Source organism: Musa acuminata, chromosome BXJ1-4 (genome assembly GCF_036884655.1).
Source record: "Musa acuminata AAA Group cultivar baxijiao chromosome BXJ1-4, Cavendish_Baxijiao_AAA, whole genome shotgun sequence".
Classification (NCBI taxonomy): Eukaryota; Viridiplantae; Streptophyta; class Magnoliopsida; order Zingiberales; family Musaceae; genus Musa; species Musa acuminata.
Genome location: NC_088330.1, coordinates 6,105,552 through 6,352,254, shown reverse-complemented (window position 1 = coordinate 6,352,254; position 246,703 = coordinate 6,105,552). Strand labels below are relative to the sequence as shown.

The following is a 246,703-nucleotide window of genomic DNA, read 5'->3' as shown; positions in this document are numbered from 1 at the left end:
AGAGTAGGGAATTGACTGCAGTTCCTGTTAAGGAGACGGCCCGTGATGCATGGGGTCACACAGAGCTTCACTTGGGGTACTCAATACTGATATGCGTGTATATTGGATTCGAACATTAATGTCTTAATGAAATTGCTAATTCTCACCTCTAGAAACCAGATTTTATGTCGTGTATTGGATCGGAAAAGACTTATACCCGACGAGAAAAGACAGTAGCGGAGAGTGGTTGCTTAATGTTTTGTGTCTGATGTTAATTATCTAGTAAGCATATATAGATAGCATTTTGATACATATCTTATTTCTTATGCCTAATTATGCCCTTAAATCTTGATTGCAGATAGTGTTGGTGAACAAATGTACCGTGGCTAATGAGTCAGTACGACTTGGTCCATGGGTCGATGTCAAAAGCCTTCTGTCGATTGAGCTGGATGACGAGGTGATCGTGCCCTCGGGAAGGGGTGATTATCGGAGTTTGTCGATCTACGGGCCGGTTGGCAACTCTCTCTTGCGCACCAAATGGCGATCCCCAGGTTGAGATGCTGGTGGCTCGCAGCTCACGGGTGGTCGTTTTCCTGCAAAAATGGCTTTCGTCGAGTGTTTCCCGACTTTGGCCCCTCCGACGAGCAAGTCAGTTGTGGGTTTGATTGTTTATTTTTTGCCTTACTCTAGCCGGATGTCGATCATGAGCTTTTATACTATTGTACGAGGGTCGATTGCACGTGGGTTCGACGTAGCCGTTGACCCTCGAGGGATGGGATGACACTTCTAACGGGTCGTCGTCTTGGGATGTGCGGAACGGTGACAGACAGCATCGCCCCGAGCTCTCGAGACGGGAGATATCGAGTAGCGTTTCGGTACGGATTCTGACTTGGCATGTGGCATCGGCAACGTTTCAGTACGGATTCTGACTTGACGTGTTGCATCGGCTATGACATGTCTTGGGCCCAAAATACGCCTTACCAGATAGTAGATTTATTTTTACGTACAAAGCTATTAAACAAATCATTTTGGTGTTTATATCTCTACGTAAGCAACCATTATGTTCATTTTATCTATTTAATTATATATATACACACATATTTTAATAAATCGAATAAATGATTTTTGGGTTAAAATCCTTATCAAAGCTATGCCTTAGTATTTGTACTAATCACTCTTTACTACGGAATATTATTTTATTTATACTAATATTTGATAGGAAACATATTATCTATTCGTTATCATATGAACATATACATGATGATGTAATTGTCAGGATAATTATATGTTATCTTTTTTTATTATCTACGTGGACAATAGTTCTTACGAGCTGTTCCGTCGAGGAATATTTCACGAAATATTTTCTCTCATTCTATTCAAAACTATCTTTAGTACGATAATTAAGATGATATATTTTTTATTGTTTTGAATTAACTTGAGCATCAGAATAGGATCGGAAAACCCACACTCAACCTCAATCATCATGCAAATCACCCTCGAAGCTTGTAAGTGCTCCACCTTCGACCTCGAAAAGCTTTAGAAACACATTGAAAACACTAAATCAAGTTGATTAGGACATCACCCTAACAATCTTGAAACTAAAATACATACTAATACATAAATACCCCTAAAAAACTTATAAAAATATAGAGATATTTCAAAAGAAAAATGTTTTGGAACTTTCATGATAAATTGATCAAGCTTATTCATCTTACTTCCTTTTCTTCTTCCATTTTCGATTATGCTAATCAATCACCTGTGCGTTTTATGGTCTTGAAATGCATTCTGGTGGTTCACAATAAGATAAGACGTCAAACATGGGATACGGTTCAAGATGTTGCTCTCAGTCCTCAAACACTCGCCGGAGCAAGGAGGAGAACTGCTGTTCGAGCTGGCGCTGCCGCTCTACGACGAGGAGACGCCCGGAGCTGTGTCAAAATGTGGTCCGGGCGGTCGGCCGCGGGCGGTCCGCCGAGGAAGTGAAGCAGCACCGTGCCACCATGACCTGCTTGTCAAGAACATCGACCTCATCGAACAACCATAGAGTCGATCTTCCATTAGTACCTCTTCTCGACCTCCTTGTTTTGCCTCCAAATCAAGACTTCTATACAGTTCTTGCTTTGATTACCGATTCAAGGATATAAACTGACTTAAATCCAGAAAAAAAATCGCTTTGCTAACTCATTAAGATCACATAGTCTGATGTGTCGTTCAAATGAAACCAATCATTTTGACCTGCTTCCATGGCCTCCTATTCGTAGATGAATTGAGGACACATGCACCACCCCCATCAACCAACCGATTGAAGGCGCGTGGAAGAAGTACCCTCCACGTCGGACCGAAATTGTGGATTCAAGTTCATGGTAGGCCCCATTCCATCGACCAACTCGAACTCGACAGGTAACCTAAGGGTTTCCTTTCAGACTAGTATAAAAGACTTGCAAATAATATGTAAAGTTATTTATGGATCATTAAATCTATGCTGAAGCAATAAAATTACTCGTCAACACTAAATTATCGAGAAAAATAAACAATTCCTACTTTGTAAAAACATGGAATTGCATTAAGAACACGTTTTTAATGCAATCCTTACCTTATATTTCCCACATTCTTGAATTTGCAAGAGTGAGTGAGGAACATGAAAAAAAATATCATACATATTTGCTGATAATTTATTATAAGGGGAAAATAAATCAGTGGAACCCATCTAAATCATATATAATAAATAACAAGTTAGCAGTCAATAGACAAAAATAACCAATAAGATATGAATAAAATTAATAAGCAAACAGCAGCCTTTGCATGCAATTTGAGGAATGGATTACTTCATATGATTCAAAATTAAGGAGAAGAAAATATTATGGTCAGACTCACAAGTGTCATGATCTCAAGCTGTTCAGTTCCGTATCCAATCGAAGGCATAGATGGAAAGCAGACTATAGCCAGAATATTTCAAGTACATATACGAGCTTAATAGTGTTATCTCTTAAGCATTACTTCAATATGTGATGGTAAAATGGAACTCCACAGTGGCCGGAAAACCAGAAGCTTAAGTCAATGACAGAAATTTGATCTGTATCCGTATGGTTTGGAAAGAAATAGAATTTTATGATGTTGCTCTCTGAGAACCATAGAAGATAATATAAAGAAAGTAAAAGCTTAAGGATTTTAATTCATAACACTCGGGTAAACAAGCAAGGCACAGAACATGAAAAGAAAAGAAATGCTGGTGGAGGAACAAGAATCGGAAACAGACGGCGGAGTTCTTGGTTGAGGTGATAGGGTTTGTCAGTCCCATCACCAGATTCCAAGGTGGCTATGTTGCCTTCCCTTCACTTTCTTCTTGCTCGACGATAATGATCCTAGCAATGATTTCAAGGAACGCAATGTACATTGGATCCTAAGGATGAAAGCATTTCATGTTACATCTCAATGATGTCTTTACCGTGCAGCCGGAAATGTTGACAGCACCAGATGTGGAAGAATGGAGATGCTTTGAGAGATCAACTCTCGTATGTTGTACCCACGTTTTAAGATCCTTTAATCATCTATTTGCGTGGGTAGCACAGCTCAAATGATCTCGAACGATCGATCAAATCAGACTGCAAGTTGAAGAACAATGATTAAAATGCCAAAGCAGACAGTACTGGGAGATGAGGAGAAGAGCAGCGCCTCAAACCAGTAAACCAACAAGAAAACGAATCATCCGTCTCCTCGTTGTCTTCTTCTGCATCCTCTGTGAACGAAGAGCCATTGAAGGCATGGTCTTCGCTAATGCAGTAGGGGAGACCCCGGCTGCGGTAGCTGCGATTGCTGTTGTTGTACTGCGAGTTCTTCCTGCTGCTGCCGCTTTCTAGTTACCGTGTGCTTGTTATTGTGCATCCAGACCTTCAACACCTGCCTCCTCACCCCGATCTCGGCACAGAATTGCTCGACCATTGCACTATCTTGCCTCTGAATCCTCCACCCGGCCCTCTCGGCGAAGGCCAACATCTTATCCTTCTGCTCCGCCGTGAACTTGGTCCGAAACCGCTTCCTCGGCATGGTTGCGGGCGTCGGCGCCCCCGCGTTGATCCTTTCCTCGCTCGACGACTCCGTCGTCGTGCCTCCGCTGCCGCTGGGGTTGGTATTACAGAACTGGATGAAGCCGGACGACCCAGGCACGGCAGCTGACGGGCTGCAGAAGCCGCTGAGATGGAACTGCTTCTGATGGTGGTGGGGATGGGGAGGCGGGAGCAGCACAGGCAGGCGAGTTGTGCTATGGTAGTAGGGGCCAGCAGCGTTGGTGCCGCCGTCACCATCCCTGCGGTGGAAGCTACGGTGGCAGCCGCAGGCTGCACAATTAAATGCTTCGGGCGTGTCGGGTTCGCCACTCGGCATGAACTCCCCGCAGCCGTCCACGACGTGGCCGCCTATGGCAGCCGCGTGGTTGCGAAGGCATTCCCCGTATCTTGTAGAGATAGTAGCAGTGGCGGCGATGGTGGATGAGGTCTTGGTGGTGGCAGCGGGTTTGGAGTGGGATGACACGCCCGCAGCAACTGCACCTGGGGACGAGTTCGGGATGGAATCTTGACCTGCGTTTTTGGTAAGAGACTGGGGCGTGTGATCCATAGTTGTGGTGGTGTGTTCAAGAGTTGGTGGTGGAGCTCTGGCGTTGCCAAAAATGTTACCGTTTGCAGCTCCTCCTGCACCACCACCATCAGCACCAACTCCTCCTCCTCCTCCTCCTCCTCTTGGCGAAACGAGAGAGGCAGAGGGGAGGATGGGTTTGGAGAAGGCTGATCCCCCTCTGATGAGAGAGGTGTTGTAACCAGGAGGGGAGGAAGGTATCCTGATCTCACTAGGACCCCTAAACTCCATCAATTCGACTCTGCCCACCTACAACACCGCTCTGGTACTGTCACCTCTTACACCTCGCACCCATCAGAGAAGAAGGATCAGTGGAATTCAGCAAACCAAACAAAGCAGATCGTAGCAGGACAAATATCTTGGAACAAGGGACACCGGTCCAGCTCTTCTTGCACTCACAAAAGCGAGGATGAGCGATGAGAGGGACTAAACGAGCAAGTGCAGCACTAAAAGCAGCATCACCCGGAGGCGCATGGGATGCTTTGAGTGAGACCAAAAAAGAGATAGAGGGAGAAAGGATGAGAGAGAGACAGGAAGGGACGGAGAAGAAATGGTGTAGGACATGGTTTCCTAATACCCATCCCCCCTCCTGGTCATCAGATCATGATGGGGCGAAGAGAGATGGGGGCGTCTGACGACGTGGTGATGCAATGGAAGACCAATGGAGGAGAGAAGGGTGGCTGGGGTCGCCGCAGGGAACAACCGACAGGCTCACACTTCACCCCTTCCACGCCCTGCAAACTGGTCCCTGCCCTCATAATTATTGCTGCAACCCGGTGATCACATTAATTTCTGTAGCTGTGTATCTGTGCACGTGTGTGGTCTCTGCATCGCTTGCGTCCTTACCTTAGCTGTATGCCGCTTACCACGTCCTCCTCCTCCTCACTCTGTGCCTCTTCTGCGACTCCATTGAGCTCCTCCCCCCTGTCTGCTCTCGCAATGGCATTTGAAGGGCCGGAAGAGCTACCCCATTCCTTTGTTGGTGTGTCAGAGCTCAGCACTGAAAGGGGTTGGGGTCTACCACCAGCTCTCTCGAGCCAGCTTTTACTTCGTCCCTCCTTTGGTTTCTCCTCCTCGTCACCTGCGCAAAAGCCCTCTCCCCATCTTTATTCCGTATTGCCATCTTGTCACCTGCGAACGGCCCTCCACTGCTGTCCTCAACTTGCGCAAGGCGTAGTGGAGGTGGCCTGGCTGTCCTCCGCCGAACCAACCAATGCTACTGATTCATCCATTGACATAGTGTCGCCATCCTGCTGCTTTCTATGCCCACATTAAGAGCATTTCATGATCTGTCTCCAGTCTCCACACTAGTCTTCTGTTGTTCTTGGACTTTCCCAGAACATCTAGCAAGCAAGCCCGTTGAGTTTGATCTCATGAAACACTATAATTTTGTATAGACCGAGTATCTCTGTAACATTGGGAGCACATGACATGAACACATACCACGCTATTATGCAGAGAAAAAACGATTGTTATGCGAAAAAGATCATCAAAAGCTGAAAGTGGTACAATTTTCATGTGATTTTAATCGAGCTAATCTTCTCTTTGGACAACAACAACGTTTTGTGTTACGATTGCGTGTTTAAATGCCTACTCCACGGAGATCGCTGAACCATGCGGCTTTGAGACAGCGAAGTGGAGGGTTGCATGAGCGACGTGTGGCATGTTTAGCCTAACCTTGTTCGTACGTGGCTTCGCAAGGGTTTCCGGTCACACCAAACAAAATGGGCTTCTTCGGCTGTCCTCTTCATCTCCACTGCGCTGCCACTGCATGAATGGAACACATAAGAATCAAAATTGTGGAAGATCCAAGTGGTGGTGAAACATAATCCAATTCTCAAAGAAATTGAGACCATTCCGCATGGGGTAAGGAGGGACCAGAACACATCCCAGTAGCTTCCCGTTGCTGCTAAAGGGAAAGCTACAAAGTTTGACTTGGGATTTGGGATCGATTAGTGTTTTCTATTGCGACTGAAGACCAATTGGAGGTGTCAAGGGGGGAGGAATGACATGAGATATATTATCATGAATGACAACGTACAGGAGATGCATGCATCTAAATTGGCAAACGTGTCCCTTTAGTCGTATTATATAATGCCATAACGTTAGCTGCATTCTCCCAGCACATCAAATCGGATTACATTAATCATCCGGTTCAAGAACTGGTGGTTTAATCAAACTTATCCCATTGGTTTTACCCACAAATCTTGTGTGGATTATGCCGAGTTCCCATGGCATGGCTACAAACGCGGTGTTAATTAGCAATTTGGCTCGTACTGGCTCATGTTCTACGCGTGGAGCGACCCCAACCATTTGAATCTCAAATTTCTTTTGCCTCAAAGTTTGTGCACACGACCGATCACATCTTGGTCATCTCCTGTGGACGGATGTGATGTAATTAGTATATAGGTGCTGCTGCACTGTTGCGCACACAGGCATATGATGAAGTCGAGTGTTCTCTAATGAATGAAGCATCTCTTCACAGCCACTTCATACACAAATATTCCAGATTGATACCATCTTGCTAAAGAATTTCCAAGTGGAAGTGGACTCGTTACTTCAGCAGCTCAAGGACACCATTAGGTTTTTAGAAAGAGGAACGCTCGTCTTCTTCCTTCTTAACAATGGAGAAGGATTCCCTTGATCAGGGATTTCCTGTTGTCTTTCTCTGTTATTCTTTTTGGGAAGAGACTTGAGCAGGCCAGCTTTTGTATGATCAAGGACAGAGTACATGGTTGCCTTAGATAAAGTCCATTCCCCTGCTTTCTCTGGTCCCTCTGCCCTGTACTCTCCGGTTCTCCTCGACGGATCCAATGTGATTGCCCCTAACCAGCTTACATATCTCCGTGGCATTGCCATCGTATAGATGTCGATTTCGAGCAGTTCTGATACCATGATAATGATTTTTGAACTAAATGATCATTAAATCCAAGAAGGCATTTTGGAAGAATTATGTGACAATCTTCACTCGTATGCTTTTGAGCTCTATCGGTGTTAGGCCCATGGATACTTTGAACAAGGACAGTGAGACAATGACGCACTTCACATTATATATACCTCGAACGAGGATGGTGAGACAACGTAGAACTATGAATGTGAGCGAAGTTGATCATTTCTGGCTGACCTGAGCATGGATGAGAGCATAAGGAATTCCTTCAAACACCTATTGTGAACAAAGGGTCTCTCCAAGTGAATAAGGTGGCATGGTTTTTCCATGGATTTCAAGGTGATCCGCTCTCCCAACTACTTGTAATTCACTAGTCACAGGATGTAAGTTCACAGTAGTCACAAGATTGAAGTGTTCTGATGTTTGAATGATCCCATTGAGGATTGTAAATGGAACGTCAAGGTGTGGTGTTACTAGGGCTTATAGCTTCTCTTTGATGTTTTTGGCAAGCTCCAAGTTAAATATTTTGCCATTCTCTCCCTCATAGTAGAAGTATCCTTTGCAACCAAATCAGAAACACATTGTGAGACAAGAGAATGAGGGTGAATAGATGGATATACAGAGTCACAGGAGACAGTATATATATAACAGGATCAAATTTGAGCTAAGATATATTAGCTTTTGATTGAGAGAGTGATTGTTGTACTTTGGAATAGCAGCATGATTTATCAGGATTGTACTCTTACAAACATCTCTAACCCGAATACTAAAAGAGTGAGAGGAAATGGTTTGAGGTTTGGAGAGGCAGTGTCCCACCACATTTAAGAGTTGACCAGGATGTACTTGTTTGGGTATATGTGATGACCTCTTTAATCGAGTTTCAGAAAGGACTATAAATAAAGGTGTACACCTCCTGCTGGAGAGAAGGGCACTTGGCTTCTGGCAGCTGATCACTAACGTCTCCAACATCTCCGCCTTCTCCTTCCTGTACGTGAACATCACCTGAACACCATCAACACAGATTCCTGTGACAAGTGCAACGCAAAAAGAGAGATGCATGTATCCGTATATAGAAATACCTCGAGGAAGTCCCTGTGAAAGCAGTTTGGGAACCAGAGCTTCCTATAAGTTGCCGCAGACAAAAGTGCCTCGACTCCCATGACAGACACTGGGAGGAGAGCCTCGCCAAGGACGAGACGCCGAGCCGCTTGACTGTCGTACTGCTGAGGGAATCGGTCATGGCGAACGTGGAGCCCGACACGACAAGGGAGCTGGCCAGGTCGGGCTAGTCTCCGCTAGCTTGAACGACACCACGCCGGCGAGCGGTCCGGCACGTAGACGTCGTATTAGCCCGCCAGGGATCCGACCTGGAATTGCCATGTCATGATCCCGTCCATCGCGAAGCCATGCACCAGAACCACTGCAGGCTTCTTCTTCTTCTCCTCCTCCTTCTCCCTAATGTTACAGGCACTTGCCTTCGTCGCCGTAATTCCTTTCGCCTTGGGGTCCCAGAAGTTCATGATGGTGCCGGACTCCAGCTCGACGGTCTGCTGCCGTAGGCAGGTTCTCCGCGCCAGCCGGTGCAAGAGAGTCTTCTGTACTTCCACCCAGTTCATCATCTCTGCCACTATATCTTGGACTGTCTCCTCGTTAACTCCATTTAGGGTTCCCTGGTAGGAGGCTATATAGTATGGATTTTAGTTCTCCAGTGTAGTTGGGCAGGTTGCATTAAAGCCACTAATTAATGTGGGGAATGCGAATAACTTAATGATGTATGTACGATTAGCCGTTGTCGGATTCCGAGTGACTCTTCTTCGGGCTATTTACGATTAGACAATTTTGATATCTCGATATTTAAAATTAAATGTTTACGATTAGACAATTTTCATTTACTCTAACGATTAGACAATTTTGATATCTCGATATTTACGATTAGACAATTTTCATTTACTCTAACGATATTTGCTTTACTAATAAAAGATACACACATGATAACATATATAAAAATAATATAAAAATAATAATTTTAACGTCTCAGTTATATATTTTTTAATATCATTGGTTATGGGTTGGTAGAGTTCTAGAGATAGAGTTGAGGGACTTTTGTGGCTTCTTATCGAAGGAGGAAAAAAAGGAAGAGCGATAATGAGAGGTGAGGCAAAGAAAGAGGACGAGAAAAATGGTCGTGCTAACACAAATACAGAGTGACATTGCTTGAAATTGTATATATGACTTTTGCTCTATATCATCTTGCATCTGTGTTTGCGTCGATGCACATGCAGAATAATGCTCATCCTTCTTCCCCCTTTCGCCACTTTGCATTTGTGTCGGCATGAACATAAATACAGAGCGATGTAGAGCAAAAATTGTAAATACTAATATTATGTATCTATGTTGGCATTGCTTGTTGTATGCATCGACATCGACACAGATGCAGGATAATGCAGAGCAGAAGTTATAGATACTAATACTTTGCATCTATGTCGGCGTGACCATTATCCTCATTCTCATCCGCTTCCTTATCTCCCCTTGTCTCACGTTCCGTCGTTGCTTTCCATCTTCCTTCTCCGGTGATACTTTACATTTGTGTCAGTAGAAGGTGAAGCATTTGCATTGGCATCATATCACTCTTCATCTACATCGACGAGATGTAAGGCCTTTGCCTCACCTCTCGTCGACGCAATTGAGAGCAGAACCGATATAGATGCCTTACTTAGAATATTAAAATTACTTTTTTTTCATCATTTTCATATCATTCTCGTACGTGTTGTCACATGCTTATCTCCATTGGTAAAGCCGATGGTGTCATAGTAAATAAGGTTAGATGTTTTATTTTTATAACTATAGAAATTTTAATATAAATTTTTAAAGTTTAAGGATCGATACGTTAAAAATACTCGTTAACATCAAAATAAAAAATCATCTTAACAATTGATCATGTGAGATGGTTTGGATGAGATCCCACCTAAAAAAAATTGTTAAGAAACCTTTGAATAAAATCATACTTGAAAAAAAAGAATATTATAAAAAAAAATTATGATGAAGAGAAATAACTGTCCATCGAGGGAGGGTGTATAGAATTCCCATTAGTTGGGTGCAGAGAGAGAGAGAGAGGAACACAATGTATAGGCGATACGGAGGTAAAAGTCAACTTAATTTTGACTTCTTAGGATGTAACTTATGGTAAGAAGAGATCTTTTATGTTTGAGTCCATTTCACCAATAGAAGTTTCAAATATTTTAAAATTAATTTTCTTATCAGCCATATACTATAAATTTTATTTAGCCCCAATCTTTTGATTTTTCAATTAGGTCGATTAAAATGACATCAAATTATATTATTTTAATGATTATTTAATCTCTTATAATTTGGAAGATTTTAATTGTTATTATATTTCTTAAGATTCATGAAATATTATTAGATTATGACATGACAATAAAAAAAATCTGGTCTAGTAATGTATAATTAAATTAGGAACGGAACATATTATTAATTTAGGAAGTCCTCTGTTCCACACTTCTTCTCTTAGAACATTTCTTTCTTCCTTAGCCAAGAAATCACATAAATCCTTCGATCCCATTCGATTTGGATTATGTCGGACGATCCTACCATGACTCAATATACCGTCTCACGATGTTATTATCAATGTAGCGGTCGTAAACCCCTCTACACCCCCAAGAAAGCCGTGTCCCTCTTTGCTCCTTCTCGTCTCATCCGAAATCCTGCGTCGGCGACTCCATAAGACGCCGTGGATTCCCGAGCTCCTCGCGAGCTCCTTCAAATGGCGGATGTCTCGGGTAAGGATCTCAGAACTGCAGAGAGAAGAATGGCGAGCATCTCCCACCACCTCTTGCCTCTTCCTCCTCCTCGCCTGCCTCCGATCCGGCGATCGGTTACTTCCGCAAACGACAACTACCGTCGGGTACACAGAGAGGTATCGACGCGAGAGGCAACGTGGATACCTGCGTGCGATGAATCCGGAAAAGAATACACTGACATTATCTATGAGAAAGCCGTGGGAGAAGGAATTGCGAAGGTAAAGTTTAATTTCTTTTTCTTTTGAGGGAAAAAGGGAATTGCGAAGGTACGAGTGCACTGAAATCGTTAAGTTGGTTTCTTGTGGAATGTTGATGGTTTAGCTACTTTTGTCTTTCGCGTTCCAATCTGTTTGTTCGGGTTCTTGGTAAAATTCTCTTGAAGGAACCTCATGGCCAAGAGTTTATGACCATTACCTTCCAAATGCAACAGTGTTGCGTCGTGTTTATGAACACGATAAACCACATGAAGCGGGAAACTCTGTCGGATGTCGTGCTAAGTTATACGAAAGGGAAAGATAGAAAAGAACAAACTTTGTTAGGGTACCAAAAAATAGCCAGAGTACCCTCCATAGATTGTACAAAGAATATACTAGGTTTTATATTCTTTTGAAAGTATATAAAATTTTAAATAATTGATAGGAAGGATATTATCGATCAATCATCATTTGACGTATGTCTTTCATATGAACTGAACGAGACAAAGGTTATCTCTCATCGGTCTATCCACGTGGACATGGGTCCAAATCAGGTAATTATAGGCTGCTGCACCCTTATTGCCTATGAGGATAAATGGTCAAATTAAGATAGTTAAAAGTTGTCCTATTGAAGAATATTCGGTCCCTTTATTAGTATGTATGAAAGTTTACTTCTAACATAGTTATACGAGATCACTTTTTTGACCACTCATTATCACATTCATTTATCTTGGGTTATTAATTTGGGCATAAGAGGGATCGGGTCGGAAAACTTTTCCCAACCCTGGTCTTCATTTGGGAGCTTGACATTTTCACCTCGAAGATATCTCGATCACATGTCGGACGTCCCTACGTACATGAATCAGAATAACAATAACCATGTTTAAAGACTTGCTGGAGCAGTAATTTGCATCCTATTTGATCCATGGAATTTTGCAATTTCCAAAAAAAACTGTTCACATGAAACTTATAATAAGCTCCTTGGTTGAGATCTTATTAAGGTCATGTTTGTTCTTAGATACTGGATCAAGAGACAGGACACTTAGTATGGTAATGGCATACTCTGTTTTGGTAAGGATCATAGAGCAGCATGTTTTTGACAAGTGGAATCCTTCATGTAGTTAAAGTTTCTCTTCTTTTTGCATGCAGCATAGAAAAAAAAAGAAGCTATTTTTCATTTGCAGAGTGCGTGTTGTTTATAATTGAACCTTCATCTTTGGATTGTTGTGCACGAAAGGGATACAAAGTTAAAACTGTAGAACAGCTATGTTCGGCTATAGTATATAAGTGTCCTTGTTCATCATGCCTAATATTTTATATTAAGAATTTCAAATTGGTAAAAGTTCCGTTCATGTCTCCAGATCACAATCAACAATCCAGAGAGAAGGAATGCTTTTCGACCAAATACTATTAAAGAGCTTCTTTGTGCAATTTGGTAAAAGTTCCTTTCATGCTTTTCTACCAAAGTTCTGTTTACCAAATTGTATTTTGTAAAAGTTCCTTTCATGTCTCCAAATCCCTGGCATTTAATGATGCCAGGGATGAAAGCACTATAAGGTATGCACAACATCATGAATTATCAATCTGTTATATGGATATTGATTCACTTGCGCAATATGTTGTGTCTTGATTCTCTCCTTAAAACAGTTCTCATTGTTATCAACCAAGAAGCATTTGTAGGTGCAGCTTTTTTATATTTTTGAAAATTTATATTTGCTTTAAATAGGGAAACGAAGCATTTTGTAGTGGTGGTGACCAGGCATTGAGGAGCTCAGATGGATATGCTGATTCTGAAAGTTTTGGTCATCTAAATGTGTTGGATCTCCAGGTGCACCTTTTGCTTTGTCCTAATGATTAAATGTATCAAAAAGATTAACAGATACTTTGATACCATGATTCCTTTGTATATATGTTTTAATAGTGATATTTATTTTCTGGTGATAGTTATAAACGAATTTATAACTTCACAGTGAAATTTCTTATATAGAGACATGTATTTCACAAAATTTAAATATTATATTCATGCACAAATAAGTGGTGAGTTTGATGTTATGCGGTTTGGTTGTCGTGCTCTGCTTTTGGTTCTTGGGAACTCTATTTTTTTTTGCTTTTGTTCTCTTGTTACCTGTTTGCAGGGTTGTTATACATTGAGCATATGACAAAAGCTAGATGCAAAATATACTATTCTTAAATTATATCTACTCATTTGCATTTTTTTAGATCTCGCCCAGCAGCATGGTTGACTGAGACATATTGACTTCTTTTGCTGCTTGAAACCTTTATATTCTCTAGATTCTTGAACTTTTAGTTACTGTCTGTTGATTTTCTGATCAAGTTTTGGAACTTCCAGTCTTATACATCAAGATCCATAATTCTGGTGTTTATGATCAAGGAAAATTCAGGTCTTAGCATCACTTGAGGGCTTTGCTCAAAGTATAGGAGTTGCCATTCATACTCTGTTGGAGCATGATATGCTTTCTTGTTTGCCATGTCCTTTTTCAGGTTCAGATACACCGTCTTCCTAAGCTTGTTATAGCAATGGTATATGCTTCTTCTATTCGTTTCCATTTTGTTCTCTGAGTCTTAGTTCTCAATTCACAAAACAATTTGATTTTGCATCTTGTTTAATACCAGGTAGCAGCAGGCTATGGTGTTGGTGGTGGACATATATTACACATGGTTTGTGATTTTTACTATTGCTTCTGATAATGCAATCTTTGGTCAGACTGGTCCAAAGGTGGTAAGCTTCAACTTGGATCTTGTGGCTTCTTATCTTCCCACTGATGTTTATGCTTATAGTACACATTGGTTTACAACTCAGTGATGATTTTAATTCATTTCCAAAATTTAAGAGCAGTCATAGGTTGTGGAAGGCCTGATAGAGGCAACTATAAATGATATAAATGACTAACAAGTTCATGAAAAGGATTCTTCTCAGATGATTTTATACTGGGACTGACAAACAAGTTCATGAAAATGATTCTTCTCAAAGCTCTATTTTAGAACGAGTAGAAATATTCAGATGTTGGATTGAGTTATGTGGGGATCAGCCAGAATGAAATGTACAAAAGTCTGGGAGCTTAAAGCATTAAATTCTTCCCAGTCTAGCCATCTTTCAGTAGCTTATATTCAGCATTATTAAACAAATGACTTGAGAATGGCTGGATTTGCTTTCTACCGTTTTATAATCTTTGTCGCATTGGTCAAAAGACCAAACCCTTTTTGTTAAATTACATCCTCTCTCTTAATTCTTGTTAAAGGTGGGAAGGTTTGATGCTGGTTATGGATCCTCCATCATGTCCCGCTTTGAGATCTGCACAAGCGGATCTCCAGCATCATGAACGGTTGCCTAATCTCAATCTGTTCAGATAATACATCATACACGCAGAACAATTATCAAAGCATCACTGATGGTGATCATGCATGATTCAGATTCACAATTCACCTAACCGTTAATTGCAAAAGCATCTCTGTATTATTCATAAGCTTTCACTTAATTATATGGTTATCAGCTATTATTTATTTTTTTAGGACAAACTAAGCTATCCAATCTTGCAATTATGCCAATTACCACATGTTTGGACTTTTCGTTTCGTGCCAATTGGTAGCCTCACTTGAGCTCTCTCTTACGGACTTTTCGTGCCAGTCGGTGCAAGAGAGTCTTCTGCACTTCCACCCAGTTCATCATCTCTGCTACTGTATCGTGGCCTGTCTCCTTGGTCACTCCATTTAGGGTTCCCTGGTAGGAGGCCATATAGAAATGGCTTTGATTTCTCCGGTGTCGTTGGGCAGGTTGCATCAAAGCCAGAAATTAATGTGGGGAATGCGAATACTTAATGATGTATTGACGATTAGCCGTTGTCGGCCATTGTCAGATTTCGAGTAGTTCTCCTTGGAACTCGTGTCATTGTTTTCCTCCAAAGGATCGATGCTTTCTGCTTCCTTCCTATGCATATATCACACTGCCACAGACTTCGATCAGCCACTTTATCCAACTACTCCAATGCTTGTTAACATCTCCATAAAGATCATCTTAGCAATTGATCACGTCAGATGGTTCGAATGAGATATCCACCTCAAAAAAAATCGTCTCTTGATGCATTCCAGAAAGATGTTTGGGATGCAAATTGTAGAGAAACCTCATCTTACTTGAAAATAGAGAATATAATTAAAAAGAAATTATGATGAAGAGAAATAACTGTCCATCGAGGGAATAAAGAATTCACATTCGTTGGCTGCACTCACACACACAGAGAGAGAGAGAGAGAGAGGAACATACTGTCTACTAAAAACTTACTAAAAAAATTAATTCAAATTTAGTAAAAATTACTAAAAAAAATTATAAAGCACATATAAGGAAGAAGAAAACAGAGATAAGCTGTTAAAAGATTATGATCAAGCTATCTTGATATTGAACTAAATATTAATTGCTATGCAATTATTTTAGAGGATGTTCAACTTGATTTTGACTTCTTAGGATGTAACTAATGGTAAGAAGAGATCTTTTATGTTAGAGTCGATTTCACCAACAGAAGTTTCAAATATTTTAAAATTAATTTTATTATCAGCCATATATTATAAATTTTATTTAGTCCCAGTCTTTTATTTTTCAATTATGTCGATTAAAATGACATCAAGATTATATTATTTTAATTATTATTTAATCTCTTACAATTTAAAAGATTTTAATTATTATTACCTTTCGTAAGATTCATGAAATATTATCAGATTGTCACATGGCAATAAAAAAATATTATTATATTTCCTAAGATTCATGAAATATTATCGCCTAACTTTATCACTATATATTGTCACGTGATAATAAAAAAAAATCTGGTCGTATAATTAAATTAGGAACGAAACATATTATTAATTTAGGAAGTCGCCTGTTCTACGCTTCTTCTCGTAGAATATTTTTTTTCTTTCGGTGATGCCATTCGATTTGGATTATGTCGGACGATCGTACCACTAACTCAATATACCATCCTACATCGTTTTACGATATAATGGGCTGTTATTATTAATGTAGTGGTCATAAAGCCCTGTACACCCCCAACAACGTCGTATCTCTCTTTCCCCTCCTCGTCTTATTCGAAATCTTGCATCGGGACTCCATAAGACACCGTGGATTCCCGAGCTCCTTCAAATGACGGATCTCATAACCGCATAGAAAAGAACATCGAGAATCGCCCACCACCACTTGCCTCTTACTCCTCCGCCCGCTTCCGATCCGATGATCGATTACTTCCGCAAATTCACAATTAACCTAACCCTTAATTGCAAAAGCATCTCCGTACGCTTTCACTTAATTAGACGGTTCTCAAAAATTATATATTTTTTCTTAATTTTTAAATTTATTGCTTTTAGTACAAACTAAGTTATCCAATCTTGTAATTATGCTAATTAGCACCACATGTTTGTTCTTTGCATTACGCGCCAATGGGTAGCCTAACTTTATCTCTCTCTTTACCTATAAATAGTAATAGCATTACTCCCCAAGCTTACCTATTCCATCGCCTCATCTTGCATTGCTACCCGTCTCCCATATGGCGTCCGCCCTCTCCTTCATCTCCACCTATTCCGCCTCAGCTATCAGCCTCTCCCCCACCCCGACTTCGCCTTCTCCCAAACCATGATAAAGATTTTTAAGCTAAATGATCAGCAATTTCAAGATCTTAAGTTTCTAGGAAAGTATATTTAGAAGAATCGTATAACAGTCTTAACTCAATGATACATGAACATTGAGACAGTGACATGTATTTATTATTTCGAATTATATAAAGTATACAAAGGAGAGCGAGAGTATTTTGGATGAACGATGCGACAAAGACGCACTTCACCTCACATTCCTCTGTAATTTGCATATATTGTGAACTATATGCATGTAAATTATAAAGCGGTTTCTGCAATAACCTTGAGGCTGAAGAGGAGCTTCATCATCAATCTAATATAATGTGACCCATGTCCATGATCCTCGAGTAGAAATATGGATGTGGGTGAAGTTGATCACTTCTGGCTGACCTCAGGATGGACAAGCACAAGGAACTCCTTCAAACACCTGTTGTAAATGCAGGGTCTCTCTAAGTGAACAAGGTGGCCTGCTTTCTTTATGATTTTTAGGGTGGCCTTCTCTCCCAGTTGCCTGTAAATTTGATAGTCATAGGATGTGAGTTCACGGTTATCACAGATTATGTTGGAAAGCAAAAGATAATATAAGTATTGTTTATATTTGAATGATCCATTGAGGATCGAAAATGGTTAATAAATGAATATAAAGCAAATCTCACTAAAATTTTTTGCTTGAACAAAAGAGAGGTGTGGTAACAAGTGAAAGCCTTTAAGAGTGTGCTTGGAAATTGTTAGAATTCATCTCTAACTCAAACCAAGTCCCCAGTGGCATACCCTTGGAGAAAGGTTAGGTGTGGTGTTACCATGACGTGTAGCTTACTCTTTGATGTTCTTAGCATGCTCTAGGTTGAATATTTTGTCATTCTCTCCCCACAGTAGAAGTATCCTCTGCAGCCAAATCAGAAAGGCAGTGTGAGATAAGAGAACGACGAGAAATTGATGGATATTTATAAAACTGGATCAAATTTGAGCTAAGATTTATTAGCTTTCGCTTGTGAGTGACTGTTGTACTTTGGAATAGCTGCATGATTTATTAGGTTTGTACTCTTACAAACATCTCTAACCCAAAATACTGAAAAAGGTGAGAGGAATGGCTTGAGGTTTGGAGAGGCAGTGTCCCATCACATTTAAGAGTTAACCTTAGATTTGGGTGAATATTTTCCCTTAGGATGTACTTTTTTGGGTATCTGTGACCACCTCTTTAATCGTGTTTCAGAAAGAACTATATATAAAGGTCTACACCTCCTGCTGGAGATGAGGGACGCTGGCTTCCTGGCTGCTGATCACCAACGCCTCCAACATCTCCGCCCTCTCCTTCCTGTTCGTGAACATCACCTGAACACCATCAACAACAAATTACTGGGACAAGTGCAACGCACAAAGAGAGATGCGTGTATGCGTATATAGAAACACCTCAAGGAAGTCCTTGTGAAAGCAGTCTGGTAACCAGAGCTTCTTATAAGTTGCCGCAGAAAGAAGTGCTTTGAGTCCCTCGACGGACTCCGGGAGAAGGAGCTCGGCCGAGGACGAGACGCCGAGCCTCTTGTGCGTCGCACTGCTGAGTGAATCGGTCATGGCGAACGTGGAGCCCGAGACGACCAGGTAGCGCACCAGGTCGGGCCACCTCTCCGCCATCTTGAACGACACCACGCCGCCGTAGCTGAACCCCACGACGGTGCACTGCTGCACGCCGAGGCGGCCCAGCGCGGCCGCCAGGCAGTCGGCCTGGAACTCCGGCGAGCGGTCCGGAAAGTTGGTCGCCGACCCGCCGAAGAAGAACAGGTCCGGCACGTAGACGTCGTATCGGTCCGCCAGGGATCCAACCTGGAATTGCCATGTCACGATCCCGTCCGTTGCGAAGCCATGCACCAGCACCACCGCCGGCTTATTCTTCTTCTTCTCCTCCTTCCTACTGTTACAGACACAGCTCTTCTTCTTGGTGGTTACGTTCGCCTTGGGAACCCAGAAGCTTATGACGGTGCCGGGCTCCAGCTCGACGGTCTGCTGCCGGAGGCCGGCCCTCCGCGCCAGCCAGTGCAAGAGAGGCTTCTGTGCTTCCACCCAGTTCACCATCTCTGCTGCTATATCTTGGCCTCTGTCCTTGTTAACTCCATGGTACAAGGCTATAAAGAATGAACAGGTAGCAGGAATTGATGTGGCGGCTGGGAAGAACTTAATGATTGTACCATTGGCCGCTGTAGGTCACTGTCGGATTTCAAGAAGTCCTCCTTAGAACTCGTTTCATTGTTTTCCTCCAGAGACTCGTTGCTCTCTTCTTCACTATTTCAAAGAGATCACACTGGCATCATCTTAGATCAACTACTTTATCCACCTACTTCATCAATGCTCATTAACATCCCCAGCTCGAGGATCGACGAAGAATGAGGGACAACAAATCTCGCTGGAAGTGTAATTGGTCTTAGATTGGATTTGACCAACATTGATTGCAGTCGGATGTTATTGGACCATAAAACTTTGGTTAGATCATGCCACGAGGGTATTGTCTATCCTTTCGTGTGAGTCTCTACCATTGCCTTATATATATTATATATATATATATATAGACGATTGAGATGTAAAAATAATTATTTATTTAACATAATTGCTCAGCCATGTAATGCATAATCTTAACAATATCTAGGATGTAGTTTCGATTTATCAATTAGATGGATTAAAATGACATCATACGTTGTATTAATTTTTATTTGATCTCTTACATAGAAAAGTGTATTAATATTTAATTTAAAATTGATTTAAATATAATTTAAAAGATTTTAATTATAATTATATTTCATAAGACTCATCATATATTATAAGATTGTCACATGGCAACCAAAAAAAAATTGGTTTCCAAAAGAATATATTTTTCCGAAAATATTTTTATTCACATAAGTCACAAAATATAAATCCTTTGATCAACGATGCCATTTGATTTCGATTATGTCGGCCGATCCTACGACGATTCAACATACCGTCCCACGTCGTGTTACGATACAACGGGCTGTTATTATCAAAGTAGCGATCGCAAACCCCTCCTCGACGCCCCACGTAAGCCTTATCCCTCTTTCTGGTCGTCGTCTTATTCGAAATCTTCCGTCGGCGACTCCATAGTACGCCGTGGGTTCCCGAGCTCTTCGCGAGATCCCTCGATGGCGGATGTCTCGGGTAAGGATCTCAGAACCGCAGGGAGAAGAATAGCGAGAATCGCCCACCACCTATTGCCTCTTGCTACTCCTCCTCCTCGCCCGCTTCCGATCCAGCGATCGGTTGCTTCCGCTAACGACAGCTACCGTCGCGTACACGGCGAGGTATCGACGCGAGAGGCGACGTGGATACCTGCGTGCGATGAATCCGGAAAGGAGTACACTGACATTATCTATGAGAAAGCCGTGGGAGAAGGAATTGCGAAGGTAAAGTTTAATTTCTTTTTCTTTTGAGAGAAAAAGGGAATTGCGAAGGTACGAGCGCACTGAAATCGTTAAGTTGGTTTCTTGTGGAATGTTGGTGGTTTAGCTACTTTTGTCTTTCGCAATCCATTCTGTTTGTTCGGGTTCTTGGTAAAATTCTCTTAAAGGAACCTCATGGCCAAGAGTTTATGACCATTACCTTACAAATTGCAACAGTGTTGCTTCGTCTTTATAAGCAAGATAAAGCACATGCTGCGGGAAACTCTGTCGGATGTCGTATAAGTCATATGAAAGGGAAATATAGACAAGGAATAAACTTTGTTAGGATGCCAGAAATTAGCCAGAGTATCCTCAGTAGAACGTACAAAGAATGTACTTGGGTTCATATTCTTTTGAAAGCCTTTATTAGATTTTAAATAACCATGTCAAGTGTGATTTCTAATGACACCATCTTGTTTAAATACTTTCTGGAACTGTAATTTGCATCCTATTTGATGCATGGAATTTTGCAATTTCCCAAAAAATTGATCACATGAAACTTATATAAGCTCCTTTGTGGAGATCTTATTAGGATCATGTTTGTTCTTATATAGTGGATCAAGAGACGGGACATGTAGCGTGGCAATTGCATACTCTGCTTTGACAAGGGTAGTTTCTCTTCCTTTCTTTTTAGCATGCAACATGTCATTTATAATTTAACTTTCATCTTTGGATTAAATTTGGAATGATATTCCTAGAAGATACTCAACACTTATTGTAAACAATAGAACATGAAACCTGATGAATCTATTCTTGGTAATCATTTTTCCTGGAAAGGCTCTAGCTGTATCCAATGACGACTTGATTGTTGTGCATGATAGGGATACAAAGTCACAGCTGTAGTGCAGCTTCTGCTATACTATATAAATTTCCTTGTACGCAATTTGGTAAAAGTTCCTTTCATGTCTCCAGATCACAATCAATCGCCCAGATAGAAGGAATGCTTTTCGACCAAATACTATTAAAGAGCTTATTCGAGCATTTAATGATGCTAGGGATGACAGCACTATTGGGGTAATCATCCTGACGGGTAAGGTATACACAAACATCATGGATTATAGATCTGTTATATGCATATTGATTCACTTGTGCAATATGTTGTGTCGTAATTTCTTGCAATAAGAAGCTAAACAGTTCTCATTGTTACCAACCAAGAAGCATTTATAGGTGCAGCTTTTTTATATCTTTGAAAACTTATTTAAGATATATTTATGTTTTAAATTTGTCTTAGAATTTTATATTTGTTTTAAATAGGGAAACGAAGCATTTTGTAGTGGTGGTGACCAGGCATTGAGAAGCTCAGATGGATATGCTGATTTTGAAAGTTTTGGTCGTTTAAATGTGTTAGATCTCCAGGTGCACCTTTTGCTTTGTCCCAACGATTAGATGTTTATCATAATAATAACGGATATTTTGAGACCATGATTCCTCTGTATGTATGTTTTGATCCTGATCTTTTTCTGGTGATGGTTATAAACGAATTTATAATCCACAGTGAAATTTCTTATGTAAAGAAATGTATTTCACAAAATTTAAATATTATATTCATGAATGAATACATAATGAGTTTGATGTTATGTGGTTTGGTTGTTGTGCTCTGCTTTTGGATCTTAGGAACTCTCTTTTTTTTCTTTGTCCTCTTGTTAGTCATTTACAGGTCTGTTACACATTTAGCATATGGCAAAAGCTAGATACAAATTATACTTCTGTTAAAAGTTATATCTACTAATTTGCATTTTAGAGTTCGACCAGCAACATGGTTGATGCGGTGCATGGTGAGCGTTGAATGCTCCCAACTTCTAAGACAATAAATTCCGAGCTCAACCCTCTTAAATTTCAAGAACATGGTTCATTATGAAAATTCAAAATCAACTAGGTACAATGCACCATGAATTTAATATGTATTATATTTTGTGCTCAACTCTTAGTAAATTGTGACTCATTAATTAGGTAGTTGAGTGATTCAATGTATGATGGATCTATAAATGGAAAGGAATGAAGATTGGTGGGGAATTCTAGTTTTTTTGAAACCTCATCTAACTTTTATATTTCGAGCTATTATCTCTTAGTATCTCTTGAAATAAAGAGAGATTTCTTTTGTCCTCCCATGTCTCACTTCTTTTCTCACTCTCTCATTCTCTCTTCCTTTTTGTTTCACATCATTGGTTGACTGACATATAATGACTTCTTTTGCTGCTTGAAACATTGACATTCTTTAGATTCTTGAACTTTTAGTTGCTGTAAGTTGATCTTCTGATTAGGTTTTTGAACTGCCATTCTTACAATGACTTATTTCATGATCCATAATGCTAGTGTTTATGATCAAGGAAAATTCAGGTCTTAGCCTTGCTTGAGGGCTTTGCTCAAATGTAAGAGTTGTCGTTCATCCTCTGTTGGTGCATGATATGCTTTCTTCTTTGCCATTTACTTTTTCAGGTGCAGATACGCCGTCTTCCTAAGCCAGTTATAGCAATGGTATGTGTTTATTAATTATTATATTCATTTCCATTTTGTTCTTTGAGTCTTTGTTCTTAGGTCTCAAAACAAATTATTTGTGCATCTTGTTTAAAACTAGGTAGCAGGTTATGCTGTTGGTGGGGGACATATACTACACATGGTTTGTGATTTAACTATTGCTGCTGATAATGCAGTTTTTGGTCAGACTGGTCCAAAGGTGCTAAGCTTCATCTTCGATCTTGAGGCTTCTTATGTTACCACTGATATTTATGCTTATAATGCACATTGGTTTACAATTTAGTGATGATTTTAATTCATTTCCAAAATTTAAGAGCAATCATAGCTTGTCAATATATGGGCTTTTCCAGTTATGGGGATTTCATGACAGTACTAGAAATTTTCAATTTTTGGTCTTTCAACTTGATGCCTATGCTCTGGTTGTGGAAGGCCTGATAGAGGCAACTATAAATGATATAAGCTACTGTGAGAGAAGGCTATTTTATACTGGGTCAGATAAACAAGTTCATGAAAATGCTTTTTCTCAAAGCTCTATTTTAGAGAGAGCATAAACATTCAGATATTGGATTCAAGTATACAGTAATCAGCCAGAATCAAATGCACAAAAGTCTTGGGAGCTTAAAGCTTTAAACTCCCAGCTTAGCCATCTGTCAGTAACAAATGACTTGATCATGGTTGGTTTTGCCTGCTACCGTTTTACGTTCTTTGTTGTATTGTTCGAAATACCAAACCCATTTTGTTAACATCCTTTCTCAATTTTTGTTACAGGTGGGAAGTTTTGATGCTGGTTATGGATCCTCCATCATGTCCCGCTTGGTAAGTTGAACGAGTGAGGAAGAGATGCAAACCCATATTTTTCTAATCAAGATATCATTACATTTATTTGGTGAATCCCTTCTATTGATTCTCCTCTCTGAAGCTTTTTTACATCATAACATGAAGAAATAGTTTCTTTTCAATATATTTTCTCTTTTGGCATATCTTGACTTAAATATAAGACATAACTAAAGAAGCATTCTTTGAATTGGCAAATGATATTTGAACTGATCACCTGTCTTTGTTGTGATGTTATCATGTCTAATTAGATTGGGCCAAAAAAGGCACGTGAGATGTGGTTTCTATGCAGATTCTATGATGCTTATGAAGCTGAGAAAATGGGACTTGTGAACATCGTTGTGCCAGTAAGTGTAGTTTTAGTTAGTCTTCTCCCTTAAAGGACACAAAAAAGTTACATTCAGTTGCTTAAAGAGATATCCTACAACTCTATAATAGTCAACTGCACTTGTGACATAACACGAATTATGTTCTCACCCTACAGCTTGAGAGATTAGAACTGGAGACTCTGAAATGGTGCCGTGAGATCTTACGAAACAGCCCAACGGCAATTCGGGTTTTGAAGTCTGCCCTTAATGCTGTAGATGATGGGCATGCTGGTCTCCAGGTATCTTATAGCATATCCATGCTATTATTTGTTAATTTTACAAATTATAAGCTATCGAGTTTTTCAAGCATATATTTTTGATTCATTGAGTCAGTCTCAAAAGTCAAAACAAATCGGTCTCTTATCTTTTCACTGGTATTTACAATGGTCCAAATAAACACAAAAAGAATATAGATGAACTGAATTGTGAAGCATGTGGACATAGTTCTGTAAACACGTAAAAATGTACCTTACAAAAATTAAAAAACATGTTTTGTCGTGTTGGTTTCTTCAGCAATTAGATAACTTTTCTAACAATTGGTTTCTTCGGCAATGGTTGCATAGGTATTCTTGATTTAATTTAAAACATCGAACAGTTGGTGTTCTCTTCCCTCAAATAATTGGAATATTTTGTTGTGTTGTCTTGTGATTTTAGAAAATCTTCCCTTCCAATGAATTGAATATCTTATAAGAAAAAAATGTTGCATGTCCTTAAAATGATATAAAAACACCGAATTGGGGATGATGATTACTTCTTATCTTGGACTAATACTCGATTCAGCTCTTCAGCAAATAAGCCGTGATATATGTTTTGCAGGAGCTAGGTGGCAATGCTACTCTCGTTTTCTATGGAACAGAAGAGGCTAGTGAAGGAAAAAAAGCTTACTTGAACCACCGACGCCCAGATTTCTCAAAATTTCCACGAAGACCTTAATGCCAATATTGCATGACTTCTTTTCTGATAATATATACAGATGTGGATGTTTGGATTTTCTAATTTTGATCCTGTAGAGCAACTTAATAGCACATTCTGTGGAATACATGAGCCTTGATAATATTACATGCTTTCATCCGAACTGTTCTCTTATCTTTCCATTAATTTCTAGAAAAAAAAGTACTTACTACATTTTTTTTTATCTTGTGTGATAATAGGGCGTTGTTGCAGAAGACAGAGTCTTTGGACTGCCATCATCCTTTGTGGTGCACCTTGTGCTTTAAGATCTGCACAAGCGGATCTCCGGCATCATGAACGGTTGCCTAATCTCAATCTGTTCAGATAATACATCATACACGCAGAACAATTATCAAAGCATCACTGATGGTGATCATGCATGATTCAGATTCACAAATCACCTAACCGTTAATTGCAAAAGCATCTCTGTATTATTCATAAGCTTTCACTTAATTAGATGATTATCAGCTATTATTTATTTTTTTAGGACAAACTAAGCTATCCAATCTTGCAATTATGCCAATTACCACATGTTTGGACTTTTCGTTTCGTGCCAATTGGTAGCCTCATTTGAGCTCTCTCGAAGTTATATATATATATATATATATATATATATATATATATATATATATATATATATATATATATATATATATATATATAGCATTACTCTCGAAGCTTACCTATTCCATTGCCTTAACTTGCGTTGCCACCCGCCTCCCGTATGGCGTCCGCCCGCTCCCTCATCTCCACCTAGTCCACCCGGCCCTCGGCGTCCCGCCTTTCCGCCCCCTCCCAAATCATCAAATTCCCCTCCCAGCCCCTCCCCCTCTTCTCTCGCCGCATCATCCCCCTTCCCCGGTCGGCCGCCACCGCTGCAGCTTCCCCCAAGATCGAGGAGCTCGGCTCTCTGATCGCCAATCTCACCCTCGAGGAGGCTCTCAGCCTCCTCGAACACCTTCAGGACCGCCTGAGCGTCTCCGTTGCCACCTTCGCCGCCGTCGCCCCCGGCACGGCCACCGACGCGGCAGCCGGAGCTCCCGCCGCTACTGAGGAGAAAACGGAGTTCGACGACGTTTCGAGCAACGCCAGGATCGCCACCATCAAGGTCATCAGAGCGCTGACAAACCTCGCGCTCAAGGAGGCCAAGGACCTCATCGAGGGGTTCCCGAAGAAGTTCAAGGAGGGCGTATCAAAGGAGGAGGTTGAGGAGGCCAAGAAGCAGCTCGAGGAGATCGGAGCGAAGATCTCCATCGTGTGAGCTCTGCAAGGTCGGACGGCTAGGTTTGTAAGATCGGACTCTTCATTTCTTGTTTATTTCCTATTTAGGGACTTGCTGCCGTTATGGTCTGTAAGATTTAATTTGACATAGTGTTTTTTAAATGATTTTACCTGTGTTTATTGTTATTTTATCCAATTAACTATGTCAAACATAATATATGTGCTTTGGTGATTGCTATGTCATGTTTTTGCACCTGATGATGAACAAAATCCTGTGCATTAGTTAGTATCCTGCTACTAAGTATGAGAAATTGACTCAATGGTAAGATTTAAGCGTCTCTTATCCTCGATGTAATTTCATGTTCTTTGCATTATCTAATTCCCAGACATTTACTACATGTTAGTGAAATTATGGGATTTCATCATGGCATTATTGTTTGTGGCTGCATAGAGGTGACTTAAAAAAGAGGCCCAACTTGGTAATTGAATACCAAAATGGTTCTTTCTCCTTTGGCCTCTCCTCTGCTTACACATACCATTTCCATCTTTATCTGTCATGATGGTTAAGTCTTGATAGTTTCTCAAGTTGTTTTATCACCTGTTAGGTTGATAGCAGGAAAACTACAAGAATGTGTTTGATGCTTGTTGTCACGCAGAAAACATGGCTAATTTTGTTTCTCATTATCACCCAAGGGTGATGAGTTACCTATGGATCTTGTAGATGTTAGATATTGTTTGACTTCAAAGGGAGTCATTGGTTGAGATAGTATCTAAGATAGAGGTAACGAGTAATGCCTTCATAATAGAGGAATCAGAGTAATTTTTGCTGATACCTTCAAGGATAATTGATGAATTGGGTAGTGGACTGCATAGGTGCTAGATTGTATAAGTGGCATTTGAGAATTTATAGAAAGTCATTGTGTGAGTGTTCAATCTGACTCAACTATCACGAGCTTAGTTGGTTTTGCTTAAGTCGTGTGGCACCCTTGCGTGTCCGTCCTCAAATGGTCAGTTTTTCCGAAACCTCTTATGGTCCCTTGAGGACATACAAAAGAGAAAATGGGTTAGAGGAATCGTTTTACTCGGGATCCACAAACAATCATTTCAATAAACACATGATAACCAATGCAAATTACAAACATTGACTTCGTAAGCTCTGAACGGTCGTACAACAAAGCGTCCAAGATGGTCCATCACAGATCGAAATCTCCACAAGTGCCCACGTGACACAACCTTCGTTTAAAAACCTAAAACGACTATTAAAACCAACCAAAATGAGACTTCTAAGCCTACAGCCAGCCCTCTATATGCTGTGCAAAGCATGAATAAAACTAAAAGGCACGAACATACATGAGTATTACATTAAACATCCTATTTACAACTTTGTCCGTGACACAATGATAATCCTTCCGCAAATCATTTAGTCTTTATGTTTCAAAGGGTCTTTTGTGGACCATATAGTCTGGAAGTGGCTGTCTATTTATTGGAGTTGTACGTCAGTTATGGAATGCATAAATTTTGTCGTGGATTTTTGTTAAACAAAACTTGGTTCACTTGATAAAATTTTGGGTGGTAGCTCATTTATTATAATGGAAGGACTGCCGAGTGCTACTATCACTGTGAGCTGGATAACCTTGGGAAGCTGTTATCTTATATTTCTATCATTTTGCTTCAATTTGGTGTCTGCTTTACTCCTAAGTAAGAATGCTTTGCTTGGAGGCGTATGAAGAGCAACTGGCAAATAATTGAATTTACTACTATAGGGATTGCTGCTCTAACATGCTTATGAGTTAGAATGCTTTTTGAATTAATAACTTTGGTTATATTAACTCTTATATATACTTGCTTATCTTTTTGTCCTCTCTGTTTTTATGCTTAAAGATCCCTCATATAATATGACACCTCACAGATTACTGATGTTCTTGAAAAAAAAAAATCTCCACAGTGCTACTCACAAGTTTAATGCTAATGCTTTTCAAATTTCTTTGCCATAGATCAACTTCATGGATGCATCATGTTCTTTAGCCTGTTTGGTCAAGAATCAAGGTCTTTCAACTTGATTTATGTAAGAAATCTCTGCTTTATGACTGCAATAATATCGACCACACACACACCCCAAGAATTATATATAGTCCCTACAATTTATCGTAGCTTTCAACATGAAAAACTGGTACTCATAATATATCCTAACTCAGATGTTTATTTGTTGGGATTTACCATTTGGAGGCAGTTGAAAATTACAATCAGCACACTCCAAGAACATCGAGTGACTCACTCGGAGTTCCTCTTCAGCTGAAGCTGAGTTGTTGTGAATCTGGATGCGTTCCTATTTGGAATTTGTCACAGTAGATGTGAATTCTTCCTTTTAAGGAATCTATATAAATCATTGCTTTTTGTTTATTGAAATGCTTGCTGGGGGATGTCATGGTTTTATCCGGAACATGAAGCAGGGTAGAATAATTTTGTTGTTGAGGCTGCCTTTTAATGTTAGAGCTGTGGTATCATCATTTGCATCTCAAGTCATTACTAAGACATACTTCTTTTCTTTATTATCATCTCTTGCAGGCATCAGCTCTGGGATCCTCAAAATGGATGGTCTATTTCCCTTTCGTCGAACACCTTATGGTCGCACATCGCTGACCCCTCTCAAGTCCACCTTCCGATGAATTCATTACATCCGCAAACGTGAAGGATTTTATTGCAAACTTTGTAAAGTAAGAAAAGAACAATAAGGATGTGAATATTCTTTGTGATTCGGCTACCGACAATATGGACTACATTTTAGTTAGCAATATGGTTGAAAAATTACATTTGTTCTCTTAACCAAGAGAAACCCAAATCTACATGGTTTCATATGTTTCAGGACATTTTATGAAGACGACGCCTCAGGTCATCGTGCGTGGGAATGACATCCTGCGCGGTGGAAACCCATGTTCGTATCCTTTAACTTATCACGCGCAAAGCACGTGACGTGGACCAGTAAGTGTATAAATATCGTTGAACCAGTGACGACTTTTTCTACTCACTTTGATTTACCCACTCCTCAACCTTCATCTTTGATTGGAAATATTGACTATGGCCCATATGGGACCGATGTTTCACCAACCAAAGAGCAGGCAAAGACTGGGTAACGGAAACAATACTTTTGCCTAAGATCGGCCTCTTCTGGTCCTCGGCGAGTCCGGACCAAGGAGAACCCAATCATCCCTAACCTCTCCTCCTCTCTCACTCAGATCTCATCTTCGTTGTGCTTTCGACTAAGATCTCCCTTCGTCGACGGCAGCAGGTTCGGATTGTCTCATTTATCTTACTAAATCCGTGAGAATTCTAGGTGGAAGTCAGATTGGTTCAGTTTTTGATTTCGTTGCTTTTTTTGGTCCCCGGCCGCAGACCTCAGTTCTGTCGTTTGATTTGGCTTCTTTCTGGCAACTTAGATGGGATTGCAACGAAAGGGAAGAGATCGATTGTAACCCAGGCGATTGTCGAATAAAAAGTTTCTTGTTCTTTCGAGGAATCTTTATTCTTAGGGTCTTTGGTCTGTTTGAAGTGGTGCTCGCTAAGTTTAGCAATTTTAAAACAATCAGATGTTGCCGAATTCCTAAATGTGCTCTTCATTCTTGTTGTCTTCCTCCGTAGGTATCATATTGATAAGGCATTAGCAGTAGGCGGACTAATAAAGAGTTCATTGTTCAAGTACTCAGATCACTTCCTTAAATTAAGCTTTATTCTTGAACTTTAATATTCTTGCTTTTCTGGTATATATAGGGAAGTAATCTAGTTCAGCCCTTTCGAACTAGCACATGTTCGGACATAAAATTTATTTCAAGACCAGATAAATGATTAAGCTTGGCTTTATACATAACTACAACCTTCTAGGCATGTCTAGGTGACTAATTTATCAACAATGGGTTTGGAAACTTTAGTACAAATACAATCGTTGATCTGGACACAGCTTAGTTTGAATTTATAACTGATTTTGACACGCTTCTTGGTTCCGTTTTCTTTTCTTTCTGTAAGATAAACTCAAAGCTGTGCCTCTGCTACTGAATTCTATACTCGTGCATTTCCATTTTTCATTTTATTATGTTGTAAGCAACTTATGTTGCCTTGTCGATGTGGATCCTTCAACACTCTTTTTTAACACAAAATTTTCTTTTAGAGTGATACATGTGTTTTTTTCCCCAAATTCTATGTAAGAACTTCATGGTATTTTTTAAGCTTTGATTCTGTCTTTTCCTATTTCTCATGGTACATTGATTCTTGCTATGGTTAAGGTGCCCTAGAATCTCATTGCATATGGGAAGAGAAGTATATGGTGACATCTAGTTCTTATCTTATCTTGCAGGAACTTTGGACATAGCTATGAATTTTCTTATCCGTACTGCTCAACCTGTAGTTCCTGAGGTATCCACTGTTGTGGAGCCTGAACATCAAAAGGCTGTGAGACCTATTCCAAAACCAGCTGCTACTTTGGAGGGCCTTATTGCAGAAGAGACATTTTCAAATCATTCTATAGGAAATGATGCTCTAACAGACAGTGAACAAGTTGGATTTGTAGGTAGCTCAGCACCAGGTTCAACTTCCAAAAATCAGTTTCCTGTTGGAAACCATACTGATGTTTCAGACGATGATGGATGGATAACAATTCCATATAGTATGTCTACTTGCACATCTCATCACTTTTTGAGTCATTTTAAGAGCCATTATTTCATCTCAATTTGCTGAGATGTCCCTGGAACATGGATAAGTAAGAGTGTTGACTTATATGTTGTGGAATGAACTGGCCTGATTATATGTAATGCAAATCTTAATTGTGAATCTTGAGAGTCTTCCTGATTGTTTTTCTTAGTATTTGCTGCCTCAATTTCCTATGACAATGATTCACAATTTCTGGAATAGGAATAGGAAAAATGCTAAAACAGGTTCAGGATGTTACCCTGATTGCAGTTTTGAGTTTAAAAACCTTCATGCTCAATTTGGTTATAAGTTTCCATCAGATATGCTCAGTCATTTTGTTGTTGATTTGCCTACATGCCATCTGATATTGTTCTTGTTTATAGAAGAACCAATGATATTTCATATAAGATCAAAAAACATACTCCTTGTTTGGTTTTGATTTATTGTAAATGATGCATACTCAAGTAAATATTAGACTTCTTTCTGGGCTTCCATGAAATTGATGTCTCTTTTAGTGATTCAGAAATGACTCTTAGTTATGTGTTTGTGTACCTGTATGTTTCTATTGTTTAGATAACCTAAGATGAAAGATGGAGTGAAATTTACCAGAGTGGATGCTACGAAGAAGTCAATTAGAAACTTGAAAAAAATTCGTAAGAGAGGAGGAAGATAATTAAGGCCATCTGATTGAAGAAACATAGTTTTTTACTACTTCATAATAAGTTCATCATATATTACTTTTAAAATTAAGACATGAATTGGTATTTGTGTACATAAAAGACTAACGATAGTTGGCTCATATGATTTTCTCAGATAGGAATTATTGAATTATATTGGATATTTGCTTTCAGACATATCGTCTGTTTCCCTTTCTGCTTGAATAACTGTACAGCTAATTAAAGAAGTCTAAACATTTACATCTATCAATCTTGGTTCAATCCAGGTATATCTGATTACAATGCTTATGACATGCTATATTGTTCCTGTTACTCAAAGCTACCATATTGTTTTGTCCATCTGGTTTACTTTTTCTCTTTATACTTACAGAGGAGCTTCCAGATAACTGGTCTGATGCCGCAGATATACAACAACTGAGATCCTTGGACCGTTCGTTTATTTTTCCTGGTAGTTACTTCTATTCTGTATTGTTGTTTTATCATCTTAGAGAGACCATTTTGTCTCTGATCAGATCAGCTTTTTAACTTTCAGGTGAACATATTCAGATACTGGTTTGCCTGTCAGCATCAAAACATGTGTCAGAAGTCATAACTCCATTTAAAGTTGCTGCTGTTATGTCAAAAAATGGTAAATCCAGCCCAAATAAGGAGCAACATATTGAAACTTTGGGGAATATGCCTAGTCGGCTTGGTCTGAATGGAGTTGTTAGTAGCACACCTGAAAAAGCTTCTGGCCAAAAGGTGGAAAACAATATTGAAACTATTTCTGCTGGAAGTGTATTGAGTCCTCAAAATGATATTTCTGCATCTGAGAGTCTACTTCATATGGAGCAACATAAACAACAAATTGAGAGTATACTCCAAAGTTTTAGAAATTCAAATTTTTTTGTCAGAATTGCTGAGGCAGATGAACAACTTTGGTCCAAAAGAAATGTTAACTCTTCAATGAACTCTGAGGTAGTAGGGGGAAAAAGCCACCCTAATGATGGATCAAAAAAGGTTCCAAGGTGCAATGTTGTTAGTGCAATAGTTGATAAGGGTAGTTTTGATGGCATTACATCTGGTGGAGTGGCTAGAAATACTGTCAGATGCTACTCTTTGTCAAATGGCGACGTAGTGGTATGTTTGTGACATTTTTTTATTTTCTAATAAAATAAACCTCGTACCTGCTTACATGTGAGATCAAAGTGTGAATTATTCAATTACTTGGGACTCTTTGCCTGTCGTTTATGTCTTCGTATTTTACAATTTCTTTTAATTGTTATTGTAATATATATTTCTGTTTCCATCAAAGAAATTATGTAATTTACAAGTTTAATTCAGGGATATTACAGGACATCGCCTTATCCTGTATGGCAATTGACTTCACCTTGTTTTTGATTCTAATACTTGACAAGTAATGCTCAAAACCACATTGTTTAGAAATTGATAATGAATTTTAAATGCATGAATTTCATCGCTTAAGAGTTTGAATCTTCTTCTCCATTGATTGGCAAAGTTTCAATCAATTGCATATTTTTATTTTTTTCACTGATTTGTTTCAAAATAAAATGCCAATAGTATTGTTTTATATCAATGTATCATGCTTATCTTGTCTATTGGATGGCTGCAGGTTCTTCTAGAAGTGAATGTTGGAGTGAGTAATTTAAAAGATGCTGTTCTTGAGGTTATCCAATTTGAAAAATACCGATCTAGTAATTCTGCTTTTGAGAACCACAACAATTTGTTGGTTCCAAATAAGGATGATCCATATTGGGAACTGCTTGATTGGTTGCTTCCCTTGGATCGAACATTACCTCCTCGGTCACTTTCACCTCCTTTAAGCTCAAGTATATCACAAAAACCAACATATCCTGCCTCTGGGTCACAATTTTTTTCTTTCAGTCACTTCAGAAGCTACTCCATGTCTTCACTTCCTCAAGTTACTGGACCACCATCATCTGCGACTTCATTTTCCAACTCAAAACCTGCTTTTGATCCTGAAGACTTTGATCGCTTTTCATCAGAGAAGCTTACAAAAAATCAGGATACAGGAAATGAAAGGCTTTTATCATTTCGAGGTGTCCCATTGGAACCAGAACGCTTTTCTACACATTGTGGCTTGGATGGCATATATTTACCGGGCAGGAGGTGGCGCCGAAAGCTTGAAATTATTCAACCACTTGAAATCCGTTCTTTTGCTGCTGAATGCAATACGGAGGATGTACTTTGTGTTCAAATAAAGGTATTATTTATGTTTTCATTTTACTTTCGTTTGTCAATTTTATGAGGGCAAATTTTTTTTGTAGAATGTGTCTCCAGCTCATATACCTGATATAGTTATCTATTTGGATGCGATAACTATTGTCGCTGAGGAGGAAGCATCAAAAGAAGGTCGACCTCTGTACCTACCAATTGCTAGTATTGATGCAGGAAATGATCACAACTTACCAAGCCTTGCCCTCAGGTTTCTTCTAGTGGTGCTATTCTATTGCTTAGTACTTTTGCTTTTGGTATATATCATTATAGATGTACAACACTTTGTTGATAATGTAATATCGTGGCTTCTTTCTTTCACAATCACATGCATGTTCCATGTAAGAGGAGGAAGCAGAGAGGAGGAATTGGTGGTGGTGGTGATGTCTGCCAGGGGGAGGAGGATGTGGCAGCAGTGATGCTATGGGTTCTAGAATGTGGCAGTGATGCTATGGGGTGTAGAAGGTGACAGCGATGCTATGGGGTGCAGAAGGCAGCAGTGATGCTATGGGGTGTAGAAGGCAGCAGTGATGTACCAGAGAGGAGGCAGCGGCAGTGAGGTGGCAGGAGGAGAAGACAGCTATCATTTAAAAAATAATTTGGGTACAATAAAGAGAGAGAGAGAGAGAGAGAGAGAGAACCAACTGTTATTTAGAAACAAAAAGAATGTGGGTTCTTGGTGGTAGGCTTATCATCTGGTACCAATCAGTATTGGGTTGTTTACCTCCCAGTAAGTTCGGTGTGGTGAGCTTATCAGGCAATACAGCTCATACCAGACTGAAACAAGCAAATGATAGCTGTTGGACTGGCAAATAACAGTCTGTACAGATCATTATGGGCATATTCTAAAGCTTGATACAGACTTTACGCATTATCATGGTTTTACCTAGTACAAATATAGTAGATTAGTCACCCTGGTTTGAACTACACATGCAATCATTAGAAATTATAGTATCATATATATTAACTTACATCATCAATTGGAAATCACATATGGGGCTATTTTAAAAGAGAAGTTGTTGCTCGTGTAATTTCAGAAATGATTTCTGATGAATGTACGTGAATTGTACTTTCTCTCTGTTATATTTGTCAAATTGTAAGTTTTTGTATCATATTAATCTTTGGAAGATCAGAGAAGAGACACTTGTAATTCATTAGATAATAGATGAATGCTAAGAAAAAAAAAATATTTTAACTCATGATGATTACCTATGCAGGAGGGGTGAGGAGCACTCCTTTATTCTCAAGTTGGCAAGTGCTATAAATGGAGATTCTAAGGGAAATGGTGAGATTATGTATTCAAGAACAAATGCAGTTCCCTCAAATACACATATGATGTCAAATAGTAGTGACGGGATGATGGTTTCTTGCACTGCAAAGCAGTTCGCCATTTTGGTATCTTGTCATTGCAATTATACTGGTAATACAGGAACCCTGGATGACATAATTGCATAGTTCAAGATCATTTTGTTAATAGTTTAATTTTGAATCTTGCAATTTCTTTGGTCATAGAATCAAAATTGTTCTTCAAGCAGCTAACAGATTGGCGGCCACATATTGCAAGGGATCTTATGATTTCCATAGCATCAGAAACTCATAAACAAAGTGATATCCCAAATTCCAGGGCACCTCAACTTCCTGTTAAGGTATCATGACTTATTTCTTGTGGTTCTTTGTTTTAGTCCTATGTGACTTTTGGACTATTGAAATAATCTAACAATTCCAGCCATGTGATTTTTTTCAGGTGTTGACCCTTAAAGCTACAAATTTAACAACTGAAGATCTTACATTTACTGTTCTTGCTCCGGAAATACCAACTTCTCCTTCAGTTTTGTCATTGAGTTCTACTCCGAGAACTCCGATGAACTCACATGCCACTTTTCATGATTATGTGGGAAGTTCAGTGCCTATTGCAACCAAATCCCAGAAAGAAAGCTGTGATGATGGAAAAACATCAAGTTCTGTAGAACGGACTGCTATGATGTCTGATGTCATATTAAGTAATAGCGCAGGCTTTACACATTTATGGTTGCAGAGTGCTGTTCCCCTTGGGTAATATTATCTATAGTCCCCATTGTACATAAAGTCTTGTAGTATAAAAGCTTATCTTTTTGATACCATTCCATTACAGATGCATTCCTGCACGTTCAAGCGCCACTGTGAAGCTTGAGCTTCTCCCTTTGACTGATGGGATAATTACACTTGATACTCTGCAGATAGCTGTTAAAGAGAAAGGTATTTCTCTCGTAATATTTGTTTAGCATTGATTTAGAACTTTGATTTTTTTTCATGCATGAGTCCAATTAGAACGACAATAATCTGTGCCTTTGAGAAATTTAAGGGGAAGCTCTGTTGGTTAGAAAGATATTTCTCATGCATGGTGATATGGTCAGTAAGTTTCTAACGTTCAATTGACTAAATCAACAAGTTGTGGAAGAAATATCACTTGAATGTGAGAACAACGGCCAGATGTGCAGTAAGCTTTTGTTGGGTAACTAGCTACAACAATACTTGCTTTAATATATAAGTTATTCATTGACTTCCCTTCTCTCACAAAAAATACAATAGAAAAAAGAAAAACCCACCAACACAATGGTTTTTCTTATACATAGCTAGTAGTCTCAATCAAGGTTTGACTTATCAATCTGAGCCAGTGTGCCGATCGGCGGCATGGCACATGTCGACGTGTACCAGTATTCTAACACATGGTACGCCGGTGCATGCCGGTGTTTCGACGAGGAAGAAAAAGAGGTTGAAAAGGAAGGTCTAGTGGAAGAATAGAGGAAGAAGGAAGAAGAAGAAAGAAAAGGAGGGGAAGAAGTGCCGATACCCATGAAGCAGCGGCAACGTTGAAGGGAAGCAGCAGCATCACAATGGCGAAGGTAGTGCCGCTGCAGCATTGCAATGGCGAAGCAGCGAAGAGGACTAGGGCCGACCACTTTTCAAGAAGAGCCCTAATCTGCCTTTTTTTTAGTGCTGAAATGGACTAGGCCCCACCACTTTTTAATTTTTTTATTATTTTAATTCAGATCACCCGAAACGGAGTGGTCCGCATACCGGTCCATGCCCGGACCAGTATGTACTGCCCATACCATACCATTTCGAGCGGTACAGTAATCCTTGATCACAATATGGTTATTTACGGTTGCCGACATGGTTGTATTTTGTGTATATATATATATATATATATATATATATATATATATATATATATATATATATAAACATTACTATAGAGAACGAGATACATATCTTTATTAATGTCTGTCTCTTTATATTGATGTTTATGTGCAAGCATGCACAAGACTTGTGCTTTTCTTCATCTCTTGTTCCAATTGCTTTCTAATGTTTTCATTAGTTACACAGTAAAACTTGCTCTCTTATACAGAAGATTTCATCACTATGGATTCTCACCTAAATCAGATTTCTCCCATTTACTAATTCTACTAATGGTTTTCATTTAGTTTGATCTTTTTATGTCACCTTTATTCTTTTAAGTTGTGTAGAATACTATCTGAATTCTTAAAGACTGCATCTTGTCTTGCCTAAGCTTTTCTTATATCTCTTCTATTCTTCTGTCTGGTCCATTATGACATATTTCAGTTGTGTTTTGCTTTATTTTTCGAATTGAGTGGTGGATGGGTGTATTCGATTGCTTATATGTATAAGAAAATCTGTAATTTGTGTATATGAAAAGGTAATTGAATATCAAACATAACAGACTCTGTTGCCATCAGTGCATGGGCAGGTTCGTGAAATTTGTTTTTTACATGAGCCTATTAGCATTATCATCCATCAACCTTTTTTCCTCCATTTGGAACTAACCTGGAGGTAGCAGGCTTGGAGTCTGATGTTTTGGTTTGTGACCTTTATGCTTGTTAACGGCATGACAGGCTCTTGTACCATGCTGTAGATTTTATTTAAGCATGCTATTTTGTATTATAACATAACAATATAGATATCAACCGGAATGTCAGTCAAACAGCGAAATGTTCTTCATGTTTTGGTTGCCTTTTCCTTTTCTTAATATTTATTTATTAGTACAATCTAATTTTTCATTGGTGCTCTATTTGGACATTCATAATATCTCACTGATGCTATCTAGAGAAGGAAACTATTCCGAACAAGTGTGTGGATATCCGTAGATGCAACATGTGTATGTAGTCTGATGTTCTTATCTGAAAAATATAGCTAGAGGTTTACTTAGGCACTTCTTTAATACGCAAATATGTTTGTGAAGGAATGGTTTTCATGTGGAAATGATGAAGGCTCTATGTCAGGTGATCAGATAAATTACATTGCCACTGAAAGTTTGTGTTTTGTTGGGGGTTTCTTGGGAAAGTTGGATGTTCTTCAGAGATCCTATTGGCTGGATAAAGAATTGCATCCCTTTCTGTCCTCTTTGAAGGAGAAATATCATTTCGATGCCCACAACAATGTAACCTAAAAAAAAAAGAAATTAAGTAGTCAAAAAATACTAATATAAAATATATTAGTAGCTTTGGTTTTTTTTTTTTTTTTTTCTGTTAGAAGACTTAATGTTTGATTGTGATAATTGATGTGTCACTAGTGTTTTTCAACATGGCAGGTCTGACATTCGTGCCAGAGCATTCTTTGAAGATCCATGCAACTTCCAGCATTGCAACTGGAATTTTATAAAGCATGCCAACCATTTATAGTATCAGGATATGGTGATACTAAACATCATGGTGGATCAATCTGTTTCCTGCTAGGATTCTCATGATACAAGATGATGGAAAGTATATAGAGAAGCAGCTTGCTGAGCATTCAACAGCATTACTGTGATCTTAGACTGCTGGAATCGGAAGACAAAATCATGTGTGCCACTTTGATTTCTTGTTGTATTCACACTAGAGTAGTTTCTGATTTTTTTTTTTTGCTTCTATATCCAACAAGAAACCCAGGAAATTCTTCTAGTTAAAATATCAGTAAATTTGCCCATCATTTATAGTTAGTTATCTTTGTGAATGATGAAAGGGGATCTTGCACACGTGTGGGTCCAACTTATTAGGTCTATGAGAAATCGAGACACTTGGAATTTGTGTTTTTGGTTTCCCTTTGTCAATAAAGTAATGTTAAGGCAACTATTATGTCCACCTCGAAGGCATAATGATTGTTTTAGAAATTGTATGAATTTGAGCAGTATTAAGAAAAAATTATGCATGGTGATAGTATTATAGTGAATCTTAAATGGGCTAAATTGAGAAAAAAAAAATTAAGAATGAATTACACGTGGGAAGATTCATCCAAATTTATATCTAATATTTTAAGTTTCATAACCTTATCAATGATGTGATCATGTATCTCTCAAGCACCATCATAATAAACTATAATTAGTTTCTTCATTAATATGCTATTGACTTATCAATAGATTTAAATTTATCTTGAATAACTCTCAAATATTCTTATGTATTAGTTGTAAGTGACAATGAAGTTTTGATATTATTTACAATTGTCATTTTTATAAACATTAGATAGAGCTTTTAGATCTTTATCAAAGTATTCATTTCATTAATTTATTCCATAATATTTTCATTAATTTGTGAGCTTTTCAAAAAGCAATATTATGTCAAGAATTAATATGTCTAGTGTGAATTGTAAATGCTTTAATCACTCTGAATAATTTAAACAAGAGAATATAGAAACATTAGAAGTATAAGAGACTATTGAAGGAAGTATAATTGTAAAATACAAAACAACATTAATACTGTGAGTTTCAAAAATATGATGAATAATTAATATCATTCATTTTTTACCTATTAATATATCTAGTGTTTACTAAAAAATATTTATGGAGGACTAATATCTTTCTCATGTAATAGTATTACTATTTTTAAATATATAACCTAACATACAAGAATATATAAAATAATAATCTTACCTCAGTACATAATTATTCAAAATAAATTTTTCTTCAGGATTACCTAAATCTCATAATTATATATGTTATTATGAATATTATTTATTATTATTATTATTATTATTATTTAAAATTAATTCTTTAAAATAATTTTATATATTGGTCTAGGCTACTTAAGTGGTCATAAGACCAATATAATAATATAAAATATAATTTAAAATATTCTATAAATAATAAAATATTTATTATAATTTAAATATCAAAACTTAAGGATATAAAATATTAATAATATTTACTAATTATTCTTTAATTTAATATAGATAAAAATAGTTCAATAAGAAAATAATAATTATAATAATTATTAAATATTAATCAACATAAAAAAACTTATATGATGATTACAATTATGATAAAATATAAATAATACCTTTATATAAAAAATAAATATTATTTTATAATTTTCAATATATGTTTGATAATAATTACATAAATATCCCATAATAATAATTAAAATTTGATTATCATAAATAAATAAAAATTATGAATATATCATATGAAAAAAATTATAAAAGGAATCCATAATTTATTTTTTATTTTGTATAAAATTTTAAATTGGCCCAATCAACTCTATTTAATTAGGCAAGCTCAAAATCAAGTCACCCAAATTGAGTTTGATTGATTTGGGCCAAACACCAACCCAATTAGATTAGTCAAGATTAATTTAAAATTATCAATATTTAGTTGATCTAAAATTAAAATAAAATAATGATAGATTAGGATCAAGATTACATACCTTTCAATGCCATTGAAAAAACTTTATCATGTGCTCTGTAATCTAATCAACAAGTAGCAATAGTATAAATCTATAGAATGAATTAGACTCTCCTTCTACTCTCTCTTTCTATCATTCACACGGCTACTATGATCGATATAATAAGGACTAAGTGAGATTGAGAATAAATCTCACATCATGTATAATCCCTAGGAGATCCTATTTATTTATATGTGAGAGTAAAAGAGCCTGGATAAGTAATTTAAAGAGTACCTCCCATCAAGGTTATCTCCCAAGAAATCATACCATAAGTAAGCTTTATTTTTTTTACTGATAATCATAATCGAAAGTTAATTAAATCTATAATATATTTTACCTAATTAAATAGAACCATATAAACTAACAAATCTTATGAAAATTTTCAACTGTTGCCTCTTGATTGAATTTTGTGGAAGGTTAAGCTAAATTACGATATATTGAAGATTCTAGTGAGATTCGAAGCTAATTTTAATCTTTATTAGAGCCTATAGCAAGTTCTGTGTCTGAGAGAGATGACTAAATTTCAATCTTTTTTTATGTTGTAATTTGTATAACCACACCCAATATTCACTTTCAACTCATCGAACTCTCACTTTTATCTTACCTGTTAGGGTCTATCTTATTAAAAGTTTATAATGTATAAAGAACATGTCGAGTCGGCTTCAATCCAAGTCTGATTTTAAAAATATTTATATAAATTATCATAAAAAAATATTGTCAATCTATCATAAGCCCTTCTAATTAACAATAGAAAATTAAATCTAGTATTCTTATGATTAAAAATTTGCTAAAAAGTATAAATGTCAGCAATTAGAAAAATATGAAAAATAACAAATATTATCGAACAAATGAATGATATATTGAACTCTTTTTTTTTATTATTGGTACCATATGAGATATTTTAATTTCAAGAAGGCTACTATTTTTATCTCAAAGAAAACTATTGTTTAATTAAAACTGACCTTTATTTTTAATATATAGATAATATAATCTAATATACTCATTCAGTCAAGATAAAATTTGGTTCTGCATCTCTCCCCCATAATATACTACAAATTTGGGATTTGAGCCGAGCTCGATCGGAGCATGTTTGATGAAACAGTTATAACGTCACTCACTTTTAATGCTCTACTATCAATTTCCATAGATCATAATTCCACAATTTTGGCTTCCTCCAAGGAGTTCGAGCTTGAAAATTTACTGATGATTAGTGATATGCTAACTACCAGGATTTTCGTTCAATAAGAATAAGCTCATTAATTCTCTCGGAGTATTTCCTGATAGAGAATATGATGACATCAACCTTTACCTATCAATTGGTTACCGCCAATACATTGTCGTGGGTGGAGAGAAGCTAACGTCACCGTTCCCTAGTGATGAACGACAGGGCAGCAACATACCACCCCTAAAAGACTGTAACTTAGGGGGAGGCAGTATGGACTGATCGTTGGGAGTAGTAACCCCCTGGTGATAAAGCCTATCTGCCCCCTCCCTAGTCGACTTGCACAGACAATCATCGTCTGCTTGTCCTTGGCAGCCATTAAGATTGACAAACGATGCCCTTATAATTTTCCTTCACTAACGACACACCATGGGAAACTGTACCAATTCACCATCCGCATAAATGAGCTACAAAAGGATGTATAGACCAATCCCCATCAACCATCGATGGCACATTCTCATACCAACGGCCTAGCCGAGGTTACCAACTGATCCATCCTTAAAGGACTAATGAAGAGGGTCATGGGTGCAAAAGGCACCTAGCTTGACAAGCTCCTAAGCATATTATGGGCGTCTTGAACCACTCCCAAGACCGACTTGGACGAGTCACCCTTTAGCTTGGTATACAACTCCGAGGCAGTGCTACCGCCCAAGATTATCTTCCCGACCCCCCAAATAGAGAACTTCAATAAAACCATGTCGGAGGAAGGACTCTAGGTCGAGCTAGACTTAGTCAATGAACTAAGAGCTGAGGTACATCTTCGAACTCTAAGTACAAGCAAGAGGTGGTTAAGCTTTATAACTGCAAGGTCTGCTTGCAAGACGTTAGGAAGGGCCTTACTGAGTGATTGAGGTAGTCCAAGAAGGGACTTACTGTCTCAAGACCACGAAGGGCAAAACACTACCAAAGACTTGGCACATTGCCAACTTGAAGAAATTCTATCCTTAAGATGATGCTCGCATAAGGCTAGGCATAACCCGTCCCGAGGGTCCCAACACATGCTAAAATAAAGAATTACATGTCGAGAAGAAAGATTTTTATTAAAGAAGGAAAAGCATTAGACTTGGTCGGGAGCCCACAAAAAAGGCGTTAACTGTCATCGAAAGGGACCTTGACCGCCATTGGCATGTTGTCATCCTTGGGGTAATATATGAAAGGGTCTTCCTCGACCTCCAACCTTGGGTACTTTTCTTTGAACCATTTCAGGGCGATAAAATCATCATCATTCATCATATCAATATCATATCACAGGCTAATATTCTTTTGTCCACAAATATCGAAGCCCAAAAATAGTTCCAGTTAGCTATCGAATATTCTTTTGTCCACAAATATCAAAGCCCAAAAATAGCTCGAGTTAGTCATTGAGTTGTCTCCTCCATAAAATAATTTCAAAAGAATTATCAAGTTATCTCCTCGATAGAATATTCTCAAAAGAAGCTGTCTCCTGGTAAAATATTCTCAAAAGATCATAAGACTTTGGATCGATTATGAATCGGCTCCTCTACGAAATATTCGTAGGAATATTTTCAGAATATCAAAAAGCAGTTCGATTCGATTATGAACCGACTCTCTTATGAAATATTCACAGGAATATTTTTAGAAGACCAAAAGACTGTTCGGTTCGATTATGAACCGGCTCCCTTGCGGAATATTCACAGGAATATTTTAGGAAGATCAAAAGACAGTTACGAACTATCTTCTCTTTAGGATCATTATAAGTTATTCTCTCCCCTTGATGTTTGTATAAAAATATGTCCTTGGTTCTAGATTAAGGATGGAGAAAAGGTGCAATTAAGTGCTAACTTAAGCATAAGAGAGATTGGATTAGGAAACCCTTTTCGACTTTGGTTTTTGTGCAAGAACGAGACCGGAGAAACCTCGCTTTATCTTGGATGGCTCCTCGTATACGGATCAATGTCATATGGTGTTGACACATACCTCAACAATATTTGTCCCTAACATTTTAGCACTAGAAGGAGGGTCCGATATCGTAGGAGCACCGGCAGGCCAACCCTATCCATGAACATTCGGGTGAGGCACTATCTCCAACCCATGATACTTTCACTTAGACTGGAAAGCACCCATGTTTCCCCCACATAGATACATTCACCTCGTTGCAAGTACCACTATAGTACTAGCGTTCGTTTAAAGACCCTAGACCTTCATCTTCATGAGTGCCGCCTGACCATCTCCTCGTTCCTACCGAGGCGCTCTTGAATCTCATCCAACATATGCAAGCACTAGTTGGCATAAAATAGGTGGTCGCCCCACTCCTACCTCGGTCAGACCAGCCAGTGATGCCATTGTCTCAGCCATCGATGTTGGTGTTCGTTGAGATCCTTCTGCTCAATAATCTACCAGCCCCTCTTGAGCATTCATGACCTGTCAAACCATCAGCTAAGAGAGCTCCCCGCTCCATAACTGTAGAATTCGGTGGGCTACCACACCGCTGCTCCACTCCGCTTGAGTCCAAGTCCCACTCGACCAACTCAACAGTTAACTCCGTAAGGATCCGATTGCGACAAATGGATCGACGCCTAGAAGAAATATGTTACGACTTCCACCAATCCAAGGGTGAGGAGCAGATTGACTCTACATTAGGTCAGTTCCTGTTTATTCAGAACATACAAGAGGAGCTGATCCCCACAAAATTTTTTCCTCCCCGTTATTAGAAACCTTTGATGGTGCTATTGACCTAGTGGAGCACATCACTGCCTTCCGAACTTAGATGTCGTTGCATGACACCTCGGACGCCCTGATGTGCTCCGCCTTCCCAACCACCTTAAAGGGTTCGACAAGAGAACGGTATGCTCATATAAAACCACTTTCTATCAGTTCCTTTGCTCAACTAGTGGAGTTCGAGCTCCACTTCCTTGGGAATGTGTGCCCGAGGCCCATGATAGCAATGCTTTCAAAATTAAGATAAGGCGAGGAGGAGACACTTGCAAACTTCGTTAGCCGATTCACCAATGAGATATGAGGCATGGACAATGTCCACCACTCACTCGTGATTCAGTCCTTCATGATGTGACTAAAGCTCTCCCGCCTCTTTTGATCATTGGTAGAAAGAACATCAACAACGATGCTTGAAGTACTTCAAAAAGCCAATTAGTACATTACCGTTGATACAATGGTCTCAAGCAAGTGTGGGGAACCTCACAAGAGAGCGAGATAAGAGCAACCATAATTCGCCCCCACCCCAAGATCGTCATGGTGGAGGAGAGGTGAACGACTCGACCTGCCTCACCAGTGATTCGAACTAGCCCCTACTGAATTTAATTAAGACGAAAGTTTTCTTGTAGATAAGGAAAAGAGGCTTATTGAGAGACCCTCGACCAATGAGGACTCTACTCGAAAAGAGAAACAAATCCAGGTATTTCCATTTCCATTGCGATTACGGTCATGATACGAAAGATTGTCACAACTTGAAGGAACAGATCGAGTTACTTATACGACAAGGACACCTCAGGTGGTTCGTTTGAAGACGTCAAAAGCCATCACCCTGACTTTAGGGGTCGGTCAAAAGACAGATAAACATCATTATCGACGGTCCAGTTTAGGAGGAGACAACACATTGGGTCGCCAAGCTTATGCTCGAGCCATCATTGGCAAGCGCCTCAGGACCAAGGGCGAACAACAAGTAACTCTCAAAAAGGAAGAAACATAATGCCTCGACCCAAACCATGATGACACCCTGATGGTCTCCGTAAGGATGGTCAGTGCCTGCATAAAAAGGGTCATGATTGATACATGCGACTTAATCTTCCTCCTTGGGATCGTAAATGAACTTATCGCCTCGGAACAACAGAATATGGGACATTATCAAGAATGTGGTATATCTCTAACCTAAAAAAGTTTTATCCTTGAGCCCCCCCTCCCCTCGGGATTTGATCGATGTCTAAATTTGTTTGTGAAGACCTGATCTATCTACTATAATTTTCTTTTTGGAGGAATGGAAAAAGACCCAAGCAAGGCGGCGAGTTGAGGTTATCAATGAAAGCTATCTTACTTTCTATCTAGATGCCCTGGTCTTCGGGGTAGTCAGTGAACGGGTCCTCCTTAAGCTTCGGTCTTATATATCATACCTTGAAATGGGTTAAGGCGATCAAATATCCAAATTGATATGAGGTGACCCCCGACCTTTCCAACCCTATTTTAAATCTCATAGATGCCTTGTACTTAGTGATTGTCTCCTCTTGATACCTCGATGCCTTGACCCGCTCAATCTCCAGTATCTCCCTGAGCTCCCAAGCTCACTCTTTCGCCACACTAGTCTTCTTCTCAAGCTTTGAATTGAGTGTTTTTGCTTACTAGTACTTCATAGCAATAACCTTGATTGAGCAACTCTTTAGAAGGGGAGAGATAGATCTGTTTTGCCGGACCTAGACAAAGAGATCCCCGATAGTATTGCTCCGAGGCTTTGCCTTCATCTCATAACTTTTGCTCCTCCTGCAGGCCTCCCGATCTTGGCTGTAATGGGGAGCCTAAAGTCGAAATAGATAAGTCAGCTATCATCGAAGCAATGAAGGGTCGAGATCTCCCATTGCATAGGTCAACCATCGACCTTGACCCCTCTTCTCTATGGCCTAAGGGAGACCTGAGGCCCTTGGGATTCTCCGCAAGCTCTGGCGCTGCCAAAATAGGGCTCTTCGCAAGCTCCGACGCTAGCGAAACTGGGCTTCCACTCACGATGGACCCCTCAGACCTCCTCCTACTTAGAAGATGGGGCCCCCTCCTCACGACTACTTTATACCTCTTTCTCGGTCGGTTGGTGCCTACGTCTTGGCTCAATTGGGTCGAACCCAGCTCCTCGGGCAACACATCATGGGTGCACCTTCCTGGTGCCATATGTGGAATCCAGCCCATGACTACGTGGCCCCAATTAAGGTAAGACGGTCTTCCACTCCCAGGTCTTCCACTCCCACACAAAGTCACCTTCCACAACCAAGACAAAATACATCCTTGGGATCATTTCGACAAGGCACGTGGGTCAAATTGACCCACGTAAGGAGAATTATGCTACGATGAAAAAATAGGCTAGGAAGGTGCCTAAGACGCGTGAGTTGGGCAAACCCGACCCGTGTAAGAAAAAATCTACTACAATGAAAAAAAGGGTCAAGAAGGTGCCCACTGCGCGTGAGTCAAGCAAAACCGACTTGCAAAAGAAGAAATCTACTATGACGAAAAAACAAGCCAAGAAGGCGCCTAAGGAACATGAGTCGAGCAAACTCGACCCCGTGTAAGAAGAAATATGCTATGGTAGAAAAATGGGCCAGGAAGGCGCTCAAGGCCCGTGAGTCAAGCACGCTAGACTCGCATAAGAAGAAATCCGCTACGATGAAAAATCGGGCCAAGAAGGCGCCCAAGATGCGTGAGTCAAGTAAACCTGACCCACATAAGAAGAAATTCGTTATAGCAAAAAATCAAACCAAGAAAAGTACCCGAGGTGCACAAGGTACGAAAACTCGACCCACACTCGATAAAATCCGTCGTAAAGGTACGAGGCAAGAATGCTCGAAGCACGTAAAGACCAAGAAGATGTGCTCCGAACCCTAGAAACTTCGAAGCATGCTTTCGGGAGGACAAATGATAGCGAATATAAAATCAACTAGCCATCATTCATCACATCAATGCCATATCAAGCCAACACCCTTCTGCCCACAAAGATTGAAGTCCAAAAGGTAGCTCGGGTAAGTTACCGAGTTGCCTAGTTGTCTCCTCGATAAAATATTTATAGGAATATTCTCAAAAGACCATAAGACAGTTTAGGTTGGTTATGAAATAATTCTCCTACAAAATATTCATAAGAATATTCCTAGAAGATCAGAAGACGATTTGATTCGATTTAGAATTGGCTCCCTTACGAAATATTTATAGGAATATTATTAAAAGATCATATGACAGTTTGGTTCGATTACAAATCGGCTTTCTTATGAAATATTTATAAGAATATTTTCAGAAAATTAGAAAACAGTTTGAGTTAATTATTCAGAAGAAATCTCCTGTCAAATATTCATAAGAATATTTTAGAAAGATCAAAAGATACTTCGGGACGATTACAGGACGATTACAAGCTTTCTTTATAGGATCTTCATAAGATATTCTCTCCTTAAGGTTAGTATAAAAATACGATCGTAGCTCCAGATTAGAGAGGAGAAAATGTGTAACCTAAGTGCTAGCTTAAATTTTAGAGAAATATATTATAGGGGTTAGCATAAACATTATATATATATATATATATATATATATATATATATATATATATATATATATATATATATATATATATATATATATATATATATATATATATATATATATATATATATATGCAAATTGTTTTGAGAAAGAATGATTAGATATGTACAATAATAGGGAGAGGGATTGAGACCTAAAAGACCGTCGACCATCCCTCAGAGGTGGCTCGGTCTTCTTGACGCCCTAAAGCGCTCTCCGGCCCGGACTCTCCGAGTGGCTCGCTCCACCGCTTCCCATCTCCAGTCGCCGATATAACACCAAACACAGCCAAATCACTAACGCCAAAAACACCCAAACTGAAGACAAAGAGGACGCGGAAACAGACAGACAATGCAAGCGAGAGTCGAACCTGCCCTCATGCCTAGCCCGCCTTTTAGAAGTGATCGCTGCGTCTCCGCCGCCCATCGCAACACCCCCAGGAGCATCCCCGCCGTCCATTTCGACTCACACAAGACCATCTCCCCGGCCGCCCCTCCCCTCCAGAACCGCCTCGTCGAGATGACGACGGTAGCGAGGAGGAGTGCGAGGATGACCAGGACGAGTGCGAATTCGAATTCGCCCTCGTGCTCATCGATCCCGAGAACGGCGAAGAAAAGGCCGCCGCCGACGAGATCTTCTTCGACGGCCGCATCCGTACTCTCTACCCTGCCGATGGCCGCGCGCATCGAGAGCGGGTCCGCCGGATGTCGGGCAATGATCAGCAGCGGGTCTCCAGCCTGGACTCGACGTCGTCGTCGTCGGAGGTGGACGAGCTGGAGCGGGTCGCGCCGGGCACGTACTGCGCCTGGGAGCCGAGGAAGCCGAAGGCGCCCGCGCAGGGGCGGTGCAAGAAGAGCAACTCCACGGGGTCTCTGCGGCGGTGGCGCATCCGGTAACTGGTAAAGAGACGGAGCCAGAGCGACGGGAAGGAGAAGTTCGTGTTCCTCTCCGCGGAGCAGAAGAGAGGGTGTTCACCACGAAACCCTCGACGTGATTCGGCGGAGGCAGGCGCAGTAAAAGAGGACGACAGTGGAGAGGAGGAGGGGAAGAAGGAGGGTGGGAAGCCGAGAAGGCGGGTCGAGTGGGATATGGTCACCGGCGACCAGGTGTACTCTGGCAAAGGCAGCAGGCAGGCGGCGAAACGCGGCGCCGGGCGGCCGTTCTTGCCGTACAAGCAAAACGTGGTCGGGTTCTGCACCATTGCGTATGTCCTCGGCCGCTTTGTTTTTGTTTTCTCCATATGTTTTCTTTTTGTGTGTTTGTTTTCTTAACAAAAAATATTTTTTTTGGTAAAACCTGAAAAGATGTACCATTTTCGTTGTAGAGATTAACATTTCTACCATAACACTTCAACAATGTTCAGCCTCGAGAAAAATGACGTCTTAAAATTTAGTTTCCAATAAAATTATCCTCCCGCCATTGAGAGGCGTGCAATTGATCTTTCTCTCAAGGCTCAAGTAAATCCATCAGCAATCAACATGATGAAGCCAAACATCAATACTCAATTAACCACGTAGACAGTATGAAAGAACGATAGGAATTACAACTCTGTAGCCAAAAGAAGAGCCTTCTTCTAAAGCAGCTTTATTGGTCTTTCCTAGTACTGAACTCTCATGGCATATACTTCATTTTATTGGTCTTCCTAGAATGAGAACTGCTACTTTGTTTCATGGAATTGGGTGAATCACCACTTTCCCAGTTGCTCTCCCAGTTTCAAGATAGGTGAATGCCTCCACTAGTTTAGAGAAAGGGAATGCACCCTTTGGGTCCACTACGGGCTTAATTTTCCCGTCCTCGATGAAAGTATTCAGCTTTGACAGAACAGCCCCATCAGAGGTGACAACAAATCGGAAGCCTGGTGGTGTCACGGCACCAGTCAGCACCACCACGCTGCCGGCTTCTTTCACCGCTTTCACTGCTTTCTCACACTGACCTGTGCATAAATTGGCATCCAACATTGTTACATTAGACAAAGATTTATGCAACATCTGCAATCAAAAGCAGCATTTGTTCCCGAATCCGGTGAAGCAAAAGCCAATATCAGCAAAATTTGAAATAATTCCAGTAACTTCTAATGATAAGTATGAATTTTCTTGCACGCGGTAAGCTACCAGCGAATACAAATGTATGCGGAAAAAGATGCGTAGATTGTTAAGCCTTGATCTGAAATCATATGCAATATACTACAATTGATAAAATGCCTTTATATGCATTAATACCATAAAGGATTATGAACGTAGAGCAAAGATACACCTGTCTGGCCTAAGAGGAGCACAGGGAGACCTGAATGTGATAGTTTTCACAAAAGAAGTACCATGGAACTTTTTATAAATTCTTGAACAATTAAACCATAGTTCGATGAGAAATCTTCTAAAGTGTATCCTTATTCCCTAAACTTTGTTTCTGAATTTTGCATTCAACTTTATGTTGGGTTGAAAACCGAGTTGCATAGCTTTGTAAGTTTGGAAGAAATCACTAAGTAACCATCTTATTTTATGAAATTTCCTTTTCTTTTTTTCCCTCATTCAGAGAGTAAGAGTGATGAATGAAGTATGTATGCCTACCAACAGTATCGTATACCACATCAAATTTCTCTGGCAATTCCTCGAAGTTCTCCTTGGTATAGTCGATAGCCAAATCAGCTCCTAGGCTCTTCAGTAAATCCAATTTTCCTGTGCTGGCTGTAGCAGCAACCCTTGATGCACCAAAAACATGCTTAGCTAGCTGCGAAAAGCAATAAAAAAAGAACAAAAAAGAAGTCACAACTCTGAAACACTAGTTTGGAGAGCCTATATATTTATCTAAATCATTAATTCCTTGGGATTGATATTATGGGCCAAAAACCTACTAGATATCTAGCTCAATTCATAATTTCCTTGACTGTGCAAAATTCTCCTACTCACACATGTTTTAGCAGCCAAGAATTCTTTGTTCCGCAACATTAATTATGCATTGTGGTTTTCATTTATAAAGAGAAAGCACTGATATAGTGAAATTATACAACACAAAAGTTTTCAATTGCACCAGATGAAAATATTAGATTAATAAGAAGGCCAGACAAATAAATATAAACCTGTAGTTTCATTCAGAAATAAATCCTCAGAACACCAATGTTTAAAATTATAGGAGAAAACTTATAAAAGAAATTATTTCATGTCTGAGTAAAGCAGTAGAAGATTGACATTTCTAAAAAGAATATTCAGAAAAGGACTAGAAGACCTACTTAGATCCTGAATATAAAAATAATCAGGACAGTTCATCAAAGACACAAATGGAAATGAACGTTACCTGGATTACTAGAGAACCAACTCCACCGGCACCGCCCAGTACGAGGATTGATTTACCAGCAGAAAACCCAGATCTTTCGAGGCCTTCATTGGCTGTTTCGATTGCAAGAGGTAGCCCTGCAGCCTGTACAAAGTCTATGTTCTTGGGCTTTAAAGCTAACAATTTCTCCTCTACAGATGTGTACTCAGCAAGTGATCCAAACTGCTTTGGGTTCTCTAAAGCTTTCTCATTAATGTCCCCATATACTTCATCTCCTACCTTCAGGTTTTTTACTTGGCTTCCTACTTTAACAACTACACCAGCCACATCATAACCTGGAACAGTCTGCCCACAGAAAAAACAAAAAGAGATTATGAAGCAGCATAATGGTATAATGGTATAAAACAAAGAAGTGTGCATATACTTTCATCATATGTTCCAATAACATAATCTGGTTGTTTCAAGTTACCTCCTGGATGATGCTTTGTTTCAGAAAAGATCAGCTATGATGTTTACTGTCTACTGTATCTGTATCCCCGTACTGAAATTTTCACAATTTCCTTACAAATTATTATTTTATTGGAGTGTGAAATGCATTTCTGCCACATTTGCCTCACTTTAAGCACCTTCAATATACTCAACTATGACCAATCCTTCCATCCTAGTGGTAAATGTGATATAACAAAAAATAAACCAAATGCACCATCTCTAGCAATTCTGATTGCAAATTGATCTTCCACCTAGGTCAACTTTACAAGTTGACTATATGTGAATACACAACATTTGGATGGCTTCTCAGAATAATTTACCAACAAGCAAATAATGTTATCTGAACCATTTATCTAGCTTTTCCTCTTAAAGTTCTTGGTTTTTGAACAAAACTAGGCCTTGTTTACTAGTCTTTTGGGTTTCCACCTGTCACTTCTGATGGACCAAATACTTATTTGATCTAATTGGTCAACTAACGATTACTGGTTGATTACATCTTCCATAATTCATTCAACTTATGTTTCTTAGTCCAATTGCTAATTCGCTCTGCAGAAATCTGCAATGTGTGTAATGCATCCTCATACAAGGTAAATGATGCAAGGTCTCCTCCTTCTTTTTCTCCTCTGTCACAAACACAATACAGAGGCCGCAGATGGACACAACACTTAACTCTACCTTAAACTATAACTCAAATTAAGACCTCTTCATCTGATGAGATTGCTTCATTGTGTGTGTTTTTTGTTTCTTGGATGACAATATATGCTTAAATTCCTCTCCGATGTTATGCAATTCGATTCTGCTACCAATGAAAGCTTCAATCTGTCATAGAGTGGTAGATACTACGAAAAGAGAATACAGATTGGTACTGACGGGAAACGGAACTCACCGGTAAGGGAGAATCAGTGGCCTTAAATTTCCCTTGCCTTCTCTTGTAATCCACCGGGTTGAGGGCGGCAGCGACGACCTTGATGAGGACCTGGTCCTCCTTCACTTCCGGGACCGAGATACCCTCGTCGAGCCTCAACAGGTCCGCTGCACCGTAATCGTCGTAAACCCAGGCCTTCATCTTGGCCGGAACCTCTGAAACAGCTGTCACTGTTTCTGTGGAAGAAGAACTGGCAGACGCTCTGACGAGCGGAATCCTATGAACTCGTCCTACTCTCCTTCTCGTTGTGCTAGTTCTCTCTCTAATGGAGACCGAGTGAATCGGGGGTAAAGGCCTGAGATAAGGTGTTTGAACGGGGAAGGGAAGGGAAAGGGTCTTCGAGGGGATGGATGAGGTGAGCAGGGCTTCCATCGCGACTAATCTCACCGACCGAGCTCGCCTGCTAGCAAGTGGCAGCGGGGTACTGCGTGCATGTAACGTGAAGACGTTGTGAGCACCTCCAGTGACCATAGGTGAACTTCCACCCGTAACGGGTAGTTTCGCGGCTGCCACGTGTGGATAAGTTGTGTGCATCATGAAGGAGGACTCGTGGTGGAAGATGGTTGTTAGGGGTGAGCGGCGGCACTGCAAAGGAATCGTCATCTTCGTGGAATTGCAGAATCGGGTGTGATTTGGGCCATAGGAAACGAATCAATTTGCCACTTCAAATTGCAAAAAAACCCATCATTTTCCTCAAACAAATAATTAATCATCCCAAATTTGCTATCATTGGAAGTCCGATCATTCCTTATCCAAATAATTAATTGCTTTTCTTTTATTCCCTTTGAACTAAAATGCATGATACATTTAGCTTACTCTGTTCATGCTCAAGCACACCTGCAGGCAGCAAAAAGGGGCGATCCCCCAAACATTTCTTATGGAAATGTCGAGTAAGCATACACTTATGTAAGTCGCGACGGAACAAATCTGAAAAGAAAAAAGAAAAGTGATGTCTTTGGATGTATTGCTATGCACGACAAATTTACATCATTCAAAATTTCTGCTTCCCTCTCAAGAACTCCTTCCGAACAGCTTGTAAGCAGAGACGAGCGAGCTCAGAGCAAGGGCGACGAACGCGAGGAAGGACATGGCGATGGAAGCGTTGGCTTTGTGAGTGAATCCGTCGCTCCCGAATCTTGATACCCAGACGTCGTTGCGAGAGGCTGCCGCTGACGATGCCGACATCAGAAGGTACGCCAGTATCTGCAGCAACCAAGGCGCTTAATGTCACTGATAGAAATAGCTGAAGCAGATGATACTGTTACGGGCATCTTCTCGATGAAGGAAGGGTATTAATCACTTCCAACATGTTGCAACCTCACAGTAGTTGAGACCAGCTGACACTGGCCATATCATGTTTAGTTGGTCACTGAATTCTTCCCCGCTCCATTAAAATCATCAAATTGCAAATTAGGGAAATAACAGTTGAAATCAAATCAAATATTAAATTCCTACTTTCCAAAGTTCTAAACAAATCTAAATAATATTAAGAAGCAAACGTTAATTATATCATTGTGCATGGCACCGGCTCCTATTCTAGTTTTGACTCCTACCAGAAAAGAACAAGAAATGTAATACCAAACCCGGCCTGCAACTAATACCAATTGCTCATGACGTGACATGGGAATCCATGACAACATGGGCGGTTTTCTTTCGTGTTCTTCCTGCTATTTTCCTTGGTTCTTTTATTTTACTTGTGTTCTGCTTTAGTTTAGCCATCACGATCGCTGGGTCAGCTGAGAACAACACGCATTCATTGATACCCTACAACAGAAGTTTCTTAAAACTAGACTCCGGCTTGCCTGATCCATCGAGAGATCGAAGTAGCAACCCATCCGACGGCTCATGATATGCCTCGTGCAGATCGTACGGTAGATTTTCTCGCACACTTGAAACGCCGAGTACGCGAAGGCGAGCACATTTACCGCCACCAAGTATCTGCAGAGATGGCGTCGACGGTGGGGAATGAAAACAAAGCTGATATACGAATACGGCGTATCAGTTAGTGCGTATTGTACCGGAATTCTTTGTAGCGGTCGAACGAGTCGCCCGCCCATCCGTCGGTCTTGTCGGCGGCCATCACCGAGAAGGCGATCATAGAAAGCACGAACGCCGCCACCCGGAGTCCAAGCGCTCCCCTCACGGATCCCCCCTCCCCCGCCCGCACTCCGCCGCCGCCCTCGCTAATTTCCTTCTCGGCCGGGGAGACGCCGTCCCGGGTCAGCCGGTTCGCGATCGTGACCGCCGGAGGCGGCGCTGGTTCGTCCGGGGGCGTGCGCAGCGGGGTCGGGAGCTCGGCGCGCCGCAGCGGCGATCGGAGAGGGTAGGCCACGGGCCCGTCTTCTCGCGCCGGGGTTTGGGGTCTCGACGGTGTCTTCGCCGGCGAAGACACCAGCGATCGGAGAGGGGAGGCCACGGGTCTGTCTTCTCGCGCCGGAGTTTGGGGTCTCGACGGTGTCTTTGCCGGCGGAGACAGCGGCGGGGTCGAATTCTCCGCGTCTCGCATAGGAGCCCGGCGAGGCGAAGTCATCGCTCCTTCGCTCTTCCTTCACCCTTCGAGTCGTGAGTTGGAATTTAATCGTTCCTATCATTAATATTCGAATTTCCTTATTCGCTTTCTTTTTCCATGTGTCGTTACTTAGCGGAGAAGGGGTTTGGGTTTTGGGCCCACACGCAAAGATTCGATCGCGTGTTCATCTGATACAGGGAAAAGAACTAACCGAAGCTATGGGATCTAAATGCTTAGTAAAAGACTCGTCTTCTGGCAAAGACAAAGTTGATCATATTATGTGAGCTCTGGGTCTCTTGTCACTAAAATTGGAAGCTTTAAAGATGTTATTCAACCTATGGGGTGTTGGGCAGAAAGCGAGATTGTGGAAATCAGGTGTGGAAAGATAAAGAGATTGGTATTATTGTGTTTGGGAGCTTTAAAAAGCTAGTTTGCACCCAATTCAGATGTCAATACGTGACAGGTAGGCAGGGTCTGACTGCAAAAGAGGTCGAGTCCAGTTGGGCTGCTTGGGAAGACAAGCTGTGCTGCACATATATATCACAGTTGTGAAAGAGACTGCAGAAAGGAAACAAATCGGTACTTCATTGCAGGAGCAGTAGCCAAGCGAACAAGTACTTCTCTGCAGTGGTAGGAAGCAAACAAACAAAAGAATGGGTACATGCATGGGAGGAAAGCCATGGATGCCCTTTACAGGCTTTTATTCTCCAAAGGCATGCCACCACAACATTGAGGAAGGTGGCTTTGTGTGGGTCTAACAAGACAACATTAACTCTCGAAGTTAAGCAAATAAAGATGAGCTACTGAACTCTCAATAGTAAGAAAATTATTCGGAACATACGGGCTGGTCTTGCACAGGATGATGATTGAATCTGCAATGGAAAATGGCCACAATTATTGGCCTGCAAAGTCCTTGGTCGATCTTTGCTGTTCAAAAACTGTGCAGAATGAATGCTGTTACTGTAACGACGAAAACTCATACCACATGAATGACCAGAAGAAATTGAAGAACACATATAGATAATTGGATGTCTATCTTATACCTTAGGATGAGATGCCACATGAAGCTATCCAACAAGCTAAAAAAAAGTCATTTACAACTTGGAGGGTTTGCACACTTGTAAACAGCAGAAGCTGGTTGCTTGTAGTCAGGTATGCTACTTGGATCCACGGGCCTGACCTCACCAGGGCTAAATAACAGATCACTGTGCCTGCATGAAAAGGTGTTGTTAGCTGTGTAGCTCGACATCACTAAGTTATCAGAATGATACCCAGCAACTGGATAAATTTATCAAAGTTATGGTGACAAAGAAAGTGGAAGATGCCATGGATCATATTTAACATAACATTACAAAACATTGTTGATACCTGCATAAGTCAAGTCCAACTAAGCCTGCTTGTAGAACTGATAGATTGTCTGAATCTGGCGAAACAATAATTACAGTATCTCCAGAATATTGTGTTTCGAGTATTGACATGAGTTGTGTTACCCTGACAAACACATCTGCCACACTCTCATTTGGTGTTCCATCATCAACCGGAGGGGGTTTATTATCAGGAGAAAGACTATCCGATTCATAAACCTGCAGCATATCTGTCAAAAGTTAAAATGAAAAATCTCAATCAAGGACATCCATTAAGGTTAATAGGTTCTTGGTTGTTCTGTAAACACCAGTTCGATTTGAGTTGCTTTAAGATATCAACATAGGTCAGCTCATTGATGCCTATTTTAAGTCTGTTGCTATCAACATTGCAAAATTAAACATTTCATATCCCTCCTCACAAGTTCCATGCAAGCAATTTAAGGTCTCTCTGTATGCCGATTCCAGTGGAGACACCGTTTGCACATAGGGAATCTGCTTGGCTATAAAATGGACTTGGTGGTCTTGGAAACCAGCCCTGTAGTCTTAATACAGAAAAAATTCATGCAAAGCACAGGCATGTAGATTCTTTTAACATGCTATTTTTTTAAAAGTCCAATTGTATTAGTGAGGTAAAACTCCATGCAAATGCTATGATGTTTTAGACACCATTTAATATGGACTAGGTATTACTGAATCAAGAATACACAGAAGAACAATGTGAAACAAAATTTGACATGTAATTTCTTGGAAGTTGCTTCAGGACATGGGAGATGGGAACTAATGATGATTAAAAAAACACAAGAACAAAGAAGAAATAAGATTGTGAACATCTTGCCAAGATAATCAGCAAAAGAGACGAAGCACACCTAATGTCCAAAACCACCACCACCAACAAAAGGTAGGTATTTTAGGCTGACAACACATTCACAATTCTTGAGGGACAAGGCAAAAAGGTAAGAGCATTTAGTGGCCTGGAATTGTTCTGTAGGCTTGCATTTCTTCTTTTTCATGCAGCAAAAGTAAGAAGATACATGGTTTCAATAAAATTATCTGAGGTAAATGCATGGTTTAGGGGATTATATAAGCTACCAAACTCTTCATGCATTGCATCAACTAATGAACTGCAAGGAAATCACAAGCTACCATGCCCAGTTATTGATAACATTACATTCTTATGCTACATAGAACTGAAAATGCATAGAAAATTTTCCAAAACTACAAAGTTCTTTAATCATTTCTTCCTTTGGTGAAGTGACTGTAACCATGTTTTGCATGATTGATACAAACACTCATGATATTAATGCTCAAGCATACTATTATCTAAAAAGTTCTATAATATTTCCATTTATTTTTTTCTTTATATCAGTTCTTCTACTCCAAATATTCTCCAATAACCCAACCATTACCAGACATCAAATTGCCAACCTTGTGCAATGTCAAGCATCAAGGACGCAGCCTTAACCAAACAAATATAAGCTCTCGTATAAAAAAATCTTTTCCTTTACTCCAGAAATCATATTCAGTTATTCTCTGAGTGCCAATGAATGATTCCATACCTCAGATATAGAGCCTAATTTTCTTCCCTCGAATGCTCCCAGTCCTCGAGCATCAAGAAAGCTGTACTCGGGCACGATCCGACTACAATACAAGCAACAATAGAGGAAAACAAAGATATTCCTTTATTGACGTTGTACAATCTCTATGCGGTATTAAAAGATAGAGACATTTTTGCATCCGCAGAGAAAACCCAAAAAGAAACCCTGCAATCTGGAACCATTTACCTCCACATGTGTCGATTGCTGGGATTCTGTGGGTTTTTCGGGTGGGTGTCTAAAGCACTGATTTAAATGACAGAGAAGATGGACCGACCTGCGATCGATACTGTTGACGGAAGCAATGATTTCGGCGGCCTGATAGGACCGCTGGGTGATGGAGGGCCAAATCCAGCAGCTATCCTCGCATGCCCCCATTTGCTTGAGCTCGAGGGCAGCCCGCGCGGCCTGCCTCGCGCCCTCGGGCGAGAGGCCGCTGTCGACAGACGTCTTGGCGACGGGGTTGGTGCGCAGGACACCGGCGCTTTCGTAGACCGATTCCCCTGCGCGCACCAGGAAGTAGCGGTTGGCGAGGCGGGCGGGAGGCATGCGGAAGAGGCCGCGGGCGCGGGCGGGGGAGGGGGAAACGAGGAGGAGCTGGAGAAGCGGGGCGGTGAGGGAGGCGAGGAGGCGGCGTCGACGGACTGGGAGGAGAAGTAGGTGGTGTTGGAATTTCGGAAGGGGAAGAGGTGGCGATGGAGGAGAGAGGAGGGGAGGAGGGGCGGCGGGAGTGGATGGGGAGCTTAACATCGTTTTGGTCCGTCCGCTTTGTCCCACGGTTCCTCTGGATATATCACGAAGTGTTTGATACATTGTCCTTTCCGAGGGCTGATTGGGCCACGTTTAAGCACACATTGGCCTTCAAGAAGAGCCTAGTCATACAACAATGACGCGAGATATGCACTCCAAACTGATGCGAAACAAACTTAAAGCAAAATCATATAAATATTTTTTATTCCTCTCATTATTGAAACATGATGCTAATGGTGAAACTTTAACTCCCACTTAGAACAGGGAGAGCAATAACTGTTAAGAAAAACTACAGTTCCATCAGAATATCCACAATAATGTTACATGCAATAAGGGTTCAGACAAAGATTAACAAGCCATGAACAACAAAGCAGCAATGGATTATTGAAGGATGATGGCTGCAAAGTTAATAATGGGAGGACCAATTTGCAGTGCTGCCAACTCGAGGCATCCTGGTTTCTCTTTTGGTCTCGTCATCAACCTCATAGATGGCACCGCAAACCTGACCTTGGCTGTCAACCCTTGGTATTGCTTTAAGCTCATTCAGAGGATGCTGAAAACTCTGCAAGCCCCTAGAGGTAGTGAAGAAGCAACCTGGAAGAATAAAAGATAAATAACGAGGAGATAAAATTAAAAAAATATATGTTTAATTAAGACAAAAGCAACATGCATAATGAACACAAAACAGTAGCTCTAAATTCTTCTATAGATCGTACCTCTAGGAAATGGTGCAAATGATCTCCCACACCCCTTTTTGACAATATCGACATCATCAGAAAGTACAAGATGACCTTCTGAATCAGCTCCCCAGAAGAAAGGCACTCTCCCATCAGCATCCTAAATTTAGAGAAAGAAAAAGAGAGAGATTCAGCATAGGATTGTTTGGTGAGCATAAACTCAAAAAAATACAGAACTTGCAGTACCATTAGTTGCTAATATAAGTGATAATAAATACAGAATTAGCACTACCATTACATACCAAAACTTTGATAACTCCTCAGGGTACATTTACAAGTATGACAAATTGGCATACAATGACAGTGCATGAAACTAACAAGCATTACTACTTGACAATGAAAAGCGTTTCTACTTGCTAAAAGGGAGTGCTTTTGGAACTCGCAAATAAAACGCAGGGGATGCATGCCTGTATACATGGAAAACTAATTATGCATTCAGAAGATTTTTGAATATATTCCAACCCTCTTAAAGGAATTACTTATTTACCAGCCCGATATCCTTCTTTACCAGCACCAAAATGGATATGTTGTTTCTACTCAATTGCTCACATTGAAATCGACAAGGTATAGCAGACTAATGTGTTCCTTCAAATTAAAAGAGAAAAAAGGCATAGGCATACAGTTCAACTAAATGCCCTTCTCTACTCTAATCAATCCACTCCAACTTTATGAGCAATATGTTCACCAATCTCACAAAAGTTTGTAGGATTGACTAATCCTGTTCATCGATCCAACTTGGCTGATCCAAATCTTCCCATCTATTATCAAGTGCATGCAATATTTTCTTATTTTATTGTATGTTTACTTTCAGGTCAATTACATGCTCAAGAACCTTTTCCTGAATACAACATACAAAAAGCTTCAAGATGAGCCTATAATAACTAGCACTTTCAGGTAATCTTTCAAGTGTACAAAATGGACTATGCTAAATCCCATCTGTATAGCTTTAGGTAAAGGTGACAACTTAAGCTTGTCAAACTTGAAAAAACATCATCACAAGTTGAATATAAATAATAGGAAAATATACAAAAACTTATAAAGCATGGGTCAAAGGAAATGTATCTATGTGTGATCAAAAAAGGAAAACAGACAGAGATGCAAATTAATTAAAGAAAAATCCACATTCTAATATGAATTGAAACTTCGAGGCATTCCCATCTATGTGTGATCATCTAGCATTCCCAGTTCTATGCTTCTTAAGAAACAAGGACAGGAATTGAAACTTTGAGGAATGATAAATTCACTGAACTAACTGAAATGGAAGTACAAAGTCAAGCACATTAGTTCAGTGGGTGGGGAGCACACGAGCGGATGTGTTTATGCAATGTGGGCATATTACTGTGACAATAGTGACCATTCCATGACCGCTTGACCTCATGCTGTGATCTCAAGTGTTCTTTGTTCATGGTTATCCAGTGCCACCAGTACTTGAATGATAAAATGAAAGCTGATAGAGGTATGGGAAAAACAGCTAACACGGTAATACTTACAGCCGCAATGAAGGTGGAGTTTGATGAGATATCGAACAGAACAAATGCAAAATGTCCTCGGAGATCTCTGACAACTTGGCTTGCAGGGAATGGTCCCCTGTCTCTTAATGTTTTATAGGCTTCAATTACAATGATCGCTTCATTGGTGGTCTTGCCCAATCCATATAGTTGCTTCAGAGAAGCAATATTCTCAACATGCCCTTGGAACAAGCAAAATACATTATCCACAACAGCAAGAAATCTGCAGAAGGGAAGAATTAGGATCAACTAGTGTTATTGTTGGTGCTATCAAAAAACAGCAAGCAATATAAAAACTATCATAAAAGATCTGATAAATTGTATCTTAAAAACAGAGATTTGATATAATGTAGGAAGTAGAAAAAAAAAAAAAAAAAAAAAAATATATATATATATATATATATATATATATATATATATATATATATATATATATATATATATATATATATATATATATATATATATATATATATATATATATATATATATAACAACCATTCTTTTGTTTTTAGAGGATAAAAAGATCCCATTCTACACTTTCTTTCAGGAAAAACTGCAGCAATTACAATGGCTTTAAACTTCCTCTCCTCAAGTCTCACGCGATAAGGGCTCATCCCAACCTTCAAATCTTGCCCATATGTTCAATCCAATTCTCCAACAGAATAAAAAATTCCCTGATCTAATCTTGAAGATAGGGAAGGAATCTACATGTAATGATCTATAGGACCTTTGCATCCATGACCCGATCGAAGAAGAGAAAATTCAATGGAATCAGGAATTCGTCTAAGGAGATCACATTTCCATCTCGATCATTCCTTACCTTGTAAAGAAAGGGTTGTGCTTCTCGGGTGTGTAGGCCATGGCCCCGCCAGAGCCGAGGTTAACTACCACTGCGTCATCCCGCGTCGCCGAGAAGTGGCCCATCAAGCGGCCACCGCCCTCGCCGAGCTCCGCCGCGGGGGCCCTCAGGCCCTCCGGGATCTTCGCAACCGTCCGATCGAACACAGCCAACATCTTCACCCTCAGTCTGATGCTCACTCGTCTGTCTCGCTTTGTGCTTCTGTTTGCCGCAACGAAAAGGAGCTTAAATAGAAATTCATATTCCTAAATTGCATTCCGCTACAAACCATAATTACCGCAATACTAACGCCACCAGATGAGGGAAAAGGGACAAAATCGGATGAATGCGCAAAAAGAAAGTCGGTGTTCAACCATTGTCTGAATATGACAGAGCCGAGAGGGAAATAGGTATAATTCAAAAAAGTTTTCTTATTTAATTCATTATTAGCCTGTAAATCACCCTATCAATCTCACTTTACTCGTTGCCAACGGCGGGACCCACATATATGCCAAATAGAAAGAAAGGTAGGGAACCAGTACGGCTAAACCTGCTAAAGAAAATTCTACCTTCTATTGTGCGGAAAGTGTCACATGCCTAGACGCGGAAAAGAAAATACCTTATATATATATATGATGAATTTTCAAAAAAATCCTTAAAAATTTTCACAAAGTATCTTTGGCAACATGAGAAGATCGTTTTACCATTACCTTTGTGGAATCCATCGTCATCTCCCTTCCTATGTTGCTATCGTCACTATTGTATATGTGCTCATATCAGTCTTAGCCACATCTATTACTTATTGCGCGGTATGGATAGACACATGTATGAAGGCAACTAAGGGTGTCGTAAGCAATGATCATATATTCGAGGCGTAGGCATGGCCAACCCATGCATGGAGGTGTGGATACAATCAACCCATGCGTGGAGGCATAGGTTGCCAAGAGAGAGGAGACAATTGCTGGGTCTGACAAGGGTGAGAACTTTGTCACTAGCCACCTTTGTACGTAGTTGTGCTTGTATTGCCAATGATGGGTGATTGTTTGAGGGGGAGGGAGCGAACAATGGGGCGGAGAATGATTGCTAATAATGGTAGAATGGTCATTTTAAAGAAAAATGAACGATCTATAAAAAAATTTTAAAGTTGGGGGCATTATATGAGAATTTACCAAAATTAGAGATTTTTTCTAGAATTCATCTATATATATATATATATATATATATATATCATTATAATATTCTAGTGAAAATGCTTTTTACCGATCCAAACTCGTAATTCCTAAAAAATAATTTCTTTACGCATATGTTGACTTGCATGGCAGATGTATTTTTAAGATGTTAAATACGATGAATGATGCAATAAATGATATACTGTGTAATGGAGTATAATCACAAGAGCAGGCAATCCGATTAATCAATGTCTATGGGACATCAGGCTTTAAATTCTGGTTCATGTATCTATGTTTCTGTGCATATATATGCAGAATAATGATAATGATGCATGCTTTAAATCTTTTATCCCAAGAAAGAAAGACGGGGGTTTAGCAATTGGACATTGTTGCTCGTAGTTCTCAGGAATTCAATTGTTAATTTATATATTTACTTGTATACTAAAAATTGGGCGATTACCTTGTTTCTGCATCCAGATATGATGACGTCCGGAGTAGGGTATAATTGAATAGTGTTTTATTATAAACTTGGGTATAAAAATAAGGAAAATAATAATTATAAATATATAATTGTTACATGTATACCAAATAAATCTAACAATCAAAGGATTGTTTTTCTTTCGATCTAAGTATTGTTTCCTTTCCATTAAAAGATTATTTCCTCTCACTAAAATTTCTGTTCACGAAAAGATTAATCAAATTATTGTTTTCACTTGTACCTCTCAAGATTGTGCTCTTGTTATGAATGTTAATCTTCGGGCAGTGATCGTGAAATTGCCGTCCCATTAGCCGTTTGGTGAGAGAAACAACTGATTGATTGACGGTGTGAATATGAGAGAAACAACAAATTACTATAAGATGTTTCATTATATAATAAGACGATATTATTGAATAAATTGGTGATACCAATATTATCATTTTTAATTAACATGTGCCATATGGCTTATATTAGTGTTTTGGTATTGCAAGAAAGATCTAAATTGAATATTATTTGGTTGTTCTCGTTTTTATGATAGATAAAAAATATATTAATTTTGATCATTATTTGTTATAGGAAGATATCCGTTCTTATTTGCCTAACGTGATCCGGATCCATATGTGCAAGATTATCCGAAGTACCTTTGAGATAGAAATATCGAGCTCATAAGATACCATCTACACAAAGACAAAAATCAAAAGAGGTTTCTCTAATCGATCCCTTCGACGTCGAAGTTAGTAATTTAAGGAAGATAAGTGTGGACGCGAGTGGTCAAAGCATGCTCCTCCTTTTTATTATATTGAAGATGAGCTTTTATACCTGATTATAAAAATATAAAATATTACGTAAAATATTTTATGAGAAGATAGCCCCAAACTACCTTAAATAATCTTTCTTTGGCTTTTTCTCCATATGGGTGACAGGGAGGGACAACCTACAAATGCTTGCCTTGGACCCTTTTCCATGTGGGTAGACATGTGAGGGATAGTCTTTGTCTTCTTTCAGTTTGGCAACTAGGGGGGTTGAGTGTCCAAGCTTTTGCCACAGCGATGCGGGGGGGGGGGGGTGGGAGGTTACTTTCTCGACTTTCGTGGCTCGATAACAAAGAGGTAGGGTCAGTTTCTTGACCTTCATGGCTCGATAACGAAGAGGGGGTCAATTTCTTGACCTCTGTGCCACGACAATGATGGGGTGGTGGGAGGGAGGGGGGTTGAGTGTTCAACTTTCGTGCCTCACTAACAAGGGTTATGGGTGGCTATGTGTCAAGTTTCCCGACCTCCGTGACTTAGTGATGATGAAAGGAGAGAATCGGGTGCTCGGTCTCCATGGCTCAATAGCGATAAAAGGGGAGGGTCAGGTGCTTGACCTCTCGAACTTAGATATAGGAGGCCTATTTCTACTTGAGGTGTTCACATTTCTCGATCTTTATGGCTCGATGATAATAAAAGGTGAGGGTTGGGTGCCCAATGTATATGGCTTAGCAATAACGAAAAGGGATTGATTTCCCAACCTTCATACCTTGGCTAGGAGACAAGGGTCAAGTGTCTGATCTTCGTGGCTTGATGATAATGAAAGGGGAGGGTTGGGTGCCCGACCTCCCTATCTCGGGCACTATTTCTTTTATGCCTTCCATCGTGATAGATTTATTCTCATATAGGTTGAGTTTTCCTGAATCATGCGTCTCATACATATTTTTCTTTATGCTTCCTATCATGATGAGTTTCTTCTCATAGGGTCAGTTTTTTCTAGTTCACGGTCCTTGGGCACATTTGGCCTTGTGCCTCCCACTATTGCAGGTTTCTTTTTATATAGGTTGAGTGTTTTCTACTCATGCATCTCAGACATATTTTATCTTATATCTCCTACTATGATAAGATTCTTCGCATAAGGGTCTAGTTTTTTTTGACTTATGTGCCTTGAATACATTTTACCTTATGCCTCATACTATAGCAAGTTTCTTCTTAAATTGGTCATGTTTTCTCGACTTATGTACTTCGAGCATATTTTATCTTATGTTTCATATCATGGTGGGTTTCTTCTTATAATGGTTGGGTTTTCCAACATACGTCTTGGAAATATTTTACCTTGTGCCTCATATTATGGTGAGTTTCTTATTATGCGGGTCAGGTTTTCTAGACTCATGTGCCTAAGACATATTTTGCCTCGTGTCTCTCGTTGTGATGAGTTCCTTTCACACTTTTCAAAGAGGTCTTTGTATATTGGTTATTTTCGTGTTTCCGTGGTGTTCTTCATACATTGATTCCTTTTACACTTTCTAATGTGGTCTTCTTATATCAGTCACTTTTACATTTTTTGAGGTTCCCTTTTATTAGTTAGTGTCTCTTTGGATTCGATTAGAAGAGGCACTTGTCTTCAATATGGGAGGAGAGAGATTGATCCTCTCCCCATAAATTCTCGTTAGCCATGAAGGTGAAACTCATTCTCTCATTTGATCCTCTTCTTCCTTAGAAGCTTTCACTTCTTAGCCTTAGTTCTCCTCTATAAGATAAGTTGATCCTTGATTCTCTTCTTGAAAGTAGGTTGATTCTTGGATGCCTCGTCCTCTAGGTATGTCCACTCTTTAAAACCTTTACTTCTAGCACCTCATTCTTTCGCCTCTGTAGGTTGGGAGGTATTTTCTTTCTTGCACAAGTTGCTCCCGATCTCATGGACATCGAATGGCTGAGGAGATTAGTGCTCCATCCTTGGATAGCATAGGGGCGGAGGAAGATTCAACCTCTTCTTCATCCAGAGGGTCGATCCCTGTAAACCCAAAGATTCTTCAAGATTTAGAGTCTATGAAAAGCATGTATAATAGAAACTTGGTGATGAGTACATAACTCCTAAACCATTTGTGGGCCAAGTACTCTATCCCAATCAAGTTTGAGATATAGGTCCCTCAACTTAGTCACCGTCCATATGACTTAATATTTAGGTTTATTTGTTTGTCTTTTGATGTCCTAAAGTTGGGACTTTGTTTTTCCCTCTACCTGATGATTGTATCTTGCCTCCGATTATGGAGGATATCACCCTCACATACGGTGCCTAACTTGTGGTGCTACTTAGTAGTGTTCATAAGAGAATGCTACTACATCAGGATTAACCTGACCTACAAACTCTTTGCCACTTATTTTTGGCTATGCAAGGCAAAAATTGATTACTACTTGGCTGTTTAGGAAGGCTTCAAAGTTAGAAGTTAAAAGGAGTGCTTTTTCCCAATGGATACAAATCAAAATTGGGATTTCAGTCTTGGCTGATCCACACACTCCATAGATAACATACTTCCTTGCTTGTCAAATGAGGAGGCGAATCAAGTGCTTCGATTGAGAGATATACTCTCTTCTTTTGAGGCTATCAAGAAGATAGATAAGGACTAGTTGATCAACGTGGGTCTTAACCTAACTCCTCAGGGTATGATCTGAACACACCCTCCTTCTCGCTTATTTTTGCACTTTGAAAATTAATCTGTGTAGCCTTATAACTTTAATCTCCTACTGTTATGGATCTTAGAGCTTTAAAGAGAAATGAAGCTGGTTCCTCTTTAGGCACAATGATGGCCTCTTTATCTCCTTCCATGTCCTACCATCAGCCAGCTAAGGAAGAAGAAGGTCATGAAGCAGGTTGAGGAACCAAAGATGGAGTGGATTCTCAAAGAGGAACTAAAAAAAGTGCCTCCTACTTCCAAGGCACTAGCTTTTTTAAGGGGTTCTTAAAGCTTAAGGTCCTCCTTAGAAAGAAGAGAAGAGGGGAAAAGGTTAGTGTTTGACTTGTGCAAAGGCAAGTCTCTACCCTTCGTAGCATTTGAAGATAGTCGACCTACTAGACTTGATTCCAAACATGCCATTGCAACCAAGCTGGGAGGGCATTAAAGAAGGGCATAAAATATGAGGCAATGCCAGAGCCATAGAGCAATATTGTTGAGGGTTCATATGCTCTAAGATAGTGAAGAATATTTACCATTCCCTCTTAGAGGTTTTGCTTGACACAAACTACCGTAATCAAGTATTGGTAAGTTAAGTCATGGTTAACTCCTTTAGTACCTTGTTGCTTTGTTAATAACCCTTTTGTTTTCGACTTGTAGCATCACCATTATATCATGATCCTTCTTAACAGTGTATAGGACGTCAGCTCTATCATTTATTAGTAGTCCCGTATGATTGACAATTTTTCTAAGTAGGTAGAGGGGGCTGAAGAGGGACATGGGAGACCTAACTCTTATCGTTGAGGCAGAAGCTCAGGGAGCACAGATGGGGAGACAATTAGAATAGGCCAAGCGATACCTCACTAATCATGCTAAATAATTGAAGGTGGTGTAGAGCAATAACCATAACATGGAGGATGAGCTACTATGACTTATCCGAGAGTTAGGTTCGATGAGAACCTACAACTTTAAGCTCATTAAGCAAGTTGCTGCAGCCAACTTTAAGCTCATTTAAAGTCTAAATAAGGTATTAGAGGTTGAGAGAAACATGATACCGAGGTACTGGGAGAAGACGATTATTGACTATAAGGCTTCCATTAGGTTTAGGAAGAGCTTGGAGAGGTTGGGGTTCACCTCATACTAGTATGAGTACTATGTTTCCTTAACTTGTTTCAAGATGAGGTATCTTCAGGCAGAGATTGAGAAAGACCCATTCATCGAGTGCCCCGAAGATCAAAATATTCTGATGGCTACCAAAGTATCTTTTAATGATGATCTTGACTCATCATCTCACCCTAATGCCTAGTCCATTTGTCTTATGATGTGTTGGTCTTTATTGAGTCATTATGTTTACCTACTTGACTTGGTCCTTATGTCTTTTTGCTCTAGATTTATCGATCTTTATTGCTCTAGATTTGTCGATCTGCTATCTTGCTAACTTGAATAAGTCAGGTGCTCGGTTTGTTGTGTGCTTGAATATCTTGGTTGCAATCGGGGAGCACTTGAAGGTATAACTAACTTGAGAATGATCAAATTAAAGGTGTGATCGAGTTGAGGGTGTGACCTTCTTGAAGATACAGTTGACTTTGGCCATCATTCAATCTTGAACGATGTGATCATTTTTTTTGTAGATATAGATAGTCAACTTGAGGATAGACCATGTTGAAGGGTCTAGTTTTCAAGATGACTATACATTAATGACTTGACAATAATTCTTTAGAATGATCTAAAGGCATAATTAACTTGAAGACATGATTATGTTAAAAACATCTCAAAGGGTCATAATTATCGAGAGAGAGTAACTTATGCGAAGACGATGATATGATTATGTTGATAGTGTGATAATCTTTTACAATAAATTTAAAAAAATAATCAAATATATTATAGTGGTTCGATCTTCCAAACCTATATCCACTCTTAATTTATCTTTTCTCAACGTCATAAGTTTTCAAGGCTACAGCTTCTAATGTAAGAATATTTTCTTATTCCTCAAAATGTTCAAGTGATATAGAGGCTATAACTTCTTATTCTTTCAATATGCAACAAAATGAAAATATTTTCTTAGTCCATCTTCTTCTACTCTTTTTAAGTTGCGCTATTTGCTTGTCTCCTTGAGGTGTTGATCTACTGCGAGTGCATGTTAAAAACAATGAGTCTAAGTCAAACTTGACAAAGTTAAACTATATCAATTTGAACATCAATTCAATTCAAAAGTTATGAGCTAAAACGTTATATGTCACCCCACTCTTTTATTTTTCCAGTAGAGAACCAAACCAATCAATAATGGAAAAGCTACAAGAAGATCTGCCTGCTTTATTATAAGTATATCAACCCACGAGAGGAGCAAACCAAATGTTTATTCAAGATGTTATATACATAAGATCTCAGAACAAATACCAAGCACTATGAATTCTAATGGTGCTACTCCATCTGTATCTATATGCTGAATGTGGACAAAAGAACACTATCACAATACTCCGAGCTCTACGAATCTCGTGTAAGCCATGGCGACAGGAATCACCGGCACAACCATCCATAGCAATGTATTGGGAGCTAACATATCTGTTGACATAGAGATCAAGTAGTGTTTCATCGCATCGGTTCTCAGTTCTCAAAAGAACTAACAAATTTGACTTACCTCCGCCTGATGAACTGCCATTGTCGGACAGACTTGGCGGTGAAGCCGGAGAAGTGGAATTCGACAGTGTGATCCCGAGGTTTGCACAATCAGCTCCAAGCGAGCCTGCAAGTCCATCACCAAATTTGTAATCTGTCTTTTTTTCCCTTGATCATGATGTTGACAGAAAAGAGAAACCAAACAGTGATGTTCTTACAATCTCTGTAGCAAGGCAAACTGCTATCGTTCAGAAGATTCTTGAAACCCGCTTTGCAGTCACAACGATGTTCGGAAGTCGATGTTTTCACACAAGTGCCACCACCACAGAAGGAATACAAGCAAGCTTTTGGAAACAGAGAAGCAGTGTCATACTTGCAGAACTTAATGGTGAAAAAGATATAAAAGGAGGCCATGATCTGATACTTACGATCCCACAAAGAGATATTCCGTGGATTTGGCAAGGGTGACGGCGCAGGAGGCATTGAATCATTGTGGCATGAGTAGCTGATGCTACCTAAAAGATCAACATAAAGGCAGGATATTTGAAGTGAAAAAATATGTGCAGGCTGAAATTCCAAAGAATCAAAGATATATGTTTTTGTATGTTTTAGACATATAGAAGATATTAAAAGCATATTGATGTGGATCAATGTGACTGTGTTCAACAAATAGTTCTTATGTTTCATGTTTTCTTCTTTCATTTAGTTTCAGGAGAATCCATACAGCTAACTAGTACATGTCAAGACAAGTCTTGAAATTAAACTCAAACAAATGAGTCAAGAATATGCTGTATCGCCAAAACCTATGCAGGACATCTCTTATAATTTGATCAAACGTGGCCCAACTCATTCAATTAGTTAATGAGCGCTGGTTGAGGCATTATGCAGAACAGGTTCATTATGCAAAGCATAGACCTGAAACCTACATAGCTAAGCTTTTCAAGGCTGATACAGAAGCAAATATTTGAGCTATTCCACCGACCAAGTCAGAGGGAGCGCGAGCGAGAGAGAGATAGAGAGGGAACTCACAGTTGGGGACGACACAAGGGAGGAACCTGAAGTGGTCTCCGATGTGGAACTGAGTCCACCCTGGTTTGCAGTTGCATACATATCCAAAGGCGTGTTCTGGTGATACTTCGCAGGTCCCCTTCCCACAGTCACTCTTATTGCATATATAATCTACATGACAAAAAAGGGGGAAATTAGACATTCGACATAATAGCCAATAGCTACTAGGCAGTATCAATTTTACAGAGAAATCAAAGGCAACTACAGAGCTGGACAAGAACAAGCGTTCTTACAAGAAGAAGAACAGAAAGCTTCAGAATTGGAGAGATAGCAAAGAAAGCACAAAAGTTGGAGAGATAAGGCGAGTAGGTACTGAAAGCAGGTGCGAGGAAAGGGGCGAGCGGATCTTCCGCAGCTGCTCCGTGTGGCAGCAAGGTGGTGATTGATTGGAGAGCCACCAAAACCAGCACAAGTTGAGCCCACTCCATGTTCCTTCCACCCCTCCTGCTCCTGCTTCAGATCACGAGCCCACAACGAGAGACGTCAATACGCTTTTGGGTGGTATAAATAAAGACGAAAGTGGGGTAGGTGATGGTGTTTAGGAGAAATTACCGGAGTTGTTTAAGATTGTGTTGTGCAACGCAGCTTTATATAATTAGTCGCAGCACAACAGAGAAATGAAGACGGAAGAAAATTTTGTGTTTTTTGTAACAAAACCTCATAAAACACTTGTCGTAAAAAATATTTTTTTTTTATATTTAAACTATCCCTATCTTGTTTTCTTTTTGTGGGTAATTCTGAATTAATTAAATGTATTTCATGCTTGGTTCATTGCCACGTGTCAATTTGGCATCATAAACAAATAACTCAGCTTCGGTTCAAAGGTCCAAAGTACAGACGTCAAGTTTCTGTATTGGATCAAAAGTCGTGTCTTCGATCAAACATGGATAACAAACTTCAAGTTTCAATAGTCATCGACAGTTCCTCCCGACCAAACCATTTGAATTATGAGGTTTCTGTGGAGACCTGATTTTGACTTTTCGACACATCCGAATGTTCCCTGCATTAAATTGGGGCCTCATCGAAGAAAATGTCTCATCTCATCTAGAATCTCAATCCTAATGGGTTCGGCTAAAGCAATATTTTTCTCAAAGTCTTTTATTTATACTATACCATGAACAAATGAAGGTGATTAGATCCCGACAAGATATTTACTAGTTAAATTATTCTTTATAAAACATAAGTGGTAAAATATGAAATTAGTTCTCTAATATGTCACCATTAGAGATCAATATATTTAATATAAATTTATCAAATGAAGTTTTATTGTATGAGAGCTTTATAAAGAGTTCAACTTTACTAGTTATAGATTAGTTTTTTGGTTAGTAGACATACATTTAAGCGGTCTGGTCAGCGTCGTGTGCCTTATAATTCCAAATTCATCTAGAGGCCGACTTTATCAGGTTGCGTCAACACGTTCCATATGACAGACACGTAGTGCAACACCAATGTCTCCATCGAGCGACCAACCACGTTACAAAGCACCCGTATTGGTCGATGAAGGGCCCCACGGCCGAAACTAGCAGGAGCCCCTTTCTGCTTCTGTGTTTGGTGGCTGGGCTGACACACGGGAGCCGATGCATACTGGTTTAATTTATTAGTCATATTTTGGAGGCAAAAGCTTGTCCACACACATAGTTTCTAGAGAAGTTTGTTGCTACGAATTCAAAGTTTGCCTTCATTAAGCTTCCACCTAAGAAGGGTTTTAGGTCAAGAACGACGCGTGTTTAATAGGCCGAGAGTAAACTAATCTACTTTCTACATGGAAGTCATTCTAAACATTTAGTTTCGAGTCTTCGCAACACTGTAGAAGGGAAAACAAAAACCAAGTCATCGTGATACAGATGACTAGAATTGGAACATGTTGTTACATGTCCCCCTGTTTCAGTCTAAATAGACTGAACAAATGTTTCATGTTACAAGTTATCTCGTAACTTAAGATTTGCTTAGGAGGTAGATTCGACCATGATTCGATGTGGATTGGAACTGAACTAGTTAAGAATCGAACAAATCGAGTTAACGTTTTAGTAATTCTAAACCAAATCAAAACTAGATTCCATGGACGTCTATGGTTCAGAGAATTTGAAGTTCTAATTTGATTTTGAACTAATCTAAAAATTAAAAAAATGATCGTCTAAATGATAAATATATCCCTTTTAGTAATTTAATAAATGATTAATTAGAGAATTTTTTTAAAAAAATTATATTACATTTTTCATTTTGCAACTGTAATCGTTTGGAACTGATTTTGTCTTAGATTCTAAATTCGACATAACTGGAACCATCGTTTATGATGATACGGTATATTTTGAAGGCATGAACACATCACAGCTGGCACCGCACATCAAGTTAGAGCCCTACGCCACATGTCTCGTCCCGAGAGCTCGTACCAAGAAGATATGCCACATGTCCCGTCCTGGGAGCTTGGAGCGGTGCCATCTGACGTCGCTTTGCACGTCCTAAAACGATGGTTGATCAAAAAGGTCGTCCCATCTCTCGGGGGTCAGTGGTGAAGTCGAATCGACGCACCATCAACCCTCGCGCTATAGTATGAAACCCCTGACCGACCTCCGACCAGGGAGAGGCACAAAAAACAAAAGGAAAAAAGAAAACAGTTTATCTCGTTACTAACTTGCTCGTTAAAGGGACCACAGCCGGGGACCACCCAACGAAGACCATTTTTGTAGTAGGACGACCCTTGTTGATGGCAAGGGACTCGGCACGGGAGCGTTAGTCGCCCGACAATGTGGAATTGTTAATCAGCCTTGAACCCGACCAACGCTAACTAACACCCCCTCCCGAGGGTCCAGCTATCTCTTCGTCCAGATCATCCGTAGCAGGCTCCCGACATCAACCCGCGGATCTAACCGTGCTGACTCACCGACCACGATATATTTGTTCGCTAACATATGATTCTCTTGTTTTCTTGGTAGGAGTTTGACAAAATTATGTGATACTTCATACGCAAACATGGCATTTCCATCGATTCAGGAAGACTTTGGATTCTATGTGAAGTATATTCTTCTAGTATGTATAGTGTAGTATTAGAACTTAGGGTAATACTTTCAAATCTGCCCTTTCTTGGGAAGATATCCTCACAAACGAAAAGGGAATAGATAACTAAATCTTGTATCAATTGAAGAAGAATTTCTCGTTAACAGTACTGTCATTGATTTAGTAAAGTGATGGGAATGTTTTGATTTAGCTGTAAACGAATTTTATTCATTTATATTTAATTATTGGCTGTGGTTTATTTTGAAAACCAGAAAGCAATTGATATTTGATAATGCAACACAAATTCGAAACAAACTGGAAAACTTCGCAATGACCACTGCGTTGAGCACTACTTAAAAGAGGATGGGATTACTTCATATGAAACAATCAAAGAACAGGTTCGTGTTGCAGACCTCCACCCTGCTTCACACCATCAACCCTCCCTCCAATCTACCCTCGTCAGCACAACCCTAAACATGTGAGTACTATGAGATCTGATCCGACGAAGGAACTTGGCTTCTACAACATGGGCAGTGCGAATGAGCAGCCAGCCATGGCAGCACGCATTCGGTGTGGTACTTGTGGGAGCAAGGAAGCCGTGTGACCCTCTGCTTCGCCTGGACCTCGTCGAGGCACACCGCGCACAGATCGGCCCTGGAGCCCGTCCTCTGAAGCGCAACACTGTTACTCCGTCGCTTAGGGAGTTCAGTAGCGATTACCCTCGTTGTGATATTGCCAGCCGCTGCGGGAAGCGTCGAGATCTCTTCTATATTTGACCTGCGGAAGCCATTAGCCAAGCACGGTCAGAGAGAGAGTTCGATGTCGTGCAAAAGGTTTTGCAGACTGGCAGCTGCGTGTTCCTAATCCATCGGAGGATGGAGAAGTGAACGGATAAAAGAACGAGATGCACAGAGGAGCGGTGGAACCTGATGGATGGCGGAGAGGAGGAGGGAGACGGCCGTCGGGAGCCCATAAGGCCCCGAAGCTTCTCCTCCAGACGGAGGCGGGCGGCGAGCGTCGGCTCGTCCATGGCCGCAGCAGGCAGACGGTCGGAAAACGGAAGGCGCGCGGACGACGGCAGGTTCGGCGGTGTCCCCACCTCGTGGCGATGGTGGATTCTTCGCTTCCGTGCCAACTCCACCCCAGGCAACATCGTTGGACCGCCCAAGTCTCTCCGTTCCTCGGTCGTACTTATCTTCCCTTCCTTGCGTTTAATAGAAGGAAAAGGGCATGAAAGAATGGGCCGTCCTTATGCTGTAACTACAAGAACGCCATTGCCAGTACAAGTGTGAATAACATAAGTATCAAATAATGCAATGAAATTTCATAATGTTAAAAGACGAAGATAGTGATGTAAGTGAAACTGTTCGGCTGTCGGCATGAGGCGGAGGAACTCGATTCATTTGTTTCATGCTGATGAATTCGAAGACGAAACTGTTAGTCGGCGCTGAAGAAGCATGCTCTTGCGCACTAATATTTTAGTGGGTCATTGTGGCGTTCCAGTAATTATAGGTCAGCAGGGTACCATTTCGTAAGCAGTAGGTGGCGTTGAATTTAAGTGCAGCGAAGCTGCCACGATATTTCCATCGCCACGTCGCACTCTCTCGGAAGGCGTGTCGAAGCCTCTCCGCTTGGGCAAGCCCACACTCAATATTCTACACCGGATCAGATCAGCAGCGTCGTAGCGCAAACGCTGCCTGCTCCTTCCATCCATCGCCACGTGTCTAGCCAAGACGATGACAGGAGGTATGACGCGCCTTGAGAAGTACCAAACCGTACGGTTTCCGAACAGCGGATGGCATAGTCATCCCCACTGCAATTAGATAAAACATTTGCCTTCAGCACGAGATCCATGATGACGAATAGAATGTACGAAATTAGATATGGGCTATCGAAAGATCACCCTGGTTCTAATTGGCATTTAAAATCCATGTCTAATCCTGTGTGCAAATTCAAAGCACCTACAAAGCCATAAATTCACAAAGCAATCAAATTGAAAACAACATTTGATGTCTCGATTACCAATAATGCAGTACAATCAGACTAAACCACGACACATCAAGAGCGATGCATGTGAAACATACACTTAAAAATGCTTCAGCGTCAGCGGGGGAGGAGTTTGAAGAACACGGAAAGGCAAAGGGTTTATTCAACTGCAGGAAAGGAAAGTTGTCTATGATGGTGCGAGGCTATCATCATTACCCGGCTGCATGCAGGCTCAAATGACAGATCATTAGCAAAGCTCAAAAGATCAGAATGTCTATAAAACCACATGATTTATTAAAGCACAGCCGATCGGCAGTGTGAGAGCAGCATTCCAGATTCCAGCAATCAAATTAATGAGGATTTGTTTGTTTGAATACTATTGCCTGCATTTTTCTGGAACTTACACAAATAGTCAAAAAGCCTAAAACACAGCCTTTTCATAGATGGATCCTACTCCAAAATCCTTGAATCTCAAAACAGAATGAAAGGAGTGACTTCTCGACATCCCAGGCTCTTCGAACATTGTCGCGGCTGCCATAACCTACAAAGGAAGATGAATGACAGCAGTTCTCATGCTCCATCAGCCTCGAGTGAAATAAGCCTGAGGGTACAGTATGAATCTCGAGGATTCCACGTCCACAAAATCCACTTTGCCAAAATCATCTTCGGGCTCCCACTTGCAAACCGCATTTCACCATAGGATACAGGTGGTGTGTAGATTTGCTGTTTAACTTCTGAAAAGAGAACTTGCGCATATGTTATGCAGCATGTACTGCAACATAGGAAATCCAAACCCTCAGAAGAACCTGATATATACTCCTACGTTTGCATCTTCATGCTTCCTTACTGTAACACAAATTTTTCTAATGAAAATACTTTGACATGAGTTCTGTTAGAGGATGATTCCGATTGCTCATGAATATTTTGCGACATCTGCCATGATGTCAAATGTGAATGATACACTAGAATTTTTTATGAAAAGCAAAGCAATAATCTAGTTATCTCATAGACTGTGTGCCGCTGCTGCTATAATACTGCTTGGTAGTCTCATGAGAGAACTCTGCAAATGTCATTCCATCTCTAAATCGGATAGAAAGAGGTGGTATCTTTCTGAGTATTTCTTGCATTAACTGATGTGAATCCTTAGAGTCACTTGTGCTATATCTCAAGAAAGCATCTTCTGTTTTAGAAGATGTGGTCATTTCGGTTCTTAAGACCAACTTATCATGATTACTTGTTTCCTCAGGATACCCAGAATAAGAGAGAATTTTGCTCCAAGCTGGCTGCAGGAAGACCACAAAAGTCTGCCTGCTCAAGTTCTCCATGTCCACAGTTCTACCGACTGAATGAAGTGTAGATTGAAGCTTACCATTAGTCAATATGTTAGCTGCTTCCCCTACCTGAATGATGAAACTATCAGCTGGGGATCTCACAACAAATATTTTGTTCTTCTTTATATCAAACAATTGAAGATAAGTATGTTCATCGGGTGAGGAGCACTCTCGACAGCATGAAATATGAGAGCAATCTTCTGCCAGACAAGAGAACATAAACGAAGGTGATGTTAGAACAGTAAAAATGCCATAATCATAGTGCCATTGCTGCCACAGATTGAACAAAGTAATCTGACTTGTTCTATCTTTTACAGATCTGCTTCCTGAATACCAATGTGTACCAGAAGTTTTCTCATGAATGTCCCTTGATATTGTACATTCATCGGAAGGTGAAGGATCAAGTGTAGCAGGTTCAACTTTCTTCTTAGATCCTTTTTTTGTTCTGTTGATCTCTTTAAGGATAATGTTGTCTATTGTTGAATGATAATGAATGAGGCGTCCTTTTGCGCTGCCATCCATGATGCTTTGCTTTAACTCTCTGCAATCAATGGCTTTATCACAAATTTGAGCTAGTCGAAGACCAAGTTCCATCATGCAAAGACTCAGTTCCTTGAAAGTAGACCCAAGGATCTTAAACTCCTTATCATCAAACTTCTCAAAACTATCCTCAACAGAATTTCCTTCTGCATAATAATGGTTTTCTTCTGTGCATAGAGATCTAATTGATGATGATTCAGAATTTAAATTATGTGCATATTTTAATTGCAAAGCGAAAGACGACACATTCCTGTCAAGATTCTTTAGGGGAACATCACTGCCCAAACCATGCTCCTGTAATCAGCAGAAAAAAAAAATTCTTAGAGCTGCAAATGGGCAAATATCAAACACTAAACACAAGAATCAAGGCTCGTGAACTTCAATGTCTGATACCTATTCATTCTTAATAAATGTGCATGGCATCAAGAAAAATCATGCACCATGATCATGACAAATGAACAATTTACAAGTGAACTGCACAAGTCCTCCAAGGAACAATGCATATGCTAGTGTTAAAATCATTTTGTGTTCATTTTAAACTTCGAAGAATATGCCTTCAACATGAATTACAAGTTGGTCCATGTAACAAAAAACCCAAACCATAGTATTACCTACAAATTCGTAGAATCACCAAAATATGATATCTAAAAATAATGGCCAAGTTAACAAGAATCCTACAAACAATGCCACCTATGGGAGCCTGGAAATCAGAAAGGACAATTTTGCTGTGTAGTGACCTTAATGTTTTATTAACTCAAAGACATAAATGGAGGACGAAATTACCTATCATTGTTCAGAGATCAGTTCTCCAATCTCATCTAGCTCAATTTTAGAAGTCAGGGCTTTAGGAAGACAGAATTATCCATCCATCCTTGCTCAAAGGATAATTTTATAAATTCATAAAGTAGGCTCAACTTGAGAATGTAAGATGATCAATAAATGAATAGATGCTTATAGTATAGTCAGATTTCCTCCTTATTTGACTTCATTATAACATTCAATATGAAATGGTTAGCATGTCCAATCAGTCATAGTAATATCCAATTCCCTTGGACACTCAAAAGAAGCAAAGTGAATTTGCTACTAAATCCAAACCATTCCTGTTTACAATATGATTGTAACAATTTAGAGGAAAAGTCAAAGTTTTCAAGAAGGTGCATTCACTTACACTAAGTTACACAAGTTAATCCCCTACATCTGTCCTAAAGTATCACTGGAATTTCTGTTTTATATATTTCAGATTGTGAACATGGTAATATAGTAGCCTCTACAAACATAGATAAAATTCTCATTATGAACCGAAGTAAACTAATGGGAGGAAATCTTCACACCCTACCTGAAGTTATTCTTTCTTGTCAGATAACCGCATGTAAGTAGCAAAAATTTAAATCCAGAACAAGTAAGAATTAAAAACTTACCCACGTGTTGATGGGTAAATCAGCAAAGACGGACAAGTAGATCTCAATTCCTCGCAGGGGAGTAAGAGTTAAAAGCTATTGATGATGTAAAATGAATAAAGTCTTGAGACTCTTTTCCTCATTCTCTAAACCCTGTCTTTTACCATGTCTCATCCAAATATAAAACCCTAACTCGAAACAAAGTGTTTCCTTTTCCAAATCATAAGGTTGAAGTGCAGCATTCAAGGTATCTACAGAAGGATCTAATCAAGCAGTTCATGAATAAGAACTTCAAACCAATTTTTTATTGCAGAAGCTTGGAGATCGAACCCAAGTTTTCCCCTGATACGGAATACCAACCCAAGAACTCCAATATGATACGCCGTCGCCTACTCGGCAAAGCGTCATCTTGAGAAGTGGAGCCGCATAGAAAAATGGTTGTTACCTTGAGGACACGGGCGCGATCCTTGCGGCCAAGGAGCGCGAGCTTGCGGGCGAAAGGAAGAATGAGCCGGCGAAGGTCGGGAGCTTTGGGCACTTCAGTGATCGCGAGGAGGCCAGGCCCCGAAGAGCCTAGGGCTTGCATCGCGGCGGCGGAGATGGACTCCAGCCGCGCCAGCTCCGCGGGAGAGGGTGGAGGATGAGAGGGAGCGCCGGAGGACAGGAGGAGAAGGTCGGAGAAGCGGAGCTCCAAGGGTTCTAGAATCTCCGCCGCCACCTCTGCCGTTGCGGTGGCTTCCATCGTGATTGGGGTGCGTCGCCGTGGGCTCGCTGCCGTTCCGAGCCGACCCCATGAGCAGGCGGATTCAATGTGGGTCTGTGCGATCTTATCATCACGTGATTGAAATGATAACGGATATAGGATCTGCAGACCCGAATCCGATTAACTACATCCGATTAATCCGATCCGAACCGTAAAACCGGCTGAGTTTGCGGCCAGACGTGCATTCCTTTTCCCCTCCCTCTTTATATGGGTAGTCCATAGAACCCTTCTAGTTCACGAAGGAGAGAGAGAGAGAGAGAGAGAGTAGAGGGAGTGGCACAACGGCAAGGAGTTCTTCAATATGCTGTTGCACTTTGTCACCGACGAGAAATGAAATTTCGATCCCCCTTTATTGCTCTCCAATTCTCCCTAATCAACCGCCTGATGTGCTCACGAGTCGCATCCTCCAAAACACCGGTCTCATGCAAGCAGCACGATTTGGGCACATCGCCTCTTTGAAGCTCGTCCTGTACAAAAAAAACACCCAATGCAGGAGAAACTGTGTGAACTCTTTGTTGCGTTGATTGATGAACGAATGATAAGTATGGCGCAATTCGCAAACCGTGGAAGTACCCAAAGTATCTCAAAGTCGAAAGACCATGGATGACGATCTTGCAATCTCACGGCAACTGTAGAAACCTTCAAGTGCTCTTGAGTTGCATTGTCGCTCGTACATTAAGCAAAGAGTCAATATCAGGGGGCCTTTTATTAACATCACTGCGTTTTCCAAGTATTCCCCCAGCAAGGGTATGTAGCCATGATGGTATTAGCTTCTTTCCACCGTGTATGCCTTGCATAGATCTGCCCACTGAAACCAAGAGTAGCATTCCTTAGAAAATGGAACTGCATGATTGATGCACAATAGAGGGAGAAAAGGATTGATATGTTACTGCTTCTTTTAGGTGTGGAATTATGTCCAGTCCCTTCTCTTTTATAACATTGTATGCGGTGTCATTTGCAGTGTTGAAAAGGGCTAGAATGTACTCTGGAAGTTTGTCCGTTGCATTAACATCCATCAGAGTAGATGTCGTCAAGAATCGATGATCGATGAAATTGGCTGTCGGTGAATGATGATTGGCTGTCGGTGACGCCTTGATCTAGGGCTACGTGTGTCAGAATAAGAAAAAAAAATGAAAAGGTGATTCTGGTATTTGCTTCAGAGTCAACTTGCAAAAAGATCAGGCGTGTCCAACTTAGCCCTTCTCACATCAAAGTTAGGGTCGAGATAAAAAAATAAAGTCATTAATGAGCCTTTACAGTAGATTGGTCTCAAGAGAATATTTTATTGTATTGACATAATAGTTTCTTCTGAGCTTAGTACTACTGTTAGGTCTAGGTGATTGCCATGTCAACTCCACTCTCCATGTTGAGCTAGCAATCACCTAGCGAGTTACAATTGCGGGTAAGTTTTCATCTTATCATTTATCACCCCTTGAAAATATGCTTCGAGGGAATATCCAACCCTAGTTTTAGGCACGATGGATATATACTCAAGGTGCTTAATAATTTTTACGTGTTGGGCTTCAAGTTTTCCACCCTTTAAGGGTGCCTCAAGCATAGTACCACACATAACATAAGGTGGATCTCTTTATTACATTTAGCTCGAGAGAAGCATCTCAGACGCATTTGCTATGCTTAGTTTAATTACATTTTCCATGCTTAGCCCAAGGAAGATATCTCGAGTGTATTTTCTATGCTTAGCTTAAGGAAGGCGTCTCAAGTGCATTCTCTTGCTTAGTTTAAGGGAGGTATTTTGGGTATATTTTTCATGCTTAGCTCGAGAGAGACATCTTAGACATATTATATATATATATATATATATATATATATATATATATATATATATATATATATATATATATATATTATGAAGGTGTCTAGGACATATTTTTCATGTTTAGTTTGAGAGAGGCATCTTAAGTACATTTTCACTCACATAGACACATGCATGTTTCGTTATTCCGCATATGCTTCCGATATGTACCAACTTTATTACTCATAATATCTTTTTGTATTTTGATGTTTGTGGGATAATGTGAACTTTTACCTGGTAAAGGGAGGTATGCTTAGAGCCCGTAATGTTCTGTCAACCTCCTTTGATTTCATCCACGTGGGTGGATGAAGCTCCCAAATGTGGGAGACTTCTATTTGATACTTATCTAGGAATATATAAGCCATATTTTGTCTATGATCCCACTATACCTTTTGTATTTTTTATTTGATATCCAAAGAATTGCTTATGAGTTTTTTATTTATGCTTTGGATAAGAATGAAATGAATGTAACGCCAAATATGATATTTGAGCTTCTGTTTCATATTTATTCTTTTGATATGCTCTCAAATATTTCATATGTCATTGATATATTCTGGAATACTTCTTATGCCACCAAAATTTTCATATGCTATTAATATGTTTTAAAATATTTCAAATATCATTGAGATGCTCCAAGATATTTCATATGCCATTAATATACTCCGAAATACTTCTTACACCATTGATATGCTCCAATTACTTTTTACTCTATCATTATGAATAAAACACCTTTTGAATGAAATGACATTGTGATTCTATATTCAATGAGTGGATATCCATAAATTCTTATATCTTACCTTGCATTTTGATACCAAGTTTACTTGAAGCTATTCTCTCTCTTACCATAGATATGTTAGTCACTTGCTGATCTTTATATGCTTACTCGAGCAAGTCTTATTAGTTGATATGTGTTTACAGTATAAGTATATTTTGCATTATAATGAAATATTACTAACACATCTGAATTAATGTATCTTGTAAATTCTTGAAAGACTTCTCATGTTTATAATTTTGGAATATTAAGTTTAGCCTATGATGATATAAACTTGTGATAAATAGTTGGTTTTACGATTATATAGATTCTCATATTAGTAAACTTATAAGTGTAGTTAATATTTTGTTAAATTGGTTTGAGGTTTCATGAATTATCGATGCGATGTATAATTATAAACTACACGTTTTATGGATGTGAATTATGATATTTAAATATTTTTTATATCCTCAAATGTTAGTTTGGATTTTGGATTGGATTACTGATTAATTATAGTATTCTTAATTTAAAATGGGTTCACGCCTCTTGAATGCGTTAGTTTAGGAGGTATGACAACGAGTCCCTCGAGCTTTAGAGAGGGCTCTTGCCTTCGATGGAGAAAGCGGTCAAGGTGAGCTTATCAGATAAGTTCCACGATTTGCTCCTTAAGGTTAAAGTAGTCTTTTGTGTCATAACTATGATCCTCGTAGAAACGATAATATTTGGAATTATCTCTTTTTCTTGAGTTAGATCTTACGGGGTGAGGATTTTGGGGCATCCCTTCTTCTTAGATCTATAGGAAGACTTTAGTACAGGACATGTCGAGGAGGATGAGGTTGGCCCTCGGCCAAGAAAGTCTTGCTTGATCTAGTACTGGACATTGAGGGGATCTCGACATCAAGGCAAGTGGGGCATGATATGGTTTCATGCACTTTTGAGACTCTTCATGTCTCCTAGCCACCATCACCTTGGTGATAATGTATTGGTTTATTTTCTATAGCATATTGGATACGGTGGCCAACTATCTCTCTATCAGCAACTTAAATAACCTAGAGTGTATAAGCCCCATCATGAATACCTATATGAGGATTGAGGGATAAGCATTTGTAACCCTAGAGCTTTATTAGTAAATTTGATGATAAACTCTTCCAATGGCTTACCCTCCACCTATCAGATGTGGAGAAGGGCAACAATTGAGCATCAAGGATAAATGTTCCCTATAAAATATTCTTAAAACTCTCTTGCGAGTTGTGCGAAGGAGTTCACCAAGAGATCTTTAGGTTATAGGGAAGGCTCGACACATCAAGACATTAGATATGTCATATAGTGCCATATAAGTTTGGAAAGCTACCACATGCTCCACTAGGTTAACACCTCTATCAAACACTTTCAAATTTAACGATTGTAAGCTTGGGGGGTAAGCTCTTCCTATATTTATCGAGTGAACGTGGATTTGATTGAGGCAAAGTTGATCAAATTGCTCGAGTGAAACTCGTGATGTATATCTTTCAAGCACTAGTCCATCTATTGAAGTTGTGCCCATAGAGTGTATTTTGAGTCCACTAATTAAGTCTTAGACTTAGAAGTCATCAATTATGAGGGGCGTAGTCTACTAAACATGATGGTCGGAAACCTTGGGACCCCTTTGGTTGAGCCATTAACGATGACTTGAGTCTGGACTAGTTGAGGAGGCTCAATACGTGTACGAGGTGCCACTGTGACTAAGCTAGTTGCAGTAGCAAGTGAACAATTGATAGCATCATCCATATCAATGTTTAGACCCGTTGAACAAGGTTCAGGAAGATCTCCGTTGGAATCAACACGTGGGCCAGCATCATTGTTGGAGAGGAAAGACCATGATTGTTGAACAATTGCTTATACTGCTTAGGGGTTTAGGTGGAGGTAGAGGTGCCTAAAAACGAAATATCAATTGTTAGCTCCTTAAGTGAAAGTTCATGTGACATAGAACCATCCTAGCACCAAAATGATGATGTAGTTATCAGTGTTTTCTTTGTCAACTTGACTCGATCCTAAACCATGTGTGTAAGAGTCTAGAAATATCTGAGAATATGATTCTGGTGTTCCCTTCAGAGTCAACTTATAAAAAGATTAGAGCTGGGTGGGATGCCAGACCTGATCCCTCCTTCATTCAAGACTAAGGTGGAAAGTAGAGTCACGTATAAATAGTAAAACCTGAGTAATAGTATATTAATGTACCTTTATAACAAGCTAGATCCAAGAAAATATTATGCGCTATGGGCTAAATATTTTCTCTGGGCTTACTATTATTGTTGACAGTCATATTATTTCGGTCTCACTCTCTATGCCGATTTGACAACCACATGACAAGCTGCAATAAGATGAGTTTTCCTTAAAGGGCACAAAGTAGAAGACATGATTCAAGCAAACCAAGCTCAAAATACCTCGACAATTCTTTGGGTTCCCACTTTTTTGTATTCTCTGTACCATGTTAAAGTGCAACTTAACCAATTCAAGTATGATAGGGCTCATCTTTCCTTCCCTTTGGCATGTCTCTATGAACCACCAGGACCGTAACCTCGGCATCTTCTAGTTCAGTGGGGTTCCAAGGCATGGGCTGTGTCCCTGAAATGAGGTTACAGTGATTCCACCATGAGGTGTTTAGTTGTGGAGTCCACAACTTCTTTCAGTGCGAGCTTTCCTTTGAAAGATGGGAAAGCCTGGTAGAAGCTCAGCAACCCTTCAGTCTAGTGGCGAAGGCTGGCTTTCAAGTTGCCCTTCTCATCTATATATTTGTTGAATACACCTTGAGTCCATCTAAAGAGTTTGTCCATGTTAGATTGTGACACCATGATAGAATGGAATTCATACAAGATTCCATTAGTATGTTGAGCGATTCTAGCATGCTTGTTCTTTACCTACAGGTGACTAATCGGACGTTGTCTGATTGTTTGTGTTTCATGAAGGAATAGTGCTAGTCACATATGAAAAGTACATTAGCGACTATGTTGTATCAATCGCCAAGAAAGGAATAATGCTGGATAGCTTAATCACCTTCGAAAACAGCAAATCTGATTCAACGGCCAGTCCAACAAACCAGATCAAATATCAAATCAACAGTCTGCCAGCCGTTGGATGCCAAAGGAGCCTGCATTAGGACGGAAAGACCTGTCATATAAAGCTAACGCTAATGTTACCAGTGGGCAAAAAGATAGTTGACCTTATCTTGGAAAACCCCTTCTCTGCCCTTCGTGCGGCAGAGTCAATGATAGAGAACGGCCACCCTAATGCTGATGTCTCCTCTTCCAAGCCAACCATCGCAAGGAGCAAGAGGCTGGAGGCAGACACAAATCCACCTCTCGCTGTTCGTCCATCTAGGAACTAGCGGAGAAGGCAGCCGAAGTGTTTCGTCAGGCATCCAAGGAGATCCACGATGTGGATTCTGGTTTCGTGTTGGAGGAGGATGATCCCGAATGAATGAGGATGGAATGCAGTTATGGTCCAAAAGCACGACTGGAAGCCACCTCAGGGAAGTCCTAACCCCCTTTTGATTTCTTTGAAATATAGATCTAAGAAGAAGAAACTCAAAATAGTGTAAAAGAATTTGGGAACCCATATGGCTCCTGCCCCCATGAGCTAGAAATCGATGCTTTTAACTAATGTTCATGAATTTGTTGTCATAGAATTACAAGAGGGCAACCAAGATATATCTTCACAGTGTTCGGAATTGGCTTGCAGTGTTAGGAATTTGTGAGTGCAAACTATGCTCTTTTTGTAATATTGATTTAGAATATACTGAACATGTGTTATTTCATTATTCTAACTCATTGGGCTTTTTAGTCTCTTTGTGAGAATTGACTTGGTTTACATTTTCATCTTTTTGATTATTGGCTAGCTGGCATTTAGATTAATGTGGGTTTACTTTTGCCAGATTTTGAGGCTTCTTGACAAATATCTTTTATTGCTACAAATTTATGGTCTTATTGAGGGCTCCAATGATTCTATTTTTAATAATTTGATATCATCTATTTTTGGTTTATTTTTTCAAAATTGTCTCATAAATTCATGATATGATGAACCAAAATGAATTTGTGAGAAATGTTAGTCGTTGTCCTTCCTTGTTAAATGGGAAAAACTAGCTTTTTGTTGGATCAAATTAAATTGTAATTGCAGTATTGGCTTCATTGCTAGACACTGATAGACACGATAATGCTTTTGTTGTTTTTCTAAGAGTATTTTAAGAAGTAGGACAATAGTTTATGAGGCAAAAGTTATCTTATTAGCTTATTAGGATGGTCTCCATCGAGTTCATATCGAGACAGTCTATATGATGAAGGTGGATATCATTAGTAAACAACCTTCTGTCCCATGGCTAATTTTGAATATTATTAGGAACATTTTGTATTTATTGTCTATCATGCATTATTATAAAATCTCGTATGTATTTCATGGAGGAAGGTATGTAGCTAATTGATTGTCTATGCATGCTAGAGCCAACAAGCTCTATAGTCTTTGGAGAAAATGTTATCGTTTGTACTTGGATCTTTGAATTTGCTTTGAGGGACTATTTCGTATCAGTTTCAGCAATAATTTTTTTATTTTTACTTTTTAAAACATCATCTAGTTGACACTAGAACATCATCATCAACCATATCATCAATAAATCACTAATAATCCCATCTCCCAATCGTCTATGATGGATTCAATTTATAACACCTCCTTAGCCACATATAGTTTTATAACAGGAGCTCTCGGTATACCTCTAACACTAGGTTTCTAGGGGTCGGAATCAAAATTTTCCTTATCCAATCACCCAATGTGATCATATCAATAATGCTTGCCGTGATTCCTGAGTACATCAAACATTGGATTCAAGCTTCATTTGATAGGCTTCATCCCTCAGTAACAGACAACCACACTTGACATTATCTTTATAAAAAATACATGTAAAATTTTATCCCATTTTAAAGCTAGTTTTTGCTTTTATTTTTTTTAATTTTTGTGTATGATTTACTGTAGCATTCTGCAATTACTCTTTCAGTTTTCTTTTTCTCATAACATGCAACTAATGATAATTTGGTTTGGGAACTATTTTGGAAGTTATGTCGTTTTCTAAATATGAGATTTTTTAGAGGAGAACATATTGATGGGATTTTTTTCTTTCCTATATATAATAAATATATAATTTAATTGTCTATTATGACTTTCCTCTAGGGAGCGTCCCATCTGTTTTTCCTATATATACTACACACTCCATTTTGAAGGTATGTTTCTTATGATGGAGGTTTTCTGAAAATTAAAATTTTTTAAATTAGTTCTATGTAGTTACAATAATCACCTTATTGAAGGAACGTGTCCCTTGGAACAAAATCATTTTAAGGTGTCTTTTAAGATATTTTTATATTATAAATAGTCTTAATCAGCCCAATAGATATTATGTTGTTTAATTTTGTTCAGCTTTTTGGTTCAGTACATCAAGTTTCTCTACTTATGTGCTCGCATGAGGTATAATACTACTTAAAGAATGAGTAGAAATCTTTGCTAATTCGTAGATGAAGGAATGGGAATTCACTTTAAGACTACATAAATGTGCTTTCAGGTTCTTTTGATTTGTTATTTCAGTATTTATTTTTTTAATGGGTTTCATGTACTTATATTTTTCTATCAATTTAAGGTGAAATCTTGATGGATTTTGATTAAGAAATTAATGAAGATTTTTTTGAAATAAATTATTTTCTTTTGATGGATTGTGATGTCATATTCATGCACAAGCATAACTCTGCATTTGATGTACATGGGGATAGAAAAGACATGAAATTTCAGATCTAAGTCCTGTTTAGTCTAATCTAGTTGTAACCTTCCTAGCTCAACTAATGAAACCCAACCCCTTCTTATTAAGTGGTGCTGTTATGCAATATCTTTCACTGGTATTATTTCAATTATAGTTGTGTGATAAGGTCAAGTGAAATAAATGTAATTTTCCACCTGTATGATTTGGGTTAAAATATTTAAAATTCTGTGGTTACGCATTTGTTGAATCATCACATCCTTGGTTTTGAGCTGTGACAAATTTTATCGATTGGAGTATATCTAGCAATATGTTCATTTTTTTGAATGTTTGATGGTTTTTTCTTTTTGATTTTTTTATATTCTTTGGCTTATAACATTTACCTATTAATTATTTTCTCTTACTTGATAGAGAAACATGGTCGCTATAGTGGCAACGATACCCGAAGACATCATTCATTTGGAAATTCTCCCATGGCTTTCCAATAAGGCTCTCTTCAGGTTCAAGTCCGTCAATAAGAAATGGCATCATCTCATCAACCATGATCCTACATTCGCACACCAACGCTCATGCCGTTGTGGGTTGCCTGGCTTTGTGTGGATATGTGATCACAATATTGACTTTATGCCCGTCAACCTTATTGGGCAACATGACATTTGTGAACCTAAGTTGTCTTTCTCCCTTCCTGATGGATGTTCCGCGTATATTGCTGCCTCTGCCAATGGCCTCCTCTTGTTATTGTTGACAAGATGGGAGGAACAAAACGAAAACGAATGGTACATGTATGAAGACAAGAGCACCTTCCATTATGTGTGGAATCCAATGACAAAAGAGGGTCATGCCATCCCTGAAAGTCGAGTTCAAGCTTATGAGAATATTGGCCTGGCCTTTGAACCATCAACTACTTCGACCCGTTATAGACTAATAAAACTAGTAGAAGACAATGAACTAGAATTTACTGAGATTGAGTTCAAGATATACTCTTCGGACATAGGGAAATGGATAATTTCTGATCAGAAGCTTGTTATCAAAGATGAGTACAATAGGTATCGGTGGAATGTGTTGTACGCGAGAGGCATCATATATTGGAACTATTTTCCCTACATAATATGGTTTGACCTTGATAAAAATATCTCAGGCAGTATGATGTCGCCAATAGAATATGAAGACATTCCAATATATTATGATGATGTTTATTGTCAATGTATCGGGGTAACTGATGAAGAGATTTTGACAAGCACTCTATTTATGAAAAATAATTCAATTTTCATATGGATGATGAGTAAGGATGGAGAATGGGTTAAGAGGTATCATGTTTTAGATTTTTTGAACATTAGGGACATTGACTCTTTTTCACTTCTACCATTCTGTGGGGGTGATAAGGTATTCATGGACCTGACATTATTTTCTATGGGGAAGAAGGCAATGTTGTGTTGTCACGACATGAAGACAGGAGAGACTGTGATGATCGATATGTTGAAGCAGAATCGGCTATGGTCACCTTGTCAGTATGTAGTGTTAAATTACAATAATATGGCCGAGATAGGTAGCTTAAAATACTAAGTTTGGCAAGTCTTCTCTGCACCTCAAAATTTATAGTGATGCAAATACAATAGTATTTTTCTTATTTTGTTCTATTATAACATGACCACATTGAAGTGAGTCTACATATTATGTTGACTATATATATTGATGAGTATTGCTTCCTGTATCCCTAACTTAATTTTTATAAGTTAATAAATAAATTAAACTGCCCAAAATTTAATAATTGTTCAGTATCTTTATTTAATGTCATATTTTCTTCTTTTTTTTGGAGTATAACTTGGAGATTAGAGCATGTGTCAGTGGATTAAACCCACAAGATTAGAGCATGTGTCAGTGGATTAAACCCACAAGATTAGAGTTTACTATACAAAGTACAGAAACAATATGCACTAGGTCTTTATTTGGTTTGGTGCACCACCTAAGACTAATAAATGCATTTAGTAGTAGTGGCCTTTATTTCTGTTTTCTCGTGCTATTGTTTGGTTTCAGTAGAAGCTTTATATATTTTGAGCGATTCTTGAAATGGCCCAAGGAGAAACCTTGAGATACATCAAGGTTACATAACCATATAAGCCAATAGAGATGCATTTGTATTGTTACGGGCTATTTATAGCAAATGTGTTTAACGTAATGTTCATGCTTTCAATTTATACATATCTTAGATAATATGTACGTGGCTTATATTTGGTTAGACAACTCCATGTTGGTTGGGTTTTATTGGATTTTGTCCTGTAATCATAGCTCGTGGTCAAGGGAAAACCATTAAAAAAAATGGATCCCCTAGATAGTAACTTGTTGGGATCTACTTGAATAGAGATGTCACTTGAAATATCAACCATATCAAGTAATATTTAAGGATGGGTCATCGTATTGCTCAACTACCAATGTAGCATGTGCACTCACTCACTTGTCATGTTGTTCTGTATTTATGAAGTCTATTTTTGTATTGCATTATTCATAAAGTGTTTGCGTTAATATTGTTGTGCTTTCCCAAGTTTATGCTTGAGAGAGTGATGATTAGTTTGCCTATGCATTCACGTTCACTAACCCACTTTTTTTCCATGTGGGTCCCTAGAGAATGCAATTGATCCTTTTATGAATGGATATCACAAGCGTGTTGCACTTTCATGGCCTTAGCTTGGATTGTCTTAGGCATGTGACTCCTAAGAAACATCACATGCAAGCATCAATCTTGACCTTAACTTCATGCAAGCCCAATGCAATCTTGACTTAGATGTTTAAGACACTTTCTCCTTTTACACATTCAGAAGATAACATTTATACTATCTTTTTACATAAGATCTTCTATCTCCTGTAATCTAGGATTGTAACTAAACTCAAAATAAGGAGGAGACTCAAACTATCATCAAAATAATAGTTTATAATATTTTTTTTTGCTCATAAATAGATGCTTCATTATCCAAGCCTAAGTGAAGAATTTATAGGCACTAAAAGGCTTCAAGAATAGAGACAAAAATTTAAATCTCAAAATTTCGTATTAGCGATACTACTGTTGGTGCTTGATGATACTACCGTCGGCACTAGGTAGTACTACCATTGCAACCAATAGCTTTGGTGGTACTACCATTGCCCTAGGTAGTACTATCGTTGGCTTGGACGGTACTATCGTTAAAAACATCGAAAAAGCATAAATAATACTTTTTGCTTGACTTAGGTGGTGCTATCGCTTGGGCCATCTATTTGGCCTTCCAACATACCCAATTCGGCCTTGATTCAAGCTCGATGACTTTCTTCACAAGTTGGCATGGTTTTGGCCCAATACCAATTCAAATTGACTCATAATGATCTCGATCAAGACTTTGATTAATCAATCATGCATATGGCATATGAATGAAACTTTTAGCATGTTGTATACTATTGCGGTATGTCGTATGTTCTTTTGGCACTTTATATGAACTTTTCATCTGAACTTGCGGCAGATCGTCTTTTCCTTTGGCTCGACGTCCAATTTTCAACACGATAATTTTTCAATATAACATTTGAATCTCCTACTTGATAGTTGTCATTCGGTAATCCAAGCTTGTGATTGAAGTATTTCTTGTATCACTTATCTTAAAAACATATTTAGTCCAATAAACTTATCATTAGTTTCATCAATTGATCCCTAATAAAATGATATTTAATATGAATGTGCTTAGTCCTAAAGTGTTACATATGATTCTTTGTCAAACAAATTGAATTAGTATTATCATTTTAGATAGATGATTTTTAAGTAAAGTCCATAATCTTCTAAAGTGTTCTTCATCTAAATTACCTATACATAACATGCACATACCGTAACATATTTAGCTTTAGTTGTAGATAGTGTGATAGAGTTTTGTTTCTTTGATGATCAAGAAACAAGTGCATGATGTAGGAATTGACAAGTTCCAAAGATACTTTTTCTCTCTATTCTATATTATACAAAGTCAGCATTAGTATAAATAATCAAATCAAAGTTATTAGATCTAGGATATCATAATCCTAGAAATGATGTTCCTGTACCTAAAAATTCTTTTTATTATTTTAAAGTGAGATTATTTAGAATTATCTTGAAATCTTATATAAAGCCCAACACTAAATATTTTATCAGGTCTAGTTACAATGAGGTATAATAAACTGTCTATCATATGTCTATATATTTTTTTATCAAAATAATTTTCTTTATTCAATTGTCTATCATATATTTATATCTAATTTAGTAGAACATCATCATCAACAATATCATCAACCATATCATCAATAAATCACTAATAATCCGATCTCCCAATCTTCTATGATGTATTCAATTTGTAACACCTCCTTAGCCACATATAGTTTGATAACTGGAGCTCTAGAATGAATGACACGCTCCCTGTCCAATTAATGTAAGCGTCAAAAGTTGTCTTATTAGGTATACCTCTAACACTAGTTTCTATGGGTCAGAATCAAAATTTTCCTCATCCAATCACCCAATATGATCATATCAATAAACGCTTGCCTTGATTCCTGAGTACATCATGTTAGGATCAAGAGCACTAAGAGGGAGAATGAATTAGTACAGCGAAAAACTTTCGTCGGTTCAAAAAGACTTCGTATGAAAACCGTTTCGGAAAGATCTTTAACTTAAGAGCAAACGGAAGTATAGTTGATGTAAAGCAACGGAGGCAGTTTGCAGTTAAGATAAAGATTAGAATGTAAATGCAAATCGAGATTTAGAGTGGTTCGGTCAATCTTGACCTACATTTACTTTTGGCTTCCTCCTCCGACGAGATCACCGACATCCACTAGAGGCCTTCCTTCAATAAGCGAAGGCCAACCATCCTTTTACAGCTTTTCTCCTTTTGACAGGCTTAGGAGACAACCCTTATAAGTTTTCACTCATCTCTTGAATGATCAAGACTTAGAAAGAAAAGAAGGAGAGGAACTCTAGCCTTTTACAACACTTTTAAGCTCTCAAATACTAAGAATAAAAGCAAGCTTTCGGTTTCCTTTCATGCAGAAAAGGGTGGGGTTTATATAATCCCCAATCAGTTTGAATTCGAAGCTCAAAAGTGTCCATTCTCGGATTTTCGGGTTCCTGGTGGTACCACCACCATAACTGGGCGGTACTACCGCCTGTCATCTGTCACTGAGCGGTGTTACCGCTCAGTCTGGGCGGTACTACCACCTGACATTGCTCGAAGACCGAGCTCAGGCGGTACTACCACCCAGAACTCTTGGGAGATCGAGTCTCCTGAGCGGTGCCACCGTCGGCCAAGAATTCTAGGTCCGAATGGGCTGATCCATTCGGCCCAATTTGGGTCTACCAAGGGCCCAGTTGGCCCCAGATTAAGTTAATGGGATCACCTCCCAATCCTAACTTAATCTACATGCTAACTACGACAATTAAGACATCAATACTGCATATCGTGTTCCGGTGCGTCAATTGCTCCTTCCGGTGAACTTCCAACGAACATCCGACGAACCCTCAACAATGCTCCGACGGATTCTCGGCAAACTCCTGGACTTGCAACGATCCTCTTGGCGAGTTCCGACGAGGTTCTTTGGCAAGTTCTTAGACTTCTCGGATTGTTCCCTCGGAACCTCCGACGAAGTCTCGAACCCCCAACGTGATCTTGGTCTTGACTCCGGCTTAACACCTACTGCATGTCTTACTACCATCATGGTTAATCCTGCACACTTATCTCAGCATACAGATTAGATAACCAAATAACAATTGACTTCATCATCAAAATCTAATATTCAACACCTCATGGATTCAAGCTTCATTGTATATACTTCATCCCTCGTAACAGACAACCATACTTGACATTATCTTTATAAAAAATACATGTTAAATTTTATCACATTTTAAAGCTATTTTTTGCTTGTGTTTTTTTTCTTTTAGAGTATGGTACTCTGAAATTACTCTTTCAGTTTTCTTTTTCTCATAACATGCAACTAATGATAATTTGATTTGGGAGCTATTTTGGAAGTTATGTCGTTTCCTATATATGAGATATTTTTAGAGGAGAACATATTGATGGGATTTTTTTCTTTCCTATATATAATAAATATACAATATAATTGTCTATTATGACTTTCCTCCACGGAGTATCCCATCTGTTTTTCCTATATATAATACACATTCCAATTTGAAGGTATGCTTCCTTATGATAGAGGTTTTCTGAAAATCAAAATTTTGTAAATTAGTCAATAATCACCTTATTGAAAGAATGTGTCCCTTGTAAAAAAACCCTTTTAGTGTGTCATTTAAGATATTTTTATATTATAAATAGTCTCAATCAGCCCAATATATATTACGTTGTTTAATTTTGTTCAGCTTTTTGGTTCAGTACAAGAGGCTGAGTCAATTTTCTCTACTTATGTGCTCGCATGAGGCATAATACTGCTTAAAGAATGGGTAGAAATCCTTGCTAATTCTGGTTTCATGTACTTATATTTTTCTATCAATTTAGGGTGAAATCTTGATGGATTTTGATTAAGAAATTAATGAAGAATTTTTTTGAAATAAATTATTTTCTTTTGGTGGATTGTGATGCCATATTCATGCACAAGCATAACTCTACATTTGATGTACATGGGGATTAACATCTACCTTATTCTTGATTACATAATTATCATTATTCTGTGGTAATAGATTGGTTGGTAGGTGTTGTTGGGTAGTGGAAGAAAAGACATGAAATTTCAGACCTAAGTCCCGTTTAGTCTAATCTAGTCGTAACTTTCCTAGCTCTACTAACGAAACCCAACCCCTTGCTATTATGTAACTTCTTTCACTGCTATTATTTCAATTATAGTTGTGCCGCGCCATAAGGTCAAGTAAAATAAATGTAAGTTTCCACCCGTATGATTTGGGTTAAAATATTTAAAATTCGGTGGTTATGCATTTGTTGAATCATCACATCCTTGATTTTGAGTCATGACAAATTTTTATTTGTCAGAGTATTTCTAGCAATATGTTCATTCTTTAAATGTTTCGATGGTTTTTCTTTTTGGTTTCTTTTTTCTTCTTTAGCTTATAACATTTACCTATTAATTATTTTATCTTATATTTGTTCTTGATAGAGTAACAAGATCGCTTCAGTGGTAATAATGATACCTGAAGAAATCATTCATTTGGAAATTCTCCCATGGCTTACGAACAAGACTCTCTTTAGGTTCAAGTCCGTCAATAAGAAATGGCATCACCTCATCAACCATGATCCTACATTCGCACACCAACGCTCACGTCGTCGTGTGCTGCCTGGCTTTGTGTGGACACGTGACCGCAAAATTGACTTCATGACCATCAATCTTATTGGGAAACTTGACAATTGTGAACCTAGGCTATCTTTCTCCTTTCCTGATAACACAAGTTTTGCATATGTAGCTACCTGTACAAAATGAAATGTACATTTATCATTTATGAAGACAAGAGCACCTTCCATTATGTGTGGAATCCGATAGCAAAAGAGGGTCATGCCGTCCCTGAAAGTCGTGCTCAAGTTCATGAGAGTATTGGCCTAGCCTTTGAACCATCAGCTACTTCGACTTGTTATAAACTAGTAAAACTAATAGAAGACGATGAGATAGAATTTACTAAGATTGGGTTCAAGATATACTCTTCATGGACAATTTTTTATCAGAAGCTTGTTATTGAAGATGAGTACAATAACTATCCGTGGAATGTGTTGTACGCCAGAGGCAACATATATTGGAACTCTATATATGAGGAATAATATGGTGTTGGCAAGCACTATTTATATGAGGAATAATTCAATTTTCTTATGGATGATGGCCGATAATGGAGAATGGGTTAGGAGGTACCATGTTTTAGATTATATGAACATTAGGGATATCAAATCCTTTTCACTTCTACCATTCTATGGGGATGATAAGGTATTTATGGACCTGACATTATTTTCTCCAGGGAGGAAGGCAATGTTGTACTATCACGACGACATGAAGACATGAGAGACTGTGATGATCGATAAGTTGAACCAGAATTGGCTATGGACACCTTGTCGGTACGTTGTGTTAAATTACAATAACATGGCCGGGATAGGTAGCTTAAAATACTAAGTTCAGCGAGGCTTCTCTGCACCTCAAAATTTATAGTGACACAAATACAATAGTATTTCTTTTTATTTTGTTCTATTATAACATCACCACATTGAAGTGTATCCACATATTATGTTGGCTATACATATTGATGAGTATTATTTCTTTATAAATTAAACCTCCCAAAAGTTAATAATTGTTCAGTATCTTTATTTAATGTCATATTTTCTTCTTTTGAAATGGTCCAAGGAGAAATCATGAGATACATCAAAGTTACATAGCCATATAGGCCAATAGCGGTGTGTTTAACATAATGTTCATACTTTCAATTTATATATATATCATAGACAATATGTAAGAGGATTGCATTAGGAAAAACCATCAAAAAATTGGAGCCTCTTGTAACTTGTTGGGATCTACTTGAATAGAGATGTGGCTTACCTTCGATTTTGGAAAATATTTAAGGATGGGTCATTGTATTGCCTAACTACCGATATAGCATGTGCACTCGCTCATGGGGATTATGTGCATAGTGAATTGTCTTGAAATATTTATCGTGTTGTTCTAAACTTATAAGTCTACTTTTGTATTGCATTATCCATAAAGTATTTGTGTTAATATTGTTATGCTTTCCCAAGTTTATGCTTCAATAGAGTGGTGACGTTAGTTTGCATATGTATTCACATTCACTAACCCACTTCTTTTCCATATGGGTCCCTAGGAGAATACAATTGATCCTTTATAGATAGATATCACAATGGTATTGTACTTTCATGACCTTAGTATGGATTATCTTGGTCGTGTGACACCTAAGTGATATCATCTACAAACATCCATCTTGACCTTAACCTTTTGCAAGTCCAATGGACTTATATTAGTTTTGACCCATGTGACACATAAATGTTATCATTCGCAAGTGTTAGTTTTGACCATAACCTCATGCAAGCCCAATGGGATTATATAAAGAAGAATTAATTGGAAAGATAAATGTACAGAGGAAGGAGGAGACGGTGCCTTGTGTTGGAAGAGGAAAAGAATAAGAGAGGTCCTGCTTTCCAATGTGGGGATGGGTTGACGCATCATGGCATGGGGTTAGGAAGGATTATAATAAATCCCGATGTCATCAGGAAACAAATTCTCATGCATGAGCATTGGGTTGCTATGGCGACGGAATGGACATCGCATAATAGGAAAATGACGGTGAGGTAATTTCTAGCGTCAGGAGCGAAGACAAGATGGTTTTATCTTAGCTTTCATGGAGTGGGATATTTGTCACGTTGACTCGGTATCATTGCGCCCATCGCATGCAATGCTAGACTCGGCGTGTGGTCATCCACAGGGTACTTAACATGCCACATGGCATGCTCGTGGATTGCCATGTCACAGCCTATTATTCATTGAAAAGACTAGAGAAACCTTTCCTCACTATGCAACCAGTGAACAACATCTGATGCTTCCTCTTTTCCACGTTCTCTAGACCCCGTATTTTACCATGATTCGTCCAATGTTTCCTTTACCAAATCATAAGGTTGAACGGCAGCATATCAAGGTATCGACAAAAGAATGTAATCAAGCAGCTCGTAATGGAGAACTTCAAACGGATTTTTTTATTGAAGAACCATAGAGATCGAATCCAACATTTTTTTCTCCCCTTCAAACAGAGAACCAACCCAAGAACTTCAATGTGATCCGTCAAATTCAACTCGGATTTCTAGTCAGTTTGGCGAGCTATTGACTCCTCTCTTCATCACAGGCCCACAGTCGTTCTGACCCACAAAACTTCACGTAGCAAAGCAGCTTGAATCTACAACCAAAACTAGTTCTCCTAGTTCGTTTGGGAATCAGTTGTCTCATTCTCTCTTTATAGCTAGCGCATGGTCCTTCTAACCTTCCGTTAACGTAGGAGAGGAAGTGGGGAGAAAGAAAAAATAAAAAGAGATGATTTTGTATATGAATAAATATAAGCAGGTCGTAACACACAGTGGAATTAAATGGAATCACAATAAAATAGGATATCAAGATTTACGTAAAAAAATCCTCTAACGTGAAGAGTAAAAATCACGGGACAAACCAGAAAAAATCCGAATATATAAATCTCAGAGTCTCTTGCCTAGATGATTAAGAATAATCTTTCTGCGTTGTCATTATCTTCTTCCCTTTCATTCTCTTATTTTTTATCTTTTTTTTTTTTTAGAATCACGTAATTACAGTATTATAGCCCTATTCACAACCACTACAATCCTATTTTACCTTCCTTAGCCACCATACTCTTTTGTTAAAAATGTTAGGGTTTTCAGGTTAAAGAGATGCGAGTTATGGACTATTAAAACTCACTATGGGCTGAATTCATGGGCTGTCAGCCCAACAATACCTTCATCATCCACCATGAAGAAGTCATCTTTTGAGACGATACCGATAAAGTCGTTGATGATACGAGGCCAGTGGCATAATGGCAAGGAGTTCTTCAAGATGCTACTGTAGTATCCTACATACACTAATGCTCGAAACAAGGCCATAGACGAGATACAATTAGATTTCTTGCTAAGGAGCACGGGCTACACTGTAAGGGAGGGAGATGTTGCCAAGAAGAGGAAGGTGTTGGGAAAATACAACAAAGAAGAGGATAAAAACATTATGAAAACAAATAACAAACACAAGATCAAGAATATTTTAGGAAAGATATTTAGGCTTGAAACGTGTATAAATACTTTCCTAAAAATGATATTTACACCCTCTTCTCAATAAGATTGCTATGGGTTTGATACAAATAGTTTTAATGAATATGACAAGCCTTTAGAAGATCTGTATTGAGCAAACAATAAAAAATCTTCAAAGAGGAATTAGAGAATATCTAATTCAATCACTTGGAGAGTAAAGAAGAAGAATATGAAAAAGATGTCTTAATAATTTACCTTCAAATATCTATTTATAGATATTTTCTTAAAAGACACAACCTTTGAAAAATAACTACCAAAATAACTATAAAAGAAAACACCTTTTCAAATAAATCTTAAAAAAAAAATTTCTTTTTAATTTGAACAATTTATAACAATCCCCCACTTGTTCAAATTTAAAATTTTCTTCCAAGTGATTAAATAGTATTTATGAATAAAGTAATATATCTTTCGATTTGAATATTACCTTAGTGTAAGCATCACAAAGTGAAGTTGAAATCCCAAATAGCATAAAAGCTTTGAATTTGTTATTCCTAATGACAACACCAGTAATACCACGCACATAAATACAATATCCTTGTATTCCTCATAAAATCTCGCTCAGCCCTAATATGGCCTTGGGCTCATCTAAGTTCATGAACTTTTATGAGAGAAAACTTCAACTTTCAATCGAAGCGACACCACTTTTAAGTTTATATAGGTGAAGTTCTTATAGCATCTTTGTCACCCTTTGAGATACTTGTCCTAACTTGACTGAACTTCATTAAGAGTATAATTAACTCAACTCTCATTCGGTGATAACCAGCACTTTAACATCTTTAGATGGGACTCGTAAAATATTTCAAAGTGCTGAATCACTCCACATGTTAATGACTTGTTTTTACCCTTTGAACTCTTCATTACTCATTTCATAATGTTGAGTAGGGTTGCTATCATTGGTGGATCTTTTATTCAAAGAGTTTTAGCCACATCCATTTTGATGTTGATCTTACAACTTCTCTGGTAAGAGGTTTGGTGAATGGATCATCTTCCACTTGTAAAATAAGAGGAATTGTTTTTGCTTCTCGTACACGAGTACTTCGCCTTAATTTATGAGATTGCTCTCCAACCTCTTGTGAACTCGATTGATGCCCAATCAAATGAATATTAGGTTGCTCACCAACCTTTTGAGATGTCTCCAATAGTGACTCTTCACTAGTTGGAGGATGAATATTATTACTTGAAGTCATTAAATATTCAAAGAACTCCACATCTCGAGATTATATTATGATATTAGACTTCAAATTAAGAAGTTTATATGATTTGTTATTTGAGGCATAGCTTATAAATGCACATTTGATTTCTCTAGGTCCCAACTTTGTCTTTTGAAGATCATTATTCTTACAATATGCAAGACACCCCCACACTTTAAAATAACCAATGTTAGGTTGTCTTCCTTTCTATAACTCATATGGAGAGATCTTATTCTTTTTAAAATATGATATGCAGCCAATAAAACTTCTCCTCACAAAATATAAGATAATTTAGCATGCAACAACATAGCATTAATCATCTCTAAATAAGTTCTATTCTTTCTTTTTGCTAATCCATTTTGCTCAGGTGTTCTAGGTGCTGAACATTCATGAATTATACCATGTTGTTCACAAAACAAGTTAAATTCATTAGGAAAGTATTCTCCTCCTCTATCACTTCTTAAAGATTTAATTTTCTTCCCCAATTGATTTTCAACTTCTGCTTTATATGCCTTAAAAGCATTAAAAGCATGATTTTTTATGTTTCAACAAGTACACATATGTAAATCTAGACATATCATCTATAAAAGTAATGAAATATCTATTTCCTTCTCTCGTTAATATGTCATTTAATTCACATATATGAGAATGTATTAAGTCTAACAAATTAGTATATCTTTCAACACTTTTGTCTTCATCATCTTTGATTTAACATAAATTTCACATTTATTAAGATCATCAAAATGATAATTTATTAAGCTACACTTAAGCATTCTTCTAATGGTGCTAGTTCCAATATATGCTAATCTATTATGCCATAATGAATAATAATCAATAATATAAATAGAAGCAACATCTTTATTAAATTTAGAATTATTGTCAACAATAGATAATTTGACCATTCCCTCAGCGGAATAGTCTTTTCCAACAAAAGTTTTATTACGAGATAGAATTAACTTCCCGGATTCAAATACAGATTTAATTCCAGGTTTGCCAAGGAGATTCCCACTTACTAAATTTCTACTCATATCCGATATATGAAGAACATTAGTAAGAGTGACTTTTTTACCCGAAGTGAAAGTGAGTTCTACATTTCCCTTGCCAATCACCTTAGAACAAACTTCATTTCCCATTTGAATCTTTTGCTCTTCTGTGACTTCTTTGTAAGTCTTAAAGAGTGTCTTATCATAACAAACATGGACAATAGCACAAGTATCATACCACCAAACAGAAACCTTGTCAAATATGACATTCACTTCGCTCACCATAGCGATTATATTATCATATCCCTCAACGGAGTTGACTTCCGGTTTCTTGCCCTTTTTAAATCTGCAATCCCTAACAAAATGACTAGGATTTCCACAAACAAAATAACCTACACTCTTTGGCTTCTTAAATTTTCTTTGATTCCTTTTGGAGCCAAAATGATTTTTCTTGTTTTGTTTGTCTTTGTTGGAATTCTTAGGCTGATTCACAATATTTGCTTTTATATTGCTAAAAGAGTTCTCACTCTTTTCTCTCATCCTTGATTCCTTCTCGATTTGAAGATGTTTTTGAATTTGCTCCAAAGTGATATCCTTGGAGTCATGCAAAATCTTCTTCCTATACCCTTTCCATGATGAAGGCAACTTGGCTATTGTAGCACCTACTTGAAAAGGTTCAGGAAGTTCGATTTTTTCAGCCTTCAATTGATTAACAATGACCTGCAACTCATGCACTTGTGCCAAGATTAGCTTGTCATCCATAAACTTGTAATCAAAATATTTAGAAATAAAAAATTTGTTTGTCTTGAATTCCAAAGCATTCCAAATTGCTTTTGCAGATGGTTCTACCGTATAAAGATCATAAAGTCGATCCGAAAGAGCATTGAGAATATGTTCTCTACACATGACTTCATCTTCGATTCTCTTCTTTTGTTCAGATTTCATCGGTGTCATCATCGATTAGATCAGGAATTGGTTGAAGATTTGGATCAAGTACATAGAAGATCTTCAAAGCAGTCAACATGAATTTCATCTTGTCTTACCAACGGGTAAAATTCGTTCTATCAAAACGATCCAAATGAACAAAATCTTGATTCAATAATTTGATGGTATTTGTGGCTTCCATAGTGAATTTATATAAACTCAAAAATATTATTTTTAGATTGTTGGAAAAATACGACAAAGAAGAGGATAAAAATACTATGGAAACAAATAACAAACACAAGATCAAGAATACTATAGGAAAGATATTTAGGCTTGAAACGTATATAAACACTTTCTTAAAAATGATATATGCACCATCTTCTCAATAAGAATGCTATGGTTTTGATGTAAATAGTTTTAGTGGATATGATAAACCTTTAGAAGATCTATATTGAGTAAACAATAAAGAATCTTCAAAAAGGAATTAGAGAAATTAGAGAATATCTAATTCAAGTGAAATTAGAGTAAAAAAGAAGAATATGAAAAAGATGTCTTAATAATTTACCCTCAAATATCTATTTATAGATATTTTCTCAAAAGACATCATCTTTGAAAAATAACTACCAAAATAACTATAAAAAAATATATTTTCAAATAAATCTTTTGAAAAGAAATTTTTTTTTCTTTTTAATTTGAATAATTTATAACAGAAGGACGCCATCGGCCACTTCCTCTGTTCTCAGGATTGACTAGAGAAAGTAGGAGTCATGCTTAGTTCTTATTATTTGATATAAGCCGTGCTCGTGGGAGTTCTTTTATTCCTTGCGTTCTTTCAGTCCATATCACAACTGATTGCAAAACTTACGTTCGTTTATTCCTTCTATCATGGTCTAATAATTGATTAATAAAAACTTTATTTGTGTCAAATATTATTAAAAGTAAAAGTTTATGTTGAAGAAAACCATAAACATTCATGCTTTGTGTTTATTGGTTGTTTCTTAATTAGCCTAGAGGTGATTTTGGGAACGATATATTGTTTTGTTCTTAATTAGCCCATGCCACGTAATTGCCGAGAGTATCGATTGAATAAGGAGGTAAAGCAGAGAGAATAAAAGTCCAATCTCAATGAGTAACATAAAATAAAATATCATTTATGCTTTTTTTTTTTCTTTGAAGTTTCATAAAACACAGTTTTTCTAATATAAAGCGACGATACAGAACAATTATGACAACCGACACACTAGAATCACACCATCAATTGACTTATCACACCCAAAGAAACCTAATCGAAGACTCGAACAATTCATGACGAGACTAATTTCGAGTACAGTTTCTCTATATTATCCATAATTAAATTGTTACAGCGGTATAGGTTCAATTAATAAAGACCTGATGCGGTCGTTCGTTACTTGGCCGGGTTTACCGAGTCCGTCTCCGTACTGGTACATGCATTGGGCCATTCGAGGGATATTGATGGCCATCATTTTCAGGTTTTCCTCAAAACGCGAAGTGAAACTTCGATCTCCGTTTATTGCTCTCCAATTCCCCTTGATTAATCCCCTGATATGCCTACGAGCCGCGTCCTCCGATACACCGGTTTCATGCATGTAGCACTGGATAGATTTGGATACATCGCCTCTTTCAAGCTCGTCCTGCACAAAAACAACCGATGCAGAGAGGAGAAACTGTGTGAACTCTTTATTACGTTTGTTTCATGAACGAATGATTAAGTATGGAGCAATTCTCATACCGTGGAAGTACCCAAATCATCACAAAGTCGAAAAATCATGGACGGCCATCTTGCAAACTCAGGGCAGCTTTGGAAATCATCCAAGGCCTCCTGTGTTAAATCGTCACTGGTGCAATAAGCAAGAGTCAGTATTAGGGGAACTGATACCGATACCAGTGCGTTCTCCAAGTACTCTCCAAGATTGGGTGTGTAGCCTTGGTGGTACCACCTCGCTTCCACCGTGAATGTCTTCAATAGATCTGCCCACTGAAACCAAGACTATTACTCCTTCGAAAGTGGAACTGCATGATTGATGCACAAAAGAGGAACGGATCGATATGTTACTGCTTTTTTTAGGTGTGGAATTATGTCCAGTCCCTTCTCTTTCTGAACATTGTATGCGATGTCATTTGTAGTGTTGAAGAGGGCTAGAAAACATATCCTCATATACTCTGGAAGTTTGTCCATTTCATTAACATCCCATCTGCAACATCCATCAGAGTAGAAGTTGTCAAGAATCAAAGCTAGTTGAAATTTTATCTCTTGCATGCATGACGTGGAGGAGTTATTCATCACCTATCGACAGCATCCGTGAAGAGCTCGAGCTCATCCATGGTGCCGTAAATATCATACACATCATCTAATGTTACTATAAAGCAGTTTGCCTTCGTGTGCAACTCCCTGCATCTACCAAACTGTGGCTCAAAAACCCAGCCAACAGTCCAGAAATAGTTCTCCACCAACCTGTCCCTTGAAAATGGAAGCCTCTGCGCCAGGCCAAGATTGTTCCACCACCTGATCGATAGCCATAAGTTTGTGCTGAATTTTGCCGGTTCATAAACGAGGGCAGAATGCACAAGACTTGATTCAAGTAAAGCAAGCTCAAAATACCTCGACACTTCTCTGAGTTCCCTCTGATATATGATCTGAACCCTGTTGAAGTCCAACTTAGCCAATTCAAGTAGGACAGGGTTCATCTTCGCTTCCCTTTGTGATGCTTCTATGAACCACCTGGTCTGTAACCTCGGCATCCTCCAGTTCAATGGAAGCTCCAAGGCATGGGCTACGTGCTCCCTGAGATGAGGCTCAAGTGATCCCTCCATGAGGCTCTTGAGTTGTTTAGTTGTGAAGTTCGTAGCTTCTTCTAGCACGTGCTCTCCTTCCTTTGCAAGATGGGAAGCCTCGTACAAGCTCACCAATCCTTCATTCTGGTGGCGAAGGCTGGCTTTCAAGTTTCCCTTCTCATCCATAAATCGGTAGAATGCACCTTCGGTCCATCCACATAATTTGTGCAAGTTAGATTGTGACACCATGATAGAACAGAATAAACACAAAATTCCATTAGTATGTTAGGCTATTAACGTGGCATAATTTATGACTAATTGGACATATTTCTAAATGTCTCAGTTTTATGGAAGTAATTGTTTTAGCAATATATGAGGTACATCAGCGACAATGCTCTATCAGTCGCCAAGAAAGGAGTAAAGCAGGATATACAGCTTAATCACCTTCAGAAACATCAAACCCATGTTCTCTGAGAAGCCTGAACATAAGAGCCGTGGCATGAAGATTATCCTTCAGCAACATGTTCACGTTTTCCACGGAACCGTATATAGTCCCTAAAGCATCCTTAATATCCTCCTTAAAGTGATACGCCACCCCAAGCTGCTGCAGGTGATCGATCAGTTGAAGCTGCTCCTCCATTCCCTTCTTCATGTAGATCAGTTGTTTCACGTCCTCTGTCAGTTTTCCTATCCTTGTTGCGTTATCCTCCTCCACCTAATGAAACCAAGTCAGTAACCAGTGCGAACTATAGATTAAACTCAAGTTTACAGATTGCATGCATGCCGACCTTGGTGTCATTTCTTAGCGATTGGATGTATTCGTCACTCCACGAACTTGGCTGGTAATTAGCCGATCGCCGAGGAGGAGTCTGCGCAGCACACCGGATATGTGGTCGGAAGCATGGACGTGGTGAAGCCTTGGACGGCGACGTCCACCGATGGGCACCGATGAGACTGCAGAAGGACGGAGCAGAAGCGCAGAAAGCCATTTGGCTCGGTGGACAACACTGAGCAGAAGACGGAGAATCTTATGGGCTTTGTAATGGCAGTGTTGCGATGGGTTTATTACGGACGGCTTCATTTATATCCACACAAGTTCCACATCCTCGTGTTCCATGCAAATGTATATTTGCTGTCAACGTGTTCAACTTGTTCACTTCCGCACCACGTTTATGATATGATACGTGTATAAATTAAATTAGAAAATGGTATTAAAACGATAAAAAGAATTTAATTTGGATTTCGAAATTAATTTGTGTTAAAGAGTTTTTCTTGGATTATATAAAGTCATGATTTGTATCCCTTCGAGTATATGCGTTGTGAAAACAATTGAGTTGTATAAGTTTTAGTAAATACATCAAGAAACCCTTCTTTCCTTGTCCAAATTAACTTGTTTTAATCTCTCCACTTCGTTCTTCAATTGATATCGGAGAGCCAAGTTAACTCATGACTTCCTAGAGTGCATTTTCAACATAAATTTCCTTATTGATGGAGGAAAACTTTAATTTATTGTGCATACAAATTAAGGCACTTCTAGGCACTCTTGATGTGTGGAAGCTTGTACGAGATGGTTTTATTAAACTTAGTATGGAGGAAAAAACACAAATGGATAAAGAAGCAACAAAACAACTCAAATATCAAAGAAAAGAGAAGAATGCTTTATTCACAATTTACTAAGTCCTTAGCAAAATGAAGTTTGAGATTATTGCTTCGTCAAAGATATCAAACGAGGCATGGAACACTTTACTAAAAAACAAGGTGAACAAGATCCGCCTACAAACTTTAAACTTTAAGAGCTGACTTGAAAAACTACAACAATGCACCTCTAAGTCCATTTCAAAGTACTTCTATAATATCATTTATATTATTCACCAAATGAGAAAAAATGGTGAACAAATTAATGACCAAAGAGTAATGGAGAAATATTTAAGATCTTTGGGATCCGAAGTTTGATTTTATTTGTGGTAATTGAAGAATTCGAATAGTGAAAACAATTATTTTTGAAACAAATAATGAGTTCTCTTCGAGTACACGAACAAATGCTTATAAGAAGAGAAGAAAGTCATTAGAGCAAGCTATATAAACTAAACAATGAAGTAGAGGTCGTGAATAACGACGAGGAGGAAGATCAACCTACTCAAGAAGTACAAAACAATCAAAATGGAGGAGACAATATAAGCCCAAGAGATCGAGGCCAAGGTCGTGGATGAGGTAAATATGGGATGTACTAACAAATCTCAAATTCAACGTTATATTAGTAAGAAGTTTAACCACTATGCTACAGTAATGTTATCATAATCCCAACTCTCAAATTCAATGTTATGTTTGCAATAAGTTTGACCACTATACTGCGTATTGCTATTATAATCATAACAATGGAAGTCATAATGCAAATTTTACAAATACAAAAGAAACGAATGATAATCCTGTTATACTAATAGCTAATGCTGATTTAAAATATAGTCAATTTATGATATGCTATCTAGACAAAAGTGCTTTCAATCACATGAGTAGCTACATCACAAAAATCAATAAGAGAAAAAAGATAAATAAATGCAAAAATGACCCATCCCGTTCGTGAATGGGGAACGTTTATGCCACGTTAGTAGTGTCCCACTTCACACGGTTATATCGTGCATGTCCAAAGCTTTTTATTCCCGACACAAAGTGGACATTGCATGTGGCAGTCTAAACATGAACATCTATATTTATCGCATACGACATGACGTACTACCCACTGTCATCCATCACGTCATAACAATTAGCATCGCATTTCTCTCGAGCATCACATTGGCCGAATTGAGAATTGTGACTATGTCTATCGGATACGGCATGATGTACTACCAACTGCAATCCGTCAGATCGTACGAATTAACATGGCATTTGTCTTCGAGTCTCGTGTTAGCCAACTTGAGATCGTAAGAATTGTCGGCATTGTGGGCTGTACTTTAAGCACCGACGTCCTTCGTCTTCCAAGGAATGGAAACACAAATGACAGAGTTAAGCGAATCTACGGATACCACAAGTTATTTTATATTTCACGATAAAAGCTTATGGGCATACATAATGATTTTAAATTTATAGTCAGTTTTGTGATAAAATCTCACGAAAAAAATTAATATTATCAAGTGAATCTCTCCATCCTATAACCAATTGACATATAGAAAGGAAAGACCAACCAACATCACATTATACATGACATCGGAAAATGTTACAAAATTATTAGTTTAAGGATCAAATCTGACAATATGAAAGGATAAAAGATAAAGAAAGTCCACCTGTACGATCACCAACATGTGAAGCTTACGCTATTGTATTACAATCTTTTATTAATCTACCTTCATAAAATGGTTTTGGAAATAATATAGGGCGAATTTTCGAAAAAACCCTAAGTTTCATAATTTCTCAAATAGTACCCCAAGTTTGAAAAAAAAAACCATGGAGCATCCTTTTTTTTTTAATGACTACCTTGCCCTGGTTGACCACCACCCTCCATCGAATCCCTTGTCGCATCATCACCCCACCGGTTGCCCCCTCTATCAGGTCAATCTAGTGATGGAGGCATAGTGGCTCCCACCACATCTCGTTGGACTAGTAACATAGCAACCCTTGCCACCCTCACGCAAGCAAGGGCGCAAGCAACTTTGCATGGCACCTCCACAACCAACAATGATGGTGAGGGTCGAGGGTCCAAGGGGTTTGATGCAAGTTGCGTAGCCTCCTCATGCCCCTTCTTTACTGATGTGTTATGCTCGTGGCCCCTTCCCGTCGTCAACCACAGGCAAAGAAGCGAGGGTAGCTTACCCTCGTGACTAATGATGACAATAAAGGTGGGCAAACAGTTGGTATGGCCATGCACGATATGGAGGGGGGCCACTAATAGGGCATAGGCGCTAGTAGGGTTAGCGTAGGTTAGCGTAGGTGGAGGTATGGCTAGGGTTATAATAATTTCTTTTTCAAAATAATAAGAGTAAAATTATCTTTTCACGTTATTAGAAGTGCTTTGAGAGAAATTATGAAACTTATATATTTTTTCTAAGAATTTATCTAATAATATATTATTTTATTCTTAATTAGGCCATGCCACGTGGTTGTAGACAGTTGATCCATTAAATCAACCTTTTTAGGTGTTTGTCCATAGTAAAGTTAAGAGAAATTACACCATCAAGGGTTCAAGGGGTACGACGAAAGTTGAGGGAGGGGGGGGCGTGCGCAATTAGTGTGGCCATGCACAACATGGAGGGGGGACTCGCTTATAAGGTATAGGTGCCAGCAAGGTTGGCATAGGTGGAGGCATGGCTAGGGCTATAATGAAAAAAATTCAAAATAATAAGAGTAAAATTATCTTTACACGTTATTAGAGGTGCTTTTAGAGAAATTATGAAACTTATATGTTTTTTCTAAGAATTTATCGAATAATATATCATTTTATTCTTAATTAGGCCATGTTACGTGATTGTAGATAGATGATCCATTAAATCATCCTTTTTAGGTGCCCTGTCCATAGTAAAGTAGTTGAGAGAAATTAAAATTTCAATCTCAATGAGTAGCATAAAATAAAATATACTATAGGTTTTTTTTTCCTTTAATGTTTAATAAAGAAAGTTTTCTACTTTTAAAACGATGATACAGATCAATTATCATAACCAACAAACGAAAATTACACTATCAAATACCTTTTACAGAATAAACAGAGTGATCACACCTAAAGAAACTTGATCAAAGACTTGGACAAATCACCAGGAGAATTATAGCTTCACAATATTATCCTTAATTACATTGTTACAGAAGTATAGGTTCAATCAACAAAGACCTGATGCGATCCTCGATCACTCCATTGGGTTTTCCATATCCAACTCCATATTGGTATATGTATTGGGCCATTCGACGAATATTGCTGGTCACCATTTTCAGGCTTCCCCAGTTGAGAGCTTTCCATTTTCCTCTTCAAATCCTTCACATTAGTTTCGAGATCCAAGAACTTCTACAAGTCAGTTTGAAGCCTTTCGAAGACTCTTTTGGCCCATTCTTGTTCGTTGCCAAAGCTCTCTTCAGCATCTCTAACATGTCAACACTCGACTCCTCCTCAACCACCAGCTCTGGAGAAGGATACATGTCGTCCCCCTCTGTTGAACCCATCCAATGACGGAGGTGTAGTGGCTGCCACCACACCCAGCTGGACCAACGATAAAGTGACATTTGCCACCCTCACCTGACTATGAGATTCAAGGGCTATGATAGAAATTTTTAGAACCATGAGAGTAAAATCATCTTTTTATGTGCTTAGAGGTGCTCGGTGAGAAATTATGAAACTTATATACTTTTTCTAAGAAGTCATCAAATAATATATAGTTTTATTCTTAATTAGGCTGTGCCACGTGATTGTAGACGGTCGATCCATTAAATCAACCTTTTTAAGGTGCCTGTCAACATTAAAATTGAGAAAAATAAAAAACCCAATCTCAATGAGTAGCATAAAATAAAATATATTATAGGCTTTTTTTCCTTTAATGTTTCATAAAGAAAGATTTTCTACTTTTAAAGCGATGATACAGATCAATTATCACAATCAACACACTAGAATTACACCATCAATACCTTTTACAGAATAAAAAGAGCGATCATACCTAAAGAAACTTAATCAAAAGCTTGGACAAATCATGAGGAGGCTCATGGCTTCATGATATTATCCTTAATTCCATCGTTACAAAAGTATAGGTTCAATCAACAAAGACCTGATACGATCCTCAATCACTTGATCGGGTTTCCCATGTCCATCTCTGTATTGGTACATACATTGGGCCATTCGAGAGGCGTTAATGATCATCATTTTTAGGTTTTCCTCAAAAGGAGAAGTGAAACTTCGATCTCCGTTTATTGCTCTCCAATTCCCCCTAATCAATCGCCTGATATGCTCACGAGCTGCGTCCTCGGAAACACCGCTGTCATGCATGTGACACTGGATAGATTTGGGCACATCGCCTCTTCGAAGCTCGTCCTGTACAAGAACAACCAGTGCCGAGAGGAGAAACTGTGTGAACCCTTTATTGTGTTGATTCGATGAAGGAATGATAAATATGGCGCAATTCAAATACCTTGGAAGTACAGAAATCATCACAAAGTCGAAAGATCATTGATGACCATCTTGCAATCTCAGGACAGCTTTGGAAACCGTCCAAGGCCTCTCGAGTTACATCGTCACTGGTGCAATAAGCAAGAGTCAATGCCAGGGGACCCGCTATCGATACTAGTGCGTTCTCCAAGTACTCTTCAAGATTGGGTGTGTAGCCTTGGTGGTACCACCTTGCTTCCACCATGTATGCTTTGCATAGATCTGCCCACTGAATCCAAGGGTAGCACTGTTTATAAAGTGGAACTGCATGATTGACGATACACAAAAGAGGGGGGATGGGATCGATATGTTACTGCTTTTTTAAGGTGTGGAATTATATCCAGGCCCTTCTCTTTATTAACATTGTACGCGGTGACATTTGTAGTGTTGAAGAGGGCTAGAAAACATATCTTCATGTACTCTGGAAATTTGTCCATTGCATTAACATCCCATCTGCAGCATCCATCCGAGTAGATGTTATCACGAATCAAAGATTGTTGAAATAACATCTCCATGCATCACGTGGAGGAGTTCTTTACCTATCGACGGCATCCGTGAAAAGTTCGAGCTCATCCATCGTGCCGTAAACATCATACACATCATCTATTATTGTTATCAGGCAAATTGCCTGTGTCTGCGCCTCCCTGAATCTTGCAAACTGTGGCTCAAAAGCCCAGCCAACCGTCCAGAAATAGCTCTCCATCAACCTGTCCCTGGAAAATGGAAGCCTTTGCGCCAGGCCAAGATTGCTCCACCAACTGATCGATAGCCATAAGTTTGTGCTGAAGTTTGCTGGTTCATAAACGACGGCAGAATGTACAGGACATGATTCAAGTAAAGCAAGCTCAAAATACCTCGACACTTCTCTGAGTTCCCTCTGCTGTATGCTCTGAACCTTGTTGAAGTCCAACTTAGCCAATTCAAGTAGGACAGGGTTTATGTTAGCTTCCCTTTGGCATTCTTCTATGAACCACCTGGTCTGTAACCTCGGCATCCTCCAGTTCAATGGAAGCTCCAAGGCATGGGTTACGTGCTCCCTGAGATGAGGCTCAAGTGATCCCTCCATGAGGCTCTTGAGCTGTTTAGTTGTGAAGTTTATAGCTTCTTCCAGCACGTGCTCTCCTTCCTTTGCAAGATGGGAAGCCTCGTACAAGCTCACCAATCCTTCAGTCTGGTGGCGAAAGCTGGCTTTCAAGTTGCCCTTCTCATCCATAAATCGGTTGAATACACCTTCAGTCCATCCACATAATTTGTGCATGTTGGATTGTGACACCATGATAGAACAGAATAAACACAAAATTCCATTTTTATGTTAGGCTATTAACTTGGCATGATTTATGACTAATTGGACATATTTCTAGTTGTCTCAGTTTTATGAAAGTAATTGTTCTAGAAATATATGAGGTACATCAGCGACAATGTTGTATCAGTCGCCAAGGAAGGAGTAAAGCAGGATGGATATGTAGCTTAATCACCTTCAGAAACAGCAAACCCATGTTCTCTGAGAAGCCTGAACATAAGAGCCGTGGCATGAAGATTATCCTTCAGCAACATGCTCATCTCTTCCATGGAACCGTATATTGTCCATAAAGCATCCTTAGTATCCTCCTTAAAGTGATACGCCACCCCAAGCTGCTGCAGGTGATCGATCAGTTGAAGCTGCTCCTCAATTCCCTTCTTCATGTAGATCAGCTGTTTGACGTCCTCTGTCAGTTTGCCCATCCTTCTTGCGTTATCCTCCTCCACCTAATGAAAGATAGTCGGTAACCAGTTTGAACTATAGATAAAATTCAACCTTACGTATTGCATGCACGCCGACCTTGGTGTCAGTTCTTAGCGATTGTATGTATTCGTCACTCCACGAGCTCGGCTGGTAATCAGCCGATCGCCGAGGAGGAGGAGTCTGCACAGCACACCGGATTGGCAGTAGGAGGCATCGACGGGGTGAAGACTTCGAGGGGGCAGTCCGCGGATAGGCACCGATCAAGCTACAGCAGAAGGACGGAGCAGATGAGCAGAAAGCCATTTGGCTCGGTGGACAACACTCAGTAGAAGATCGGCGAATCTGATGGGCTTTGTAGTGGCGGTGTTGGCGTTGGATTTATAGTGCCAGAGGCGGTGAAAACAGGATGGATTCAGTAACGAGGCTCTCGTGCCTATCGACCACCCTAAAACGAGATTCACAAGCAGAATGGTAAGCGGCCACCAAATGTAATTCCAAGTGTCCAAAAATATATCTGGCATCATAGTGAAAGAAGCCACTTTAAAAAATAGTTAATTCAAGGAGTTGATTTGATTAAATTCGACACCATTAGGACAAGCCCATGGCCTCGATCCTTTAGCGTTCCGATTTAACTTATTGGTGTGTGCTGTACGTTAACTATTCAAGTCCATCCAGAAGGAACTGAAACACTAGTTACACATATGAGTGGATCTCTCCATCATATAACCAACATCACACTATACATGATATCAGAAAATGTTACAAGAATCATTAGGTGAAGGATCACATCTGACAATAGTAAAGGATAACAGATAAGAACGTCCACCAGTATGATCACCAACATATGAAGCTTACGCTATTGTACTACAATCTATTATTAATCTCGCATTCAGAAAATGATAAGGAGAGGCCACTTGTATGATCACCAATATGTGAAGCCTGTGCTATTGTACTTCATTTTTTTCGAATTAATAATTATGATAATAGTGTGTGCTTGTGCGCTCTGAAACGTATGGGATGGTAAGTTTGGATGTGAACGAAACTTGACTTACTATTATTTTATCTCGATTTAATCTCATGTCAAATGGATAACATGGTATATTTGATAATTGATCACAAAAAATTGGTAAGAGACAAAGGTAATATTTTTCTTGATCTTAGTAATGAAAAGCAAGTATGCATTTAGATGTTTATTATGTTCTTGATATAAAAAATAATATTTTAAACTTAGGTTAGTTGCTTGAAAAAAGATATGATATTAAAATAACATATTATCTATTCATGATAAGAACAAGGCTTTAATCACTCATGTGAAAATGACTAAGAATATGATGTTGCTTCTACAATTGGATATAATAAAATAAATTATTTAAATACTAGTATTGTGGATGATTCTATACTATGACATCTTACATATGAGCACTTAATTTTGATACCTTGAATTTGAAACTTTTGGAGAAGAATAACATGGCAATAAGTTTGCTAAAGATTGTGCATCCAACCTATTTTCATACCTTCATAAATGATTATAGGGTAAAACATGGGTTTATTTGTTAACAGAGAAGATAGAAGTGTTTAATACATTCAAAAGAGCTTAAGAACTTGGTTGAGATAGAAAGTGGATATAAGCTAAAATAGTTAAGAATAGATAGAGGAAGTGAATACATATCAAATGAATTTGAAAGTTATTATAGAAAGAAAAGGAGTATTCTTAATATGATTAGAAGTATGTTTAAATAAAGAAAGACTCCTAAATAATTTTGGGAAGATATTGTTATTTTTATAGTTTATCTATTAAATAAGTTTCTGATAAAAAAATTGATAATTTTAGACTTGAAGAGGCATAGAGTTTGTAGAAGCCAAGAGTTGACCGCCTAAGAATCTTCAGATGTGTTGCTTATGCTAGAGTATCAGAAGAAAGAAGGATAAAACTTGTGGACAAATATCATAAATATATTTTATTAGGTTATGATGAGAATTATAGAGTTAGAATGTCAAATTATATAATTCTATCACTAAGAAAGTTATAATGTCAAGAGATATACAAGTGACAATACAACCCATAACACATGATTCAAGTAGTCAAATTATAAGACGATTCAAAAGATATATGATGTAACCCGAAGAATTGATACTAATAATAATAAGTTATTTTATTTTACCTTTGAAAAAGCTTATAATGAAGAAAATTGAAGAAATGTTATGAATGAAGAGATGCATGCCACTAACAATACTTGATGACTTTCTACACTTCTCGAGAGACACAAGGAGAGGTAGAGAAACATAAAAGTTGAATGGTGGCAAAAGGATATAAGCAATAATTTAGAATCGATTAGGAAGAGATACTTGCACCAGTAGCTCGAATAGAGATAGTAATATCTCTTTAGCTACTCAAATGATTGTAAGTCTTTCAAATTTATGCCAAGTTAGCATTTCTCAATGGATATCTTCAAGAGGAGGTTTATGTGCAACAATTCTCTTTTCATAATCTATGGAGAAGAAGATAAGTCAAATCATGACGTTACTAAATGGTCCAGGAAAGGAAAAGGGTTACCCCATTTTTTATTATATATGATATGTTCCTAATTGAATTAAATCTTAATATGGATTAATTTAATATTATATTAATTATATATATAGATATAATTATTAATTATATATATAGATATAATTATTTTATTGGGCCAATCCTACTTACATTTTATCCAAAAGAAAAAGAATAAAAAAAGTAGTTGAAATTGTATATTTCGAAATTCCCGTGAGAAATATATTATCAGTTTAAATCAAAAAGTGATTCTCACCTATCTATAGTTACTAATTATTATTTGTAGTTACTGACCAATTATTATTTAATTATTATTTATAATTACTGACGAACCAAAATAAAAAAGTTTTGATCTTTTATAACAAAACAAAATATCCAATTACTGACATTGGTAACCGACTCAAAGCAATTTGACCAACCAAAATAGTAGTCGGTAATCGTTCTTGAATCAAAGGGTTTATCTTTATCTATTTTGATTTGAGTCGAATTCATAACTGTTTGAATTGTGTAATCTCCGGTTAAAGTAATTTGATTATAATTCAATTTGTGATGAGGTAACCGACTTAAAGCAATTTGATTATAATTCAATTCGTGACGATCATAAGTAGAAAGCTCATATTCTTCAGTCATGGATAAACAGTTTGTTGCACAATACTCAACACAGTTATCACAAAATATACAGACCCCGAAATCAATACTATAATTAAGCAATTGTTTCTTTTTCACATCTCTTTCCAATCTCCAATCAACAATAGATAGATCTATTAGGCATACACGAACACATACTTCGCAAGCAATATATTTATCAAATTCAAAGTGAATTCGACCACCGAAACGTTATGACGTAATTGATTTCTCGTAAGCATATTGAATAGTTATAGGTAAATGGTTTATGTGGGATAAGGTAATTATGAAACTTTGACCAATATACCTTGCGGCATTATTTGTTGACCATGATTCATGAACCTAGTTACCATGGGAAACATATTATAGATATCCATAAATAAATTGATGTTTATTTCTCTTGTTTGAAAGAGGTTATGAATCTAGAATATCGTTAGTTATTTATAGTGAAACAAGTTGGGAAGAAGTTGTCAATAATAGATTACCCAAAGAAATAGGAAAAAGAAATTTCCATCCAAGATTTAATAGCTGGTCCATTCTCAACCTAGGTAAAGTCCATCTTGTTGTGATAGAAATGAACAGAAACATAATACGATATGTGGTCGGTGGTATTCGTCATTTCTTAGTGATTGGATGTATTCGTCACTCCATGAGCTTGGCTGGTAATTAGCCGATCGCCGATGAGGAGTCTGCGCAGCACACCGGATATGTGGTCGGAGGCACGGACGGGGTGAAGCATTAGAGGGCGCGGTCCACCGGTGGACACCGATCAATTTGCAGGAGGAGGTCGGAGCGAAAGTCATTTGGCTCAGTGGACAATGTTGGGCTGACAGCCCATATTCAGCCCATGTGGACTTTATCAACCCACAGCCCACACCCTCTCTTAACCTAACCCTACAGAGGTATGAAAAAAAATGTTATAGATGAAAGAATTCTTACAAGAATTGGAGCTGAAATAGAAAAATTATATGGTACATTGTGACAGCCAAAGTGTCATCCATTTGTGTAAGAACCTAATGTTTTATTCCAAGTCAAAGCATATATATGTCAGATACCACTGGATTCAAAATGTATTTGAAGAGAAGCAGTTGCAGCTTCAGAAAATTCACATAGATGACAACGGAGCAGACATGTTGACAGTAACTTTATCAAAAGAAAGATAAGAGATATGCCGACAGCTGGTCGGCATGGCTTCACATTGAGGAGTCATGGGACAGCACCCCCTCTTAACCTAACCCTAGATCAATATAAGGGGGTGTGGTGGCTACGTTTTTAGACGAAGGTGGCTGCATTTTTTGGCAGAAAAGGGCAGCAACGTGGTGATCTTCGCTGCAGCAAAGAGGAGAAGAAAAAGGCAAAAAAATAAAAGAAAAAAATGGAAGAAAATAAAGACAATGCAAAAAGACTATTCTCAATCATCTAGCAGTGTTCTCATCTCAGGTTAGATCAAATCTACAGTAGACTCTTGCTGTGATTACTTGGGGAGGTTTTAGATATCGTGGATAGTGACGTGATCCTTGTATCCCAGTTGTTCTTTTGTGATTGTTGCTAGAGTTTAGGACAAGAGATTGAGATTTGTATATTCATTATTCTCATAGTAGATTATCTCTAGTTTGCCCCGCGATTTTTACCCTTCATATTGAAGGGGTTTTCCACATATATCTTTGTGTTCTATTTGATTGTGATTTTATTTAATTTTACTGCATATCATGACCTACTAGTATTTGTTCATATACAAAGATTATTTTGCTTTATATCCCCATCAGACAACACTCGATAGAAGATGGAGAATCTGATTGGTTTGTTGCGATGTTCGTGTTGGAGATGGATGGATTTATTAACGCTGGAGTAAGTGAGAAGAGAATTGAGTAACGAGGTTCTCGTACAGTTCGACCTTCACAAAACGAGATTCACAAGCAGACTGCTGTGCGGCCAGCCATATCTACGCCACCTCCACATCAACGTGTTCCAAACAAATGTAGAAACTTAGTAAACGAAGAAAAAGTAACAAAACAGAAAAGAATATATATATATATATATATATATATATATATATATATATATATATATATATATATATATATATATAATCTCGACAAGTTCATAATTTAAACAATAATTATGTCCAATATTATGCTCGATGAGTCGGCAGGCATGCCGCGTGAATGCTTCTTCACCTACTTTTATCTTCTTTCCTCTTCTCCGCTTTTCTCAACGTTGTCACCGGCCATTTGCAATGACGGCAATGATGTCACTTGAAGAAGTAATTAACTGGAGGAGTTGATTTAATCAACTTCGACATCATCGGGACAAGCCCATGCCTGGACGTTTAGTTCAGTCATTTAGTCTTGATTTTGAGTTATAGTTCCAAATAATCTTCAGAGGCATGAACCGAAGTTGAATAAAAAGGAATTTGTAATCATTATTAGTGCGTTCGGAAGTGATTAGAATTCGGCTGCAACTCTCACGTTCGGATTGATAAGTGACAACAATTTGGTTCAGTTATAAACATTGAATTTTATATGTTACAGCTAAAATTATTTTAAATTGTTTGGGGTCCAATTTGACGGGAGAACGTTTATATCGTGCATGTTGAAAGCTTTTGTCACGTGGACATTGCGTGCCAGTATATATATATATATATATATATATATATATATATATATATATATATATATATATATATATATATATATATATATATATATATATATATATATATATATATATATATATAACATGACAGTACGACCATCTGGCATCCATTGGATTTATCCAAATTGACCGAATTGAGAATTGTGACTAAAGAATTGTCGGTATTGTGGGCTGTACATTAAGAGAGTAAATAAGTGCAGCACCTCTCAGCTGGAACCCCTCAAGTCTTTTATCTTCGAAGGAATGGAAACAAAGTGACGGAGATGAGTGAATCTACAAATACCATAAGTCATTTTATATTTCACCAATAACTTATGGACATCGATAAAGATTTTAAACTGATAGCATGTTTTGCGATTATATATATATATATATATATATATATAAAATGGAGATAAGTTCATATATAACTAGAGCAACAATTATGTTCAATACGATGCTCGATGAGTTGGCATGTCGTATAAATGCCCAGCTTTCTTCAATTTTGTTTCTATCTGCTCCTTTCCTCTGATCGTTAACACCGGCCATTTACAAGTGCGGCAAGTGATGTCACTCAAAGTAGTTCAATCGTGGAGTTGATTTGATCAACTTGGCCCGTGTCAACAATTCAGCCGCAACTCTCACATTCGGATTAATAAGTGACAACAATTTGGTTCAGTTAGATACAACTGAATTTATATTTTACAACTAAATTTAATTTATATTGTTTGGGGACCAATTTGACGGAATCAATTGGGTCGAAAAAATAACATAAGACACACAAATGCAAAAACGACCCATCCCGTTAGTGCATGGGGAACGTTTATGCCACGTTAGTAGTGTCTCACTTCACACAGTTATATCGTGCATGTGGAAAGCTTTTGTTTCCAACCACAAAGTGGGCATTGCATGTGGCAGTCTAAACATGAACATCTATATTTATCGCATACGACATGACGTACTACCAACTGTCATCCATCACGTCATACCAATTACCATCGCATTTCTCTCGAGCATCACATTGGCCGAATTGAAGATTGTGACTATGTCTATCAGATACCACATGATGTACTACCAACTGCAATCCGTCAGATGGTACGAATTAACGTGGCATTTGTCTTGGAGTCTCGTATTAGCCAACTTGAGATCGTAAGAATTGTCGGCATTGTGGGCTGTACTTTAAGCACCGACGTCCTTCGTCTTCCAAGGAATGGAAACACAAATGACAGAGTTAAGCGAATCTACGGATACCACAAGTTATTTTATATTTCACGATAAAAGCTTATGGGCATACATAATGATTTTAAATTTATAGTCAGTTTTGTGATAAAATCTCACGAAAAAAATTAATATTATCAAGTGAATCTCTCCATCCTATAACCAATTGACATATAGAAAGGAAAGACCAACCAACATCACATTATACATGACATCGGAAAATGTTACAAAATTATTAGTTTAAGGATCAAATCTGACAATATGAAAGGATAAAAGATAAAGAAAGTCCACCTGTACGATCACCAACATGTGAAGCTTACGCTATTGTATTACAATCTTTTATTAATCTACCTTCATAAAATGGTTTTGGAAATAATATAGGGCGAATTTTCGAAAAAACCCTAAGTTTCATAATTTCTCAAATAGTACCCCAAGTTTGAAAAAAAAAACCATGGAGCATCCTTTTTTTTTTAATGACTACCTTGCCCTGGTTGACCACCACCCTCCATCGAATCCCTTGTCGCATCATCACCCCACCGGTTGCCCCCTCTATCAGGTCAATCTAGTGATGGAGGCATAGTGGCTCCCACCACATCTCGTTGGACTAGTAACATAGCAACCCTTGCCACCCTCACGCAAGCAAGGGCGCAAGCAACTTTGCATGGCACCTCCACAACCAACAATGATGGTGAGGGTCGAGGGTCCAAGGGGTTTGATGCAAGTTGCGTAGCCTCCTCATGCCCCTTCTTTACTGATGTGTTATGCTCGTGGCCCCTTCCCGTCGTCAACCACAGGCAAAGAAGCGAGGGTAGCTTACCCTCGTGACTAACGATGACAATAAAGGTGGGCAAACAGTTGGTATGGCCATGCACGATATGGAGGGGGGCCACTAATAGGGCATAGGCGCTAGTAGGGTTAGCATAGGTGGAGGCATGGCTAGGGCTATAATAATTTTTTTTTCAAATAATAAGAGTAAAAATATCTTTTCACGTTATTAGAGGTGCTTTGAGAGAAATTATGAAACTTATATATTTTTTCTAAGAATTTATCTAATAATATATTATTTTATTCTTAATTAGGCCATGCCACATGATTGTAGATGGTTGATTCATTAAATCAACCTTTTTAGGTGTTTGTCCACAGTAAAATTGAGAGAAATTACACCATCAAGGGTCCAAGGGGTCTGACGAAGGTTGCGTAGCCTCCTCATGCCCCTTCTTTGTTGACACGCTATGCTCGTGACCCCACCCCATCGGCAATCATAGGCAAGGAAGCGAAGGTAGCTCACCCTCGTGACTAACAAAGACAATGGGGAGGGGGGCGGACAGTTGGTGTGGCCATGCACTACGCGGAGGGGGGGGCCCACTTATAGGGTATAGGTGCCAGCAAGATTGGCGTAGGTGGAGGCATGGCCAGAGCTATAATAAAATTTTTTCAAAATAATAAGATTAAAATTATCTTTACACGTTATTAGAGGTGCTTTGAGAGAAATTATGAAACTTATATGTTTTTTCTAGGAATTTGTCTAATAATATATCATTTTATTCTTCATTAGATCATGTCATGTGATTGTAGACAGATGATCCATTAAATCAGCCTTTTTAGGTGCCCTGTCCGTAGTAAAGTTGAGAGAAATTAAAAATTCAATCTCAATGAGTAGCATAAAATAAAATATACTATAGGCTTTTTTTTCCTTTAATGTTTAATAAAGAAAGTTTTCTACTTTTAAAATGATGATGCAGATTAATTATCACAACGAACAAACGAAAATTACACCATCAATACCTTTTACAGAATAAAAAGAGTGATCACACCTAAAGAAACTTGATCAAAGACTTGGACAAATCACGAGGAGCCTTAAAGCTTCACGATATTATCCTTAATTACATTGTTACATAAGTTTAGGTTCAATCAACAAAGACCTGATGCGATCCTCGATCACTCCATCGGGTTTGCCATATCCATCTCCATATTGGTACATGCAATGGGCCATTCGAGGAATATTGATGGCTATCATTTTTAGGTTTTCCTCAAAACACGAAGTGAAACTTCGATCTCCGTTTATTGCTCTCCAATTCCCTCTAATCAATTGCCTGATATGCTCACGAGCCGCGTCCTCCGAAACACCGTTCTCATGCATGTGACACTCTATAGATTTGGGCACATCGCCTCTTCGAAGCTCGTCCTGCACAAGAACAACCAGTGCCGAGAGGAGAAACTGTGTAAACTCTTTATTGTGTTGATTCGATGAAGGAATGAAAAGTATGGTGCAGTTCAAATACCTTGGAAGTACCCCAATCATCACAAAGTCGAAAGATCATTGATGACCATCTTGCAATCTCAGGACAGCTTTGGAAACCGTCCAAGGCCTCTCGAGTTACATCGTCACTGGTGCAATAAGCAAGAGTCAATGCCAGGGGACCCGCTATCGATACCAGTGCGTTCTCCCAGTACTCTTCAAGATTGGGTGTGTAGCCTTGGTGGTACCACCTTGCTTCCACCATGCTTGCCTTGCATAGATCTGCCCACTAAATCCAAGGGTAGCACTGTTTATAAAGTGGAACTGAATGATCGATGATACACAAAAGAGGGGGGATGGGATCGATATGTTACTGCTTTTTTTAGGTGTGGAATTATATCCAGACCCTTCTCTTTCGTAACATTGTACGCGGTGTCATTTGTAGTGTTGAAGAGGGCTAGAAAACATATCTTCATATACTCTGGCAATTTGTCCATTGCATTAACATCCCATCTGCAACATCCATCCGAGTAGATGTTATCACGAATCAAAGATTGTTGAAATAACATCTCCATGCATCACGTGGAGGAGTTCTTTACCTATCGACGGCATCCGTGAAAAGTTCGAGCTCATCCATGGTGCCGTAAACATCATACACATCATCTATTATTGTTATCAGGCAGATTGCCTTTGTCTGCGCCTCCCTGTATCTTGCAAACTGTGGCTCGAAAGCCCAGCCAACCGTCCAGAAATAGCTCTCCATCAACCTGTCCCTCGAAAATGGAAGCCTCTGCGCCAGGCCAAGATTGCTCCACCAACTGATCGATAGCCAGAAGTTTGTGCTGAAGTTTGCTGGTTCATAAACGACGGCAGAATGTACAGGACATGATTCAAGTAAAGCAAGCTCAAAATACCTCGACACTTCTCTGAGTTCCCTCTGCTGTATGCTCTGAACTCTGTTGAAGTCCAACTTAGCCAATTCAAGTAGGACAGGGTTTATGTTAGCTTCCCTTTGGCATGCTTCTATGAACCACCTGGTCTGTAACCTCGGCATCCTCCAGTTCAATGGAAGCTCCAAGGCATGGGTTACGTGCTCCCTGAGATGAGGCTCAAGTGATCCCTCCATGAGGCTCTTGAGCTGTTTAGTTGTGAAGTTTATAGCTTCTTCCAGCACGTGCTCTCCTTCCTTTGCAAGATGGGAAGCCTCGTACAAGCTCACCAATCCTTCAGTCTGGTGGCGAAGGCTGGCTTTCAAGTTGCCCTTCTCATCTATAAGTCGGTTGAATACACCTTCAGTCCATCCACATAATTTGTGCATGTTAGATTGTGACAACATGATAGAACAGACTAAACACAAAATTCCAATAGTATGTTAGGCTATTAACGTGGCATAGTTTTATGACTAATTGGACATATCTCTAGTTGTCTCAGTTTCATGAAAGTAATTGTTCTAGCAATATATGAGGTACATCAGCGACAATGTTGTATCAGTCGCAAGAAAGGAGTAAAGCAGGATGGATATGTAGCTTAATCACCTTCAGAAACAGCAAACCCATGTTCTCTGAGAAGCCTGAACATAAGAGCCGTGGCATGAAGATTATCCTTCAGCAACATGCTCACCTCTTCCATGGAATCGTATATAGTCCATAAAGCATCCTTAATATCCTCCTTAAAGTGATACGCCGCCCCAAGCTGCCGCAGGTGATCGATCAGTTGAAGTTGGTCCTCAATTCCCTTCTTCCTGTAGATCAGCTGTTTCACGTCCTCTGTCAGTTTGCCCATCCTTCTTGCGTTATCCTCCTCCACCTAATGAAAGATAGTCAGTAACCAATTTGAACTATAGATAAAACTCAACCTTACATATTGCATGCACGCCGACCTTGGTGTCAGTTCTTAGCGATTGTATGTATTCGTCACTCCACGAGTTCGGCTGGTAATCAGCCGATCGCCTAGGAGGAGGAGTCTGCGCAGCACACCGGATTGGCAGTAGGAGGCATCGACGGGGTGAAGACTTCGAGGGGGCAGTCCGCGGATAGGCACCGATCAAGCTGCAGCAGAAGGACGGTGCAGAAGAGCAGAAAGCTATTTGGCTCGGTGGACAACACTCAGTAGAAGATCGGAGAATCTGATGGGCTTTGTAATGGCGGTGTTGGCGTTGGATTTATAGTGCCAGAGGCGGTGAAAACAGGATGGATTCAGTAACGAGGCTCTCGTGCCTCTCGACCTCCCTAAAACGAGATTCATTAGCAGAATGTTAATCGGCCACGTAGGTACAGCCAGCCTCATGTATATCCACAAAAGCTCCACATCATCGTGTTCCAACCAAATGTACTTCCAAGTGTCCAAAAATATCTCTGGCATCATAGTGGAAGAAGCCACTTTAAAAAATAGTTAATTCAAGAGTTGATTTGATTAAATTCGACACCATTAGGACAAGCCCATGGCCTCGATCCTTTAGCGTTCCGATTTGCTGTACGTTTACTACTCAAGGAACTGAAACACTAGTTACACAGATGAGTGGATCTCTTCATCCTATAACCTACATCACACTATACATGACATCAGAAAATGTTACAAGAATCAATAGGTGAAGGATCACATCTGGCAATAGTAAAGGATAACAGATAAGAACGTCCACCTGTCTTACTCTATTGTACTACAATCTATTATTAATCTCGCATTCAGAAAATGATAAGGAGAGGCCACTTGTATGATCATCAATATGTGAAGCTGTGCTATTGTACTTCATTTTTTTCAAATTAATAATTATGATAATAGTGTGTGCCTGTACGCTCGTGGTATATTTGATAATTGATCACAAAAAATTGGTAAGTGACAAAGGTAATATTTTTCTTGAACTTAGTAATGAAAAGCAAGTATGCATTTAGATGTTTATTATGTTCTTGATATAAAAAAATAATATTTTAAGCTTAGGTCGGTTGCTTGAAAAAAGATATGATATTAAAATAACATATTATCTATTCATGATAAGAATAAGACTTTAATCACTCATGTGAAAATGACTAAGAATATGATGTTGCTTCTACAATTGGATATAACAAAATAAATTATTTAAATATTAGTATTGTGGATGATTCTATGCCATGACATCTTACATATGAGCACTTAAATTTTGATACTTTGAATTTGAAACTTTTGGAGAAAGAATAACATGGCAACAAGTTTGCTAAAGATTGTGCATCCAACCTATTTTCATACCTTCAAAAATGATTATAGTGGCAAAATATGGGTTTATTTATTAACAGAGAAGAAAGAAGTGTTTAATACATTCAAAGAGCTTAAGAATTTGGTTGAGATACAAAGTGGATATAAGCTAAAATAGTTAAGAATAGATAGAGGTACTGAATACATATCAAATGAATTTGAAAGTTATTATAAAAATAATAAAATTTGAAAGTTATTATAGAAAGAAAAGAACTATTCTTAATATGATTAGAAGTATGTTTAAATAAAAAAGGACTCCTAAATAATTTTGGGAAGATATTGTTGTTTTTGTATTTTATCTATTAAATAAGTTTCTGATAAAAATATTGATAATGTTAGACCTGAAGAGGCATGGAGTTTGTAGAAGCCAAGAGTTGATTGCCTAACAATCTTCAGATGTGTTGCTTATGCTAGAGTATTAGAAGAAAGAAGGATAAAACTTGAGGACAAATATCATAAATATATTTTATTAGGTTATGATGAGAATTCTAGTGGCTACAAATTATATAATCCTATCACTAAGAAAGTTATAATGTCAAGAGATATTGAATTTGATGAAAGACAAATATAGAGTTAGAATAACAAAGAACTACCAAAACAATATATTGTTCTTGAAGAAAATAAAATAATACAAGTAAATGGAGGTGTTTTCCATGAGTTGTCATTGAAACAAGTGACAATACAACCCGTAACATATGATTCAAGTAGTCAAATTATAAGGACAAAGATGATTCAAAAGATATATGATGTAACCCGAAGAATTGATGCTAATAATGATGAGTTTTTATTTTATTTTATCTTTTTATAAGTTATGATCCATTAACCTTTGAAGAAGCTTATAACGAAGAAAATTAAAGAAATATTATGAATGAAGAGATGCATGCCACTAACAATACACGATAACTTTCTACACTTCTCGAAAGGCACAAGGAGAAGTGGAGAAACATAAAAGTTGAATGGTGGCAAAAGGATGCAAGCAACAATTTAGAATCGATTAGGAAGAGGTACTTGCACTAGTAGCTCAAATAGAGATAGTAAGACTACTCATCTCTTTAGCTACTCAAATAAAATGGTAAGTCTTTCAAATGTATGCCAAGTTAGCATTTCTCAATAGATATCTTCATAATTCATGAAGAAAGAAGATAAGGTATATAAATTGAAAAAAAATAACTCTTTACATACTTAAATAAGCACCAAGAGCATAAAATTCAAGAATCAACAAATCCTTTAACTAAAGTGATTTTTTAAAGTGCCCTTTTGAATTTATTCTATATTAACCATAGAGATATTTTGTTTATATGCCTATATATAGATTATCTAATATTTATAGATAATAATTCCACTATGATAAAAGAATTCAGCATTTTATAAAAAAAGAGTTTAGGATGGCGAACTTAGGTATCGTGACTTATTTCTTAAACATTGATGCCCAACAAAAAAATAAATAGATGTTTATTGCATAAGCAAGCTATGCAAAAGGGATATTTAAAAAGTTCTCTATGGAGGATTGCCAACCACATTTGGAATATGGCACCAAAGCTAATCAAGGAAGGGAAAGGTAAACTAATCAATCCAACTTATTGCAAGTCTTGTTGAATGTTTAATATATTTAAGATTTATTTGACCCAATAAAGTTGATTTAATAAGTAGACATATGGAAACTCTTAAGACATCTTATCTAAAGGTCCCTAATAGAATTTTATAATATATTAAAGAGATAATTAACTATGATATATTTTATTCATCACCTAAAAGTTTGGAGCTCATTGGATAGTATGACAATGATCGGACCGGAAGCTATGACGATGAGAAAAGTATAATTGGATTTATATTTGATCTTAGTGGAGCTATATTCACATAATCTTCTAAAAAATAATCTACCATTGCTCTATCAAATTATGAAGTAGAATATATAGTAGCATCTTCCTATATTTATCATGCGGTTTGGCTAATAAAACTAATCCAAGAACTTCATGCAGGAGAAGAAGGCAACCAAGATTTATGTTGATAATAAGTCAACTATTGCCCTAGCAAACAAATCTAGTCTCCCATGAGAGATCTAAATACATCGACTTGATATTTCATTTTAAAAGAGAGCATATCAAACACAAATATGTGGAGCTACTTTATACAAGAACTGTTAGAGCTGACCTCAGGATATTTACCATAAGGTAATTTTGGCAACCCAATAAAGACAATAAAGCGGAAAGAATAAAAGCGACAAGAACACCAGAACACCAGATATACGTGGTTCGGTCAATTGACCTACATCCACGGACGAAAGAGGAGCAAATTACTACTATAAAAGAGGGACACTTACAAATGCCTTAGGAAGATGTTCCTAGGCTATAAAACACCTTCAGCTTACTAAACAAGAAAAACCCAAACCATAAATAGGTTTTCTTGTGGTGCCTCTTGTGGTACCTCTTGTGGTGTATCTGACATCAAAGCTTAGGCCCTTATTTATAGTTCCAAGACGAGACAACAAGTCTGATTTTCCCAATGTGGGACTATGGGACTTGCCAAACTAACAAATCTCTACCTTGGCATGTCCCAACAAAACTTGCTCCACCTTCTTCATAAAAGCCCCAACGGGCAATCACCAACAATGAACATCAACCAAGTCCAAGCATTGCTTGAACTTGTAAACCAGAAGAGGCTTCGTAAACATATCAGCTGGATTGTCCTTCGTATGAATTTTCTGAACAAGGACCTTTCCCTCAGCAATGGTATCCCATTTGCATCCAACAATTTTCTTACCCGAAGGCGGCTTCACAAGATCCCAAGTTCTATTCTGATGGAGAGACTCAATTTCTTTATTCATCGCAATCAACCACTTAGCGGAATTATCATAGGAAACTACATCTGAGTAGGTAGTAGGCTCACCAACTTCACTTGTTTCTTCTGCAATAGACAAAGCATATACAACCAAATTTGCATATATTTGTGGTGGTCGAATATTTCTCCGTGGTCTATCTTTGGCTATGGAATATTGCTCTTCCTCTGGATCAACTGCGTTAGTAGACTCGGGACCATCTACTAGCATTCTTTGAGTAGAAGAGTTCGACCGAAAAGAATCTGAACTACCAATCTCAAGCTCCACCTGCTTCTGCGCACTATCATTTGTACAACTAGTAGATTCCTCTTTGGAAGATAACATAGATAATTCATCAAAAGTAATATCTCTACTGATTACAAATTTTGGGGATTTAAGATCAGAACACCATAATATGTATCCTTTCACCCTAGAAGCATACCCAAGGAAAATGCATTTTTTAGCTCGAGGCTCTAATTTTCCTTCATTTACATGCATGTATGCTGGACACCCAAAAATTTTAAAATCAGAGTAATTAGCAGGAGTACCTGACCAAACTTCCTCCGGAGTTTTAAAATCAAGTGCTGCAGAAGGAGCGCGGTTGACAACGTAACAGGCCATATTAATCGCCTCTGCCCAAAAGTCCTTTGTCAACCCTACATTTGAGATCATACACCTTGCTCTCTCCAAGAGTGTTCTGTTCATACGTTCGGCCACACCATTTTGCTGAGGCGTCATCCTAATAGTGCGATGCCGAGCAATTCCTTCATTTTTGCAAAATTCTTCAAAGTCACCTTCACAAAATTCCATGCCATTATCTATTCGAAGCCGCTTAATCCATTTACCTGTTTGTTTTTTAATTAAAGCCTTCCATTGTTTAAATGTTAGAAAAACATCATTTTTATGCTTTAAAAAATAAACCTAAACTTTCCTGGAATAATCATCAATGAAAGTCAACATATACCGGGCACCACCCTTAGACTGAACATGAGCTGGACCCCAAAGGTCTGAATGAATATAGTCAAGAGTACCTTTTATTTTGTGAACTGCCGGAGAATTGAAGCTGACTCTTTTCTACTTTCCAAAAATGCAGTGTTCACAAAAATCCAGTGGCCCAGTACTCTGTCCGCAAAGTAGACCCCTTTTGCTCAATATGCTTAAATATTTTTCGCTCATATGACCTAAATGCATATGCCATAATTTGGTGATGTCCAAATCAGACAATGATGATGATGAGACTGCAACTGAACCTATGACAGTAGTTCCTTGTAGAATATATAAGCTACCAGACCTACAAGCTTTCATAACAACAAAAGCACTTCTAGAAACTTTCATAACTCCACATTCAGCTGTGTGTTTACACCCAAGGGCCTCTAGGGTGCCTAAAGAGATGAGATTCTTTTTTAAATCAGGAACATGTCTAACATTAGTGAGCGTCCTCACAATACCATCATACATTTTAATTCGGATTGTTCCTCTACCAACAACATCACATGCGGCATTATTGCCCATCAAAATAATTCCACCATTACAAGATTCATATGTGGAAAATAAATCCCTATTGGGACACATGTGATAAGAACAACCTGAATCTAAAATCCATTCATTTTTAGACATCGTCCTGTCATCAGTAGCAAAGAAAATATTTTCAGCATTCTCATCAGATTCTACACTAGCTTCAACGGACTCAGTAGTTTTCTCAACAAGTTTTCCTTTTTGCTTTAATTTATTTTTTAATTTAAAGCAATCAGCTTTAATATACCCCATTTTATGACAATATCTGCATTCCAAATTTCTATGTCTGGATTTAGATCTAGATTTAGATCTACTACTATCAAATTCTCTTTTATCCATTCTCCCCCTGACAACCAGACCCTTAGCCTGATTCCCTCTACTTTCCCTAGTGATATTCCTGTCTATCTGCTCTTTAGATTTCAGTGTAGATTTAATTTCTTGATACAAAACTGTTTCTTTTTCATAAATCAAAGTATCACGGAAATGCTTAAAAGATTGGGGAAGAGAACACAATAGTAACAAAGCCTTATCCTCATCATCAATTTTTGCATCTATATTCTCCAAATCCATAACTAAAGAATCAAACTTATCAAGATGTGAGAGTATAGATGTACCTTCAGTCATCCGAAGCATATATAGACTCTGCTTCAAGTAGAGACGATTCTCCACTGTCCTCTTCATGTACAAGGCTTTAAGTTTGTCCCACATGCTCTTAGCCGTAGTCTCCGTAGCTACCTCCCGTAAAACCTCGTCAGAGAGATGTAGAATGATGCTGGATCGGGCCTTCTTATCCATACCCGCAAGATCTTCCTTTGACGTACCATCTGGAATGTTCTCAGCACCCTGAAGTGCCAAATCAACTCCGTCTTGAACCAGAATGACCTCCATCTTGAGTTGCCACATGCCGAAGTTGACATTTCTATCGAATTTCTCGACAACGATCTTTGTTATTGTCATTGTTGCCAAAAGATCCTGAAACCAGGCTCTGATACCAATTTGTGAGAGTTGACCTAAGGATATTTACCACAAGGTAGTTTTGATAACCCAACAAAGACAATAAAGCGGAAAGAATAAAAGCGACAAGAACACTAGAACACTAGATATACATGGTTCGGTCAATTGACCTACATCCACGGACGAAATAGGAGCAAATTACTACTATAAAAGAGGGACACTTACAAATGCCTTAGGAAGATATTCCTAGGTCATAAAACACCTTTAGCTTACTAAATAAGAAAAACCCAAACCATAAGTAGGTTTTCTTGTGGTGCCTCTTGTGGTACCTCTTGTGGTGTATCTGATATCAAAGCTCAGGCCCTTATTTATAGTTCCAAGACGAGACAACAAATCTGATTTTCCCGATGTGGGATTATAGGACTTGCCAACCTAACAAGAACAAATGAACAAGTGACAGATATGTTAGATTATGTGGTCTTATTTAATTATATAAGATATATTATAGATTTGATTAGATTTTGATTATGGTTATCAACCAATAGAAAAGAAGTCTAATTATCGTATAATTTCTTAGGAGATGACCTTGGTAGGAGGGACTCTCCTAATTACTTATTCTAGGCCTTTTGCTCTCATCTATAAAAGGATAGGACCTCCTAGTAAGTCAATGTATATACATGGATACGTGACATTATTGAGAAATTATAAATATTCTCTTCTCTCCTCTTAGTTACGTGAACCAACTATTAAGAGATTACATATCTTCTCTCATCACCCCTTTGTTCCTAATCCATCACTCATAGCAGTCATATAAAGAATAGAAAAAAAGGAGAAAGTGAGTCTAGCTTTCTTCTTTCATGTATAGATTCACGATGCATGACAAATCACCATACATTGCTTAGCAATATCCGAGGTATCCTTTTGATTATTATGTTCAAAAGGTGTGCACATTTTATATCAGATCTATAATATTTGATTTTAATCTTGGTATTAAAATTTCACATAATAATTTTATTTTTTACGATTGATATCAGAGCTATCATTGAAATCTAAGTTATCATAGACCATTAATAATTTTCTTTTTTATGTATTAGATATATTTTTGATTTATTTGTGCATTAGATCTATTTTCTATCTATTTGTATATTAGATCTATTATGCATAAAATTCAAGAATCAATAAATCCTTTAACTAAAGTAATTTTTTTGAAGTGCCCTTTTGAATTTACTCTATACTAGAAAATTAATAACCATGGAGATATTTTGTTTATATGCCTATATATGGATTATCAAATATTTATAGATAATAATTCCACTATGATCAAAGAATTCAGCATTTTATGATAAAAGAGTTTAAGATGACGAACTTAGGTATCATTACTTCCTTCTTAAATGTTGATGTCCAACAAAGAAATAAATAGATGTTTATTGCATAAGCAAACTATGCAAAAAGAGAATACTTGTACAAACCAGTCAAGTGACTCCATCCCTAATGGTCAAAAAATACGAATCATTGGAATATTCTGAACCATTCATGAATATTACGACAAATATGATGAAGACATTTACAACTCCCACATAAATAAGTAGCTGTGCGGCAGCTACAAAAAAAAGAGTTCGATGGAATGCAGAATAAGGATATATAAACAAGAACCAATCCCAATGAAAAAGCAGAATAAATAGGATTGGTAAGTAATACTACCCCCAGACCCCTTAATATAAGAACTGACCCAGAAATGCTATAAGAATATCATGTATTGGTCCAAGTAAATCCATTATGTATATATATATAAGTCAAATCATGATGTTACTAAATGGTCCAGGAAAGGAAAAGGGTTACCCCATTTTTTATTGTATATGATATGTTCCTAATTGAATTAAATCTTAATATGGATTAATTTAATATTATATTAATTTTATATATAGATATAATTATTTTATTGGGCCAATCCTACTTACTTTTTATCCAAAAGAAAAAGAATAAAAAAAGTAGTTGAAATTGTATATTTCAAAATTCCCATGAGAAATATATTATCAGTTTAAATCAAAGAGTGATTCTCACCAATCTATAGTTACTAATTATTATTTGTAGTTACTGACCAACCAAAATAAAAAAAGTTTTGATCTTTTATATCAAAACAAAATATCCAATTACGGTAGCCGACTCAAAGCAATTTGACCAACCAAAATAGTACTAGGTAATCGTTCTTGAATCAAAGGGTTTATCTTTATCTATTTTGATTTGAGTCGAATTCATAACTGTTTAAATTGTGTAATCTCCAATTACCGACATTGGTAACCGACTCAAAGCAATTTGATTATAATTCAATTTGTGACGATCATAAGTAGAAAGCTCATATTCTTTAGTCATGGATAAACAGTTTGTTGGACAATCCTCGACATAGTTACCACAAAATATATAGACCCCAAAATCAATACTATAATTAAGTAATTGTTTCTTTTTCATCTCTTTCCAAACTCCAATCAACAACAGGTAGATCTATTGGGCATACACGAACACATACTTCGCAAGCAATATATTTATCAAATTCAAAGTGAATTCGACCACGAAAATGCTCTGACGTAATTGATTTCTGATAAGGATATTGAATAGTTACAGGTAAATGGTTTGTGTGGGATAAGGTAATTATGAAACTTTGACCAATATACATTACAGCTCATATTATTTGTTGACCATAATTTATGAACCCAGTTACCATGGGAAACATATTGTAGATATCCCTAAATAAATTGATGTTTCTTTCTCTTGTTTGAAAGAGGTTATGAATCTAGAATATCTTTATCATATTCTATTATTTATAGTGAAACAAGTTGGGAAGAAGTTGTCAATAATAGATTACCCAAAGAAATAGGAAAAAGAAATTTCCATCCAAGATTTAATAGCTGGTCCATTCTCATCCTAGGTAAAGTCCATCTTGTTGTGATAGAAATGAACAGAAACAACAAATAAGCTTTAACTAATGTAATAAAGATACCAATTGTCATTCCAAAGACTCCAGCTATTTTTTTTATTCCGAAAAGCTCAAGAATGGATATGTACGGAATAGATAAATTCCACCCACCTAAGTAAAGAATGTAATAACGAAGAAGCTAATAGATTTAGGTAAGAAGCAAGATAAAATAAACCAAATCTGATACCTAAATATTCGGTTTGATAACCTGCTACTGATTCCTCCTCCACTGGTAAATCAAAGGGCAATCTCTTACATTCAGCTAGAGAAGAAATTATGAAAACTATAAATCCTATGGGCTGACGCCATAGATTCCACTGCCAAAAGCCATATTTGGACTATGCTTCAACTATATCAACTATACTTGAATTGTTAGATAATTATAGTTGATAATAACATTATTGTTTCCATCGCTATTCCAAAACGGTACATGAGACCTTAGCTTCATATGGCTCCTCTATGATCACAAATAAATGTAAGGATTGGTTCGATATTATCACCCCCTTTCTTTTGGGGTAACTAGAATAAAGATATATCAGATAGTCCAAAATTAAATTAATAGAATTTCGTTTGCTAGAATAAGAAAAAGTGCTTCGGAATTAATCTCATCCCTTATGATAATAAAAATGTATTTTTCTTTGTTCGGTAATAACTCAGCCCTTCAATAAAATACTCGTTATATCAATAAATCTAAAGAATTTAAAGAATTAGGAATTAGTCCATTAATTGTGATAAGAATTCCACCCGGATGGGAAAAATAAATAAATATCTTTTTTTTATTCATTCGATTATTACATTTCATTTCTTTTGTTCTTGTTCTTTTATCTGAAAAGTTGGTACTTTGAAAAAAAAAAAAGAATAAGGGATTAATTCGTTTTGGATAGTCATTTCTTTAATCAGTGAATAGGAGCATACTCTAGATCGGAATTATAGGAAAGTACTGTTTGATCATTTCTACCAACTTAAAGTCCCTATTTTGATTCGTTTTATGTAGAAATATCTTTTTCTTTATACCTTACATAATCTTTATTACTAATCCTTCGTGCACTTTAGTGTTCCTAATCGTCCACTGATTTTTGATTGATCTATGACATGGTAATAAATACAATACAGTAATAAAAACTCTATACTGATCTTTTACAGTATAGATCAGTGACTAATGAAAGAATCTTAATATTGGGTAAATAGTTTATACTGCTTATGTTTACTACAATTTTATTCTTGTACATATTAAATGAGATTTTATCTTCTTACTATAAACTTCTAAGTTGTTTTGTTTCACTCACGTAACTATATGGTTTAACTCATTGACCTGAATGATGAATAAAAAATAAAATACATATTCAATACATTACATTCAACTTCTTTCCTTTACTTCTAGGAAAGAAGTATAAAGTTCATGTTGAACGAATCACACGTAAAGATATTGATAACACACATAAAGTTAATGGTATTTATAACTAATAGATTGAGCAACAGTAGACCACAGTAGACCACATAAAAAAAAATATTTATTATTTGATCCGTATCCTAACATAAGAAGTCCAATAGAAACAATACTTGAAATGGCAACCTATAAAAAAATACATATACTGAGATCGACTTAAATGAGGTGATATCCAAAAGGAATTACTAAATAACTTAGCAGAATTGATATGGGGGGTTTCTGGCTTACTGAACGAGTCCAAAGGTGGGCCCCCGTCGCACCCCGAAGGACCAGCTACAAAGCAGCCCTCGTCGCCCTCGCGTGAGCAGAGGCGCAAGCGACGCTGCGCGGCACCTCCGCAACGAGAGGCGGCTCTCGCCGCCTTCGCGCAAGCATGGGAGTAGGCGGCACCTCCATGACCAACGACAACAGTGAGGGTGGGGGATCCGACAGGGGCCATGTAGCCTCCTCGCCGATGTGGTCTCACACCCCCTCCTTGTGCCCCTTCCTTGCGGATGCGTTCTCCTCGTGCCCCCTCGTCGCCGTTAGCCACGGGCATGGAAGTAGGGGCGACTCGCCCTCGTGACTAACGACGACGGTGAGGGTTGGGAGTCAATTGGGGCGACCATGCACGAGGCGGAGTGGGGCCGCCGGTGAGGCAGAGGTGCGGCCAGGCCTAGCACAGGCGGAGGGGCGGCTACGTTATGGCAGAAAATTTTCAAAATATCGAGGGCAAAATCATCTTTTTAGGCAGTTAGAGCCGTTCTACGAGCAATTATGTAACTTACAAAGCTTTTTCAAAGAATTTACCCAATAATATTTTATTCTTAATTAGACCATGGCACGTGATTCTAGTCAGCTGATCCATTAAGTCGGTCTTTTCATATGACCGTCAATAATAATGTTTGAGAGAAATTAAAAATTCAATCTCAATTAGTAGTAAAAAATAAATAATACTTTAGGTTTTTTTTGTCTTTAATGTTTCATAAAGAAAGTTTTTCTAGTTCCAAAACGCTGATACAGATCAATTATCACAACCAACAACTAGAATTACACCAACAATACCTTTTACCGAATAGAAAGAGCGATCACACCTAAAGAATCTTAATCAAAGGCTTGGACAAATCATGAGGAGACTTATAGCTTCACGATATTATCCTTAATTCTATTGTTACAAAAGTTTAGGTTCAATTATCAAACACCTAATGCGATCCTCAATCACTTGATCGGGTTTCCCATGTCCATCTCCGTATTGGTACATGCATTGGGCCATTCGAGGGACATTAATGATCATCATTTTTATGTTTTCCTCAAAACGAGAAGTGAAACTTCGATCTCAGTTTATTGCTCTCCAATTCTCCCTGATCAATCGCCTGATATGGTCACGAGCTGCGTACTCCGATAAACCGCTCTCATGCATGAAACACTGGATAGATTTGGGCACATCGCCTCTTTCAAGCTCGTCCTGTACAAAATCAACCGATGCAGAGAGGAGAAACTGTGTGAACTCTTTATCGCCATGATTCCATGAATGAATGATAATTATGGTGCATTTCAAATACCTTGGAAGTACCCAAATCATCACAAAGTCGAAGGATCATGGATGACCGTCTTGCAATCTCAGCACAGCTGTGGAAGTCTTCCAAGGTCTCTTGACTTACATCGTCACTGGTGCAATTAGCAAGAGTCAATATCAGGGGACCCGATACAGATACTAGTGCGTTCTCCAAGTACTCTTCAAGATTGGGTGTGTAGCCCTGGTGGTACCACCTTGCTTCCACCATGTGTGCCTTGCATACATCTGCCCACTGAATCCAAGGGTTGCACTGTTTAGAAAGTGGAACTGAATGATCGATGATACACAAAAGAGGGAGGATGGGATCGATATGTTACTGCTTTTTTTAGGTGTGGAATTATGTCCAGACCCTTCTCTTTCATAACATTGTATGCGGTGTCATTTGTAGTGTTGAAGAGGGCTAGAAAACATATCTTCATGTACTCTGGAAGTTTGCCCGTTGCATTAACGTCCCATCTGCAACATCCATCAGAGTAGATGTTATCAGGAATCAACGATCGTTGAAATTGCATCTATTGCATTCATGAGGTGGAGTTCTTCATCACCTATCGACGGCATCCGTGAAAAGCTCGAGCTCATCCATGGTGCCGTAAACATCATACACACCATCTGTTGTTGTTATCAGGCAGTTTGCCTTTGTCTGCGCCTCCCTGCATCTTGCAAACTGTGGCTCAAAAGCCCAGCGAACCGTCCAGAAATAGTTCTCCATCAACCGGTCCCTCGAAAATGGAAGCCTCTGCGCCAGGCCAAGATTGCTCCACCATCTGATCGACAGCCAGAAGTTTGTGCTGAAGTTTGCTGATTCGTGCACGAGGGAAGAATGTACATGACATGATTCAAGTAAAGCAAGCTCAAAATACCTCGACACTTCTCTGAGTTCCCTCTGATGTATGCTCCGAACCCTGTTGAAGTCCAACTTAGCCAATTCAAGCAGGACAGGGTTCATCTTCGCTTCCCTTTGTCATGCTTCTGTGAACCACCTGGTCTGCAACCTCGGCATCCTCCAGTTCAATGGAAGCTCCAAGGCATGGGCTACGTGCTTCCTGAGATGAGGCTCAAGTGATCCCTCCATGAGGTTCTTGAGCTGTTTAGTTGTAAAGTTTATAGCTTCTCCCAGCACGTGCTCTCCTTCCTTTGCAAGATGGGAAGCCTCGTACAAGATCACCAATCCTTCAGTCTGGTGGCGAAGGCTGGCTTTCAAGTTGCCCTTCTCAACTATAAATCGGTTGAAGACACCTTCAGAACATCCACATAATTTGTGCATGTTAGATTGTGACACCATGATAGAGCAGAATAAAGACAAAATTCCAATAGTATGTTCAGCTATTAACGTGGCATAATTGAATGACTAATTGGACATATTTCTAGTTGTCTCAGTTTTATGAAAGTAATTGTTCTAGCAATATATGAGGTACATCAGCGACAATGTTGCATCAGTCGCCACGAAAGGAGTAAAGCAGGATGGATATATAGCTTAATCACCTTCAGAAACAGCAAACCCATGTTCTCTGAGAAGCCTGAACATAAGAGCCGTGGCATGAAGATTATCCTTCAGCAACATGCTCATCTCTTCCATGGAACCGTATATAGTCCATAAAGCATCCTTAGGATCCTCCTTAAAGTGATACGCCACCCAAAGCTGCTGCAGGTGATCGATCAGTTGAAGCTGCTCCTCAATTCCCTTCTTCATGTAGATCAGCTGTTTCACGTCCTCTGTCAGTTTGCCCATCCTTCTTGCGTTATCCTCCTCCACCTAATGAAAGATAGTCGGTAACCAATTTGAACTATAGATAAAACTCAACCTTACATATTGCATGCATGCCGACCTTGGTGTCAGTTCTTAGCGATTGTATGCATTCGTCACTCCACGAGCTCGGCTGGTAATCAGCCGATCGCCGAGGCGGAGGAGTCTGCACAGTACACCGGATTGGCAGTAGGAGGCATCGACGGGATGAAGACTTCGAGGGGGCAGTCCGCGGATAGGCACCGATCAAGCTACAGCAGAAGGACGGAGCAAAATAACAGAAAGCCATTTGGCTCGGTGGACAACACTCAGTAGAAGATCGGAGAACCTGATGGGCTTTGTAATGGCGGTGTTGGCGTGGGATTTATAGTGCCAGAAGCGGTGAAAACAGGATGGATTCAGCAACGAGGCTCTCGTGCCTCTCGACCTCCCTAAAACGAGATTCACAAGCAGAATGCTAATCGGCCACGTACGTACAGCCAGCCTCATGTATATCCACAAAAGCTCCACATCATCGTGTTCCAACTTAATTTAATTCCAAGTGTCCAAAAATATCTCTGGCATCATAGTGGAAGAAGTCACTTTAGCGTTCCGATTTGCTGTACGTTAACTACTCAAGTAACTTATTGGTGTGTGCTGTCCGTTAACTACTCAAGTCCATCCAGAAGGAACTGAAACACTAGTTACACAGATAAGTGGATCTCTCCATCCTATAACTAACATCACACTATACATGACGTCAGAAAATGTTACAAGAATCATTAGGTGAAGGATCACATCTGACAATATTAAAGGATAAAAGATAAAGAAAGTCCACCTGTATGATCACCAACATGAAGCTTACGCTATTGTACTACAATCTATTATTAATTTCGCATTCATAAAATGATAAATAGAGGCCACTTGTATGATCACCAATATGTGAAGCTTATGTTATTGTACTTCATTTTTTTCAAATTAATAATTATGATAATAGTGTGCGTTTGTGCGCTCTGAAATTTATGTAAAGGTAAGCTTGGATGTGAACGAAACTTGAGTTACTAGTATTTTATCTCGATTTATTCTCATGTCAAATGGACAACGTGGTATATTTGATAATTGATCACAAAAATTGGTAAGAGACAAAGGTAATATTTTTCTTGAGCTTAGTAATGAAAAGCAAGTATGCATTTAGATGTTTGTTATGTTCTTGATATAAAAAATAATATTTTAAACTTAGGTCAGCTACTTGAAAAAAGATATAATATTGAAATAACATATTAACAAGGCTTTAATCACTCATGTGAAAATGACTAAGAACATGATGTTGCTTCTACAATTGGATATAACAAACTAAATTATTTAAATATTAGTATTGTGGATGATTCTATACTATCACATCTAAGATAGGGGTGATATGGTGCTCGCAAAGGCTTTCACATATCGGTTACGTGTGCTTTAGAAGATTAGAAAGATTGAAATGATTAAGGAGGTTGGCCTTGGCCGTTGGTGTGTCGCCACATAGCATGTCAATCTAAGCATCCGACAACAAGACAATTAGGCAAAAGGTCACCCAAGTACTATAAATAACCCCCAAACTCATTCGCACTCTTTATGCCTTCTGTCATTCTCGGAACCTTTAGGCCTTCGAACACTCAAACCTTTAGTATTTTAAAGTACTTGAATCATTCAAACTTTCAAGCCTAAAACAACTTTGAATGTTTTCCTCATATGGATTAACCCTTCATCTGACTATTGCTCAGATGATTCTTCGATCCCGTCATCACCTTCGGCATCGATTTCCAAAACTTCCTCCTTCGGTGAAGGGGTTGAGTGAGGCCTAGCTCATAGAGGCTAGAATCAGCCCCTCCCATCGGGGTCAATATCCGAAATTGTCCCTCCCGCTTCTCTTGTTGAGTGTGTAGTGTGTACTAACATGTCTCCTATCCATAAATGGATCTTCCAACAAATATCTTCTTCTTTGTCGAGGCTTTCGAAACCCCCTAAATCTAAGAAGTAGATGGCTAATAGGTTCCTATCGACCCAATGGATCAAGGTAGTCACTTGAAGCCAAAGAAGGGACGAGTCACCTTCGAAGATTCACCAGGTGGCCTGGGCTCTAACCCACAATTGGAATCAAGCTAATGTGTTCGAGGCACAACTTGGTGTGAGAGGTAAAAGCATCTATAGGCTCCATAGGATCAGAGATTCCCTTGTAAAGTTCAAGGGTTGGCATTCTAAAACCTATTGGGATTGGTTCCTCTATAATGCTAATGAAGGGAGACATAAAATAAGAATCAACTTCAGAATGCTTTCTCTGCCTTATCTCCTTTTTGATATCCTCTAGCCTCTAGTCTATCTCAAAGAGCTAGGCTTATTGGGAGAGAGTTTGGCTGATTGAGCGAGAGTTTGATTGATTGATCGATTGATTCTCTCGGTCTCTCTACTTCTTGAGGGAGATATTGAGTGGATCATGAGGGGGGTGATCTAGATAATTATTTTCTAGAGACAGATTAGCCGCAAGGGGACACTACTTTGTAATTATTTAAGAATGTAACATATGTTATGATTATTGTTATATGTAGAGATCGAACAATCATATTTTAAATATGTCATTAAAATACAGAAGTTTATGCTCAACAAAACCATAAGTGTTCATGTTCTGTGTTTATTTATTGTTTCTAAATTAGTATATGTTAGATAACCATAGTTTTTAAAATAATATAGGGTGAATTTTTGAAAAAAAACATCATAAGTTTTAGAATTTTCAAAATAACACCCCAAGTTTGAAATTTTCCCCTACGGTACCCTTTTTTTAAAATGACTATGCTATCTAAGTCAATCATCATCCTCTGCCCAGTCTCTAGTTGCATCGTCGTCCCCCTCGGACCCACCCAATGACGGAGGTGTAGTGGCTGCCACCATATCTTGTTGGACCAACGATAGAGTGACCCTTGCCACCCCTGCCAATGACGATGAGAGTCAAGGGCTAGGGCTATGATAGAAATTTTTAAAATGATGAGAATTCACCAAATTATGAAACTTACATACTTTTTCTAAGAATTCACTAAATTATGAAACTTACATACCAAATTATAAAACTTAAATACTTTTAATTAGGCTATGCCATATGATAGTACATAGTTGATCCATTAAATCAGCCTTTTTAAGATGCCCGTCAATAATAAAATTGAGAAAAATTAAAAATCCAATCTCAATGAGTAGCATAAAATAAAATATGCTATAGGCTTTTTTTCCTTTAATGTTTCATAAAGAAATATTTTCTACTTTTAAAGCGATAATACAGATCAATTATCACAACCAACAAACTAGAATTACACCATCAATACATTTTACAGAATAAAAAGGGTGATCACACCTAAAGAAACTTAATCAAAGACTCACGATATTATCCTTAATTACATTGTTACAGAAATATAGGTTCAATCAACAAAGACCTGATGCGATCCTCAATCACTTGATCGGGTTTCCCATGTCCATCTCTGTATTGGTACATGCATTGGGCCATTCAAGGTATATTGATGAACATCATTTTTCAGGTTTTCCTCAAAACGAGAAGTGAAACTTTGATCTCCATTTATTGCTCACGAGCTGCATACTCCGGTAAACTGCTCTCATGCATGCAGCCCTGGATAGATTTGGGCACATCGCCTCTTTCAAGCTCGTCCTGTACAAAAACAACTGATGCAGAGAGAGGAGAAACTGTGTGAACTCTTTGCTGACCTAAACCAGGAGGTTCACTCGATGGACCTTTGTACTAAGAATCAAGCGGCGTGGTCCATTGATCTCTATGTGAGTGATGCCAGGTGACATTAAACCTAATCCGGTGATAAGGTGCATTAAACCCGAAGGTATGTAATCAGTGTCATGTCATGTGAACATAATACATATATCCCATTGGCAGCAAAGACTGAGACTGGGTTACAACGTCGGGTTCAGGCCAACCTCCACCATCAAGCATCATGGTCCACTACAACATGGTTGTTGCATCAAACGCAATTCGGATCCAACTGTTGGCCAACTTGTCTTCTACCTCAAAAACACTATGAATTAAGTGAGCTGGGGCTTCCTGGCTAGCAGTACCGTCAGCATCATCTGGTTCGCTAAATAAATGTGTAGGTAATAGCAGATAAGATTTCCTCCTATAGTTTCAGAAAGTCTAATATCTTATCTACTATCAGTAGTATCAGTAGGTACGTAGGTAGGTCATGCGTCGATAGCAGCCGTACAGGTTGGTGATGGGTCAGGCGCCCTCATTCTTATCTTTCCACGATAAAGATGTCATGATGCTATAATTACACGCACGGAGATATAAGAAATAGTTGGAGAGAGAGAGAGTTACGCCTCCTCGTCATGATCTTGTGCTATAGATGACTAGATTTTGCAGTCATCACATAATCATAATGATACGTGATCAAGTAGTTCGTCCACTCTGAGCGCATTTAGCAGCGTCTTTGTGGATTTTGTTTCTGTTGGGTCTAGCACAACTTGGACGGGATGACTAAGCCCAAATCTGATTTATTAAAAAAAAATGGTAGAAACGTGTATAGTTAGGGCAGCGAATAGGTGCGTACACGAACAGTCGCGACGTGAGAAAAAAAGTTAAGATTTTTAGGACTTTTACTAGTTGATCCAGCAGTTAAACTTCGTTGGTTTTGGTTCAAATTTTATGTAAAGAATCTTTGTAAAAAACTCTACAATCTTAACGGTACCGATTCATAGTTTATCCTCTCTAAGTGCTTTCTTACTATACCTAAGATCTAATTTTTTTTTTATGAAATCCATGATGATATATTAATGTTGAGCTAAGATTTATGTTCTTTGATATTATTGTGATCCTCTAGTTTTCTACATTGGGTTTTCCTTGTAAAAATTTTAATGTCTTACTTTGTGACTCATTTATTATTCTACTATTTATACTACTCTAGTTAATATTTGCTTTTGATAATAAGTTGGTATTTTGATAAAAAACTAATTTTGATATATAAAGAGAGAAAAGAATTATTCCGCTATAATAATTTTTTCCAACAAGTGGTATTAGAGCAATAAGTTGTCTGGTGCTAGTTTTTTTATCTTGTGTGATTGAAATGGAAGAGTCAAATGATATGATTAAATTAAAATCTTCAAATTATTCTACTTGGAGGTGTATGATAGATGATTTGCTCTACTACAAAGATTTGTATAAGTCTATTAAGATTAAAGATAAACATTCTACCATTAAGATTAAAGATAAACATTCGCCAAAACTACCTCTTTATTGCCCTATTTATACTTATTTTCATAATCATCATACTCCCCTAATAAAATTAAGATTAGATTAAGAAAGAATATGGGTTGTAGACTGATAAAATCCACGTTGAATTGAACATGGGCTGTTAGCCCAACAGACAACACTCAGTAGAAGATGGAGAATCTGATGGGTTTGTTGGGATGGCCGTGTTTGTGACGGATGGATTCACAAGCAGACTGTTGTGCGGCCAGCCATATCTACGCCGCCTCCACATCAACGTGTTCCAAACAAATGTAGAAACTTAGTAAACGAAGAAAAAGTAACAAAACAGAAAAGAATATATATATATATATATATATATATATATATATATATATATATATATATATATATATATATATATATATATATATATATATATATATATATATATATATATATATTCTGCTCGATGAGTCGGCAGGCATGCCGCGTGAATGCTTCTTCACCTACTTTTTATCTTCTTTCCTCTTCTCCGCTTTTCTCAACGTTGTCACCGGCCATTTGCAATGACGGCAATGATGTCACTTAAAGAAGTAATTAACTAGAGGAGTTGATTTAATCAACTTCGACATCATCGGGACAAGCCCATGCCTGGACGTTTAGTTCAGTCATTTAGTCTTGATTTTGAGTTAGAGTTCCAAATAATCTTCAGAGGCATGAACCGAAGTTGAATAAAAAGGAATTTGTAATCATTATTAGTGCGTTCGGAAGTGATTAGAATTCGGCTGCAACTCTCACGTTCGGATTGATAAGTGACAACAATTTGGTTCAGTTATAAACATTGAATTTTATATGTTACAGCTAAAATTATTTTAAATTGTTTGGGGTCCAATTTGACGGGAGAACGTTTATATCGTGCATGTTGAAAGCTTTTGTCACGTGGACATTGCGTCTGGCAGTATATATATAGATATATACACGACATGACAGTACTACCATCTGGCATCCATTGGATTTATCCAAATTGACCAAATTGAGAATTGTGACTAAAGAATTTGTCGGTATAGTGGGCTGTACTTTAAGAGAGTAAGTAAGTGCAGCACCTGTCAGCCGGACCCCCTCAAGTCTTTTATCTTCGAAGGAATGGAAACAAAGTGACGGAGATGAGTGAATCTACAAATACCATAAGTCATTTTATATTTCACCAATAACTTATGGACATCGATAAAGATTTTAAACTGAGAGTATGTATATAAAATTACCCTCGAGAAAGCAAAGACCAATCAACGTGACACTGTACATGATGTTAAAAGAATTATTAGGTTAAGGATCAATGGAGTCCACTTATATGATCACCAATATATAATTAATTCCACGTTCTTAAAGGATAAAAAAACTTCCACTTGTTTGATCACCGACATCTGAAGCTTGTGTTATTGTATTTCACTTTATATATTCGTGCCATATTGAAGAGTAGAAGACAAAAATATTCGTTACGATAAGATAATATTGCGTGCTTGAGCATTCTAAAATTTTTATAGATAAGTGATTTGGGTTAGATTCAAAGTGAAATCAAATCGAAATTGAATTGGGTTGAAATCAGAACCAAATTGATCTGACGAGTCATCGACTCTAAATTAAACTCAAAGTGGTTTTATCTGACTTGATTTTAGTTTTTAGTTTTAGAACACTAAAATCGATAGGTCTAATTCCAATCTAAACCATCGATTCCATAGTTTAAGCTACAATGGTCCAATGATCAACCGTTTGAGCGTTAGCAGGATAAATGAACACTGTTCTCTTCCTGGCAGTCATATATTGATTGTTTTTAGAGATATCTTGATTATTTAATAATTAAAAATATATAAAAAGATAAATTTATCATTTTAATAGCTAAATAATAGTTAGTTTTATGACCAATTATTGAAAAACTTATATAATATATTATTACACTCTCTAATCACTGTCTTAAACCCTGTCTTGATTCCTATGATAGGTAAAAGTCACCACTTCACTGAAGAATTTGATATGACAGCCAAAGTTAGAATATCTTCAAGCTGCATTTCAGATATGAAAAAAATTAGTACATGGTCATGGACAAGGCACAGATGGATTTGTTTCATAAGGAGTATAAGTTACCTGCAAGAGAGATGTTGTCGAGTAGAGGAAGGATACCAAAGGGCACTTCCTCTGGTCTCCAGACTGAGGAGAGAAAGGAGACGGTTTTTATTATTTGATAATGGGTAAAGGTCATTCCACTCGTGGAGTGTTTTTTTTCTTTCTCTTTCCTTCAGGCGTGCAAAGTCGAAGTTGTCCGTATCGAAGACCGCAAAACTTGCATTCTTTTGTTTCTTCTATAAAAAATTTATTTACTTCCAATATTATTAAAAGTACAAGTTTTTTAAAAAATAAAATCATTTTATTCTATTATTATAGCAAGAACAAGAAAATTAGAGTTTCTATAAAAATCATCTAGAAAATCAGATCTCCTAGATTGATAAATGAGCCTTGATCGAGTAAAATTAACTAAAAAATTATTCTTTGATTAAGTCTCTGAAGAATAGAGCACCATCGAATGGAGGACAAAGAACCGACGAGATGATTGATGTCACAGTGAGTAGTATGACGGGACTATAGAAATAGTTCATGTTTGGTGATTAATGATATGACTTATTGACAATTTAAGCAGACGATTAGACGTTACATTCCTTTCTACAGGACTATGAGTAGTCCTTTAAGGCACAACATTCAATTTGTAATGAAGTGGATGCACGAGAAATTGAACATCCTGCAAGCGTAGATCTATCACGGTGTTTAAGAATGTAACCTATGCCACGATTATTGTTACATGCAGAGATCGAACCATCACATTCTAATAAACAAGTTTTAATTATGTCATTTAAATGCAGAAGTTTATGTTCGACAAAATGATAAACATTCATGTTCTTGCTTATTTATTGTTTCTAAATTAGCATATGTCAGTAGTTTTGGAAATAATATAGGGTAAATTCTCGAAAAAAAAAACTTCTAAGTTACAGAATTTTTTAAATAGCACCCTAAGTTTGAAAATTTTTTGTAGAATGCTCATTTTTTCAAATAATCATCCTACTCCCATCGACCATCGCCCTCCTTCCAACTCTTAACCGTACCATTATCTCGTCGGTTGTCCCCCTCCGTCGAACCTACCTAGTGACAAAGGTGTATTGACCATCGTCACACTCCACTGGACCAGCAATGGAGCGACCCTTGCCACTCTCGCACAAGAAAAGGTGTAGAAGACGCTACACAACACCTCTATAATCAACAATGACGGTGAGGGTTGGGGGTCCGACAGGGACTGCACAATCTTGTTATGCCCTTTCTTCACTGATGCAATCTCCTCGCATCCCCTTCTAGTCGTTGACCACGAGCAAGTTAGGAGGGGGGGTGGCTTGCCCTCGTGACCAATGATAACAATGAGGGTAATAGGGTGGGGAAGGGCCGACGAGCAGCCAGCAACATGCAAGGCAGAGGGTGGCCATTAGCTAGGCCAAGGCTTGGCCAAGGTTAGCAGGGCAGAAGTGTAGCTAGGGCTAGGGTAAGAATTTTTCAAAATTATGAGTACAAAATCATCTTTTCATGTGCTTAGTGGCGCTCAACGAGAAATTATAAAACTTTAAAATATTTTCAAAAAAATCACCTAGTAATATATTGTTTTATTCTTAACTAAACCATGCTACAAGATCTTAGATAGTTGATCCATTAAATCAGCCATTTCAGGTGCCCATCAACAATAAAGTTGAGAGAAATTAAAAATTTAATCTCAATGAGTAGCATAAAGTAAAATATACTATAGGCTTTTTTTCCTTTAATGTTTAATAAAGAAAGTTTTCTACTTTCAAAACGATGATACAGATCAATTATCACAACCAACAAACGAAAATTATACCATCAATAACTTTTGCAGAATAAAAAGAGTGATCACACTTAAAGAAACTTGATCAAAGACTTGGACAAATCATGACGAGACTTATAGCTTCACGATATTATCCTTGATTATATTATTACATAAGTATAGGTTCAATCAACAAAGACCTTATGCGATCCTCGATCACTCCATCGGGTTTGCCATATCCATCTCCATATTGGTATATGCATTGGGCCATTCGAGGAATATTGATGGCCATCATTTTCAGATTTTCCTCAAAAGGCGAAGTGAAACTTCGATCTCCATTTATTGCTCTCCAATTCCCCTTGATTAATCCCCTGATATGCCCACGAGCTATGTTCTCCGATACACCGGTCTCATGCATGTAGCACTGGATAGATTTGGATATATCGCCTCTTTCAAGCTCGTCCTGCACAAAAACAATCGATACAGAGAGGAGAAACTGTGTGAACTATTTATTACGTTCATTCCATGAACGAATGATTAAGTATGGAGCAATTCTCATACCGTGGAAGTACCCAAATCATCACAAAGTCGAAGGATCATGGATGACCATCTTGCAATCTCAGGACGGCTTTGGAAACCGTCTAAGGCCTCTCGAGTTACATCGTCACTGGTGCAACAAGCAACAGTCAATATCAGGAGACCCGATATCGATACAAGTGCGTTCTCCAAGTACTCTTCAAGATTGGGTGTGTAGCCTTGGTGGTACCACCTTGCTTCCACCTTGTATGCCTTGCATAGATCTGCCCACTGAATCCAAGGATAGCACTGTTTATAAAGTGGAACTGCATGATTGACGATACACAAAAGAGGGGGGATGGGATCGATATGTTACTGCTTTTTTTAGGTGTGGAATTATATCCAGACCCTTCTCTTTCATAACATTGTACGCGGTGTCATTTGTAGTGTTGAAGAGGGCTAGAAAACATATCTTCATATACTCTGGCAATTTGTCCATTGTATTAACATCCCATCTGCAACATCCATCAGAGTAGATGTTATCAGGGATCAAAGATTGTTGAAATAACACCTCCTACATGCATGACGTGGAGGAGTTGTTTACCTATCGACGGCATCCGTGAAAAGCTCGAGCTCATCGATGGTGCCGTAAACATCATACACATCATCTATTGTTGTTATCAGGCAGTTAACTTTTGTCTGCGCCTCCCTGAATCTTGCAAACTGTGGCTCAAAAGCCCAGCCAACCGTCCAGAAATAGTTCTCCATCAACCTGTCCCTGGAAAATGGAAGCCTTTTCGCGAGGCCAAGATTGCTCCACCATCTGATCGATAGCCATAAGTTTGTGCTGAAGTTTGCTGGTTCATAAACGACGGCAGAATGTACAGGACATGATTCAAGTAAAGCAAGCTCAAAATACCTCGACACTTCTCTGAGTTCCCTCTGATATATGATCTGAACCCTGTTGAAGTCCAACTTAGCCAATTCAAGTAGGACAGGGTTCATCTTCGCTTCCCTTTGGGATGCTTCTATGAACCACCTGGTCTGTAACCTCGGCATCCTCCAGTTCAATGGAAGCTCCAAGGCTTGGGCTACGTGCTCCCTGAGATGAGGCTCAAGTGATCCCTCCATGAGGCTCTTGAGCTGTTTAGTTGTGAAGTTCGTAGCTTCTTCCAGCACGTGCTCTCCTTCCTTTGCAAGATGGGAAGCCTCGTACAAGCTCACCAATCCTTCAGTCTGGAGGCGAAGGCTGGCTTTCAAGTTTCCCTTCTCATCCATAAATCGGTAGAATACACCTTCAGTCCATCCACATAATTTGTGCAAGTTAGATTGTGACACCATGATAGAACAGAATAAACACAAAATTCCATTAGTATGTTAGGCTATTAACGTGGCATAATTTATGACTAATTGGACATATTTCTAGTTGTCTCAGTTTTATGGAAGTAATTGTTCTAGCAATATATGAGGTACATCAGCGACAATGCTGTATCAGTCGCCAAGAAAGGAGTAAAGCAGGATATACAGCTTAATCACCTTCAGAAACATCAAATCCATGTTCTCTGAGAAGCCTGAACATAAGAGCCGTGGCATGAAGATTATCCTTCAGCAACATGTTCACCTTTTCCACGGAACCGTATATAGTCCCTAAAGCATCCTTAATATCCTCCTTAAAGTGATACGCCACCCCAAGCTGCTGCAGGTGATCGATCAGTTGAAGCTGCTCCTCCATTCCCTTCTTCATGTAGATCAGTTGTTTCACGTCCTCCGTCAGTTTTTCCATCCTTCTTGCGTTATCCTCCTCCACCTAATGAAAGCTAGTGAGTAACCAGTGCGAACTATAGATAAAACTCAAGCTTACAGATTGCATGTATACCGACCTTGGTGTCATTTCTTAGCGATTGGATGTATTCGTCACTCCACGAGCTTGGCTGGTAATTAGCAGATCGCCGAGGAGGAGTCTGCGCAGCACACCGGATATGTGGTCGGAAGCATGGACGTGGTGAAGCCTTGGACGGCGACGTCCACCGATGGGCACCGATGAGACTGCAGAAGGACGGAGCAGAAGCGCAGAAAGCCATTTGGCTCGGTGGACAACAATGAGCAGAAGACGGAGAATCTTATGGACTTTGTAACGGCTTCATTTATATCCACACAAGTCGTGTGATAAAAGATAAGGAGGAAATCTTATCTATTTTGTTAGGGACATGTTAGTGCATTCAAGCTAAGCTAATTTACTTCTTCAATAAAATTTCTTCAATAATTGTTCTTATCTTCTATTATTTCTATTATGATATCAGAGCCGCTTGCTTAGAGTAAGCTTTCTTTTCGCTGTCGACTCATCTTTGTTGCTTCTCCACCTCCGACGACAAAAGAAAAGGCTTTCTACCATTGCTTTTCCGTCATCAGGCCGTCGGTGCAACAAATCTTTCCTCCTCGACGAACGATAACTGTCTTCTCCACTACCACTCTGCGCCAACGTCTGTTTCCTTCCACTGCGGCGTCTCTAGTGCTGCGCTCACCAGCATTGCCCTACCTTTCTTCCTCGCTGTAGCTAGCTCCTACCTCTTCTGATGTAGCTTCCTCCTCTACTGCATCTTTGCTGTAGCTTCCTCCTCTATTGCAGCTTCTTCCTATGCTGTAGTAGCATCACTGCAACATTGATGTAGATTTCTCCTATGCCGTTGTCGCACCAAAACCGTCGCAATCGCAACTGTCGTCGTCGCAATCGTAGCCGCTGCCATAGCAGCCGCAATCATCGTCGTCGAATCCATAGCAACAATAACAATAGCAGCAAGATGCTCTTTCCCTACTCATGAAGCCTCTCGCTTATAAACCATCGATCCAAGATTGGTATCCTTGTCAGGAGTACTATCTTGCGGGGGCACGATAGAAGATAAGGAGAAAATCTTATCTATTATGTTGAGGAAAATCCTCTATTCTATTAAGGAAATTTCTCCCTCCTAATCTGTATAAATAGGAGAGGGACATGTTAATGCATTCAAGCTAAGCTACTTTACTTCTTTAATAAAGCTTCTTCAATAATTGTTCTTATCTTCTATTCTTTCTATTAAGTTGCACATCCTCGTGTTCCATGCAAATGTATATTTGCTGTCAGCATGTTCAACTGGTTCACTTCCGCACCACGTTTATGATATGATACGTGTATAAATTAAATTAGAAAATGGTATTAAAACGATAAAAAGAATTTAATTTGGATTTCGAAATTAATTTGTGTTAAAGAGTTTTTCTTGGATTATATAAAGTCATGATTTGTATCCCTTGGAGTATATGTGTTGTGAAAACAATTGAGTTGTATAAGTTTTAGTAAATACATCAAGAAACCCTTCTTTCCTCGTCCAAATTAACTTGTTTTAATCTCTCCACTTCTTTCTTCAATTGATATCGGAGAGCCAAGTTAACTCATGACTTCCTAGAGTGCATTTTCAACATAAATTTCCTTATTGATGAAGGAAAACTTTAATTTATGGTGCATACAAATTAAGGCACTTCTAGGCACTCTTGATGTGTGGAAGCTTGTACGAGATGGTTTTATTAAACTTAGTGCGGAGGAAAAAACCCAAATGGATAAAGAAGCAATAAAACAACTCAAATATCAAAGAAAAGAGAAGAATGCCTTATTCACAATATACTAAGTCCTTAGCAAAATGAAGTTTGAGATTATTGCTTCGTCAAAGATACCTAAGGAGGCATGGAACACTTTACAAAAAAACAAGGTGAACAAGATCCGCCTACAAACTTTAAACTTTAAGAGCTGACTTTGACAAACTACAACAATGCACCTCTAAGTCCATTTCAAAGTACTTCTATAATATCATTTATATTATTCACCAAATGAGAAAAAATGGTGAACAAATTAATAACCAAAGAGTAATGGAGAAATATTATTCTCCTCTTTTGATAAGCAATAGATGAATCTTTTCTGCAGCCTTTGAACAGCAACTTGGAGGGAGGAACCCTTAGAGAGTTCCAAGGAGGCCGATCCCCTAAAGAGATCAACCCCAAGTTTAGAATATGCAAGGGTTCTATCATCATGGTTGATGAGTCAGCACGGCTTGGTCCACGGGGCAATGTCAGGACTCTCTTGTCAGTTGAGTTGGCTTTCGAGATCGATCGACCACCACTTCGAGCGCCGGCAATGGGAGTTTGATCAGCACCTTCTAGCCTGCGGACGGTAGCTTTCCTGCAAAAAAGACCTTCGTCGGGTGTCTCCCGACTTTGGTCCCTCCGACGATTAAGTCAGTAGCGGGTTGGATCTCCTTTTTCCCTTTTTCTCCACTCCTGGGTCGGATGCCGGCCCGGGGCTTTTATAACACTATATGAGGGTCGGTTGTATGCGGGCGTAGCAACCGGTTCTCGGGAGGTGAGGTGGTACCTTTGTGCGGTCGCCGCCCTGGGATGCACAGAACGGTGCCATGCGGTGCTGTCCCGAGCTTTTCGGGAAGGGTCATGCGGAACGGCACCACTCGGCACCATCCTGAGCTTTCCGGAATGTACCGAGCGATGCCTTGGTACAGTTGGTGTAGTCTCGGGCTAGTCGCGTGGGGGTATTCCTCTTGCTTACTTGGCTACAGCGCCATGTGCCATCGATCATGATGGGGCGTGGGCCCAAAATATGCCTTATCACTTGTCCCCCCCTCCATCGAGGCATGCCATGGGGTTTTTGAGAGGATGAGAGGTGCGCCTGGGTCGAAACACCGGGGATGGGTTGCCTGCTTATGAAGGGAAGTTGGATCGATTCATCGTGGGGCGGTTCTGGGCGGCGCCCTGGTAGGGCGATATTGGTAGGCTGCTGGTCAAAGGATCGAGCTGTGTGATTTTAGAGATCGGTGAGTTGCAAGTCGGGAACCGATCTGGAGCGACTTGGACAAAGACTTGGGCCGGCGGGTTGCAAGTCGGGAACCGATCTGGAGCAACTCGGACAAAGACTTGGGCCGACGGGTTGCAAGTCGGGAACCGACATGGAGTGGCTCGAGCAAGGAGCTGGGCCTGCGAGTCGCAAGTTGGGAGTCGACATGGAGCGCCTTAAGTAATGAACTGGGCCGGCGAGTCGCAAGTCGGGGATCGACATGGAGCGACTCGGGCAATGAACTGGGTGGCAAGTCGAAAGTTGGGGATCGATGTGGAGCGACTCGGGCAATTAACTGGGCCGACGAATCGCAAGTCGGGGATTGACATGGAGCGACTCGGGCAATGAACTAGGCTGGCGAATCACAAGTCGGGGATCGACATTGAGTGACTCGGGCAATGAATTAGGCCGACGAGTCGCATGTCGTGGATCGACATGGTGCAACTCGGGCAATGAACTGGGTCGGTGAGTCGCAAGTCGGGAACCGATCTTGAGTGACTTGGACAAAGACTTGGGCTGGCAGGTTGCAAGTCGGGAATCGATCTGGAGAGACTCGGACAAAAACTTGGGCCGGCGGGTTGCAAGTTGGGAACCGACATGGAGTGGCTCGAGCAAGGAGCTGGGCCGGCAAGTCACAAGTCAGGAGTCGACATGGAGCGCCTCAAGTAATGAACTGGGCCGGCGAGTCGCAAGTCGGGGATCGACATGGAGCGACTCGGGCAATGAACTAGGCCGACGAATCGCAAGTCGGGGATCGACATGGAGCGACTCGGGCAGTGAACTGGGTTGGCGCGCTTCTTGTCGCATTGGTTCTGGCAGAGAACCGTGTTAGGCACGGATCCTTTCGCCACGTGGCCTGCCAAGCGGGGCGGTGCCGGTTCTGGCGGGAATCCGTGTTACGCATGGGGCTTTTCGCCACATGGTGCACCGAGCAGGGCGGCGTCGGTTCTGGCGGGAGACCTCCTGTCGTGAGTTGCCTTTTGGTGGGAAACCTTGAGTGATGAGGCATTTTTTGGCGGGATCTTCGAGACCGACGAATCTAGGGAATCCGAGTCATTATGGTTTCGAAGGCCGCGACCATACCCCTCCTCGGAAAGCTCAATCGTCGCCTTCGGGATGAAACGACCTGTTCTTTATAAGCTTCTGCCGAAGGGGTTTCTATCATTCTTGCTTAGCTGCCGTCACCTTGCCTGGCTATCGTAGCCTTGTTTGTTCCGTTCAGCAACCCGGCTTCTTCACCACTACTTCGAGGTCGGGATGTCTTCACCTTCCTCGTCTTCTTCTTCTTCTTCTTCTTCCGAGGGCCCAGGGGGTTCCCATTTGCCTTCGGGAGGTGTGCCTCTAGAGGTCGTGGGGAGTTTTGCCATGCTTGCAAGTCTCAAGTTGTGGCATGATGTAGACTCGGTGGTGACTGAGGAACTTCTGGGGGAGCTTCGGGATCGTTATTGCATCCCGAAGTGTTATAAACTTTTTGCCCCCTGGCCGGGTCTACGATCGTATGATCAATTTCCCCAGGGATTTGGGCTGACGGTGGGTGCCCTCGAGGCGGGACTACGATTCTCGCTTCATCCCGTGATCGAGGATTGCCTCCGTAAGTGGGGTATATCGTCGTCTCAGATGACACTGAACTCTTAGCGCTATTTGGTGGCTTTCCTCGGGGAGTGTCGTGTAGCCAGGATAGAACCATCTAGGGCTCTATTCCTGGCCTGCTTCCGGCTGTGTAGGGGATGAGCCGGTTATTACCTGACCGCCTGTAGTGCATTCAAGATTAGTGATGCCCCCTCCAACAACAAAGGTTGGAAGAGCCGCTTCTTTGTTAGTTGCAGTCGGGGGTGGGTTTTCAGCACCGGGTGGACTTCCCACACCGTCGACAATGTCGTCCCGTTGCTTTTAGGCAGAGAGTCAGCGGACGTGAATCAGTTGAGGAGCATTCTATCCTCTTCTCGGGCAGTCAGGGAGATGACCGAGGATTGGCTGGTCGAGGCGGGACTCAGCCCGGTCGTTAGGGTTATGATTGCCTACACGCCATATACTGTTCGCTTATCCCGAGCAATCTAACTGGCCAAGTTTTTCTTGTAGAGATGGTGGATCTTCGGTCCGTAAAGAAGGCGCCTCAAGCCAAAGCCGCTGCGACTCCATCTCGGGGCGGCGAGGGTTCCGGAGCCGAGGGTGTCCCAAAGAGGAGTGCGCCTGAGGGGGCGTCGGGAGCTCCAGAAGCGAGTCAGTCGGCCAAGAAGCTGAAGACTGTGGTTTGGAAGGTGCTCGCGAGATCGACCGCTCGTGGGTGCACCATCCCGGGATCAGCAGAAGCCGCTCCCCCGGGTGAGGGTTCGGGGAGCGCAAAAGGAAAGGGGGCGGCTAGCTTGTCTGGCGATGACCCCGTGAAGAGGGCATCGATGCGCCCAAAGTCGATGCGGGATTTGTGCCGCGTCGGTCAGCCAGAGGGTGAGGAGTACTGGGCCTCGAGTATGACCAGTCTTCCCACTGGGGCATTGGGAGCCCCTTATGTCACTTATCTCAACGCTAACAGTCGTATCAGGGCTGACGGCTCAGGAGTTTATCCGGGGAACGCTGCACCCGACTATGGCCAAGGAACTTTATGGTTCCACCTCGGAGGTGCTAGCAGATCAGGCGGCCAAGTCGCTGGTCTGGGTAAGTAGTAGCATTCCTCTCTTTGGTGCTTCCTTATTCACGTGGGTCTTGATGTTAATTCTCGTACAGGGTCAGCACTACTCCATGGCGCTGATTGACCGAGTCCTTGACGCCGGGCAGGTGATTGAGCGTCAATCGGATGCTTACGCCACCCTTCACCTGGAGAATCAGGATCTGATGAACTCGTTCGATCTGGAGGTCGTTGCAGTGATCGAGCAGCGTGCCTTGGCCTTGGACGAGGAAGTGAGCCATCTGAAAGCCGAGTTGGAGGAAAGTCGATCTCGCGCTCAGATGTTGGAGGACGAATTGTAGACCCTCTCGCATGATGTTGAGTTTGCCAGGTCTTCGGCTTGGGCTACCGAGGAGGCCCTGAAGGAGGAGCGATTGGCGCTGCCCGAGAAGATAGAGAGGGCGATTGCTGAGTACAAGGCGTCTACCAGATTCGAGCGTGGCCTGGTGAGGTCGGGACGGGTGACCTATGAGTTCGAATACCGGGTGGCCTGCGCTCGTGCTCGGGTGAGGCATCCGGAATTGGAGCTAGAGTCGGACCCTTTTGCCGACCACCTAGAGGATCAGTCCATTGATATGCCGGCGAGCGTCCCCTTTGGCGATGGGCCCGAAACTCCCCCTCCGAGCTAACTTATATTTTCCTTTTCTTGGTTTCGGTTGGGTCGACTTTTAGAATTGTGTCGCCCGACCATCATATGTACTTCCTTATTTAGTAAAGAAATTCTTGTTTTGAAATTCTTTCTTTTCTGGCTGTGGATGAGTACATCTTTTAATAATTCATCTTCCAAGTGTCTTGACCTATTTCTTCTACGGGTAGAACTTTCTCAGATTTGCTGCATTCCATGTCCTCGACAGAGGACTCCCTTCCATAGTTTCGAGTCGGTAGGTCCCTTCTCGGACCACATCGTAGACTCGATAGGGGTCTTCCCAGTTGGGCACAAGTTTTCCCCTTGCTCAGGTCGGGTCGCTTACTTCTACCTTTCGAAGGACAAGGTCCCTGACCTTGATCGGTCGCGGGCGAACCTTGCGGTTGTATATCCGAGCTACAGCCTTCTTGTACGCCAAGGTGCGTAGGTGCGTCTCGGCTCTTCTTTCCTCGAGGAGATCTAGGTTTGCTCGTACGCCTTCCTCGAAATCTGCTTGTTTGTAGTCGGAGGTGCACAGGGTCGGGAACACCATCTCTGGTAGAAGGACTGCGTCGGTTTCGAACGCGAGGCTAAACGAAGACTCTCCTAAGGTCGTTTTTGGGGTCGTCCGCATTGCCCATAGGACATTAGGGAGTTCGTTCGCCCAAGTTCCATGTGCGCCCGTGACTCTCTTCTTGAGTCCTTCCAGGATTGCTCGATTCATTACTTCGGTCTGGCCATTAGTTTGGGGGTGTGCAACTGAGCTGAACTTCAACTGTATCCCATATGACTGGCAATAGGCCCTGAACTTGGTGTTGTTGAACTGAGCTCCATTATCGGTGATGATAGCTCTCGGGATCCCGAACCGAGTGATAATGTTCTTCCACGTGAAGCTTCAAACTTGTTTCTCGGTGATGGAGGCCAAAGGTTCGGCTTCGACCCATTTTGTGAAGTAGTCGACCCCCACTATAAGGAAGCGTCGTTGTCCCGAAGCCGAAGGAAAAGGTCCGAGGATGTTAAGTCCCCACTGGGTGAAAGGCTAGGTTGTCCCCATCAGGGTGAGAGGGACCGCTGGCTAGTGTTGTAGTCAGGCGTGTCTATGACACTGTTGGCATTGTTGTACATATGATGCAGTGTCCCGAAGCATGGTCGGCCAGTAGTAACCCTGTCTGAGAGTCTTGAAGGCTAAGGTTCGTCCGCTGATGTGCTCCCCAGAAATCCCCTCATGGTGTTTGGCGAGGATCGTTTCAGCTTCCGACAGTGCGAGACAGCATAGGAGAGGTTAAGAAAAACCCCTGTAGTATAGTTTTCCATCGATTATGCAGTACCAGGCTTGGGTTCGCCTCAGTCGTCTCATGGCTACTGGATCATCGGGCTTCGTCCCGTCTTTCATGAAGCGGAGGATCTCTTCCATCTAGTTCGGTGAAACTTGAGTTTCAATGATGTCGTGGGACGGTATTATTGGCACCATTATGGACTCGGTTGTCGGGGTTGCTTCTAGGCTACGGGCGGAGGTCGACTTAGCCAGAGCATCAGCCTGTGTGTTCTGAGCTCGAGGTATTCGAGTGACCGAGAGGCAGTTGAAGAGACGGGCAAGTCATCGTGTTTCCGCTAGGTATAACGCCATGGTCGACCTTCGGGCTTCGTAGTTCCTGTTGATGTGTCCTGTTACCAGCTGGGAATCGCTGAACACCTCGAGGTCGCCTACCTGCATCTCCGAGGTGAGGCGTAGGCTATGGAGCAGTGCTTCATACTCAGTCTTGTTGTTGGTGGCTCAGAATTGCAGTCGGAGCAATCTCTCATAGGTTTCTCCGGTTGGGCCCTTGAGGATAAGTCCAATCTCAGTAGCCTCGGCGGTGGCCGAGCCGTCCACATGCATGGTCCACGTGCATCCATTGTTTTCCTATTCAACTGCATGATCTTTAGGGGTTAGCTCGGATATGAAGTCGGCCAGTACCTGAGCTTTGATGGCGGTTCTAGGAGAGTACTGGATGTCGAATTCGCCGAGCTCAACCGACCACCGCAGCATTCAACCCGATGCGTCGAATTTGGACAGGATTTGTCACAGTGGCTGGTCGGTGATGACTTTGATTGTGTGAGCTTAGAAGTAGGGTTGCAGCTTTCGGGTCGTCTTCATTAATGCGAGGGTTAGCTTTTCGATTAGGCGACAAGTGCCTCCCCTTCTTCCGGGCCCTATGACAGGCCAACGACAGCTTCACGTGGCCGCACTTTCGGCTCGTCGAGGATGTGGTTGATATAGTAGATAGGTTGTTGTTTCGGTGGTGTTTCCCGAACTAACACTGAGCTGACCGCCTGTGCTGATGCTGCCAGGTAAAGACCAAGGGTTTCTCCTAGCTCTGGGGAGGCGAGTCGGGGCAAGCGGACGAGGAATGCCTTCAACCTTTTGAAGGCTTCTTCACATTTTGGGGTCCACGTGAAGCTATCAGCCTGTCGTAGGGCCCGGAAGAAGGGGAGGCACTTGTCGCCTGATCGTGACATGAATCTATTGAGTGCCGCCAGCTTTCCGGCAAGGCGCTGCACCTCCTTGATCGAGCGGGGCGAAGGCATCTTGGTTATGGCCCGAACCTTCTCTGGGTTGGCGTCAATCCCTCTCTAGTGGATGATGAAACTGAGAAATTTTCCCGAGTTAACCCCGAAGACGCACTTTGTGGGATTTAAGCGCATGTTAAATCGTCTAAGTGTTTGGAAAGTTTCTGCCAAGTCGGCCAGGTGTGCGCTTGTTGTTTTGCTTTTTACAATCATGTCATCCACGTATACTTCCATGTTCCTCTCAAGCCGGTGTTTAAACAGGTTATCGACCATTCTTTGGTAAGTTGCCCCAGCATTCTTCAGGCCGAAGGGCAATACTTTGTAGCAGTATACTCCTCTATCATTGATGAAGGCGGTGTTCTCTTAATCTTTTGGTGCCATTCGGATCTGGTTTTAGCCCGAGAATGCAAGGAGTTCATAGCTTGCTGTGGCGTCGACTAGCTGGTCTATACTTGGAAGTGGATAGCAGTCTTTGGGGAATGCTCGGTTGAGATCGGTATAGTCAACGCACATCTGCCAGCTTCCATTGGGTTTTTTAATGAGGACTACATTTGATAGCCATCGAGGATACTTCACCTCAGTAATAAACCCTGCCTCTTTGAGGCGGTTGTCCTTATCGGAAATCGCCTTCTGTTAGTCGAGAGCGAACTTCCTTGGCCTTTGTTTTACTGGCCTAGCCCCGGGGTCGATGCTAAGCTGATGTTGGGCCACTTCCTAGTCAATCCCTGGCATTTCCTTGGAGGACCATGCGAATACGTCTGTATTTTTTCTTAGGAAATCAATTAGCTAGAGCTGATTTTCTTCGGGTTGAGCCGTCCCGATTTTTACGGTCAGATCGGGTTGGTTTCTTTTTAAAGGCACCTCGGTGAGTTGCTTCGGGGGTTCAAGGCGCTCCGGCGCCATGGCTCCTTCTCAGGGATCCTGGTCTTGGGGGTGTGACCTCCCTGGGAGAGCGACTGCTGTAAGGTAGCATCGCCTTGATTCTCCTAGATCGCTTCATGATTCCCTGATCCCTACCGAGGTTGGAAATTTGATGGCCCGATAGTAGGTAGAGACTACCGCTCTCAATTTATTGAACGTCGGGCGGCCGAGGATGACATTGTAGGCCGAAGGTAGGTCGACTACCATGAAGGTAGTAATGGTCGTCTTAGTCCTTAGTTCTTCCCCGATGGTGACGGGGAGTGTGGTGGTACCGAGCTGGGAGATGGAGTCCCCAGTGAATCCGGTGAGCGCCGAGTTCATAGGAGTGAGGTCCTCCCCGGTTAGGCCAAGCTTTTTGAAGGCGTCGAGGTATAGCACGTCGGTCGAGCTCCCTGTGTCAACCATTACTCTTTTGACCCGAGCGTTGGCGATTCGAATGGAAATCACCAACGCATCGTCGTGATGGGAGCGCTCAACCTCTTCGGCTCCAAAAGTGATCTTGGGCTCGAGCTCGGGTCGGGGGCGCTTCTTGATCGCGCTCCGAGCATAGGCTTTTCTTACCGTTGAGCTGCTATCGTCGGCCACCGATCCTCCAAAGATGACATCGATCTGTTGTTCGATGGGCCCCTTGGGACATGGAGTTGCTTCCCGGGGTTCCTTGAGATAGTGGCCAAGGTGACCTCTTCGGATCAAGTCCTCGATTTGCTTCTCAGGACTTTTCGACCCTTGGCCTTTTTCCATCCACACGCCTTCCCGCCATCAGTGCTTCGGCGGCGACGTACTGGTTGGCGCGCTGAAGCATCTCGGGTATGGTTGTTGGCGACTTCTCGATCAGCGACCAGAAGAATCTTGAAGGCTTCAACCCCATCAGGAATGCTTGCATGATCATAGAGGGGTGAGCGTCCAGAAATCCCTGTACCTCAATGGCGAAATGTGCCACAAACTGGGAGAGTGTCTTGTCCTCGCACTGGGATAGCGTGAGCAGGGTGGCCATGGAAGGCCTCGACTACACGCTAGCGAGGAAGTTTTGCTCGAACTCCTTGGCGAGCTAATCGAAGGATGAGATTGAGGATTGGCGCAGTCGGCTGAACCATGTGCGTGCTGGTCCCTTGAAGGTCGTTGGGAATGCCTGACACATTAATTCATCGGAAATGCCATAGAGGGTCATCTGAGCCCGAAACGTGGCGACATGCTCCGTAGGGTCTGAGCCGCCATCATACATTTCCAAAGCCAGTAGCCTGAAATTGAGGGGTATAGGCTTTTCTTGTATTTCTTGAACAAAGGGGGATCCGCCCGAGCCACCCTCATTTGGCTCGCTTCGCGATTTCTGAAGCTCTCGCTGGAACTCGTCCAGGCGATGGTTGGCCCAGGATAGTTGCATTCTAAACGAGTCATCCGTCGAGTCGGACGATATGGTGTCAGGCTCAGGGCAGGGCGGTGTGACTTGGCAGGGCGCAGGTGCACTCTACTCGGGCGAACCTCTCGGGTACATTGTTCTGTCTTGAGCTTCTCCTGTCTCGACTTGCTCCCTGGCCGGCCTTTACCGGGTAGGGTCGGTCGGGGTAGTCGCCAGCTGTATGATCTGGGGGATGAGTGGGACGAGGGTCTGTATCATCCCCACCATTGCTTGTACTTGCTTGGTCAGGCTGAGGAACGCCTTGGGCGATACGTTTGAGGGTCCTGCGGTAAGTCCGGGGGGCGAGAACCCCGGGTTGTTGAACAAGCGCCAGTAGTGATCTGGCGTTGCAGTCGAGATTCCCCCGTCTCTGAGGGTGGGGAGGGACCGATCTCCGGGTCCGGCAGAGGGGTGATCGATCGATAGTTCTCCCTCGGGGAGGGCTCCCGTGAGATGTTTTTGCAACATGGCCCTCCTTCTAGCGTAAAAAATGTTGATGGATTGATGGACCGTGGCTGATAAGTCAGCACGGCTTGGTTCACGGGGCAATGTCGGGAGTCACTGGTTAGTTGAGCTGGCTTTCGAGATCGATCGACCACCACTTTGAGCGCCGGCAGCGGAAGTTTGATTAGCACCTTCTAGCCTGCGATCGGTAGCTTTTCTGCAAAAAAGACCTTTGTCAAGTGTCTCTCGACTTTGGTCCCTACGACGATTAAGTCAGTAGCGGGTTGGATCTCCTTTTTCCCTTTCTCTCCACCCCTCGGGCCGGATGCCGACCCGGGGCTTTTATAACACTATATGAGGGTCGGTTGTACGCGAGCGTAGCGACCGATCCTCGGGAGGTGAGGTGGTATCTTTGTGCAGCCGCCACCCCGGGACGCACGGAACGGCGCCATGCAACGTTGTCCTGAGCTTTTCGGGACGGGACGTGCGGAACGGCGCCACTCGACGCCGTCCCGAGCTTTCCGGAACGTACCGAGCGACGCCTTGGTACAGTTGGTGTGGTCTCATGCTAGTCACATGGGGGTATTCCTCTTGCTTACTTGGCTACAGTGCCATGTGGCATCAATCGTGACGGGGCGTGGGCCCAAAATATGCCTTATCATCGTGGATGACCATCTTGCAATCTCAGGACGGCTTTGGAAACCGTCCAAGGCCTCTCGAGTTACATCGCCACTGGTGCAATAAGCAACAGTCAATATCAGGGACCCGATATCGATAATAGTGCGTTCTCCAAGTACTCTTCAAGATTGGGTGTGTAGCCCTGGTGGTACCACCTTGCTTCCACCATGTGTACCTTGTATACATCTGCCCACTGAATCAAAGGGTAGTACTGTTTATAAAGTGGAACTGCATGATTGACTATACACAAAAGGGGGGATGGGATCGATATTTTAATGCTTTTTTTAGGTGTGGAATTATATCCAGACCCTTCTCTTTCATAACATTGTACGCGGTGTCATTTGTAGTGTTGAAGAGGGCTAGAAAACATATCTTCATGTACTCTGGCAATTTGTCCATTGTATTAACATCCCATCTGTAACATCCATCAGAGTAGATGTTATCAGGAATCAAAGATTGTTGAAATAACACCTCCTACATGCATGACGTGGAGGAGTTGTTTACCTATCGACGGCATCCGTGAAAGCTCGAGCTCATCGATGGTGCCGTAAACATCATACACATCATCTATTGTTGTTATCAGGCAGTTCGCTTTTTTCTGCGCCTCCCTGAATCTTGCAAACTATGGCTCAAAAGCCCAGCCAACCGTCCAGAAATAGTTCTCCATCAACCTGTCCCTGGAAAATGAAAGCCTTTGCGCGAGGCCAAGATTGCTCCACCATCTGATCGATAGCCATAAGTTTGTGCTGAAGTTTGCTGGTTCATAAACGACGGCAGAATGTACAGGACATGATTCAAGTAAAGCAAGCTCAAAATACCTCGACACTTCTCTGAGTTCCCTCTGCTGTATGCTCTGAACTCTGTTGAAGTCCAACTTAGCCAATTCAAGTAGGACAGGGTTTATGTTAGCTTCCCTTTGGCATGCTTCTATAAACCACCTGGTCTGTAACCTCGGCATCCTCCAGTTCAATGGAAGCTCCAAGGCATGGGCTACGTGCTCCCTGAGATGAGGCTCAAGTGATCCCTCCATGAGGCTCTTGAGCTGTTTAGTTGTGAAGTTTTTAGCTTCTTCCAGCACGTGCTCTCCTTCCTTTGCAAGATGGGAAGCCTCGTACAAGCTCACCAATCCTTCAGTCTGGAGGCGAAAGCTGGCTTTCAAGTTGCCCTTCTCATCCATAAATCGGTTGAATACACCTTCAGTCCATCCACATAATTTGTGCATGTCAGATTGTGACACCATGATAGAACAGAATAAACACAAAATTCCATTAGTATGTTAGGCTATTAACGTGGCATAATTGTATGACTGACCGGACATATTTCTAATTGTCTCAGTTTTATGAGAGTAATTGTTCTAGCAATATATGAGGTACATCAGCGACAATGTTGTATCAGTCGCAAGAAAGGAGTAAAGCAGGATGGATATGTAGCTTAATCACCTTCAGAAACAGCAAACCCATGTTCTCTGAGAAGCCTGAACATAAGAGCCGTGGCATGAAGATTATCCTTCAGCAACATGTTCACCTCTTCCATGGAACCGTATATAGTCCATAAAGCATCCTTAATATCCTCCTTAAAGTGATACGCCACCCCAAGCTGCCGCAGGTGATCGATCAGTTGAAGTGGGTCCTCAATTCCCTTCTTCATGTAGATCGGCTGTTTCACGTCCTCTGTCAGTTTGTCCATCCTTCTTGCGTTATCCTCCTCCACCTGATAAAAGCTAGTCAGCAACCAATGCGAACTATAGATAAAACTCAACCTTACATATTGCATGCACGCCGACCTTGGTGTCAGTTGTGAGCGATTATATGTATTCGTCACTCCACGAGCTCGGCTGGTAATCAGCCGATCGCCGAGGAGGAGGAGTCTGTGCAGAACACCGGATTGGCAGTCGGAGGCATCGACGGGGTGAAGACTTCGAGGGGGCAGTCCGCGGATAGGCACGGATCAAGCTGCAGCAGAAGGACGGAGCAGAAGAGCAGAAAGACATTTGGCTCGGTGGACAACACTCAGTAGAAGATCGGAGAATCTGTTGGTTTTTGCAGTGGTGGTGTTGGCGTTGGATTTATAGTGCCAGAGGCGGTGAAAACAGGATGGATTCAGTAACGAGGTTCTCGTGCCTCTCGACGTACGTCCGACCTCCCTAAAACGAGATTCACAAGCAGAATGCTAAGCGGCCACGTACGTACAGCCTCATTTATACCCACAAAAACTCCACATCATCGTGTTCCAACCAAATGCAATTCCAAGTGTCCAAAAATATATCTGGCATCATAGTGGAAGAAGCCACTTTAAAAAATAGTTAATTCGAGGAGTTGATTTGATTAAATTCGAAACCATTAGGAGAATCCCATGGCCTCGATCCTTTCGCGTTCCGATTTGCTGTACGTTAACTACTCAAGTCAATCTTGAAGGAACTGAAACACTTGTTACACAGATGAGTGAATCTCTCCACCCTATAACCAATTGACCTATAGAAAGTAAAGACCAATCAACATCACACTATAATGACATCAGAAAATGTTACAAGAATCATTGGGTGAAGTATCACATCTGGCAATATTAAAGGATAAAAGATAAAGAAAGTCCACCTGTATGATCACCAACATGTGAAGCTTACGCTATTGTACTACAATCTATTATTAATCTCGCATTCATAAAATGATAAGGAGAGGCCACTTGTATGATCATCAACATGTGAAGCCTGTGCTATTGGACTTCATAATTTTAAAATTAATAATTATGAACGAAACTTGAGTTACTATTATTTTATCTCGATTTAATCTCATGTCAAATGGACAACGTGGCATATTTGATAATTGATCACAAAGATTGGTAAGAGACAAAGATAATATTTTTCTTGAGCTTAGCAATGAAAAGCAAGTATGCATTTATATGTTTAATATATTCTTGATATAAAAAATAATATTTTAAGCTTAGGTCAATTGCTTGAAAAAGGACATGATATTGAAATAACATATTATATATTCATGATAAGAACATGACTTTAATCACTCATGTGAAAATGACTAAGAAGATGATGATGATGTTGCTTCTACAATTGAATATAACAAAATAAATTATTTTACAACTAAATTTAATTTATATTGTTTGGGGACCAATTTGTCGGAATCCGTTGGCTCGGTGGACAACACTCAGTAGAAGATGGGAGAATCTGTTGGGCTTTGTAATGGCGGTGTTGGCGTTGGATTGATAGTGCTAGAGGCGGTGAAAACAAGATTCAGTAACAAGGTTCTCGTGCGTTGATAGCAGCCTTTAAGGTTGGTGATGCGTCTGGGCGACACCTTGTCCTCGTTCTTATCTTTCCACGATAAAGTTGATATGATGCTACAACGACTTCCCGCCTCTTTCCCGGCGGACACGCACGGAGATGTAAGAAATAATTGGAGAGAGAGAGAGAGAGAGTAACGCCGCCTCATTATGATCATGTGCTATAGATGACTAGATTTTGTAGTCATGACAGAAACATAATGATACGTGATCCAGTAGTTCCTCCACTCTGAGCGCGTTTGGCAGCGTCTTTGCAGACTTTGTTTCCACCCACAATAATATGCAGAGCCAGTGTGGAACAGCGTGCAGCAGTCATTTGGCACCGAGCTTAGACGAAGTAGCGTAATGGAGTGACTACCAACGCGTTTATTGAACGTAGTAGCGTGATGACGCAACGACGGCAGAGTCCAAAGGTGGAATGCGTTTACTGAACGAGTCCTGAGTCTTCTGATGCACCGACGGAGGAGTCCACAGGTGGGCCCCCGTCGCACCCCGAAGGACCAACTACAAAGCGGTCCTCGCCGCTCTCGCGTGAGCAGAGGCGCAGGCGACGCTGCGCGGCACCTCCGCGAGGAGCGGCGGCTCTCGCCGCATGGGAGTAGGCGGCACTGTGCGGCACCTCCATGGCCAACGACAATAGTGAGTGTGGGGGGTCCGACAGGGGCCATGTAGCCTCCTCGCCGATGTGGACTCACACCCCCGCCTCGTGCCCCTTCCTTGCCGACGCGCTCTCCTCGTGCCCCCCCTCGGCGCCGTTAGCCACGGGCAAGGAAGTAGGGGCGACTCGCCCTCGTGACTAACGACGACGTTGAGGGTCGGAGGGCAATTGGGGCGACCATGCACGAGGCGGAGTGGGGCCGCCGGTGAGGCAGAGGTGCGGCCAGGCCTGGCACAAGCGGAGGGGCGGCTAGGTTATGGCAGGAATTTTTCAACATATCGAGGGCAAAATCAGCTTTTTAGGCAGTTAGAGCGGTTCTATGAGCAATTCTGTAACTTACAAGCTTTTTCAAAGAATTTACCCAATAATATGTTATTCTTAATTAGATTAAGAATAAAAATCCAATTAAGTCGGTCTTTTCATATGACCGTCAATAATAATGATCGAGAGAAATTAAAAATCCAATCTCAATTAGTAGCATAAAATAAATCATACTTTAGATTTTTTTGTCTTTAATATTTCATGAAGAAAGTTTTCTAGTTCGAAAGCGCTGATACAAATCAATTATCACAACCAATAACCTAGAACTACACCATCAAAAGAGTGATCACACCCAAAGAATCTTAATCAAAGGCTTGGATGAATGACGAGGAGACTTATAACTTCATGATATCATCCTTAATTCAATTGTCACAAAAGTATATAGGTTCAATTATCAAAGACCTGATGTGATCCTCAGTCACTTGATCAGGTTTTCCATGTCCATCTCATTGGGCCATTCGAGGAAAATTAATGATCATCATTTTTATGTTTTCCTCAAAACGAGAAGTGAAACTTCGATCTCCGTTTATTGCTCTCCAATTCCCCCTAATCAATCGCTTGATATGGTCATGAGCCACGTACTCCGATAAACCACTCTCATTGATGTAAAACTGGATAGATTTGGACACATCGCCTCTTTCAAGCTCGTCCTGCACAAAAACAACCGATGCAGAGAGGAGAAACTGTGTGAACACTTTATCGCCATGATTCCATGAACGAATGATAATTATGGTGCATTTTAAATATCTTGGAAGTACCCAAATCATCACAAAGTCGAAGGATCATGGATGACCATCTTGCAATCTTAAGACAGCTGTGGAAGTCTTCCAAGGTCTCTTGACTTACATCTCACTGGTGCAATAAGCAAGAGTGGGTGTGTAGCCCTTCAAGTGCGTTCTCCAAGTACTCTTCAAGATTGGGTGTGTAGCCCTGGTGGTACTACCTTGCTTCCACCATGTGTGCCTTGCATACATCTGCCCACTGAATCCAAGGGTTGCACTGTTTAGAAAGTGGAACTGAATGATCGATGATACACAAAAGAGGGAGGATGGGATCGATATGTTACTGCTTTTTTTAGGTGTGGAATTATGTCCAGACCCTTCTCTTTCATAACATTATATGCGGTGTCATTGTAGTGTTGAAGAGGGCTAGAAAACACATCTTCATGTACTCTGGAAGTTTGCCCGTTGCATTAACGTCCCATCTGCAACATCCATCAGAGTAGATGTTATCAGGAATCAACGATCGTTGAAATTGCATCTATTGCATTCATGAGGTGGAGTTCTTCATCACCTATCGACGGCATCCGTGAAAAGCTCGAGCTCATCCATGGTGCCGTAAACATCATACACATCATCAACTGTTGTTATCAGGCAGTTTGCCTTTGTCTGCGCCTCCCTGCATCTTGCAAACTGTGGCTCAAAAGCCCAGCCAACCGTCCAGAAATAGTTCTCCATCAACCTGTCCCTCGAAAATGGAAGCCTCTGCGCCAGGCCAAGATTGCTCCACCATCTGATCGACAGCCAGAAGTTTGTGCTGAAGTTTGCTGGTTCATGCACGAGGGCAGAATGTACATGACATGATTCAAGTAAAGCAATCTCAAAATACCTCGACACTTCTCTGAGTTCCCTCTGATGTATGCTCTGAACCCTGTTGAAGTCCAACTTAGCCAATTCAAGCAGGACAGGGTTCATCTTCGCTTCCCTTTGGGATGCTTCTGTGAACCACCTGGTCTGTAACCTCGGCATCCTCCAGTTCAATGGAAGCTCCAAGGCATGGGCTACGTGCTCCCTGAGATGAGGCTCAAGTGATCCCTCCATGAGGCTCTTGAGCTGTTTAGTTGTAAAGTTTATAGCTTCTTCCAGCACGTGCTCTGCTTCCTTTGCAAGATGGGATGCCTCGCACAAGCTCACCAATCCTTCAGTCTGGTGGCGAAGGCTGGCTTTCAAGTTGCCCTTCTCAACTATAAATCGGTTGAAGAGACCTTCAGAACATCCACATAATTTGTGCATTTCAGATTGTGACACCATGATAGAGCAGAATAAACATAAAATTCCAATAGTATGTTAAGCTATTAACGTGGCATAATTGTATGACTAATTGGAGATATTTCTAGTTGTCTCAGTTTTATGAAAGTAATTGTTCTAGCAATATATGAGGTACATCAGCGACAATGTTGTATCAGTCGCCAAGAAAGGAGTAAAGCAGGATGGATATATAGCTTAATCACCTTCAGAAACAGCAAACCCATGTTCTCTGAGAAGCCTGAACATTAGAGCCGTGGCAACATGTTCACCTCTTCCATGGAACGGTATATTGTCCATAAAGCATCCCTAATATCCTCCTTAAAGTGATACGCCACCCCAAGCTGCTGCAGGTGATCGATCAGTTGAAGCTGGTCTTCAATTCCCTTCTTCATGTAGATCAGTTGTTTCACGTCCTCCGTCAGTTTTCCCATCCTTGCTGCGTTATCCTCCTCCACCTAATGAAAGCTAGTCAGTAACCAGTGCGAACTATAGATAAATCTCAAGCTTACAGCTTGCATGCATACCGACCTTGGTGTCATTTCTTAGCGATTGGATGTATTCGTCACTCCACGAGCTTGGCTGGTAATTAGCCGATCGCCGATGAGGAGTCTGCGCAGCACACCGGATATGTGGTCGGAGGCATGGACGGGGTGAAGCATTGGAGGGCGCGGTCCACCGGTGGACACCGATCAATTTGCAGGAGAACGTCGGAGCGCAGAAAGTCATTTGGCTCATTAGACAACACTCAGTAGAAGATGGAGAATCTGATGGGTTTGTTGCGATGGCCGTGTTGGTGATGGATGGATTTATTAGCGCGGGAGTAAGTGAGAAGAGACTTGAGTACCGAGGTTCTCGTGCAGTCCGACCTCCACAAAACGAGATTCACAAGCAGACTGCTGTGCGGCCAGCCATATCTACGCCACCTCCACATCAACGTGTTCCAAACAAATGTAGAAACTTAGTAAACGAAGAAAAAGTAACAAAACAGAAAAGAATATATATATAGATATATATTCTGCTCGATGAGTCGGCAGGCATGCCGTGTGAATGCTTCTTCACCTGCTTTTATTTTCTTTCCTCTTCTCCGCTTTTCTCAACGTTGTCACCGGCCATTTGCAATGACGGCAATGATGTCACTTAAAGAAGTAATTAATTGGAGGAGTTGATTTAATCAACTTCGACATCATCGGGACAAGCCCATGCCTGGACGTTTAGTTCAGTCATTTAGTCTTGATTTTGAGTTAGAGTTCCAAATAATCTGCAGAGGCATGAACCGAAGTGGAATAAAAAGGAATTTGTACACATTATTAGTGAATTCGGAAGTGATTAGAATTCGTCCGCAACTCTCACGTTCGGATTGATAAGTGACAACAATTTGGTTCAGTTATAAACATTGAATTTTATATGTTACAGCTAAAATTATTTTAAATTGTTTGGGGTCCAATTTGACGGGAGAACGTTTGTATCGCGCATGTTGAAAGCTTTTGTCACGTGGACATTGCGTGTGGTAGTATATATATATATATATATATATATATATATATGTATATATTTATATATATATGTATATATATATATATGTATATATATATATATATGTATATATATATATATGTATGTATATATATATATATGTATGTATATATATATGTATGTATATATATATATATGTATATATATATATATGTATATATATATATATGTATATATATATATATATGTATATATATATATATATGTATATATATATGTATATATATATATATGTATATATATATATATGTATATATATATATATGTATATATATATATATGTATATATATATATATGTATACATATATGTATATATATATATATATATATATATATATATGTATGTATATATATATATATATATGTATGTATATATATATATATATATATATATATGTATATATATATATGTATATATATATATATATGTATATATATATATATTTTTATAAATAAATATATATATATACGACATGACACTACTACCATCTGGCATCCATTTGGATTTATCCAAATTGACCAAATTGAGAATTGAGACTAAAGAATTGTCGGTATTGTGGGCTGTACATTAAGAGAGTAAATAAGTGCAGCACCTGTCGGTATTGTGGGCTGTACAGTTTCTATAAAAATCATCTAGAAAATCCGATCTCCTAGATTGATAAATGAGCCTTGATCGAGTAAAATTAACTAAAAATTTTCCTTTGATTAGGTCTCTGAAGAATACAGAACCATCGAATGGAGGACAAAGAACCGACGAGATAATTGATGTCACAGTGAGTAGTATGACGGGACTATAGAAATAGTTCATGTTTGGTGATTAATGATGTGACTTATTGACAATTTAAGCAGACGATTAGACGTTACATTCCTTTCTACAGGACTATGAGTAGTCCTTTAAGGCACAACATTCAATTTGTAATGAAGAGGATGCAAGAGAAATTGAACATCCTGCAAGCGTAGATCTATCATGGTGTTTAAGAATGTAACCTATGCCACGATTATTGTTACGTGCAAAGCTCGAACCATCACATTCTAATAAACAAGTTTTAATTATGTCATTTAAATGCAGAAGTTTATGTTCGACAAAATGATAAAACATTCATGTTTTTGCTTATTTATTGTTTCTAAATTAGCATATGTTAGTAGTTTTGGAAATAATATAGGGTAAATTCCCAAAAAAAACTTCTAAATTTCAAAAAATTTTAAATAGCAACCTAAGTTTGAAAATTTGTTGTAGAATGCTCATTTTTTTCAAAATAATCATCCTGCTCTTATCGACCATCACTCTCCTTCCAAATCCTAACAATACTATTATCTCATCGATTTTCCCCATCCTGACAAAGTACATTAACCATCGTCACATTCGACTGGACTAGCAATGGAACAACTCTTGCCATTTTCACATAAGAAAAGGTGTAGAAGACGTTACATAACACCTCCATGACCAACAATGATAGTGAAGGTTGGGGGTCCGACATGTTGGGCTGGCAGCCCACAGATTCAGCCCATAGTGGGCTTGGGTAGCCCACGGCTTACCCCTTCTTGACCTAACCCTAATTAATATTAGAGGGGTATGGTGACTATGTTTTAGAGGCAGAAAAAGGTATAAATAGGGCAGCAACGTGAGAGAAGGACATAGCCACGGGATTCCAAAGAAAATGAGAAGAATAAGGCAGAAAAATAAAAGAAAGAAAGGGAAGAAGACAAGGACAACGCAGATAGACTATTCTCAATCATCTAGCAGTGTTCTCATCTCATGTTAGAATAAATCTACAGTAGACTCTTGCTGTTATTACTTGGGAAGGTTTTAGATATTGTGGACAGTGATGTGATTCTTGTATCCCAGTTATTCTCTTGTGATTGTTGCTAGGGTTTAGGACAAGAGATTGAGATTTATATATTCATTATTCTTATGGTGGTTTATCTCTAGTTTACCCCGTGATTTTTACCCTTCACATTGAAGGGGTTTTCCACGTATATCTTGGTGTTCTGTTTGATTGTGCTTCCATTTAATTCCGTTGCGTATTATGGTCTTCTAGTATTTGTTCATATACAAAAGTTATTCCTCTTTATATCTCCATCAACTAGTATCAGAGCGGGGTTTTGGTGATTTAATTTTTGTATTTGAACATGGAGGCTAGTAATGTTTCTCGCACGATTAGTTTGAATGGAAATAATTGGATGATATGAAAACCAAGAATGAATATCGCACGATTAATATCTTCAAAGAGTTTCATGCTAGGGTTGAAAGGGAAACATAAAGAAAATTGAAATGCATAAGATCAGATAATGGTGGTGAGTATACAGGATTGTTTAACGACTATTGCAGGTCACATGGGATCCAATATGAGATGACAGTTCCTAGTACACCTCAACATAATGCAATTGCAGAGAGGATGAACTGTACCATCATGAAAAAGATCAAATGTATTCTTTCATAGGCCAAGCTACCCAAAAGGTTTTGGGATAAGGCTTTGAGGACTGTAGTTGATGTGATCAATTTATCACAATGTACAACCCTAGAAGGTGATATTGCAGAGCATGTATGGTTAGGAAAAGATATTTCCTATATGTATTTGAGAGTATTTGGTTGTCGTGCATTTGCACATATTCCAAACAATGAGAGGTCCAAGCTGGATGGTAAGACTAAAGACTGTATTTTTCTTATCTACTCACATAATCATTTTGATTACATGCTTTAGGATCCAGAAAAGTAAAAGGTGTTCAAAAGCAGATATGTAGTCTTATTTAAGGATCAAATCTTTGAAGATTTGAAGAAGAAGACATCGACCAAGGCTCCTATAGAAGGATTAGCATATTGTGACCCAGTTACTCCTCCAATATATCATGGTGATGGGGGAGATGTGCAGGAAGATAGTGTAGAGCCTGATGTTGATTTACCTACAGGACATGTTGAGCAAGAAGAAGTAGGAGAGCAAGTTCCAACAGAACCTTAGTTGAGAATATCTTCTAGACAACGCCAACCTTCCAGAAGATACTCTATATATGAGTATGTGATGCTTACTGATGCAGGTGAATCAGAGAGTTACCAGGAAATAGTTGAAAGTGAGCAGAAAGAGAAGTTGTTAGTTGCTATGCAGGAAGAGATGAATGCTCTTCAGAAGAACTACACTTATGATTTGGTGTTGCTACCAAATGGAATGAAGACCTTACTAAAAGAAAGGTAGGAGATATGCCGACAACTGGTCGACATGGCTTCACATTGAGGAGTCATGGGACAGCCTCTCTTATGGGCTGAAGGGGGAGATTGTTGGATTGGCAGCCCACAGATTTAGCCCATAGTAGGCTTGGGCAGCCCACAGCTCACCCCCTCTTAACCTAACTCTAATTAACATTAGGGGGGGTGTGGTGGCTGCGTTTTAGAGGTAGAAAAAGGCATAAATAAGATAGCAACGTGGGAGAAGGACATAGTCACGGGATTCCAAAGAAAAGGAGAAAAACAAGGCAGAAAAACAAAAGAAAGAAAGAGAAGAAGACAAGGACAATGCAGAGAGACTGTTCTCAATCATCTAGTAGTATTCTCATCTCAAGTTAGATCGAATCTACAGTAGACTTTTGCTGTGATTACTTGGGGAGATTTTAGATATTGTGGACAGTGACGTGATCTTTGTATCCCAGTTATTCTCTTGTGATTGTTGCTAGGGTTTAGGGCAAGAGATTGATATTTGTATATTCATTATTCTCATAGTGGATTATCTCTAGTTTGTCCCGTGGTTTTTACCCTTTACATTGAAGGGGTTTTCCACGTATATCTTGGTGTTCTATTTGATTGTGTTTCTATTTAATTCCGCTACGTATTATGATCTTCTAATATTTATTCATATACAAAGGTTATTCCTCTTTATATTCCCATCATGACAAAGGCTGCACAACCTCATTATACACTTTCTTCATTGATGTAATTTCCTCGTGCCCTCTCCTTGTCATTGACCACGAGCAAGTTAGGAGGAGGGGGTGGCTCTCCCTTGTGACCAATGATGATAGTGAGGGTAATAGGGCGAGGAAGGGCTGACGAGCAGCTAGCAACATGCAAGGTAGAGGGTGGCCATTAACTCGGCAAAGGCTTGGCCAAGGCTAGCAGAGCGAGAGGTGTAGCTAGGGCTAGGGCAAGAATTCTTCAAATTAACTGAGTACAAAATATCTTTTCAGGTGCTTAGCGGTGCTCAGCCAGAAATTATGAAACTTTAAAATTTTTTCAAAAAATTCACCTAGTAGTATAATGTTTTGTTCTTAATTAAGCCATGCTTCGTGATCTTAGATAGTTGATCCATTAAATCAGCCATTTCATGTGCTTATCAACTATAAAGTTGAGAGAAATTAAAAATTCAATCTCAATGAGTAGCATAAAGTAAAATATACTATAGGCTTTTTTTCCTTTAATGTTTAATAAAGAAAGTTTTCTACTTTTAAAACGATGATACAGATCAATTATCACAGCGAACAAATGAAAATTACACCATCAATACCTTTTACAGAATAAAAAGAGTGATCACACCTAAAGAAACTTATCAAAGACTTGGACAAATCACGAGGAGACTTATAGCTTCATGATGTTATCATTAATTATATTGTTCCATAAGTATAGGTTCAATCAACAAAGACCTTATGCGATCCTCGATCACTTCATCAGGTTTCCCATATCCATCTCCATATTGGTATATGCATTGGGCCATTCGAGCAATATTGGTGGCCATCATTTTCAGGTTTTCCTCAAAAGGCGACGTGAAACTTCGATTTCCGTTTATTGATCTCCAATTCCCCTTAATTAATCCCCTGATATGCCCACGAGCCACATCCTCCGATACACTGGTCTCATGCATGTAGCACTGGATAGATTTGGATACATCGCCTCTTTCAAGCTCGTCCTGCACAAAAACGATCGATGCAGAGAGGAAAAACTGTGTGAACTTTTTATTATGTTCATTCCATGAATGAATGATTAAGTATGGAGCAATTCTCATACCGTGGAAGTACCCAAATCATCACAAAGTCGAAAAACCATGGATGCCCATCTTGCAATCTCAGGGCAGCATTGGAAATCATCCAAGGCCTCCTGAGTTAAATCGTCACTGGTGCAATAAGCAAGAGTCAGTATTAGGGGACTCGATATCGATACTAGTGCGTTCCCCAAGTACTCTTTAAGATTGGGTGTGTAGCCTTGGTGGTACCACCTTGCTTCCACCATGTATGCCTTGCATAGATCTGCCCACTGAATCCAAGGGTAGCACTGTTTATAAAGTGGAACTGCATGATTGACGATACACAAAAGAGGGGGGATGGGATCGATATGTTACTGCTTTTTTTAGGTGTGGAATTATATCCAGACCCTTCTCTTTCATAACATTGTATGCGGTGTCATTTGTAGTGTTGAAGAGGGCTAGAAAACATATCTTCATGTACTCTGGCAATTTGTCCATTGTATTAACATCCCATCTGCAACATCCATCAGAGTAGATGTTATCAGGAATCAAAGATTCTTGAAATAACACCTCCTACATGCATGACGTGGAGGAGTTGTTTACCTATCGACGGCATCCGTGAAAAGCTCGAGCTCATCGATGGTGCCGTAAACATCATACACATCATCTATTGTTGTTATCAGGCAGTTCGCTTTTGTCTGCGCCTCCCTAATTCTTGCAAACTGTGGCTCAAAAGCCCATCCAACCGTCCAGAAATAGTTCTCCATCAACCTGTCCCTGGAAAATGGAAGCCTTTGCGCCAGGCCAAGATTGCTCCACCAACTGATCGATAGCCATAAGTTTGTGCTGAAGTTTGCTGGTTCATAAACGACGGCAGAATGTACAGGACATGATTCAAGTAAAGCAAGCTCAAAATACCTCGACACTTCTCTGAGTTCCCTCTGCTGTATGCTCTGAACCATGTTGAAGTCCAACTTAGCCAATTCAAGTAGGACAGTGTTTATGTTAGCTTCCCTTTGGCATTCTTCTATGAACCACCTGGTCTGTAACCTCGGCATCCTCCAGTTCAATGGAAGCTCCAAGGCATGGGTTACGTGCTCCCTGAGATGAGGCTCAAGGGATCCCTCCATGAGGCTCTTGAGCTGTTTAGTTGTGAAGTTGTTAGCTTCTTCCAGCACGTGCTCTCCTTCCTTTGCAAGATGGGAAGCCTCGTACAAGCTCACCAATCCTTCAGTCTGGTGGCGAAAGCTGGCTTTCAAGTTGCCCTTCTCATCCATAAATCGGTTGAATACACCTTCAGTCCATCCACATAATTTGTGCATGTTGGATTGTGACACCATGATAGAACAGAATAAACACAAAATTCCATTTTTATGTTAGGCTATTAACTTGGCATGATTTATGACTAATTGGACATATTTCTAGTTGTCTCAGTTTTATGAAAGTAATTGTTCTAGAAATATATGAGGTACATCAGCGACAATGTTGTATCAGTCGCCAAGGAAGGAGTAAAGCAGGATGGATATGTAGCTTAATCACCTTCAGAAACAGCAAACCCATGTTCTCTGAGAAGCCTGAACATAAGAGCCGTGGCATGAAGATTATCCTTCAGCAACATGCTCATCTCTTCCATGGAACCGTATATAGTCCATAAAGCATCCTTAGTATCCTCCCTAAAGTGATACGCCACCCCAAGCTGCTGCAAGTGATCGATCAGTTGAAGCTGCTCCTCAATTCCCTTCTTCATGTAGATCAGCTGTTTCACGTCCTCTGTCAGTTTGCCCATCCTTCTTGCGTTATCGTCCTCCACCTAATGAAAGATAGTCGGTAACCAGTTTGAACTATAGATAAAATTCAACCTTACGTATTGCATGCACGCCGACCTTGGTGTCAGTTCTTAGCGATTGTATGTATTCGTCACTCCACGAGCTCGGCTGGTAATCAGCCGATCGCCGAGGAGGAGGAGGAGTCTGCACAGTACACCGGATTGGCAGTAGGAGGCATCGACGGGGTGAAGACTTCGAGGAGGCAGTCCGCGGATAGGCACCGATCAAGCTACAGTAGAAGGACGGAGCAGAAGAGCAGAAAGCCATTTGATGGGCTTTGTAGTGGCGGTGTTGGCGTGGGATTTATAGTGCCAGAGGCGGTGAAAACAGGATGGATTCAGCAACGAGGCTCTCGTGCCTCTCGACCTCCCTAAAACGAGATTCACAAGCAGAATGTTAATCGGCCACGTACGTACAGCCAGCCTCATGTATATCCACAAAAGCTCCACATCATCGTGTTCCAACTAAATGTAATTCCAAGTGTCAAAAAATATCTCTGGCATCATTGTGGAAGAAGCCACTTTAGCGTTCCGATTTGCTGTACGTTAACTACTCAAGTAACTTATTGGTGTGTGCTGTAAGTTAAAGTACTCAAGTCCATCCAGAAGGAACTGAAACACTAGTTACACTGACGAGTGGATCTCTCCATCCTATGAGTGGATCTCTCCATCCTATAACCAACATCACACTATACATGACATCAGAAAATGTTACAAGAATCATTAGTTGAAGGATCACATCTGACAATAGTAAAGGATAACAGATAAGAACGTCCACCAGTATGATCACCAACATATGAAGCTTACGCTATTGTACTACAATCTATTATTAATCTCGCATTCAGAAAATGATAAGGAGAGGCCACTTGTATGATCACCAATATGTGAAGCCTGTGCTATTGTACTTCATTTTTTTCGAATTAATAATTATGATAATAGTGTGTGCTTGTGCGCTCTGAAACGTATGGGATGGTAAGTTTGGATGTGAACGAAACTTGACTTACTATTATTTTATCTCGATTTAATCTCATGTCAAATGGATAACATGGTATATTTGATAATTGATCACAAAAAATTGGTAAGAGACAAAGGTAATATTTTTCTTGATCTTAGTAATGAAAAGCAAGTATGCATTTAGATGTTTATTATGTTCTTGATATAAAAAATAATATTTTAAACTTAGGTTAGTTGCTTGAAAAAAGATATGATATTAAAATAACATATTATCTATTCATGATAAGAACAAGGCTTTAATCACTCATGTGAAAATGACTAAGAATATGATGTTGCTTCTACAATTGGATATAATAAAATAAATTATTTAAATACTAGTATTGTGGATGATTCTATACTATGACATCTTACATATGAGCACTTAATTTTGATACCTTGAATTTGAAACTTTTGGAGAAGAATAACATGGCAATAAGTTTGCTAAAGATTGTGCATCCAACCTATTTTCATACCTTCATAAATGATTATAGGGTAAAACATGGGTTTATTTGTTAACAGAGAAGATAGAAGTGTTTAATACATTCAAAAGAGCTTAAGAACTTGGTTGAGATAGAAAGTGGATATAAGCTAAAATAGTTAAGAATAGATAGAGGAAGTGAATACATATCAAATGAATTTGAAAGTTATTATAGAAAGAAAAGGAGTATTCTTAATATGATTAGAAGTATGTTTAAATAAAGAAAGACTCCTAAATAATTTTGGGAAGATATTGTTATTTTTATAGTTTATCTATTAAATAAGTTTCTGATAAAAAAATTGATAATTTTAGACTTGAAGAGGCATAGAGTTTGTAGAAGCCAAGAGTTGACCGCCTAAGAATCTTCAGATGTGTTGCTTATGCTAGAGTATCAGAAGAAAGAAGGATAAAACTTGTGGACAAATATCATAAATATATTTTATTAGGTTATGATGAGAATTATAGAGTTAGAATGTCAAATTATATAATTCTATCACTAAGAAAGTTATAATGTCAAGAGATATACAAGTGACAATACAACCCATAACACATGATTCAAGTAGTCAAATTATAAGACGATTCAAAAGATATATGATGTAACCCGAAGAATTGATACTAATAATAATAAGTTATTTTATTTTACCTTTGAAAAAGCTTATAATGAAGAAAATTGAAGAAATGTTATGAATGAAGAGATGCATGCCACTAACAATACTTGATGACTTTCTACACTTCTCGAGAGACACAAGGAGAGGTAGAGAAACATAAAAGTTGAATGGTGGCAAAAGGATATAAGCAATAATTTAGAATCGATTAGGAAGAGATACTTGCACCAGTAGCTCGAATAGAGATAGTAATATCTCTTTAGCTACTCAAATGATTGTAAGTCTTTCAAATTTATGCCAAGTTAGCATTTCTCAATGGATATCTTCAAGAGGAGGTTTATGTGCAACAATTCTCTTTTCATAATCTATGGAGAAGAAGATAAGTCAAATCATGACGTTACTAAATGGTCCAGGAAAGGAAAAGGGTTACCCCATTTTTTATTATATATGATATGTTCCTAATTGAATTAAATCTTAATATGGATTAATTTAATATTATATTAATTATATATATAGATATAATTATTAATTATATATATAGATATAATTATTTTATTGGGCCAATCCTACTTACATTTTATCCAAAAGAAAAAGAATAAAAAAAGTAGTTGAAATTGTATATTTCGAAATTCCCGTGAGAAATATATTATCAGTTTAAATCAAAAAGTGATTCTCACCTATCTATAGTTACTAATTATTATTTGTAGTTACTGACCAATTATTATTTAATTATTATTTATAATTACTGACGAACCAAAATAAAAAAGTTTTGATCTTTTATAACAAAACAAAATATCCAATTACTGACATTGGTAACCGACTCAAAGCAATTTGACCAACCAAAATAGTAGTCGGTAATCGTTCTTGAATCAAAGGGTTTATCTTTATCTATTTTGATTTGAGTCGAATTCATAACTGTTTGAATTGTGTAATCTCCGGTTAAAGTAATTTGATTATAATTCAATTTGTGATGAGGTAACCGACTTAAAGCAATTTGATTATAATTCAATTCGTGACGATCATAAGTAGAAAGCTCATATTCTTCAGTCATGGATAAACAGTTTGTTGCACAATACTCAACACAGTTATCACAAAATATACAGACCCCGAAATCAATACTATAATTAAGCAATTGTTTCTTTTTCACATCTCTTTCCAATCTCCAATCAACAATAGATAGATCTATTAGGCATACACGAACACATACTTCGCAAGCAATATATTTATCAAATTCAAAGTGAATTCGACCACCGAAACGTTATGACGTAATTGATTTCTCGTAAGCATATTGAATAGTTATAGGTAAATGGTTTATGTGGGATAAGGTAATTATGAAACTTTGACCAATATACCTTGCGGCATTATTTGTTGACCATGATTCATGAACCTAGTTACCATGGGAAACATATTATAGATATCCATAAATAAATTGATGTTTATTTCTCTTGTTTGAAAGAGGTTATGAATCTAGAATATCGTTAGTTATTTATAGTGAAACAAGTTGGGAAGAAGTTGTCAATAATAGATTACCCAAAGAAATAGGAAAAAGAAATTTCCATCCAAGATTTAATAGCTGGTCCATTCTCAACCTAGGTAAAGTCCATCTTGTTGTGATAGAAATGAACAGAAACATAATACGATATGTGGTCGGTGGTATTCGTCATTTCTTAGTGATTGGATGTATTCGTCACTCCATGAGCTTGGCTGGTAATTAGCCGATCGCCGATGAGGAGTCTGCGCAGCACACCGGATATGTGGTCGGAGGCACGGACGGGGTGAAGCATTAGAGGGCGCGGTCCACCGGTGGACACCGATCAATTTGCAGGAGGAGGTCGGAGCGAAAGTCATTTGGCTCAGTGGACAATGTTGGGCTGACAGCCCATATTCAGCCCATGTGGACTTTATCAACCCACAGCCCACACCCTCTCTTAACCTAACCCTACAGAGGTATGAAAAAAAATGTTATAGATGAAAGAATTCTTACAAGAATTGGAGCTGAAATAGAAAAATTATATGGTACATTGTGACAGCCAAAGTGTCATCCATTTGTGTAAGAACCTAATGTTTTATTCCAAGTCAAAGCATATATATGTCAGATACCACTGGATTCAAAATGTATTTGAAGAGAAGCAGTTGCAGCTTCAGAAAATTCACATAGATGACAACGGAGCAGACATGTTGACAGTAACTTTATCAAAAGAAAGATAAGAGATATGCCGACAGCTGGTCGGCATGGCTTCACATTGAGGAGTCATGGGACAGCACCCCCTCTTAACCTAACCCTAGATCAATATAAGGGGGTGTGGTGGCTACGTTTTTAGACGAAGGTGGCTGCATTTTTTGGCAGAAAAGGGCAGCAACGTGGTGATCTTCGCTGCAGCAAAGAGGAGAAGAAAAAGGCAAAAAAATAAAAGAAAAAAATGGAAGAAAATAAAGACAATGCAAAAAGACTATTCTCAATCATCTAGCAGTGTTCTCATCTCAGGTTAGATCAAATCTACAGTAGACTCTTGCTGTGATTACTTGGGGAGGTTTTAGATATCGTGGATAGTGACGTGATCCTTGTATCCCAGTTGTTCTTTTGTGATTGTTGCTAGAGTTTAGGACAAGAGATTGAGATTTGTATATTCATTATTCTCATAGTAGATTATCTCTAGTTTGCCCCGCGATTTTTACCCTTCATATTGAAGGGGTTTTCCACATATATCTTTGTGTTCTATTTGATTGTGATTTTATTTAATTTTACTGCATATCATGACCTACTAGTATTTGTTCATATACAAAGATTATTTTGCTTTATATCCCCATCAGACAACACTCGATAGAAGATGGAGAATCTGATTGGTTTGTTGCGATGTTCGTGTTGGAGATGGATGGATTTATTAACGCTGGAGTAAGTGAGAAGAGAATTGAGTAACGAGGTTCTCGTACAGTTCGACCTTCACAAAACGAGATTCACAAGCAGACTGCTGTGCGGCCAGCCATATCTACGCCACCTCCACATCAACGTGTTCCAAACAAATGTAGAAACTTAGTAAACGAAGAAAAAGTAACAAAACAGAAAAGAATATATATATATATATATATATATATATATATATATATATATATATATATATATATATATATATATATATATATAATCTCGACAAGTTCATAATTTAAACAATAATTATGTCCAATATTATGCTCGATGAGTCGGCAGGCATGCCGCGTGAATGCTTCTTCACCTACTTTTATCTTCTTTCCTCTTCTCCGCTTTTCTCAACGTTGTCACCGGCCATTTGCAATGACGGCAATGATGTCACTTGAAGAAGTAATTAACTGGAGGAGTTGATTTAATCAACTTCGACATCATCGGGACAAGCCCATGCCTGGACGTTTAGTTCAGTCATTTAGTCTTGATTTTGAGTTATAGTTCCAAATAATCTTCAGAGGCATGAACCGAAGTTGAATAAAAAGGAATTTGTAATCATTATTAGTGCGTTCGGAAGTGATTAGAATTCGGCTGCAACTCTCACGTTCGGATTGATAAGTGACAACAATTTGGTTCAGTTATAAACATTGAATTTTATATGTTACAGCTAAAATTATTTTAAATTGTTTGGGGTCCAATTTGACGGGAGAACGTTTATATCGTGCATGTTGAAAGCTTTTGTCACGTGTACATTGCGTGCCAGTATATATATATATATATATATATATATATATATATATATATATATATATATATATATATATATATATATAACATGACAGTACGACCATCTGGCATCCATTGGATTTATCCAAATTGACCGAATTGAGAATTGTGACTAAAGAATTGTCGGTATTGTGGGCTGTACATTAAGAGAGTAAATAAGTGCAGCACCTCTCAGCTGGAACCCCTCAAGTCTTTTATCTTCGAAGGAATGGAAACAAAGTGACGGAGATGAGTGAATCTACAAATACCATAAGTCATTTTATATTTCACCAATAACTTATGGACATCGATAAAGATTTTAAACTGATAGCATGTTTTGCGATTATATATATATATATATATATATATATAAAATGGAGATAAGTTCATATATAACTAGAGCAACAATTATGTTCAATACGATGCTCGATGAGTTGGCATGTCGTATAAATGCCCAGCTTTCTTCAATTTTGTTTCTATCTGCTCCTTTCCTCTGATCGTTAACACCGGCCATTTACAAGTGCGGCAAGTGATGTCACTCAAAGTAGTTCAATCGTGGAGTTGATTTGATCAACTTGGCCCGTGTCAACAATTCAGCCGCAACTCTCACATTCGGATTAATAAGTGACAACAATTTGGTTCAGTTAGATACAACTGAATTTATATTTTACAACTAAATTTAATTTATATTGTTTGGGGACCAATTTGACGGAATCAATTGGGTCGAAAAAATAACATAAGACACACAAATGCAAAAACGACCCATCCCGTTAGTGCATGGGGAACGTTTATGCCACGTTAGTAGTGTCTCACTTCACACAGTTATATCGTGCATGTGGAAAGCTTTTGTTTCCAACCACAAAGTGGGCATTGCATGTGGCAGTCTAAACATGAACATCTATATTTATCGCATACGACATGACGTACTACCAACTGTCATCCATCACGTCATACCAATTACCATCGCATTTCTCTCGAGCATCACATTGGCCGAATTGAAGATTGTGACTATGTCTATCAGATACCACATGATGTACTACCAACTGCAATCCGTCAGATGGTACGAATTAACGTGGCATTTGTCTTGGAGTCTCGTATTAGCCAACTTGAGATCGTAAGAATTGTCGGCATTGTGGGCTGTACTTTAAGCACCGACGTCCTTCGTCTTCCAAGGAATGGAAACACAAATGACAGAGTTAAGCGAATCTACGGATACCACAAGTTATTTTATATTTCACGATAAAAGCTTATGGGCATACATAATGATTTTAAATTTATAGTCAGTTTTGTGATAAAATCTCACGAAAAAAATTAATATTATCAAGTGAATCTCTCCATCCTATAACCAATTGACATATAGAAAGGAAAGACCAACCAACATCACATTATACATGACATCGGAAAATGTTACAAAATTATTAGTTTAAGGATCAAATCTGACAATATGAAAGGATAAAAGATAAAGAAAGTCCACCTGTACGATCACCAACATGTGAAGCTTACGCTATTGTATTACAATCTTTTATTAATCTACCTTCATAAAATGGTTTTGGAAATAATATAGGGCGAATTTTCGAAAAAACCCTAAGTTTCATAATTTCTCAAATAGTACCCCAAGTTTGAAAAAAAAAACCATGGAGCATCCTTTTTTTTTTAATGACTACCTTGCCCTGGTTGACCACCACCCTCCATCGAATCCCTTGTCGCATCATCACCCCACCGGTTGCCCCCTCTATCAGGTCAATCTAGTGATGGAGGCATAGTGGCTCCCACCACATCTCGTTGGACTAGTAACATAGCAACCCTTGCCACCCTCACGCAAGCAAGGGCGCAAGCAACTTTGCATGGCACCTCCACAACCAACAATGATGGTGAGGGTCGAGGGTCCAAGGGGTTTGATGCAAGTTGCGTAGCCTCCTCATGCCTCTTCTTTACTGATGTGTTATGCTCGTGGCCCCTTCCCGTCGTCAACCACAGGCAAAGAAGTGAGGGTAGCTTACCCTCGTGACTAACGATGACAATAAAGGTGGGCAAACAGTTGGTATGGCCATGCACGATATGGAGGGGGGCCACTAATAGGGCATAGGCGCTAGTAGGGTTAGCATAGGTGGAGGCATGGCTAGGGCTATAATAATTTTTTTTTCAAATAATAAGAGTAAAAATATCTTTTCACGTTATTAGAGGTGCTTTGAGAGAAATTATGAAACTTATATATTTTTTCTAAGAATTTATCTAATAATATATTATTTTATTCTTAATTAGGCCATGCCACATGATTGTAGACGGTTGATTCATTAAATCAACCTTTTTAGGTGTTTGTCCACAGTAAAATTGAGAGAAATTACACCATCAAGGGTCCAAGGGGTCTGACGAAGGTTGCGTAGCCTCCTCATGCCCCTTCTTTGTTGACACGCTATGCTCGTGACCCCACCCCATCGGCAATCATAGGCAAGGAAGCGAAGGTAGCTCACCCTCGTGACTAACAAAGACAATGGGGAGGGGGGCGGACAGTTGGTGTGGCCATGCACTATGCGGAGGGGGGGGCCCACTTATAAGGTATAGGTGCCAGCAAGATTGGCATAGGTGGAGGCATGGCCAGAGCTATAATAAAATTTTTTCAAAATAATAAGATTAAAATTATCTTTACACGTTATTAGAGGTGCTTTGAGAAAAATTATGAAACTTATATGTTTTTTCTAGGAATTTGTCTAATAATATATCATTTTATTCTTCATTAGATCATGTCATGTGATTGTAGATAGATGATCCATTAAATCAGCCTTTTTAGGTGCCCTGTCCGTAGTAAAGTTGAGAGAAATTAAAAATTCAATCTCAATGAGTAGCATAAAATAAAATATACTATAGGCTTTTTTTTCCTTTAATGTTTAATAAAGAAAGTTTTCTACTTTTAAAATGATGATGCAGATTAATTATCACAACGAACAAACGAAAATTACACCATCAATACCTTTTACAGAATAAAAAGAGTGATCACACCTAAAGAAACTTGATCAAAGACTTGGACAAATCACGAGGAGCCTTAAAGCTTCACGATATTATCCTTAATTACATTGTTACATAAGTTTAGGTTCAATCAACAAAGACCTGATGCGATCCTCGATCACTCCATCGGGTTTGCCATATCCATCTCCATATTGGTACATGCAATGGGCCATTCGAGGAATATTGATGGCTATCATTTTTAGGTTTTCCTCAAAACACGAAGTGAAACTTCGATCTCCGTTTATTGCTCTCCAATTCCCTCTAATCAATTGCCTGATATGCTCACGAGCCGCGTCCTCCGAAACACCGTTCTCATGCATGTGACACTCTATAGATTTGGGCACATCGCCTCTTCGAAGCTCGTCCTGCACAAGAACAACCAGTGCCGAGAGGAGAAACTGTGTAAACTCTTTATTGTGTTGATTCGATGAAGGAATGAAAAGTATGGTGCAGTTCAAATACCTTGGAAGTACCCCAATCATCACAAAGTCGAAAGATCATTGATGACCATCTTGCAATCTCAGGACAGCTTTGGAAACCGTCCAAGGCCTCTCGAGTTACATCGTCACTGGTGCAATAAGCAAGAGTCAATGCCAGGGGACCCGCTATCGATACCAGTGCGTTCTCCAAGTACTCTTCAAGATTGGGTGTGTAGCCTTGGTGGTACCACCTTGCTTCCACCATGCTTGCCTTGCATAGATCTGCCCACTAAATCCAAGGGTAGCACTGTTTATAAAGTGGAACTGAATGATCGATGATACACAAAAGAGGGGGGATGGGATCGATATGTTACTGCTTTTTTTAGGTGTGGAATTATATCCAGACCCTTCTCTTTCGTAACATTGTACGCGGTGTCATTTGTAGTGTTGAAGAGGGCTAGAAAACATATCTTCATATACTCTGGCAATTTGTCCATTGCATTAACATCCCATCTGCAACATCCATCCGAGTAGATGTTATCACGAATCAAAGATTGTTGAAATAACATCTCCATGCATCACGTGGAGGAGTTCTTTACCTATCGACGGCATCCGTGAAAAGTTCGAGCTCATCGATGGTGCCGTAAACATCATACACATCATCTATTATTGTTATCAGGCAGATTGCCTTTGTCTGCGCCTCCCTGTATCTTGCAAACTGTGGCTCGAAAGCCCAGCCAACCGTCCAGAAATAGCTCTCCATCAACCTGTCCCTCGAAAATGGAAGCCTCTGCGCCAGGCCAAGATTGCTCCACCAACTGATCGATAGCCAGAAGTTTGTGCTGAAGTTTGCTGGTTCATAAACGACGGCAGAATGTACAGGACATGATTCAAGTAAAGCAAGCTCAAAATACCTCGACACTTCTCTGAGTTCCCTCTGCTGTATGCTCTGAACTCTGTTGAAGTCCAACTTAGCCAATTCAAGTAGGACAGGGTTTATGTTAGCTTCCCTTTGGCATGCTTCTATGAACCACCTGGTCTGTAACCTCGGCATCCTCCAGTTCAATGGAAGCTCCAAGGCATGGGTTACGTGCTCCCTGAGATGAGGCTCAAGTGATCCCTCCATGAGGCTCTTGAGCTGTTTAGTTGTGAAGTTTATAGCTTCTTCCAGCACGTGCTCTCCTTCCTTTGCAAGATGGGAAGCCTCGTACAAGCTCACCAATCCTTCAGTCTGGTGGCGAAGGCTGGCTTTCAAGTTGCCCTTCTCATCTATAAGTCGGTTGAATACACCTTCAGTCCATCCACATAATTTGTGCATGTTAGATTGTGACAACATGATAGAACAGACTAAACACAAAATTCCAATAGTATGTTAGGCTATTAACGTGGCATAGTTTTATGACTAATTGGACATATCTCTAGTTGTCTCAGTTTCATGAAAGTAATTGTTCTAGCAATATATGAGGTACATCAGCGACAATGTTGTATCAGTCGCAAGAAAGGAGTAAAGCAGGATGGATATGTAGCTTAATCACCTTCAGAAACAGCAAACCCATGTTCTCTGAGAAGCCTGAACATAAGAGCCGTGGCATGAAGATTATCCTTCAGCAACATGCTCACCTCTTCCATGGAATCGTATATAGTCCATAAAGCATCCTTAATATCCTCCTTAAAGTGATACGCCGCCCCAAGCTGCCGCAGGTGATCGATCAGTTGAAGTTGGTCCTCAATTCCCTTCTTCCTGTAGATCAGCTGTTTCACGTCCTCTGTCAGTTTGCCCATCCTTCTTGCGTTATCCTCCTCCACCTAATGAAAGATAGTCAGTAACCAATTTGAACTATAGATAAAACTCAACCTTACATATTGCATGCACGCCGACCTTGGTGTCAGTTCTTAGCGATTGTATGTATTCGTCACTCCACGAGTTCGGCTGGTAATCAGCCGATCGCCTAGGAGGAGGAGTCTGCGCAGCACACCGGATTGGCAGTAGGAGGCATCGACGGGGTGAAGACTTCGAGGGGGCAGTCCGCGGATAGGCACCGATCAAGCTGCAGCAGAAGGACGGTGCAGAAGAGCAGAAAGCTATTTGGCTCGGTGGACAACACTCAGTAGAAGATCGGAGAATCTGATGGGCTTTGTAATGGCGGTGTTGGCGTTGGATTTATAGTGCCAGAGGCGGTGAAAACAGGATGGATTCAGTAACGAGGCTCTCGTGCCTCTCGACCTCCCTAAAACGAGATTCATTAGCAGAATGTTAATCGGCCACGTAGGTACAGCCAGCCTCATGTATATCCACAAAAGCTCCACATCATCGTGTTCCAACCAAATGTACTTCCAAGTGTCCAAAAATATCTCTGGCATCATAGTGGAAGAAGCCACTTTAAAAAATAGTTAATTCAAGAGTTGATTTGATTAAATTCGACACCATTAGGACAAGCCCATGGCCTCGATCCTTTAGCGTTCCGATTTGCTGTACGTTTACTACTCAAGGAACTGAAACACTAGTTACACAGATGAGTGGATCTCTTCATCCTATAACCTACATCACACTATACATGACATCAGAAAATGTTACAAGAATCAATAGGTGAAGGATCACATCTGGCAATAGTAAAGGATAACAGATAAGAACGTCCACCTGTCTTACTCTATTGTACTACAATCTATTATTAATCTCGCATTCAGAAAATGATAAGGAGAGGCCACTTGTATGATCATCAATATGTGAAGCTGTGCTATTGTACTTCATTTTTTTCAAATTAATAATTATGATAATAGTGTGTGCCTGTACGCTCGTGGTATATTTGATAATTGATCACAAAAAATTGGTAAGTGACAAAGGTAATATTTTTCTTGAACTTAGTAATGAAAAGCAAGTATGCATTTAGATGTTTATTATGTTCTTGATATAAAAAAATAATATTTTAAGCTTAGGTCGGTTGCTTGAAAAAAGATATGATATTAAAATAACATATTATCTATTCATGATAAGAATAAGACTTTAATCACTCATGTGAAAATGACTAAGAATATGATGTTGCTTCTACAATTGGATATAACAAAATAAATTATTTAAATATTAGTATTGTGGATGATTCTATGCCATGACATCTTACATATGAGCACTTAAATTTTGATACTTTGAATTTGAAACTTTTGGAGAAAGAATAACATGGCAACAAGTTTGCTAAAGATTGTGCATCCAACCTATTTTCATACCTTCAAAAATGATTATAGTGGCAAAATATGGGTTTATTTATTAACAGAGAAGAAAGAAGTGTTTAATACATTCAAAGAGCTTAAGAATTTGGTTGAGATACAAAGTGGATATAAGCTAAAATAGTTAAGAATAGATAGAGGTACTGAATACATATCAAATGAATTTGAAAGTTATTATAAAAATAATAAAATTTGAAAGTTATTATAGAAAGAAAAGAACTATTCTTAATATGATTAGAAGTATGTTTAAATAAAAAAGGACTCCTAAATAATTTTGGGAAGATATTGTTGTTTTTGTATTTTATCTATTAAATAAGTTTCTGATAAAAATATTGATAATGTTAGACCTGAAGAGGCATGGAGTTTGTAGAAGCCAAGAGTTGATTGCCTAACAATCTTCAGATGTGTTGCTTATGCTAGAGTATTAGAAGAAAGAAGGATAAAACTTGAGGACAAATATCATAAATATATTTTATTAGGTTATGATGAGAATTCTAGTGGCTACAAATTATATAATCCTATCACTAAGAAAGTTATAATGTCAAGAGATATTGAATTTGATGAAAGACAAATATAGAGTTAGAATAACAAAGAACTACCAAAACAATATATTGTTCTTGAAGAAAATAAAACAATACAAGTAAATGGAGGTGTTTTCCATGAGTTGTCATTGAAACAAGTGACAATACAACCCGTAACATATGATTCAAGTAGTCAAATTATAAGGACAAAGATGATTCAAAAGATATATGATGTAACCCGAAGAATTGATGCTAATAATGATGAGTTTTTATTTTATTTTATCTTTTTATAAGTTATGATCCATTAACCTTTGAAGAAGCTTATAACGAAGAAAATTAAAGAAATATTATGAATGAAGAGATGCATGCCACTAACAATACACGATAACTTTCTACACTTCTCGAAAGGCACAAGGAGAAGTGGAGAAACATAAAAGTTGAATGGTGGCAAAAGGATGCAAGCAACAATTTAGAATCGATTAGGAAGAGGTACTTGCACTAGTAGCTCAAATAGAGATAGTAAGACTACTCATCTCTTTAGCTACTCAAATAAAATGGTAAGTCTTTCAAATGTATGCCAAGTTAGCATTTCTCAATAGATATCTTCATAATTCATGAAGAAAGAAGATAAGGTATATAAATTGAAAAAAAATAACTCTTTACATACTTAAATAAGTACCAAGAGCATAAAATTCAAGAATCAACAAATCCTTTAACTAAAGTGATTTTTTAAAGTGCCCTTTTGAATTTATTCTATATTAACCATAGAGATATTTTGTTTATATGCCTATATATAGATTATCTAATATTTATAGATAATAATTCCACTATGATAAAAGAATTCAGCATTTTATAAAAAAAGAGTTTAGGATGGCGAACTTAGGTATCGTGACTTATTTCTTAAACATTGATGCCCAACAAAAAAATAAATAGATGTTTATTGCATAAGCAAGCTATGCAAAAGGGATATTTAAAAAGTTCTCTATGGAGGATTGCCAACCACATTTGGAATATGGCACCAAAGCTAATCAAGGAAGGGAAAGGTAAACTAATCAATCCAACTTATTGCAAGTCTTGTTGAATGTTTAATATATTTAAGATTTATTTGACCCAATAAAGTTGATTTAATAAGTAGACATATGGAAACTCCTAAGACATCTTATCTAAAGGTCCCTAATAGAATTTTATAATATATTAAAGAGATAATTAACTATGATATATTTTATTCATCACCTAAAAGTTTGGAGCTCATTGGATAGTATGACAATGATCAGACCGGAAGCTATGACGATGAGAAAAGTATAATTGGATTTATATTTGATCTTAGTGGAGCTATATTCACATAATCTTCTAAAAAATAATCTACCATTGCTCTATCAAATTATGAAGTAGAATATATAGTAGCATCTTCCTATATTTATCATGCGGTTTGGCTAATAAAACTAATCCAAGAACTTCATGCAGGAGAAGAAGGCAACCAAGATTTATGTTGATAATAAGTCAACTATTGCCCTAGCAAACAAATCTAGTCTCCCATGAGAGATCTAAATACATCGACTTGATATTTCATTTTAAAAGAGAGCATATCAAAAACAAATATGTGGAGCTACTTTATACAAGAACTGTTAGAGCTGACCTCAGGATATTTACCATAAGGTAATTTTGGCAACCCAATAAAGACAATAAAGCGGAAAGAATAAAAGCGACAAGAACACCAGAACACCAGATATACGTGGTTCGGTCAATTGACCTACATCCACGGACGAAAGAGGAGCAAATTACTACTATAAAAGAGGGACACTTACAAATGCCTTAGGAAGATGTTCCTAGGCTATAAAACACCTTCAGCTTACTAAACAAGAAAAACCCAAACCATAAATAGGTTTTCTTGTGGTGCCTCTTGTGGTACCTCTTGTGGTGTATCTGACATCAAAGCTTAGGCCCTTATTTATAGTTCCAAGACGAGACAACAAGTCTGATTTTCCCAATGTGGGACTATGGGACTTGCCAAACTAACAAATCTCTACCTTGGCATGTCCCAACAAAACTTGCTCCACCTTCTTCATAAAAGCCCCAACGGGCAATCACCAACAATGAACATCAACCAAGTCCAAGCATTGCTTGAACTTGTAAACCAGAAGAGGCTTCGTAAACATATCAGCTGGATTGTCCTTCATATGAATTTTCTGAACAAGGACCTTTCCCTCAGCAATGGTATCCCATTTGCATCCAACAATTTTCTTACCCGAAGGCGGCTTCACAAGATCCCAAGTTCTATTCTGATGGAGAGACTCAATTTCTTTATTCATCGCAATCAACCACTTAGCGGAATTATCATAGGAAACTACATCTGAGTAGGTAGTAGGCTCACCAACTTCACTTGTTTCTTCTGCAATAGACAAAGCATATACAACCAAATTTGCATATATTTGTGGTGGTCGAATATTTCTCCGTGGTCTATCTTTGGCTATGGAATATTGCTCTTCCTCTGGATCAACTGCGTTAGTAGACTCGGGACCATCTACTAGCATTCTTTGAGTAGAAGAGTTCGACCGAAAAGAATCTGAACTACCAATCTCAAGCTCCACCTGCTTCTGCGCACTATCATTTGTACAACTAGTAGATTCCTCTTTGGAAGATAACATAGATAATTCATCAAAAGTAATATCTCTACTGATTACAAATTTTGGGGATTTAAGATCAGAACACCATAATATGTATCCTTTCACCCTAGAAGCATACCCAAGGAAAATACATTTTTTAGCTCGAGGCTCTAATTTTCCTTCATTTACATGCATGTATGCTGGACACCCAAAAATTTTAAAATCAGAGTAATTAGCAGGAGTACCTGACCAAACTTCGTCCGGAGTTTTAAAATCAAGTGCTGCAGAAGGAGCGCGGTTGACAACGTAACAGGCCATATTAATCGCCTCTGCCCAAAAGTCCTTTGTCAACCCTACATTTGAGATCATACACCTTGCTCTCTCCAAGAGTGTTCTGTTCATACGTTCGGCCACACCATTTTGCTGAGGCGTCATCCTAACAGTGCGATGCCGAGCAATTCCTTCATTTTTGCAAAATTCTTCAAAGTCACCTTCACAAAATTCCATGCCATTATCTATTCGAAGCCGCTTAATCCATTTACCTGTTTGTTTTTTAATTAAAGCCTTCCATTGTTTAAATGTTAGAAAAACATCATTTTTATGCTTTAAAAAATAAACCTAAACTTTCCTGGAATAATCATCAATGAAAGTCAACATATACCGGGCACCACCCTTAGACTGAACATGAGCTGGACCCCAAAGGTCTGAATGAATATAGTCAAGAGTACCTTTTATTTTGTGAACTGCCGGAGAATTGAAGCTGACTCTTTTCTACTTTCCAAAAATGCAGTGTTCACAAAAATCCAGTGGCCCAGTACTCTGTCCGCAAAGTAGACCCCTTTTGCTCAATATGCTTAAATATTTTTCGCTCATATGACCTAAATGCATATGCCATAATTTGGTGATGTCCAAATCAGACAATGATGATGATGAGACTGCAACTGAACCTATGACAGTAGTTCCTTGCAGAATATATAAGCTACCAGACCTACAAGCTTTCATAACAACAAAAGCACTTCTAGAAACTTTCATAACTCCACATTCAGCTGTGTATTTACACCCAAGGGCCTCTAGGGTGCCTAAAGAGATGAGATTCTTTTTTAAATCAGGAACATGTCTAACATTAGTGAGCGTCCTCACAATACCATCATACATTTTAATTCGGATTGTTCCTCTACCAACAACATCACATGCGGCATTATTGCCCATCAAAATAATTCCACCATTACAAGATTCATATGTGGAAAATAAATCCCTATTGGGACACATGTGATAAGAACAACCTGAATCTAAAATCCATTCATTTTTAGACATCGTCCTGTCATCAGTAGCAAAGAAAATATTTCCAGCATTCTCATCAGATTCTACACTAGCTTCAGCGGACTCAGTAGTTTTCTCAACAAGTTTTCCTTTTTGCTTTAATTTATTTTTTAATTTAAAGCAATCAGCTTTAATATACCCCATTTTATGACAATATCTGCATTCCAAATTTCTATGTCTGGATTTAGATCTAGATTTAGATCTACTACTATCAAATTCTCTTTTATCCATTCTCCCCCTGACAACCAGACCCTTAGCCTGATTCCCTCTACTTTCCCCAGTGATATTCCTGTCTATTTGCTCTTTAGATTTCAGTGTAGATTTAATTTCTTGATACAAAACTGTTTCTTTTTCATAAATCAAAGTATCACGGAAATGCTTAAAAGATTGGGGAAGAGAACACAATAGTAACAAAGCCTTATCCTCATCATCAATTTTTGCATCTATATTCTCCAAATCCATAACTAAAGAATCAAACTTATCAAGATGTGAGAGTATAGATGTACCTTCAGTCATCCGAAGCATATATAGACTCTGCTTCAAGTAGAGACGATTCTCCACTGTCCTCTTCATGTACAAGGCTTTAAGTTTGTCCCACATGCTCTTAGCCGTAGTCTCCGTAGCTACCTCCCGTAAAACCTCGTCAGAGAGATGTAGAATGATGCTGGATCGGGCCTTCTTATCCATACCCGCAAGATCTTCCTTTGACGTACCATCTGGAATGTTCTCAGCACCCTGAAGTGCCAAATCAACTTCGTCTTGAACCAGAATGACCTCCATCTTGAGTTGCCACATGCCGAAGTTGACATTTCTATCGAATTTCTCGACAACGATCTTTGTTATTGTCATTGTTGCCAAAAGATCCTGAAACCAGGCTCTGATACCAATTTGTGAGAGTTGACCTAAGGATATTTACCACAAGGTAGTTTTGATAACCCAACAAAGACAATAAAGCGGAAAGAATAAAAGCGACAAGAACACTAGAACACTAGATATACATGGTTCGGTCAATTGACCTACATCCACGGACGAAATAGGAGCAAATTACTACTATAAAAGAGGGACACTTACAAATGCCTTAGGAAGATGTTCCTAGGTCATAAAACACCTTTAGCTTACTAAATAAGAAAAACCCAAACCATAAGTAGGTTTTCTTGTGGTGCCTCTTGTGGTACCTCTTGTGGTGTATCTGATATCAAAGCTCAGGCCCTTATTTATAGTTCCAAGACGAGACAACAAATCTGATTTTCCCGATGTGGGATTATAGGACTTGCCAACCTAACAAGAACAAATGAACAAGTGACAGATATGTTAGATTATGTGGTCTTATTTAATTATATAAGATATATTATAGATTTGATTAGATTTTGATTATGGTTATCAACCAATAGAAAAGAAGTCTAATTATCGTATAATTTCTTAGGAGATGACCTTGGTAGGAGGGACTCTCCTAATTACTTATTCTAGGCCTTTTGCTCTCATCTATAAAAGGATAGGACCTCCTAGTAAGTCAATGTATATACATGGATACGTGACATTATTGAGAAATTATAAATATTCTCTTCTCTCCTCTTAGTTACGTGAACCAACTATTAAGAGATTACATATCTTCTCTCATCACCCCTTTGTTCCTAATCCATCACTCATAGCAGTCATATAAAGAATAGAAAAAAAGGAGAAAGTGAGTCTAGCTTTCTTCTTTCATGTATAGATTCACGATGCATGACAAATCACCATACATTGCTTAGCAATATCCGAGGTATCCTTTTGATTATTATGTTCAAAAGGTGTGCACATTTTATATCAGATCTATAATATTTGATTTTAATCTTGGTATTAAAATTTCACATAATAATTTTATTTTTTACGATTGATATCAGAGCTATCATTGAAATCTAAGTTATCATAGACCATTAATAATTTTCTTTTTTATGTATTAGATATATTTTTGATCTATTTGTGCATTAGATCTATTTTCTATCTATTTGTATATTAGATCTATTATGCATAAAATTCAAGAATCAATAAATCCTTTAACTAAAGTAATTTTTTTGAAGTGCCCTTTTGAATTTACTCTATACTAGAAAATTAATAACAATGGAGATATTTTGTTTATATGCCTATATATGGATTATCAAATATTTATAGATAATAATTCCACTATGATCAAAGAATTCAGCATTTTATGATAAAAGAGTTTAAGATGACGAACTTAGGTATCATTACTTCCTTCTTAAATGTTGATGTCCAACGAAGAAATAAATAGATGTTTATTGCATAAGCAAACTATGCAAAAGAGAATACTTGTACAAACCAGTCAAGTGACTCCATCCCTAATGGTCAAAAAATACGAATCATTGGAATATTCTGAACCATTCATGAATATTACGACAAATATGATGAAGACATTTACAGCTCCCACATAAATAAGTAGCTGTGCGGCAGCTACAAAAAAAAAGAGTTCGATGGAATGCAGAATAAGGATATATAAACAAGAACCAATCCCAATGAAAAAGCAGAATAAATAGGATTGGTAAGTAATACTACCCCCAGACCCCTTAATATAAGAACTGACCCAGAAATGCTATAAGAATATCATGTATTGGTCCAAGTAAATCCATTATGTATATATATATATATAAGTCAAATCATGACGTTACTAAATGGTCCAGGAAAGGAAAAGGGTTACCCCATTTTTTATTGTATATGATATGTTCCTAATTGAATTAAATCTTAATATGGATTAATTTAATATTATATTAATTTTATATATAGATATAATTATTTTATTGGGCCAATCCTACTTACTTTTTATCCAAAAGAAAAAGAATAAAAAAAGTAGTTGAAATTGTATATTTCAAAATTCCCATGAGAAATATATTATCAGTTTAAATCAAAGAGTGATTCTCACCAATCTATAGTTACTAATTATTATTTGTAGTTACTGACCAACCAAAATAAAAAAAGTTTTGATCTTTTATATCAAAACAAAATATCCAATTACGGTAGCCGACTCAAAGCAATTTGACCAACCAAAATAGTACTAGGTAATCGTTCTTGAATCAAAGGGTTTATCTTTATCTATTTTGATTTGAGTCGAATTCATAACTGTTTTAATTGTGTAATCTCCAATTACCGACATTGGTAACCGACTCAAAGCAATTTGATTATAATTCAATTTGTGACGATCATAAGTAGAAAGCTCATATTCTTTAGTCATGGATAAACAGTTTGTTGGACAATCCTCGACATAGTTACCACAAAATATATAGACCCCAAAATCAATACTATAATTAAGTAATTGTTTCTTTTTCATCTCTTTCCAAACTCCAATCAACAACAGGTAGATCTATTGGGCATACACGAACACATACTTCGCAAGCAATATATTTATCAAATTCAAAGTGAATTCGACCACGAAAATGCTCTGACGTAATTGATTTCTGATAAGGATATTGAATAGTTACAGGTAAATGGTTTGTGTGGGATAAGATAATTATGAAACTTTGACCAATATACATTACAGCTCATATTATTTGTTGACCATAATTTATGAACCCAGTTACCATGGGAAACATATTGTAGATATCCCTAAATAAATTGATGTTTCTTTCTCTTGTTTGAAAGAGGTTATGAATCTAGAATATCTTTATCATATTCTATTATTTATAGTGAAACAAGTTGGGAAGAAGTTGTCAATAATAGATTACCCAAAGAAATAGGAAAAAGAAATTTCCATCCAAGATTTAATAGCTGGTCCATTCTCATCCTAGGTAAAGTCCATCTTGTTGTGATAGAAATGAACAGAAACAACAAATAAGCTTTAACTAATGTAATAAAGATACCAATTGTCATTCCAAAGACTCCAGCTATTTTTTTTATTCCGAAAAGCTCAAGAATGGATATGTACGGAATAGATAAATTCCACCCACCTAAGTAAAGAATGTAATAACGAAGAAGCTAATAGATTTAGGTAAGAAGCAAGATAAAATAAACCAAATCTGATACCTAAATATTCGGTTTGATAACCTGCTACTGATTCCTCCTCCACTGGTAAATCAAAGGGCAATCTCTTACATTCAGCTAGAGAAGAAATTATGAAAACTATAAATCCTATGGGCTGACGCCATAGATTCCACTGCCAAAAGCCATATTTGGACTATGCTTCAACTATATCAACTATACTTGAATTGTTAGATAATTATAGTTGATAATAACATTATTGTTTCCATCGCTATTCCAAAACGGTACATGAGACCTTAGCTTCATATGGCTCCTCTATGATCACAAATAAATGTAAGGATTGGTTCGATATTATCACCCCCTTTCTTTTGGGGTAACTAGAATAAAGATATATCAGATAGTCCAAAATTAAATTAATAGAATTTCGTTTGCTAGAATAAGAAAAAGTGCTTCGGAATTAATCTCATCCCTTATGATAATAAAAATGTATTTTTCTTTGTTCGGTAATAACTCAGCCCTTCAATAAAATACTCGTTATATCAATAAATCTAAAGAATTTAAAGAATTAGGAATTAGTCCATTAATTGTGATAAGAATTCCACCCGGATGGGAAAAATAAATAAATATCTTTTTTTTATTCATTCGATTATTACATTTCATTTCTTTTGTTCTTGTTCTTTTATCTGAAAAGTTGGTACTTTGAAAAAAAAAAAAGAATAAGGGATTAATTCGTTTTGGATAGTCATTTCTTTAATCAGTGAATAGGAGCATACTCTAGATCGGAATTATAGGAAAGTACTGTTTGATCATTTCTACCAACTTAAAGTCCCTATTTTGATTCGTTTTATGTAGAAATATCTTTTTCTTTATACCTTACATAATCTTTATTACTAATCCTTCGTGCACTTTAGTGTTCCTAATCGTCCACTGATTTTTGATTGATCTATGACATGGTAATAAATACAATACAGTAATAAAAACTCTATACTGATCTTTTACAGTATAGATCAGTGACTAATGAAAGAATCTTAATATTGGGTAAATAGTTTATACTGCTTATGTTTACTACAATTTTATTCTTGTACATATTAAATGAGATTTTATCTTCTTACTATAAACTTCTAAGTTGTTTTGTTTCACTCACGTAACTATATGGTTTAACTCATTGACCTGAATGATGAATAAAAAATAAAATACATATTCAATACATTACATTCAACTTCTTTCCTTTACTTCTAGGAAAGAAGTATAAAGTTCATGTTGAACGAATCACACGTAAAGATATTGATAACACACATAAAGTTAATGGTATTTATAACTAATAGATTGAGCAACAGTAGACCACAGTAGACCACATAAAAAAAAATATTTATTATTTGATCCGTATCCTAACATAAGAAGTCCAATAGAAACAATACTTGAAATGGCAACCTATAAAAAAATACATATACTGAGATCGACTTAAATGAGGTGATATCCAAAAGGAATTACTAAATAACTTAGCAGAATTGATATGGGGGTTTCTGGCTTACTGAACGAGTCCAAAGGTGGGCCCCCGTCGCACCCCGAAGGACCAGCTACAAAGCAGCCCTCGTCGCCCTCGCGTGAGCAGAGGCGCAAGCGACGCTGCGCGGCACCTCCGCAACGAGAGGCGGCTCTCGCCGCCTTCGCGCAAGCATGGGAGTAGGCGGCACCTCCATGACCAACGACAACAGTGAGGGTGGGGGATCCGACAGGGGCCATGTAGCCTCCTCGCCGATGTGGTCTCACACCCCCTCCTTGTGCCCCTTCCTTGCGGATGCGTTCTCCTCGTGCCCCCTCGTCGCCGTTAGCCACGGGCATGGAAGTAGGGGCGACTCGCCCTCGTGACTAACGACGACGGTGAGGGTTGGGAGTCAATTGGGGCGACCATGCACGAGGCGGAGTGGGGCCGCCGGTGAGGCAGAGGTGCGGCCAGGCCTAGCACAGGCGGAGGGGCGGCTACGTTATGGCAGAAAATTTTCAAAATATCGAGGGCAAAATCATCTTTTTAGGCAGTTAGAGCCGTTCTACGAGCAATTATGTAACTTACAAAGCTTTTTCAAAGAATTTACCCAATAATATTTTATTCTTAATTAGACCATGGCACGTGATTCTAGTCAGCTGATCCATTAAGTCGGTCTTTTCATATGACCGTCAATAATAATGTTTGAGAGAAATTAAAAATTCAATCTCAATTAGTAGTAAAAAATAAATAATACTTTAGGTTTTTTTTGTCTTTAATGTTTCATAAAGAAAGTTTTTCTAGTTCCAAAACGCTGATACAGATCAATTATCACAACCAACAACTAGAATTACACCAACAATACCTTTTACCGAATAGAAAGAGCGATCACACCTAAAGAATCTTAATCAAAGGCTTGGACAAATCATGAGGAGACTTATAGCTTCACGATATTATCCTTAATTCTATTGTTACAAAAGTTTAGGTTCAATTATCAAACACCTAATGCGATCCTCAATCACTTGATCGGGTTTCCCATGTCCATCTCCGTATTGGTACATGCATTGGGCCATTCGAGGGACATTAATGATCATCATTTTTATGTTTTCCTCAAAACGAGAAGTGAAACTTCGATCTCAGTTTATTGCTCTCCAATTCTCCCTGATCAATCGCCTGATATGGTCACGAGCTGCGTACTCCGATAAACCGCTCTCATGCATGAAACACTGGATAGATTTGGGCACATCGCCTCTTTCAAGCTCGTCCTGTACAAAATCAACCGATGCAGAGAGGAGAAACTGTGTGAACTCTTTATCGCCATGATTCCATGAATGAATGATAATTATGGTGCATTTCAAATACCTTGGAAGTACCCAAATCATCACAAAGTCGAAGGATCATGGATGACCGTCTTGCAATCTCAGCACAGCTGTGGAAGTCTTCCAAGGTCTCTTGACTTACATCGTCACTGGTGCAATTAGCAAGAGTCAATATCAGGGGACCCGATACAGATACTAGTGCGTTCTCCAAGTACTCTTCAAGATTGGGTGTGTAGCCCTGGTGGTACCACCTTGCTTCCACCATGTGTGCCTTGCATACATCTGCCCACTGAATCCAAGGGTTGCACTGTTTAGAAAGTGGAACTGAATGATCGATGATACACAAAAGAGGGAGGATGGGATCGATATGTTACTGCTTTTTTTAGGTGTGGAATTATGTCCAGACCCTTCTCTTTCATAACATTGTATGCGGTGTCATTTGTAGTGTTGAAGAGGGCTAGAAAACATATCTTCATGTACTCTGGAAGTTTGCCCGTTGCATTAACGTCCCATCTGCAACATCCATCAGAGTAGATGTTATCAGGAATCAACGATCGTTGAAATTGCATCTATTGCATTCATGAGGTGGAGTTCTTCATCACCTATCGACGGCATCCGTGAAAAGCTCGAGCTCATCCATGGTGCCGTAAACATCATACACACCATCTGTTGTTGTTATCAGGCAGTTTGCCTTTGTCTGCGCCTCCCTGCATCTTGCAAACTGTGGCTCAAAAGCCCAGCGAACCGTCCAGAAATAGTTCTCCATCAACCGGTCCCTCGAAAATGGAAGCCTCTGCGCCAGGCCAAGATTGCTCCACCATCTGATCGACAGCCAGAAGTTTGTGCTGAAGTTTGCTGATTCGTGCACGAGGGAAGAATGTACATGACATGATTCAAGTAAAGCAAGCTCAAAATACCTCGACACTTCTCTGAGTTCCCTCTGATGTATGCTCCGAACCCTGTTGAAGTCCAACTTAGCCAATTCAAGCAGGACAGGGTTCATCTTCGCTTCCCTTTGTCATGCTTCTGTGAACCACCTGGTCTGCAACCTCGGCATCCTCCAGTTCAATGGAAGCTCCAAGGCATGGGCTACGTGCTTCCTGAGATGAGGCTCAAGTGATCCCTCCATGAGGTTCTTGAGCTGTTTAGTTGTAAAGTTTATAGCTTCTCCCAGCACGTGCTCTCCTTCCTTTGCAAGATGGGAAGCCTCGTACAAGATCACCAATCCTTCAGTCTGGTGGCGAAGGCTGGCTTTCAAGTTGCCCTTCTCAACTATAAATCGGTTGAAGACACCTTCAGAACATCCACATAATTTGTGCATGTTAGATTGTGACACCATGATAGAGCAGAATAAAGACAAAATTCCAATAGTATGTTCAGCTATTAACGTGGCATAATTGAATGACTAATTGGACATATTTCTAGTTGTCTCAGTTTTATGAAAGTAATTGTTCTAGCAATATATGAGGTACATCAGCGACAATGTTGCATCAGTCGCCACGAAAGGAGTAAAGCAGGATGGATATATAGCTTAATCACCTTCAGAAACAGCAAACCCATGTTCTCTGAGAAGCCTGAACATAAGAGCCGTGGCATGAAGATTATCCTTCAGCAACATGCTCATCTCTTCCATGGAACCGTATATAGTCCATAAAGCATCCTTAGGATCCTCCTTAAAGTGATACGCCACCCAAAGCTGCTGCAGGTGATCGATCAGTTGAAGCTGCTCCTCAATTCCCTTCTTCATGTAGATCAGCTGTTTCACGTCCTCTGTCAGTTTGCCCATCCTTCTTGCGTTATCCTCCTCCACCTAATGAAAGATAGTCGGTAACCAATTTGAACTATAGATAAAACTCAACCTTACATATTGCATGCATGCCGACCTTGGTGTCAGTTCTTAGCGATTGTATGCATTCGTCACTCCACGAGCTCGGCTGGTAATCAGCCGATCGCCGAGGCGGAGGAGTCTGCACAGTACACCGGATTGGCAGTAGGAGGCATCGACGGGATGAAGACTTCGAGGGGGCAGTCCGCGGATAGGCACCGATCAAGCTACAGCAGAAGGACGGAGCAAAATAACAGAAAGCCATTTGGCTCGGTGGACAACACTCAGTAGAAGATCGGAGAACCTGATGGGCTTTGTAATGGCGGTGTTGGCGTGGGATTTATAGTGCCAGAAGCGGTGAAAACAGGATGGATTCAGCAACGAGGCTCTCGTGCCTCTCGACCTCCCTAAAACGAGATTCACAAGCAGAATGCTAATCGGCCACGTACGTACAGCCAGCCTCATGTATATCCACAAAAGCTCCACATCATCGTGTTCCAACTAAATTTAATTCCAAGTGTCCAAAAATATCTCTGGCATCATAGTGGAAGAAGTCACTTTAGCGTTCCGATTTGCTGTACGTTAACTACTCAAGTAACTTATTGGTGTGTGCTGTCCGTTAACTACTCAAGTCCATCCAGAAGGAACTGAAACACTAGTTACACAGATAAGTGGATCTCTCCATCCTATAACTAACATCACACTATACATGACGTCAGAAAATGTTACAAGAATCATTAGGTGAAGGATCACATCTGACAATATTAAAGGATAAAAGATAAAGAAAGTCCACCTGTATGATCACCAACATGAAGCTTACGCTATTGTACTACAATCTATTATTAATTTCGCATTCATAAAATGATAAATAGAGGCCACTTGTATGATCACCAATATGTGAAGCTTATGTTATTGTACTTCATTTTTTTCAAATTAATAATTATGATAATAGTGTGCGTTTGTGCGCTCTGAAATTTATGTAAAGGTAAGCTTGGATGTGAACGAAACTTGAGTTACTAGTATTTTATCTCGATTTATTCTCATGTCAAATGGACAACGTGGTATATTTGATAATTGATCACAAAAATTGGTAAGAGACAAAGGTAATATTTTTCTTGAGCTTAGTAATGAAAAGCAAGTATGCATTTAGATGTTTGTTATGTTCTTGATATAAAAAATAATATTTTAAACTTAGGTCAGCTACTTGAAAAAAGATATAATATTGAAATAACATATTAACAAGGCTTTAATCACTCATGTGAAAATGACTAAGAACATGATGTTGCTTCTACAATTGGATATAACAAACTAAATTATTTAAATATTAGTATTGTGGATGATTCTATACTATCACATCTAAGATAGGGGTGATATGGTGCTCGCAAAGGCTTTCACATATCGGTTACGTGTGCTTTAGAAGATTAGAAAGATTGAAATGATTAAGGAGGTTGGCCTTGGCCGTTGGTGTGTCGCCACATAGCATGTCAATCTAAGCATCCGACAACAAGACAATTAGGCAAAAGGTCACCCAAGTACTATAAATAACCCCCAAACTCATTCGCACTCTTTATGCCTTCTGTCATTCTCGGAACCTTTAGGCCTTCGAACACTCAAACCTTTAGTATTTTAAAGTACTTGAATCATTCGAACTTTCAAGCCTAAAACAACTTTGAATGTTTTCCTCATATGGATTAACCCTTCATCTGACTATTGCTCAGATGATTCTTCGATCCCGTCATCACCTTCGGCATCGATTTCCAAAACTTCCTCCTTCGGTGAAGGGGTTGAGTGAGGCCTAGCTCATAGAGGCTAGAATCAGCCCCTCCCATCGGGGTCAATATCCGAAATTGTCCCTCCCGCTTCTCTTGTTGAGTGTGTAGTGTGTACTAACATGTCTCCTATCCATAAATGGATCTTCCAACAAATATCTTCTTCTTTGTCGAGGCTTTCGAAACCCCCTAAATCTAAGAAGTAGATGGCTAATAGGTTCCTATCGACCCAATGGATCAAGGTAGTCACTTGAAGCCAAAGAAGGGACGAGTCACCTTCGAAGATTCACCAGGTGGCCTGGGCTCTAACCCACAATTGGAATCAAGCTAATGTGTTCGAGGCACAACTTGGTGTGAGAGGTAAAAGCATCTATAGGCTCCATAGGATCAGAGATTCCCTTGTAAAGTTCAAGGGTTGGCATTCTAAAACCTATTGGGATTGGTTCCTCTATAATGCTAATGAAGGGAGACATAAAATAAGAATCAACTTCAGAATGCTTTCTCTGCCTTATCTCCTTTTTGATATCCTCTAGCCTCTAGTCTATCTCAAAGAGCTAGGCTTATTGGGAGAGAGTTTGGCTGATTGAGCGAGAGTTTGATTGATTGATCGATTGATTCTCTCGGTCTCTCTACTTCTTGAGGGAGATATTGAGTGGATCATGAGGGGGGTGATCTAGATAATTATTTTCTAGAGACAGATTAGCCGCAAGGGGACACTACTTTGTAATTATTTAAGAATGTAACATATGTTATGATTATTGTTATATGTAGAGATCGAACAATCATATTTTAAATATGTCATTAAAATACAGAAGTTTATGCTCAACAAAACCATAAGTGTTCATGTTCTGTGTTTATTTATTGTTTCTAAATTAGTATATGTTAGATAACCATAGTTTTTAAAATAATATAGGGTGAATTTTTGAAAAAAAACATCATAAGTTTTAGAATTTTCAAAATAACACCCCAAGTTTGAAATTTTCCCCTACGGTACCCTTTTTTTAAAATGACTATGCTATCTAAGTCAATCATCATCCTCTGCCCAGTCTCTAGTTGCATCGTCGTCCCCCTCGGACCCACCCAATGACGGAGGTGTAGTGGCTGCCACCATATCTTGTTGGACCAACGATAGAGTGACCCTTGCCACCCCTGCCAATGACGATGAGAGTCAAGGGCTAGGGCTATGATAGAAATTTTTAAAATGATGAGAATTCACCAAATTATGAAACTTACATACTTTTTCTAAGAATTCACTAAATTATGAAACTTACATACCAAATTATAAAACTTAAATACTTTTAATTAGGCTATGCCATATGATAGTACATAGTTGATCCATTAAATCAGCCTTTTTAAGATGCCCGTCAATAATAAAATTGAGAAAAATTAAAAATCCAATCTCAATGAGTAGCATAAAATAAAATATACTATAGGCTTTTTTTCCTTTAATGTTTCATAAAGAAATATTTTCTACTTTTAAAGCGATAATACAGATCAATTATCACAACCAACAAACTAGAATTACACCATCAATACATTTTACAGAATAAAAAGGGTGATCACACCTAAAGAAACTTAATCAAAGACTCACGATATTATCCTTAATTACATTGTTACAGAAATATAGGTTCAATCAACAAAGACCTGATGCGATCCTCAATCACTTGATCGGGTTTCCCATGTCCATCTCTGTATTGGTACATGCATTGGGCCATTCAAGGTATATTGATGAACATCATTTTTCAGGTTTTCCTCAAAACGAGAAGTGAAACTTTGATCTCCATTTATTGCTCACGAGCTGCATACTCCGGTAAACTGCTCTCATGCATGCAGCCCTGGATAGATTTGGGCACATCGCCTCTTTCAAGCTCGTCCTGTACAAAAACAACTGATGCAGAGAGAGGAGAAACTGTGTGAACTCTTTGCTGACCTAAACCAGGAGGTTCACTCGATGGACCTTTGTACTAAGAATCAAGCGGCGTGGTCCATTGATCTCTATGTGAGTGATGCCAGGTGACATTAAACCTAATCCGGTGATAAGGTGCATTAAACCCGAAGGTATGTAATCAGTGTCATGTCATGTGAACATAATACATATATCCCATTGGCAGCAAAGACTGAGACTGGGTTACAACGTCGGGTTCAGGCCAACCTCCACCATCAAGCATCATGGTCCACTACAACATGGTTGTTGCATCAAACGCAATTCGGATCCAACTGTTGGCCAACTTGTCTTCTACCTCAAAAACACTATGAATTAAGTGAGCTGGGGCTTCCTGGCTAGCAGTACCGTCAGCATCATCTGGTTCGCTAAATAAATGTGTAGGTAATAGCAGATAAGATTTCCTCCTATAGTTTCAGAAAGTCTAATATCTTATCTACTATCAGTAGTATCAGTAGGTACGTAGGTAGGTCATGCGTCGATAGCAGCCGTACAGGTTGGTGATGGGTCAGGCGCCCTCATTCTTATCTTTCCACGATAAAGATGTCATGATGCTATAATTACACGCACGGAGATATAAGAAATAGTTGGAGAGAGAGAGAGTTACGCCTCCTCGTCATGATCTTGTGCTATAGATGACTAGATTTTGCAGTCATCACATAATCATAATGATACGTGATCAAGTAGTTCGTCCACTCTGAGCGCATTTAGCAGCGTCTTTGTGGATTTTGTTTCTGTTGGGTCTAGCACAACTTGGACGGGATGACTAAGCCCAAATCTGATTTATTAAAAAAAAATGGTAGAAACGTGTATAGTTAGGGCAGCGAATAGGTGCGTACACGAACAGTCGCGACGTGAGAAAAAAAGTTAAGATTTTTAGGACTTTTACTAGTTGATCCAGCAATTAAACTTCGTTGGTTTTGGTTCAAATTTTATGTAAAGAATCTTTGTAAAAAACTCTACAATCTTAACGGTACCGATTCATAGTTTATCCTCTCTAAGTGCTTTCTTACTATACCTAAGATCTAATTTTTTTTTTATGAAATCCATGATGATATATTAATGTTGAGCTAAGATTTATGTTCTTTGATATTATTGTGATCCTCTAGTTTTCTACATTGGGTTTTCCTTGTAAAAATTTTAATGTCTTACTTTGTGACTCATTTATTATTCTACTATTTATACTACTCTAGTTAATATTTGTTTTTGATAATAAGTTGGTATTTTGATAAAAAACCAATTTTGATATATAAAGAGAGAAAAGAATTATTCCGCTATAATAATTTTTCCCAACAAGTGGTATTAGAGCAATAAGTTGTCTGGTGCTAGTTTTTTTATCTTGTGTGATTGAAATGGAAGAGTCAAATGATATGATTAAATTAAAATCTTCAAATTATTCTACTTGGAGGTGTATGATAGATGATTTGCTCTACTACAAAGATTTGTATAAGTCTATTAAGATTAAAGATAAACATTCTACCATTAAGATTAAAGATAAACATTCGCCAAAACTACCTCTTTATTGCCTTATTTATACTTATTTTCATAATCATCATACTCCCCTAATAAAATTAAGATTAGATTAAGAAAGAATATGGGTTGTAGACTGATAAAATCCACGTTGAATTGAACATGGGCTGTTAGCCCAACAGACAACACTCAGTAGAAGATGGAGAATCTGATGGGTTTGTTGGGATGGCCGTGTTTGTGACGGATGGATTCACAAGCAGACTGTTGTGCGGCCAGCCATATCTACGCCGCCTCCACATCAACGTGTTCCAAACAAATGTAGAAACTTAGTAAACGAAGAAAAAGTAACAAAACAGAAAAGAATATATATATATATATATATATATATATATATATATATATATATATATATATATATATATATATATATATATATATATATATATATATATATATATATATATATATTCTGCTCGATGAGTCGGCAGGCATGCCGCGTGAATGCTTCTTCACCTACTTTTTATCTTCTTTCCTCTTCTCCGCTTTTCTCAACGTTGTCACCGGCCATTTGCAATGACGGCAATGATGTCACTTAAAGAAGTAATTAACTAGAGGAGTTGATTTAATCAACTTCGACATCATCGGGACAAGCCCATGCCTGGACGTTTAGTTCAGTCATTTAGTCTTGATTTTGAGTTAGAGTTCCAAATAATCTTCAGAGGCATGAACCGAAGTTGAATAAAAAGGAATTTGTAATCATTATTAGTGCGTTCGGAAGTGATTAGAATTCGGCTGCAACTCTCACGTTCGGATTGATAAGTGACAACAATTTGGTTCAGTTATAAACATTGAATTTTATATGTTACAGCTAAAATTATTTTAAATTGTTTGGGGTCCAATTTGACGGGAGAACGTTTATATCGTGCATGTTGAAAGCTTTTGTCACGTGGACATTGCGTCTGGCAGTATATATATAGATATATACACGACATGACAGTACTACCATCTGGCATCCATTGGATTTATCCAAATTGACCAAATTGAGAATTGTGACTAAAGAATTTGTCGGTATAGTGGGCTGTACTTTAAGAGAGTAAGTAAGTGCAGCACCTGTCAGCCGGACCCCCTCAAGTCATTTATCTTCGAAGGAATGGAAACAAAGTGACGGAGATGAGTGAATCTACAAATACCATAAGTCATTTTATATTTCACCAATAACTTATGGACATCGATAAAGATTTTAAACTGAGAGTATGTATATAAAATTACCCTCGAGAAAGCAAAGACCAATCAACGTGACACTGTACATGATGTTAAAAGAATTATTAGGTTAAGGATCAATGGAGTCCACTTATATGATCACCAATATATAATTAATTCCACGTTCTTAAAGGATAAAAAAACTTCCACTTGTTTGATCACCGACATCTGAAGCTTGTGTTATTGTATTTCACTTTATATATTCGTGCCATATTGAAGAGTAGAAGACAAAAATATTCGTTACGATAAGATAATATTGCGTGCTTGAGCATTCTAAAATTTTTATAGATAAGTGATTTGGGTTAGATTCAAAGTGAAATCAAATCGAAATTGAATTGGGTTGAAATCAGAACCAAATTGATCTGACGAGTCATCGACTCTAAATTAAACTCAAAGTGGTTTTATCTGACTTGATTTTAGTTTTTAGTTTTAGAACACTAAAATCGATAGGTCTAATTCCAATCTAAACCATCGATTCCATAGTTTAAGCTACAATGGTCCAATGATCAACCGTTTGAGCGTTAGCAGGATAAATGAACACTGTTCTCTTCCTGGCAGTCATATATTGATTGTTTTTAGAGATATCTTGATTATTTAATAATTAAAAATATATAAAAAGATAAATTTATCATTTTAATAGCTAAATAATAGTTAGTTTTATGACCAATTATTGAAAAACTTATATAATATATTATTACACTCTCTAATCACTGTCTTAAACCCTGTCTTGATTCCTATGATAGGTAAAAGTCACCACTTCACTGAAGAATTTGATATGACAGCCAAAGTTAGAATATCTTCAAGCTGCATTTCAGATATGAAAAAAATTAGTACATGGTCATGGACAAGGCACAGATGGATTTGTTTCATAAGGAGTATAAGTTACCTGCAAGAGAGATGTTGTCGAGTAGAGGAAGGATACCAAAGGGCACTTCCTCTGGTCTCCAGACTGAGGAGAGAAAGGAGACGGTTTTTATTATTTGATAATGGGTAAAGGTCATTCCACTCGTGGAGTGTTTTTTTTCTTTCTCTTTCCTTCAGGCGTGCAAAGTCGAAGTTGTCCGTATCGAAGACCGCAAAACTTGCATTCTTTTGTTTCTTCTATAAAAAATTTATTTACTTCCAATATTATTAAAAGTACAAGTTTTTTAAAAAATAAAATCATTTTATTCTATTATTATAGCAAGAACAAGAAAATTAGAGTTTCTATAAAAATCATCTAGAAAATCAGATCTCCTAGATTGATAAATGAGCCTTGATCGAGTAAAATTAACTAAAAAATTATTCTTTGATTAAGTCTCTGAAGAATAGAGCACCATCGAATGGAGGACAAAGAACCGACGAGATGATTGATGTCACAGTGAGTAGTATGACGGGACTATAGAAATAGTTCATGTTTGGTGATTAATGATATGACTTATTGACAATTTAAGCAGACGATTAGACGTTACATTCCTTTCTACAGGACTATGAGTAGTCCTTTAAGGCACAACATTCAATTTGTAATGAAGTGGATGCACGAGAAATTGAACATCCTGCAAGCGTAGATCTATCACGGTGTTTAAGAATGTAACCTATGCCACGATTATTGTTACATGCAGAGATCGAACCATCACATTCTAATAAACAAGTTTTAATTATGTCATTTAAATGCAGAAGTTTATGTTCGACAAAATGATAAACATTCATGTTCTTGCTTATTTATTGTTTCTAAATTAGCATATGTCAGTAGTTTTGGAAATAATATAGGGTAAATTCTCGAAAAAAAAAACTTCTAAGTTACAGAATTTTTTAAATAGCACCCTAAGTTTGAAAATTTTTTGTAGAATGCTCATTTTTTCAAATAATCATCCTACTCCCATCGACCATCGCCCTCCTTCCAACTCTTAACCGTACCATTATCTCGTCGGTTGTCCCCCTCCGTCGAACCTACCTAGTGACAAAGGTGTATTGACCATCGTCACACTCCACTGGACCAGCAATGGAGCGACCCTTGCCACTCTCGCACAAGAAAAGGTGTAGAAGACGCTACACAACACCTCTATAATCAACAATGACGGTGAGGGTTGGGGGTCCGACAGGGACTGCACAATCTTGTTATGCCCTTTCTTCACTGATGCAATCTCCTCGCATCCCCTTCTAGTCGTTGACCACGAGCAAGTTAGGAGGGGGGGTGGCTTGCCCTCGTGACCAATGATAACAATGAGGGTAATAGGGTGGGGAAGGGCCGACGAGCAGCCAGCAACATGCAAGGCAGAGGGTGGCCATTAGCTAGGCCAAGGCTTGGCCAAGGTTAGCAGGGCAGAAGTGTAGCTAGGGCTAGGGTAAGAATTTTTCAAAATTATGAGTACAAAATCATCTTTTCATGTGCTTAGTGGCGCTCAACGAGAAATTATAAAACTTTAAAATATTTTCAAAAAAATCACCTAGTAATATATTGTTTTATTCTTAACTAAACCATGCTACAAGATCTTAGATAGTTGATCCATTAAATCAGCCATTTCAGGTGCCCATCAACAATAAAGTTGAGAGAAATTAAAAATTTAATCTCAATGAGTAGCATAAAGTAAAATATACTATAGGCTTTTTTTCCTTTAATGTTTAATAAAGAAAGTTTTCTACTTTCAAAACGATGATACAGATCAATTATCACAACCAACAAACGAAAATTATACCATCAATAACTTTTGCAGAATAAAAAGAGTGATCACACTTAAAGAAACTTGATCAAAGACTTGGACAAATCATGACGAGACTTATAGCTTCACGATATTATCCTTGATTATATTATTACATAAGTATAGGTTCAATCAACAAAGACCTTATGCGATCCTCGATCACTCCATCGGGTTTGCCATATCCATCTCCATATTGGTATATGCATTGGGCCATTCGAGGAATATTGATGGCCATCATTTTCAGATTTTCCTCAAAAGGCGAAGTGAAACTTCGATCTCCATTTATTGCTCTCCAATTCCCCTTGATTAATCCCCTGATATGCCCACGAGCTATGTTCTCCGATACACCGGTCTCATGCATGTAGCACTGGATAGATTTGGATATATCGCCTCTTTCAAGCTCGTCCTGCACAAAAACAATCGATACAGAGAGGAGAAACTGTGTGAACTATTTATTACGTTCATTCCATGAACGAATGACCAAGTATGGAGCAATTCTCATACCGTGGAAGTACCCAAATCATCACAAAGTCGAAGGATCATGGATGACCATCTTGCAATCTCAGGACGGCTTTGGAAACCGTCTAAGGCCTCTCGAGTTACATCGTCACTGGTGCAACAAGCAACAGTCAATATCAGGAGACCCGATATCGATACAAGTGCGTTCTCCAAGTACTCTTCAAGATTGGGTGTGTAGCCTTGGTGGTACCACCTTGCTTCCACCTTGTATGCCTTGCATAGATCTGCCCACTGAATCCAAGGATAGCACTGTTTATAAAGTGGAACTGCATGATTGACGATACACAAAAGAGGGGGGATGGGATCGATATGTTACTGCTTTTTTTAGGTGTGGAATTATATCCAGACCCTTCTCTTTCATAACATTGTACGCGGTGTCATTTGTAGTGTTGAAGAGGGCTAGAAAACATATCTTCATATACTCTGGCAATTTGTCCATTGTATTAACATCCCATCTGCAACATCCATCAGAGTAGATGTTATCAGGGATCAAAGATTGTTGAAATAACACCTCCTACATGCATGACGTGGAGGAGTTGTTTACCTATCGACGGCATCCGTGAAAAGCTCGAGCTCATCGATGGTGCCGTAAACATCATACACATCATCTATTGTTGTTATCAGGCAGTTAACTTTTGTCTGCGCCTCCCTGAATCTTGCAAACTGTGGCTCAAAAGCCCAGCCAACCGTCCAGAAATAGTTCTCCATCAACCTGTCCCTGGAAAATGGAAGCCTTTTCGCGAGGCCAAGATTGCTCCACCATCTGATCGATAGCCATAAGTTTGTGCTGAAGTTTGCTGGTTCATAAACGACGGCAGAATGTACAGGACATGATTCAAGTAAAGCAAGCTCAAAATACCTCGACACTTCTCTGAGTTCCCTCTGATATATGATCTGAACCCTGTTGAAGTCCAACTTAGCCAATTCAAGTAGGACAGGGTTCATCTTCGCTTCCCTTTGGGATGCTTCTATGAACCACCTGGTCTGTAACCTCGGCATCCTCCAGTTCAATGGAAGCTCCAAGGCTTGGGCTACGTGCTCCCTGAGATGAGGCTCAAGTGATCCCTCCATGAGGCTCTTGAGCTGTTTAGTTGTGAAGTTCGTAGCTTCTTCCAGCACGTGCTCTCCTTCCTTTGCAAGATGGGAAGCCTCGTACAAGCTCACCAATCCTTCAGTCTGGAGGCGAAGGCTGGCTTTCAAGTTTCCCTTCTCATCCATAAATCGGTAGAATACACCTTCAGTCCATCCACATAATTTGTGCAAGTTAGATTGTGACACCATGATAGAACAGAATAAACACAAAATTCCATTAGTATGTTAGGCTATTAACGTGGCATAATTTATGACTAATTGGACATATTTCTAGTTGTCTCAGTTTTATGGAAGTAATTGTTCTAGCAATATATGAGGTACATCAGCGACAATGCTGTATCAGTCGCCAAGAAAGGAGTAAAGCAGGATATACAGCTTAATCACCTTCAGAAACATCAAATCCATGTTCTCTGAGAAGCCTGAACATAAGAGCCGTGGCATGAAGATTATCCTTCAGCAACATGTTCACCTTTTCCACGGAACCGTATATAGTCCCTAAAGCATCCTTAATATCCTCCTTAAAGTGATACGCCACCCCAAGCTGCTGCAGGTGATCGATCAGTTGAAGCTGCTCCTCCATTCCCTTCTTCATGTAGATCAGTTGTTTCACGTCCTCCGTCAGTTTTTCCATCCTTCTTGCGTTATCCTCCTCCACCTAATGAAAGCTAGTGAGTAACCAGTGCGAACTATAGATAAAACTCAAGCTTACAGATTGCATGTATACCGACCTTGGTGTCATTTCTTAGCGATTGGATGTATTCGTCACTCCACGAGCTTGGCTGGTAATTAGCAGATCGCCGAGGAGGAGTCTGCGCAGCACACCGGATATGTGGTCGGAAGCATGGACGTGGTGAAGCCTTGGACGGCGACGTCCACCGATGGGCACCGATGAGACTGCAGAAGGACGGAGCAGAAGCGCAGAAAGCCATTTGGCTCGGTGGACAACAATGAGCAGAAGACGGAGAATCTTATGGACTTTGTAACGGCTTCATTTATATCCACACAAGTCGTGTGATAAAAGATAAGGAGGAAATCTTATCTATTTTGTTAGGGACATGTTAGTGCATTCAAGCTAAGCTAATTTACTTCTTCAATAAAACTTCTTCAATAATTGTTCTTATCTTCTATTATTTCTATTATGATATCAGAGCCGCTTGCTTAGAGTAAGCTTTCTTTTCGCTGTCGACTCATCTTTGTTGCTTCTCCACCTCCGACGACAAAAGAAAAGGCTTTCTACCATTGCTTTTCCGTCATCAGGCCGTCGGTGCAACAAATCTTTCCTCCTCGACGAACGATAACTGTCTTCTCCACTACCACTCTGCGCCAACGTCTGTTTCCTTCCACTGCGGCGTCTCTAGTGCTGCGCTCACCAGCATTGCCCTACCTTTCTTCCTCGCTGTAGCTAGCTCCTACCTCTTCTGATGTAGCTTCCTCCTCTACTGCATCTTTGCTGTAGCTTCCTCCTCTATTGCAGCTTCTTCCTATGCTGTAGTAGCATCACTGCAACATTGATGTAGATTTCTCCTATGCCGTTGTCGCACCAAAACCGTCGCAATCGCAACTGTCGTCGTCGCAATCGTAGCCGCTGCCATAGCAGCCGCAATCATCGTCGTCGAATCCATAGCAACAATAACAATAGCAGCAAGATGCTCTTTCCCTACTCATGAAGCCTCTCGCTTATAAACCATCGATCCAAGATTGGTATCCTTGTCAGGAGTACTATCTTGCGGGGGCACGATAGAAGATAAGGAGAAAATCTTATCTATTCTGTTGAGGAAAATCCTCTATTCTATTAAGGAAATTTCTCCCTCCTAATCTGTATAAATAGGAGAGGGACATGTTAATGCATTCAAGCTAAGCTACTTTACTTCTTTAATAAAGCTTCTTCAATAATTGTTCTTATCTTCTATTCTTTCTATTAAGTTGCACATCCTCGTGTTCCATGCAAATGTATATTTGCTGTCAGCATGTTCAACTGGTTCACTTCCGCACCACGTTTATGATATGATACGTGTATAAATTAAATTAGAAAATGGTATTAAAACGATAAAAAGAATTTAATTTGGATTTCGAAATTAATTTGTGTTAAAGAGTTTTTCTTGGATTATATAAAGTCATGATTTGTATCCCTTGGAGTATATGTGTTGTGAAAACAATTGAGTTGTATAAGTTTTAGTAAATACATCAAGAAACCCTTCTTTCCTCGTCCAAATTAACTTGTTTTAATCTCTCCACTTCTTTCTTCAATTGATATCGGAGAGCCAAGTTAACTCATGACTTCCTAGAGTGCATTTTCAACATAAATTTCCTTATTGATGAAGGAAAACTTTAATTTATGGTGCATACAAATTAAGGCACTTCTAGGCACTCTTGATGTGTGGAAGCTTGTACGAGATGGTTTTATTAAACTTAGTGCGGAGGAAAAAACCCAAATGGATAAAGAAGCAATAAAACAACTCAAATATCAAAGAAAAGAGAAGAATGCCTTATTCACAATATACTAAGTCCTTAGCAAAATGAAGTTTGAGATTATTGCTTCGTCAAAGATACCTAAGGAGGCATGGAACACTTTACAAAAAAACAAGGTGAACAAGATCCGCCTACAAACTTTAAACTTTAAGAGCTGACTTTGACAAACTACAACAATGCACCTCTAAGTCCATTTCAAAGTACTTCTATAATATCATTTATATTATTCACCAAATGAGAAAAAATGGTGAACAAATTAATAACCAAAGAGTAATGGAGAAATATTATTCTCCTCTTTTGATAAGCAATAGATGAATCTTTTCTGCAGCCTTTGAACAGCAACTTGGAGGGAGGAACCCTTAGAGAGTTCCAAGGAGGCCGATCCCCTAAAGAGATCAACCCCAAGTTTAGAATCTGCAAGGGTTCTATCATCATGGTTGATGAGTCAGCACGGCTTGGTCCACGGGGCAATGTCAGGACTCTCTTGTCAGTTGAGTTGGCTTTCGAGATCGATCGACCACCACTTCGAGCGCCGGCAATGGGAGTTTGATCAGCACCTTCTAGCCTGCGGACGGTAGCTTTCCTGCAAAAAAGACCTTCGTCGGGTGTCTCCCGACTTTGGTCCCTCCGACGATTAAGTCAGTAGCGGGTTGGATCTCCTTTTTCCCTTTTTCTCCACTCCTGGGTCGGATGCCGGCCCGGGGCTTTTATAACACTATATGAGGGTCGGTTGTATGCGGGCGTAGCAACCGGTTCTCGGGAGGTGAGGTGGTACCTTTGTGCGGCTGCCGCCCTGGGATGCACAGAACGGCGCCATGCGGTGCTGTCCCGAGCTTTTCGGGAAGGGTCATGCGGAACGGCACCACTCGGCACCATCCTGAGCTTTCCGGAATGTACCGAGCGATGCCTTGGTACAGTTGGTGTAGTCTCGGGCTAGTCGCGTGGGGGTATTCCTCTTGCTTACTTGGCTACAGCGCCATGTGCCATCGATCATGATGGGGCGTGGGCCCAAAATATGCCTTATCACTTGTCCCCCCCTCCATCGAGGCATGCCATGGGGTTTTTGAGAGGATGAGAGGTGCGCCTAGGTCGAAACACCGGGGATGGGTTGCCTGCTTATGAAGGGAAGTTGGATCGATTCATCGTGGGGCGGTTCTGGGCGGCGCCCTGGTAGGGCGATATTGGTAGGCTGCTGGTCAAAGGATCGAGCTGTGTGATTTTAGAGATCGGTGAGTTGCAAGTCGGGAACCGATCTGGAGCGACTTGGACAAAGACTTGGGCCGGCGGGTTGCAAGTCGGGAACCGATCTGGAGCAACTCGGACAAAGACTTGGGCCGACGGGTTGCAAGTCGGGAACCGACATGGAGTGGCTCGAGCAAGGAGCTGGGCCTGCGAGTCGCAAGTTGGGAGTCGACATGGAGCGCCTTAAGTAATGAACTGGGCCGGCGAGTCGCAAGTCGGGGATCGACATGGAGCGACTCGGGCAATGAACTGGGTGGCAAGTCGAAAGTTGGGGATCGATGTGGAGCGACTCGGGCAATTAACTGGGCCGACGAATCGCAAGTCGGGGATTGACATGGAGCGACTCGGGCAATGAACTAGGCTGGCGAATCACAAGTCGGGGATCGACATTGAGTGACTCGGGCAATGAATTAGGCCGACGAGTCGCATGTCGTGGATCGACATGGTGCAACTCGGGCAATGAACTGGGTCGGTGAGTCGCAAGTCGGGAACCGATCTTGAGTGACTTGGACAAAGACTTGGGCTGGCAGGTTGCAAGTCGGGAATCGATCTGGAGAGACTCGGACAAAAACTTGGGCCGGCGGGTTGCAAGTTGGGAACCGACATGGAGTGGCTCGAGCAAGGAGCTAGGCCGGCAAGTCACAAGTCAGGAGTCGACATGGAGCGCCTCAAGTAATGAACTGGGCCGGCGAGTCGCAAGTCGGGGATCGACATGGAGCGACTCGGGCAATGAACTAGGCCGACGAATCGCAAGTCGGGGATCGACATGGAGCGACTCGGGCAGTGAACTGGGTTGGCGCGCTTCTTGTCGCATTGGTTCTGGCAGAGAACCGTGTTAGGCACGGATCCTTTCGCCACGTGGCCTGCCAAGCGGGGCGGTGCCGGTTCTGGCGGGAATCCGTGTTACGCATGGGGCTTTTCGCCACATGGTGCACCGAGCAGGGCGGCGTCGGTTCTGGCGGGAGACCTCCTGTCGTGAGTTGCCTTTTGGTGGGAAACCTTGAGTGATGAGGCATTTTTTGGCGGGATCTTCGAGACCGACGAATCTAGGGAATCCGAGTCATTATGGTTTCGAAGGCCGCGACCATACCCCTCCTCGGAAAGCTCAATCGTCGCCTTCGGGATGAAACGACCTGTTCTTTATAAGCTTCTGCCGAAGGGGTTTCTATCATTCTTGCTTAGCTGCCGTCACCTTGCCTAGCTGTCGTAGCCTTGTTTGTTCCGTTCAGCAACCCGGCTTCTTCACCACTACTTCGAGGTCGGGATGTCTTCACCTTCCTCGTCTTCTTCTTCTTCTTCTTCTTCCGAGGGGCCAGGGGTTTCCCATTTGCCTTCGGGAGGTGTGCCTCTAGAGGTCGTGGGGAGTTTTGCCATGCTTGCAAGTCTCAAGTTGTGGCATGATGTAGACTCGGTGGTGACTGAGGAACTTCTGGGGGAGCTTCGGGATCGTTATTGCATCCCGAAGTGTTATAAACTTTTTGCCCCCTGGCCGGGTCTACGATCGTATGATCAATTTCCCCAGGGATTTGGGCTGACGGTGGGTGCCCTCGAGGCGGGACTACGATTCTCGCTTCATCCCGTGATCGAGGATTGCCTCCGTAAGTGGGGTATATCGTCGTCTCAGATGACACTGAACTCTTAGCGCTATTTGGTGGCTTTCCTCGGGGAGTGTCGTGTAGCCAGGATAGAACCATATAGGGCTCTATTCCTGGCCTGCTTCCGGCTGTGTAGGGGATGAGCCGGTTATTACCTGACCGCCTGTAGTGCATTCAAGATTAGTGATGCCCCCTCCAACAACAAAGGTTGGAAGAGCCGCTTCTTTGTTAGTTGCAGTCGGGGGTGGGTTTTCAGCACCGGGTGGACTTCCCACACCGTCGACAATGTCGTCCCGTTGCTTTTAGGCAGAGAGTCAGCGGACGTGAATCAATTGAGGAGCATTCTATCCTCTTCTCGGGCAGTCAGGGAGATGACCGAGGATTGGCTGGTCGAGGCGGGACTCAGCCCGGTCGTTAGGGTTATGATTGCCTACACGCCATATACTGTTCGCTTATCCCGAGCAATCTAACTGGCCAAGTTTTTCTTGTAGAGATGGTGGATCTTCGGTCCGTAAAGAAGGCGCCTCAAGCCAAAGCCGCTGCGACTCCATCTCGGGGCGGCGAGGGTTCCGGAGCCGAGGGTGTCCCAAAGAGGAGTGCGCCTGAGGGGGCGTCGGGAGCTCCAGAAGCGAGTCAGTCGGCCAAGAAGCTGAAGACTGTGGTTTGGAAGGTGCTCGCGAGATCGACCGCTCGTGGGTGCACCATCCCGGGATCAGCAGAAGCCGCTCCCCCGGGTGAGGGTTCGGGGAGCGCAAAAGGAAAGGGGGCGGCTAGCTTGTCTGGCGATGACCCCGTGAAGAGGGCATCGATGCGCCCAAAGTCGATGCGGGATTTGTGCCGCGTCGGTCAGCCAGAGGGTGAGGAGTACTGGGCCTCGAGTATGACCAGTCTTCCCACTGGGGCATTGGGAGCCCCTTATGTCACTTATCTCAACGCTAACAGTCGTATCAGGGCTGACGGCTCAGGAGTTTATCCGGGGAACGCTGCACCCGACTATGGCCAAGGAACTTTATGGTTCCACCTCGGAGGTGCTAGCAGATCAGGCGGCCAAGTCGCTGGTCTGGGTAAGTAGTAGCATTCCTCTCTTTGGTGCTTCCTTATTCACGTGGGTCTTGATGTTAATTCTCGTACAGGGTCAGCACTACTCCATGGCGCTGATTGACCGAGTCCTTGACGCCGGGCAGGTGATTGAGCGTCAATCGGATGCTTACGCCACCCTTCACCTGGAGAATCAGGATCTGATGAACTCGTTCGATCTGGAGGTCGTTGCAGTGATCGAGCAGCGTGCCTCGGCCTTGGACGAGGAAGTGAGCCATCTGAAAGCCGAGTTGGAGGAAAGTCGATCTCGCGCTCAGATGTTGGAGGACGAATTGTAGACCCTCTCGCATGATGTTGAGTTTGCCAGGTCTTCGGCTTGGGCTACCGAGGAGGCCCTGAAGGAGGAGCGATTGGCGCTGCCCGAGAAGATAGAGAGGGCGATTGCTGAGTACAAGGCGTCTACCAGATTCGAGCGTGGCCTGGTGAGGTCGGGACGGGTGACCTATGAGTTCGAATACCGGGTGGCCTGCGCTCGTGCTCGGGTGAGGCATCCGGAATTGGAGCTAGAGTCGGACCCTTTTGCCGACCACCTAGAGGATCAGTCCATTGATATGCCGGCGAGCGTCCCCTTTGGCGATGGGCCCGAAACTCCCCCTCCGAGCTAACTTATATTTTCCTTTTCTTGGTTTCGGTTGGGTCGACTTTTAGAATTGTGTCGCCCGACCATCATATGTACTTCCTTATTTAGTAAAGAAATTCTTGTTTTGAAATTCTTTCTTTTCTGGCTGTGGATGAGTACATCTTTTAATAATTCATCTTCCAAGTGTCTTGACCTATTTCTTCTACGGGTAGAACTTTCTCAGATTTGCTGCATTCCATGTCCTCGACAGAGGACTCCCTTCCATAGTTTCGAGTCGGTAGGTCCCTTCTCGGACCACATCGTAGACTCGATAGGGGTCTTCCCAGTTGGGCACAAGTTTTCCCCTTGCTCAGGTCGGGTCGCTTACTTCTACCTTTCGAAGGACAAGGTCCCTGACCTTGATCGGTCGCGGGCGAACCTTGCGGTTGTATATCCGAGCTACAGCCTTCTTGTACGCCAAGGTGCGTAGGTGCGTCTCGGCTCTTCTTTCCTCGAGGAGATCTAGGTTTGCTCGTACGCCTTCCTCGAAATCTGCTTGTTTGTAGTCGGAGGTGCACAGGGTCGGGAACACCATCTCTGGTAGAAGGACTGCGTCGGTTTCGAACGCGAGGCTAAACGAAGACTCTCCTAAGGTCGTTTTTGGGGTCGTCCGCATTGCCCATAGGACATTAGGGAGTTCGTTCGCCCAAGTTCCATGTGCGCCCGTGACTCTCTTCTTGAGTCCTTCCAGGATTGCTCGATTCATTACTTCGGTCTGGCCGTTAGTTTGGGGGTGTGCAACTGAGCTGAACTTCAACTGTATCCCATATGACTGGCAATAGGCCCTGAACTTGGTGTTGTTGAACTGAGCTCCATTATCGGTGATGATAGCTCTCGGGATCCCGAACCGAGTGATAATGTTCTTCCACGTGAAGCTTCAAACTTGTTTCTCGGTGATGGAGGCCAAAGGTTCGGCTTCGACCCATTTTGTGAAGTAGTCGACCCCCACTATAAGGAAGCGTCGTTGTCCCGAAGCCGAAGGAAAAGGTCCGAGGATGTTAAGTCCCCACTGGGTGAAAGGCTAGGTTGTCCCCATCAGGGTGAGAGGGACCGCTGGCTAGTGTTGTAGTCAGGCGTGTCTATGACACTGTTGGCATTGTTGTACATATGATGCAGTGTCCCGAAGCATGGTCGGCCAGTAGTAACCCTGTCTGAGAGTCTTGAAGGCTAAGGTTCGTCCGCTGATGTGCTCCCCAGAAATCCCCTCATGGTGTTTGGCGAGGATCGTTTCAGCTTCCAACAGCGCGAGACAGCATAGGAGAGGTTAAGAAAAACCCCTGTAGTATAGTTTTCCATCGATTATGCAGTACCAGGCTTGGGTTCGCCTCAGTCGTCTCGTGGCTACTGGATCATCGGGCTTCGTCCCGTCTTTCATGAAGCGGAGGATCTCTTCCATCTAGTTCGGTGAAACTTGAGTTTCAATGATGTCGTGGGACGGTATTATTGGCACCATTATGGACTCGGTTGTCGGGGTTGCTTCTAGGCTACGGGCGGAGGCCGACTTAGCCAGAGCATCAGCCTGTGTGTTCTGAGCTCGAGGTATTCGAGTGACCGAGAGGCAGTTGAAGAGACGGGCAAGTCATCGTGTTTCCGCTAGGTATAACGCCATGGTCGACCTTCGGGCTTCGTAGTTCCTGTTGATGTGTCCTGTTACCAGCTGGGAATCGCTGAACACCTCGAGGTCGCCTACCTGCATCTCCGAGGTGAGGCGTAGGCTATGGAGCAGTGCTTCATACTCAGTCTTGTTGTTGGTGGCTCAGAATTGCAGTCGGAGCAATCTCTCATAGGTTTCTCCGGTTGGGCCCTTGAGGATAAGTCCAATCTCAGTAGCCTCGGCGGTGGCCGAGTCGTCCACATGCATGGTCCACGTGCATCCATTGTTTTCCTGTTCAACTGCATGATCTTTAGGGGTTAGCTCGGAGATGAAGTCGGCCAGTACCTGAGCTTTGATGGCGGTTCTAGGAGAGTATTGGATGTCGAATTCGCCGAGCTCAACCGACCACCGCAGCATTCAACCCGATGCGTCGAATTTGGACAGGATTTGTCACAGTGGCTGGTCGGTGATGACTTTGATTGTGTGAGCTTAGAAGTAGGGTTGCAGCTTTCGGGTCGTCTTCATTAATGCGAGGGTTAGCTTTTCGATTAGGCGACAAGTGCCTCCCCTTCTTCCGGGCCCTATGACAGGCCAACGACAGCTTCACGTGGCCGCACTTTCGGCTCGTCGAGGATGTGGTTGATATAGTAGATAGGTTGTTGTTTCGGTGGTGTTTCCCGAACTAACACTGAGCTGACCGCCTATGCTGATGCTGCCAGGTAAAGACCAAGGGTTTCTCCTAGCTCTAGGGAGGCGAGTCGGGGCAAGCGGACGAGGAATGCCTTCAACCTTTTGAAGGCTTCTTCACATTTTGGGGTCCACGTGAAGCTATCAGCCTGTCGTAGGGCCCGGAAGAAGGGGAGGCACTTGTCGCCTGATCGTGACATGAATCTATTGAGTGCCGCCAGCTTTCCGGCAAGGCGCTGCACCTCCTTGATCGAGCGGGGCGAAGGCATCTTGGTTATGGCCCGAACCTTCTCTGGGTTGGCGTCAATCCCTCTCTAGTGGATGATGAAACTGAGAAATTTTCCCGAGTTAACCCCGAAGACGCACTTTGTGGGATTTAAGCGCATGTTAAATCGTCTAAGTGTTTGGAAAGTTTCTGCCAAGTCGGCCAGGTGTGCGCTTGTTGTTTTGCTTTTTACAATCATGTCATCCACGTATACTTCCATGTTCCTCTCAAGCCGGTGTTTAAACAGGTTATCGACCATTCTTTGGTAAGTTGCCCCAGCATTCTTCAGGCCGAAGGGCAATACTTTGTAGCAGTATACTCCTCTATCATTGATGAAGGCGGTGTTCTCTTAATCTTTTGGTGCCATTCGGATCTGGTTTTAGCCCGAGAATGCAAGGAGTTCATAGCTTGCTGTGGCGTCGACTAGCTGGTCTATACTTGGAAGTGGATAGCAGTCTTTGGGGAATGCTCGGTTGAGATCGGTATAGTCAACGCACATCTGCCAGCTTCCATTGGGTTTTTTAATGAGGACTACATTTGATAGCCATCGAGGATACTTCACCTCAGTAATAAACCCTGCCTCTTTGAGGCGGTTGTCCTTATCGGAAATCGCCTTCTGTTAGTCAAGAGCGAACTTCCTTGGCCTTTGTTTTACTGGCCTAGCCCCGGGGTCGATGCTAAGCTGATGTTGGGCCACTTCCTAGTCAATCCCTGGCATTTCCTTGGAGGACCATGCGAATACGTCTGTATTTTTTCTTAGGAAATCAATTAGCTGGAGCTGATTTTCTTCGGGTTGAGCCGTCCCGATTTTTACGGTCAGATCGGGTTGGTTTCTTTTTAAAGGCACCTCGGTGAGTTGCTTCGGGGGTTCAAGGTGCTCCGGCGCCATGGCTCCTTCTCAGGGATCCTGGTCTTGGGGGTGTGACCTCCCTGGGAGAGCGACTGCTGTAAGGTAGCATCGCCTTGATTCTCCTAGATCGCTTCATGATTCCCTGATCCCTACCGAGGTTGGAAATTTGATGGCCCGATAGTAGGTAGAGACTACCGCTCTCAATTTATTGAACGTCGGGCGGCCGAGGATGACATTGTAGGCCGAAGGTAGGTCGACTACCATGAAGGTAGTAATGGTCGTCTTAGTCCTTAGTTCTTCCCCGATGGTGACGGGGAGTGTGGTGGTACCGAGCTGGGAGATGGAGTCCCCAGTGAATCCGGTGAGCGCCGAGTTCATAGGAGTGAGGTCCTCCCCGGTTAGGCCAAGCTTTTTGAAGGCGTCGAGGTATAGCACGTCGGTCGAGCTCCCTGTGTCAACCATTACTCTTTTGACCCGAGCGTTGGCGATTCGAATGGAAATCACCAACGCATCGTCGTGATGGGAGCGCTCAACCTCTTCGGCTCCAAAAGTGATCTTGGGCTCGAGCTCGGGTCGGGGGCGCTTCTTGATCGCACTCCGAGCATAGGCTTTTCTTACCGTTGAGCTGCTATCGTCGGCCACCGATCCTCCAAAGATGACATCGATCTGTTGTTCGATGGGCCCCTTGGGACATGGAGTTGCTTCCCGGGGTTCCTTGAGATAGTGGCCAAGGTGACCTCTTCGGATCAAGTCCTCGATTTGCTTCTCAGGACTTTTCGACCCTTGGCCTTTTTCCATCCACACGCCTTCCCGCCATCAGTGCTTCGGCGGCGACGTACTGGTTGGCGCGCTGAAGCATCTCGGGTATGGTTGTTGGCGACTTCTCGATCAGCGACCAGAAGAATCTTGAAGGCTTCAACCCCATCAGGAATGCTTGCATGATCATAGAGGGGTGAGCGTCCAGAAATCCCTGTACCTCAATGGCGAAATGTGCCACAAACTGGGAGAGCGTCTTGTCCTCGCACTGGGATAGCGTGAGCAGGGTGGCCATGGAAGGCCTCGACTACACGCTAGCGAGGAAGTTTTGCTCGAACTCCTCGGCGAGCTAATCGAAGGATGAGATTGAGGATTGGCGCAGTCGGCTGAACCATGTGCGTGCTGGTCCCTTGAAGGTCGTTGGGAATGCCTGACACATTAATTCATCGGAAATGCCATAGAGGGTCATCTGAGCCCGAAACGTGGCGACATGCTCCGTAGGGTCTGAGCCGCCATCATACATTTCCAAAGCCAGTAGCCTGAAATTGAGGGGTATAGGCTTTTCTTGTATTTCTTGAACAAAGGGGGATCCGCCCGAGCCACCCTCATTTGGCTCGCTTCGCGATTTCTGAAGCTCTCGCTGGAACTCGTCCAGGCGATGGTTGGCCCAGGATAGTTGCATTCTAAACGAGTCATCCGTCGAGTCGGACGATATGGTGTCAGGCTCAGGGCAGGGCGGTGTGACTTGGCAGGGCGCAGGTGCACTCTACTCGGGCGAACCTCTCGGGTCCATTGTTCTGTCTCGAGCTTCTCCTGTCTCGACTTGCTCCCTGGCCGGCCTTTACCGGGTAGGGTCGGTCGGGGTAGTCGCCAGCTGTATGATCTGGGGGATGAGTGGGACGAGGGTCTGTATCATCCCCACCATTGCTTGTACTTGCTTGGTCAGGCTGAGGAACGCCTTGGGCGATACGTTTGAGGGTCCTGCGGTAAGTCCGGGGGGCGAGAACCCCGGGTTGTTGAACAAGCGCCAGTAGTGATCTGGCGTTGCAGTCGAGATTCCCCCGTCTCTGAGGGTGGGGAGGGACCGATCTCCGGGTCCGGCAGAGGGGTGATCGATCGATAGTTCTCCCTCGGGGAGGGCTCCCGTGAGATGTTTTTGCAACATGGCCCTCCTTCTAGCGTAAAAAATGTTGATGGATTGATGGACCGTGGCTGATAAGTCAGCACGGCTTGGTTCACGGGGCAATGTCGGGAGTCACTGGTTAGTTGAGCTGGCTTTCGAGATCGATCGACCACCACTGGAGTAAGTGAGAAGAGAATTGAGTAACGAGGTTCTCGTACAGTTCGACCTTCACAAAACGAGATTCACAAGCAGACTGCTGTGCGGCCAGCCATATCTACGCCACCTCCACATCAACGTGTTCCAAACAAATGTAGAAACTTAGTAAACGAAGAAAAAGTAACAAAACAGAAAAGAATATATATATATATATATAATCTCGACAAGTTCATAATTTAAACAATAATTATGTCCAATATTATGCTCGATGAGTCGGCAGGCATGCCGCGTGAATGCTTCTTCACCTACTTTTATCTTCTTTCCTCTTCTCCGCTTTTCTCAACGTTGTCACCGGCCATTTGCAATGGCGGCAATGATGTCACTTGAAGAAGTAATTAACTGGAGGAGTTGATTTAATCAACTTCGACATCATCGGGACAAGCCCATGCCTGGACGTTTAGTTCAGTCATTTAGTCTTGATTTTGAGTTATAGTTCCAAATAATCTTCAGAGGCATGAACCGAAGTTGAATAAAAAGGAATTTGTAATCATTATTAGTGCGTTCGGAAGTGATTAGAATTCGGCTGCAACTCTCACGTTCGGATTGATAAGTGACAACAATTTGGATCAGTTATAAACATTGAATTTTATATGTTACAGCTAAAATTATTTTAAATTGTTTGTGGTCCAATTTGACGGGAGAACGTTTATATGGTGCATGTTGAAAGCTTTTGTCACGTGGACATTGCGTGCCAGTATATATATATATATATATATATATATATATATATATATATATACAACATGACAGTACGATCATCTGGCATCCATTGGATTTATCCAAATTGACCGAATTGAGAATTGTGACTAAAGAATTGTCGGTATTGTGGGCTATACATTAAGAGAGTAAATAAGTGCAGCACCTCTCAGCTGGAACCCCTCAAGTCTTTTATCTTCGAAGGAATGGAAACAAAGTGACGGAGATGAGTGAATCTACAAATACCATAAGTCATTTTATATTTCACCAATAACTTATGGACATCGATAAAGATTTTAAACTGATAGCATGTTTTGCGATTATATATATATATATATATATATATATAAAATGGAGATAAGTTCATATATAACTAGAGCAACAATTATGTTCAATACGATGCTCGATGAGTTGGCATGTCGTATAAATGCCCAGCTTTCTTCAATTTTGTTTCTATCTGCTCCTTTCCTCTGATCGTTAACACCGGCCATTTACAAGTGCGGCAAGTGATGTCACTCAAAGTAGTTCAATCGTGGAGTTGATTTGATCAACTTGGCCCGTGTCAACAATTCAGCCGCAACTCTCACATTCGGATTAATAAGTGACAACAATTTGGTTCAGTTAGATACAACTGAATTTATATTTTACAACTAAATTTAATTTATATTGTTTGGGGACCAATTTGACGGAATCAATTGGGTCGAAAAAATAACATAAGACACACAAATGCAAAAACGACCCATCCCGTTAGTGCATGGGGAACGTTTATGCCACGTTAGTAGTGTCTCACTTCACACAGTTATATCGTGCATGTGGAAAGCTTTTGTTTCCAACCACAAAGTGGGCATTGCATGTGGCAGTCTAAACATGAACATCTATATTTATCGCATACGACATGACGTACTACCAACTGTCATCCATCACGTCATACCAATTACCATCGCATTTCTCTCGAGCATCACATTGGCCGAATTGAAGATTGTGACTATGTCTATCAGATACCACATGATGTACTACCAACTGCAATCCGTCAGATGGTACGAATTAACGTGGCATTTGTCTTGGAGTCTCGTATTAGCCAACTTGAGATCGTAAGAATTGTCGGCATTGTGGGCTGTACTTTAAGCACCGACGTCCTTCGTCTTCCAAGGAATGGAAACACAAATGACAGAGTTAAGCGAATCTACGGATACCACAAGTTATTTTATATTTCACGATAAAAGCTTATGGGCATACATAATGATTTTAAATTTATAGTCAGTTTTGTGATAAAATCTCACGAAAAAAATTAATATTATCAAGTGAATCTCTCCATCCTATAACCAATTGACATATAGAAAGGAAAGACCAACCAACATCACATTATACATGACATCGGAAAATGTTACAAAATTATTAGTTTAAGGATCAAATCTGACAATATGAAAGGATAAAAGATAAAGAAAGTCCACCTGTACGATCACCAACATGTGAAGCTTACGCTATTGTATTACAATCTTTTATTAATCTACCTTCATAAAATGGTTTTGGAAATAATATAGGGCGAATTTTCGAAAAAACCCTAAGTTTCATAATTTCTCAAATAGTACCCCAAGTTTGAAAAAAAAAACCATGGAGCATCCTTTTTTTTTTAATGACTACCTTGCCCTGGTTGACCACCACCCTCCATCGAATCCCTTGTCGCATCATCACCCCACCGGTTGCCCCCTCTATCAGGTCAATCTAGTGATGGAGGCATAGTGGCTCCCACCACATCTCGTTGGACTAGTAACATAGCAACCCTTGCCACCCTCACGCAAGCAAGGGCGCAAGCAACTTTGCATGGCACCTCCACAACCAACAATGATGGTGAGGGTCGAGGGTCCAAGGGGTTTGATGCAAGTTGCGTAGCCTCCTCATGCCTCTTCTTTACTGATGTGTTATGCTCGTGGCCCCTTCCCGTCGTCAACCACAGGCAAAGAAGTGAGGGTAGCTTACCCTCGTGACTAACGATGACAATAAAGGTGGGCAAACAGTTGGTATGGCCATGCACGATATGGAGGGGGGCCACTAATAGGGCATAGGCGCTAGTAGGGTTAGCATAGGTGGAGGCATGGCTAGGGCTATAATAATTTTTTTTTCAAATAATAAGAGTAAAAATATCTTTTCACGTTATTAGAGGTGCTTTGAGAGAAATTATGAAACTTATATATTTTTTCTAAGAATTTATCTAATAATATATTATTTTATTCTTAATTAGGCCATGCCACATGATTGTAGACGGTTGATTCATTAAATCAACCTTTTTAGGTGTTTGTCCACAGTAAAATTGAGAGAAATTACACCATCAAGGGTCCAAGGGGTCTGACGAAGGTTGCGTAGCCTCCTCATGCCCCTTCTTTGTTGACACGCTATGCTCGTGACCCCACCCCATCGGCAATCATAGGCAAGGAAGCGAAGGTAGCTCACCCTCGTGACTAACAAAGACAATGGGGAGGGGGGCGGACAGTTGGTGTGGCCATGCACTATGCGGAGGGGGGGGCCCACTTATAAGGTATAGGTGCCAGCAAGATTGGCGTAGGTGGAGGCATGGCCAGAGCTATAATAAAATTTTTTCAAAATAATAAGATTAAAATTATCTTTACACGTTATTAGAGGTGCTTTGAGAAAAATTATGAAACTTATATGTTTTTTCTAGGAATTTGTCTAATAATATATCATTTTATTCTTCATTAGATCATGTCATGTGATTGTAGATAGATGATCCATTAAATCAGCCTTTTTAGGTGCCCTGTCCGTAGTAAAGTTGAGAGAAATTAAAAATTCAATCTCAATGAGTAGCATAAAATAAAATATACTATAGGCTTTTTTTTCCTTTAATGTTTAATAAAGAAAGTTTTCTACTTTTAAAATGATGATGCAGATTAATTATCACAACGAACAAACGAAAATTACACCATCAATACCTTTTACAGAATAAAAAGAGTGATCACACCTAAAGAAACTTGATCAAAGACTTGGACAAATCACGAGGAGCCTTAAAGCTTCACGATATTATCCTTAATTACATTGTTACATAAGTTTAGGTTCAATCAACAAAGACCTGATGCGATCCTCGATCACTCCATCGGGTTTGCCATATCCATCTCCATATTGGTACATGCAATGGGCCATTCGAGGAATATTGATGGCTATCATTTTTAGGTTTTCCTCAAAACACGAAGTGAAACTTCGATCTCCGTTTATTGCTCTCCAATTCCCTCTAATCAATTGCCTGATATGCTCACGAGCCGCGTCCTCCGAAACACCGTTCTCATGCATGTGACACTCTATAGATTTGGGCACATCGCCTCTTCGAAGCTCGTCCTGCACAAGAACAACCAGTGCCGAGAGGAGAAACTGTGTAAACTCTTTATTGTGTTGATTCGATGAAGGAATGAAAAGTATGGTGCAGTTCAAATACCTTGGAAGTACCCCAATCATCACAAAGTCGAAAGATCATTGATGACCATCTTGCAATCTCAGGACAGCTTTGGAAACCGTCCAAGGCCTCTCGAGTTACATCGTCACTGGTGCAATAAGCAAGAGTCAATGCCAGGGGACCCGCTATCGATACCAGTGCGTTCTCCAAGTACTCTTCAAGATTGGGTGTGTAGCCTTGGTGGTACCACCTTGCTTCCACCATGCTTGCCTTGCATAGATCTGCCCACTAAATCCAAGGGTAGCACTGTTTATAAAGTGGAACTGAATGATCGATGATACACAAAAGAGGGGGGATGGGATCGATATGTTACTGCTTTTTTTAGGTGTGGAATTATATCCAGACCCTTCTCTTTCGTAACATTGTACGCGGTGTCATTTGTAGTGTTGAAGAGGGCTAGAAAACATATCTTCATATACTCTGGCAATTTGTCCATTGCATTAACATCCCATCTGCAACATCCATCCGAGTAGATGTTATCACGAATCAAAGATTGTTGAAATAACATCTCCATGCATCACGTGGAGGAGTTCTTTACCTATCGACGGCATCCGTGAAAAGTTCGAGCTCATCGATGGTGCCGTAAACATCATACACATCATCTATTATTGTTATCAGGCAGATTGCCTTTGTCTGCGCCTCCCTGTATCTTGCAAACTGTGGCTCGAAAGCCCAGCCAACCGTCCAGAAATAGCTCTCCATCAACCTGTCCCTCGAAAATGGAAGCCTCTGCGCCAGGCCAAGATTGCTCCACCAACTGATCGATAGCCAGAAGTTTGTGCTGAAGTTTGCTGGTTCATAAACGACGGCAGAATGTACAGGACATGATTCAAGTAAAGCAAGCTCAAAATACCTCGACACTTCTCTGAGTTCCCTCTGCTGTATGCTCTGAACTCTGTTGAAGTCCAACTTAGCCAATTCAAGTAGGACAGGGTTTATGTTAGCTTCCCTTTGGCATGCTTCTATGAACCACCTGGTCTGTAACCTCGGCATCCTCCAGTTCAATGGAAGCTCCAAGGCATGGGTTACGTGCTCCCTGAGATGAGGCTCAAGTGATCCCTCCATGAGGCTCTTGAGCTGTTTAGTTGTGAAGTTTATAGCTTCTTCCAGCACGTGCTCTCCTTCCTTTGCAAGATGGGAAGCCTCGTACAAGCTCACCAATCCTTCAGTCTGGTGGCGAAGGCTGGCTTTCAAGTTGCCCTTCTCATCTATAAGTCGGTTGAATACACCTTCAGTCCATCCACATAATTTGTGCATGTTAGATTGTGACAACATGATAGAACAGACTAAACACAAAATTCCAATAGTATGTTAGGCTATTAACGTGGCATAGTTTTATGACTAATTGGACATATCTCTAGTTGTCTCAGTTTCATGAAAGTAATTGTTCTAGCAATATATGAGGTACATCAGCGACAATGTTGTATCAGTCGCAAGAAAGGAGTAAAGCAGGATGGATATGTAGCTTAATCACCTTCAGAAACAGCAAACCCATGTTCTCTGAGAAGCCTGAACATAAGAGCCGTGGCATGAAGATTATCCTTCAGCAACATGCTCACCTCTTCCATGGAATCGTATATAGTCCATAAAGCATCCTTAATATCCTCCTTAAAGTGATACGCCGCCCCAAGCTGCCGCAGGTGATCGATCAGTTGAAGTTGGTCCTCAATTCCCTTCTTCCTGTAGATCAGCTGTTTCACGTCCTCTGTCAGTTTGCCCATCCTTCTTGCGTTATCCTCCTCCACCTAATGAAAGATAGTCAGTAACCAATTTGAACTATAGATAAAACTCAACCTTACATATTGCATGCACGCCGACCTTGGTGTCAGTTCTTAGCGATTGTATGTATTCGTCACTCCACGAGTTCGGCTGGTAATCAGCCGATCGCCTAGGAGGAGGAGTCTGCGCAGCACACCGGATTGGCAGTAGGAGGCATCGACGGGGTGAAGACTTCGAGGGGGCAGTCCGCGGATAGGCACCGATCAAGCTGCAGCAGAAGGACGGTGCAGAAGAGCAGAAAGCTATTTGGCTCGGTGGACAACACTCAGTAGAAGATCGGAGAATCTGATGGGCTTTGTAATGGCGGTGTTGGCGTTGGATTTATAGTGCCAGAGGCGGTGAAAACAGGATGGATTCAGTAACGAGGCTCTCGTGCCTCTCGACCTCCCTAAAACGAGATTCATTAGCAGAATGTTAATCGGCCACGTAGGTACAGCCAGCCTCATGTATATCCACAAAAGCTCCACATCATCGTGTTCCAACCAAATGTACTTCCAAGTGTCCAAAAATATCTCTGGCATCATAGTGGAAGAAGCCACTTTAAAAAATAGTTAATTCAAGAGTTGATTTGATTAAATTCGACACCATTAGGACAAGCCCATGGCCTCGATCCTTTAGCGTTCCGATTTGCTGTACGTTTACTACTCAAGGAACTGAAACACTAGTTACACAGATGAGTGGATCTCTTCATCCTATAACCTACATCACACTATACATGACATCAGAAAATGTTACAAGAATCAATAGGTGAAGGATCACATCTGGCAATAGTAAAGGATAACAGATAAGAACGTCCACCTGTCTTACTCTATTGTACTACAATCTATTATTAATCTCGCATTCAGAAAATGATAAGGAGAGGCCACTTGTATGATCATCAATATGTGAAGCTGTGCTATTGTACTTCATTTTTTTCAAATTAATAATTATGATAATAGTGTGTGCCTGTACGCTCGTGGTATATTTGATAATTGATCACAAAAAATTGGTAAGTGACAAAGGTAATATTTTTCTTGAACTTAGTAATGAAAAGCAAGTATGCATTTAGATGTTTATTATGTTCTTGATATAAAAAAATAATATTTTAAGCTTAGGTCGGTTGCTTGAAAAAAGATATGATATTAAAATAACATATTATCTATTCATGATAAGAATAAGACTTTAATCACTCATGTGAAAATGACTAAGAATATGATGTTGCTTCTACAATTGGATATAACAAAATAAATTATTTAAATATTAGTATTGTGGATGATTCTATGCCATGACATCTTACATATGAGCACTTAAATTTTGATACTTTGAATTTGAAACTTTTGGAGAAAGAATAACATGGCAACAAGTTTGCTAAAGATTGTGCATCCAACCTATTTTCATACCTTCAAAAATGATTATAGTGGCAAAATATGGGTTTATTTATTAACAGAGAAGAAAGAAGTGTTTAATACATTCAAAGAGCTTAAGAATTTGGTTGAGATACAAAGTGGATATAAGCTAAAATAGTTAAGAATAGATAGAGGTACTGAATACATATCAAATGAATTTGAAAGTTATTATAAAAATAATAAAATTTGAAAGTTATTATAGAAAGAAAAGAACTATTCTTAATATGATTAGAAGTATGTTTAAATAAAAAAGGACTCCTAAATAATTTTGGGAAGATATTGTTGTTTTTGTATTTTATCTATTAAATAAGTTTCTGATAAAAATATTGATAATGTTAGACCTGAAGAGGCATGGAGTTTGTAGAAGCCAAGAGTTGATTGCCTAACAATCTTCAGATGTGTTGCTTATGCTAGAGTATTAGAAGAAAGAAGGATAAAACTTGAGGACAAATATCATAAATATATTTTATTAGGTTATGATGAGAATTCTAGTGGCTACAAATTATATAATCCTATCACTAAGAAAGTTATAATGTCAAGAGATATTGAATTTGATGAAAGACAAATATAGAGTTAGAATAACAAAGAACTACCAAAACAATATATTGTTCTTGAAGAAAATAAAATAATACAAGTAAATGGAGGTGTTTTCCATGAGTTGTCATTGAAACAAGTGACAATACAACCCGTAACATATGATTCAAGTAGTCAAATTATAAGGACAAAGATGATTCAAAAGATATATGATGTAACCCGAAGAATTGATGCTAATAATGATGAGTTTTTATTTTATTTTATCTTTTTATAAGTTATGATCCATTAACCTTTGAAGAAGCTTATAACGAAGAAAATTAAAGAAATATTATGAATGAAGAGATGCATGCCACTAACAATACACGATAACTTTCTACACTTCTCGAAAGGCACAAGGAGAAGTGGAGAAACATAAAAGTTGAATGGTGGCAAAAGGATGCAAGCAACAATTTAGAATCGATTAGGAAGAGGTACTTGCACTAGTAGCTCAAATAGAGATAGTAAGACTACTCATCTCTTTAGCTACTCAAATAAAATGGTAAGTCTTTCAAATGTATGCCAAGTTAGCATTTCTCAATAGATATCTTCATAATTCATGAAGAAAGAAGATAAGGTATATAAATTGAAAAAAAATAACTCTTTACATACTTAAATAAGCACCAAGAGCATAAAATTCAAGAATCAACAAATCCTTTAACTAAAGTGATTTTTTAAAGTGCCCTTTTGAATTTATTCTATATTAACCATAGAGATATTTTGTTTATATGCCTATATATAGATTATCTAATATTTATAGATAATAATTCCACTATGATAAAAGAATTCAGCATTTTATAAAAAAAGAGTTTAGGATGGCGAACTTAGGTATCGTGACTTATTTCTTAAACATTGATGCCCAACAAAAAAATAAATAGATGTTTATTGCATAAGCAAGCTATGCAAAAGGGATATTTAAAAAGTTCTCTATGGAGGATTGCCAACCACATTTGGAATATGGCACCAAAGCTAATCAAGGAAGGGAAAGGTAAACTAATCAATCCAACTTATTGCAAGTCTTGTTGAATGTTTAATATATTTAAGATTTATTTGACCCAATAAAGTTGATTTAATAAGTAGACATATGGAAACTCCTAAGACATCTTATCTAAAGGTCCCTAATAGAATTTTATAATATATTAAAGAGATAATTAACTATGATATATTTTATTCATCACCTAAAAGTTTGGAGCTCATTGGATAGTATGACAATGATCAGACCGGAAGCTATGACGATGAGAAAAGTATAATTGGATTTATATTTGATCTTAGTGGAGCTATATTCACATAATCTTCTAAAAAATAATCTACCATTGCTCTATCAAATTATGAAGTAGAATATATAGTAGCATCTTCCTATATTTATCATGCGGTTTGGCTAATAAAACTAATCCAAGAACTTCATGCAGGAGAAGAAGGCAACCAAGATTTATGTTGATAATAAGTCAACTATTGCCCTAGCAAACAAATCTAGTCTCCCATGAGAGATCTAAATACATCGACTTGATATTTCATTTTAAAAGAGAGCATATCAAAAACAAATATGTGGAGCTACTTTATACAAGAACTGTTAGAGCTGACCTCAGGATATTTACCATAAGGTAATTTTGACAACCCAATAAAGACAATAAAGCGGAAAGAATAAAAGCGACAAGAACACCAGAACACCAGATATACGTGGTTCGGTCAATTGACCTACATCCACGGACGAAAGAGGAGCAAATTACTACTATAAAAGAGGGACACTTACAAATGCCTTAGGAAGATGTTCCTAGGCTATAAAACACCTTCAGCTTACTAAACAAGAAAAACCCAAACCATAAATAGGTTTTCTTGTGGTGCCTCTTGTGGTACCTCTTGTGGTGTATCTGACATCAAAGCTTAGGCCCTTATTTATAGTTCCAAGACGAGACAACAAGTCTGATTTTCCCAATGTGGGACTATGGGACTTGCCAAACTAACAAATCTCTACCTTGGCATGTCCCAACAAAACTTGCTCCACCTTCTTCATAAAAGCCCCAACGGGCAATCACCAACAATGAACATCAACCAAGTCCAAGCATTGCTTGAACTTGTAAACCAGAAGAGGCTTCGTAAACATATCAGCTGGATTGTCCTTCGTATGAATTTTCTGAACAAGGACCTTTCCCTCAGCAATGGTATCCCATTTGCATCCAACAATTTTCTTACCCGAAGGCGGCTTCACAAGATCCCAAGTTCTATTCTGATGGAGAGACTCAATTTCTTTATTCATCGCAATCAACCACTTAGCGGAATTATCATAGGAAACTACATCTGAGTAGGTAGTAGGCTCACCAACTTCACTTGTTTCTTCTGCAATAGACAAAGCATATACAACCAAATTTGCATATATTTGTGGTGGTCGAATATTTCTCCGTGGTCTATCTTTGGCTATGGAATATTGCTCTTCCTCTGGATCAACTGCGTTAGTAGACTCGGGACCATCTACTAGCATTCTTTGAGTAGAAGAGTTCGACCGAAAAGAATCTGAACTACCAATCTCAAGCTCCACCTGCTTCTGCGCACTATCATTTGTACAACTAGTAGATTCCTCTTTGGAAGATAACATAGATAATTCATCAAAAGTAATATCTCTACTGATTACAAATTTTGGGGATTTAAGATCAGAACACCATAATATGTATCCTTTCACCCTAGAAGCATACCCAAGGAAAATGCATTTTTTAGCTCGAGGCTCTAATTTTCCTTCATTTACATGCATGTATGCTGGACACCCAAAAATTTTAAAATCAGAGTAATTAGCAGGAGTACCTGACCAAACTTCCTCCGGAGTTTTAAAATCAAGTGCTGCAGAAGGAGCGCGGTTGACAACGTAACAGGCCATATTAATCGCCTCTGCCCAAAAGTCCTTTGTCAACCCTACATTTGAGATCATACACCTTGCTCTCTCCAAGAGTGTTCTGTTCATACGTTCGGCCACACCATTTTGCTGAGGCGTCATCCTAACAGTGCGATGCCGAGCAATTCCTTCATTTTTGCAAAATTCTTCAAAGTCACCTTCACAAAATTCCATGCCATTATCTATTCGAAGCCGCTTAATCCATTTACCTGTTTGTTTTTTAATTAAAGCCTTCCATTGTTTAAATGTTAGAAAAACATCATTTTTATGCTTTAAAAAATAAACCTAAACTTTCCTGGAATAATCATCAATGAAAGTCAACATATACCGGGCACCACCCTTAGACTGAACATGAGCTGGACCCCAAAGGTCTGAATGAATATAGTCAAGAGTACCTTTTATTTTGTGAACTGCCGGAGAATTGAAGCTGACTCTTTTCTACTTTCCAAAAATGCAGTGTTCACAAAAATCCAGTGGCCCAGTACTCTGTCTGCAAAGTAGACCCCTTTTGCTCAATATGCTTAAATATTTTTCGCTCATATGACCTAAATGCATATGCCATAATTTGGTGATGTCCAAATCAGACAATGATGATGATGAGACTGCAACTGAACCTATGACAGTAGTTCCTTGCAGAATATATAAGCTACCAGACCTACAAGCTTTCATAATAACAAAAGCACTTCTAGAAACTTTCATAACTCCACATTCAGCTGTGTATTTACACCCAAGGGCCTCTAGGGTGCCTAAAGAGATGAGATTCTTTTTTAAATCAGGAACATGTCTAACATTAGTGAGCGTCCTCACAATACCATCATACATTTTAATTCGGATTGTTCCTCTACCAACAACATCACATGCGGCATTATTGCCCATCAAAATAATTCCACCATTACAAGATTCATATGTGGAAAATAAATCCCTATTGGGACACATGTGATAAGAACAACCTGAATCTAAAATCCATTCATTTTTAGACATCGTCCTGTCATCAGTAGCAAAGAAAATATTTTCAGCATTCTCATCAGATTCTACACTAGCTTCAGCGGACTCAGTAGTTTTCTCAACAAGTTTTCCTTTTTGCTTTAATTTATTTTTTAATTTAAAGCAATCAGCTTTAATATACCCCATTTTATGACAATATCTGCATTCCAAATTTCTATGTCTGGATTTAGATCTAGATTTAGATCTACTACTATCAAATTCTCTTTTATCCATTCTCCCCCTGACAACCAGACCCTTAGCCTGATTCCCTCTACTTTCCCCAGTGATATTCCTGTCTATCTGCTCTTTAGATTTCAGTGTAGATTTAATTTCTTGATACAAAACTGTTTCTTTTTCATAAATCAAAGTATCACGGAAATGCTTAAAAGATTGGGGAAGAGAACACAATAGTAACAAAGTCTTATCCTCATCATCAATTTTTGCATCTATATTCTCCAAATCCATAACTAAAGAATCAAACTTATCAAGATGTGAGAGTATAGATGTACCTTCAGTCATCCGAAGCATATATAGACTCTGCTTCAAGTAGAGACGATTCTCCACTGTCCTCTTCATGTACAAGGCTTTAAGTTTGTCCCACATGCTCTTAGCCGTAGTCTCCGTAGCTACCTCCCGTAAAACCTCGTCAGAGAGATGTAGAATGATGCTGGATCGGGCCTTCTTATCCATACCCGCAAGATCTTCCTTTGACGTACCATCTGGAATGTTCTCAGCACCCTGAAGTGCCAAATCAACTCCGTCTTGAACCAGAATGACCTCCATCTTGAGTTGCCACATGCCGAAGTTGACATTTCTATCGAATTTCTCGACAACGATCTTTGTTATTGTCATTGTTGCCAAAAGATCCTGAAACCAGGCTCTGATACCAATTTGTGAGAGTTGACCTAAGGATATTTACCACAAGGTAGTTTTGATAACCCAACAAAGACAATAAAGCGGAAAGAATAAAAGCGACAAGAACACTAGAACACTAGATATACATGGTTCGGTCAATTGACCTACATCCACGGACGAAATAGGAGCAAATTACTACTATAAAAGAGGGACACTTACAAATGCCTTAGGAAGATGTTCCTAGGTCATAAAACACCTTTAGCTTACTAAATAAGAAAAACCCAAACCATAAGTAGGTTTTCTTGTGGTGCCTCTTGTGGTACCTCTTGTGGTGTATCTGATATCAAAGCTCAGGCCCTTATTTATAGTTCCAAGACGAGACAACAAATCTGATTTTCCCGATGTGGGATTATAGGACTTGCCAACCTAACAAGAACAAATGAACAAGTGACAGATATGTTAGATTACGTGGTCTTATTTAATTATATAAGATATATTATAGATTTGATTAGATTTTGATTATGGTTATCAACCAATAGAAAAGAAGTCTAATTATCGTATAATTTCTTAGGAGATGACCTTGGTAGGAGGGACTCTCCTAATTACTTATTCTAGGCCTTTTGCTCTCATCTATAAAAGGATAGGACCTCCTAGTAAGTCAATGTATATACATGGATACGTGACATTATTGAGAAATTATAAATATTCTCTTCTCTCCTCTTAGTTACGTGAACCAACTATTAAGAGATTACATATCTTCTCTCATCACCCCTTTGTTCCTAATCCATCACTCATAGCAGTCATATAAAGAATAGAAAAAAAGGAGAAAGTGAGTCTAGCTTTCTTCTTTCATGTATAGATTCACGATGCATGACAAATCACCATACATTGCTTAGCAATATCCGAGGTATCCTTTTGATTATTATGTTCAAAAGGTGTGCACATTTTATATCAGATCTATAATATTTGATTTTAATCTTGGTATTAAAATTTCACATAATAATTTTATTTTTTACGATTGATATCAGAGCTATCATTGAAATCTAAGTTATCATAGACCATTAATAATTTTCTTTTTTATGTATTAGATATATTTTTGATCTATTTGTGCATTAGATCTATTTTCTATCTATTTGTATATTAGATCTATTATGCATAAAATTCAAGAATCAATAAATCCTTTAACTAAAGTAATTTTTTTGAAGTGCCCTTTTGAATTTACTCTATACTAGAAAATTAATAACCATGGAGATATTTTGTTTATATGCCTATATATGGATTATCAAATATTTATAGATAATAATTCCACTATGATCAAAGAATTCAGCATTTTATGATAAAAGAGTTTAAGATGACGAACTTAGGTATCATTACTTCCTTCTTAAATGTTGATGTCCAACGAAGAAATAAATAGATGTTTATTGCATAAGCAAACTATGCAAAAGAGAATACTTGTACAAACCAGTCAAGTGACTCCATCCCTAATGGTCAAAAAATACGAATCATTGGAATATTCTGAACCATTCATGAATATTACGACAAATATGATGAAGACATTTACAGCTCCCACATAAATAAGTAGCTGTGCGGCAGCTACAAAAAAAAAGAGTTCGATGGAATGCAGAATAAGGATATATAAACAAGAACCAATCCCAATGAAAAAGCAGAATAAATAGGATTGGTAAGTAATACTACCCCCAGACCCCTTAATATAAGAACTGACCCAGAAATGCTATAAGAATATCATGTATTGGTCCAAGTAAATCCATTATGTATATATATATATAAGTCAAATCATGACGTTACTAAATGGTCCAGGAAAGGAAAAGGGTTACCCCATTTTTTATTGTATATGATATGTTCCTAATTGAATTAAATCTTAATATGGATTAATTTAATATTATATTAATTTTATATATAGATATAATTATTTTATTGGGCCAATCCTACTTACTTTTTATCCAAAAGAAAAAGAATAAAAAAAGTAGTTGAAATTGTATATTTCAAAATTCCCATGAGAAATATATTATCAGTTTAAATCAAAGAGTGATTCTCACCAATCTATAGTTACTAATTATTATTTGTAGTTACTGACCAACCAAAATAAAAAAAGTTTTGATCTTTTATATCAAAACAAAATATCCAATTACGGTAGCCGACTCAAAGCAATTTGACCAACCAAAATAGTACTAGGTAATCGTTCTTGAATCAAAGGGTTTATCTTTATCTATTTTGATTTGAGTCGAATTCATAACTGTTTTAATTGTGTAATCTCCAATTACCGACATTGGTAACCGACTCAAAGCAATTTGATTATAATTCAATTTGTGACGATCATAAGTAGAAAGCTCATATTCTTTAGTCATGGATAAACAGTTTGTTGGACAATCCTCGACATAGTTACCACAAAATATATAGACCCCAAAATCAATACTATAATTAAGTAATTGTTTCTTTTTCATCTCTTTCCAAACTCCAATCAACAACAGGTAGATCTATTGGGCATACACGAACACATACTTCGCAAGCAATATATTTATCAAATTCAAAGTGAATTCGACCACGAAAATGCTCTGACGTAATTGATTTCTGATAAGGATATTGAATAGTTACAGGTAAATGGTTTGTGTGGGATAAGATAATTATGAAACTTTGACCAATATACATTACAGCTCATATTATTTGTTGACCATAATTTATGAACCCAGTTACCATGGGAAACATATTGTAGATATCCCTAAATAAATTGATGTTTCTTTCTCTTGTTTGAAAGAGGTTATGAATCTAGAATATCTTTATCATATTCTATTATTTATAGTGAAACAAGTTGGGAAGAAGTTGTCAATAATAGATTACCCAAAGAAATAGGAAAAAGAAATTTCCATCCAAGATTTAATAGCTGGTCCATTCTCATCCTAGGTAAAGTCCATCTTGTTGTGATAGAAATGAACAGAAACAACAAATAAGCTTTAACTAATGTAATAAAGATACCAATTGTCATTCCAAAGACTCCAGCTATTTTTTTTATTCCGAAAAGCTCAAGAATGGATATGTACGGAATAGATAAATTCCACCCACCTAAGTAAAGAATGTAATAACGAAGAAGCTAATAGATTTAGGTAAGAAGCAAGATAAAATAAACCAAATCTGATACCTAAATATTCGGTTTGATAACCTGCTACTGATTCCTCCTCCACTGGTAAATCAAAGGGCAATCTCTTACATTCAGCTAGAGAAGAAATTATGAAAACTATAAATCCTATGGGCTGACGCCATAGATTCCACTGCCAAAAGCCATATTTGGACTATGCTTCAACTATATCAACTATACTTGAATTGTTAGATAATTATAGTTGATAATAACATTATTGTTTCCATCGCTATTCCAAAACGGTACATGAGACCTTAGCTTCATATGGCTCCTCTATGATCACAAATAAATGTAAGGATTGGTTCGATATTATCACCCCCTTTCTTTTGGGGTAACTAGAATAAAGATATATCAGATAGTCCAAAATTAAATTAATAGAATTTCGTTTGCTAGAATAAGAAAAAGTGCTTCGGAATTAATCTCATCCCTTATGATAATAAAAATGTATTTTTCTTTGTTCGGTAATAACTCAGCCCTTCAATAAAATACTCGTTATATCAATAAATCTAAAGAATTTAAAGAATTAGGAATTAGTCCATTAATTGTGATAAGAATTCCACCCGGATGGGAAAAATAAATAAATATCTTTTTTTTATTCATTCGATTATTACATTTCATTTCTTTTGTTCTTGTTCTTTTATCTGAAAAGTTGGTACTTTGAAAAAAAAAAAAGAATAAGGGATTAATTCGTTTTGGATAGTCATTTCTTTAATCAGTGAATAGGAGCATACTCTAGATCGGAATTATAGGAAAGTACTGTTTGATCATTTCTACCAACTTAAAGTCCCTATTTTGATTCGTTTTATGTAGAAATATCTTTTTCTTTATACCTTACATAATCTTTATTACTAATCCTTCGTGCACTTTAGTGTTCCTAATCGTCCACTGATTTTTGATTGATCTATGACATGATAATAAATACAATACAGTAATAAAAACTCTATACTGATCTTTTACAGTATAGATCAGTGACTAATGAAAGAATCTTAATATTGGGTAAATAGTTTATACTGCTTATGTTTACTACAATTTTATTCTTGTACATATTAAATGAGATTTTATCTTCTTACTATAAACTTCTAAGTTGTTTTGTTTCACTCACGTAACTATATGGTTTAACTCATTGACCTGAATGATGAATAAAAAATAAAATACATATTCAATACATTACATTCAACTTCTTTCCTTTACTTCTAGGAAAGAAGTATAAAGTTCATGTTGAACGAATCACACGTAAAGATATTGATAACACACATAAAGTTAATGGTATTTATAACTAATAGATTGAGCAACAGTAGACCACAGTAGACCACATAAAAAAAAATATTTATTATTTGATCCGTATCCTAACATAAGAAGTCCAATAGAAACAATACTTGAAATGGCAACCTATAAAAAAATACATATACTGAGATCGACTTAAATGAGGTGATATCCAAAAGGAATTACTAAATAACTTAGCAGAATTGATATGGGGGGTTTCTGGCTTACTGAACGAATCCAAAGGTGGGCCCCCGTCGCACCCCGAAGGACCAGCTACAAAGCAGCCCTCGTCGCCCTCGCGTGAGCAGAGGCGCAAGCGACGCTGCGCGGCACCTCCGCAACGAGAGGCGGCTCTCGCCGCCTTCGCGCAAGCATGGGAGTAGGCGGCACCTCCATGACCAACGACAACAGTGAGGGTGGGGGATCCGACAGGGGCCATGTAGCCTCCTCGCCGATGTGGTCTCACACCCCCTCCTTGTGCCCCTTCCTTGCGGATGCGTTCTCCTCGTGCCCCCTCGTCGCCGTTAGCCACGGGCATGGAAGTAGGGGCGACTCGCCCTCGTGACTAACGACGACGGTGAGGGTTGGGAGTCAATTGGGGCGACCATGCACGAGGCGGAGTGGGGCCGCCGGTGAGGCAGAGGTGCGGCCAGGCCTAGCACAGGCGGAGGGGCGGCTACGTTATGGCAGAAAATTTTCAAAATATCGAGGGCAAAATCATCTTTTTAGGCAGTTAGAGCCGTTCTACGAGCAATTATGTAACTTACAAAGCTTTTTCAAAGAATTTACCCAATAATATTTTATTCTTAATTAGACCATGGCACGTGATTCTAGTCAGCTGATCCATTAAGTCGGTCTTTTCATATGACCGTCAATAATAATGTTTGAGAGAAATTAAAAATTCAATCTCAATTAGTAGTAAAAAATAAATAATACTTTAGGTTTTTTTTGTCTTTAATGTTTCATAAAGAAAGTTTTTCTAGTTCCAAAACGCTGATACAGATCAATTATCACAACCAACAACTAGAATTACACCAACAATACCTTTTACCGAATAGAAAGAGCGATCACACCTAAAGAATCTTAATCAAAGGCTTGGACAAATCATGAGGAGACTTATAGCTTCACGATATTATCCTTAATTCTATTGTTACAAAAGTTTAGGTTCAATTATCAAACACCTAATGCGATCCTCAATCACTTGATCGGGTTTCCCATGTCCATCTCCGTATTGGTACATGCATTGGGCCATTCGAGGGACATTAATGATCATCATTTTTATGTTTTCCTCAAAACGAGAAGTGAAACTTCGATCTCAGTTTATTGCTCTCCAATTCTCCCTGATCAATCGCCTGATATGGTCACGAGCTGCGTACTCCGATAAACCGCTCTCATGCATGAAACACTGGATAGATTTGGGCACATCGCCTCTTTCAAGCTCGTCCTGTACAAAATCAACCGATGCAGAGAGGAGAAACTGTGTGAACTCTTTATCGCCATGATTCCATGAATGAATGATAATTATGGTGCATTTCAAATACCTTGGAAGTACCCAAATCATCACAAAGTCGAAGGATCATGGATGACCGTCTTGCAATCTCAGCACAGCTGTGGAAGTCTTCCAAGGTCTCTTGACTTACATCGTCACTGGTGCAATTAGCAAGAGTCAATATCAGGGGACCCGATACAGATACTAGTGCGTTCTCCAAGTACTCTTCAAGATTGGGTGTGTAGCCCTGGTGGTACCACCTTGCTTCCACCATGTGTGCCTTGCATACATCTGCCCACTGAATCCAAGGGTTGCACTGTTTAGAAAGTGGAACTGAATGATCGATGATACACAAAAGAGGGAGGATGGGATCGATATGTTACTGCTTTTTTTAGGTGTGGAATTATGTCCAGACCCTTCTCTTTCATAACATTGTATGCGGTGTCATTTGTAGTGTTGAAGAGGGCTAGAAAACATATCTTCATGTACTCTGGAAGTTTGCCCGTTGCATTAACGTCCCATCTGCAACATCCATCAGAGTAGATGTTATCAGGAATCAACGATCGTTGAAATTGCATCTATTGCATTCATGAGGTGGAGTTCTTCATCACCTATCGACGGCATCCGTGAAAAGCTCGAGCTCATCCATGGTGCCGTAAACATCATACACACCATCTGTTGTTGTTATCAGGCAGTTTGCCTTTGTCTGCGCCTCCCTGCATCTTGCAAACTGTGGCTCAAAAGCCCAGCGAACCGTCCAGAAATAGTTCTCCATCAACCGGTCCCTCGAAAATGGAAGCCTCTGCGCCAGGCCAAGATTGCTCCACCATCTGATCGACAGCCAGAAGTTTGTGCTGAAGTTTGCTGATTCGTGCACGAGGGAAGAATGTACATGACATGATTCAAGTAAAGCAAGCTCAAAATACCTCGACACTTCTCTGAGTTCCCTCTGATGTATGCTCCGAACCCTGTTGAAGTCCAACTTAGCCAATTCAAGCAGGACAGGGTTCATCTTCGCTTCCCTTTGTCATGCTTCTGTGAACCACCTGGTCTGCAACCTCGGCATCCTCCAGTTCAATGGAAGCTCCAAGGCATGGGCTACGTGCTTCCTGAGATGAGGCTCAAGTGATCCCTCCATGAGGTTCTTGAGCTGTTTAGTTGTAAAGTTTATAGCTTCTCCCAGCACGTGCTCTCCTTCCTTTGCAAGATGGGAAGCCTCGTACAAGATCACCAATCCTTCAGTCTGGTGGCGAAGGCTGGCTTTCAAGTTGCCCTTCTCAACTATAAATCGGTTGAAGACACCTTCAGAACATCCACATAATTTGTGCATGTTAGATTGTGACACCATGATAGAGCAGAATAAAGACAAAATTCCAATAGTATGTTCAGCTATTAACGTGGCATAATTGAATGACTAATTGGACATATTTCTAGTTGTCTCAGTTTTATGAAAGTAATTGTTCTAGCAATATATGAGGTACATCAGCGACAATGTTGCATCAGTCGCCACGAAAGGAGTAAAGCAGGATGGATATATAGCTTAATCACCTTCAGAAACAGCAAACCCATGTTCTCTGAGAAGCCTGAACATAAGAGCCGTGGCATGAAGATTATCCTTCAGCAACATGCTCATCTCTTCCATGGAACCGTATATAGTCCATAAAGCATCCTTAGGATCCTCCTTAAAGTGATACGCCACCCAAAGCTGCTGCAGGTGATCGATCAGTTGAAGCTGCTCCTCAATTCCCTTCTTCATGTAGATCAGCTGTTTCACGTCCTCTGTCAGTTTGCCCATCCTTCTTGCGTTATCCTCCTCCACCTAATGAAAGATAGTCGGTAACCAATTTGAACTATAGATAAAACTCAACCTTACATATTGCATGCATGCCGACCTTGGTGTCAGTTCTTAGCGATTGTATGCATTCGTCACTCCACGAGCTCGGCTGGTAATCAGCCGATCGCCGAGGCGGAGGAGTCTGCACAGTACACCGGATTGGCAGTAGGAGGCATCGACGGGATGAAGACTTCGAGGGGGCAGTCCGCGGATAGGCACCGATCAAGCTACAGCAGAAGGACGGAGCAAAATAACAGAAAGCCATTTGGCTCGGTGGACAACACTCAGTAGAAGATCGGAGAACCTGATGGGCTTTGTAATGGCGGTGTTGGCGTGGGATTTATAGTGCCAGAAGCGGTGAAAACAGGATGGATTCAGCAACGAGGCTCTCGTGCCTCTCGACCTCCCTAAAACGAGATTCACAAGCAGAATGCTAATCGGCCACGTACGTACAGCCAGCCTCATGTATATCCACAAAAGCTCCACATCATCGTGTTCCAACTAAATTTAATTCCAAGTGTCCAAAAATATCTCTGGCATCATAGTGGAAGAAGTCACTTTAGCGTTCCGATTTGCTGTACGTTAACTACTCAAGTAACTTATTGGTGTGTGCTGTCCGTTAACTACTCAAGTCCATCCAGAAGGAACTGAAACACTAGTTACACAGATAAGTGGATCTCTCCATCCTATAACTAACATCACACTATACATGACGTCAGAAAATGTTACAAGAATCATTAGGTGAAGGATCACATCTGACAATATTAAAGGATAAAAGATAAAGAAAGTCCACCTGTATGATCACCAACATGAAGCTTACGCTATTGTACTACAATCTATTATTAATTTCGCATTCATAAAATGATAAATAGAGGCCACTTGTATGATCACCAATATGTGAAGCTTATGTTATTGTACTTCATTTTTTTCAAATTAATAATTATGATAATAGTGTGCGTTTGTGCGCTCTGAAATTTATGTAAAGGTAAGCTTGGATGTGAACGAAACTTGAGTTACTAGTATTTTATCTCGATTTATTCTCATGTCAAATGGACAACGTGGTATATTTGATAATTGATCACAAAAATTGG

General features: G+C 39.6%; 18 protein-coding genes, 6 long non-coding RNA genes and 3 pseudogenes across 32 annotated transcripts; 6 read left to right on the top strand and 21 right to left on the bottom strand.

Annotated features, from left to right (window-relative positions):
• Positions 1–3,122: 3,122 nt before the first annotated feature.
• LOC135643936 (zinc-finger homeodomain protein 5-like) lies at positions 3,123–6,053 on the bottom strand. The gene has a single exon (XM_065161273.1). It carries the CDS (start codon positions 4,837–4,839, stop codon positions 3,751–3,753), a length of 1,089 nt encoding a protein of 362 aa, XP_065017345.1. The 5' UTR covers positions 4,840–6,053; the 3' UTR covers positions 3,123–3,750.
• Positions 5,451–9,114, bottom strand: LOC135672034 (uncharacterized; annotated as a pseudogene).
• Positions 9,115–11,181: 2,067 nt separating this feature from the next.
• On the top strand, positions 11,182–14,874 carry LOC103981598 (1,4-dihydroxy-2-naphthoyl-CoA synthase, peroxisomal-like; annotated as a pseudogene).
• Positions 14,875–17,248: 2,374 nt separating this feature from the next.
• On the bottom strand, positions 17,249–19,246 carry LOC135582456 (uncharacterized). Of its 3 annotated transcripts, none has more exons than XM_065161271.1 (4): positions 18,549–19,246; positions 18,378–18,470; positions 17,956–18,023; positions 17,249–17,649 (listed from the first exon to the last, which is right to left on the bottom strand). In XM_065161271.1, the coding sequence occupies exons 1-4, from the start codon at positions 19,206–19,208 to the stop codon at positions 17,514–17,516; spliced, it is 957 nt and encodes a 318-aa protein (XP_065017343.1). In that variant the 5' UTR covers positions 19,209–19,246; the 3' UTR covers positions 17,249–17,513. The 3 variants fall into 3 exon arrangements, with proteins under 3 accessions (XP_065017343.1, XP_065017344.1, XP_018681189.2); XM_065161272.1 differs by having other exon boundaries at positions 17,510–17,649; positions 17,910–18,023; XM_018825644.2 differs by having other exon boundaries at positions 17,549–17,649; positions 17,939–18,023.
• A 938-nt stretch (positions 19,247–20,184) lies between these two features.
• Positions 20,185–25,333, top strand: LOC103980889 (1,4-dihydroxy-2-naphthoyl-CoA synthase, peroxisomal). Of its 2 annotated transcripts, XM_065161266.1 has the most exons (10): positions 20,331–20,545; positions 21,136–21,190; positions 21,494–21,616; positions 21,836–21,937; positions 23,018–23,056; positions 23,157–23,255; positions 23,825–23,872; positions 24,142–24,237; positions 24,375–24,497; positions 25,075–25,333. In XM_065161266.1, exons 1-10 carry the CDS (start codon positions 20,481–20,483, stop codon positions 25,189–25,191), a joined length of 867 nt encoding a protein of 288 aa, XP_065017338.1. In that variant the 5' UTR covers positions 20,331–20,480; the 3' UTR covers positions 25,192–25,333. The 2 variants fall into 2 exon arrangements, with proteins under 2 accessions (XP_009395687.2, XP_065017338.1); XM_009397412.3 differs by lacking the exon at positions 21,136–21,190 and having other exon boundaries at positions 20,185–20,545.
• A 451-nt stretch (positions 25,334–25,784) lies between these two features.
• Positions 25,785–29,252, top strand: LOC135643929 (uncharacterized). The gene is made up of 2 exons (XR_010498386.1): positions 25,785–26,493; positions 28,996–29,252. It is a non-coding gene; the product is annotated as an uncharacterized LOC135643929 (long non-coding RNA).
• Positions 29,253–29,558: 306 nt separating this feature from the next.
• Positions 29,559–38,994, top strand: LOC135586428 (uncharacterized). 3 transcript variants are annotated; one of them, XM_065161251.1, is made up of 12 exons: positions 29,581–29,716; positions 29,865–29,986; positions 30,776–31,084; positions 32,155–32,232; positions 32,317–32,903; positions 33,397–34,008; positions 34,073–34,230; positions 35,237–35,439; positions 35,532–35,665; positions 35,764–36,071; positions 36,151–36,254; positions 38,608–38,994. In XM_065161251.1, the coding sequence occupies exons 3-12, from the start codon at positions 30,793–30,795 to the stop codon at positions 38,676–38,678; spliced, it is 2,547 nt and encodes an 848-aa protein (XP_065017323.1). In that variant the 5' UTR covers positions 29,581–29,716; positions 29,865–29,986; positions 30,776–30,792; the 3' UTR covers positions 38,679–38,994. The 3 variants fall into 3 exon arrangements, with proteins under 3 accessions (XP_065017313.1, XP_065017323.1, XP_065017325.1); XM_065161253.1 differs by having other exon boundaries at positions 29,821–29,986; XM_065161241.1 differs by lacking the exon at positions 29,865–29,986 and having other exon boundaries at positions 29,559–29,716.
• A 9,581-nt stretch (positions 38,995–48,575) lies between these two features.
• On the top strand, positions 48,576–49,506 carry LOC135643856 (uncharacterized; annotated as a pseudogene).
• Positions 49,507–49,652: 146 nt separating this feature from the next.
• Positions 49,653–53,469, bottom strand: LOC135643835 (2-methylene-furan-3-one reductase-like). The gene is made up of 4 exons (XM_065161199.1): positions 52,813–53,469; positions 51,459–51,782; positions 50,735–50,894; positions 49,653–50,103 (listed from the first exon to the last, which is right to left on the bottom strand). Exons 1-4 carry the CDS (start codon positions 53,452–53,454, stop codon positions 49,838–49,840), a joined length of 1,392 nt encoding a protein of 463 aa, XP_065017271.1. The 5' UTR covers positions 53,455–53,469; the 3' UTR covers positions 49,653–49,837.
• Positions 53,470–53,693: 224 nt separating this feature from the next.
• Positions 53,694–55,452, bottom strand: LOC108952685 (CASP-like protein 4A3). The gene is made up of 3 exons (XM_018825448.2): positions 54,870–55,452; positions 54,654–54,789; positions 53,694–54,054 (listed from the first exon to the last, which is right to left on the bottom strand). The coding sequence occupies exons 1-3, from the start codon at positions 55,379–55,381 to the stop codon at positions 53,863–53,865; spliced, it is 840 nt and encodes a 279-aa protein (XP_018680993.2). The 5' UTR covers positions 55,382–55,452; the 3' UTR covers positions 53,694–53,862.
• Positions 55,453–55,927: 475 nt separating this feature from the next.
• On the bottom strand, positions 55,928–59,088 carry LOC103981595 (uncharacterized). 2 transcript variants are annotated; one of them, XM_018825446.2, is made up of 5 exons: positions 58,594–59,088; positions 58,281–58,362; positions 56,729–56,943; positions 56,404–56,571; positions 55,928–56,298 (listed from the first exon to the last, which is right to left on the bottom strand). In XM_018825446.2, the coding sequence occupies exons 1-4, from the start codon at positions 59,064–59,066 to the stop codon at positions 56,451–56,453; spliced, it is 891 nt and encodes a 296-aa protein (XP_018680991.2). In that variant the 5' UTR covers positions 59,067–59,088; the 3' UTR covers positions 55,928–56,298; positions 56,404–56,450. The 2 variants fall into 2 exon arrangements, with proteins under 2 accessions (XP_018680991.2, XP_018680992.2); XM_018825447.2 differs by having other exon boundaries at positions 55,928–56,232.
• Positions 59,089–59,242: 154 nt separating this feature from the next.
• Positions 59,243–62,366, bottom strand: LOC103980884 (stem-specific protein TSJT1-like). The gene is made up of 4 exons (XM_065180832.1): positions 62,135–62,366; positions 61,294–61,534; positions 59,783–59,903; positions 59,243–59,660 (listed from the first exon to the last, which is right to left on the bottom strand). The coding sequence occupies exons 1-4, from the start codon at positions 62,326–62,328 to the stop codon at positions 59,473–59,475; spliced, it is 744 nt and encodes a 247-aa protein (XP_065036904.1). The 5' UTR covers positions 62,329–62,366; the 3' UTR covers positions 59,243–59,472.
• A 7,147-nt stretch (positions 62,367–69,513) lies between these two features.
• Positions 69,514–71,410, bottom strand: LOC135672369 (uncharacterized). Its single transcript, XM_065180831.1, has 6 exons — positions 71,218–71,410; positions 70,866–71,015; positions 70,265–70,351; positions 70,055–70,180; positions 69,859–69,963; positions 69,514–69,782 (listed from the first exon to the last, which is right to left on the bottom strand). The coding sequence occupies exons 1-6, from the start codon at positions 71,330–71,332 to the stop codon at positions 69,688–69,690; spliced, it is 678 nt and encodes a 225-aa protein (XP_065036903.1). The 5' UTR covers positions 71,333–71,410; the 3' UTR covers positions 69,514–69,687.
• A 2,830-nt stretch (positions 71,411–74,240) lies between these two features.
• Positions 74,241–75,799, bottom strand: LOC135672368 (uncharacterized). Its single transcript, XR_010512960.1, has 2 exons — positions 74,825–75,799; positions 74,241–74,675 (listed from the first exon to the last, which is right to left on the bottom strand). It is a non-coding gene; the product is annotated as an uncharacterized LOC135672368 (long non-coding RNA).
• A 358-nt stretch (positions 75,800–76,157) lies between these two features.
• Positions 76,158–79,954, bottom strand: LOC103980881 (uncharacterized). Its single transcript, XM_009397405.3, has 2 exons — positions 79,598–79,954; positions 76,158–78,049 (listed from the first exon to the last, which is right to left on the bottom strand). The coding sequence occupies exons 1-2, from the start codon at positions 79,892–79,894 to the stop codon at positions 76,883–76,885; spliced, it is 1,464 nt and encodes a 487-aa protein (XP_009395680.2). The 5' UTR covers positions 79,895–79,954; the 3' UTR covers positions 76,158–76,882.
• Positions 79,955–85,657: 5,703 nt separating this feature from the next.
• On the top strand, positions 85,658–89,865 carry LOC135643816 (uncharacterized). The gene is made up of 2 exons (XM_065161184.1): positions 85,658–86,208; positions 88,658–89,865. Exon 2 carries the CDS (start codon positions 88,664–88,666, stop codon positions 89,807–89,809), a length of 1,146 nt encoding a protein of 381 aa, XP_065017256.1. The 5' UTR covers positions 85,658–86,208; positions 88,658–88,663; the 3' UTR covers positions 89,810–89,865.
• A 13,476-nt stretch (positions 89,866–103,341) lies between these two features.
• LOC135672367 (monoterpene synthase 8, chloroplastic-like) lies at positions 103,342–105,982 on the bottom strand. The gene is made up of 7 exons (XM_065180830.1): positions 105,712–105,982; positions 105,368–105,638; positions 104,751–105,126; positions 104,436–104,654; positions 104,205–104,343; positions 103,881–104,126; positions 103,342–103,782 (listed from the first exon to the last, which is right to left on the bottom strand). Exons 1-7 carry the CDS (start codon positions 105,910–105,912, stop codon positions 103,489–103,491), a joined length of 1,746 nt encoding a protein of 581 aa, XP_065036902.1. The 5' UTR covers positions 105,913–105,982; the 3' UTR covers positions 103,342–103,488.
• Positions 105,983–110,009: 4,027 nt separating this feature from the next.
• LOC103981604 (monoterpene synthase 8, chloroplastic-like) lies at positions 110,010–112,757 on the bottom strand. The gene is made up of 7 exons (XM_065180488.1): positions 112,511–112,757; positions 111,890–112,265; positions 111,575–111,793; positions 111,350–111,488; positions 111,019–111,264; positions 110,843–110,921; positions 110,010–110,155 (listed from the first exon to the last, which is right to left on the bottom strand). Exons 1-7 carry the CDS (start codon positions 112,755–112,757, stop codon positions 110,010–110,012), a joined length of 1,452 nt encoding a protein of 483 aa, XP_065036560.1.
• An 8,865-nt stretch (positions 112,758–121,622) lies between these two features.
• On the bottom strand, positions 121,623–135,483 carry LOC135672033 (monoterpene synthase 8, chloroplastic-like). The gene is made up of 9 exons (XM_065180487.1): positions 135,174–135,483; positions 124,293–124,372; positions 123,995–124,066; positions 123,554–123,824; positions 122,933–123,308; positions 122,618–122,836; positions 122,393–122,531; positions 122,062–122,307; positions 121,623–121,964 (listed from the first exon to the last, which is right to left on the bottom strand). The coding sequence occupies exons 1-9, from the start codon at positions 135,481–135,483 to the stop codon at positions 121,671–121,673; spliced, it is 2,007 nt and encodes a 668-aa protein (XP_065036559.1). The 3' UTR covers positions 121,623–121,670.
• An 11,887-nt stretch (positions 135,484–147,370) lies between these two features.
• On the bottom strand, positions 147,371–149,962 carry LOC135643807 (monoterpene synthase 8, chloroplastic-like). Its single transcript, XM_065161174.1, has 7 exons — positions 149,727–149,962; positions 149,383–149,653; positions 148,766–149,141; positions 148,451–148,669; positions 148,223–148,361; positions 147,892–148,137; positions 147,371–147,793 (listed from the first exon to the last, which is right to left on the bottom strand). Exons 1-7 carry the CDS (start codon positions 149,925–149,927, stop codon positions 147,500–147,502), a joined length of 1,746 nt encoding a protein of 581 aa, XP_065017246.1. The 5' UTR covers positions 149,928–149,962; the 3' UTR covers positions 147,371–147,499.
• Positions 149,963–162,215: 12,253 nt separating this feature from the next.
• On the bottom strand, positions 162,216–164,018 carry LOC135672366 (monoterpene synthase 8, chloroplastic-like). 3 transcript variants are annotated; one of them, XM_065180829.1, is made up of 4 exons: positions 163,776–164,018; positions 163,432–163,702; positions 162,811–163,186; positions 162,220–162,714 (listed from the first exon to the last, which is right to left on the bottom strand). In XM_065180829.1, exons 2-4 carry the CDS (start codon positions 163,676–163,678, stop codon positions 162,615–162,617), a joined length of 723 nt encoding a protein of 240 aa, XP_065036901.1. In that variant the 5' UTR covers positions 163,679–163,702; positions 163,776–164,018; the 3' UTR covers positions 162,220–162,614. The 3 variants fall into 3 exon arrangements, 2 of the variants coding, with proteins under 2 accessions (XP_065036900.1, XP_065036901.1); XR_010512959.1 differs by having other exon boundaries at positions 162,221–162,407; positions 162,497–163,186; XM_065180828.1 differs by having other exon boundaries at positions 162,216–163,186.
• A 2,439-nt stretch (positions 164,019–166,457) lies between these two features.
• Positions 166,458–167,767, bottom strand: LOC135672365 (uncharacterized). The gene is made up of 3 exons (XR_010512957.1): positions 167,329–167,767; positions 167,021–167,243; positions 166,458–166,912 (listed from the first exon to the last, which is right to left on the bottom strand). It is a non-coding gene; the product is annotated as an uncharacterized LOC135672365 (long non-coding RNA).
• A 349-nt stretch (positions 167,768–168,116) lies between these two features.
• Positions 168,117–169,067, bottom strand: LOC135672364 (uncharacterized). Its single transcript, XR_010512956.1, has 3 exons — positions 168,818–169,067; positions 168,493–168,744; positions 168,117–168,246 (listed from the first exon to the last, which is right to left on the bottom strand). It is a non-coding gene; the product is annotated as an uncharacterized LOC135672364 (long non-coding RNA).
• A 5,336-nt stretch (positions 169,068–174,403) lies between these two features.
• Positions 174,404–176,853, bottom strand: LOC135672032 (monoterpene synthase 8, chloroplastic-like). The gene is made up of 6 exons (XM_065180486.1): positions 176,647–176,853; positions 176,303–176,573; positions 175,367–176,057; positions 175,139–175,277; positions 174,808–175,053; positions 174,404–174,709 (listed from the first exon to the last, which is right to left on the bottom strand). The coding sequence occupies exons 2-6, from the start codon at positions 176,547–176,549 to the stop codon at positions 174,404–174,406; spliced, it is 1,629 nt and encodes a 542-aa protein (XP_065036558.1). The 5' UTR covers positions 176,550–176,573; positions 176,647–176,853.
• Positions 176,854–185,372: 8,519 nt separating this feature from the next.
• On the bottom strand, positions 185,373–186,275 carry LOC135672363 (uncharacterized). Its single transcript, XR_010512955.1, has 3 exons — positions 186,143–186,275; positions 185,812–186,057; positions 185,373–185,714 (listed from the first exon to the last, which is right to left on the bottom strand). It is a non-coding gene; the product is annotated as an uncharacterized LOC135672363 (long non-coding RNA).
• A 24,848-nt stretch (positions 186,276–211,123) lies between these two features.
• Positions 211,124–213,714, bottom strand: LOC135643804 (monoterpene synthase 8, chloroplastic-like). The gene is made up of 7 exons (XM_065161166.1): positions 213,480–213,714; positions 213,136–213,406; positions 212,519–212,894; positions 212,204–212,422; positions 211,976–212,114; positions 211,645–211,890; positions 211,124–211,546 (listed from the first exon to the last, which is right to left on the bottom strand). The coding sequence occupies exons 1-7, from the start codon at positions 213,678–213,680 to the stop codon at positions 211,253–211,255; spliced, it is 1,746 nt and encodes a 581-aa protein (XP_065017238.1). The 5' UTR covers positions 213,681–213,714; the 3' UTR covers positions 211,124–211,252.
• Positions 213,715–228,964: 15,250 nt separating this feature from the next.
• On the bottom strand, positions 228,965–229,869 carry LOC135672362 (uncharacterized). Its single transcript, XR_010512954.1, has 3 exons — positions 229,735–229,869; positions 229,404–229,649; positions 228,965–229,306 (listed from the first exon to the last, which is right to left on the bottom strand). It is a non-coding gene; the product is annotated as an uncharacterized LOC135672362 (long non-coding RNA).
• Between the last annotated feature and the right edge of the window lie 16,834 nt (positions 229,870–246,703).

Bases quoted from the DNA above. Each gene is read 5' to 3' on its own strand.
- LOC135643816 (XM_065161184.1), top strand. From the start codon at position 88,664: ATGGTCGCTATAGTGGCAACGATACCCGAAGACATCATTCATTTGGAA.
- LOC135586428 (XM_065161241.1), top strand. From the start codon at position 30,793: ATGAATTTTCTTATCCGTACTGCTCAACCTGTAGTTCCTGAGGTATCC. The intron at 32,233-32,316 runs GTAGTTACTTCT...TTTAACTTTCAG, and splicing joins CCGTTCGTTTATTTTTCCTG to GTGAACATATTCAGATACTG. The intron at 36,255-38,607 runs GTATTTCTCTCG...TCAACATGGCAG, and splicing joins GATAGCTGTTAAAGAGAAAG to GTCTGACATTCGTGCCAGAG.
- LOC135643835 (XM_065161199.1), bottom strand. From the start codon at position 53,454: ATGACGATTCCTTTGCAGTGCCGCCGCTCACCCCTAACAACCATCTTC. The intron at 51,783-52,812 runs GTGAGTTCCGTT...TTCTGTGGGCAG, and splicing joins CCACTGATTCTCCCTTACCG to ACTGTTCCAGGTTATGATGT. The intron at 50,104-50,734 runs GTAGGCATACAT...ATTTATGCACAG, and splicing joins TGTGGTATACGATACTGTTG to GTCAGTGTGAGAAAGCAGTG.
- LOC135672366 (XM_065180828.1), bottom strand. From the start codon at position 163,678: ATGGACAAACTGACAGAGGACGTGAAACAGCCGATCTACATGAAGAAG. The intron at 163,187-163,431 runs GTGATTAAGCTA...GATGGACTGAAG, and splicing joins TGGGTTTGCTGTTTCTGAAG to GTGTATTCAACCGATTTATG.
- LOC135643807 (XM_065161174.1), bottom strand. From the start codon at position 149,927: ATGGCTTTCTGCGCTTCTGCTCCGTCCTTCTGCAGTCTCATCGGTGCC. The intron at 148,670-148,765 runs GTATTTTGAGCT...GCTATCGATCAG, and splicing joins GAACTCAGAGAAGTGTCGAG to ATGGTGGAGCAATCTTGGCC. The intron at 148,362-148,450 runs GTAAACAACTCC...TGGATGTTGCAG, and splicing joins TTCACGGATGCCGTCGATAG to ATGGGATGTTAATACAATGG.
- LOC135582456 (XM_065161271.1), bottom strand. From the start codon at position 19,208: ATGGTGAACTGGGTGGAAGCACAGAAGCCTCTCTTGCACTGGCTGGCG. The intron at 18,471-18,548 runs GTGTTTCTATAT...GATGGTGTTCAG, and splicing joins TTCACAAGGACTTCCTTGAG to GTGATGTTCACGAACAGGAA. The intron at 18,024-18,377 runs GTGTAGACCTTT...ATTTGGCTGCAG, and splicing joins TCCCTCATCTCCAGCAGGAG to AGGATACTTCTACTGTGGGG.
- LOC103980889 (XM_009397412.3), top strand. From the start codon at position 20,285: ATGGCGGATGTCTCGGGTAAGGATCTCAGAACCGCAGGGAGAAGAATA. The intron at 23,873-24,141 runs GTAAGTTGAACG...ATGTCTAATTAG, and splicing joins CCTCCATCATGTCCCGCTTG to ATTGGGCCAAAAAAGGCACG. The intron at 24,238-24,374 runs GTAAGTGTAGTT...CTCACCCTACAG, and splicing joins TTGTGAACATCGTTGTGCCA to CTTGAGAGATTAGAACTGGA.
- LOC135643936 (XM_065161273.1), bottom strand. From the start codon at position 4,839: ATGGAGTTTAGGGGTCCTAGTGAGATCAGGATACCTTCCTCCCCTCCT.
- LOC103981604 (XM_065180488.1), bottom strand. From the start codon at position 112,757: ATGGGCAAACTGACAGAGGACGTCAAACAGCTGATCTACATGAAGAAG. The intron at 112,266-112,510 runs GTGATTAAGCTA...GATGGACTGAAG, and splicing joins TGGGTTTGCTGTTTCTGAAG to GTGTATTCAACCGATTTATG. The intron at 111,489-111,574 runs GTAAAGAACTCC...TGGATGCTGCAG, and splicing joins TTCACGGATGCCGTCGATAG to ATGGGATGTTAATGCAATGG.
- LOC135643804 (XM_065161166.1), bottom strand. From the start codon at position 213,680: ATGGCTTTCTGCGCTTCTGCTCCGTCCTTCTGCAGTCTCATCGGTGCC. The intron at 212,895-213,135 runs GTGATTAAGCTG...GATGGACTGAAG, and splicing joins TGGATTTGATGTTTCTGAAG to GTGTATTCTACCGATTTATG. The intron at 211,547-211,644 runs GTATGAGAATTG...GTTTTTGTGCAG, and splicing joins ATGATTTGGGTACTTCCACG to GACGAGCTTGAAAGAGGCGA.
- LOC135672369 (XM_065180831.1), bottom strand. From the start codon at position 71,332: ATGGAGTGGGCTCAACTTGTGCTGGTTTTGGTGGCTCTCCAATCAATC. The intron at 71,016-71,217 runs GTACCTACTCGC...TTTGTCATGTAG, and splicing joins TTTCCTCGCACCTGCTTTCA to ATTATATATGCAATAAGAGT. The intron at 69,783-69,858 runs GTAAGTCAAATT...CTATGTCAACAG, and splicing joins TGGCAGTTCATCAGGCGGAG to ATATGTTAGCTCCCAATACA.
- LOC103981595 (XM_018825446.2), bottom strand. From the start codon at position 59,066: ATGTTAAGCTCCCCATCCACTCCCGCCGCCCCTCCTCCCCTCCTCTCT. The intron at 58,363-58,593 runs GTCGGTCCATCT...CTTGTATTGTAG, and splicing joins GTCAACAGTATCGATCGCAG to TCGGATCGTGCCCGAGTACA. The intron at 56,572-56,728 runs GTATCAACAATG...CTTTTCATGCAG, and splicing joins GTTGGACTTGACTTATGCAG to GCACAGTGATCTGTTATTTA.
- LOC103980881 (XM_009397405.3), bottom strand. From the start codon at position 79,894: ATGGAAGCCACCGCAACGGCAGAGGTGGCGGCGGAGATTCTAGAACCC. The intron at 78,050-79,597 runs GTAACAACCATT...TGCTGATTACAG, and splicing joins ATCGCGCCCGTGTCCTCAAG to GAGCATGGTTTGGGCAGTGA.
- LOC135672032 (XM_065180486.1), bottom strand. From the start codon at position 176,549: ATGGGCAAACTGACAGAGGACGTGAAACAGCTGATCTACATGAAGAAG. The intron at 176,058-176,302 runs GTGATTAAGCTA...GATGGACTGAAG, and splicing joins TGGGTTTGCTGTTTCTGAAG to GTGTATTCAACCGATTTATG. The intron at 175,054-175,138 runs GTAACATATCGA...CCTTGGATTCAG, and splicing joins TTCCACACCTAAAAAAAGCA to TGGGCAGATCTATGCAAGGC.
- LOC103980884 (XM_065180832.1), bottom strand. From the start codon at position 62,328: ATGTTGGCTGTGTTCGATCGGACGGTTGCGAAGATCCCGGAGGGCCTG. The intron at 59,904-61,293 runs GTAAGTATTACC...CTCTAAATTTAG, and splicing joins ACTCCACCTTCATTGCGGCT to GATGCTGATGGGAGAGTGCC. The intron at 59,661-59,782 runs GTACGATCTATA...TTATTCTTCCAG, and splicing joins ATTTGCACCATTTCCTAGAG to GTTGCTTCTTCACTACCTCT.
- LOC135672367 (XM_065180830.1), bottom strand. From the start codon at position 105,912: ATGGCTTTCTGCGCTTCTGCTCCGTCCTTCTGCAGTCTCATCGGTGCC. The intron at 104,127-104,204 runs GTAACATATCGA...TCTTGGTTTCAG, and splicing joins TTCCACACCTAAAAAAAGCA to TGGGCAGATCTATTGAAGAC. The intron at 103,783-103,880 runs GTATGAGAATTG...GTTTTTGTGCAG, and splicing joins ATGATTTGGGTACTTCCACG to GACGAGCTTGAAAGAGGCGA.
- LOC135672033 (XM_065180487.1), bottom strand. From the start codon at position 135,483: ATGCCCGTGGCTAACGGCGACGAGGGGGCACGAGGAGAACGCATCCGC. The intron at 123,309-123,553 runs GTGATTAAGCTA...GATGGACTGAAG, and splicing joins TGGGTTTGCTGTTTCTGAAG to GTGTATTCAACCGACTTATA. The intron at 122,532-122,617 runs GTAAAGAACTCC...TGGATGTTGCAG, and splicing joins TTCACGGATGCCGTCGATAG to ATGGGATGTTAATGCAATGG.
- LOC108952685 (XM_018825448.2), bottom strand. From the start codon at position 55,381: ATGACTTCGCCTCGCCGGGCTCCTATGCGAGACGCGGAGAATTCGACC. The intron at 54,790-54,869 runs GTACAATACGCA...CCATCTCTGCAG, and splicing joins GACCGCTACAAAGAATTCCG to ATACTTGGTGGCGGTAAATG. The intron at 54,055-54,653 runs GCAAGCCGGAGT...TGGTTGCTGCAG, and splicing joins TCGATCTCTCGATGGATCAG to ATACTGGCGTACCTTCTGAT.